This window comes from Heloderma suspectum, chromosome 7 (genome assembly GCF_057233095.1).
Source record: "Heloderma suspectum isolate Gila_16-S chromosome 7, 16-S_ref, whole genome shotgun sequence".
NCBI classification, from domain to species: Eukaryota; Metazoa; Chordata; class Lepidosauria; order Squamata; family Helodermatidae; genus Heloderma; species Heloderma suspectum.
The window spans coordinates 121361511-121649868 of NC_139464.1; the positions used below are offsets into that span (position 1 = coordinate 121361511).

Sequence of the window (288358 nt, forward strand, 5' to 3'; positions counted from 1 at the left end):
GATCGCTATCACGCATTTGTCCAGCAATAGCTATGTCCCCAAACAGTGGCACAGTGAAGTAGTGAGATGGGGGGATATACGTATTGCTGGACAAATGAAAGATAGTGACATACTGAGATGGCGGGGAGGTGTAGGTACTGCCAACAAAAGCACTATTTTGGTTTAACACTTTAATTTTTAAAACGAAGTTAGAAGCTGCCCGGAGCACATCTATACTTTGCGGGAATGGCCAGCAGAGTATAGTGGTAGGCAGGGTGAAGTAAACGCCATGAGGTAGTGCAGAACTCTGACGGCCAGCCCTGAAGTGGTGGAAACAGCGGGGAAACACAGGTGGGGAAAACACTGGGGAAACATCCCTTGACTGGAGTCAGTGAGGAGAAAGACACACCCCTGGGCAAGGCTATCATGCCGGAGTAAATGCGGAGTGTGGTGCACGCCACAACAGAAGTGCAGACAACCCGAATTAAGGAAAACAATTGGACTAAAAGTGGTGTCGGAGGAACTGGTTTTTCAGCATGAAACTCTGGAGTGGCTGCAAGATGGCCAGGACACCATGTGTCCCTAATGATGTCCAAACGCAGCCAGCTCGGAGTAAGTCGCTCATGGAGACACCCCTAGGATCCTAGTTTTCTGCCTTTACCTGATCAATAGAGCACTACTGTCTGCCTGCTATTCTTTAGGCTTCAGCTTCCAGCCTCTCCAGCTTCAGTCCTGACCTCAGCAACCCTGGCCTAGAGACATCCATCCCAGATCAAAAGTTTAATATGGCCTCGCCCAGGCCCTGGCAAGGGACAGACAGTTATTTTGTTTTGATTAAATTTTGTTATACATGATCCAAAATGCTCAGTGTAAGGAAATTCTTTAGTGGATTTGCTTATTCTAAATTCATCCATTTTTCATAATAATATGCATGAAAAACAAACACACACACTGGACTTCTTCAAAATGACAGACTTCATAACAATTGCCTATAGTATTTCAAGATACTCCTGGGGTTTTGGTGGCAACTCTACTTCACGTATTAGAGAAAATATTTGATATTGGTTTGACACACAATCCTAGAAAAAGAAATATATATTCAGTATACATTTATTGCTATGTTTTTATTATCGTAAATAGACAACATATATTAACTGAATATATTTATTTCCAGGCAAGCTTATCTTGATGAAGAAGTATATGCAAATTTTCCTTCTGGCCAGTATTACACACAGTTTAACACCACTAGTCGGTGATGTTGAAGCCATTGTTCACTGTTGGAGACATATCTAGAATGTTTGTAGAATATTTATATGAACTCTCATCTATGTAATAAAGAAAACATTACACCAATATTGTTTTTCTTGGCATTGGAATTTATGAAAGTCAGATTCTAGACTTTTATTTATAATAAGAGCTGTGAGGAACCTTGCATTTACAAAGAAGGAATAAACAATAGAAGATGTTTACAGTTCTGCTTATGACAAGTTACTGATTTTCACTATAATGGTTTTTGAAGAATTTAAATTTTTACTGATTTCGGTAAGTTAAGTGGGATTATTTTAGGATTGTTCAGTGCCTTATACAGTGGTGAGAAAGTGTGTGAACCCTAACGATAATTACAGAAATTCCATAGTTTTACCACGATAGCCTTTGTGAGTCAAAACCAGTCCTTTTCTAAATATCCAGTAGGGTTTGTATTAACCAATTCCGTGACTTCTGAACTCAAGTGATGTATAAATGAGGCCAACAATGAGTACTTAAGAGTCAAGGGATGTGCAAAAGTAAGTGAACCTCTGGTTGCATGAGGTGTTTAAGGGAATAATTAGAATAAGGTGTTTAAGTAATTGGGTAGATCTTCAGGGGTGAGTTTGGGAGGCCCCATCCTATAAAAGGATCAGAAACTTTGCAGATTTGGTCTTCCCCGTATGATTGTGTGGAAACACGTCATGCCACGATCAAAAGACATATCTGAGAACCAGTCTAGAAAGGGTTACAAAACCATTTCTAAGGATTTGGGACTCCACCAATCCACTGTCAGACAGGTAGTCTACAAATGGAGAAGGTTCAAGACCACAGTCAATCTACCCAGGAGCGATCATCCTGCCAAAATCTCTCCAAGGACAAACTGGCACATCATCCAGGAAGTCAGAAAGTACCCTGGAGTAACATCCAAAGATCTGCAGGCCATTCTTGCCTTGGGTAATGTGAGTGTTCATAGAATCATAGATCATAGAATAGTAGGGTTGGAAGGGTCCTATGAGACCATCAAGCCCAACCCCCTGCTCAACACAGGAATCCAAGTTAAAGCATCCCTGATAAATGGCTGTCCAGCTTCATCTTGAATGCCTCCAGTGTGGGAGAGCCCACCACCTCCCTAGGTAATTGGTTCCATTGTTATACTGCTTGAACAGTCAGGAAGTTTTTCCTGATGTTCAGCCGGAATCTGGCTTCCTGTAACTTCAGCCCATTATTCCATGTCCTGCACTCTAGGATAATCAAGAGATCATGGCCTTCCTCTCTGTGGCAACCTTGCAAGTACTTGAACAGTGCAGTCATATCTCCCCTCAGTCTTCTCAAGGCCAAACATGCCCAGTTCTTTCAGCCTCTCTTCATAGGGCTTTGTTTCCAGTCCCCTGATCACCTTCATTGCCCTCCTCTGAACCCTCTCCAGTTTGTCTGCATCTTTCTTTAAGTGTAGTGCCCAGAACTGGACACAGTACTCCAGATGAGGCCTCACCAGTGCTGAGTAGAGGGGAACTAGTACTTCCCGGGATTTGGAACCTATATGTTCATGACTCAACGATAAGGAAAAGACTGATTAAACAAGAATGGCGTTCATGAGAAGATAGCCAGGAGGGAACCACTGCTCTCTAAAAAGAACAGTGTTGGCCATCTGAAGTTTGCTAAAGATCACATAGATGATTCCCAAGACTTCTGGAACAATGATCTCTGGACAGATGAATCAAAGGTAGACCTTTTTGACCTCAATGAGAAATGTTATGTTTGGTGAAAAACAAACAAACCTCCTCCCAACTGTCAAGTGTGGTGGTGGGAATGTGATGGTTTGGGCCTGCTTTACTGCCTCAGGACCTGGATGGCTTGCCATCATTGACAATACCATGATTTCTGCAGTGTATCTGAAGATTCTAGAGGAGAACGTCAGGCCATCTGTCCATGAGCTGAAGCTGAACCGAAAGTGGGTCATGCAACAAGACAATGATCCTAAACATATGAGCAGATCTACAAAAGACTGGCTGTGGAAGAAGAAATTCCATATTTTAGAATGGCCTAGTCAAAGTCAAACAAATGTTGTGGCAGGACCCAAAGTGAGCTGTTCTGCAAGGAAACCCTCAAATGTCACTGAGATGAGGCAATTCTGTAAAGAGGAATGGGCCAAAATTCTTCAAAACCGATGTGAGAGACTGACTGACAGTTACAGGAAACACTTACTTGAAGTCATTGCTACTGAAGGGGATGCCATCAGGTACTGAATCTGGAGGTTCACATACTTTTTTCGTACATGGATATTGAAAGTTGAATCAGCTGATGCTGAAAAAGCATCATGTTTGTGTGTTACTTGTTTAATCCGGTTATCGTGTTCTTTATTTAGGATTATGGGGTTAGATTAAGTTTAATATTTTATGTTGGAAATATGTGACAATCCTAAGGGGCTCACAAACTTTTTCTTGCTGCTGTATGTACATCCATGTAAAATGTTTCTTGATAACAGACTTTTTACAATGAAACTACTGACAGAAACACATTCATGAGACACAGGGCTGCTGCTAAAAACAGCATCCCTATTATGAGTTTTCCACCATATCATATGGTATCACTTAACCCATGTAATGACACCATAACATAGCACAACCTTCCCTAACCTCGTACCCCCCAGATGTTTTTGACTACAACCCCCATCATGCCTTATAATTGTCCATGCTAGCTGGGGCTGATGGAGATTGTAGTCTAAAACATCTGGAGAGCACCAGATTGGGGTAGGCTGACATTTTGCATTTCTCTACCCCTGTTCCACATCATTGGCAGGGGTGGGAAAACAAGTGACACCATGACATGGATACATGATATATGTTATGGAGGAGAACTTAAACATGGGTATATTTATCTCATGTGTAACATGTCATTCCTCCCTGTGCATAGATAGGAAGAAAATAATGTGCAAAGAACAGAATCTGCATCTCATTCATGGCCTCTATTCAGTCCCTCACATGGCATTGTGCCTGTGTAGGCCACCAGATGAAACCTTCTGGAAAGCTTCTGTCTTCTTATGGAAGTGCTTTGGGGGGCCCATCTGGTTAATGGTTTTTCATGCTGCCTTGGAGCATTTTTATTTTTGAGTCATTTTGTAGATTTTTTAAATTAATTAATTCTAAGATCAAGCACTGGGAATTGTGTAATAGTTTTCTCATCAGCGGGAGTACTCAGGTAAATGTTTACAAATCCCTGTTATGCAAGCCTGTGTACCATGGATTTCAGTGGGCTTTGGCTGTGCATACCTGGGCATGTGCCATGATTGGATCCATGTGCCCGGATCCAGAGACACACTCGCGTGCCAGAGCTCTTTTGAGATTTTCTCTATTATCGGGTCCCCTGCTGCTTTTTAAGCTTCCCCCAAGTATAAAAATCATTGTGGTAAACTAGACAAGACAGCTACTAAACGCTTTCCCTAAATACAGCCCAGTATCTTCCTGCCACTCTCAGCTTTCAGATGGCAGCTCTCCAAAATGGCATTTCCTACCTTCAGTTTGAAGTAGAACAGTCAACTTTCCTATCTCATTCTGCTACATGTATAGACTAGGCCATAGACAGACTCTCAGAGTTACACAATTATGTTATATAAGATTCTGAGGAACAGGGTGGGGTGTGGGGAGCCAATAACCATGCGGATCATGTTATTTAAATGTTGGCTTGCATTTGGGGTTTTCTAGTTAGCGATTCCTCAGCCAGTGTTCTTGCTTCCAAAGAGAAGGTTGGATGCATAGATAAGAACAGACAGACCTCAAAGAAGAGCAGGAATCTGATGAGTAGAATGTAGATGCAAGTTGCAACAGCACTGGCCTATGATGGCATAATGCTCTTTGCAGGACACAATAATGGATAATGTTACCAGTGTCTTCACTCTAGAAAACAAAATATATGTGATGCCTCAGGAACAGCATAACAAACACATGATTTAGGTGCAATTGCTTGTTTCCTCATCACATTATTCTCATTGAAGGAGTAAAGCATATCTTGATACCAAAATTCCTCTTTTATCCATCTATCCGGATCAAAGCACCGGGCTTTCTAGCTATATACCGAATATTGCTAGAATTGTTACAAGCTAAGCATGTACAAATTAGCTTCCCCGTTGATTTTTAGTACAATTTAAATTGTATCATTGGCAGCCAGTGACATGCCAGGGGGGTGGGGGAGTATTGTGAGATTGGATAGTTTGGATAGAGTGTTAATGAGGCTAGAAGTTGGTCAAGCCTGTTGGCCAGGTCTGTATATGTATATTCTCTTTTTAAAAGGGAATTTGCCGGCTCAATGACCAGTGAATGCTTTCTGAATAGCTAGGAAATATCTGGAAGGAGAATGCTTTTCTCCCCCTCCTTTCACTCCTGCCTAAGGATCTTGGTACTCTAGGTCTGTGTGTAAAAGCAAACAACAGAAACAGTAGTTTGAGTCAGAAAGTAAGACAGCCAAACTATGGTTTGTTTGCTTTTCTGGGGAGGAGCTGTGTCTCAGTGGTAGAGCACAGGCTTTGCATACAATCAGTCCCTGGCATCTCCAGGTAGGGTTGGAAGAATTCCTGCCTGAGACCCTGGAGAGATGCTGCAGGTCACTGTCAACAGTACTGGGCTAGATGGACCAAGGGTCAGTATAAGGCAGCTTCCTCTGGCTAAAGCAGCAAACCATGGTAACAGTTCTATGCGATAACATCACAATATGGGTATAGTTTACTATATGTTATGGAGGGAGAGCACCTGACATGGGGGTGCCATTATTGATGGCAACCCCCTGTTTCTCATCACGTGTAATACTTGGCTCAGGGTTCACTTGGAGAGGGGTGGGGAGATTTCAATTAAGAGAGCAATCCTGTGGCCTCTAGGCAGAGTCTGGAGGCCTATAGGATAGTTCAGAGTCTTGGATCCAAGGTCAGGGACAGCGCTCCGACCCCATACCCAGGAGTCCGAGCTCCCCTCCCCCTTGCAGACGGCACAGAGAGAACTGCACTGGCTGCCTCTCTGAGGTCACAACAGTGACCTCGGAGGGAAGGAAAACAGGGCGGGCCAGTGGGTGGGCAGGGGAAGGGACGGCTTACGCCATACCCCCAGGCCTCCCCAGCCTCCTTCCGTCCCCCTCCCCAGTGCCTCAGCTAGCTGTGTGAGAAAGCCTGTCTAGTGGAAGTTTCTGAGAGGGAGGAACACAGAGGCAAAGATCACCTCCAACTCACCTCCCGCTCTGTTTTGGATGGCCGTCAGCCTCCGAGTTTGGAGTCTGACAGCCATCCCCGTAGGATTGCGCCCTACGTTGTTTACATTTACACACTTTCTATAAAATTAAATAAGATGTGAACACTGTAATTCTAAGCAACCGGCCTAAACACAAGGCAGATCTCAGGAATTGCACAGAATAGTTTAATTTTAAATCTCAGTGACTTAGGGGCGACTCAGATAGTCCATTTTTTCCATGTACATTTCATGTTTTCACTGTATGTTTTATGTACATACATATAAAAATGTAAAGTGTGGACAAGAGTGAACACAGTTGTGTTTACAAAGCTATGTATCAAACACATGCGTTAATTAGGGCACCAAGACTGGATATAGGTGCTGTTGAGTGTACTTTCTGGGCAAACCTGGGTCTTCCTCTGCATAATGTATGAAAAGGCTTCAGTTTTCAATTTAAAGCTATGCTATGGTTTTATAGTTTTAATAAACCTACCAATTTATACAAAAACAAACTGACATTTTCCATCTTATTCCTACTACCCTTAAATAATTAGTATTATTTTCTTGCCTTGCATTGAGGTTTGCACCTTGGCAAATAGTTCCGATTTCCTCGCTATGTTACTTTGTGTCTTTTCACTCAAGAAACTAGTTTCAGCATAAAGAACATATATTCTACATTGGGTGGAGCAGCTGTATCACAGTAACATTTGGCTTCTTTAAAAAGTGAGATTTCTATCACTGAGAACAATATGAAAATACTCCCCAGTGGCCATTGGTCTGTCTGTTGTTCTCTCTGACAAGGGTGAAGCTCTCCAAGATCTCAGGGAGGGACTCTTCCTAGTCCAGCTACCTGAAAGGATCCTTTTAACGGGAGATGCTCAGAATAGAAGCTGGGATCTTTTGCATGCCAAGTATGTGCTCTGCCATTGAGCTATGGCCCTTCCTCGACTTTGTCATAGTTGTTTTTTTTTTTAATTTGAAAATGTTGCAAGTTCTGCAGAATTGTGACTTACATGATTTTGCCTGCTGGAAACATCCGTAATCATCACACTCTGATTTTATTTCACCTCTGAAGCAAACGACCAGCAGATTCTACCATCTCTTTTTCTTCTAAGGTTCTCCTTAAAGGAATAAAAGAACCTGGAGTCACTGACAGATGTCTGAGCCTTACTATTTTCACATCCCTTTCACTGATGCTTAAGAGCCTAATTTACTAAGAGAAAATAAGATTAGTGACTTGGTTAAGAATCCTCCTTTTTTATTAATGCTTTGAAAGAAGCAACCAAATCAAGTGGACCAGTTGTTGAAAAGTCACAGGGTGAATTTTCATGCTGATATTTAGTGAAGTTTCTACTTCTTTAGTTTGTTGATGATTATATAACTGTCCCCTCCATATGACGACAGGGAGATATAGTTATTGATATGAAGCACTGAAAGTGTCAGTACCTGAAATTCATACTTTCACCATGGAGTGGCACATATATACAATCATTCACCCCAGAAGAATTCCAGAGTTTTCAAACCTCCTGGTTAGAAAGCTCTGTTAAAAAAAAGCAAATGTAACTGAAATGTGACCTAGACACTGCACAGTGCTGTCTAAAATCATGACAGTGAATATTAACCTTGCGAAATCTATTTCCTGTGGCTTATTAGCAATCCTATTTCTTCACAGAAGGGACCACAAAAATCCTGTCTACATAAGAAACCACAGGAAAATAAGCCTTTTAAAAAAAATACACAAAGTTGTCGTAAAATATTAGATTTCTTGGCTGAATCATTACCTTTTTTTCCTAACTTTATCCAAGTTGGGGGAGGGATGTTTTTAAGTAGTTCTGTTATAATAAGGCAGGGTCTAATTTTATTATCCCATTCTTCAGTGGAATAAAACTGCAGAAGAGGATTAAGCATGCTTTATCTTCTTTTATATGCATTAAATTTCTTTTGTATGTCAAACCAGAAGCTCTGAGGAAAACACGGAGTTCCCAACACTGTGGTTCTCTTGTAATAACCTAAGAGATGACTTTATACATGGACTTCACCAGACGGTCGACACCAAAATCAGATTGACTACATCCTTTGTAGCCAAAGGTGGCAGACATCTATGCAGTTGGTAAAAACAAGACCTGGAGCTGATTGTAGTTCAGATCACAAACTTCTTATTGCACAATTTAGAATCAGATTAAAGAGAATAGGGAAGACCCACAGATCAGTCAGATATGAGCTCACTAATATTCTTAATGAATATGCAGTGGAGGTGAAGAATAGATTTAAGGGACTAGATTTAGTAGATAGGGTCCCGGAAGAACTATGGACAGAAGTTCGCAACATTGTTCAGGAGGCGGCAACAAAAAAGTCCCAAAGAAAAAACCAAGAAGGCAAGATGGCTGTCTGCTGAGGCACTGGAAGCAGCCCAAGAAAGAAGGAAAGCAAAAGGCAACAGTGATAGGGGGAGATATGCCCAATTAAATGCAAAATTCCAGAGGTTAGCCAGAAGAGATAAGGAATTATTTTTAAACAAGCAATGCACGGAAGCGGAAGAAGATAATAGAATAGGAAGGACAAGATACCTCTTCCAGAAAATTAGAAACATTGGAGGCAAATTCCAGGCAAAAATGGGTATGATCAAAAACAAAGATGGCAAGGACCTAACAGAAGCAGAAGAGATCAAGAAAAGGTGGCAAGAATATACGGAAGATCTGTATAGGAAGGATAATAATATCGGGGATAGATTTGATGGTGTGGTCAGTGAGCTAGAGCCAGACATCCTGAAGAGTGAGGTTGAATGGGCCTTAAGAAGCATTGCTAATAACAAGGCAGCAGGAGACGACGGTATCCCAGCTGACCTGTTTAAAATCTTGCAAGATGATGCTGTCAAGGTGATGCATGCCGTATGCCAGGAAATTTGGAAAACACAAGAATGGCCAACAGATTGGAAAAAATCAACTTATATCCCCATACCAAAAAAGGGAAGCACCAAAGAATGTTCAAACTATCGAACAGTGGCACTTCTTTCACATGCCAGTAAGGTAATGCTCAAGATCTTGCAAGGTAGACTCCAGCAATTCATGGAATGAGAATTGCCAGATGTACAAGCTGGGTTTCGAAAAGGCAGAGGGACTAGAGACCAAATAGCCAATATCCGCTGGATAATGGAGAAAGCCAGGGAGTTTCAGAAAAACATCTATTTCTGTTTTATTGACTATCCTAAAGCCTTTGACTGTGTGGATCATCACAAATTGTGGCAAGTTCTGGGTGGTATGGGGATACCAAGTCATCTTGTCTGCCTCCTGAGGAATCTGAATAACGACAAGTAGCAACGGTAAGAACAGACCATGGAACAACGGACTGGTTTAAGATTGGGAAAGGAGTACGGCAGGGTTGTATACTCTCACCCTACCTATTCAACCTGTACGCAGAACACATCATGCGACGTGCTGGGCTTGATGAAGCCAAGGCTGGAGTTAAAATCGCTGGAAGACATTAACAGTTTCCAATATGCAGATGATACCACTTTGATGGCTGAAAGCGAGGAGGAGCTGAGGAACCTCACGACGAAGGTGAAAGAAGAAAGTGCAAAAGCTGGGTTGCAGTTAAACCTCAAAAAAACCAAGATTATGGCAACCAGCTTGATTGATAACTGGCAAATAGAGGGAGAAAACGTGGAGGCAGTGACAGACATTGTCTTTCTAGGCGCAAAGATTACTGCAGATGCTGACTGCAGCCAGGAAATCAGAAGACGTTTACTTCTTGGGAGGACTGCAATGACAAATCTTGATAAAATAGTTAAGAGCAGAGACATCACAATGACAACAAAGGTCCGCATAGTTCAAGCAATGGTTTTTCCCGTAGTAACCTATGGCTGCGAGAGCTGGACCATAAGGAAGGCTGAGCGAAGGAAGATAGATGCTTTTGAACTGTGGTGCTGGAGGAAAATTCTGAAAGTGCCTTGGGCTGCAAGAAGATCAAACCAGTCCATACTCCAGGAAATAAAGCTGGACTGCTCACTTGAGGGAATGATATTAAAGACAAAACTGAAGTACTTTGGCCACATAATGAGAAGACAGGATACCCTGGAGAAGATGCTGATGCTAGGGAAAGTGGAAGGCAAAAGGAAGAGGGGCCGACCAAGGGCAAGATGGATGGATGATATTCTGGAGGTGACGGACTCGACCTTGGGGGAGCTGGGGGTGGCGACGGCCGACAGGAAGCTCTGGCGTGGGCTGGTCCATGAAGTTACGAAGAGTCAGAAGTGACTGACCGAATAAACAACAAAGGGAGCATTTGCTGTGGAGAATCATAAGGCAGGAGAGAGGTGGTATAAGATTTTTTAACATCTTTCCTTTACCTAATTATTCTCCCCTACAAATTATTCGCCCCTTGCCCCACCAGTTGTTTTGTAAGTGTTACTCCTCAGCCAGCCTTGAAACCAGAAGTGAGATAATATCTAGTTTAACCCAAAGAATGTTATTTTCTGTTCATGCTTTGGTTTGCTTGCCAGGATACTGACAGGAAGGTGGTGAGTAAGATCTGTATTAAGAAATGTTGGCTGTACTTACAATGCACTGAGGTTTTGGCCATATAGAGTGACTGTTTCTCCGTTCCATAAATGTAACTTTTAAGTCTGACCCAGCAACAAGCCACCATGCCAGGAAGTACAGTGTGGTCCCAGAAATATATAAATTGAGCAAAAAGCAAAGATTGGCCATAAGAAGAATCCCAAAATCCATATTAGTGTAATACTTTTATTTGGCTAACTCAAAAGGTCACAAAGATCACAAAGGTATGCATATTTGTATAACCCTTGAGTCGGCCTAATAAAGGTATTACACTAAGAAGGATTTTGGAATACATAAATTGAGTGCTTCTTTTACTTTCTGGATTCAGATTTTGAGGAATAACCACCTCTGTTGTGATAGGAATGTAATATACATTTATGTAGTATAGCTATTAAACTCCAAAAGTTCAAAACAGCTTTCTCTTCCAGTAGGCAAATTAAAAACCATTCCCCTTTCAGGCCTCTGGGCCTAGGCTCTCAGACTGGGCAAATAAATTCTACAACCTCTTGCAGGCAGGCGTGATCTGACATTCCAAATTACCAAGATGGTAATTAATTAACATTCATAGAGGCCAACTCATACCAAAGCTAAAGAAAATTTTGAATAACAGCACGGTGTGGCCCATAATGTTTTTAATGTTTATGTTTAAAAACATATGTTAAGGAAAAATTGATCCAGTGCTGGTTCAGTTGAATAGCCAGGAATTTATTAAAGCACATCACAGCTGCGGGAGAGCCAGTCAAAACTGAGTCTCCCCAAACGCAAGAAACAGGATGCATTTATACAGACTGTTAGTTGGAGAACAAAGAAAATACACTACGCATGCTCAAGGGCTAATTTAGCTCAGCAACAGTCTTATCAGCACAGCTGCATTCTTATCTTCAGGGACGAGCTAACCTGGTGGATAGAAATTGCCTGCTTATAATGAGAAAGTGACAATTACCTTCTCGTGGTCAGACACATGCACATTAAATCAATCCCATCAGGCACCTTGCCTGAGCCAAGCTACTACAAAGCCTAGTCAGGCCTACCTTCACACTTATAAGGTAAGAATATACACTTTTATGTCAGGGCCAGTGATCTACAGTCAGGTGGGGTTCAGATGAAGACAAAGTGGTGTTTTAATTGGCCTTTTTGTACCATTATAAATTAAGCTGATTTTTGTCCCTTTACACTGAAATCTACCACTGCAGCTAATAACTTTCTCCCTCTGGCTCTGCTATGCTCCAGAGTTGGCATCTCAGGTCTCTTTTACACGTTACAAGGGCAGAAAGCAAGTTTACAAACATAATGTTCCCCCCAGTATTCACACTTTACATTTTCAAATAAACAATTATCTCTATCCTGAAAATGGTCACTGTAACAAAACTATTTTCAATGCCTGCCTAAAAGCAGGCGACTTTATTGTTTGTCCTGAGCCTCCAGTTGGTGAAACCTAGTCATCGTATAGCATCCACATTTTAAAAGTAAATGGGGAAATCATTTAATACTTTTGCACTGACGTAACAAATGTGCAATCCCAAACAGTGCTCTCATTCTTGGCATGTTGAATAAAATAACGTTTGGTTTCCTAAAACTGCTTTGATTCAGGAGAATGGAGGCTTAGAAAAACAGAATTCTGATGTTGTGTCTAGGAGCTGCTATTTATTGCTGAAATGGAGCCACTCTAATGGTTTGAATATGCTCTACTGTCAGGTATCACGTCAGATCAAATCCTGATTCCTCCTCTCAAAGGGAGAGCCATGCTGTATTTGTACAGAAAGCCCAAGGCACTAATGGATCCAACAACTAGTGTCTTCAGAGTGAGGAGGACCAGGTGATCATTACAATGCATTGTATTAGCATCATAGATGGATCTCAGTTGCTGGATTAGGGCTAGCCTACCTTGGTGTAGCCATTTTTTTTCCTATAGTTGGGTGATGGGGAGCATGTGGCCCTCTAGATCTTGTTGGACTGCAACTCCCATCAGCCCTAGCCAGAGACTTATGCAGAGATATGACCAGCAAGCTCCTAACAGAAAACCTCCTGTATGGGTGGGTGCTTAGGATTCACATTTAATAGCACCTTTCATCTTGTTAAGAGCCTCGTGTGGCGCAGAGTGGTAGGCGGCAGTATTGCAACCAAAACTCTCCCCACGACCTGAGTTCGATCTCAGCAGAAGCCAGGTCTCGGGTAGCCAGCTCAGGTCGACTCAGCCTTCCATCCTTCCGAGGTCGGTAAAATGAGTACCCAGCTTGCTGGGGGAAAGGTAGTCACGACTGGGGAAGGCAATGGCAAACCACCCCGCTATAGTCTGCCATGAAAACGCCAGCGCAAGCGGTGTCCCTCTAGGGGTCAGTAATGAGTTGGTGCTTGCACAGGAGGAACCTTTCCTTTGCTTCATCTTGTTACTGTCAGGGGGCCCTAGCCGGCCTCTTTCAGTCTACTCCAGTAGCCAACTCCAGATACAGACAAAGGATTCTTTTCAAGGCTTTATTCCTTTTACAACTTAATAACTCTATCACCAGCGACTAAGCTATGAACAGCAGAGTAACCTATGCCCCTGGGTTGGAAACAGTTGGTCCCCATTTGAACGAGAATCACTTGCAGACCCTGAACTTATGGGCTAGGGAGAGTCCCTCCTCTTTTCCCTTGGGTCCTCTGGACGCAACCGTTGCTTGCGCGCCAAATGGGTGCTATGCCTCCTTTCCACGCCCTCCATAGCTCGTTGCTCTTTGCGTCTGTGTCGAGCATCCAGCCAGCCCTCCTCCCATGCTCCTTCACTCCCAGGACCGCTATCTATGTCTGGAATGCCGGCAGGAGGAATCTCTGCCAGCTGCAGGGCCTGGGAGGGATGAGCACGCTCCTCTCCCACGGACAGCTGTTCCTCCTCAGAATCAGAACTGCTCTGGGGATCTATGGGCTCAGTGTCCACCCTGACAGTTACAATGAAAAGTATAGAACTACTGTTATTGTTCTTTTTACATGTATATCCCAACTTTTTCTTCTTGCAAGGAACCCAAGGTGGCTTACATAGTTCCCCTCCCCTCCACTTTAACCTCACAACAAGGTAGGTTAGGCTGAGAGTCAGTGACTGGACCAAAGTCACCCAGTGAGCCACCCAGTGGGGACTAGAGCCTGGATCTCCCAAATCCCAGTCCAACATTCTAACCACTACACCCCACCGGCTCTCAGTTAATACTAGCTAGAAAAGGGGTTCCCACCTTTTTTGGACCTGTGGGTACATTTGGGAATTTGAGAAATTGCTATGGGCACCACCACAAAATGGCTCCCACAGCTGATGTGTCTAGTCACATAATGGCTGCGGGGGGGGGGGGGGCTTGCTAGTCAAAACAGGTAATTCACCCAAGTAACTGAGCAGAGGAACGCCAATGACAATTCACATGTATGACCCCACAGAAGCACAACAAAATACCTATTTAAGGTCGCACTCCTATGCATCTTTAGATGGGTAGGGAACTCAATGAGAATTACTCTGAGTAGACCTACATAGGATTGCTCTTCTCATCCTAGTAACACACACACCCTTTTCTCCAGCCACAGAGAAAACAAGAATGCTGCCCGCCCCCAAAGGAAAGCAAACGTTCTCCCTATGTTTCAGCCCCAGAGTCACCACACCACTCCCCACCTAACACTCCTACTTTCTTTTCCGCCATCAGAGCTCCTTCCCAGGAAAGTGCTGTCTGTGTGTGTGAATGAGAGAAGGGGCTGGGAAGGGAGAGGAAAAAAGTCAGGCTAAAGCATGGGGGGAGCAAGAAATAGGGAGATAAAGGGGGTGAGGAAGAGAGAGAGAGCAAGGCTGGGGCAGGGGAATAAGAGCAAGGCAAAGTGTTGGGACAGGAGAAAGAGAAACAGTGAGGCTAGAGGCTGGGAGGGAGGGAGAAATAGCAAGGCAAAGTGGTAGAGGGGAGAGGAATAATGAGGCTAGAGGGTGGGAGTGGAGAGAGAAAGAACAAAGGGGAAAGGTCTGTGTGGACAGAAGGAAATCGGGCAGGGATTTCCTGCCCTTCCTGCCCACCCAACTACTGATCAACAGGAGGCTGTGAAACAGGATGGAGAACCTGGCATCCTAACACGTTAGGCTGGCTTAGAGATGCTCCAGATGTTTTTGGGTACCTCACAAGCAGGCACTGAAGATGTAGGCCCTTTCCAATTGCTTTTCTCCACTATCTGACTTTCAGAGCATTTCTACACCAGCCTAAAATCCCGCATTCAAAACGGGGCTTTCTGCGTCCATTTTAAATACAGGATCACAATGGGCTCCCTATACACGTGTTTCCCCCTTCCTTTCCCCCTCCTTTTCCTCCATATCTGAGTCTTCCTAGTTTCATTGGTCTAACTCCTCTCATTGTGGCTTTTCCTTTTTCACCGAGGGAACTCAAGCGTGGTAGATAGCTCATTATCTCCGAGATGCCCTGGAGGTTGATGACGTCATTTAAAGGACCCGCCAATATCTGTGAGTAACCGGTCTCAATAGCAGGATAAAAGCTCCATGTGAAGAAGCCCTCAGAGAGATATTGCCTCTGAACATGGAGGTTCCTTTCAGCTTTCATAGCTAATAACTGTTAGCCATCACCACATTTGTTGGCAGTGAATTTCACAAATAATGAATTGTGTGAAGAAATAATTGCTTTTGTCTTTCATGCACCTACCACACGCCCGGTGATCCTGGAGTTCTCACCCTCCTTCCCAGGCAGCCATTGGGCAAAAGTAAATTCTTGCTGGCCTGTCCAGGCATTCATGTATGTTTGAGGGTGGGTGAAAGGACTGGGGAGAGACGTGAGTTGGAAGGAGCACCAACTTCTTTCTATCTCTGTGCCATAGAGCATTTAACAGCATATGTATTATTTCTGGGTTCAGACCAGGCAGTCCTATTGTCATGTTTCCCTCGGGCCCCCTCTTTCCCATTGCACTCACACACCCAAATAGAAAGGCTTCAGTCTCAGGCCTTTAATTCATTATCAACGGGTTCATTACAGATGCAAATCCTCGAAGACTCTCAGGATACAAAGGAATGCCTCTGGGGGATTCAAAGGGGAGGTTGCCTACAGTTTGAAGTGAGGCCTGCTGGCTAGACTAACTTAGGGAGGGATGTCCTGCCCTTCCAGTGATGCTTCCCTATGTCACCTCTCACACATCGCTACCCAGGTCAACCGTCTGAGCTCCGCCCCTGACGTTTCCCTCTTAGCTCTGCACCATGGTCTAGCATCTCTTAGGTCACAGCCCCCACTCTCCTCCTCCTCGTCCCGGCTTCTCACAGAGGGGGGCAAGGGGGGGGGCTTCAGGCCCGGCCATCTGGGAGTTAGTAACCTGAGAAGCACACCAACCCATATCTGAACTGGCTTGGGAAAATGCCTCCCCCGGTTCTGGCTGTTCCTCTTCTGAATCTGAGCTGCTACCTATCTCCTTGCGCTCAGAATCAATCCTGACACCTATCTGCTTTCCTCCCCATCTTCTCAGCTACACCAGGTTTCTCCTGGTGGTGGTGTAGAGTAGGTGGAGGAGCAGGATGAGAAGTCTTTCACTTAAGGGTGAATCTACGTCTTCCCAGAAAGCCAGGTTTGCCACCTAAAACAGCAGTTCCATGTCAGGTTCTCCCCAGATCCCTGGTAATGTGTAGTAAAACTTCTCATGTCACTACATCAATACATTGTAATTTTCTTTGCCTACCAAAGTCAGTCACTGATGGGGCAGGTGGGGCATGCATAGCAGGATGACGTTAGGACAGGACACAAGGCAAGTTACACTACATATTTTGGAGGAAGAGGGAGAGGACTTAATTCAGGGCTGCTGCTGTCAGTGGCAACTCCATGTTCCTTGTAATGTGTAGTTCTGTCTTACTTCAACAAAAAGTCTAGTTCATTGCCCACAGTGGCTGGGAAATGCTTATGAAAACTGCACGGCTGATGCTCATTTTAAAAATATTATCAGGAAGAACTTTGTAGCTTAATGTGCATGTAGCAAGCAAGATCTTTCTTGCATGTACTTGATATAGCCTAACTTGCAATATTGTTTGAAAACACTCCTTCACCCCCCCCCCCAAGATTTGTTTCAAAATTTCATTTTCAAAGTATAAAACCACCATTGATATGTACTTCAATATAGGTTGGTGATCATAAGGATATAAGAGCAAACTAATTTCACAAATGTAACTTTATCTTCATATAAAGAGAATGAAAAGTTTTTTATTTTTTATTTTTTCCCAAAGAAATTACAAACACACACACACACACACACACACACGAATATTAATTCAAAATCCCTCCCCAAATCCCTCCCCCCAGCTCAAACAGTTTCAGGATTCTTCTTCTCTTTTTATTTTCTGTTTCTGTTCCAGGATAATATATTAATTCATCCTGTCTCATTCCTTTATTGTCTTCTTTTCATGAGTCCCATAGATTTCTATAGGCTTCCACCAAGGTTATTTCATTTGACTCTTTTTTCATACAGTCTATATATTTTTGCCAGTCCTTCTTGAAAGTGTCTCTTTTCTTTATTCCTCTGTGGACTCCCAGTTTCTGTCTCAACTCTTCATTTATTGCTATGTCCCAGGTTTTCTTTTTCCGCATATATATTGTTAGTATCCGGGCTGTCTTCCAGTTACTGGCAATTAATTGCCTCGCAGCTGTCAACAAGAAACCAATTAATGCTCTTTTTCTAATCTCTCTATTTTATTTTACAGACATATTCAATAAAGCTAATGCTGATGTTTTATAAATCTCCTGATCAGTAAGGGCGCAATCCTATGGCCGCTAGTCAGTGGCTAGACAGCCCTAGGATACATCGATTTCTGGGAACCGGCCCCCTCCCACCCCGCACTGCCTCGCAGGCAGCGCGAAACGGCCCCATGCTCCGTGCTCGGAAGAGGAGTGTGGAGCGGTGAAAACGGGGCGTTCCGAGGGATGTCCGGGACAGGGAAGGCGGAAATGCCGGTACGACACATCCAACATGTCATCTGGCAGCCGCTTCCCCCGCTCCAACTTCCCGCAGCTAGACAGCTGAAATTGGCTGTCTAGCTACAAACGTAGAGCAGCTAAAGCACAGAGGGGACAATCCCCTCTGTGCTTCTCCTGCCCTGCGTTGGATGGGGAGTCGCAATCAGAGTTCAGAGGCAGCTGCCTGTCCTGGTAGGATTGCCCCCTAATTCTTTCTATTTCTTGAAATATCTTATCCCAGAATTTTCTAACCCTCCTACATTCCCACCACATATGTATCTGAGTACTGTCAATTCCACATCCTCTCCAACACAAAGGTGCTAAATTCTTATTCCTTTTTGCTAGCTTCACTGGTGTCAAATGCCACTTCTGAACCAACTTTAATCCACTTTCTTTCATTTTGGTGGATATCGCTTGAAAGGGAAATCTATCTAAAATTTGATTGCGGTCTTCTTCCTCTATCTCCTCATCAATATCTCTTTCCCATATCTGCTTTATTGTTACATTCCCCCCCTATCTCCTGCTTTATCAAAATTTTATATATTTGAGTTGTTATACTTTTTTCTCCTAACTGATCATTATCTACAGTTTTCCCCATTCTATTAATCTCTTGTACTTTGCCTCCATAAGTAATCCAGCAATCTTGCTGGATTCTTTACGCCTGCAGTCATAGATGTATACAGGGACCCCCAACGTTTGTGGACCCCTGGGCACATTTGGAATTTGAGAAACTGCTGTGGGAAAGTGCAGCCTGGCTAGTCAAAAGTGAACTGAAGGCGTGGGGTGAGGAGCAAAATAAGGAGACTAGCAGCTGGGACGGAGGGGGAAACAGAAAGGCAAAGGGGCAGAGGGGAGAGAAAGGGCAAGGCCAGAGGCTAGAAAGGGAGAGAAAAAATACCTGGACATTTACAAGGTTTTTACTTTAAAATATTTTTTTTGAAGGGGGCAGGGAGTGGCGAGCTTTGGGAACTCCCGCTATAGTATATGCAGTATAGCTCTTTTTTACGTTCTTACTTTATAGTTCCATTCAATTAAGCATTATTTGCCATGATTTATGTGGATTTTACTCTTCTTTTTGATGACAGAGCGTATTAATCAGACAGCCATGTTAAAAGAATTAATGAGAAACTTAATGTGAACCTGGGCTAGGATGGTCATGTGTCCTACTTTACAGAGGGCAGTCCTCTATTTGAAGTGCTGTCCAGTCCAAATCTGGTTGTAAGATAAGGAGCCACAAGAAAACAGAGCAGAGCAGTGGGTTTGAAGTTGCCCAATCAGTTAGCAGCTGGACAGCAGACTGAGCAGTCACAGAGGTCACTTGGTCACATTCTTCCCTGCTACAGGGAGATGTACGGTATTTTTATTTAAATCAGGGATGGGCACTTTACGGCTCTCCAGAAGTTGTTGGACTGCAACTTCCATCAGCTCTAGCCAGCATCCCTGTGTCCCATCTAGGGTGGAAGTACATTTGAGAGGGACAAGAAACAAGGCCTTCATTGTGGCTGCAGCCAGATCGTGGAATACCATGCCCCATGCAGGGTTCTTCGCCCTGTCCCCACAAGCTCTGTTTTTTTGCTGGTTGTTGAAGACCCCTTCTTTCATTCTTGTTGAATGTGGCAGATAACGTTTTTGTGGTTTGGTTTCAACTGCTGACCCTGTCTCCTCGCCTGATTGTTTTATATTGTTGTTTTTACAAAATAGTGATGTTTAAATATTGTGAGCTGCCTTGAGTGATGTTTCGCACCAGAAGCACAGCATATCATTTTATTTTATTTGTCCTGTTTTTAGTTCCCCCTTCTCCTCACTGCGTGCTCAAGGTGACATACAAAAATCAGATAAAAACAGCAATAAAAACAGAATAAAATGAATTGTTGTTGTTTATTCGCTCAGTCGCTTCCGACTCTTCTTGACTTCATGGACCAGCCCATGCCAGAGCTTCCTGTCGGCCATCGCCACCCCCAGCTCCCCCAAGGTCGAGCCCGTCACCTCCAGAATATCATCCATCCACCTTGCCCTTGGTCGGCCCCTCTTCCTTTGGCCTTCCACTTTCCCTAGCATCAGCATCTCCAGGGTATCCTGTCTTCTCATTATGCGGCCAAAGTACTTCAGTTTTGCTGTTAATATCATTCCCTCAAGTGGGAATGTCCATTAAAAAAAAGTCCAGCTTTATTTCCTGGAGTATGGACTGGTTTGATCTTCTGGCAGTCCAAGGCACTCTCAGAATTTTCCTCTAGCACCACAGTTCAAAAGCATCTATCTTCCTTCACTCAGCCTTCCTTGTGGTCCAGCTCTCGCAGCCATAGGTTACTATGGGGAATACCATTGCTTGAACTATGCGGACCTTCGTTGTCAGTGTGACATCTCTGCTCTTCACTATTTTATCAAGATTTGTCATTGCTGTCCTCCCAAGAAGTAAACGTCTTCTGATTTCCTGGCTGCAGTCAGCATCTGCAGTAATCTTTGCGCCTAGAAATACAAAGTCTGTCACTGCCTCCACGTTTTCTCCCTCTATAAAATGAATATGTTATAACAATTTTTTTTTTTTTTAAAAAGGAACCAGAGCTATATTGGCCAAGTATCCCATGAGGATACAAATGTTGCTGAGAGGTCCAGCAGAACTAACAGGGACAAACTCCCTCTGTCCACTTCCCGGCATAGGTCATCCACCAAGGCTGTTTTCATTTCAAAAACAGGCCTGACCCAATTTGGGCCCCATCTACATGGCACCGCTCTCACCCCCCACCCCGTTGCAACTGCGCAGCAATGCGGCTTCGAAGTAGCATCCCCTGCGATACACTCGCGATTTACTGCGCGCTCCCCTAACAGACTCACCGTGCCCTTTTTTTTGCCATTATACTTAAATGCACAGCTGTTCAGTCCCGTGAGCGTGGGGGTGCAACACTTCAGTGGCTGTTTTGTATTTGAGGGGTTCTGTTGTGTCTTTCCCTCCCTCGTTAGTCAAAAATTGGTTGTTCTGTACTCCTTTATTTCCATGCCATCTGTTTGTCAGTTCCCCAGCCCAAGAGTCTCGCGATGGTTCGCACTCACAAGCGTGAGCGCCACGTGCCTAGCCATCACACTGAAACAGTGGCCGGAGTGAAGATGGTCCTCCCCAAGACACCCCCGGCCCAGCCCTTGCGCACTGAGTCCAAAAGATACCATTGCGAAATACGAAGCTGTGAAAATGTGCAAAAGTGTGATTAAATAACTGAAAACACCTCTCTGTAACTGCGCAGCTGTGAAGGGATGGGAGGGATAAAGGGGCGTCACAGAGCAACACAAGCACTACACATGCCTAGAACACAAAATGTGTGTGTTCGCGGAAGGGACAGATGGCCCGCAACCGCAGGGAAACCCGCAGCAAACCAAAAATCGCAGCGAAACGCCACTTTGGAAATCCGTCGTTTCCGGGAGAAAACCACAGATGGCTGCGAAGTGGCGACTGAGTCATCTATCCCGAGGGACCTCGACTTGCAGGCGCCCCGGAGTAAAAGGCTCACATAGATGGGGCTTTGGACAGGATTCAAATAATAAGCTTCATCCAAGAAAGCCTGGAGTTTGTGTGTGTGTGTGTATGTATTTGTTGCACTCATAAATAAATAAAAGTGCTATGGCTGTGTTACTAATATAATCCAGAATTAATTTACATATATTTGTTCATTTACATACTTCAAGATGGCTGGTTATCTGAAATGGAGAGTGGCCTAAAGCAGTTGGCGACCTTATGGCAGGACTGGGCGCATGTTGTGATTGCAGAAGAAACACAAAGAAGTTGTACCGTTTGTTCATTCTCCTTGATTAGCATGTTCTTGATGTCAATTGGCAGTATTTAACATGCTTCTAGATCCAAAGCATTAAAATACCCTGGGTGTTAGTGTGCGTGTGTGCGCGTATTTGTGTACACACACACACACGCATGCACGCACACACACTTACCTTTCTGCTACTAAAAAAACTTTAATGTTTTGTTAATCCTGATAACAAAGAGGAAACAAGACAAGACATAAAATTTACTTTGACATGCAAAATAAAAAATAACAGATGTTTCTGAAAATCTCAGTAACAAATGTTTTTCGAATGGTGCATGTCTGAAGAGTCCTTATGGCAGTTTGGATGGTCTTGTTTTCCTTTTTTTGTTTTATTTTTTTTCCCTGCTGGGCTTGTGCGGTTATCTTCTGATAATAAGAACCAAATGTTGTCTGTGGAAATGACGGGAAGTCACCCTCATGATCAGTATGGTCGGTTCTCCGCCTGCTCCTTTGAAAAGCAAATGTACAAAGCATCATTTAAATTGCTTCAGAATGTAGCATCCCTGGCATGAACTTGCCTCTTTAATTTTTGTAGACAATGTGGGAGAGGGAATCCCAGATAAGGGTCTGAGTATTAACTGGTTCCCAAATTAACTAGTTCCCTCTGGCTTGGTCTGATGAGAAAAAGGGCTGTGAAAGCCATGTGGAAGGCTCAATGGCTTTCCTGAGAATCTATGCTTATTTATGTATTTCTTTATTACTATATTTGTACCCCGCCTTTCAGTCTGGGCCAGACTCATACATAAATGGAGTCTGTCATTAATTGTAGTGTCGTTATTTATCATTTCCCTTCCAACATTACATTTATGGGGATGTACAATTTTTCTCAGTTTAAGCAGAAATGATGTGTGTGGACACATGCTCTGAAGGCATGAGGAGAGCTCTTGCTCAGGAGGAACAGCTGAGTAGTTTTGAGAGAAGCAAAAAAAGTGTAACCACTGACACTGCTCAGTGTAAGGGTTCGTCGTGTTTTTACAGACTGTGTACTCAGGAAGACAAATCCAGACCACAAAAGAGAAACGGTAGAACTACATATTATTGATTACAAGTTTCATGCATTCGCCAACAAGGTCCCAACCACTATGGGATAGCAATGGTGAGACAATGGCTCACACTTTTAGCAAAGGATGATGGCTGTCACAAAACCCCTTGGGCCCCTCTTCCCTTAAGCACTCTCACACACACAAAATGAGAGGCTTCAGTCTCACACCTTTAATTCATTATCCACAGGTTCATTACAGATGCAAATCCTCAAAGACTCTCTGGCTGCAAAGGAACGCCTCCAGGGGATTCAAATGGGATCACCGAAAGTTGCCCACAGTTTGAAAGAGAGGCTGTCTGGCTAGGCTAACTTTGGGGGGGAGGTCCCGCCCCTCGCGTGCTGCTTCCCTGTGTCGCCTCTCACGCACCACTAACCAGGGCGACTGTCTGAGCTCCGCCCCTGGCGTTTCCCTCTTAGCTCTGTGCCGCCGCCCTGCGTCTCTTAGGCCACAGTCCCCAACCCCCTCCTCCTCCTGCTCGCTGCTTCTCATGGAGGGCAACAAGGAAGCTTCACGCCCAGCCATCTGGGAGTTGGTAACCTGAGAAGCACGCCTACTCCTATCTGGACTGGCTTGTGAAAATGCCTCCCCCAGTTCTGGCTGCTCCTCTTCTGAATCTGAGCTGCTAACTGTCTCCCTGTGCTCAGAATCAATCCTGACAATGGCCACACCACTGATCTCTGGATGGAAGTGGAACCTGAGCCTTCACTGATGGAACAGGCAAACTGCCCTGGAGTTAGTCAATCAGGAAGTCTTTCTGTAAAGCCTAAATGTCACTTCATCATAAATCAACACAACTGGCGCTAATTGTGTTAGATTGTTCTCCCTATGCTATCTTGCAATACTATGGTCATCCAAACAATGTAGTCATGTCATCAGACCAATGCAGTGATGTCAGCAAACCAATATAGTAAGTTCAGTAGAACCCTAATCAATGAATTCACAAAAGTTCAGCAACATGCCCTGTAACTCTGGTTATATTTAGAATCTAAATATAACCATAGTCACGGGAGCCCACCACCTCCCTAGGTAATTGGTTCCATTGTCATATTGCCCTAACAGTCAGGAGGTTTTTCCTGATGTTCAGCCAGAATCTGGCTTCCTGTAACTTGAGCCCATTATTCCGTGTCCTGCACTCTGGGATGATCAAGAAGAGATCCTGGCCTTCCTCTCTGTGACAACCTTTCAAGTACTTGAAGAGCGCCATCCTATCTCCCCTCAGTCTTTTCTTCTCAAGGCTAAACATGCCCAGTTCTTTCAGTCTCTCCTCATAGGGCTTTATTTCCAGTCCCCTGATCATCTTCACTGCCCTCCTTTGAACCCTCTCCAGTTTGTCTGCATCCTTCTTAAAGTGTGGAGTCCATGGGCTCTCCCACACTGGAGGCATTCAAGATGAAGCTGGACAGCCACTTGTTAGGGATGCATTGAGCAGGGGGTTGGACTCAGTGGTCTTATAGGCCCCTTCCAGCCCTACTGTTCTATGATTCTATGTGTTGCTCAATTTTAATATCCTAAGCCACTTACTCCCATGGTAATGTCTTGTTCTACTTCATCATGGACTATGTTCTTCAAGCCCTCTCTTCATGCTAGTGTCTGTGGCCCCCTGGTAATGTCATAAATGGTTATGTTATATCTATTTGTCTCACTACATCAGCAGATGTTCATCCCCATGCAAGCCCTGATCCACAGTTGAAGGCGTTTTGCCACACTGTATGCTCAAAGAGGGTGTCCACATTATACAACCAGACCCCCAACTTTTGTGGGGGACTAGACCTTTGTGTGTGTGTGGGGGGGGGGATGTTCTATAAGACCAGCATCATTCATCATGCATTGTGACACAATTTCACCTTTTGTGAACCGCCCAGACAGCTTCGGCTATTGGGCGGTATAGAAATGTAATAAATAAAAATAAAGCAATGTTGAGGACTAACTGGAGGTTCCTAAGTGAGCCCCTTCTTGCCTTCCTAGCCCCCAAGAATGACAAAAGGAAATACCTTCCATGGAGGGAGCGGAGGTTGCCTCTCTCCCTCCACCCCACGTTTTGAGCCACAGCCCAGAAGGCCTTCACTGGAATTTTTTATCAGCCAACTCCCCCCGCCCCAACAATCTTTATGTTGTCTGAATATAAGGATTCAAACAATGTAATCCCCACCCCCAGAAGTCAGCAGATGGCTCAGGCTTCCTGCAGTCCTCTAACTTCTACCAACTCCTATTGGGTGGATGCTGGTTCCTGACCAGGTAGATGGTTGTGTCAGCTGCTACCTCCATCTTGCTCAGGAGAAACTTCAAAGAAATGTCAAGAGAAACAAACAAATAACCAAAAAAGTCTTGATAACATTAGATTGGACTGTCTGTAATTATATACACCTTTACTTGGGAGTAAGTCCCAGTGAAATCAGTGTGTGTCTTAATTCCAAGTGCACACACACATACACAGAAGACTGCAAGTGGCTTAAAGCCTAGGATCAGCAACTCTGGAATAAGTTTTCTTTCATAAAATGGAGAGGAGGAGGATAATGTAGGCCGCCTTGGGTTCCTTGCAAGAGGAAAAAAGGCGGGGTATAAATGCAATAAATAAATAAATAAATAATCAATCAATCAATCTCCAGGAAGGAAAATCTATAATGCAAAGGAGAGTCATATCTGCATTACGATATGCAGTGCTCATCTGATCCCTCTCCAGACTAGTGAAATGCCTTGTCTTTCTATTTAAATAATAGTTATTTCTGCATTTGCACCTATACATACATATTTGTATATGCAAATGGTTACCCAAATTGGTCTCCTCTTTTTTGGTGATGTGTACATGGTGACTCCAGCGCCTTTTTTTTGCTGCCAACAAGGTCTGGTGCACAGGCTGGCATCAGTACTGGTGGGTTCTGGTAGAGCTCTGTGGGCCCACCACAGAGCATGCCATGTCCTGAGGCTAGGCCTGTTCATTGTGCATCTTTAAATGGCCTGTTGTCATATCCAAAATTACTGATTTTAACATTAGACGCTTTTTAGAGCCTCTTTCCTCACATGTTCCCAATTAGACACTGTTCTGCTTTTCATATATTTACAGCAGCATTTATGAAGAAATCCCCCCCCCAAAAAAAACCCACTTTCGGGAAATATATTAACAGAATAAATCCAACTACTAAACTAGGTTTTATACTGGTGTCAATAATTAAAACGTTGACAGCTGAAAAGCTGCTTCTTTGTAATGACAGGTATTAAAAAGTATGTTTATAGGATGATTGAAACATAGCTCAAGTCTACATTTAAAAATTCTAGCCAAAAACTTCAAGCAAATGATCATGTTGTGAGGTGTGTACAAAATAAGCTCAATAATCTTCCAGTTGTATTGGATTTGTCTCTGTACATTGCAATGAAAACGGGGACAGATCTTTTGGGTCATTTCCTCTTCACCTTCACTTACTAGCAAAGCACAATAGCGGATTAGTTGATCGTAGTAGTAGTATATATGTGAGTCATGAAGATTGCATGGGTAATTCCTGTGACATCGCTTCTGATGAACGGCAGTCTCTCCGCCCCGTGGTATCTCCGCCATTCTGTGAAGTGGTCTATGCAAAACCATTCCAGTGCAGAAGCACTCAAGTAGCCTTCTAAAAGAGGGCAGGGATACTCGTGAACACCACCAAAGATATATCTTAGTGGGCAACAACACCCTGTCATGACATGGGCATTTATACCACAGGTGGGGAACCTTTTTCTGATGAGGTCGTTTGCCAGGGAGCACATGCTGGCAGTGGGTGGGACCAAAGCCAATGGTGGGAGGGGCTAGAGCCAAAGTAGGTAGGGCAACCATTCCTTTGTCTCTTTCTGACATGCTCCTCTCTCCCCACCGCCCCCGTCCTTTCCTCCTCCTAGCCCAACATGCTGCCAAGAAAGGGATAGATTGGTTTTTCCAGAAGCATGGACTGGTTGCTTGCAGAGGGCTTTTGAAATTAGGCTGGAGTCTGCAGGTTGCGCGCTCCTTCTTTACACTTCCCTCTCCTTTTTCTTCAGCTCTATAATGTCCCTAGTGTTGAAATACACATTACCAGACTTTAAAAACCAGCGCAGTAACAAATAGGCCATACCCACTGCAGCAAACATACTTCCACCCCCACCTGACAATAACATGGATACAAGATAGTGTTGCGAAAGACACACACACCCTATGCAGCCATATTGCTTAACTATGGCTTGTTTTGCTTGACGTGGTTAAGCGTTATGTCTGAATATCTAAACTATAGTTAAGCTTTAGCTGCAAACCAGGATCTGGAAATGGTTTAGTGCAGATAAAAAGTTTTCTAATAAGGTGCAGCCCTCAGGCTCCTGTACTCCGCTAACCTGCTCTCTATTTAAATCCTTCCTCCCTTCCCTTCTCAGCACTAACTATAGTTAATATGATCATACAATCATATAACAGTGGGGTTGGAAGGGGCCTATAAGACCATCGCATCCCACCCGCTGGTCAATGCAGGAATCCAAGTCAGAGCACCCCTGGCAGGTGGCTGTCCAGCCTCATCTTGAATGCCTCCAGTGTGGGAGAGCCCACCGCCTCCCTATTAGTTGGCTGCTAGTTAAAGAGAGGGGTTTGTGTCATCTGGAAACAAGACAAGATATATTCCCCCCCCCAAAAAAAATTTATATATGTGTAAAGGAATGACCTGCGGGTTATCCCAGCTATGTCCCCAAATGTGGGGAAACCACATTGGTTTTCCACCATTGTTCCTTGTCACACTTTGAGGCTTGGGTCTATGGAATCCCCTGCCACAAGGCTGTCTCAGCTATAAAAGCCGTTAAGCATGAAACCACTACCATCAAAATAAACTCATCTTGAATGTCTCAGTAGCCTGGTAACTAAGGCATAAGGGTGGGATTGACACCACTGTTAGAGACAGAATCACCAAAACTAAGGTTCGTTAAAGGAAGTATAAAAACCAGGGAATTGAGTGTTACTTGGTGAATAACAGAATGGGATCGCTTAACTTCACTTAAATTAAATAACCTTGGTTACCGTTCTTAGTAAGAGAGTCTTCCCTGCTCATAAGTTCTCAGTAGTTTTCCCCTCAGATCAAATTCCCCTAAGCTCCACCCTAGCCAATCCTTCACAACCAGGAACAGATGCTGCACAGCGGTCTCCCTCTGTATTCAGCGTTTCCTGTTACTTCTGGGATGATGACACCCAGGGATCACTTTCTGGAAGTTCCCTGTGGTCAGACCTTCGCCCAAATCCTGCTGGTGCTGGGCTCCGCTGCCTGCTTGAAGCTTCACAGCCCGACCTCCTGCTCTCCACAGCCACCCACTTTGGATTCCAGGTCTCCCTCCAGAAGAGTCCTCTCAGCCTGGTGGTCTCTTTTCCCAACTCTGAGTGCAGCTCTCTTCAGCCAACAGCCATCAACTCCCACTGCCCAGTCAGCAACAGTCTCAAAGGGGACAATCCTATGCACTTTTGGACAGAGAATGCTGGAAGTTGTAGGCTTTTCTCTGTCTAAACATGCCTCATAGACTCATGGAATCATAGGGTTGGAAGGGGCCTCCAAGACCATCCAGTCCAACCCCGTGCTCAGTGCAGGAAGCCTGATTCCCAGGCGGTCTCCCATCCAAGTACTGACCAGGGCTGACCCTGCTTAGCTTCCGAGATCAGGCGCATCCAGCCCTTTGCTCGACGTCATAGAATCATAGGGTTGGAAGGGGCCTCCAAGACCATCGAGTCCAACCCCGTGCTCAGTGCAGGAAGTCTGATTCCCAGGTGGTCTCCCATCCAAGTACTGACCAGGGCTGACCCTGCTTAGCTTCCAAGATCAGGCGCATCCAGCCCTTTGCTCGACGTCATAGAATCATAGGGTTGGAAGGGGCCTCCAAGACCATCGAGTCCAACCCCGTGCTCAGTGCAGGAAGCCTGATTCCCGGGCACTCTTCCATCCAAATACTAACCAGGGCTGACCCTGCTTAGCTTTGAGTCTAAAGGAAGGCTGGGAGGAAACACCACATCCCATGCATAGGATTGCGCCCTAACTGACCTTTTTTCAAATTTCCTGGCCAATCATTTTCCTAATGGAACTCTTAACTGCCAATCATCTTTGCTGACACACTTAACCAATCCAAATAAAGGGATCTTCTCCCCTGCTCCTAGACTTTCTAAACTCAGCCTGAAGCCTCCCTTCATAAGCCAGGGTACCAAGGCCACCACAATTGTTTTAGACCAAATAAACAGTAACAAAGCTATGCCTTTGGCCTACTCAGTTACATTATAATATCAGAGAGGTCACACAACGTATCTCAATATAACAAAACATAAGCAAACAGGTGAAATACTGTGCTTTTTTGCAATATGTGAGATGGCAACTTTTGCCTATACCGTGCACTGATAATACATCCACATTGCAAACAATAACCTTTGTCACACACTGGTAATGTGCCATCTGAAAACATAGATGGCAACTGCTTTGCCATAGTATGTTTTTGGCAAGTCACACCATTGAGAAGGGCTGTAGTTCAGTGGTAAAGCCCATGCTTTACATGTAGAAGGTCCCAGAGTAGAGGCATTTGTAACTGATCATTCTGGACAATGTAGGTTTAACATTAATGTAAAACGGTTTTAAGCCTCCTGTAAAAATAACTCCAGTCTCTAAGTGACAACACTACACCAGCTCTCACAAGAATTAGGGGTGTCATGCAGTTAAAGACATTTTATTTTATTTTCATGTATTTATTAAATGTCTGTATGGCCCAATACCTGAAACTCTCTTAAGCTGCACTTAAGAGCATGGATGACACTGTTACCCTCCAGGGTGTCTCCTGCCATTTTTCCCAGCCTATCCCGTGTTTTCCCCAAATGCAATAAATGTGGTATTTTTTTCCAGCCCACGGAACAGGAGCGCCATGACCTCCCCGTCAAATTCTCCAATAGCGGGAGAAACCGCTGTATCTGCCTGCTGTGGGCATTTGTTTTCAGTTGCTGGGGGCATGTGCGGTCAGGATGACGAAGGCATTGAGGATGGGAGCGGGCGTCCAGGAGCAGTTTTGACAGGTGCGAGGGCAAGAATCGCCTGCCAATGGCAACTCCTGCCTCTGCTCAAGTCTTGCCGAGGAAGGACTCTCCTCGATTCCCAGGTGTCTGCCATGTAAATGCTTAAGCACATTTCTCAGTTGGAGGGAGAAGAGGGTAAAATGCCTCCCTGCAATGAAGGGAGACACATCTGATTCCCCACCCCACCAAGCTCAGAGCAACGTCCTCTGTTGATTCAGAGAGCCCCATTATGTTCAATGGGGCTTACTCCCAAGTAAGTGTGCCGAGGGTTGCAGACTTACATGGTGATCTTATGTCTACTCAGAAGTAAGTCCCATTGAGTTCAATGGGGTCTACTTCCACATAAGTGTGCTGAGGGTTGCAGATTTACTGCACAATCTTACATTTTATGTCTACTCAGAAGTAAGTCAGAGGTTTCCTGGGGGCTGTGAGAAAACAGTACAGCAGAAGTTAAGCTGTGAAAACAAGACTCCCCCTGCCCCACTCCTTTGCACACATTCCAGGGAGGGAGGAAGGCGCTCCCTCAGTTCAAACCACATGTCTGCCGTATAAAGGAGCCCTTCCTAATCCCACAAAGAGACGAAAAGCAGGAAGTTCTGGAAAGGATGTGGATTTTTTGCGGGTTTTTGGCTTACTGTAGAAACACTGAGAGAGACAAACGCCTCTCCTGCTCTGATAGACATCTGCCAGCAGAGCATAGGATTTTTGGAGCGCTTTGACATCAGTGTGTTCCCTTGACACACCCATAGGATTGTTCTGTCCATCAATTAATCTAGCATATTAATCAACTAAGTGGTGCAGTTCTAATAAGAATATTTAAAGACTACCTATATTCCCATAATGGTAGGACTGGCTCTCTGTGAATGGGAAGCCAGAGTAATTATAGAAATGTTATAAGGGGAGAATTTACATTCATTTGCAGATTGACTTCTCAGGCTAGTCCTGTGTAGATCAACATGCACTGGTTTTATAAGAGATATCCTGAGCAGTTTTATTTTTATATAATTTGTAACCACTCAAGTGTCTGGGTTTGGAATGGAGAAAGGTTAAATGTAAACAACAGTGACCAGTGTTGGCAGGCATGAGGCTACCAGGTTCCCAGTCACCAATTTATCTGGAAAATTATTCCCTAAGCATTCCTGTCACATATACTGACTGGAAGTTATGTCTGGCTCCCAACTCAAGCAATTGCACTTCATAGTTCCTGTAGGATGTAAGTTATGAAATTATCTCTTCTACCTCCACCTCTTTTATGGGATAAATGAGCTAATCAGATAAAGATAGAAAGAAAAATGGCTTAAAGGCAATCATACCCTTACCATTTGGAAAAAAGGACAGTCTTCCTTTAGTATGGCCAAGACTGAAAGGCAGCCTTCCCCAACCTGGGTCTTTCTAGATTTTTTTGGGTACAACTCTCATCATTATTGACCAATGGGAGTGGTAGTCCAAAACATCTGGAGGAACTGAGGTTGGGGAAGGCTATTTAAGAGTGTCTGACCCTGAGATTCAGAGAGAAGGCACTTGGGTGATAAGGGTTGGTGCCAGGCAGATAGATGGGTGGGTGGGTGGGTAGGGTAGGGTCTAGTGGCAACTGGTAGAGGTATAGGGCAGGCCCTGGTGAGTAATGGGGCAGACCTTAGCTATGTCTGGTGGCTCAGGGATGGAACCTGATGAACAAAAGCTCTCACCAAACAGATTATCCTGACTTTTGGTTCTGACACCTCACCCTAAGATTTTACTCCTTCTCCTGAAGACAGCTGTGCATGTATTATACGTATGTAAATACGTACTATTACTACAGATAACAATATTGTTTCAAAACATTTTATTTACAAAAAAAAGTCAGAAGCCTGTTCTGAAGAGAGGTTTCATACATATATTGCAATAAATGGCAGATTCTCCATAAGCTACACATGAAGCAAAGGTGCTAATATTGGAAGCAAATGGAGCAATGGCAATACAGAACACTTTCCATTAAATCATCCTCCTGGCTGAAGGCTTATTTTATTTTTGCCTCTGCAATAGTCCAACTTTACCTCTAAATGGTTTGGCTTCGGACAGAGCCAGCACTAACAGCCTGGAGTACAGCTGTTCTGTGAAGATTTGGACTGAGGTGGTAGGTGGTTGCATTAGTTTTGCTTCTCAATTTAAAAATGAACATTCAGTCCTGTATTTTTTTTAATTGGTATCACAGTGTGGTAAAACGACAACAACAACACACAAACAAACTCCCAAGAAATAGGTTTTCCAGGTCTCAAGGACTGACCTGAAGTTTTAAGTTTTAGCTTCCTTTTCAGGATCTCCAAGGTGAGGAGTTAAACGTCAGAACAAGTAGCTAGATGTCAAGGGAGGGAGGCCATTTTCACAACTCCTATTCTAAACATTCTTAACTTCCAACCCTTTCCCCAGCATGTTCTTCCAGTCTAATTTTTCTCTTGAAAAATATGATTGAAAAGCAGATACCCTGCCTCCCAGGAAGGACGACACAGCAAGGGGGAGACCAACCTGGCCCTATACGCTGGCCAAACAAGGAACAGCTGTAGGGAGCCTCTTTCGTCCTTCCTGCCAGAAAGAACATCTGTAAGAACTTTGCAACTAAGAATTAGTGCCTGGGGGTGCAATCCTATGCATGTTTAGACAGAAAAAAAGTCCTACAACTCCCAGCATTCCCCAGCCAGCCATGCTGGCTTTTTTTCTGTCTAAACATGCATGGGATTACACCCCGAGTTTGTTTTTTTCTGTCTTCTTCTCAATCCCTTTCCCCTTTGTGTTCATGTCTTCTATATTGTAAGCCTGGGGGCAGGGACTGTCATTCATCTTTGTAAGCCACTCTGGGATCCTTTTTGGGGGTGGTGCTGGAAAGTGGAATAATTTTTTTTAAATAAATGAATACCAATAAGGCCTCAAATACATTCTGAAAGCATGTGGGCAAGAGGGCAAAAATCTTGATCAGAAGACAAGTTGTCAAGTGATGGCCATCCCTTTCACTTGGAACCACCCTTGAGCTCACAAGCTCTACCCCCTAAGCCTCATAAGTGTTTCCTCAATTTTATACATAGGTATATTCTCAACATGTATACAATTATTCCAACTTGGGAGCTGCCCCAAAGGCATGATGGTCCAAGGGCAAATAAGAAAGAAAGAAAGAAAGAAAGAAAGAAAGAAAGAAAGAAAGAAAGAAAGAAAGAAAGGCAGTTCTCAATTTCTAACAACAGCCAAATTCGTTGCAACATCCATACCAGATACTGGTGACAAACAGCAGAGATCGGTGATCATCTCCACATACTGCTTGTGAAAATCCCAAAGGGTGGTCACTGTTGGAAACTGAATGCTGGACAAGATGGGTGCTGGTCTGATCTAGCACGGCGGTTCATAGATTCTTAACTAATCCATTAGATCTCAGAGCACTAACTAAGGGTACAATCCTATGCATGTTGAGAGAGAGAATCATAGCATCATAGAATAGTAGGGTTGGAAGGGGCCTATAAGACCATCGAGTCCAACTCCCTGCTCAATGCAGGAATCCAAGTCAGAGCATCCCTGGCAGATGGCTGTCCAGCTTCATCTTGAATGCCTCCAGTGTGGGAGAGCCCACCACCACCCTAGGGAATGGGTTCTGTTGTTGTATTGCTCTAACAGTCAGGAAGTTTTTCCTGATGTTCAGCCGGAATCTGACTTCCTGTCACTTGAGCCCATTAGTCCGTCTCCTGCACTCTGGGATGATCGAGAAGAGATCCTGGCCTTCCTTTCTGTGACAGCCTTTCAAGTCCTTGAAGAGCGCTATCCTATCTCCCCTCAGTCTTCTCTTCTCAAGGCTAAACATGCCCAGTTCTTTCAGTCTCTCCTCATAGGGCTTTGTTTCCAGTCCCCTGATCATCTTCGTTGCCCTCCTCTGAACCCTCTCCAGTTTGTCTGCATCCTTCTTCAAGTGTGGTGCCCAGAACTGGACACAGTACTCCAGATGAGGCCTAACCAGTGCTGAGTAGAGGGGAACTAGTACTTCCCATGATTTGGAAGCTATGCTTCTATGAATGCAGCCCAAAAGAGCATTTGCCTTTTTTGCAGCCACATCACATTGTTGGCTCATCTTCAGCTTGTGATCGACAACAATTCCAAGATCCTTCTCGCTTGTACTGCTGTTGAGCCACGTATCCCCCATCTTGTAACTCTGCATTTGGTTTCTTTTTCCTAGGTGCAGAACTTGGCATGTATCCCTATTAAATTTCATTCTGTTGTTTTCTGCCCAATGCTCCAGCCTATCAAGATCACTTTGAATTTTGTTTCTGTCTTCCAAAGTATTAGCTATCCCGCCCAATGTTGTCTCTTCCGCAAATTTGATGAGCATTCCCTGCACCTGCTCATCCAAGTCATTAATAAAAATGTTGAGGAGCACTGGGCCCAGGACTGATCTTTGCAGTACACCGCTCATTACCTCTCCCCAGGTTGAGAAGATCCCATTGATGAGCACTCTTTGAGTCCGATCCTGTAGCCACCTGTGGATCCACCTGATAGTTGTTCCATCTAGCCCACTTTGAGCTGGTTTGCTCATCAGGATATCATGGGGCACTTTGTCGAAAGCTTTGCTGAAGTCGAGGTATATTATGTCCACAGCATTCCCACGGTCCACAAGGGAGGTTACTTGATCAAACAATTAGATCAGATTAGTCTGGCAGGATTTGTTCTTGACAAATCCATGTTGGCTTCGATTAATCACTGCATTGTTTTCAAGGTGCTTACAGATGGATTGCTTTAGAATCTGCTCCAGAATTTTCCCAGGTATTGATGTCAGACTGACTGGTCTGTAGTTCCCAGGTTACTCCTTTTTACCCTTTTTGAAGATAGGGACATTAGCCCTCCTCCAGTCATCTAGCACTTCACCCGTCCTCCATGATTTCTCAAAGATAATAGACAATGGTTCTGAGAGCTCTTCTGCCAGTTCCTTTATTACTCTAGGATGCAGTTCATCTGGCCCTGGAGATCTGAACTCATTCAAAGGAGTCAGGTGTTCCTTCACCATATGCCTATTGATCTCAAGCTGCAATCCTGCTCCATCAGCCTGTACTTCGCCTTTGCCAGGGGGTTCATAAGCCTTCTTTTGGGAGAAGACTGAGCCAAAGTAGGAATTGAGCACTTCTGCCTTTTCCCTGTCATCTGTTATTATTTTGCCATCCTTATTTAGTGATTGAACCACCATTTCTTTCCTCTGTCTTTTACTATGCACGTAGCTGAAGAAAGCCTTTTTGTTGCTTTTAGCATCCCTCACTATCCTCAGCTCGCTCTCAGCTTTAGCCTTCCTGACACCATCCCTCCAATTCTCTGCTACCTAGGGATGTACGAAACACTTACCTGGCTCCATGCCGGGGCATCCACAGTGTGAGGGAGGCACTCCGTCCCTCCCCCCAGAATCCTCCCCGGCCGGCTCTGCTCCACAGCAGCTCGTCGGAGCCACCGGCCGGGCTGCTGCGGCTGCAAATGGTGGCCGTTGTAGCGGCTGCCATTTGCATCCTTGCAGGCAGCCCTGATAGGCTACGTAAGTATTTACATAGCCTATCACGGTAAAGGCAGCCACGCAAATGGCGGCCGCTACGCCATTTGCGTGGCTACCTTTACCGTGATAGGCTACGTAAATACTTACGTAGCCTATCACGGCTGCCTGCAAGGATGCAAATGGCGGCTGCTACAACACCCGCCATTTGCGGCTGCAGTAGCCCGGCAGCGGCAGGTCGGGAGACCAGCTGGAGCCGCCACCGCCGCCGCTGGAGCTGCTGCCGCCACAGCATCCACCCCAAATAAGCTCCTTCCTGGGGGGATTCTGCGGGGTGGCGGGGGGTGGGAGGCCATTCCGCCACAGATTCCGGGGGGGGGGGCGGATTCTAAAGAATCCAGCCTCACTTGATTCCGTGGCGGAATTCTCTGACATCCCTAGTGCTATCTGCCTGTACTCTTCCTTTGTTGGTTGGCCTTCCTTCCACTTCCTATATGTGTCCTTTTTTGTTTTCAGGTCATATCTAAGCTTTTTGTGAAGCCACATTGGCTTCTTCTGTTGTCTTCCGCCATGCTGGCTGGGGAATGCTAGGAAGTTGTAGGCCTTTTCTTTGTCTAGACATGCATAGGATTGTTCCCCATACTAAAGTAATGGGCTAACTAAAACATTTGGGGGTTTACTAATTTTAAGATTACATGTGGATGTTGAAAAGACCCATTTTGTAAATCATTAACTTCTGGCTGCTTGTGATACTAGCAAAGTTCTGTGTAAACTGATGTGCTGCTGTAAAGGTTAAGGTGGAGGGGGTGAGTGACACTGGTAGGCAGGGAACTCCCACCCTCAGAAGGGACCAAGCACCATTTGCTATTATTGAAATAACATTTGACCCCCAGTTAATCTAATCCCCTCACAAACAGCCCAACAGGAGGTAGATTGATGGGCTCCATACCAGATCCTCCTTTTGACCAAAGATCATGCTGCATTTTGTTTGAATAAGATAAAAATGGAGAGAGAGACCACTGAAATGAGTTTGCTTTCATTTGAAAATGCTGGCATTCCTTCCTTGTTGCATTTGTGTTCGTTTCTGTTTCGGAGTTTGCCTTAATCATTAGAAATCAGCATATAGAGATGTTAAGAATTTCACAGTTACTTTAATGGAACTATTTATGGGAACAACTCTCATTTGTTTTGTTTTTAAAGAAATGTTTTGAACTTTCCTCTGAACTGCTAAGTAGGGGGCTTGGCTTTTTCTTTTCTTTCCCCCCCTTTTGCATCCTACTTGTTGTTTATGTGGCATTTTGCTTGCGCCGAAGGTATTTCGAGAATTCCCCTTCTGTTTAGAAGAGGAAATCTGAACCAAACAGCCTTTGGCCACTAGGTTGTCTCCAAAGGTTCCTAAGTTGAGAGAGAGAGGGAGAGCGAGAGACCTTTTTGTTTTAAAAGAAGGGGGGGGGAGGACCACCCCTGGATCTAACATATGACTTTTAAAAGGCCCTGCCTCCAGGCTGTGTTTTCCCTTAAACGCTTGCAAGCGGGATAATTGAAAGGCGGGCAGGCAGGCGGGCGGTGCGTTAACTCTGTAAAATTACTTTGTCGGGGGTAATTCTTCCCGGCTCCTTCCTTCCCAGCCGGTCCTGGGCGGCTCGGAAGACTTTAGCAGAGGTAGGACCGAAAATATAAAATAAGAAGACAGAGGGAGAAAGAGCGAGGGGCTTAAGCCGCCGCCCGGGGCTCCTGCGTTCTCTGCGCTCCCCTTCCCGGGATCCCCCCCCCAGCAAACCGATGGACACTCCCCGCTGGATCCGGCTTCTGCAGCTTCTCCTTTTTCTGGCTTCGGTGCCTGGGCACCGCGGGCAAGGTAAGCGAACAGCCGCGACGCGCAAAACCTTGGGCCGCGAGGAGGAGCCGGGTGGCTCGCCTCCCCACCCCCCAAATTAGCTGGGAATGGGCAGAAGCCGGCTCTGGAAGCAGAGGAAGGCTGTTCTCGTGGAAGCCTTTGGGCCCTTCTGTTTTCCGCGCGTATGGATCCGGGGGAGAGGGGAAGGCGGAGCGGCGCCCCCGGGCATCGCGCGCCTCCCCTTCTTGCAGCGACGCTTGGGAAGCGGAGCGCGCGATCCTACCCAACGCGAGCGGGTTCGGCGCAGTCGATTTCAGCGGGGTCGCGAAACGGCAGCTTCGGCTGAGGCGTGTCAGTCAGTTTGCACTCATTCAGAGCTGCTTCTCTGACAGTTATTTCACAATGCCCATATTAAAATATTTTTTTAAGTGCGCGGCTTCAGAAACGCCTCAGTTTAAAACTAATAATAATAATCGGACTAGGACGACAATCCTTCAACGCGGTGTTCCCCCCCTTCCTAGTAAATATGCACAAGGGTTAGTATGTAAGGTGTAATGACGTGCTTAATTACGGACAATTAAGTATAAGGGGCGCTTCTACCTATCCATCACTTTGGCATCGTGTTGTTGTTGTTGTTGTTATATTTATTTATACAGTACTGGGACGCAAGGCGGCACGGCTTACAAACATTAAAACATATGAAGGTAAAGGTGTCCCCAGCCAGTCGTGTCCGACTCTAGGGTGCGGTGCTCATCCCCGTTTCTAAGCCGAAGAGCCAGCGCTGTCCGAAGACGCTTCCGTGGCCATGTGGCCGGCGTGACTGAACACCGAGGTGCACGGAGCGCTGTTAGCTTTCCCGCCGAGGTGGTACCTATTTATCTACTTGCAATTTCTTGCTTTTGAACTGCTAGGCTGGCAGGAGCTGGGACTGAAGACAGGAGCTCACTCCGTCACGCGGCACTTGGGTCTCGAACTGCTGTCCTGCCGACCTTCCGGTCTGCAGTTCAGTGTCTTAACCACTAAGCCACCACGGTCCCTCTATTAAAACATATACTTCAATATAAAGTGTGTCCCCTTTTCCCTAGGTGATCGTACCTAAATCTGCTGATTATATGGGATGGGCGGATCTCATGGACCTTAGGAGCTCAGTGCTTCTGCAGTAGGGATGTACGAAAGTCACTTACCTTTTTGCAGATGTGATTCGTGGGGGGGGGGAGGCGCTCCGTCCCTCCCCCCGGAATCCTTGATGGGTGGGGAGGCGATCCGGTCCTCCCCCCCGGAATCCTGCCCAGCCGGCTCCGCGGAACAGCCAGCCAGGGCCGTCTGCAGCCGGAGTTCCGGCTGCAGACTGGCTGCTGCGGACAGAAACGGCGGCTGCCGTAGCGGCCACCATTTCCATCCAGCCAGGCTGCCGTGATAGGCTATGTAAGTATTTACGTAGCCTATCATGGCAGGCAAAAAAAAAACCCATACGCAAATGGCAGCGGCTACGACGGCTGCCATTTGCATTCCCTATTTTTTGCCGTTTTAGCCTATGTAAATATTTACGTAGGATAAAATGGCGAAAAATAGGGAACACAAATGGCGGCCACTGTAGCCGCCGCCATTTGCGTACGCTGTTTTTTGGGGGGCGCGGGGGTTGCTTGCCATGATAGGCTACGTAAATACTCACATAGCCTATCATGGCAAACAGCAGATGCAAATGGCGGCCGCAGCAGCCGGTCGAAAGACCAGCCACGGCCCCTGGAGCTGCCGCTGGAGCCGCTGCCGCCGCCGGAACATCCACCCCAGGTAAGCTTCGTCCCGGGGGGGAATCCGCGAGGGGGCGGGGAGAGAGGCCGTTCTGCCACAGATTTCAGGGGGCCGAATGCCAGTGCATTTGGCCTCACTGAAATCCGTGGTGGAATTCTCCGCCATCCCTACTGAAATGCGTCTGATGTATACATGCAGCAGAATGGGATGGTAGCATGCTAAGGTGGTGAAACTGGCTGTACTACATCAGATTACAGTTAGAGACATCACGTTGAGAACACTCCTTTATACACATATATCCCTCTGCGCTTAGGAAACTGGCAAAGTAGGCAATCCCTAATGCACTAGTTTTCTATTTTCAGGGAGTTGTTTTTTCGGCACAGAGTGCTCAAAAGTAGCATCCCTTAACTATTGTCTAAAGTGGTGCAGTCACGTCAGCATTTAACGCCTCCAACTGCTGCCTGTGTGATGTCCAGCTAGGGTAGTAATGTTCTGTATTATCCGTTCAAGCTGCAAGATTACTGGATTTAGACATTAGTCTGTCATCCAGACATAAGGAAGTGGCCACCATGGTGCAGAGATAATGGGTAAATTGGCCTTTAGATGAATCTCTCCAGGTCTGGTTGGTGTGTCCTCCATGCTATATGGCTTGCTTGGTACGCTAAGCGCACCCGCAGAGCAACCAGAGAGGTAGAATACTGACATTCCTCAGGGGGGATGCAGGCAATCACCATGCTGCTAGAGATATGTGTAAATGGAGGCTTAGGCACAACCCTATGCATGTTTAGACAGAAGAAAGTCCTACAACCCCCAGTATTTCCCAGCCAGCCATGCTGGCTGGGGCATGCTGGGAGCTGTAGGACTTTTTTTCTGTCTAAACATGCATAGGATTGCACCCTTAACCTACACCAAAGATGGTCAGCTGGCGACCTAGGAGCCAGGTCCATCTCCGGAGGCAAACTTACTTGGCCTCAAATATTAGTCCTGATAAGATAAAAAGTTTGCCTGCAGTTTCACTCATAAGGAAACACTTAAAATTGTTTTTGAATTCTAAGATATACTGTTAACATCTGTCTCTGGGATTTAGTACATAACATGTGCATACGTAAAGTTGCTTGTAAAGCCTGAGCATGTGTGGGTTACTGGGGAGTCCCTGCTGCTAGATGTCGCAAGCTTTATTATGGAACCTGACCTCTGGTCTGGGAGTCGGTTTCTGCGCTAGAATCCCCTTCTAGCACCTGGAGCATCCAAAAATTGGACATCCCCAGCGTGCAGTGCTGAGGGAGCCACAGCCACCCAACTTCCTGCCAAGTATACCTATATAATATACAGGCAGATATTTTTGTCACTTTCAATACGTTATTTAACATTTTACAAGTATATGTTAAAAATGGTAAAGCGGCTTCAATATCTTGATATTTATTTGGACGAAAGTAACACCGATTTAAACAGATTTTTTTCCCCCTCTAAGTATGTTTAGGTTTGGATTGGGGTGTTGAGCTACAACCCTAAGCACTTTGGAGCAGGGGCTTGCCAGGGCTTAGCCCCATAACTTATTTTTGATATCCTGGAGTATATAAAATGATAAAGCAGGCTGTTTTTGAGCATGCACAAAGTGCTTTGCTTCACCACTTGCTAGTCACAGCTAGCCCCCACATTGTGGCCAGGGATCCAGTTAAGTCAGACACCTGACACTTAGTATTATTTTAGAAACTGTATAGTAACTTAACTGGAATCGCTGGGGATCCTCTTTAAAGTAAGCGGTATGTGGATGTAAAACCCCCGAAGAGCCAGATTTGTAACCTACAACGTTGTCCAGCCTACCATTACCTAGGATTCTGTTGACATCTGGCCCCACTTCACTGAGCCTCCTTTTCAGTCCCACCGTTCTCTCATACTTAGAGATGCTTCATATTTTGTGTAGTACTGCAGATATAACGGTTCTACGGTAAATATGTAATGACTGGGTTCACACAACACACTAATCCACACTCAGTGTTGCGTGTGGGTTGCTGATGTACTGTGGGTGATCGTGTTATCTGAATGCAATGTGTTTTCAGCAGGGTGGCTTGTTAACCATGCAGCATGGCTTGTTTTTCTTGAGCAAGCCACCTCGAGAACCCATCGTTTGTTGTTGGGTTGTCCAGGGTGGTTAACAAGTCACCTGCAGTAAAAGTGCTGTGTTCACATAACACGAATACCCACCCTGTGGAAAACACACTCTGTTCAGACAACACAATAACCCATGGTTCAACAACCATCCATGGTTCAACAACCACCCACACTCAACCACTGAGTGTGGGTTAGAATGTTGTGTGAACTCAGCCATCATATGAAAGGGAGATGCTTGCCCCTACACACCCAGGGGCCAGACAGTCGACGCTGGCACTTGGGTGCGTGTCCACTATATGTTCCTCAGTAGGGATGAGGCTCTTTTCCCATTCATTTTATGAATTAAGTGCAACAAATGCCACAATACTGACAGTCTCACATGGAACGGCTCTTAATTTAGATAGCTGAACACCTATCTCTGCCATGATCATGGACTGTTACTGCAGACTAGTTAGTGTGGAGTATCACCATTTGCTTCCTGTTTGGAGTCACTTGCACTGTTGAAATTCTCACTCCACACCAGCATATATTGAAAGAGTGGACAAACAGATGTCCCTTTCCCACTACATTGATTAAGCGAAGAATGGTGATTAAAGCAAAGCAGGTCAGGGTCTAACCAGTGCCTGGATGGGGGACTGCTTGGGAGCCCCGTGTATACTGCATTGAGTTCCATCATGGTAGATAAATAGGGCATAAATGAAATAACAGACAAAGATAGGGTAGTATGTAAGAATCACCAGTTCAGGGAGCTTTTGTTAATTGGAAGAGGGCTTCTTCTTTTCCCCTCCCCACAACATTACATATGCCAAAAATGACTGACAGCAATGTGTATGTGGGTGGGTTTTGTAGATTTGCCGTATGTGTCAGTTCCAGGCAATTCTAGTACAACCTTCAAACTGTAGAGTTCGAGGGGCTGACAAATTCTTATGTAGATTGATCTCATGATGTCAATGACAGACCACAGAGGCAAAACGTTTCAGTTAGTAATCTGATTGTCAGGCTTCTCTATGGAAACTGGGCACCATATTGCTATTGTACCTTTACAAAGTTCATCATTTGTCTGTCAGGAGGTCTGCCTAGATATAAATAAAAGTTAATTTCCAACATTCCATCCCAAACCTTATTCAGGTATACGTTCACCCCTCCCTCCCCACGTTGGGAGTGTGGAGCTCTATTCAGGTGTTATTAAACAGAAACCAGGGAGGGGACATGAGGTCACATGTGGCAGCTTTCCACCTCCAACCTCGCCATGCTGACAGAGAAGGTCTGACTGGCAACTGTGTTTAGCTCTTCCATGCAGTTGGGAGCCCTGTACAATCTCTTCTCCATCATCCCAGAGTGCAGGACACGGAATAATGGGCTCGAGTTACAGGAAGCCAGATTCCGGCTGAACATCAGGAAAAACATCCTGACTGTTAGAGCAATACAGCAATGGAACCAATTACCTGGGGAGGCGGTGGGCTCTCCCACACTGGAGGCATTCAAGACGAGGCTGGACAGCCATCTGTCAGGGATGCTCTGACCTGGATTCCTGCACTGAGCAGGGGGTTGGACTCGATGGCCTTGTAGGCCCCTTCCAGCCCTACTATTCTATGATTCTATGATCAGCTGAACACGGTTACAGTTTCCCCTCAGACCTTCCCTGTCTGAACAGGGAGGTTGGAGGAGGAGGAGCCAGGCCGGCGTACAAAACCACATGTCCCCTCCATGTTTTCTATTTATTAATGCCTGAATAGGGCTCCATTCTCCCAAGTGTCTGTTGCACTTTGACATGGCCAAGAAACAAAAGGGGGCAGATGTAGATGAAGGGGCAGGGCTATGAAGCTGAGAGCAGGCTTGATTCTCAAAAGCGGAGGTCACCAGGGCAGGGCAGGATTAGTCCCTCACAGCCCACTGAAAGCAACTTCTGTACCTGAGTGCAACTTTTGACTTTCTACTGCGGCGCAATCCTAAGTAGATAGGCGGCCGCCTCCAATCTCGCAGGCAACTGCCTATCCAAAGCAAGGCAAGAGAGGCATGGGGGGATCGTTCCCTCCGCTCCTCTCCTGCCTTGCTCTTTTTCACTAGACAGCCATTTTCGGCTGTCTAGCAATGGTGGGGGCTGGGGGGGGCAGCCGGGAGAGGAAGCTGCCATATGACATATAGGATGTGTTGTATGCTCCGCTCCACTCCCCTCGCCCTGAAACACCCCCCCAGCCCCGCTCCTTTTCAATCGCTCCATGCTCCTCTTGCAAGTGTGAAGGACGGGGCTTCTCTACGCTGCCTCCGAGGCAGCACAGACGAGGGGAGAATTCAGTTCTCCGGGAACCGACCTCGGAGTGCGGGCTCCGAGGTCGGTTCTCGGAATAGAGCATATCTTATGGCCTGCTAGACAATGTCTAGCGGCCATAGGATTGCTCTCTCCGTAGCTGCTATAGAGAAATGTAAACACTCCTTTGGCCCAATGTTGTCATTGGGACGAAACCTGACTCTACCCTGTTCCTGACAGGAGATAGACAAGCCTCTGCTCATGGGGCAACCTTAGTAGAGGCCTTCCTTTCCCTTCTGCTTGGCCTCACATCCTCAGCTGTCTGTTTCATACTTCCTTTTGAACGTACCCTCCCCCCACCCTTCCCATTGGATGGGTCTTTTGCCAATCTTAAATAGAATTCTATTCAGATAGGAAAAATAAACATCTCTGGGCATGATCTAGCCAAAGTCAATGAGATGCGTAACTCTTTTTTGCTTTTGAGACAATGAAACTTCAAAGTGCTTAATGCTGGCAGGATTGGACCTATTCTTTTTTAATGGTGAGGAAATTAGAATGGCAGGATTGCCCGACCTAGAGATTCAAACTATTAAAATATTAATAATTTCGTTAACATAATAATGTTAACATCGCCGTTGCTGCTTTTAACATCGTTGTTGGTTTTATTGTTGGCTTTGATTGTTCTTTAATTGTTTTTATATTTTTATCACTTTTAATATTTTAATTGTTTTTATGTATTTTATTGTTGTAAGCCGCCTTGGGAGGGCTTCTGCCCTGAAAAAGCAGCCAAGAAATACTTTAAATAAATAAAATAAGCAAATAATAAATGAGGTGTGTGCACACTGAGAATGAGCGAGTGCAATTTGCAGGAATTCTAAAATTATTAATGAGGGTCTTGGTGCAGAATAGACTTTAGATGGACACTGGAGATCCATGTGAGCAGAAAAGGAAAGAGAATTCAGCATCAAGTGCTTTTGTTCATGGGAGGGGGATTGGCATGATGCTGAGCCATGAGCTGATCCTACTTAACGAAGGATGTTTGAGCCATAGTTTTCGAACTAACTACAGTGTAGTTCCAAAAAGCCCACACAACCTTGAGAACTATTAGGGTCCCTTTATGCCGTCTCCTAACTGTGTGGGCACCACTTATCTGTGAATGACTCCCATACAGCTGGGAGAATGTTTTAATTTTTAAATGACCCAACCGTGCAATGGGGCCTGATTGTGAGGGTCCTCTGTGTGTGTGTGTGTGTGTGTGTGTGTGTGTGTCATTTCCATGGGAAGACCGACGTGATAGATCCATATAGTTGGACCATTTAAATGTTCTTCTAGCTATGCAAGGGCTACTCACAGATAAGCTGTTCCCATATGGTTGGGATGACATGTAAAGCAGGGTGCAGAACCTATTTCAGTCTGAGGGCCGAATTCCATTTGGGGAAACTCTCCCCCCAGCCACATTCCAGTGGTGGCCAGAGACAAAGTCAAAAGGGGTGAGTCCAAATTACCAAAATTAACAGCTTATTCTAGTTTAAAGCCCTTACTGTCAGTAACTAAGCCGTAGGAGAGACATTTTGACCTTTTAGAATGGGTGAAACACTGCACAAAAGCCAGGAAACTAATAATGATAGGTGGTTGAGGGAAAGAAGATGGTGTCTGGGGAAGGGGGTGTGATCTTCTGAGGAACCCCAGAGGGCCAGATTAGCCCTCCTGAAGGGCTGGATTTGGCCCTTGGGCCTGAGATTCTCCACCCCTGATGAAAAGTGTATTTTGGAAAAGGAATAATATGTGGATTATCTTCAGTTTACCAGATACTACTACAGCCTTATACAACCTAGTATGCTGCAGATGTTTTGAAGTGTAACTCCCAGCATTCCTGACCATTGGCCATGCTGCTTGGGCTAATGGGAGTTGAAGTCCAAAACATCTGGAGGGCATCAGGTTGCACTACAAGAATTTGTGGTTCCTGAATCTTGTTTACCCTTTGATTGTGGGCACATTCAGACAACGAGGATATTGATGTGTTTTTGCATTTCTTCCCCAAATGGTGAACATCCAATCAAGCTAGATTGTCTGATGAGTCCAATGAGCAATGGAAGGAAGTCAGAGCTGTCAATTATGGTCAGGATCTCCTAAACCTTTGATGGCAGAAATTCTGGAAATGGATCAGTCATTGCATTATTGCCCTGTGGTTTTACTTCTGGAAAACATCTGGTATTAGAAGGAAGTGGTATGGTACTTAAATAGCTATTGTATCGAATACATTACTGTCTCTTCTCTGTTCAATGGTTTTTCTATGACTCGTTCATAATTCTCTGCTCCCAATATACCATCAAAACCATGCATCCTTTCCCCCCCATTCCTTTCGTTGCCCCCATGGACAGTAGCGTGCTTTTGACAGCTCCTTATTTTTGCTTTGCAGTGTGTTGTGGTAGCGCTATTTTGCTGTTGTGCACTTGGGAGATAGGGTGATTGGAGCTGTAGAGAGCAGCTATCTTTTTAATTTCTGCTATGTCACGGTAGCATGGTAGTGCTATTTCGGTGTTTCAGAGGTGGTTTAGAGCTTTTTTCAGTGGCTATCTGCACCTCACTGCTAGACAGGTCTCAGAAACAGTGACTCTGTAGGTGATCTTTAAATACGCTTTAAGCCACTGTGGAGCTCCAGACAACACGATAAGCCATGATGGAATGGAAGAGATATTTTGAGGTCTTAATTGGGAGCTTTTCTACACGAGGCTGTTATCTACTTTTGGTTTTGTCACAGAATTGAGACCCGAGCTCTACACAAAGCCTTTCCTACTTTTCCACTACGTAATCTCTAGGTGGTGCTGTGCTATAGCTGAATAGTACAAATATACGAGTAGGAAAATACATTTTCTTTTGCTTTCAAACAGAATGCTGGACCCTAGATGGACCTTTGGTCTGATCCAGCAGGGCTCTTCTGATGTTCTTAAGTGGATGCATCTCTGCATGAGTTTCCTGCTCCAGCTGACCTTCTTCAAGTCAAGAGGTGTGTGCAAAATGGTGACTCTCAAACAGCATGGGGTGGCTTCTTTGAGGGAAACCTTTTCAGGCGTGAGTGTGGTGTGCCACTGGATGTAATTCAGAAAAAAAGTGTGCTCAGGTATTAGGATCTTGGACTTGTGTGTGCATAATTCATTCTTTGGCTGGTTCTTTAGCACATCTGGGTACATAGAACAGCCAGCTTAGTGGTATAACTAACTAACCATCTGGAAATGTGTGCATTGAGATTAATGAGTGAGCTTATGGTTTGTAACAGGAAAAAGATTCCAATGACCTTGTGCAATTGTGTGTGTGTGTGTTTTGTTTTGAGGTTATGATTTGTCCATGCATCTATTACAGTAGTAAATTTTATGTGAGTTTCTTGCGTTTGGGTTGGAGCTTGCGAAGGCCTGACCATTTAAGGAGTCTGTGGCATGTTGTTTTTCCAAGCTGAGCGTAGTGTGGCTCAACAAAGAAAACAGACCAAACAACTGGAAAACCGTCAGAAATCTTTGAGCTGTTGCCTTTAATGTTTTGACGGAAAATTTTACTGAAAAAGATTAGGAATGAGAATGTTTCCCTCAAGGCCCTCAATGTTAATTTTACACAAAGTGTAGTTCTATTTGGTAAAATGCTGTAATCTTAAAATTATAACAATCAAGTTTGTTGTCTTTGTTAATAATGTGCCATTGATGTGAGCAAAAAGAAAGATCCTTGCCTTTAGGAGCTTGCTGTCTAAATTGTTAGACAACAGAGGAAGTGGAGAATAATAAATGTAAGGGTAACGGAGATATGAATATGAACAAATGCAGTTACAGGTACTGAGGTTTGTGAGGGATTAGGACTAAAGAGTTAACTAAAAGGTTTCTTCGAAAAAGCAGATTTTTATCCTGGGAGTGCTTTCAGATGAGGCTTTATTGGGCCATCACCCAGCCTCATTGACAGAATTCTAGGGGGGTGGGGGGTCCAAACATTATCATCTTCCATTCATAACCCCACTCGTGTTTTCACACTGCTTCATCTGTCTTTTTTCTTACTGGGGAAAATCCATTAAGGAAGGAAAGACAGAACAACTGCACAATGCCTTCTAATGGCACAAGCTAATATAACCTCTACTTGTATGGGTCCTATGGGGCTTAATTAGAATAAAACTTGCAAAGATATAACCAAACAAACATGTCTTTAATAAGAATTACAATGATACAACACATGCAACAATTGCCCAGCACAACTAAATGTAAGAATTAGTCCTTCTGAGTCCAAACAGAATGATGGAGTTCTTGCTTGCAACTTTACTGTAGGCCAGTCCTGAAGTGTCTTTGGTTTCATAAGATGTTGGACATTTCTGTAGATACTTTAACTTCAGGCAACAGTGCAATACACAATTAGTAGCCTATACATCGTAGTTCAAGGTATTAGCCCTACAATAATAATATAAATATAACAAATATCAAAGATACAAAAATGATGCCTCATCCCCTTGTAACTGATGCCTCATCCCCTTGTAACTGGCTTTTCTCTAGCATTCAGCTTCCCAGCAGAACAAGCTGACTATTTTTGTCTGTTTTTCTCTTAGCCCGCTCTCTGAGTGAGGGCTCTGCCCCTAAGACCCTAAATCATCCAGTCTATAGGGGTTATACTAACGGTAGAACCCCTCCATCATGAAGCACCTTAAGTGGGAAGGAAGAGAGAAAAAGCTGGCACGTAGCTATTCAGGCAGGGAGTCCCAGGCATAAGGGGCAGTAAGGGAGAATTTATGGAGTGGTTTAAAGAGACTTGGAACCTGCTTGCCTGCTGAGGATGACAGAACGGGAGGAGCAAAGGCCATGCGCAGAGATACAGTGGAATGTGGGGCAGAGAGATGGGGGGCAGAGCAAGGCCATGGAGGGCTTTAAATGGAAGAGCAAGCTAATGTAAGGAAAAGAGAAAGACAATGTAGAGATTTTGGGAGAGGTACACATGGTTGGGACAGCAAGAGAGACGAATTATGTTGGCAGCTTTTTGACAAGCCTGCTTTTTATTGCTCAAAGAAAATTGATGATGACTGAGAAGTCCAAACAGTAGAGCTGCCAGCCCATGTAATAATTCACTGTCAATTAGTATCTTCATTTTAACCAACTGAATAAATAATTGGAAGCCTCGCCAAAGCCACCAATTTCGTTGCCATTTTGAGGTGGTGGATAAACTAAAGTAGTAAAAAAGAAACGGTAAATTGCCATTTATTGTTTGAACTAAAGCGTTAGTTGTTGGGTGTGTTACTTAGGGCTTGCAGCTTTCCCCAAATGAAGCTCTGTAAAACTGGTTTCTTTAGTTACTATGAGATGGCTGTATTCTGTCAAATTTCAGGCATAATTTTGGTAATGGGTCAGGCACTGCCAGCTTTGTGTATTTCTTTTTCTGTTGCCTTAAAGCCACATCTGTTTTTAATATGTATGCATGCTGAAATCACCTGTTACATGAAATGCCTTTTTATTTTCCAAAATGGAATAGGAGTGGCTAGGGTTACGTTTAAAGGGCCTTCTTGTTCCCTGCTCAGCCTGGATTTAAAACCAGGGCTTGAAGTTGGTTAACTAGCTCTGGTCAAGAGGGAACCTGGATAGGCTTAACTAAGGCTAATTGAAGTGCTGATGTATCTCATAATTATGATAATGGTAGGAGGGGGGAAGAAAGTGTCTGTGGGGAGGGAGAGAATGGAACCCTGCAGCCTGCACTTTGCTCTTAATCATACTTAATTAACAGCCAGCTCTGGTGTTTGCTTAGCTTAGGGATGTGAAAGTCAAAGTGGGTTGGAGGGCCAAAATCTCCAGAAAGCAGATAGCTGAGGGCAAACACAGTTTTTCACTGAAAAATACCGGGTTTGAAGGAGGAAGGGGGGCAGTGGCTAAGGACACATATGTACTTAACTTGTTTAAACAACAATCCAACCAACCAACCAACCAACCAACTAACCAACCAACCAGATTCCTGCCATTCAGTGCCAGTGTGCTGCCCTTCCAAATCCTGTCTACCTAAATCACTTCAACAGCACCACTATGGCTCCCAGCTGCCAGGACTTGCCCCTTCATTTTTTTTATTTATTACATTTTTATACTGCCCTGTAGCCGAAGCTCTCTGGGCCGTTCACAACAATCCAAACAATAAACTACCAGACAATAAAATACAGATGATAAGTTACAATGTGAAAGTTTAAAACTACAATATAAACATAAAAATAATCAAATAACTTCAGGCTTGAGCATCCCCTCTGCAGCTCCTCACCTTCTAAGCCCCCTTTCCCCACATGCTACTCTTGCCTTCCAAACGTGGTCGCTTGTGGAAACAGCTCCCCCTCCAGCCTAAACATCATTAGACCTGTTCACTGCTTTCCTTCCACATGCACTGAGGGGGAGGAGGGGACTCTGTCCACTGGCGTCTTTGCATTCGGCACAACATCTGGTCGCTCAGGGTTCCTGATGGTGTGGAGAGCCTACGGCTATAGGAGCATCGGCTGCCCTTTCAGACAATGCATGGCTGTCAGGGCAGGTTTGGTGGGCGAGGCCCTGCAACCCTCTCCATGTGTTTATGGGGCGGGGAGGTGAGTGAATCGAACGACTGGAATCTAAATTTCCCTTTTCACTATTACTGGCAAATGGACAAATGCGTTGTACATCGCCCTGATGAAGGGGGACTTAAAAAGGCTTTTAACAAACAAGTAATCTCTCACAGTCTGACACTGGTGTCAAAGTTTGATTTGCTGATTTAAATGGAAGGGACTGATGTTGAAGTCCCTTCAACATTTGCTAATTTTTAGCAAGTTTAGCAAATTTAGCAAATAATAATTGCTAAATTTGCTAATTTAAATGGAAGGGACTAATGTTGAAGTACGCAGCAGTAACCAGGTCAGCACAGTTCTGTTGATCTACTAAGGGTGCCACTTCTCAGCCTTGAGGGTCTCAATAATTTGCGTGGAGTGTGGTAGGCAAGTGGCCACCTACCTGGTCACCTTTCAGAGCATCCCTTTCCTCTCCAGGAAGCATAATAAGCCCGGGTCCTCTTCCAGAGTTAGGAAATGGGGAGTGTGTGTGTGGGGGTGATCCTCCCCAGGGTGACACAGTGGTTTTAAGTGCCTGGCCTTGTATTGCACTACCGCTCCGGAGGTGCATTGCACTTTGGGGGTTGTTCTGAGTGCCTCAGAATTCAGAATAAAATAGATGATTGTGGGTATTGTGTGCGAGGGGCAGGGGCACATTCCTGACCTTGTTCTGTTCTTTTTGAGGCACTGTGTGGACCCCAAAGCTCAAGATGGCATCATATACTAAACCTTGCAATTGGGGAGAGGGACAGAGTCCTGGCCAACATGAATTTTGGTTGGCTACCCAGGCTACCAAAATGTATTGAGCCCTGGTAGTACGACTGCCATGGGATACACAGGAGATCCCAAAAGGCCCCTTTGTTTCATATATTTTTAGCATTTTTTAAGCTTTGTTGGATATTTCGACAATACATGATAAAGGACTGTGAAATCATAGTCTTGCAGCATTAGTTACAAAATACAAATGTCTGCTATTTCCTATGTCTAGACTTTTATCTCAGGCTAGATTGCAAATTCAGGTCACCTGATGAGTTTCAACATCTGATACATGGAAACAACTATCTTGGAAAATTTGACGTGAGATTTGCACTGGCATATTCATAACCTTGTAATTGTAAGAAGACGGAAGACAGCTCTAATAATCGTTACTGACATCTTCCATATCACACACTTCCTAACTACTTGAACCTCTAATCCAGTGGTCATTGAAATTCCTCCAACTGAAGCTTTGGCCAACTGGACAATGTTTTCAGCCAGTTGTAAGGCTGCCATACTTTTTTTTGTTAAGCCTTAAATCACTTGGGTTCATTATCATGCATCCTGCTTATTGGCCTGCTGCAAAGTATCTGCCGTGTTAGTATATGTGCCAATGGCTGTCTAGCTTTCTTAAAAAAGGAGAGCCACACCTTGATGTGGCAGGGGCAGCCATATTTCCCCCTACCCCTATATGTCTGTCCTGTTCAGATATATATTGCGAGGTAGGGGTTTGTTTAATTTTTAAATCCAAGGGGGTGAGTGGGTGCTCTGCACCACCCTTCATGCCCATACTCTGGAGGTCGGGCTGGGCAGAAAAGTGCCTGAAGCAATGGAGGACGAGAGCGAAGGTATGTGTGTATGTAAGTTCAGCTCTTTTGGTGTGAAATACACACACACACACACACACCACTTTAATATGTGAATGGGGCAGGAGCATGACCAACACATGTGGTGGGAATAATTGAAGCCACAGAAAAGACCGCTTAGAAAAGCCTTGGGTTTGGGCTGACAGACAGTTCATTGCATAAGATAAAGGCAATCATGTGAATAAGTTCAGAAAAGTTATTAGCCCACTTTTTTTTTTTTTTGCTAGCCTCCCTGTTTACACATGCCTGTGGGCTTCATCACACAAGGCTAAAAATCCTGCAGTTTACCGGGGCTTCTGTTTCCAGAATCTTTGTGGGATTAGATCAGGTCCTTTCCACGTGGCTTTTTTCAAAAAACAAACTTCTATGTGTTTCATTGCAAAGCCACTAAGTGGCGCTGTTGTTTCATTTGCAATAAAAGCAGCTTTAAACAGTATACCTTCATTTATATCGACTCCATGGTGGGAGGAGGGAAAATGCCAAACTTTCGATGTCATGGAAAACAATGCAATATTGCTCACAAAGAGCAGGAGGTTCCCTGGAGGAGAGCTGCATCATGTACAGGACTCGCAAACTTCTGTAAGTAAGCAATCTCCATAGCACGATAAAAGCCCCGTGTGCAGGAGCCCTGTTTTAGTGACTTGCAGTATTAGACTTCTTCACATGGTGCATAGTTAAACTATGGAATTCACTTCCATAAGATGTAGTGATGGCCACCAATTTGGATGGCTTTGAAAGGGGATTGGACAAATTCATGGAGGAGAAGGCTGTCAGTGGCTACAAGTCCTGATGGCTATCTGCTGCCTCCAGTATCAGAGGCAGTATGCCTATGTACACCAGTTGCTGGGGAACATGGGTGAGAGGGCGCTGTTGTGCTCATGCCCTGCTTGTGGGTTTCCCGTGGGCAGCTGGTTGGCCACTGTGTGAACAGAATGCTGGACTAGATGGTCCCTTGGTCTGAACCAGCATGGCTCTTCTTATGTTCTTATGTTAAAAGAATACCCTTTTTTCTCTTCTGGTCATTTGAGATTCTTACTAGAGTAGAACAGAGGGCTAATGTAGGGTCAATTTATGGTCAGCAAATGTGGAGGATACAGCCCTAAGTCACATTATGAATCTTATAGTGGTTTTTGACTCTTTAATGAACTTCCAAGACCCCTGTTACACAGGGCTAAGCAACCTGGTGCCCTCCAGATGTTTTGAAGTCCAACTACCAGAATGCCCGACCATTGCCCATGCTGACTAGGGCTCATGGGAGTGAGAGAGCAATCCCATGGCAGCTGGACAGTGCCTAGATGGCCATAGGATTTTTCGGCTCCCAGAAACCGTGCTCCCCTCCCCTGCTGCCTCGTGGGTGGTGCAGTTCTTCCCTGTCTCCGTGCTCATAAATGCAGCATGGAGCAGGTGAAAGGAGAAGGTTCCGGGCGGCGGGGAGGGGCGGAGACCGTGGAAGCATCGTTACAACGCTTCCTATGGGCCGTGCGGCTCCCCCCCCAGCTCCCGCTCTGAAGTCCCAGAGCACAGAGGAGAGGATCCCCTCTTTGCTTCTCCCACCCTGCACTGGATAGTTGGAGGTGGCCAACTATCCCAATAGGATTGTGCCCTTAATAGTCCAAAATATCTGTGGGGCACCACGTTGCCTACCTGTGCTGTAACATATAGAGCAGGCATGTGTTCAGACATACAAAACATAGCTGTGCATAACCTTGACCAAGTTTTCGCAGGAATGGTAAACATGTATCTAGACCATACCACTTCAGGTTGCAGGTGAGGCTCACGCGATAGAACACTTCTCTAGAGGGAAAACGTCATCCCTGCACATGGAAAAGTAGCAAGCTAGTTGCTAGAATAATTTTAGTAGGTAGTGTTTTTGTTTAGAATGAAATAGTTAAGCAAGCTTTTTGGACCTGTGAGCAGATTTGGGAATTTGAGAAACTGCTGTGTGCGCCACTGCAAAATGGCTCCCATGGAGGATGTGTCTAGTCACATAATGGCTGCTGTGGGGATGTGGCTAGTCAAAAGTGAGCTAAAGAGATGCTGGGGGGAGAGAAATAGAGATTTTAGAGGCTGGGATGGAGGGGGAAACAGCAAGGCAGAGGGGAGAGAAAGAGGAAGGCTAGATGTTAGAAAGGGAGAGAGAGAAGGCTACCCTAACATTTTTTTAAGGTTAGATTAACCAAAAATTTTTGAAGGGGGCAGGGAGTGGAGAGCTTTGTGGGCACCTTTGCAGGTCCCCACAGGCAGCGCATTGAGGAACCCTGGTTAAGCATGTTGCAAAGACGGCCGATGAAAAGCCATATATCAGCTTTGTTAGGGACATAGTGAGAGCAGCCGCCTAGGCAAATAATGACACAGTTTGTAACTTCGGATTGGATCTGTGCCTGCATCCTAGCAGTACAGATGTTGGACAGCCAGCAGCTGGGTTCTCTGAGCAGTGAGAAGTTGAGAACCTGGAATTTCATCAAGTGCTGGTTCCTGGGGCTGTAAAACTGGGAACCTAGCCAAGGTGTAGAAATGACTAGTTACAGCACTAAGGCCCTTGCTATGACACCAGCAACAGTGTCACCACCCCCTCACTATGCTGCAGGTCTTGGAGCGGCCTTCTCCAATGTGGCGCCCTCCAGATGTTTTGGATCACAACTGCCATGATCCCCGACCATTGGTTACGCTGGCTGGGGCTGATGGGAGTTGTCATCCAACACCTCTGGAGGGCACCATGTTGGGGAAGGCTGCCCTGGAGCCTATCGGGAGGGCCTTAGTGCAGCCTGGAGGTGTCCCCTAGGTTTCATATGCTGCAAGTTCCTGAAGGAGCAAGGAGCTGCTACTGCCTCATCACTGCACCAGAGGTCGTCAGGCAGCAAGGCCATGCCTACTATGGTTCTGGGATACCCTTGTGCCTCACTAGGCCTCCTCATATACGCTGAGGCCTCTGTTGTAGTGAGGGGGTGATGGAAGGCTGCCCTGCTAACGCAAAGGCTCTGGAGCCTGCCAGAAAGTGGTAGATCTGAATCTACTCTGGAAATGCTTCTTCCTAATTTGGATCCTGGAGCACCGGCCAGGTTGTGACTGGGACAGAACCCTGCTTTGTCCCTTACAAATGAGAAATCCTGCACATGCACAACTCATCAGCTGTGAAGAACAGGCATGATGCTTTTTAACCTGCTCATGCATACCTGACTACAAAGAAGAATAGACTCCAATTTTCTGTTTTTTTGTACGTTCAGGAATAAGTCATGTTGCTGGACCCAAATCACAATTAGAGTGACTCATTTATTAGTTCTGATGTTCCTGCTGTGTGCTGAACTTTTGTGCATGAAATATTAAGTATGTCTGTAATCCTGTGGCTCATTAACAGTGTTTATTTTGCTAGATCTGGCCATTGTCCACAAATAATATGAATACTAAGGTTGCAGTGTATGGACATAGTTAGGCTGCTTAAATCCCTCTGCTTTGAGTAACATAACTATGTGCAGCATTGTAGTCTAGCTTAATTGTTTTTGGTATGTTTTTTTCTTTTGACATATGATTTATGTCAGCTGTATATTTAATTTTCCATTCTTTGTGATTTTCATTTCTTTAATTTCCATGTGTATTCTTTCCTTCCACTTAAGGCTTAAGGGACGTCTGCATCTTTTGCAGGGGTTTAAAAACAGTTTTTTCTTTACTTGTGGTTTCTGTTGTCTAAGGATGTTACCTCTGCATCCTACAGTGCAATTGGGTTGGGAAACTTCTTTTCATCTGTGCAGATACCAGCACATATCAGTGCACACAGCTTTCCCCTTCCCAGTTTAAAGGGGGTTTAAAGTTAATTTTGAAGAAGGATCATGATACACAGTTTATTTATTTAAAGTATTTTTACCATGTTGTTCTGCTGAAAAGGCTCCTTGAAGAGCTTATAGATCAATTAAAAAGAGAGAATCCCTGCCCCCATCAACTGGCTTAAAATTTAAAAGATACACCACAAAAGGAAGAGGGGATGAGGAGGGGGGGGGGAAGCAGAAAGAAGCATCTGTTCTTAAAGTTAGAGAGTTCTTATAACAGCCAGCTGGGATGGAAACACTTCAGGGAGAAGAGGCAAAAGGAACTGATCTCTCACCAGAGCTGATGGAGTGGCCCTGCCTCCCTTCCCTCCCTATGCTGCATCCTGATGGAGTGGCTGCTGCTAGAAGACAGTGGAGGGAGAGCCAAAAGCAGCTGGTGTCTCAGCAGAGCTGAAGAAGTGGTACTGTTTCCTTTCTCTCCCTCTGCTTCAGCCTCCTGGGGTGCCTTCACACTGAGCTTTTATCCTGTGATTGGGATTGCTCCTTCACGGAATTCACGGAATTTTGCGGGCTCTTTACATGACACCATGATCATTCAAGGCATCTCCTGCACTAAATGCACTTTGTTCCGTTTTTAAGTAGATCGCAGTTAATAAGCTATCAAATTACCCTGTTGTGTTCCACTTCAGTTTCCTCCGTGAAAAGAGGAAAAGCGACAAGAAGAGGAGCGAGATCCATGAAAGATAATGGAAGACTCAGATACGGGGAGAAGGAGGGGAAAGGGGGTGGGGGAAAGCAAGCGGGTGAAAAAGGGCGACGTTGTGATCCTGCATTTAAAACGGAAGCAGAAAGCCCCGTTTTAAATGCAGGACTTTAGGGTGGTGTAGAGATGTCCCTAATCTCTCAGCAACTATTAGCCATGATAGCTAAATGTAACTTTCATATTCAGAGGCAGTATAGCTCTGAATACCAGATGCTGGGGACAGACAACAGGTGAGGGCTCTTGCATTTTTTGCCCTGTTTATGAGCTTTCCAAAAGCACCCAGCTGGTAACTGTGGAAAACAGAATGCTGGACTAGATGGAACTTTGGTGTGATCCAGCAAGGGGCTGCTTACGTTCTATTTGCACGCTTACAGTTGCTCAAGGCATATACACCTCATTCAGAATTGCACTTGAGCATCTCTCCTGCCCAACGCTTGAGCATCTTTCAAGTACGAGAGATGCCAACATTCTGTTTTGGATGAGAAAGAGGTACAGGAAGTGCATTGCACTTGTATTTGCTGGTCCTCAACATCCATGTCATGTCTAATGCCACATTTGTTATAGAAGCAACTGAGAGTCTTATAGCAGTTTAGGGCGCAATCCTATCCAGATAGGTGGCCGCCTCTGAACTCGGACGCGACTGCCTATCCAAAGCAGGGCAGGAGAAGCATGGAGGGGATTGTTCCCTCCGCGCTCCTCCTGCCCTGCATTTTCGGCTAGACAGCCAATTGCGGCTGTCTAGCCATGGGAGGGCTGAGTGGGGTGGGGGGAGGCTGCTGTACAACACATAGGATATGTCGTACCTGCATCTCTGCCCTCCCTGCCCCAGAACACCCTGATTTGGCCGCTCTGCACTCCTCTTACGAGCGCAGAGGATGGGGTTGTTCTGTGCTGCCTCCGAAGCAGCACAGAAGTGCGGGGGGGTTGGTTCTCCAGGAACCAACTTCGGAGCGCAGGGTCCGAGGTCGGTTCCTGGAAAACCGGATATCCTATCGCCATCTAGCGACTGCCTAGTGGCCATAGGATTGCTCCCTTAAAGACTTACAGACTTGCAATGCAATCCTGAACCTATTTACTCAGAAGTCAGATCCTCTGATTTTAATGAGACTTACTCCCATATAAGTGTTCATAGGACTGCAGACATCTTGTGGCATAAGCCTTGGTGGCGTTTTAGCAGATACAGTGGCATATAAATGTTAATAATAAATAAACTGTTCTGGAATAGAGCCCACCTAATCGGATATATCTGATGCTTAGTGTCATCAGAACACTATGATGCAGAACAGAGAGAGAAAGAGAGAGAAAATGGTAAAGCAGATGTTCCTGCAATGTAGTAGAATGATGCTCATTTTAGCTTCCCTTTCTGTAAAGGTTAGAAATTATATTTCACTGTGATGTGATTGTATGATTCCTTGAGAGGTGATTGGGAGATATGGGATAGGAGAAGAGGAAAGTGAATTGACTTGTAATTGAATTCCCTCAATCCCATTTGCTAAGTGCTTATAAAACACACTGCTTTTTCTTTCTGCAGAAACCTCAGTGGAGAGCTGTTGCACACGTGGATATGAATGGGCAAATCAAAAAAAAGACTGCAGTTCTCTGCCGTTAAATCCTGACTCCAAAGAATGCAGGTATTCTTCAAAGCAATTTGTTTGCCTGTTGTTATAACAACAGACAGAATGACCCTGTTGGCTTTGAACATCCCTGTCTTTACTCCTACTACACGTTTCCCATATTTCCTTAGAAAACCTAGTTTCAGACATTGACTGGAGATTTGTTCACACTACTATTCTTTAGTGGAAAATCTGGTCCCCTTACTCTATCCAAAAGCTGTACTCTTAAGAGAACCTTTTTTGGGGAAAAGATTTGTTGTCTTGCTTTTCTTCTCCTTCTCGTTTTTTTAGATTTGTAATTGTAGATTTCCTGGCTTGATTTATTTTTAGGTATGGAAAGAATGTGTTTTGCAATCATGTCTGTCACTACTTTCTGAAGTTTTGCATTTATATTGGCGTTAAAATCTGTCTCCTACATAAAGTGGTTGGCAGATAAAACACAGAAGTTGCCTGAAGAACAATAACAAAGATGAAACAAAGATGGAGGGGCGGGGAAAGGGGTAATTGTGTTTCTCGACCGGTTTTGAAGCCTTACGTATGTGTGAAAAAAAGGGATAACACTGTTATTGTAGCGAAACTACCCAAATTGTCCTGGTAAGGGAATTAGATTGCACTCCTATACCTGGGAGTAAGGCCCACTGAACTTAATGGGACTCACTTCTGAGTAGCCATGCCTAGGATTGCACCATTAGTCTTGCAGTTCTTAAGCGTTCCCACATGTAGATATTATTGATGTTTGCGTACATTTATATAATATATAAGGAACAATTGCAGAACAGGGTGTGGAGGGGAGCGAGAGACCAGATTTTGTCAGGCCTGGAGCCTCGCGTTGTGGCAGGCTGTGCTAGGGCCTGACCCTGGAAAGACAGATGAGGGTCAAATGGGCCAGAGGCAGATGATGTGATCATGGAGAGGCTGGATGTCAGGTACAGGCAAACATGGACAAGAGCCGGAGGCAGAGATGTAGTCATAACCCTGGCAGATGGCTGGCAACTGGATTGGTCAGATGAGAACCAAAGGGCCATAGAATCATAGAATAGTAGGGTTGGAAGGGGCCTATAAGACCATCGAGTCCAACCCCCTGCTCAGTGCAGGAATCCAAGTCAAAACATCCCCGATAGATGGGTGTCCAGCTTCATTTTGAATGCCTCCAGCATGGGAGAGCCCACCACCTCCCTAGGGAATTGGTTCCATTGTCGTATTGCTCTAACAGTCAGGAGGTTTTTCCTGATGTTCAGCCAGAATCTGGCTTCCTGTAACTCGAGCCCATTATTCCGCATCCTGCACTCTGGGATGATCAAAAAGAGATCCTGGCCTTCCTGTCTGTGACAATCTTTCAAGTACTTGAAGAGCGCTATCCTATCTCCCCTCAGTCTTCTCTTCTCAAGGCTAAACATGCCCAGTTCTTTCAGTCTCTCCTCACAGGGCTTTGTTTCCAGTCCCCTGATCATCCTTGTTGCCCTCCTCCATACCCTCTCCAGCTTGTCTGCATCCTTCTTAAAGTGTGGCGCCCAGAACTGGACACAGTACTCCAGAGTACTCCACAGTACTCCAGAGGCCTAACCAGTGCTGAGGAGAGGGGAACTAGATCAGAGATAAAGTCAGAGACAAGCCATAGATCAAGAACTAAGGCACAGGGTGATCTGTGCTGTTACTCTGTCAGACAAATTGCTCAGACTGAAAACACTACTTGGAGAAGCTATGTTCATCCAGCTAGGCTCCTTGGCCCCTCAAATCACATCGTCATGGTTGGCCTGAAGAGCTGGAGTTCCCGCTCTCACCGCCACATGGGCGGCACTGCAGCCTGACAGGGATTGGATGGGATGAGCCTCAGCCTGAGAACTGTCCCAGTGCTGCAGAGTGTCAGGTGCTTGAACTCTGTTGCCTGGGTTCCTGGTTCGAATCCCCTGGAGCCTTAAAGACTTGGAGGAAGTTCTTCCTTGTGGACCTCTGTGAGAACGTGGTATATCTGTATCTCCTCAACTCCAAATCACAGTGTCCTTCCTCTCTTTCTCTCCATATCTTTTTCTTTCTTTCTGTTCATGTGTTTGCCTCTAGCTTGCCTGACCGGACTAGCAACAAAGGAAGGGGGTTCCCTCCAAATATAGAGATCAATAGCAACTCGATTTCTCACTCTCCTGCGACCTTAAATATTTTAGAGGGGTTGATTTTTTTGCGCAAGCCCTGAGTCTAGGCCTCAAATCAGATCCTGGCTTCTGCCAACCATATGTGACAAACTGATAACTCTAATATTTACTAACCCATAACCTGGACATCCAGGGGTATGGCTTTTATATATGGAGAAAGCTAAGCTCCTTTTCCAGAACATCCTTTAAATTAATTAAAAACCAGGTCCGTGTGTTTGCCAAGCAGTCCAGTGCATGGATGAGGCTAGCCTTCAGACTAGGCAAAGAACAAAATCAACTCTAGTTTCCAGTTCAGTATATTCAGTAAAGAACCAAGTAGAGAGAAGAAATAGTTGGTCGCTTTTTAAAATTAATTCTATGCCTGGCTGGCTAGGGAACGCTGGGAATTGTACGGCATAGAATTACACCCTTAATTTTAAATGCCTTAAATGAACTTAAAATTACAGATAATTACAGCGTATCAGGATCCTAAAAATAACTAACCAAAGCAGCTTACGGGGGAAGGCGGATGAGATCTTGTCTTGCCTGTTTGACAGCAAAGAGACAAAACAGAAATCTCAAAGAACAAATGTATTTCAGTGGGGCTGGGCAGCTCCCAGAGAGGGAAACTCAAACTGACCGAGCAATAGCCTGGGAGGACCTGCCAACGGATCCTCCAGTTGATTCGTGCAGTACCTATGTAACATAAAGCTGAGTTATGGGGAAGGCTAAGGGAGAGAGTCAGCCTGGAATGTGCAGATATGCAGATTGGTATCTGTAGTTGCGTATGCAAGTTCTTTGTTCAGGGACATTTCCAGAAAAGAGGGAAGGGAGAAAGGTTGGGTTCCTTAGAACCTAATTCACCAGAATTTGCGCTAAGCTGAAGGGGATTACCCGTTGATCATCTTCCACATTTACATGTGGACTTGGGAGGTAACAAATACATATATTATTAATAGTATTTGTACGGTACATTTCAAGCATTCAAAACACTCCGTTTACACATCCTTATAAGGTAGGCTGGTATTATTATTGCCACATTGCAGACGTTCCTGGTTTGGAGTGTGTGCGTGTGGCTAGGGCGGAAGGAGAGAAGGAAGGAAACTGGAATAGCGTTTGCCTAACATTATCTAGCAAATTATTGTCAGGGATGAGATTTGACTCAGGGACTTCCCACTCATTACCCTACACTTGCTTCTTATTACTCGCGGCTTTGTTGAAATCACCTCTCCTTATTATCACCTCCCTTCTAGTTATTTTCAGGCTGAGTTAAATGACTGAAAAATTCACAGGAGGAGCGATCGGCTACATTTCCACTGAGTGATAAAGCAGAATGCTAGAGAATCTTGGCTTATTGTGAATCAGCTGCATGCTGGTGAATGCAGCCGTTCCATGCTGCTTTGCTCGCCCCCGCTAGTATGGCCACTAAACAGAATGTCCAGACCTAAGATCCTGCCTTGCCAGTGCCGGGCAAGACAGGACTTGGCTGGGATACACAATTTTTTTTTTTTCTGGCCTTCCAAAAGGCAGGAAGACTTTTTAAAGAAAATAATCAGCTAGCATTTGGGGAGGGGCAAGAGCTCAGTAGTGGAGCCTGTGCTTGGTCCCCGGTTCGATCCCCGACTTCTACAGAGTGCTCTGTAGCACTCTGCTACACTCTGCTCTGCTCTCTCTGCTCAGAGCACTCTGCTCTGTAGCACTCAGCAGAAGGCTGTTTCCTGTACTTCTATGAGTTGATGCTGATTTTGGTCCAGAGCAGCTTTCCTCAGTCTGGCATCCTGCAGGCAGTTTGGACTACAGCTCCCCTAATCCATTGGCATTGCTGGCTAAGGATGATAGGAGCTGTAGTCCAATACATCTGGAGGGCACCAGGTTCAGCATGGCTGGTCTGGAGGCCTTATTTAGTTTAATTTAAAAGGTGGTTTGCTTAGATCATTTTTGAGCATCGAAAAACTGGTATGTACCTTAAATAAACAAATAAGGATGACTTTTGGGAACTGACGAGGAGGTTCTCTTTGGCAGGGTTTTACAGCCTTAACATCAGACCAATACTGAGGGGCAGAAATCAAGCAAATCTTGTTGCTGTGGCTCTAGGCTTTGTGTTTAGGCTCTTGCCACACATTTATTTTGGTACGCTATGCAGGGAAGTGTGCCCACTCCTCCACTCCATGAATAACTGGGCCTGAGTTATTACTATTGCTATTCCTTTAATGTCATATTATGGCCTGAATCTCACTCAGGTGATATACCTGTGTGTGGGCTGTACCGTTTCAGAATACAGATGAAGTCCACAGGGTTGAATGCTTCTTTATATAAAATAAAATAAAATACCTGTGCCTAAAACAACTGGAATTTTGGGGAGAAGGCTAAACTAGAACGCTGATATGCTAGTTGTCTATGTTCGGGGACTGTGTGTGTGTAACATTCAGTTGTGAGAGCCCCCACCTGCTGTCTGAAGTGGTATAGCACAGTCAGAAGTATACTACATAGCAAAGAACTAGGTTGAAATCGCTTATACTTTCCCTGTAAACATTGTATCCAAATAGTGACAAGCGGATTTGCTTAAATAAGTTTCTTGAATGCATTTCCCTTTTTGTTGTATTTCCTTTTTTGTGTTTGGTCTCTCAGTATTAAATACCCTTAGCATAAATTCCTTATTTAGTCATAATGTTGTCTTGAGAAAACTCCCAAATTTCTGCATGAACAGCACAGGTAACAGCTGCAGAGTATATTAATTTCCTGAAGGAGAAGATGGAAATGAGAGTGGAAGGGATTGGATTTCACTGGTTAAATCTAGATGGGCACTAATCTAGGAAGGAATTCTTATTACGATCCAGCTTGCAGTTTTAATAGTTTTAATGGAAATAAATGAAAGGAAAATAAGAACTCTCCAAATGCTGTTAGGAAATTCATGCTGGTTTTAAGTATGCACCCACTGGGAGGGATAATAGAAAAGATCTATTAGTTATGGAGTTACATATTTCTGAAGAGAGTTCTGGAGTTACATATTGATTTAATGAACAGGAATGCAGGCTTTTGCTTCTCTTTCTAAATCTAAAAAAGTGGTGAAATAAAAGCACAAAACTCTGTTTCTTTAGAGATCTCTGGATCTGTTAATTGATCTCAAGGCTCTGTCTGTCAGTTGGGAAAATTAATCCAGTGAATTCAAGGAGATATTTTGAGAGTGTTGGGAAAGACACACACCCTATGCAGCCATATTGCTTAACTATGGCTTGTTTTGCTTGACGTGGTTAAGCGTTATGTCTGAATATCTAAACTATAGTTAAGCTTTAGCTGCAAACCAGGATCTGGAAATGGTTTAGTGCAGATAAAAGGTTTCCTAATAAGGTGCACCCCTCAGGCTCCTGTACTCTGCTAACCTGCTCTCTATTTAAATCCCTCCTCCCTTCCCTTCTCAGCACTAACTATAGTTAATATGATCATACAATCATAGAACATTTCCTAGGTGCAGAACTTGGCATGTATCCCTATTAAATTTCATTCTGTTGTTTTCTGCCAGTGCTCCAGCCTATCAAGATCACTTTGAATTTTGTTTCTGTCTTCCAAGGTATTAGCTATCCTGCCCAATTTTGTGTCATCTGAAAATCTGATAAGCATTCCCTGCACCTCCTCCTCCAAGTCATTAATAAAAATGTTGAAGAGCACTGGGCCCAGGACTGAGCCCTGCGGTACCCCACTCGTTACCTCTCCCCAGCTTGAGAAGGTCCCATTGATAAGCACTCTTTGAGTCCGATTCTTAGCCAACTGTGGAGCCACCGGATCGTTGTTTCATCTAGCCACTTCGAGCTAGTTTGCTCATCAGGATATCATGGGGCACTTTGTCGAAAGCTTTGCTGAAGTCGAGGTATATTATGTCCACAGCATTCCCACAGTCCACAAGGGAGCTTACCTGATCAAAAAATGAGATCAGATTCATCTGGCAGGATTTGTTCTTGACAAATCCATGTTGGCTTTGATTAATCACTGCATTGTTTTCAAGGTGCTTACAGACTGATCACTTTATCATCTGCTCCAGAATTTTCCCAAGGATTGATGTCAGACTGACTGGTCCATAGTTCCCAGGTTCCTCCTTTTTGCCCTTTTTGAAGATAGGGACAACGTTAGCCCTCCTCCAGTCATCTGGCACTTCCCCCGTCCTCCATGATTTCTCAAAGATAATAGACAATGGTTCTGAGAGCTCTTCTGCCAGTTCCTTTATTACTCTAGGATGCAGTTCATCTGGCCCTGGAGATTTGAACTCATTCAAAGTAATTAGGTGTTCCTTGACCATATGCCTATCCATCTCAAGCTGCAATCCTGCCCCTTCAGCCTGTACTTCGCCTTGGCTTGGGGGGGGGGGGTCATAGACCCTCTTTTGGGAGAAGACTGAGCCAAAGTAGGAATTGAGCACTTCTTTTTCTTTGTCATCTGTTATCATTTTGCCATCCTTATTTAATAGATGAACCACCATTTCTTTCCTCTTTTACTATGCACGTAGCTGAAGAAAGCCTTTTTGTTGCTTTCAGCATCCCTCACTAACCTCAGCTCACTCTCAGCTTTAGCCTTCCTGATGCCATCCCACCACTTCTGTGCTACCTGCCTGTAGTTTTCCTTTGTAGCTTGACCTTCCTTCCACTTCCTATATGTGTCCTTCTTTGTTTTCAGGTAATCTCTAAGCCTTTTGTGAAGCCACACTGGTTTCTTCTGTTGTCTTCCACCTTTTTTTCTTGTTGGAATTGTTTGGATTTCCTTTTTAAAAAATTCCCACCCATCCTGGACTCCTTTTCTCATTAGAGTCACTTGCAATGGAACCCTACTTATCACTGTTCAGAGTCTATTAAAATTGGCTTTCCTAAAATCCTGGGTATGTGTTTGGCTACACTCGGCTTTCGCTTCTTTTAGAACCAAGAACTCAAATATAACACGGTCGCTTTCTCCTCGAGTTCCTGTAACTGCTACTTTATCCACTAAGTCATCTCTGTTGGTTAGGATCAAGTCAACGATAGCTGATCCTCTAGTTCCTTACTCCAGTTTCCGTAGGGGGAAATTATCAGCAACACAAGTCAGGAATTTCTTGGAGGGGCCATGATTTGCAGAATTTGTCTCCCAACAAATATGGGGAAATTGAAGTCCCCATTACCACTACATCTTGGGGCTACCAAGCTCATCCTCCTGTATTTCTGTGCAGAGGTATGCATTTTTAACATATAGTGCAACCCCACCTCCCTTTCTGTTCTTTCTGTACTTTCTGAACAAGTTATATCCTTCAACTGCTGTATCCCAGTCATGGGAGTCATCCCACCAAGTTTCAGTTACACCTATCAAGTCATAATTTCCCTCCTGTATTAAGAGTTCAAGTTCGTTCTGTTTGTTTCCCATATGCCGGGCATTAGTATATAGACATCGAAGACCATGTGCTTTATAGTCTGGCTTTCTTCCTACATGTTTGTGAAGACTATTATTGGGTGCTATTAGAGCTGTTCTCTCCATTATGGGCCATGAGCCTTGGTCCATTGTTACCCCCAAATTTACATTCCCCCCCCATAGGATTCAGTTTAAAGCCCTCCTGATGAAGTTCTTCATGCTATGGCCAAACACATTCTTCCCAGCCCTACCGAGGTGCAACCCATCCCTTGCCAGCAGTCCATCTTCCAGGAAGTATAGCCCGTGGTCCCAGAATCCAAATCTCTCACATTGGCACCACCTTCGTAGCCAGTCATTCACCTGGAGTATTTTTCTTTCCCTTTCTGTCCCTCTTATAACTACTGGAAAGATGGATGAGAAAATATTTACATAGCCTATTGTGTGAAAAAGCAGGGATGCAAATGGCGTCCACTATGCCATTTGCGGCCATAAAGGTCTTAGTTTAAACTAAATTTAGCTTAAACTAAGACCTTTATGGCCGCAAATGGCGTAGTGGATGCCATTTGCGTCCACATGTCAGGGTGGAAACTGAGCCCATAGAGCCCCAGAGCAGTTCTGATTCTGAGGAGGAACAGCAATCCGTGGGAGAGGAGCTCGCTCATCTCTCACAAGCACAGCGGCTGGCAGAGATTCCTCCTGCCAGCATTCCTGGGATAGATCGTGACCCTGGCAGTGAGAGAGCACTGGAGAGGGGCTTGCTGGACGCCCGGCACAGACGCAGGGAGCGACGACAGATGGAGGGCGTGGAAAGGAGGCGCTGTGCTTGTTTGGTGCGCAAACAACGGTCGCATCCCAAGGACCCAAGGGAAAGAGGGAGGATCTCTCCCTAGCCCATAAGTTCAGAGTCCTCCTGTGATTCCCCTTCAAACAGGGACCAACTGCCTTACCTGGAGCTTAGGCTACTCTGCTATCTTTCCCCAGTGCTGTTCCTTGCTTAGTCGCTAGTGATTAGTATCTGAAAGAGTCATAAAGTAATAAAGGAATAAAGCCTTGGAAAGAATCCTCGTCGTCTGTGTCCTGAGTTGGCTATTGGAGGGGACTGCAAGAGGCAGCTAGGGCGCTCCTGACACTGCAGTCAGTCTGCCCAGCCAGCGATATGGTAATGGAGGCCGTATTGCTGGTGCTCTGGAGCCAGCCGATAGGGAGGATCCGGCCGGCGAGGATTCCAGGAGGCGGAGGTAAGTCTTCCGATCCTCCATGGACTCTGGGGGGCCGGATTCTTTTGAATCCGGCCTCACAGGGGTCCGTGGAGGATTTCTCCCCCATCCCTACAAACTGTCACCCTTTTCCAAGGAGTATCTTCTACTTCATTTTTCCACACCTCAGCATTTTCCTCTTCTGCCTCAACTTGCTGTTGCTCTTCTAGCTTCGGTTCTTCACTTTGCTGCTGCAGTTCCACTGTTCCTTCCAAGAACTCTTCGTGTTCTCTTATTCCCTGGAGGGTCGACACTCGCCGCTCCAGTCCTCTTTCTTTTTCTTCCAGCAGCGTGATCAACTTGCACTTGTTGCACGTGTAGGCCATGTTGATCTCAGGCAAGAAAACAAACATGGCACACACCTTGCAGGTCACCACCACTGGAGAATCTTTTCCTTCCATAGGCTCTATTCCGTTTATGTGGGAATAGTGATACCTGCACTGAGTTGAACATTAAACATAGTTGGCTTTTAACCAGAGTTTGAAACCATGGGTAGAATCCAGCTGTGCTGCCATGCTAGTGCGGATGACGTTGCATTAGCGTAAGCCATCGCTCGCATGACGTAGCTAGTGCTTGGGGAAAAAAATGACAATTTGCAGCCCAAATTGCCACATTTTGGCAGCATACGCCACTTTTTCCAATTGTCCTAGCAAGCACTAGTTACCTTGTGCGAGCATTGGTTTGCATTAGTGCCATGTCATTGGTGTTCTCGCTGGGGCACAGTTGGATACTATTCTATGGCTAGAAGCAGGTTTTAAATTCCAGTTTAAAGCTAACAATGCTTGTTGTTCAGTTCAGTGCAGATATAACACTGTGACGCTCACTGGGAGCCAAGTCGGCTGGACAAGGTGCTGCTAGGGCCAGGTTACACCATCACGTCATATAGGTTTTAGACATCCAGTGGACCAGATAATTAACTAGGATTTTGGCTTGGGGCAAATTGCTATACAAAGACAATACTGCTGCCGTGGTCTGCTTGACCTCAGATTCTTTCTTCCCCATTCTCTGTACTGATGTTTAGCATCGCCCAGGAGCAGTGCTGTCTCAATCAACTGGAGGAGCTGCACTGTACAACTGGAATAGCGATTGCCAGCAAGCAAGAAGACTGTGACTTGCACAAGAGTAATTTTACCTGTGAAGACAAGGTCGTTAAGGTGAGACTTCAGCGGTGCTGTTTGTATTATTTGATCTAAAACCTTCCCATCTTGAATTGTCACTCAGAATTCTGCCTCTTGGCCACTCTACTGTACTCTATCTTCCTCCAGTCTGGCTTGGGGTGAATCCTAGAGAATCCTAGAATTGTTGGGTTGGAAGGGGCCTGCAAGACCATTGAGGGATGCAGGAAGCCTGATTCCCAGGCGGTCTCCCATCCAAGTACTAACCAGGGCTGACCCTGCTCAGCTTCAGAGATCAGACGAGATCAGGCACATCCAGCCCTTTGTGTGGTTTTCAGACTGTGTTCCTAGAACTCCGGGCTTCCTGGGAAGCTTATCATGGCTTCCACAAGGAGAAGATAGATAACGGGAGAGGTAAAAAGGTAAAGGTAAAGGTGTCCCCAACCAGTCGTGTCCGACTCTAGGGTGCGGTGCTCATCTCCATTTCTCAGCCGAACAGCCAGCGCTGTCTGAAGACGCTTCCGTGGTGATGTGGCCGGCATGACTGAACACCCAGGTGCACGGAACGCTGTTACCTTTCCCGCCGAGGCGGTACCTATTTATCTGCTTGCAGTTTCTTGCTTTCGAACTGCTAGGTTGGCAGGAGCTGGGACTGAAGACGGGAGCTCACTCCGCCACACAGCACTCGGGTCTCGAACTGCTGTCCTGTTGACCTTCCGGTCTGCAATTCAGCATCTTAACCACTAAGCCACCGCACCATTTATTATTATTATTATTATCATCATCATCATCATCTTCGATAGTCCTTTACAATGCATAGCATCAGAGAGGTGTTTGGTGTTTGTTTGTTTATTTATTTATTTACTTTATTTACAACATTTATATACAATTCCACATCTAAACAGCGTTCCACAGGGTGTGGCAACATGTAGGCCTGGCCAGTATACCACATGAAATCAATGTGTGCCCTAAAACATTTTGTAAATTCTTGTATTTTCTGCAACGCTTCGATGTCATTCTGTCAGAATGGTGTACGTCAGCCAAACAGAGCCCTCTAGCGGTCAGGCCTTCACACATGGTTAGTGCGATGTTTGCTGCTGAAGCTGTTGATATTTGATCATTGGTCATGTTCCTTGAGATGTCTGACTTGGCCACAGTAACACATGCCTTAGTTACATCCCGTTTGGATTACTGTAACACGCTCTACGTAGGGCTGCCTCTGAAGAGTGTTCGGACACTTCAGCTGGTTCAAAGAGCTGCTGCTAGTCTGCTGACTGGGGCTGGCTACAGGGAGCATACCACTCCCCTGCTAAAACTGCTCCACTGGCTCCCAGTCTGTTTCTGGGCACAATTCAAAGTGCTGGCTATGACCTATAAAGCCACATACGGCATGGGTCCAGGTTATCTGAAAGACCGTATTCTCCCCTATGAGCCTAGTCGTGCCCTGAGATCTTCAGGGGAGGCCCTTCTCGCCGTCCTGCCACTAGTCCAGGCACATCTGGTGGGAACGTGGGAGAGGGCCTTCTCGGTGGCTGCCCCAAGGCTCTGGAACTCCCTTCCCAGGGAGGCGAGAGTGGCACCCTCCTTGATATGCTTTCGTTGGCATGTAAAAAACGTTTTTGTTCCAGCAGGCCTTTGGGGATAATTAGTCTGGACCTTTGAAATATAACGGATGGATACTATTTTTCTTGTTGTCTTTTAATGTTTTGATATTTTTACCATTTTAATATTGATGATTTAATTATATTTTTAACTTTTGTCTACTTGTATTTATATTTCTATTTATAGGTTTTGATTGTACAAGTTTTAAAGTTGTGAAGCCACCTTGAGTCCCAGTATTGGGGAAAAGGCGGGATGTAAATAAATATGATGATGATAATGACGATGATTCCAGCTGTTGAGCTTATTGAGTCTCATACTATTTTTTTAAATGCTCAGACTAGATGTTATGGCAGTTGTCTGGCTGCCACCAAAAATGGCAGCCCTAAATCTCCTCTATGCCAGAAATGGTTGCAGGGCATCATCTGAAATTGCATGATACCCCAACCTAGTTGAAGCAAAGAAGGTTTGGGTCTGGTCAGAGCCTGGATGGGAGACTGTGTATGCCATCTTGAATTCCATCATAGAACAAAGGCAGGACATAAATGTAAGACACACATTTTATAATACCTGGGATCTTCAGTACATCATGTGACATTACTATACTGCGAGTTTTCCCTGTACCAAGAAGCAGTAGCCTGTGGAGTTGAGCGGGTATGAGAACGTTCTCATTCAATTACATTTCCGCATACTTTTGAGCATTTCTAGGAGAGGAGAAAGAGACATGAGACTGCCTAGTTCTTGCCTAAATTCCATTTCCTGAAATGATGAGAGTTTCAGGGAATGCCTTCCAGTTACTTTTTCAAACATAGAGATTTATGGGCTGTGCACAAAAAATTATTGTGTATAGCATATTATAATGGCCCATTTACATGTAGGTTTGGAGACATTCAACATCATGCCAAAAATATACATGTATAAATTTTGCTTGAGTTCACAAAAAGTGCTGTGCACACACACACACACACGCACACAGAGAGAGAGAGAGCGAGAGAGAGAGAGCGAGAGAGAGCACTTGGGTATTGGGAAATCCCTGGTCCAAATTTCACCAGCTGTTTGCTCTCTGTAGATTGTCTATTAATTTATTATTATTTCTAGAGCATCTACAGTATCCACACACTGTAAATAAATCAAAATAAAAACATACACATCCCATCCTCAGGCTTAATTTCTAAGGGGCAGGCAGACTTTAGACTTGTGGGATCTACTTTGTTTCTCACTTGAATCCTGAAGTCCAGAGTGAGGCACAAAACGGTGACTCGGATCGCACACCTAGAATTGCCAGACAGGGTTCCTCTGAGCACCTGCTTTGCCCAGGTGCTTATTTTCAGGACCAGAAAGGGCGCCTGCACACAAATCTCTTTGCACCCAAATCAGCTCCGAAGCTTTCTTGTTTTCAGCAACCTATTTTAGGAGGAATAAACTAGGCTTTGGGGGGCTGCTGTTATTGGCAGTCACAAACACTTGCTGATCTGCTTCAAATCACCTGGAGATCTCCCAGTCCACTTTCCGTCTGCCCCCTGATCTAAAAGAGGAGATGCACAAGTGAAGGGAGAGAGAGGGAATAGAGAAGGGAGATCACTTTGGCCATCAGGAACAGAGGTGGGTCATCGTTAACAGGCACCTAATGGGGTCCAGGCCAATCTTGGAAGCAACGTCGGAGGGCAGCGCCAATGTAATAGATCAAGCAAGGCATCCTGAAGTGGAGCAAGGTGATGGTCTAGATTGGATGATGCTCCTCCCACCATGCAGTCTAGATGGTCTAGATTGGATGATGCTGTAGTGGTCTAGATTGGATGATGCACATGGTCTAGATTGGATGATGCTCCTCCCACCACGCAGTCTAGATGGTCTAGATTGGATGATGCTCTAGTGGTCTAGATTGGATGATGCTCCTCCCACCACGCAGTCTCTTGTGTGGAAGGGAGTGTGCTCACAACTGCTGCCCCCCAACACCCACTGTGCTGGCCCTTGCCCCCATCGGCCCCCGCCATCTACTTGGGGGACGGCATGTCTGAATAAAGGCTACATGCATAGGCCACAATTGTGTGGTATAGTATCTGGTTGTTGTTTTTCCTGGAGAATTGACTGCAGTTTTGGCCTATGTACGTTGTGCTTGGCATGCGTGGGCCATATTCAGACACGCTTTCCTCCATGGGTGGTCTGAGCTTGCGGAGAGAGGGCCACTGCACTGGGCAGGTGGGAATGTGGGCGTGTCTGTGTCCCCATTCATGTGACTGCGTTGGGTGAGTGGGGAAGTACCATTCAATGCCATCCAATATTTATTTGAGAATCCCAACATGTTTTTTGCACGTATTTCCGTTGTTGTGCCTAGCAAGTCTTCCCCTCGTGCTGTCCTTGCTGGGGTGCTGCAAGTACCCAACAGCCCCATATCCCAAGAGTGAGGCCGCATTGTCCTTCTCTCTACTACTGATGTACAGGGCAACTGATCTGTACATCAGCAAGTTCTACGGGGAAGCAAGTTCTGTGCAGCTAGTTATTCTCTAGGCTAAGGCCTGGGGTAGTCTGGTTTTCGCCTTGCTGGTGTCCTTCCTGGGAGAGCAAGGGTTGCAAATTCCCAGTGGTCCTTGGTTCTCAGGCCAGTGACGGGCCACATTTTCCTTCTCCCTTGCCCCTTCAGCCACAGGACAATTCCAGGTGTCCTTAGCCAAGCCAATATTTTCCCAGCCACAGTGTCTGTCCCCCTGCAATGTAGGGCTAATATTGGCTGAAGTTTTGCTAATAAAGTATTTAAATAAGTAAACGTTTCATATTTCTTTGCATTGCAAAATGCTGGTTCATGTCAGTGCCCACACAATGTGAAGTCATGTATTCCCCCCCCCCGCTTATTATTAATATTTTATTGAATATAAAGAGGAGAGCAACAAAGACTTCAAAGGTACGATCTGAGTCAAGAAAAGATAATTGTTTGGATATCTGGTTTGTCAGGCCCTCCTCCCTTGATTTCTGTGTCCATTCAGCATTCTCCAATGAATTTTAATTAGTTTTGAAATAAGAAGAATTTTATCATAATGAGACAATATTAATCTCGTAGAAGGGAAGAAAAAGAGAGGGCGTGGGAAAGGGCCTTTTGCGCATGGATGAGATTCCAGTAAAAGATTAATATTCAATTAGAAAGCAATTATAGAAAAGGCAGCCAAATTGCATTTAATTTCTCTGGCATATCCTTCCTGAAATACAGGATGCATTATTTAATGGGTGTCTAAAAGGTCTCCAATCCAATTTTTAATTATACATGCAGAACTGTAAAATAATAGGCTTTGCTACAAGTGACACTCTGGCAATCCATTGTATGGCAGTTTGGGGAGTCTCACATTGAAGGGATGTATTCCTGCATAAGGTGATTAAATTGAAGAACAGGACTAATTTAATTTTGTCAGTGACATCTTTCCAAAAGGATTCAAGTATCACGGGGAGCACGAGGAGGGGAGGGGAGGGGAGGGGAGGGGAGGGGAGGGGAGCCAACCTACTAATGGGCCTTGAAGAATTTTCTGTTCTGAGCTGCTTTTAATTGACATTTCAGTGCTCCATGTTTAACCACTGATATTTTGACTCTATTTTTTTTCATTTTAACATTTAAAATTTAAATTTATTTTTTAATTTTAATTTTTCATTTTTAAAATTTAATTTTTCATTTTAAACTTTAAATTACATTTTGATTTTTTGATTTTCATTTTCATTTTTTAATACTGTTTATACTGTTGGTATTGTCTCAACGGCTGCTCTGATATGTTTAGATTGTGGCTTTATAGTTAGCCATTACGTTATAATCAATTCTGTCTTTTTTCAATGTGTTGTGAATTGCTTTGGGAGAGTTCGCCCGGAAAGGCAGTATATAAATGCTGAAATAAATATTTAATGAAGAAAGAACCTCATGTCTTTACTGGGCCACTGTGTTGCAGGAGGGAAATTGAATTTGGCTGATAGCTGTGTTATCGAAAAGCTCATTGGTAACGTGTCAGTTGTGTCTTGGCAGAAATGCTGCTACTGCTGCTTTATGGGGAAGGTGGCCCAGAAGCAAGGAAACAGCTGTGAGCAGAGTCTGTTGATGGCCTACCAGTGTGGATTGGTCTTCAGAGCTTGCTGTGTTGAAGAGAGAGAAAATGCCAATGCCTTAATTGTGGACGGTCCTAACAAAGAATTGGACAAGCCGCACCAAGAAACACCTTTCCCCGGTAAAGGAGCACAACCCCATTTTTTCTGATGAGCAGAGGGAGAATTGTTGCAGAGTACTGATGAGACACCTCAACATTTACATGAAGGTCTCACAGGATATAGGGTTTTGCACTGTCCAGGACTGCCCTTAGCTTTAAAAAAAAAATATCCCTAACGGAGAAAGGCTACAGTCTTAATTCATACATTACCTGGCTCCCAAGGAGAACAGTGCTGCTGTGGGAAGGAGCCGCACCGCTGGCCTCCCCAATGTAGTTCCTCCATCTAGATGTTATTGGAGTGGCATGGGGAGAAGTCACAAAGGGAAGTCCTCACTTCCCATACAGCTCTGTCAGCATAGTCTTGTCTAAGATTTGTCTTGTCTAAAACTTCCGGACTGTTAGAGCAATATGACAATGGAACCAATTCCCGAGGGAGGCTGTGGGCTCTCCTGCACTGGAGGCATTCAAGACATGGCTGGACAGCCATCTGTCGGGAATGCTCTGACTTGGATTCCTGCACTGAGCAGGGGGCTGGACTCTATGGTCTTATAGGCCTCTTCCAACCCTACTATTCTGTGATTCTATGATTCTGTGACGACGATGGTATCCTAGAGCTGTGGTTTTCAAATGTTCTACCTTCAGGGAACACTGTGCCTACTAAGGAACCCCTGAGCATCTGTCACATATCCCCTGCACATTGCATAGACTACAAGGGCAAAGCCTAGTGTGTACACTCAGTTCACTGAAGGTTGTGGCCAGGCCTCTTATGCCTCACTATTGCCTCCCTCCCTGCTGCTGCACATACTAGAGAGAGATTGGGATTGGGTGGCCAACTGTCTTTCATGACTGATCCTTTTACTGAACACCAGAGTTCCCCAGAACAATATATAGAAAATGTAGGACCATGTGGACCAATATACATAGCATCGTAGGAATTTATGAGCTGCCATTTCTGTGGCTGCTCCCATGTTGCTAAGGTTGCATATAAAACCTGTGAACACATACATGCAGGGAGTTCGTGTGTGTGTGTGCCTGTGTATGTGTGTGTGCGCGTGCATATGTGTATTGAAAATAGTATCATCCATCTGCAGTCTGAAGACTTGTAGTCCAATCTATCACCTCCAGTCTCTATGACTTCATTCTGAGGCATGTGTAGTTTAGGCCTAAATCTGACTATTTGGGATGTAATCCATAAGCAAGCTCCACGAGGGAGGGATCTTCATGACAATGGAATGAGAAGTGCGTTGGAGTATTACCTGGATTTCCATTGAATCGGCTTTGCTTCGTCAGGGACACACGAAGCATGATAAGCTGAGTGTACTGTACGTTTAAAATATAGTTTTCAGGGGTCACACAGTGCTTGAAATGAACATAGTTCCGGGTAGGGTGGGGGGACTAGAACTGATCATCATCAGACTGGCAGGGGCTGCTCAACCAATGAGAGAGGTTTATGTGCCCCCCTCCCCTGTCCAGGCTTCCCCCTGCTACTGTGTTGTTATGAAGGGAGAGCAACTATTTCACAATTCTGAAGGGTCCCTCCTCTACTACATTATTTCCCCCCGCCCTTTTCCCCAATGTGTGCCCTTTTGCCTTGAGAAGCCAACATCTCCAATGCTGGAGTGCAGCATCTGAAGGCTTCCCATGAAAGCAGCCCAGCCCTGCAATTTTGCACCATTCCAGCACTCTGGCACGGAATTATTGCTTCCAACCACCCTTTCTACCCACCTTTCTCCTTCTTCCTGCTCACAATGAGATGAGAAGCTCCCACGATCTCGAATGCTTGCTCCTGCGACTTTACATAACAACAGAAAAACTACGGAACATCAAAGAAGCCCAGCATTGAGATAGCAATTTCACGGAGAAGCGAAAGAGTGCTTTAGGGCAAGTTATTAAAGTTAGCCTTTAACCCTTTAAACACTTTAATGCTTTAGCATTTACTGTGGTTATATGGAGATCTGTTAAATGGAGGGGAGCATGATTTATTTCTTACTTCTGAGTAAGCATGCACAGAAGGGGGTTGCTTTACAGAGAGTCTCATCCAGCATTGGAATATGTTGAAGATTCACTGTGGGGGAGTGAGATTTATTTCTTACTTATGAGTAAACATGCACAGAAGGCGGGGGGAGTTATATTGCTCCTGCAGTAGGCTTCGAACTCTTAATTTAGAGGTGCCAAGATAGTGATAAATCAGATCCAGGTTTACTTACAAGGACATACTTTATTGAGTACAATCAGCATACAGGTGTACCCAATGGTTGGATCAGACAGCTTCTCTGAACCGAGAGCCATGGGGTAAAATGAGTTTTATACCATACATGTTAGCAGTGAGGCAGCATGACAACAGCAAGCATTAATTAGCATTCATTCCCAGCATAGACTAACAGTGCTTGTTCAGAACAAAACTTTCCCAGCACAGACACCTGGAGCTTGGCATAAACATAGCCTCACTTCCCAGGCACATCCTAGGCCCTGATAAGATACTAGCCTTGGTTGGCAGGAGAGAATGTGCTGAGGCCGCTGCTATCGACCTTTGACTCATCTCATATTCTCCGAAGACCACGAGCAAGGAAATTGCACTAATAATGAACCTAAGCAAAGCATTACAGATCTCTAGGCCCCTCTAACACTACAGGTGACTTGGTTACGCTCCTGTGGCCATTACAGAGATATGGGAAAAACTACTTCATTTGGGGAAACAAGGGGGAATGGGCCATCCCACCCCCTTGACCACATCACTCCCAGGTCACAAAGGCATGCACAGGATTTAATCTGGGATGGGGGCATGGCACACTATGGCAAAACTGCCAGGGAGCCATTTTAAGTAAAAAAAAAAGTCAGAGTAAAAGGAGTTTCAGACAATGCAGCTTTTCAAGAGGGAAGCGGCTGGTTGGCAGCGGATTGGTGATGACGTCATCTGTTGCGAAGGACCTCAGACTGCTGGAACGTTGCACCAAATCACTCATGAAGACGGCCCCCAGGAGAGAATGCCAGGCAGAATTCTCTATGTAGCAATTCCCAACAGTCATAAATGGTTATACATAAATTTCAAGTTTAAAACTAAATAATAAAAAAGACAGATCAAGAAGACCCAGTCTAAGCAATGGGACAGAAAGCCATATCATTTTAAGAACTTTGGCCTTTCTCTCTCTCTCCTCAATGTCTGTTTGTTTCTTTAGATTCAGTATCACCAGTGGAAGTTGACCCTGAAGATATATACCTGAATGATCGCTGCAGAGGTGAGCTAATTCATAAGCAGGGAATGGGAAGGCAGAGAGAGAACAGCAAGTTGACTAAAGCCAACTGCTGAGTGTGGCGGAGGTGAGATTGGAGTTAGGAGTTTCCAAGCTCACCGTTAACCACTATAATGCACCAGCTGTACACATTTGTCCACTCCGCGTAGTTGGACCTAAGTCTGCCATTCTTAAGCTTTTAATCAAGCTTCCCTTTGCTGGTCAAGTGGGCAGTGTTACGGGAGACATTTTATTGTCTCATCTAGAGATAGGTTTTCCACAGTAGTTTAGCTCTGCCATTAACTGGCTGTGCATGTAAACCAAATTGTATGTTTGCTATCATCAGTATGTATAAATCAGTAGTGTTAGCTATGCCTAGTGGTCTCTTTCCTTTGTGGGAAATGTTCCAGCTCCTTGGTTTACTTTAAGTGAATAATGAAAACTAAAGATTACATGCAACCTTGACAGCACAGAGTATTCTGCTCTGGTTTTGAACCACTAATTTCTAGTAAATCATTCATTTTCTCCAGCAGAAATTAATGGAAGATACGGTAGCGGCAAAGATTAAATGTTTGATGTTCATCTTAGGCTTTTTCATGACAAACCTTTAAAAAGAATGAAATACCTTTCACTATCATCCTGCACAACTCTCCTTGGTTTCATAGGAGGTGGTCCTTGCACCCAGCAATGTAGGGATACAGGATCCAGTGTCCTCTGTTCTTGCTTTATGGGCTACCAGCTTCAGCCTGATGGTTTCACTTGTGAAGGTAAAGAAAGATGGTTGTTTGCTTTGCTTTTGGGGTGCGTGTGTGGGGGTGTTTTTTTTCGCCAATTAGCCCTAGTTATATTCTAGCTGTTCAAGCACTCCTAGTTAGTAAGCTGCTCGCAGCACTATTTTGGAGAGACAAATGTAACAGGAGCAGAACGAAGAGGGAGAGCGTATGCATCTAAGGCTTTGTCCTCAGTGAAGCAGTAATAAACCTGTATGTCAGTTACCATCCACAGGTGTGGGATCACATCACTGAAGGCAGAAGGGAGCTGCACTGACCTACCCGGATCCGGAAATGGTGTTTCTGCTCATTTCTGGGGTTACTTTTAGAACCACTAAATCCCTGTTGCCTGCCGACGCAACACAATTTAAAAGATTACTTCTGAAATAAGTTTGGTTGTTGTTGTTGTTTAAACTTTAAGGGCCTAATTAAACATGCTGTTCACTGCCTGCAACCGCGTTGAATCTTTGTCTTCCTAATGACGAGTGAATGATGGATTTGCACTTTCATACCTTTTCACCTTAATTCTTTCTAGATATTAATGAGTGTATCACTTCAGTCAACGCTTGCGCTATTGGCCAAATTTGTATCAATACACTAGGATCTTTCCGCTGTCAGCGCGAAACAAGTTGTGGGACTGGTTATGAACTAACTGAGAACAATCTTTGCAAAGGTATGCTCCAGACTTTCCCCAGGAAAAATAGATATTTGCTGAAGCGCGCTGCAGTTACAGATGATAAATCATCTTGCTTTCTTGAATTTAACTGTTAGTACCAGTTCACACAAAATGCAGCAAGCACGTTTGCCAAATATGCCCCGGTGTTTGCAGCGGTAAATGCTATGAAGTGGGAAGTGGAGACTTGTTTGCAGACTTTCTGGTATATGTGCACTGGAGAGGCCTGACTGGCTACAGCAGCCTGGTAGTGGTCCATTTTGTGTACATAAACACTTCAGGACATTTAGTGCTGCAAACCCCAGCGCGTGCGTGGCATATATGCTTGCCACAGAAAGGGCAAAACGAGATGTTTGACAATGTGTACTCTAGGCAGCACTGAACTATTGGCAAGTGGCGGGGTAAGGATGTGGCACAATTTAAGGATGTGGAACAACCGATAGAGGGAGCTTCCTCTGCACCCTCTTCCTCTAGCCCTTCTCTCTCCCAGCTGGAGTAAGGAGGAGGCCTCAACAGCATGGCCTGGCTCAGTCGTAAGGACCAACTGTGGGTTAAACAATCCATAGTTAGTTGGGGCTTCTCAGGAGTGAGTGAGCATACTGCCTCCTGCTTGCCCCTTTGATGCGACGTGTGAACACAGAACTCTGGGTTGTTGAGGGGCAAAAGGGCTTTTTTCTGCTGTGGCACCCCAGTTGTGGGATGGATGCCTTCCCCTTGGAGACCCGACTGGTGCAGACACTGGTTTCATTTCGGTGCCATGTTAAAACATGGCTTTTTGCCAAAGGCTTTGAAGGCGAATTGGATTCCCTGAGTTTGCACACTGCTTTAACTGTATTATTGTTTTAGATTTTAAATTGGTATTAGCTAGCTTAATAATCTAATATGTTTTTAGCTAGCTTAATAATTTAATACGTTTTTAGCTATTTCAATGTTTTATTGTTTTACACTGTTTAAATTGATTCTATCTGATGCCACCCTGAGATCCTAATGATATAGGGCAGGATACAAATGTTTTAAATAAATACATAAATAAAAGACCCAGAGTTTGAACTCATGGTTTGCTGTTGAGTTAAAACTCTAGGTTGTTTGTCCCGCAATTCTGGGTTTGCACACCACATCTGACAACCGAGTAATGGGGTGTTCCTGGGTTGTTTGAGAAACCAGTTGCACCGTGGAAGTGGCGAGTGTGTGACAGGCCCTGCCAATTCCTGGGTTGCACTTGTCCTATCACAAATGTAAAAGCATCTAGTATATAAATTAATATCTTGGTAGTCGAATGTCTTTTGAGAGTTAATAGTTTGTATTGGTTACTTATTTTTATTTATTATTACATTTATGGCTTAGAGATCCAGTGTGGTCTAATGCATAATGTTAGACTTAGACCTGGAGAGCTTGGGTCCAAGTTCCATCTCAATTATGCTGTGGGTGTCCTGCAGAAATCACTTCAGGTGTGATCCTGCGGAAGTTGAGAATTTTTAAGTTTCAAGAATAAAATACATGCTAAACGTCCTCCCTAGTAAATGAATGGTCTTCAAAGTGTTTAATTTTAGCTAGATCATTTCATGTATCTCATTCATTCATTTTAATATAATAAATGAATGAATGTATCTCTGTTTCTTTAATATTTGTATAATAGTGACCTACTTTACCTAAATTGTTTTTGTCTGGATCAATGAGATAGAGATTGTAAGAACTTGGCATATCTAAAAATGCTATTGTTGTATCCGATGGTGTCTTTGCACTAGTGGAAAGTATCTCCATTCATGCAAGGTGGACATCCTTTTTTGCCAGTCCCCCAATTCACTGCAGCCCCCCACATCCCCACAAGCATTGCTCCTGTGGATTGGGGGACCCCGTGGAACAGTATGGGATACGCTGCAAAGGGCTGCAATACGTAGGAAGGAATTAATAAAAATTGGATGCTCTGCCTTGTATGAGCGTAAGTGCTTTCTGCGAGTGCAAAGCCACCACTAGATACAACCATACACACACACACACACACATACATACATACATATATATATATATATATATATATATGAATTATCAATGGACCCTTCTCCACTTCCATTAAAGTTGTTTTTGGTCATCAAACATATTTAATAAAATGATGACATTTAATAGGCTGCCTTTATTGTAATGGCATTCAATTAGAAGTAATTTTCCAAATGTGTTCCTAGTGCAGGAACTGAGTTTAGGTATAACTGCACTACAAACTTATATTGGTTTTATACGTTTAAGCGTCATAGCTTTTCCCAAAGAGCCCTGGAAATCGTAGTTTGGTGTGGATGTGGAGAATTCCACTGGAGTTCCCTCGTTCCCATCACAGAGTTGCCATTCCTGGGGCAGGGCAGGTGGAGGTGTGAGGAGGGAATGGAATGATTAAACCCGGTCCCGATCCCATGCTTCTCTCATAGCACCAATGCAGGGGCTAAGGGGGCAATCGGCAGGCAGGATGGAGCGTGTGACTCTTCTCTGCCTGACAGTCCTCCCCTGCGAATGTTCTTCACAGCATTTTTGAATTCCTTTTCCCCCAAGTGGGCTCTGCATCCAGGTGTGAGCCCGTTTGGATGAAAAATGGCCTTGGGAACATTTGCCAAGGATAACTGGCAAGAGGGAATCGGCAGGAAGCGCCCTCCCACCGCCTGCCCGCTACAAGAGCCCCCGCCCCCCGCGTTCCTGTGATATGGGCAAATATGGGATGGGGACCGTCCCTGCCTTTGCTGCGATAAGATCTAGCTGTGCCCTAAGCCTGCGGCGTAGAGACCCCCTTTGAATGCAAACACGTTTGGTCTGGCCTGCTTACATGTTGCTTGTGTCTGAAGCGTGACGAGACGGCTCCACAAGACCTTCCGCTAACAGATTCTTTCTTTTGTGACGTACCAGATATTGACGAGTGTGAGACTGGTACTCATAACTGCCTCCCCGATTTTATCTGTCAGAATACTCCAGGATCCTTCCGTTGCCGACCCAAGCAACAGTGCAGGAGCGGCTTCATACAAGATGCGCTAGGCAACTGTATCGGTAAGGCATGTTGCTGCACCTGGAAGCCTGTCATCAGTGGACCGGAGGGGTTTGAGCCTCCCCGTCCCTCCTGAACACATAGCTGCCCCATTTTGTCCCTTGAGAATATCCTCCGTGGACGATGTTGCTGCTGTTGCATGTGCTCTGCCTTTTCCAAGGAACATGTTCAGTTACGGCTTTAAGGACAGTGTTTCTTCCCGTAAGCATCTGCACATTGAGAAGCATTTCGTTTTTAATTTAATGTTTGTCCCATTGCAGATATTAATGAATGCCTCAGTGCCAATGCTCCTTGTCCCACTGGGCAAATGTGCATCAACACAGATGGCTCTTACGCTTGCCACAGAAATGTGCCAAACTGTGGGCGAGGCTACCATCTTAATGAAGAAGGGACAAGATGTGTAGGTCAGTACCAACGGTCCACTTAGCCCTGTGTCCTCTCTCAGCTCGCGTTATTTATTTATTTATTTATTTATTTATCACTACATTTCTGTCCCGCCTTTCCTCCAGTGAGCATGCATGGTTCTCTCTCTCCACCCCACCTCGCCCCCGCTCCCATTTTATCCTCATGACAACCCTGCAAGGTAGATGAAGTTGAGAGATAGTGACTGGCCCAGAATCACCCATTGAGATTCACAGCTCAGTAAGGATTTGAACCTGGGTCTCCCCGGTCATCCCAGTCCAACACTCTAACCACTACTTATTATTTGTATTTATTTATTTATTTATATCGTTTTTAATTCCACCCTATATCATTAAGATCTCAGGGTGGTGTACAGATAAAATCAATTTGAACAGTCTAAAACAGTAAATAATTTAAACAGCTAAAACATATTAAATCATTAAACAAGCTAATAATTTCGCCCGCAAAGGCTTTGGTGAAAAGCTATGTTTTTACTTGGCGTCAAAATGAGACCAGTGGCTGCGCCAATCGGGCCTCCAAGGGGAGGGCATTCCACAACTGGGGTGCCACAGCAGAGAAGGCCCTCTCCCACATCCCACTGTAGTGTATGTGGTGGGATGCAGAGGAGGTGGGATGCACTGGTGGGATGCAGAGGAGGGCCCCTCCAACAGCTCTGAGTCTTTGGCCAGGCATATATAGGGAGAGGCACTCCCTCAGATATCGAGGTCCCAAGCTGTTTAGGGCTTTAAATGTCATCACCAGAACCTTGAATTCTGACCAGAAGCGTATTGGCAGCCAGTGCAATTCCTTTAGAACCGGTGTTAGGTGATCTTTATGAGATGTTCCCATCAGCGGTCTAGCTGCTGCATTTTGCACTAGCTGCAACTTCCGAGTCATCTTCAAGGGCAGCCCCACGTAAGGTGCATTGCAGTAGTCTAATCGGAAAGTTAACCAGCACATGTACTACTGTGGCTAGGTTATCCCTGTCCAGGAAAGGCCGTGGCTGGCGGATCAGCCAAAGCTGGCTCCACTACACCACACTGCCCCTCTGGGTGCCTCTGGAGAACTTACAAATGGTGGTGATGGCCTCCCATGTTTTTACTCCCCAATACCTCAGTGGTGCTCAATGGATATAGTGCCTTTGAACACTGAAGTTCCATTATCTATCATGTTTGTTAGCTGTCGATAAACCTGTTCTCATGAAATTGTATATATTTAATAGCCATTATATTTTAAACCACCGCAACAGGTAATGAATGTCATGTTAATTAGGTGTTGCATGAAGAAGTACTTAATTGTACTTTGCACGAAGAAGCAAAGCTCATACCTTCCCAATTTTATTTATTTTTTATTCCCATGTTTATAGACTAGGGTTGAGCCACAGTGGTCTGTTTAGTCTCACTGGGCTTCACCACACCAGGCTTTTTATCCCACAACTTACCGGGACTTCTGCTTCTGGGTTCTTTGTGGGATTTAAATCTGTTCTTTACACAGCTGGTTTTTCTTTTACTGCATAATGCTACCTGCCATTTACACTGCTGGGTGGAGCCTGGTGGGATGTTATCAGATGTCAGCAGCGTTGTGCGCCCTCTCTCCACCCGCTCAGGGTAGCCCCTCCACCCTCTCGGCATGAACTTTTCCATTTCAACTTCCATGCCTCCCCTTTTCACTTCCGCTGTTTCCAACCCCTGCCTTGGCAACTTCTATATACAATCCACAGTACATGTGCAACTTCAGAAATCTGCTCTCCCCCAGCCCCCATATGCCCAGGTCAAGCTCTGTCATGCTGTGCTGGTGAAATGCCGGTGTGCTATACTAGTGAAACGTTGGTATGCTGCATTTTTGAAGTTCCCTCCCCTCCACCATGTGTGCAAGCTAATATCTACCTAGGGAGGTGGTGGGCTCTCCCACACTGGAGGCATTCAAGATGAAGCTGGACAACCATCTGTCAGGGATGCTTTGACTTAGATTCCTGCATTGAGCAGGGGGTTGGGCTTGATGGTCTTATAGGCCCCTTCCAACCCTACTATTCTATAATTCTATGATTGTAAAAGCAAGCAGTAACACTTTTCTCATTTGAGTATATACTGGGAGAGGGGATTGAGTGGAAAGGGGTTGCGACATTGCAGGTATTCGGAGCAGTAGCGGTCTGTGCCATGCTGTACTAGTAAAATGCTGGTATGCCACACTAGTGATACACTGGTATATTCTGAAGTTCCCAGTGTTGTTCCCAGGAGCGGAATGGTGAAGAGCCTGGAGATCAAGGGAGGTACAGGAGAGTGACACTCCCCCCTGATCATCGTCACTAGGTGACGTCAACACCGCACTGCCCAACACCTGCTTACATGAAGCGTGTCATAGCGCAATGTCAGCAATACATGGGCGGGTGATGGCGGATCCATTGCATGGCTGCAAATAATACTGCCCTTTCTGTGTACAGAAATATCATGGGGAAAACAGGAAAAAACATAGACACAAATGGCATAGTGAACGCCATTTGCGGCCATAAAGCCCTTAGTTTTATAAATACGGCTGCATTTAGGTTAATCTAAGAGCTTTATGGCTGCAAATGGCATCCACTATGCCATTTGCATCCGGAGATCCCTAGCCAGTGATATGGCATGCCAATGGTGGCTGTATCGCCAATGATATGGAGCCAGCCATGGGGAGGATCCGGCCGAAGAGGATTCCGGCGGGAGGCAGAGGTAAGGATAGGGATGGCGGAGAATTCCGCCACGGATCTCGGTGAGGCTGAATGCCAGTGCATTCGGCCCCCCGAAACCCGAGGAAGAAGGAAGCCCCCTGCCCCCCCGCAAAAGGCGCATGAAACGAAGCATTCACCTGCTGCTGTTCGCGCTGCTCTGTGAATGGCGGCCGCGTCTGTGGCTGCCTTTCGCTTCACCATTTTAGCCGTGATAGGCTACGTAAATACTTATGTAGCCTGTCATGGCTAACACAGGGATGCCGTCTGCATCACTGCGGAGGCGGTGATAGGCTACGTAAATATTTACGTAGCCTATCACGGCAAAAAAAAACGGGAACCCAAATGGCGGCGGCTACGGCGGCTGTCATTTGTGTCCCTGCGCAGCCCATCAGTGGCCGGATGTTGCTGTGGGCTGCCCCAGCCGGCGGCTCTGCGGAGTCGCCGCAGAGCAGAGCTGGCCGGCAAGGATTTCGGGGGGAGGGACGGAGCACCTCCCCCCCCCCACGGATGTATGAAACGAAAAACAGGTAAGTCGTTTCATACATCCCTAGGTAAGGGATCCTTTCTGCCATGGACTCCGGAGGCTGGATTCTGTTGAAGCCAGCCTCATTGGGGTCCGTGGCAGAATTCTCTAACATCCCTAGTGACAAAATCATTTTGATTCCACCTGGCTTTTAAGGGGTTTCAGTCTGAGAACAGAAGGTTTTAACGCCACCTGTTTGGGTTTTTATATTTTTAATTCTGTTAGGGTGCAACCCATCGGGATAGGCAGCTGCCTCCGAACTCGGAGGTGACCACCTATCCAATGCAGGGCAGCAGAAGCATGGAGGGGATTGTCCTGTCCGTGCTTCAGCTGCCCTGCATTCACGGCTAGACAGCCGATTCCAGCTGTCTAGCCACTGGAAATCGGAGCGGGGGGGCGGAGGCCGGATGATGCAGAGGAAGCGTCGGAATGGCACTTCTACCCTCCCCACCCTGGCATGCCCCCAGGAACGCCCTGTTTCCGCCACTCCACACTCCTCTTCTGAGTGCAGAGTGCAGGGCCGTTCCATGCTGCCTACAAGGCAATATGGGAGGGGTGGAGGTTGGTTCTCCAGGAACCATCCTCGGAGCGTGGGCGCCGAGGTTGGTTCCCAGGAACCGACCTACCCTGTGGCCGTCTAGCCGCTGACTAGCAGCCATAGAATTGCGCCCTCATGGTTTTAATTTTTTGTATAGGTTGCTTTTGGAAACTGCCTTGACAGCCGTTATTAAGGGCAAAAGGTGGTATCGAAATGCCTTATAAATAGATATAAATAAATACAATCAAAATAATAAGACAACAAGATGTCTTGCTATAATAACTAATAACAGACAGGTCATGAACAACTCCGAAGTCTGAAAGCTAGCCAGCAGCCAGGTACATCCCAAAAGGCCAAAACCACCCAAGAAACCCTGTTTTTGCATATCACCTTGGAAATGCAGAGAAGTGGCTAGGCAAGCATCTCTGGGCAAAGAATTTGGTAGCTGTGATGCCATCGCTAAGAGAGCCCTAGATCACACAAGCTCCCGCTAAGCATCAGGGTTTTCTTCAAAAATGTTCTTGGTGTATTGTGCCTACATACAGTCGTGAGGCGAGTTGGGAAACTCGGGGGGAAAACGCTGAAGTGCAAAACACACCCACACGTGTGCCAGTTCTCTGGGCTAGAGCCTAATTCTACATTGTTGAGCAGAACACCGCCCAGTCATTTTTGATGGTCTTCACATGTCATGCTTCCACCTCAAGTTGTTTTTCTAACCTTTTCTCTTCCCCAAGATGTCGATGAATGTTTGTCACCCAATCAGCCTTGCGGAGAAGGTCACACCTGTATCAATTCTCCTGGCACCTACCGTTGTGAGTGCCGAGTTGGCTACTATTTTGATACAATCATGAGGTCTTGCTCTGGTAAGTGACGTGTATTGTCTGTCTCCACATTAATGAGACAGTCCCATGTTTACTCCAGCTTTCCAATCCTTTGAGAAAAGTTAATACAGACGCATTTTGTTTTTGTATTTGGTCATAAGGGCAGCATCTCCATGGGGCATTTACTCCAGCCCCAGCGCACCCCCAAGGCTATCAGGCCATATGACGCATGCCCTTCTCTGTAGCCAGTGTGCTTTCTCTTTCCAGAAAACCCACGTATTTCAAAGACGTTTTGTGTCGGATTTTCAGGCCGCACCGGCTTTAGTGTGGGCTGGAAGTCTGTGTGACCTCAACTGGTGATACTGGCTTTGGCATAGCCTGTGGGGAGCCGTGCTGACAGGAGAAAGAGAAAGTCATAACTGCTTTTCCAAAAGAGCGGACCTCTTTTTCTACAGCGTTGGTTTGGTGCTTTCTCTCTTTACGTGCCCTCATTCTGGGCATTGATACTGCACTTAAGGGCGGGGCTGGGAGAGGGGGAGGAAGGAAAAGTTGCTTTCATAAGCATTTTTCCGGACCTCCGAATGTGTGAAGGATCCATACTTTGTAAACATCTCTCTCTCTCCTTCTGCCAGGACCAGAGCAGCATCTGCTAGTGCTTCCCACCACCATTCACAGCACCCTTCTCTCCCTGCGGTGGCGGCGGCACCCCTAAGCCTGGGCAAAGTAATGCAAAGTTGTGCAACAAGGTTCCTCTGGAAAAGCGATATTGTGAATGACTAAGCAGCAGCAGCAGCAGCTTCTCCTATTATCGTTATTATGAGTGCTGCTGCTCTCAGTCATTCTCCACCAGGACCAGAGCAGTGTCTCCTACTATTATTAGCAGGAAGGATCAGTGCTCTCTCCTCCTTTCTCTCTTCCTTCCTTGCCCCCCTCCCGCTCAGACCACCACATCTACGGGGAGAAAGGAGAGGAAAAGAGATGCAAGAGCAGCCCTGGGCCTGCTATTATTAGTAGTAGTACTTCTGCTGCTCAGTCATTCACAGCATCAGGCCTGTTGTACACCTTTGCATTACTTCATGGGCTTAGGGGCACCACTGTGGGGAGAGAGGGCCACCGTGGAATGGGGTGGGGCATGGGGAGCCTATGTTATGTTATGTTATGTTATGTTATGTTATGTTATGTTATGTTATGTTATGTTATGTTATGTTATGTTACGTTACGTTATGTTATTTATTTTGGAAGCTTGTTGATGCCACGAAACTCTACCCACAGTGTGCCATGCAAAAGCAGTTCTTTTTTTGGAAGGGGGTACTCTGCTTTAATTGGCATGCCTGTGCCATGGGAGGAGCAAATTTGATTTCACATTAATGCAGTTTTAAACACAATCGCTTTAGAAAGTGTCTCCACATAGATAGCTGCCAGGAGACACGTACAGCGGTCATCTTGAATCGACAGATCACTCAATTCATTCTATGGCTTGGATTAGCCCACAGTTTAAACAGACAATAGTTTGGCACTTTACAACTCCTTAGCCATAGCCAGTTGGTACATTTTCCCAGGGCTTCTGGTTTAGGCATCGTGGTTCCATCAATTATAAATTTTAATGGCAGTAGCTTTTTCTATAGAAGGTCATTTTCCCTGATTTTAATGATAGGTGAGAATGATAGGAAGTGCACAGATAGGTTTTGACCCCATAAACACTTATCTGGGGGTAACTCACCTGTTCACGACAGCCATGGTGAGGCTGTGATGCAACCTGGTGCCCACAGGCATTGCAGCTCGTCATGGGTTAAATAACTCACGACAAACCACGGCCCTGTCGTCTGAATCCAGTCAATGGGGCTTACTTCTGAATAGACATGCATAGATTGCAGTGTTAATTTGCCCTCGTTCTTTTTTATTTTGTTTTTTTTTTTAATGGTGCTAAATATATTCAGTGGTTTAGAGACCCTGGTTCTAGTCCTCACTCACTCGGCCATGGAACTCACTGGGTGACTTTGGGCAAGTCCCAGACTCTCAGGCCAACCTACCTCACAGGGTTGTTGTCGTGAAGATATAATGGAGAGGAGAAGGATTATTTATGTATGCCACTTTGGGTTACTTGAAGGAAAAAAGGCGGGATATACATGCAATAAATACATAAATGTATTTGGACTCAATGGTCTTGTAGGCCCCTTCTAACCTTACTATTCTATGATTCTATGAAATACATTGTTGTTCAGTCGTTAAGTCATGTCCGACTCTTCGTGACCCCATGGACCATAGCATGCCAGGCCTTCCTGTCCTCTGCTTTCTCCCGGAGTGTGCTCAAGTTCATATTTATTGCATCGGTGATGCTATCTAGCCATCTCATCCTCTGCCGTCCCCTTCTCCTTTTGCCTTCAATCTTTCCCAGCATCAGGGTCTTTTCCAGGGAGTTTTCTCTTCGCATTAGGTGGCCAAAATATTTGAGCTTCAGCTTCAGTATCTGTCCTTCCAATGAGCACTCAGGGTTGATTTCCTTTAGGATTGACTGATTTGACCTCCTTGCAGTCCAGGGGACTCGTAAGAGTCTTCTCCAGCACCACAGTTCGAAAGCATCAATTCTTCGGCACTCAGCCTTCCTTATAGTCCAGCTCTCACAGCCATACGTTGCTACTGGGAAAACCATAGCTTTAATTATACAGACCTTTGTCGGCAAGGTGATGTCTCTGATTCTTACTATGCTGCCTAGGTTTGCCATAGCTTTCCTCCCAAGGAGCAAGCATCTTTTAATTTCATGGCTACAGTCACCGTCTGCAGTGATCTTGGAGCCCAAGAAAATAAAATCAGGCATTGCTTCCATTTCTTCCCCTTCTATATGCCAGGAAGTGATGGGGCCAGATACCATAATCTTAGTTTTTGTAATGCTGAGTTTCAAACCAGCTTTTGCACTCTCCACTTTCACCCTCAACAAGAGGCTCTTTAGATTCTCTTTGCTTTCTGCCTTTAGGGTGGTATCGTCTGCGTATCTGAGGTTGTTGATAATTCTCCCAGCAAACTTAATTCCGACCTGTGATTCATCCAACCCAGCGTTTCTCATGATGTACTCTGCATATAAGTTAAATAAGCAGGGCGACAATATGCAGCCTTGTCGTACTCCTTTCCCAATTTTGAACCCATCGGTTGTTCCATGTCCGGTTCTTACTGTTGCTTCTTGACCCTCGTACAGGTTTCTCAGGAGACAGGTAAGGTGGTCTGGTACTCCCATCTCTTTAAGAATTTGCCACGGTTTGTTGTGATCCACACAATCAAAAGCTTTAGCGTAGTCAATGAAGCAGAAATGGACGTTTTTCTGGAATTCTCTTGCTTTCTCCATGATCCAGCGAATGTTGGGGATTTGAACTCTAGTTCCTTTGCCTCTTCGAAACCCAGCTTGTACTTTCGGTAGTTCTCGGTTCACATACTGCTGAAGCCTAGCTTGTAGGATTTTGAGCATCACCTTGCTGGCATGTGAAATGAGCGCAATTGTGCGGTAGTTTGAACACTCTGTGGCATTGCCCTTCTTTGGAATTGGAATGTAAACATACCTTTTCCAGTCTTGTGGCCACTGTTGAGTGTTCCAAATTTGTTGGCATATTGAGTGCAGCACTTTAACAGCATCATCTTTTAGGCTCTTAAATAGCTCAGCTGGAATACTGTCATCTCCGCTAGCGTTGTTGTTACTAATGCTTCCTAAGGCCCACTTGACTTCACTCTCTAGGATGTCCGGCTCAAGTTCAGTGACCGCACTATCATGGCTATCAGGGACATTCAGATCTTTCCTGTATAGTTCTTCTGTGTATTCTTGCCACCTCTTCTTCATCTCATCTGCTTCTGTTAGGTCCCTGCCTTCTTTGTCTTTTATCATGCCCGTCTTTGCACAAAATGTTCCCTTGAGATCTCCGATTTTATTGAAGAGATCTCTAGTCTTTCCCATTCTATTGTTTTCCTCCATTTCTTTGCATTGTTCATTTAAGAAGGCCTTCTTGTCTTTCCTTGCTGTTCTCTGGAACTCTGCATTCAGTTGGGTATATCTTCCCCTTTCTCCCTTGCTTTTCGCTTCCCTTCTTTCCTCAGCTACTCATCAGACAGCCACTTGGCTTTCTTGCATTTCTTTTTCTTTGGGATGGATTTAGTTGCTGCCTCCTGAACAATGTTACGGACCTCCGTCCATAGTTCCTCAGGCACTCTGTCTATCAGGTCTAAGCCCTTAAATCTATTCCTCACCTCCACTGTATATTCATAAGGGATATGATTTACGTCATACCTGAATGGATTAGTTGTTTTGCCTATGTTCTTCAATTTAAGCTGAAATTTTGCAACAAGAAGCTCATGATCTGAGCCACAGTCAGCTCCAGGTCTTCTTTTTACTGACTGTATGGAGCTTCTCCATCTTTGGCTGCAAAGGATATAATCAATCTGATTTCGATATTGACCATGTGGTGATGTCCATGTGTAGAGTCGCCTCTTGTGCTGTTGGAAAAGGGTGTTTGCTATGATCAGCGTGTTCTTTTGGCAAAACTCTATTAGCCTTTGTCCTGCTTCATTTTGCACACCAAGGCTATGCTTGCCTGTTATCCCAGTGATTTCTTGACTTCCTACTTGAGCATTCCAGTCCCCTATGATGAAGAGGACATCTTGTTTTGGTGTTAGTTCTAGAAGGTGTTGTAGGTCTTCATAGAACCGATCAACCTCAGCTTCTTCAGCCTCAGTGGTTGGGGCATAGACTTGAATTACTGTGATACTGAATGGTTTGCCTTGGATTCGTACTGAGATCATTCTGTCATTTTTGAGATTGTACCCCAGTACTGCTTTTCCCACCGTTTTGTTGACTATGAGTGCTACTCCATTTCTTCTAAGGGATTCTTGCCCACAGTAGTAGATATGATGGTCACCTGAATTAAATTCGCCCATGCTTGTCCATTTTAGTTCACTGATCCCCAAGATGTCGATGTTCAATCTTGCCATCTCATGTTTGACCACCTCCAGCTTACCTTGATTCATTGATCTGACATTCCAGGTTCCTAAACAATATTGTTCTTTACAGCATCGGATTTTCACCACCAGACACATCCACAGCTGAGTGTCCTTTCGGCTTTGGCCCAGCCGCTTCACTCTTTCTGGCACTACTTGGAAATACCCTCCGCTCTTTCCCAGTAGTATACTGGACACCTTCCGACCTGAGGGGCTCATCTTCTGGCGTCATATCTCTTAGCCTTGTGATACGTTCCATGGGGTTTTCTTGGCAAGAATACTGGAGTGGGTTGCCATTTCCTTCTCCAGTGGACCACATTTTGTCAGAACTCTCTGCCATGACCTGTCCGTCTTGGGTGGCCCTGCACGGCATAGCTTATGGCTTCACTGAGTTACGCAAGCCCCTTCGCCACAACAAGGCAGTGATTCATGAAGGGGATGAAATACATACATAAATAAAATAAATATTTAGGTCACAATCCTATGCATATTTAGACAGAAAAAATTCCTAAAACTCCCAGCATGCTGGGAGTTCTAGGACTTTTTTCTGTCTAAACATGCGTAGGATTGCACCCTTAAAATATTTTCCTATTTTCCTTATTTTTACCCTCTTTATCCTAAAGTCTCACAGTGGCAGACAGCATTAAGATTTTCGTTATCAGAAAATGTTAGGCTTATAAGATTCTCTTCAGAAAAGAGGCTGAAAATGGGTCCCTGAAATGGGGGGATTTTTTTTTTTTTTGGAAGAAGGAGTTTTAAAGGGTTTGTGAGTGAGGCAGCAGTGTCTTTTTTCTCTTTAAAAAATTTAATTCGTGTGACAAGGAGTTCCTCTCTGCAGCAGCCAGCTGTTAGCTGTCATCCCCCCTCCCCCGAATGCTCCAAGCACAGCATTGTCCCGGGGCATTCCACAGGAAGAAATGGCAGCTGCCATAAAAAATGGGCGATCCTCACCATGGAATGACATTTTTTTGTGGCAGCCACAATTTTTCCTGAATGACTGGAATGATGCTGCATATCAAGTATTCGCGGGGGGGGGGGGTCAGGGTGAGAGTCACCGAGAGGAGCTCCTTGTTGTTGTTTTAAAATAAAAAAGAGGGGGTGGGGGAAGCCACTGCTAGCAATGGTAAGCCAGCCCACCCGATGAACCCTTAAAAAAAAAGCCCCTCTGAAACCATCTCCAAAATTTTCTCCCTGCAAATGGGGTGGCAAATTGTGGGGCACGTTTTTTGCTCAGCCATAGCAACAACTACCTGTGGTGTTCCATGGAAGAAAAGGTTATCAATGGCCACCAGTCATGATGGCTATGGGGGCTTCTGATGGGGCTCTGCTTGGCCACTGTGGGAACACAATGCTGGACTAGATCAGGTCATGTGGGGCGATGCTGATTGTGCCATTCCTTCCCATACTGGCATTGGATGCTGGGGCTGGCACAGGACAGAGTGCCCTGCCATTATGGCCTGATGTGACCCATTTGTATTTCCTACAATACAAATAAGGTATGGGGCCAAACTTAGGAATACAAATAAGGTATGGCCCAGTACAAGTAAGGCATGGGGTGTGGTATGGGGTAAGGTACGGGCCCAGTACAAGTAAGGCATGGGGTGTGGTATGGGGTAAGGTATGGGCCCAGTACAAGTAAGGCATGGGGTGTGGTATGGGGTAAGGTACGGGCCCAGTACAAGTAAGGCATGGGGTGTGGTATGGGGTAAGGTACGGGCCCAGTACAAGTAAGGCATGGGGTGTGGTATGGGGTAAGGTACGGGCCCAGTACAAGTAAGGCATGGGGTGTGGTATGGGGTAAGGTACGGGCCCAGTACAAGTAAGGCATGGGGTGTGGTATGGGGTAAGGTATGGGCCCAGTACAAGTAAGGCATGGGGTGTGGTATGGGGTAAGGTACGGGCCCAGTACAAGTAAGGCATGGGGCCAAACTTAGGAACATTTTTTTTTCAGCGTAGCTATCACACTGTGTTAGTACAATATGAATTAGGCGGAAGGTAGGATAAAATGATCGGTCCAAAGCTATAATGCTGTTTGAATCATTCAGATGAAGTCGACAGTTACATTTTTTAAGAGCACCTGATGTATATGTCCTTCCCTATGAATATAAGCAGAAGTCTTCATAGCGACTCATTTATTTCCATAGACGTTAATGAATGTCGCCGATATCCTGGTCGCCTGTGTGCTCACAAATGTGAAAACACTGCTGGTTCCTATTACTGTAGCTGTACGATGGGTTTCAAACTTTCAGCCGATGGGAGGTCATGTGAAGGTAAGATGCTCTGCGTCACAAGTCCATCCTAGCTGCCACATTTACAGTGCAGTCCTACACAGGTCTGCTCTGAAGCAAGCCCCATTGAGTTTAACGGGACTTATGTCCAGGGAAGCGTGTATAGGGCTGCAGGCTTAGAGAGCCAGTGTGGTGTAACAGCTAGAAGCCAGTATCCAACCATGTTATCCCACTGGCGCAAATGATGTTGCGCTAGTGGAAACTAGGGAGGTTTCGAGCTGAGCACAAGAGGAGACTCCTACTAAAGTTATATTTGCGCAGCCATGGTTGCACAACGGGAACAGCTGTGGTTCCTTGCAAGCTGCCGTGGGTTCCTTGCAAGAGGAAAACAGGCAGGCTGTAAATGCAATGAATAAATGAATGAATGAATGAATAAGCTGTGGTCGCACAAGCGCTTGCACAGTGGGAAGATTTGGTGGAGCTCTGCTGGCGCTATTTGAGTTTGCGGAATGATACTGTTGGATGCTGCCCAGAGTGTCCGATAGGACTTGGCTATATCTCAGCCTAACCTACCTCATAGGGTTGTTGTGAGGATCAAATGGGTGGGTGCCTGGGAAGAACCACATATAGCACTTTGATCTCCTTGGAGGAAAGGCAGGATACGAACAGAATGAAATGAAACGAATGTAGAATGTAGGCACTGCACTACAGTGGTTCCGCTCCTACTTGGATGGCCGATTCCAGAAGGTGGTGCTGGGGGATTATTGCTCTGTGCCATGGCAATTGTGCCATGGGGTTCCACAGGGCTCTATTCTATCCCCCATGCTGTTTAACATCTACATGAAACCGCTGGGGGAGGTTATCCGGAGGTGTGGGCTGAGGTGACATCCATCAATATGCGGATGACACCCAGCTCTACCTCTCTTTCTCATCAAAACCAGGTGAGGCAGTGGCTGTTCTGAACAAGTGCCTGGGCACGGTAATGGACTGGATGAGGGCTAATAAACTGAAACTCAGTCCAGACAAGACGGAGGTACTGTTAGTGGGTGGTTCATCTGCCAGGCTAGGTGATATTCAACCTGTTCTGGAGGGGGTTGCACTCCCCCTAAAGGATCAGGTTCGTAGTTTGGGGGTGCTCTTGGATCCAGAACTGTCACTTGAGGCACAGGTGAACTCAGTGGCACGGAGCACTTTTTATCAGCTTAGGCTGGTATACCAACTACGCCCTTATCTGGACAGAGATAGCCTAGCTACAGTTATCCATGCTCTGATAACTTCTCGTCTGGATTACTGCAATGCGTTATACGTGGGGCTGCCTTTGAAAACAGTCTGGAAACTTCAGCTGGTCCAAAATAGGGCAGCAAGATTGTTAACAGGGACTGGCCTGCGAGCTCATATTACGCCAGTACTTTTCCAGCTGCACTGGCTGCCAGTCCATTTCCGGGCCCGATTCAAAGTGCTGGTGTTAACATTCAAAGCCCTTAACGGCTTGGGGCCAGGTTACCTGAAGGATCGCCTCCTCCCATATGTGCCTGCCCGGACCTTAAGATCATCATCAGTGGCCCTTCTCCGTGAGCCCCTGCCAAAGGAAGTGAGGCGGGTGGCTACTACGAGGAGGGCTTTTTCTGTTGTGGCACCCCGGCTCTGGAATGAGCTCCCTAGTGAGGTTCGCCTGGCGCCTACATTGTACTCCTTTCGGCGCCAGGTGAAGACCTTTTTATTTTCCCAGGCATTTTAGCTTTCTAAATTTTTATCTTTGCTGTTTTAAATCTGTATTTTAAACTCCTGTACTGCTGCTAGGTTTTATTGTGGTTGTATTGTTATATTGTGGTTTTAATGTTCTATATATTTTAAATTGTTTTATTGTGTGTTGTTTGGTTTTAGTTTTTGTGAACCGCCCAGAGAGCTTCGGCTATTGGGCGGTATAGAAATTAAATAAATAAATAAATAAATAAAATAGTTCTGCTCATAATGAGCAGGGTCGCTAAAGCTCAGGCCAACGATATTGTTTTGTGTTCATGCTTTTTGTTTGTTCCAGACTTGAATGAATGTGAAAGCAACCCCTGTAGCCAGGAGTGTGCCAACGTCTATGGCTCCTATCAGTGCTACTGTCGGAGGGGCTACCAGCTGAGCGACATAGATGGGATCACGTGTGAAGGTGAGTAGCAGTCAGCAGCAGCAGTACTGATTCAAGGCCACACGTTAAGAAGGATGCAGACCAACCGGAGAGGGTTCAGAGGAGGGCAATGAAGATGATCAGGGGACTGGAAACAAAGCCCTATGAGGAGAGACCGAAAGGACTGGGCATGTTTAGCCTGGAGAAGAGAAGACTGAGGGGAGACAGGATAGCGCTCTTCAAGTTCTTGAAAGGTTGTCACAGAGAGGAAGGCCAGGATCTCTTCTCAATCATCCCAGAGTGCAGGACACGGAATAATGGGCTCAAGTGGTAAGAAGCCAGATTCTGCCTGAACATCAGGAGAAACTTCCTGACTGTTAGGGCAAGACGACAATGCAACCAGTTACCTAGAGAGGCGGTAGGCTCTCCCACACTGGAGGCATTCAAGACAAGGCTGCACAGCCATCTGCTGGGGATGCTCTGATGGATTCCTGCACTAAGCAGGGGGTTGGACTCGATGGCCTTGTAGGCCCCTTCCAACCCTACTATTCTGTGTTTCTGTGAAGGCCACTGGTCCATCTAGGCCAGGATTATTTACTGTGACTGACAGCAGCAATCCAAGGGCTCAGGAGAGGAGCCTTTCTGAGACATCTACCTTGGATCTTTTAACTAAAGATGCTGGGGGCTGAACCTGGGAACTCCTGCATGCAAAGCATGTGCTCCGCTACTGAGCTGTGGCCCGTCCCATTCAGATGCAGGCCCAACATTGTTGTGCACTAGAGGCCACCATGTCTGAACCAGCCCTTTGCGTTGCTGGTCTTGTTGTGTGCGAAAGTCCATAAAATTTTATTTATTTTTTCATTTCATTTCATTTCTATACTGCCCGATAGCCGAAGCTCTCTCTGGGCTGTTCACAAAAATTAAAACCAAAGAGCACAGAATAAAATGATATAAAATATATAAAATATTAAAATCACAATGTAACAAGACAACCAGAACAAAACCTAGCAGCAATGCAGGGATTTAAAATACAGATTTAAAACAGCAAAGCTAAAAGTCTAGAAAGCTAAAATGCTAGAATGCTTGGGAGAATAAAAATCTCTTCACCTGGAGCTGGAAGGAATACAATGTAGGTGCCAGGCGAACCTCACTATGGAGTGCATTCCACAGCTGGGGAGCCACAGCAGAAAAGGCCCTCCTCCTAGTAGCCACCCACCTCACTTCCTTTGGCAGGGGCTCATGGAGAAGGGCCACTGAGGATGATTTTAAGGTCTGGGCAGGCACATATGGGAGGAGTTGATCCTTCAGATAACTTGGCCCCAAGCCGTTTAGGGCTCTGAATGTTAATACCAGTACTTTGAATCGGGCCCAGAATTGGACTGGCAGCCAGTGCAGCTGGAAAAGTACTGGCGTAATATGAGCTCATTGGCCAGCCCCTGTTAACAATCTTGCTGCCCTATTTTGGACCAGCTGAAGTTTCCGGACCGTTTTCAAAGGCAGCCCCACGTATAACGCATTGCAGTAATCCAGACGAGAAGTTATCAGAGCATGGATAACTGTAGCAAGGCTGTCTCTGTCCAGATAAGGGCGTAGTTGGTATACCAGCCTAAGCTGATAGAAAGTGCTCCGTGCCACTGAGTTCACCTGTGCCTCAAGTGACAGTTCTGGAAAGTAGAAATCCTGCTACTTTTCAAATGAGCATAAGAACACACTTCAGCTGTGGGGCAAAATAGCATGCTCGTAATGACCAGATTCTGTTAGAAGTATGGGGCTGTAGAGATATGCAAATGCTCCCTGAAAATATTGCAGCCCTCAATGATACTCTTTTACCTTCCTTCAAAATTCTGCAGGTGTTTTGCCTGAGCAAAATCTTCCCAATTTACGTCACGTTTTGCTTTAGGTGAAATTCAGTGGCAGGTTAGAGAGGTGTCAACCCCTTGAGAAATTATACTAATCTCACCAACATTCTTTAAATTTCCTTCCAAATTCTCACAGACGTTTCCCCTAAGCACAATTCTCTTAATTTGCATTGAATTTGCTGACACTTCTATTTCTTAGGAACATATTAATGTGCATTTGGCGTATTTGCCATCTTTCCAGAGCAACAACAGCTCCGGAAGGCTCCTTCGCTATCACTGACATAACCCTTTAGGATTTCCCAGTGGTGATACTTGAGGACTTTTGCAAGGCTTACAGTAACAAAGCATGCATCAGCAAACTCAATGGACAATTATTAGTGAAGGGCTTTCCTCGCCTAGTGAATTACCTGTACTTACCCACTGCATAAGGATAAGCTTTCAGCAACTTAAGAGACAATCTAAACATTGAGCTTTCAGGCAAGTTAAAGTGCACGTAGCCACCAGATTTTGCTCAGAGTGGAATTGGGCAGCAGAGTTCAAGTTCCTCCCAGTGGAATTTCTGTGGGAATCCACCAACATTCACTGCTGGTTTGGAGAATTCAGGCATGAGCTGTTGTAGTCTCTGGCAAAGATTTAGGAAAGCTCAGGCTATACATAGCCCTCTTGTGCTTAGGCTATACCTACATAGAAATCTCACATAATGGAGCTTATGGGGCAGGGGTTACAAACAGGGATGAAATTTCTTTCAGAATCTGCTGAGGCTCCCTGAACATCTTGGAATTTGGGGGCACCAGTGTTGGAAAGTCTGATGTGACTTACAGCAGAGTTGCTTCATACAGAGAAAGCGTGGCAACACAACATTTAGTACCGGAGGCAATAAACTCAGGCTAGAGCCAGTTTAGAAGAAGTTCATATCAACTTACTTCATTTGTCCTTTTATACACCTCATCAGAGAAGGCTATCTAACACTGTTTACCCACAAGCACCCCCTAAAGCTGGGTGTGTGAGTGTAAGTAAGTGAAGGCATGAGATAGGGTTACTTGCTTCCTCTCTGGAGAGACTGCATGGCACTGCTGCAGAGGAAGGAGGAGGAAAAGGAGGAAGAGGAAGGGTAGGGAGCAGGAAATAGGAACTGATTATGCTATAGGAGATTCTCTATCATCCCCTAGTGACTGGAAGCATGCAGAGTTGTTCTTATTATCCAGCAGCCAGTACTATATATCAGTGGGATTCTAAGGTCTGACTTCACCCATTGCTTAAGTCAGTAAAATGTTACACGTACTCAAGCCCTAAGTCATCCATTCTGGGTGAGTGAAAGGGTCTTGCAATAAGGCAGTGAATTGCCTCTGTTGTGCTTGCTAATCTTTGAACATGCTTTTCAGATATTGATGAATGTGCTTTACCCACTGGAGGACATATCTGTGCCTATCGATGCATTAATGTTCCAGGGAGCTTTCAGTGTACGTGCCCCTCTTCTGGTTACAAATTGGCCCCCAATGCACGGAACTGTCAAGGTATGTTGAAAATATAACTGCCCAAATGTGATGTTCATAAGCATGAAGAGCCTGTGCTTGTGGTCTAGAAAAAGCAGAATTATAAAGCTATTCTAATGTTCTGTTACAAAGTGAAGTGCATATGGGAAATGTGTTTTGTCAAGTTGTGACATGTGAAGCAGATGTATTTATTTAATTAAAATATTTCTGGGCCACCTTTCAGGACAGGAGCCCTCCCAAGGCAATTTACAACAGTAAAATGGACTGATACCATTTCATAAAAACAGCAGTCTAAAGAGACAACAACAACAACACCACACACACACACACACACACACACACACTATCAGGGGAAGGTCAGAGTAAGCAAGCAGGTTTTCAGAGTCTTCCTAAAAGTCTGCAGTGTTGAGGCCTGACAGACCGCCAAGGACAATCCATTACAGAGGTGTTGGGCCATTGTGGAAAGGCTCTCTGTTGTCTACTTACCCACCTAACTGCCCTCAAAAGTGGGCAAGCGAGAAAGGTGTGGGTAGGCTAATATGGGTGAAGACAGTCCTTCAGGTAATTTGATCCCAAACCATTTAAGACTTATTCGATCCACCCTGGCTACTCGGAAGTCTCCGAACCCGGGGTCTTACCAGTATCCAGTGCAGAGTGGAAGGCACGTTGCACCCTCCTGCTCTACAGTTTTGCGAGATGGGAGTTTTCACCCATCTAGAGGAGGCTTCGGGGAAGGGGAGGGAAGGAGGCTGGGGCAGCTGGGGATAGTGCGTATCCTCCCCTCCCCAGTCTCCTCCCCTCCCTGCCCGCTGGCACGCTCCTTTCACCCCTGTTTGAGCTCACATTTGCAAGCTCGTACAGGCAGCTGGTGCGGTTTTCTCCACACTGGCTGCATAGGGGCGGGGAGCTCAGACTCCTGGGTCCAAGGTTGGAGTGCTGTCTCCAGCCTCAGATCCAGGAATCTGAAATATCCTATGGCCTCAGGCGCTGCCTAGGGGCCATAGGATTGCTCCCTGAAGGTTAAAAGCAGTGCTTTAGATTGGGCTAGTGCAGTATAGGTGACTTATGATCTGACTGCCTCGCCCCAACAGCACTCAGGTGGCCACATTCTGCAGGTATTTCTTCCCAGTTCTTTCTTGGTTGGAGGATTCCTACTTTCTCCCCATCCATATTCATTCGCCCCACATCTCTGAGGGCTAAACCTTCCAGGATGTGGAACGAGGCAACTGTGTTATGTTGTTTGCCATGAAAGACTAGTAAATATGTCAGTTACTTAATTTATCATTATTATTTTACCATGGAGAGGTGTTTATTTGGATTTTCCACCAAAGCCACCAAAATCTCTTGTGCCATCAGTACTCCCTCTTTTTCTGGCAGTTTCTCTCTCCTTTTCAGGGGAAAAATCCCCTTTTGCTTCTCTTTTTGCACTGTCCAATAATCTCGTCCTTCGGAGGGAAGCCAACAGTCAGAATTAACATCGTTTCAAACACATCTTATACTTGCAATCTTGGGGTTTGGTCCCAGACTGTGGGTTAAGATACCAAGCTAGCAAGGTTGCTCTGGGGGGCTATATTAGTTGCCAAATGTATGGATAGTCTTCTGGCACTGGACGTTGACTCCTGTAGCGGAACGGTAGGTGGAACTGTTAGTCCAAACCACACATGCACCAGTACTATTCAGTAAAGAGAGGAATCCCAAGACATTTCATGGAGTTTGACAAAACGGTCTCATCATTTTGGGCGATGTTATCCCAAAGTGACTCCCAAAGTTCACTATCCAAACACTGCTTCACAGGCCTCCTGAATTTAGGGACCTCGTGCCTTCTCCCGAAGGCTATATCAGTACTGGCGTGTTTTGCATATGGGTTTTTGTTGTTGTTGTTGTTGTTGTTGTCACTGGCAATAGCATGGGAAGCTTGTTCAGTTCATCTTATTACTTGTTCCTGACTGTCCTTGTTTAGGACTCTCCCTCCCTCCCTGCTCCCCCACACGGAACTGAGGACCAGCTCTTGTCTTTTCACCTGAAAGGGAGCACCTCATTAATCCAAAGTAACATCTCCATGACCCGGTTCGCATGTAATTAACCCACCATTTGCCACAGTGCATACCGGCAGCATTCCACTGCCGTTTTGAATATTCAACACCCAATCAAGCCAATGAGGAGTTGCTATTTGACATCCAAACTTGGACAGTATAGGTTAATCCTGGGTTAAACAAAACACACTTAACTTACAATTAGTAGTTATGTTGTTTAACCCACAGTTAACCTATAGTGTTTATTTATTTATTTTTATTGCATTTATATCCCGCCCTTTTTTCCTCTTGCAAGGAACCCAAGGCGGCTTACATTATCCCCCTCCTCTCTATTTTATCCTCACAACAACCGCCCTGTGAGGTAGGTTGGGCTGAGAGTCTGTGACTGGCCCAAAGTCACCCAGTGAGCTTCCATGGCCAAGTGGGGACTAGAACCCGGATCTCCCGACTCCCAGTTCAACACTCTCACCACTACGCCACACTGGCTCTCAATAGTTTCAGGTTCAGATGTCATGTAGCAACTCCCGATTGGCCCAATCGGGGTTGAATAATCAAAAAGGCTGCAGAATGCACCCAGCACGTGCCATGGCAAATAATAGGTTAATTAACCCATGATTGGTGCCGTTATGTGTGAACAGCCCCTCAGAGAATCATCCAAACAAGTGGACTGCAGGTTTTAATTAACACGGCAGATCCAGAATGTCTGTTTTATCACCACTTACTGCTGTTGTGAATGGCCACTGTATTTGTTTTTCATACTTTATTTGATTAATCTCAGGCTGTACGTTTTGCATTCCATTGATGTTTGGCCCTGCTCCTTGCAACTTTTTTTCCTTTACAACCACGTGTATATATCAACCTGAAAGTTTATACCGTAATACAATTGTTAGTCTTTTAATTGCTACAGACTCTTTGTTGGTTATGTTGAGGTCAGTAATTCTCATTTCTACAACAAAGGCAAAAGTCTTTTTCCATGAAAATAAGGAAATAAGCCATTCTTTGATGGCTTGTTTACAAACTTGAGAGCCAGTGTGGTGTAGTGGCAAGAGTGTTGGACGAGGAGCTGGAAGATGCGGGTTCTAGTCCCCACTTGGCCATGGGAGCTCACTGGGTGACTCTGGGCCAGTCACACACTCTCAGCCCAACCCACCTCACAGGGTTGTTGTTGTGAGGATAAAATGGAGAGGAGGAGGATAATGTAAGCCGCCTTGGGTTCCTTGCAATAGGAAAAAAGGTGGGGTATAAATGCAATGAATGAATGAATGAATGAATGAATGAACTTCAGTAGGATTATAAATTACAATAGAAGGTATAGTAGGTCTTTCTCATGTCCACATAGCTCATTAAAAAAAAAAGCCATTAAAACTGAAATTGTGTTATTTTTTACTTGAGTTGATATTGGCCCAGCTCTCACTGATGCAGTAAACCTGTCTCTGGATTGTACCGCTTCAGACTGCAGTTGGGGGCTTACATGACTGAATGCCGTTCCATATGCTCTCCGCCCCCCACAAAACCCTTTCAGATAGAAACCAAGCATGTCAGGGGAAAGTGTTCTCGCTATCATTCTCCCCGATGTGCTAGTCTTCTGTGTGGAGGGATTTTTTTTTAACATAGAAGAATATTCAGTTGCGTGAACTCCACACTGCCGTTCGAAGCAGTACAGCCCCCAGGCACAGGTTTGGTGCCTCAGTGTGAACGAGGCAATTGCCAAATGTGTACACCCACAGTAAGCATACTTCTCTCTCTCTTTGCTGCTTCCCATTTTACAGATATCGACGAGTGCGTTACAGAAACACATACCTGCTCACACAATGAGACCTGCTTTAATATTCAGGGTGGTTTCCGCTGTCTTTCCTTGGAATGCCCAGAAAATTATCGCAAATCCGGAGATACGTAAGAACATTTCTTTATTCCTTTAGGTAGTTTGGTAGCAGTACTAGGACCAAACCTGACAAACCAAGCTGCACAATGAGCCTCCTCCCATGACATACCTCTTGATGTAGGTATGTAGTGTATTCTATAAGTTAATGATACACTTCTTAAATCAAGACAAAAAAAGGCAATCATAGTTCATGGACTGGAAGGAGTGGCAACGGTTACAACTACTACGTATGCTGCCCCTCTCTTATGCCAGCCAAAAGGAGTTTCTGCTGTCATGTCCAGTATAAAACCGTTGCCCAGTTGTAGTTCCTGCTCCTAGATGTAAATTTAAGATTGGTTTGTTGTGCTGAGCTAATGTTAGAAATTACAGACACTGAGAGAGTTTAAAGCAAGGGAAGAATAGAATGATACACAAGTCTTTCGTTTCTTGTCCTCCTGGAACAACTCTGGGCCTGGCTTTGCATAGAATTCACCCGGGGTTAGATCTGGGCCTTGTCATGCGTGGTGCGCTGCCGTGACGGCGTGCAGTGCCTGTCTTCGCAGAAGCAGCAGCTCCACTGTGAACCGAGGGGAAGCAGGTGCCGTCTCTTAGATCTGACTTCCCCGACCGGGCGCCCTCCGGATGTGTTTGGACTACAGCTCCCATCATTCCCGGCCACCGTGGTATTGGCCATGCTGGCTGGGGATGGTGGGGGTTGTATTCCAACATGTTTGGAGGGCACCAGGGTTGAGGAAGGCTACATTAGGTTTTCGATGACGGAACGGAAGAGAGTTGTGCTTCATGAAGCACAGTCCCCAGGGAAGCCCTTCTGCACGAGCCCCCTTGGAACGAACCAGAGCGGTGCAAGGGCCCCGTCGATCACAGGCGTTCCAAAGCAGCTCAGCAACTGAGCCAGGGACTGGGCCGTGGCACCAGCGCTCTCACGGCCAATAGCGAGGGAGGCGCCAAACGTCGCAGCCTGGGTCCACGTGAGGGGCGGGGGCTTGGCCGCGTTTCTCTTATCTGGGAGGCAACGAGCAAAAGCCACTTTTCTGTCAGTCTTCTTTTTCCGTGCTTTGATCTTATCAGCGCTGTGCTGCACTTGGAGGGGCACAAATACGTCTGATGTGAAAAAGGAGATTCGGGAGACCGGATGTATTCCCTGGAAGTTCCCTCAAATCTTCTTTTGTGCTGTTCCGCTACTGCTCGCTACCTCAGTCCACCGCTGCTTCTGTGCCTTTTTCTTTTCTTTGTCAGATTGGCTTTCCCCCCTCAGATTTGGCTGCGTGGTAACATCACTGAGGGACTTGTCTTTGCTCTGAATGAGCTTCAGTTGACCTCAGTGACTTAGGGTGCAAGGCTGGCTGAGGAATGCTGGCAGTTGTAGGACTTTTCCCTCTCTAAACATGCATGTAATTGTGCCGTTAATCATTTGATTGGCAAAGTTGTTGGGAAGAAGGTAATCAATTAGAAACAAAAAAGGCACTCAAACTGCAGCCAGGTGGGGATACAAAGAGCTAACTGAAATACTGCTGCATGTCAGATACCAGAGAGGAGAGCCCTTCATACAGGGGTCCCCAATGCAGTGCCCATGGGCACCATGGCACTGTGGGCATCTCCAGTGGTGCCCATGAGCCTCTGCAAAATCGTTTTTCCTGGTTTTTTAAATATATGTACATGGCTTAGTATGAAATGCATACAGCTTTCTAGTAATTACACATAGGTTTCAGCAAAAGCAGACCAAATATCCAAATAAGTATCCATTTGAAAAAGGCATCTATATGCCACCTGTTCAAATATTGAAAACATTGTAAAGTCTTCAATCCATTGCACTATAGGAGGTGAGTGTTTACCTTTCCAATCTTGGAATATCAGTCTTTTAGCTTTCAAAAGGGCGCAGAGAACCCATTTACACTGACCATTTGTTAATCTCCATGAAGCAGGTAAATAATTTAAAAGTGGGTGTACATCAGTGAATATTCAAGACTGTTCCAGTACAAAATTTACCTCTGTAATAACCTCTGCCCCCAAAGTAGGAACTACTGGACATTGACAAAACATATGTTTAAAAGAAGCATTAGCTGTATTGCATCACCAGCAATTAGCCAAATTAGCTCAAAATACTAGAATTCGGGGTCATCCTATGAAGCTGATTGGTGGGATATTCAGGACAGATAAAAGGAAGCACTTCTTCACACAGTGCATAGTTAAACTATGGAACTCGCTTACCACAGGATGTAGTGATGGCCACCAATTTGGATGGTGGAGAAGGCTATCAATGGCTACTAGTCTTGTTTTATTTATTTTTATTTATTATTAAATTTATTAATCGCCCATCTGGCTGGTCACCCAGCCACTCTGGGCAATGTACAACATACAATAAAACAGTTTAAAACAATAAAATTCTACAATAAAAACATTTTCTAAAATACCCTAACCCACCCCAAATGCCTGCCTGAACAACCACGTTCTTAATGCACGACGGAAGCTCATTAAAGAGGGGGCATGACAGAGTTCCCTAGGGAGGGAGTTCCACAGAGTGGGGGCCACCACAGAAAAGGCCCTCTCCCTCGTCGCCACCAGTCTAGCTGTCCTGGCTGATGGGACAGAGAGAAGGCCATCCGAGGCTGATCTTGTTAAGCAGCCTGTCTGGTGCTGCTGGAGGCGCTCCTTAAGATAGGCTGGGCTGGAACCATATAGGGTTTTAAAGGTCAAAACCAACACCTTGAATTTGGCCCGGAAAACAACTGGTAACCAGTGCAACTCCTTCAGCACTGGAGTGATGTGATCTCGCCGGCGGCTGCCTTTAATCAGGCGAGCCGCTGCGTTCTGTACCAGCTGCAGCTTCCGAACCGTCTTCAAGGGTAACCCCACGTAGAACGCATTACAGTAGTCTAAACGAGAGGAGACCAGGGCATGTACTACCGATGGGAGTAGATGGTCGGGAAGGAAGGGGCGCAGCCGCCGTATCAGATGGAGTTGATACAGTGCTGTCCGGCTCACAGCTGACACCTGAGCCTCCATGGACAGCTGGGAGTCCAAAATGACCTCCAGGCTGCGGACCTGGTCTTTCAAGGGTAGCCGTACCCCATTCAACACCAGGTCAACATCCCCCAGCCTCCTCTTGTCTCCCACCAAAAGTACCTCGGTCTTGTCAGGGTTCAGCTTCAGCCTATTCCTCCCCATCCAGCCACTCACCGTCTCCAGACATTTGGACAGGGATTCTACGGCCAACCTTGGTGAAGATTTGAATGAGAGGTAGAGCTGCGTGTCATCCGCATATTGATGACACTGCACCCCAAACCTCCTGATGATAGCCCCCACATTGTTGGCTATGTGCTACTTCCAGGACCAGAGGCAGTGAGCCTATGCACACCAGTTGCTGGGGAACATGGGTGGGAGGGTGCTGTTGTGCTCATGTCCTGCTTGTGGGTTCCTGGTCAACAGCTGGTTGGCCCCTGTGTGAACAGAATGCTGGACTAGATGGACCCTTGGTCTGATCCAGCAGGGCTCTTCTTATGTTCTCATGGGATTTAATAATCCCTTATTAAAGCGACATTGTGAGGTCCAATAGAGATGAAAAAAAAGTTTTTGCTGAATAAGATGCAGCCTAAGATCTACAGATGCAACAGGTAGACACCAAAGTGGCAATCCCCTCATCAGGCATTTTGTGGTGGCGCCCACAGCAGTTTCTCAAATTCACAAATGTGACCATGGCACGTACACACACATATGTATATATACACACACATACCGGGGGGGGGGGCATTGGTGTAAAGCGGCACAACAGCAAAGCAACAAGGAGGCTCTGGATCCATGGCGGATGCCATCAGTCTTGAGGTAAAATGTATAAGAAAGATAGAAAGACTAACAATGGAGTATTACAAATATATTCTAAGCTAAACATTTTGGCTTCTGCCCTCATCAGTAGCTGTGCTGTAAACTGGGTATCAGGAATGGCAGTTTGGAATGCTTGGAGATGAAATTTCCTTAGGAGAAAAAACGGAGGTATGATTGATGTAATGCTTACACATTGTCCTCCAAATTAAGGCCATTTGGAGTAAGAGTTCTGTCTATATATCCAGAAATGTCCCCTTTTGCCAAGCACATCAGCGTCTTTTGTTTGTTCTGTTGGAACCACAATGGACCTAAGAACAAGATTCTGTAACCATTAATGGAAACCATTAATTCTCCATCATGCATCACATTCAGAAAACCACCCAACCTATGTAAATCATTGGTTAAGGCTTCACTTAAACAAAATACTTGAAACCCAGGATCATACCACTGTAAATCAACGTGTTGCATTACCTGCAGTTACCTCCAAGAAATCACTTCTTTCAGGAGCACAGTTACTAATAAAACGCTGCATTAGGCAGTCGTTAACATGCACTTCTACTGATGTGGTTTATTTAACTGAATGTAAAAAAATGGGTGCCATATGCATTATGTGGGGAAAACTACAACAGGCCTAAGAACAAGGTTCTGTAACCACAAATCTGTGATTCTTACCAAAAAAAACTGGAGCAGCCTGTTGCAATACATTTCAGCTCACCTTCACAGAGTCTCTCAGATTTATAGTTGCTTCCAATAGAACAAACAAAAGACAATGTCATGCTTGACAAAAGGGAAAATTTCTGGATCTATAGACTGAGAACTCGTAGTCTCAAAGGCCTTAATCTGGAGGACAATTCATAGGCGTTATGCCACTCATACCTCTGTTTTTCTCTCCTAAGGAAATTTCATCTCCAGGCATTCCAAACGGCCAGTCCTGATATCCATTTAACAGCACAGCTACTGATGAGGGTAGAAGCCAAAACATTTAAGTTAAATATATTTTTTGAATTCTCTGTTGTTAGTCTTTCTATCTTTCATATATATATAGAGAGAGAGAGAATGAGAGAGAGAGAGAGAGAGAGAGAGAGAGAGTGTTTGGGTGCAGCAGAACAAACATAATTTGCTTTCTTTTGCACTGTCCTAAAATATTATGAGGCAGAAAGAAGAAATATTTGTGCACTATATCCCCTGTTTTGAGGTTAGCACTAAAGTTGATATTTTATGTTTATATTTTTTAAATTACAATATCCTCCTTTTTTTCTGAAGAGCTCAAGGTGGCTAACGAAAGAATAAAACCATAAATTAACAATGTAAAACAACCCTTACTATATAACAGCAAAGCATTAAAATAGTAAAAACTGTTCAAGAACCAGAGGCAGTAAAAAATCAAACCGTAAGACAGCAGTTCACAGCCCAAATGCCTTCCTAAAAAGGAGGATTTGTATCGTCTTCTGGAAGGCCTTTAGAGAGGAGTTGAGACGGGCTTCCTTTGGAAGGGAATTCCACAACTACCACACTGGCCTTTGTAGAGAAACGAATGAGCTAAGTGGCCTGCCAGGTCATCCTCAGAGGACATTAGCTTTTCAAACAGATGTTTAGAATCTTCTCTTCCTCAGAAAACTCCCCAAAGGCTTAGTATATGGTGCACCCAATGGACTTCCCTCCAGGCACTGACTTGGTTCACACACCCTATGCTTCAACAGTGCTACAGGATCATATGTTCTCAGACAATTCAGAAAAATGAAGTTAGGTTCAGAAATGAGTCCAAGACCCATACGCTTGCAAAACAAAACACTTTGTTGCTGCATTCTACATATTCCAGTCCCTCTCTTTGTCAAAGAAGACTGGGGAAGACTGTTTTGAAGCCAAGGTATGGAATAATAAATTATTATACAAAAGAACCCTAAGCCAAGTGATGCTATTCTGCACAAACTGGGGGGCGGGGCGGGCGGGTGGCGGCATCGTTGATTTTCTTTATAGCAGGCACTTCCAAAACACTCCCTATGTAAAGTAAAATTTTACTTTTTTTGATTGCCTTCATCAGTGTGTGTGTGTGTGTGTGTGTGAGAGAGAGAGAGAGAGAGAGAGAGAGAGAATGTAAAATTGTCATTCTCTTTTTCTGGAATTGTTGTTTTTTTTTTTGGCTAGATTTTTGTTTGCTATAAATAACCCAATATTTAACCCAATATTTAACATGTTTAAAACAACAACCTTTAAGTTCTGTGGCTCGGAATTAAGCCAAGTATAAGCATGGATGAAAAAAGGGTAAAAAGAAACCCGTCCCCAAATAGTGAGCTAAAATAATCAGAAATTAAAGCCAAAAGCAGTTTTTTGTCGTGTTTATTTTTCAGGTTTATGTGGCTAATATAATTATGGAGTGCTGAAGAGGTTACACAAAGAGCTCTTTGGAACTCTAGTGCTCTAGGAAATCTTACCCTGCCTTAGTACCTCAGCAATCGTTTTCCCCCACCGCCCCATAGCACCCTTCTTTAGCCTCTTGGATTTCTTCCACAGTGACACCTACAGATAAGCAAGTGGAATAACGGCATGCTAGGCAAATCCATCGGAGAATGTTGTGGATTTGGATTTGCCGTAGTGGTTTCAGTGTGCTGCTCCCCAGCAGTAAGTGGAAGGTCTGCACTCTACCCATACGAGTAGGAACAGCTTGCAATTACGCCCGCAACCATATATTGGTATTTCGATGCTAATTGTGCATAGCCATTTGTGGTGCATGACCCATGGCTGAACTTTGGTCTTCAAAACCAGTAGTATCTACAAGCAACTCTTTGTGGCTGCAGGATGGAATCCTTAGCACACGTTTAAGTAAACCCATAATGCCGTGTGTGGTGAATATTGTGGGGTACCAAACAATAAGATAAAGAGATCGATGATTTCTAAACAATTCTAACTTCCCAGCCACAGATATATCTGCTTCCAACAATATATTTCGGAATCAGCAGAAAAGGCTTTTTCATTTTTTTCACTTTTCTTTCCGACATTATTCTAAACTACATACATAAAGGGAAAGGCTACATGATGCATTTTCTTTGTATTTTCATACCTCTTCATAAATATGGTAACAGAGAGATCCCAGAAGCATCATTATTTCTCAGAAAACACAGTCCCATCCCTGAACTTCAAGCGAATGGGCAAAGGAGTGTTGCTGTTGTTTTCAATGTGCAATTATAACAAAATAAAAAGGAGAAAACAACCAACAAAGAAACATACCCAAACATATCCAATGAAAAAGCATATCCATCCACAATAATTACCGACAATGCTATTAATTAAAAAAGAGAAAGATCCAACAGTTCTGTTTCACATATATACATTCATATAAGCATACCACATATCTAAATAAGCATCCAGATGAAACTGACTGCTGTAAGATCCACATTCAAATGCAGCAAGAACAGTGAGATTTTCAGTCATTGAATGATAGGTGTTTATCCTATACGGGCGATCTCCTGGGACACCCCTCCCACAATGCCTGGGTCTGAAAAAGGATCCCCTCAGAGTCAGCTATTTTGGCTGGCTTCCCGAAGAGCTGTGCTGGCTGCTTCCTTGACTGACACAGTTCTCCAGGGGAAGCTGCTCTGGAGAGCCCTGCCAGCCGTTCTTTCAGTGCAGCGAGTGCCATGGCAGGAGAGCAGTTGGCAGGGCTCTCCTGGTGGGGAGCAAAGGGCTGGATGTGCCTGATTTTGTCTGATCTCGGAAGCTGAGCAGGGTCAGCCCTGGTTAGTACTTGGATGGGAGACCGCCTGGGAATCAGGCTTCCTGCACTGAGCAGGGGGTTGGACTTGATGGTCTTGGAGGCCCCCTCCAACCCTATGATTCTATGATTCTAATGCAATACTGCTCCTCTTGCTTTGCCACATCCCCATGTGAGGGCCTGTCCTGTTTTGGGCTACATCTCCCAGCCACCATGGTCAGTGCCTGGGGATTATGGAGTTGTAGTCTAAAATGTCTAGACGGCACCTGGTTGCCTCATTGTGTCAAAGGGAAACACTGTGGAGCGGTGAGTGGGGAGGAGGTCCTGGTCAGTGATGTACACAAGCAAGCAGAGGTCGTCAGGAACCCAATATTGGCAACAAAATTTAGTGGCAGTATGGAACTATCATTATTAACTATGCACATTTTTAACTGCATCATGTTCTTGGAATTCTGTCTAGGGAGGTGGAGGGGGCTGCCCTTAATCTCCCCAAAAAGAAGAGTGCAGTCCCAGGACTGCATCAGCCCCCTGCCATCTACCTTGGAAGAACAGCCTTTCCTTAGGGAGAAGAAAGGGTGTAGCTTCTTGGCTAGCCATTTTAGCTTCTTATTACAGTGAATAATTGTACCAGGGCTCTCCAATCCCAGTGCTTTGGAAGAGAGATGCTGAAATAATATATCACAGGATGAAGCTTCTTTTGCTTATTCCATATGAATGAATGAAGTCACAAGAAGCATCTTTCATTCCATTCACCTGTGGAGTGAAAGAAAAAGGACTACAGTAAAGGAGAATGGGGGCAGGGAACAATTGCCCTCGCACTTTAGAACGTGTTGGGCTGAGCATCTCGGACGAGCAGTCCTGTGTTCCCCTGGTGGATTTTCAAAATTAGCCAGGCACCATTGGAATTCCGCTAGTCCTCGGCTCCCGTCTGAATTCCTTATTGGGCTGCACCAGCCCTGCTGCTCCCTCAACTGAAGAAATCTGAGCTCTTCTGCCTGTGAAGTATGAATTCTGCCTCTGAGCTACGCCCCCTCCTTAGCGATGTGCGTGCGATTGCCTGGAAGATGTTATGAGTCAAAATATCCGTGGCTTCTCCATTTCCCTTCTTTCTCTTTCCCTCTCCTCCTTGTAGAATGGTTGCTAATCCCGCTCCCTTGTCTTGTCTTCTCACTTTTCTTGCAGTCGTTGCGAGCGCTTGCCTTGTCACGAAAATAAGGAATGCCAGAGGCTGCCCTTGAGAATAACTTCTTATCACCTCTCTTTTCCTACCAACATTCAAGTTCCCATTGATATTTTCCGTATGGGCCCTACCAGTACTATTGCTGGGGATAAAATTCAGCTTTCCATCATCAGCGGGAATGAGGAGGGTATTTTCACTACAAAAATGGTGAACAGCCACAGTGGTGTAGTGTCCATGCAGAAGCAAATCCCAGAGCCCAGAGACCACCTCCTGACGATTCAGATGCAGCTCTTCCGCCGTGGAACTGTCAGCACCTTCATAGCCCAGCTATTTGTCTTTGTCTCTGCACAGCTTTGATCGCTTGCATGTAGGCATCCATTGCCATTGATCTCCCCCCCCCCTTGGCAGTGGCTTCCTTCTCAACATTTTAAAAAATAAAGTTTGAATGGCAAATCACTTCCTGCATGCTGCATTTGCATTTTATTTATTGTTATCTGTTTATAACATTTTTGAAAACATTCCTCCTTACCTGCTTTTTTTCTCAGTTAAATAAGCGTTGTGTCTAAGTGGAAAGAGACCAACTTTTGCTGGTGAGCGCCCCAGCCTTTAAGACCAGGATAGGTAACGCATGATCTGGGGTGAGGTGAGGGTGTCAATCCGGGCTCCAGGGCCTTCCTGTATGTCTTCTAGCAGAGCCCCTGGAAGGTGGTTAGGAAGGCCCTAGAGGTTCTTCCAGTAATGATGAAGGTAATTAGGAAGGATCTCCCTTAATTATGTGTGGTGTAGTGGTTCGAGTGTTGGACTGGGAGTCAGGAGATGGGGGTTCCAGTCCCCACTCGGCCATGGAAGCTCACTGGGTGACTTTGGGCCAGGCACAGACTCTCAGCCCAACCCATCTCACAGGGTTGTTGTGAGGATAAAATGGAGGAGGAGGAAGATTATGTATGCCGCCTTGGGTTCTTTAAGGAGGAAAAAAGGCGAGATATAAGTGTAATAAATAAATAAGCAAGCAAGCAAGCTGTTCAAGCCAAGTCACAAGCAAAGGGCTCTTTAGCCTCCACTCCTTACCTAGAGTGAACAGTGACATTATTCACCTCAGCACTTAGACACTGGATGAATTCACATGTCACTCTAAGCCATCCTGAAAATAAGCCACCATGGCTTGCCACGGCTTGTTTTCCCCTCGTATCCCAGGTGCCTTTGCGGCAAAACGCCTCGTTTCCTTGGTCCCCGTGTCAGCACCCTTTCTGCAATTGGTCTGCTGGGGTTGCCTGCTCCCAAGGGAATCTCCCCCCCCCACCCCCCATCAGAACACCAAATGGAATTAATTTTCTGAGCACTTACGAGTGCAGTAACACGTTTACGACCTTTTATTTATTTATTTAAAATTTTAAATAAATAAAATGTCCACTATTTAGCCCAGCATACCAATATCCCCCTCTTGTCAATGTCCTTGTCATTTTCATCCTCCATTTCAGGCTTCCCATGGTAGCGAGCACTTTTTTTTTTTTTTAAAGGCTGTTTCACGTACTCTCGCAGTAATTACACCCACCCCAAAAGCTCCTTGTGTAGCCGCCAGCCGCTTTTGGCTCCCTCCACCCCTTTTTACTTATTGCTTTCCTCCACTGGTCTCTGTTGCTAGCTGTCAGATATACATGTGGGTTGCAGAGCAGGGCGGCAGATCGCTGAAAATACACAAATTCCATAGCAGAGCAGTAAAGCTGAGGGGGAAATTATGAAAATTCCATGGCGGAGCAGTGAGGCAGATGGCTAAAAATATGCAAATTTCATAGCAGAGCAGTAAAGCTGAGGGGGAAATTTCATAGCAGCAGACTTTCACATCTGCACACTTGTGCAAAACCAGAAAAAAAAGTTGTGAATGCTTTCGGGGCACTCTATGTATTTCTTATCTATGTATAGGAACATGGGGTGGAGGGCACGGAGGGATGAGGGAGGATGGTGGCCGGACTAGCGAGATCGCAAGGAGCAGCAGGGTTTTTTGCAGCACTTTCTCGGTGCCTCAGTAGCTGTTTCCAACAAGCCACGCCAAAGGCACTGTGCCAGATTCGGACGTTATGACAAGCCATCCTGAACAACCCAACAACAAGTCACGGGTTCTGAGGGTGGTTTGTTTATGAAAAATAATCCACCCTGCGGAAACAGTGCCAGGTTTGGACATCATGACAACCCACCATGGGTGATTACCCATAGTGGGTTGTTGTGTCATGCAAACCAGGTCGCAGGTACAGGGCTCTTAACCACACTTCCCATACCCAATTTGCCAAGACTTAGGCAAATTACAGTGAGCAGATGAGGCATCTAAGGGAACAGGGAGACTCTGACAGAGCCTTTATCGCTCTCTCTCTTCCTCCCTCTCCCTCTCTCTGTGAACTTTACCTGTGTCTCAGCTTGAGTGGGAGTACATCAGTCAGCCAAGCCAATACTGGTAACCGTAAGCCTTTGCTCAGTTGAAAATAAGTTCTTGGGCTATAAGACTTGGAGAAGTTCATAAACTCGTGTAATTTCCACACCCACTGACTGTCTCTTAATTACAGTTAAGGATGGATGAAATGCATGATAATGTCACACTTGAAATCCGTTGCCCCTTTATGCAGATGTTGACATGCACAGCACCATAACTGTAGTTATAATGCACAGTGCAATCCAGAATGTGCCTTGGCATTTGCAAAAGTATTCAAGGCTCCACGGATGTTTGGACTGTATGGAACAACTGGGCTCTGTGCTAGCCCAAATGGCTGGGGCGGGATCATGTGGGGTGTGTCAGTGGGATGGTCCGGGTCTTGACAGATGTTTCCAAGGTGCTGGATAACCCTCTAAAACTAGACAAAATCTGTTTTGGAATTAAGTAAATGGCCTTGAAATCTTGTGGCTAGCTCTACTCAGGGAAAAATGCTAAAACATGCTGGGGAATCCATTTGAGCAGAATATACCACTTATCATTTAGAGTTACCACAATATGTACTTTACTCAGTACTGGTTAGGCCTCATCTGGAGTACTGTATCCAGTTCTGGGCACCACACTTTAAGGATGCAGACAAGAATAATGGAAGAATAATGGCCATGGAAGAATAATGCGAGAGAATGGGGTAAACCTCCCCATCCCTATGTTTTTTTATATATATCCACTACAATCCAATACAGATTTATGTGAATTTAAGACTACTGATTTGGATTATGACCAACATGTGAGGACTTGTACTTTCTTTCTGGTCTTTAGTATCTGCTAGTAGCTGGCACTATTAACTCATTCATCTTTGGCTCGGGCTTTTAGTTTTAGCAAATGAACACTTCTTTTTCTACTGTGCTTTTTAAATGCCTTGTGTATGTGTAATATTCCTTAGTTGTTTTTATTAGCTCTCACTAATTTCCACGTGCTTGTTGATAGCATCTATCAGGACATTTTGAGGGAACAGAAGATTGACAATATTTTCCCACTGGTCTATCCAGGAGTCTTTAGGCACGCCAAAGGTTTGGGCCTGTCTTGTGGGATTTTTGAGTTGGTTGTCATATCACAACACACTTTTGAAATTCTCAGTTTCGACAGGGATTTGTAAGCCCAAAGCTAGCTGCACTGTTCTCGGGATTACAGCCTATTTTTTAAGATGTACACACAAAAATGTAAAGTAGGATTGCGACAGACGTGTTTGCAAACACAGGGGTCACATAGGTGCACTTGTCAGGGATGCAGAATTGGCTGAAACTCTCTTTCAAGTGCACACTCTGTGGCAGATCTTTTGCTCCAAGCACAATGTGCATGTGTGTATATGTAGTTAACAGGTTCACTACACAGTCAGCTATACATGAGGGCCCAGAAAAGCTAGAGACAAGAACAAAAGCTTAGATTGGCTTCAAAGTCTTAAATTAAATCTTATTCCAGCTATAAAATAAGGAACGCGAGACTTTGGCCCGTTGCCTTGATGCATTGTATTTTAATGAGTGCATGTATTAATCTAGTGCTTTAAAAACACACTGTAGCCCAGATTAAATCATATTAGACAGATAATTCTATGTTGCATCTAACAGGAATGTTTAAATAGGCATAACGATACAGCACCATCGAGGTGCTTTCCGACTGAGAATGAAAACAAGGTTCTTCACATGAGAGACACAAATTAAACTGGACAGATGGCAACAACAACAACAAATGAAATGGCAAACAAAAGTGCTAGGGAGGAAAGATAAATATTGGAAATTACCAAGTTTGAGAATTAAAAATAAAATCTAGGTTCGGCTGTTATTTAATCTTGACCAAGTCTAAAGAAAAGCGCATGTGCTGAGCTCATGTGAAATTTAGAGGAAGATGGACTTGATCAGTCCACTGGACTGGAATGGCTAGGGAGCGAACGTCTGCCCAGCTGGATCTGGTTTTATCTGTTCAGAAGTGGTTAAGGTGGGATCTGGTTCCCTCCCAAGGCAGCACTGCCCCTTGCACATTGTGTGTGATGCTCAGGTTGGGGTTGTAAGCAGCTGTCCCCAAACTCAGCACTTCTGGTTCCCTCCCAAGGCAGCACTGCCCCTTGCACATTGTGTGTGATGCTCAGGTTGGGGTTGTAAGCAGCTGTCCCCAAACTCAGCACTTCTGGTTCCCTCCCAAGGCAGCATTGCCCCTTGCACATTGTGTGTGATGCTCAGGTTGGGGTTGTAAGCAGCTGTCCCCAAACTCAGCACTTCTGGCTCAGGTTTCCTGTGGCTGGTATCATAAACTACAAACTGGAGCCTGCATGCAACGAGCAGACAGCACTGCTCTGTTGAGCAGTCAAAGGCAAGCTCCTAGTGCAGCCTTTCCCAACCGGATGCCCTCCAGAAGTTTTGGACCACAACTCCCAGAATTCCTGACCATTGACCATGCTGGCTGGGGCTGATTGGACTTGAAGCCCAAAACATCTGGAGGGTACCATGTAGGGGAAGGCTGCCCTAGTGTTTATACTAGGCCCAGCCAATCCAGAGGTTTCAGAGTGTCTGCTATCAACAGGGGCTGATTTGCAAATCCTTCTTTCCTTTTGCTTGTGAAAGAAGCTCTTAGAGTGGCATGGGATCCAGCCACTTGGAAGCAGCTTGTGTTATTTTAATACTGTATCAGTTGAGTCCTTAGAAAAGTAGGAAACAACCAATCAGCTAGGAGAACATAACAATGTCATTTCTAAAGGATGTCAAGATGGTGGATGGGTAGCAAAGTTGTGATAATGATAATCCTTCCCGACCATCTGCTCCCATCGGTAGTGCATGCCCTGGTCTCCTCTCGTTTAGACTACTGTAATGCGCTCTATGTGGGGTTACCCTTGAAGACGGTTCAGAAGCTGCAGCTGGTACAGAACGCGGCGGCTCGCCTGATTAAAGGCAGCCGCCGGCGAGATCACATCACTCCAGTGCTGAAGGAGTTGCACTGGTTACCAGTTGTTTTCCGGGCCAAATTCAAGGTGTTGGTTTTGACCTTTAAAACCCTATATGGTTCCGGCCCAGCCTATCTTAAGGAGCGCCTCCAGCAGCACCAGACAGGCCGCTTAACAAGATCAGCCTCGGATGGCCTTCTCTCTGTCCCATCAGCCAGGACAGCTAGACTGGTGGGGACGAGGGAGAGGGCCTTCTCTGTGGTGGCCCCCACTCTGTGCAACTCCCTCCCTAGGGAACTCCGCCATGCCCCCTCTTTAATGAGCTTCCGCCGTGCATTAAAAACATGGTTGTTCAGGCAGGCATTTGGGGTGGGTTAGGGTATTTTAGAAAATGTTTTTATTGTAGAATTTTCTTGTTTTAAACTGTTTTATTGTATGCTGTACATCGCCCAGAGTGGCTGGGTGACCAGCCAGATGGGTGATTAATAAATTTAATAATAAATAAATAATAAATAAAATAAAATGTCTGCCAAGTGTTGGGCAGTGGTCTCCGTTGAAATGTGATGTCACGCCCATGGAATTGCTCCTCCATATCACCCCTCCATCACAAGCACTGTTTCTTGGTACCATGACGACTTCTCTTTTTTTCACATGTCCATCTATTTGACTGTTTCATCTCCACTCTTCACTGCCTCCGTGTCCTTATTTTATGTACCTCAACTACTTGCAGAAAAAGAGGGTCATGTTTGGCTAATTTTAGCAGTGGAATAGGATAGGAGGTAAAGAAGTTGATACAAAATGTTAATAAAATGACAAATTTTGGGAATTTGGGAAAGTCTAAACATTCCAAGGGGGTGTTGGGGAACCGAAGTTGTACCCTGTAGCCATTGTGGTGTGCCTCAAGGTTCCATCTTGTCCCTCATGCTTTTTGACATTTACATTTTGAATTTTTGCAATGGCCTTTGGCAATAAGCAATAAAAGTTTGGCCTGACTTATCTACATGAAACTGCTGCGGGATGTCGTTTGGAGATTTGGGCTGAAGTGTCATCATCATGCATACGTTACTCAGCTCTGCTTTCCATCTGCTCATCCTAGGGAGGCACTGAACATCTGTGGAACCATGGTCTGGAGGTGGTTTTGGGCTGGATAAAGGTGAACAACCTGAGGCTTAATCCAGATAATGAAGGTTTTGTGGGTACCTCTGGATGAAAACGAACAACTAGTTGGGGTTGCACTCCCTTGGAAGGACTATGTTTTCTTGGACTGCTGTTGGTTTTAGCTGTTCTTATTTATTGGGGTTTTGTACCTTTCTAGGCTGAATATTTTTGGATTTTTTAATTATTGTTGGTTGTTATTAATGTTTTGAGTTGAATCCTATTTATATTTTGCCTTGGAATCCACCTTGAGAGTGGATTCTTGACATGTAAAGGTGGCCTATAAATGTTGGGCCCAGTGCTCTTCAACATTTTTATTAATGACTTGGAAAAGGAGATGCAGGGAATGCTGATCAAATTTGCAGATGTCACAAAATTGGGTGGGATAGCTAATACCTTGGAAGACAGAAACAAAACTCAGAGTGATCTTGATAGGCTGGAGTGCTAGGCATAAGACAGCAGAATGAAATTTAATAGGGTAAATGCCAAGTTCTGCACCTAGGAAAAAGAAACCAAATGCACAGTTACAAGATGGGGAAAACTTGGCTCAACAATGCTACAAGTGAGAAGGATCTTGGAATTGATGTAGATCACCAGCTGAATATGAGCCAGCCATGTGATTTGGCTGCAAAAAAGGCATATGCTATTTTGGGCTGCATTCATAGAAGCATCGCTTCCAAATCCCGGGAAGTCCTAGTTCCCCTCTACTCAGCACTGGTTAGGCCTCATCTGGAGTACTGTGTCCAGTTCTGGGCACCACGCTTTAAGAAGGATACAGACAAGCTGGAGAGGGTTCAGAGGAGGTCTGAACCCTCCCCCGGTCTCCCCCTGAAGAAGCAACTTTTGGCTCTGCCTACAAACTCTAGAGGGAAGCACCATCCCGAGGTTAAGGAATGCCCTGAGTGAGGCTCTGGAGAACTGGGTTTCAAAATAGCCCCCATAGCTGCCACTGCCAAGCTCCTGTATCACTGTGCCATCATCCATTGGGCTTTCCTAGCTCAATGGCCTACATGAGGGTGGCTGTGGAGGACATCATCCTGCAAGGTTTGAGCCCTGCTTCACAGATCAGTCTCTCAGCTACTCTAGCAGATCAGCTATCATTCAAAAGAACTGTGAACATTTCTGTACAAAACTATGATCTACAGTGTTTTCTTCCCAAATGATTTCATAGACAGACATTATCCCACTCTGTGAAACCACTCAGCTAAGGGGTGAGAGAGAAATGGATCCTGTCCCCAGTAATGAGTAATAGCCAGCTTAGCAGCAGTCAACAGCCATTTCTGGATCAGTTTCCTCTGTGAGTAAATATAGGAAGTTTAACAACGCAATGTATTAAGAGGCATTGTATCTTATGCGGTTTGATAAACCGGACAATCTTACAAAATCTTTCACGTTTCAAAAAACGTGTACAAAATCCACACAAAATGCCTGATGCCAACAGTAATCAGGACTTTGAGCGGGGGTGGTCAACTTGTGGCCCTCGGACAAAGTTGGACTACAACTGCCATCATCCCTTGCACTTAGGGATGTACGAAAGTCACTTACCTTTTCGCAGGGGTGCTTCGCAGTGGGGAGGAGGCGCTTCGCTTCTCCCCCCGAAGTTCAGACGAGGGGGGGAGCCGTCCCGCCTCGCCTGGCCGAAATTCAGGCCAGGGGGGGAGGCTTCCCGCCTCGCCTGGCTGAAATTCAGGCCGGGGAGAAGCGCCCCATCTCCCCGGCTGCGAAACAAAGTCTAAAAAAAACCCAAAAAACCCATGATAGGCTACGTAACGATTTACGTAGCCTATCACGGCTAGAATTCCAAAGTTAGCCGTGATAGGCTACGTAAATCGTTACGTAGCCTATCACAGGTGACTTTGGGGGAAAAAAAAGCGCGTACGCAAATGGCGGCGGCCTATGGGCGCCGCCATTTGCGTTCCTTATTTGGTCCCGGTAGTCTACGTAAAGATTTACGTAGACTAGTAGTCTACATAAATCTTTACGTAGACTACCGGGACCAAATAAGGAACGCAAATGGCGGCGCCCATAGGCCGCTGCCATTTGCGTACACGCTTTTTTTTTTCTTTTTCAAAGTCACCCGTGATAGGCTACATAACGATTTACGTAGCCTATCACGGCTGACTTTGGAAATCTAGCCGTGATAGGCTACGTAAATCGTTACGTAGCCTATCACGGGGTTTTTTGGGTTTTTTTTTACACTTTGTAATGGCGGCGGCAGCGGCAGCTGGTCGGAAGACCAGCTGCCGCCCCCGCCCCCGCCGAAAGGCCGATGAACCGCCGCCGGGACCCACCGCCGGGAGGGACATTCGCCAAAGGTAAGTCCCATCCCAGGGGCGGGGCGGGGGGCGGAGAATTTCACCGCCGATTTCGGGGGGCCGAATGCGTTGGTGCTCGGCCGCCCGAAGATTCGGGGAGAAATTCTCCGCCATCCCTACTTGCGCTGTCAACGATGGCTAGGGCTGAAGAGAATTGCAATCTAACGTTAGTCTAAGGGCTTCTCTACACATAAGCTTTTTATCCCGCAGCTTTACAGGGCTTCTGCTTCCATATTCTTTGTGGGATTAAGATTGTCCCTTTTTACGCACTTCTGCTTAAAAGTGCGTAAAATATTCTTTGCGGGATTAAGATCGCCCCGGGAGCTCCTTTATCTGCAAGCGTATGTGTTTCATTATACAGCCACTAGATGGTGCTGTGTTATAGTGCCACTTCCTCTTTTCATGGAGAAATTCAGCTCGGGTTATTTAAATAGCTCATTGTCCATGATCTTTAAAAAACTGGGATAAACGTCAGAAAGCACAGGAGAGGCCCTGGAGCTTGACGATGTCATGTAAAGGACCTACAAACTTCTGTGAGTAACCAATCTCGATCGCATTTGGTAAAGTATCTATGTGTCTTGATGCCTATGCATCTATGAACACTTAGATACACGGGTTTCTTTAACTGAGTTGTATCTTATATAAGCCCAAATCTTTCTTTACCAAAGCAAAAACTAAGTGTTGGATTTGGAAGCAATGGCTCTGGTTTGTCAGGTCTCATTCTGTCTTTAAACCCGCTGATAGATTAAATAAATCATTTTGGGCCATGAGATCCTTCAGGTAAATCAATCTATGCTTCCCCAGTACTTCAACGTCTTCTTGGCCCTCATGAGTACTTACTGGTTTGTTCTCATAACACATTTTAGATGCAGGACTTAAATTTTGGCTTATATTTATGTCTTACCAAAAAATACAAGGGTTGCTGTTGAATATGTGTAAATTCATCGCTGGCTATAAAGCCATATTCCATCTCTTAAGGGGGATATTTATCTTCCTGTTCTAACTTGGCAAAGCCAATTTGCATAAGCTCTACCTTGTGTCTGATAGGTACTAAGGGTGCAATCCTATGCATGTCTAGACAAGAAAAAGTCCTACAACTCCCAGCATGCCCCAGCCAACATGGCTGGCTGGGGCATGCTGGGAGTTGTAGGACTTTTTCCTGTCTAAACATGAATAGGATTGCTCCCTAAACCTATAGAGTAATACTGAGGCGTCTGACTCCACCTTTATGAGGAGTTCTAAACAAAACTGATGACAAGACTGTATGACAGTTCCCTAGTGATTATTTTCAGATATTGGGGCATGTGGCATTGCGCTGGTGTGCATGTGTGCAGCCATTTCAGCATGGTAGAACACTCAGTGACACATGCAGCGATCATGCACTTTTTCATACAAGTCACTTTGGTGCTTTTACGAAAAAGTACACGATTGGTTAGCTGCTGCACCAATCTCTTTAGTATCGATTTCCTGCATTGAGCAGGGGGTTGGACTCGATGGCCTTGTAGGCCCCTTCCAACCCTACTATTCTATGATTCTATGATTTTGTAATTTCCAGAGTAATGGCCATTTGTCAATTTGTGGCAGATGTTTGCATGAGACTTGGTCTCCTGTGATGAAAAAGCCTACAGAGGGCTGTCCAGCACAATTCCTTCAACACTTTTTGTGGCTTACAAGCTTGTGCTGAGCCTATTCAATTCTGTTGATTAATTCTGGATTAATTTCCCAAACGGATGTCCGAAAAGTTAATCACGCTCCAGAGACTGGGAGACACTGTCATGTGAGTAGTGGTTTATAGTAAGATCGGGCTCTGAAACCCCCCTTCAGCGCCTTTTGCTTGATTCAGGGCGGGCATCAAGAGTAGGCATAGCTTGGCACCTGCGGAGGGCCCATGCCCCAGCAGGAGCCCACTGACAAGAGCCCCCTAGACATGCACCACTCTTTACCACTGCAGTCCACTTGTTCGCCTGCCTGTCGCTTTGGCCTAGGCAAGAGTGGAGATCAGACGGAGGAGCAGGAGATGCCGCTGCCCGCTCGTGCGCTGGCTCTCGCCCCGTCAAGCAGCAGCAGTGACGAGAAAGACGATGAGGAGCAAATAGCAGCTGGTGACAATGATGGGGAGAACGTAGACTCACCGAGGGAGGGTCCCTGCTGAGGGTGTCTTGCCCAAGGGCCCTCAAATACTGGGGCCGGCCCTGGCCTGACTGATCCTTGCAATACAACGCAGCCCATTTCATGTTCGATGCTTTTAAAAAAATGTCCTTTCTTCCCCTTAGTGTCAGACATGAGAAGACAGATACTGTTCGATGCATCAAGTCCTGCCGGCAGAATGACGTCAACTGTGTGTTAGATCCAATTCACACCATTTCCCACACGGTCATTTCGCTGCCCACATTCAGGGAATTTACAAGGCCTGAAGGTAAATGGTTTTCCTTGCTCTGTCAGAAGCGCCTCCAAAAGAAATAACTGCTTAGAGTCAAGCAGCCTCCTGCTATAGAAAAAGATGTTTCCGTGGTGCCATGAATGAAGAGTGCAGTCACACAAAAGGGGGCATGTGCAAATATTGCTTCCTTCAAGGTAACAAATGCGTAGCTGGTGTGCAGGTTCCACACCATGGAACAAGGTTCTGAAATCACAGTCCTGGGGAACTGCTCTTCCTGCTCTTCCTGTGGAAGCATCTCCTGATGAAAGACCAGACAACTTGAAGTATATTGTTGCTTTGCTATTGTTCTGCTAAATTTTTCAGATTTGTAGTTGCTGAAGTCGATTGTATCATGCTTCTTTCAATGTTTTTTTCCTCCCATTGCCATGTTCAGCTTGCTTACAATATCTTTCCCCTCAGAGATTATTTTCCTTCGTGCCATCACACCACCCTACCCAGCCAATCAGGCTGACATCATCTTTGACATATCTGAAGGAAATCTACGGGATTCCTTTGATATCATCAAGCGCTACATGGATGGCATGACTGTGGGTAAGAAACTTTCTCTCTTTCAGCTGTTATTACTGAGCCCAAAGGAATAACCAGGTTCACTATGATAGACTGATATTTATTTGTTTGTTTGTTTGTTTAAATTATGTATATCCCATCATTAAGCATACAAGGCAGCTTACAAGTAAAATAAAAATACAATAAGAAAATCGCAATAAGAAATATCGAAATATAACAAGTATTGTTTTGTTCCCACAAAATGCCCTTTTTTCTAAAAAAACAAGCTTTCCCCCACCTTCAGCGTGAGCAAGATTTTGGAAGTCTTATAATTCCAGCTTGTATGGGGAGAGAAGAGGAAGATATATGGGCATAACCCAGCCAAAGATAAAGATTTAAAGCGGGTGCTTCTCTTTCTCAACAAGGCCTGTTATTATTATTGTTGAACCTAGACAATATATCCAAGTTCTATATTGATCTGCAAATATTTAAGGCATGATCCAGTGAAAGTCAAGCACTTTAAAGTCCCATTGATTTCAGTGGAAGAGCTAAGCACAAGCTTAAATCTCTCCCATTTAAATGAGAGGTTTCAAAATTTACTTAACTTTAGGTGGCTTCCTCCCTTAATCCCACCCATCCACTCCCAAATTGTCCACTATGCCTCTGAAAAAAGAAAGCCATCAACAGTTTTAGAAATAGAGTGTATTTGTTGCAAGGAGCCACGGGGACAGAATACAGGTGAGTCACAAACCATCCAAAGTTAAATAGTTTTGAGCAAGTTACTCAATTCTGTTCAGCTGAAATGGGAGCACATATCTGCATGTTTGGAAAGACATGGACTAGATTCTGCTCTGGCTTATGGTCTGGCCTGGAAAATATAAGGATAAATTAGAAATCAGGGCAAACCAGATAGTTATTTTTGTGGTTGTTGCAGAGTAGGACTAGTTGTCTTAGTGATGTTCAGTTAACAGGAATCCCACCGTATTTTTGTTTTGAACTTATATATTTGTATTGGCCATTATTGTTGTTTTAAAAAGTTAGCTGATATGCTGGGGTGGGTGGGTGGAATTGTTCCCACATATAAAAGTAGATAACCTATTATAGCTTTGCCTGAAGGTGGTGCTATTGTCTTAATGTTTTGTAGCAACCCAGTCTCAGATCAAATCAAACCAACAGCTTATTTCATAATTTATCAAGCGCAAATCTGAAGCTGAGTGCCAAAAGGGAACTTGTTAATGCAGGCGTGTAAGCCTTCCAGTCTTAAATAGAGACATTTCGGAAAACAGCAGCTAAATGAATGGGGGATGGTTTTGTGTTGATGCTGAAGACGATGGACTGCGCAGTTGATGTATTTTTATTATTTATATTCTACCCAAATGCCTGTCATTGTGACAGGTGGGGGTGTTTGTGTAGACAGCTTAGACATTTTAGGGGTTCCTGGGGAATGTAGTATGTCTCTATGTGATTGCATCCCCCTGCAGGATCTCTCTCTATCAGTAATTTTTTTAGTCTTCCAGTTTTGTTTTTTAAATGTGTTTTTTTGTGTTTTTAGATCTTTACACTGCTGCTGGATTTTCCTCTGATTTTTCCTTTGATTTTATTCTGTTTTAAACTTTTAATGGTTTTATATTATATATTATCATGCTAGATTTTATAGTTTTAACTTTTTGAACTTCCCAGAGAGCTTTAGCTATTGGGCGGTATAGAAGTGCAATTGATGATGACAACAATAATGATAATAATATGCTGGATCAGACAGTGTTAGTGGTGGATGGCAGGTTTCCCTGCCCCTCCCATACAACGGCATCACAGCCCAGCACCTTATTTTTTCCCCACAGGAGTGAATGGCAACCACTCACTTATAACAGATAAAATAAAGGGGTGTATTGGGGACAGTATTGGGGGAGAGAGCTAAACCTGCCCCCTGCCACCCAAGCTTTTGAAAATCAAACCTTCTCTTACTGGCATGGTTCCATCTTTGGTTCTGTTTGGATCATGCTAGAGTATGACATTTTATTTCTTCCTCACTGAAATAATTTATATCCCACCTTTTTGTCAAAAATTTGGTGGCTAACAACGAACAGAATAAAGTCGTCAGAAAATCAACAGTATAAATCAAATACAAAATGAAAAAAGACTGGCCCCAAACATAAATACAGCCATTGGGACTATAATATAGATTTAGATATAAGAGAAGCACTCGTAGTGAGCAGAACACCACCTCCCTGCCAAAGCCCTAGACAGCCAGCCAGGAAAATAGGCAGGTTGCACTCAGGGGGGTTTCCCTGGGGAGGACATCTAACAACTGAGGTGACCGAAAAGGCCCTTTCACATATGCCAATCTGCCAGACAAGTCAGAAACAGATGAAACATAAAAGTACCTTACAAACACTATAAGCCAGCAGTAGATAGCACAGCCAGCCAGCTTGAGGAGAAAATGCCTCGCAAGCTAGAACAGCCCACAGCAAACAGCCTCAGAATACGATCGTTTTTGCCTGATGGCAAAACACCATTCAAGAGGGGGGCTGGTTGATTCCCTTTGGGGATGCGCGCTGCAAGGTGGGCACAACTGTGGAAAAAGCCCGCTCTGTGACCTCCCCGGGGGAAAGATGAGGAACAGAGCAGAGCTTTGTAAGCGGGGACCACGATCATATCTTTTATTTGCAATATCTACTGATATGTAAACAGACATTTCAAGTTCTATTTAATTGCTTTTTTTAAGCCTGTATCAGACTTTGATTTTCTGGCCAGGTTGCTCTGCCTCCTGACCTGGCAAGTTCTCCCTCCAGCTTGGGTTGCCAGGTTAGAGCCTCGGAGGCAGTGGGTGGAGCCTGGTGGAACGGGAGCGGAGTCTTGGAGCATATGGCAGGGGGCATCTCCTAGGGGATCAGAGGATATAGCCTGAGGGTCACAAAGCTAGGGGGTCACAAAGCCTGGCTGTGCCTGGGGTCCAGGGGTGCAGGCTGATGGAGATGGGGTGGCACTGGAAGCAAATATGAAAGCGGTCCTTATGATGCATTTTATACCTTTTTTTCCCACATGTTCTGAGTTCTGGCACTGAAAAGAGTTTTTTGTTGGCTAGGTCCTAGTGAATTGTGGCTGTAATTTAACACGAATGCACCATACAAGGAAAGCCAAGATTCCCAGGATGAAAGCCAGGTTGTCAGAACGTGTTTAAGGTTTCCTTGTAACCTAGGTTGGTGATGGTCCCAACAGTGCTGTCTGAACCTGGCTAGAAAGGAGCTGGGCAGTGGGAGGGAAGGAGTGCCTGATACTCCATCTGGTCCTTAAACCTGGGTTTCAAAGCCAGCCAAGCCTGACCTGGGCCTTAGGAATGGGTTTGCAAAACGGGACTCCTCGGACAGCCTCTCCATTTTGCAGTTCATTCTGCAAGGAGTCACTTGCAGCCTTCCATCTCAGCTGAACTGGGGGAAAGGGTAAACAGAAGTAAAGCCTCAGCTTGTTCTCATTAAGCCTTTTTACAGACTTTCTGCTACATACCTTTTTGTTTTGGTTTTTTTTCCTTTGAACCACCTGTCAGTGAAGAATTCATTTTCAGCCTGTAGGAAAAGGCCCTATTAAAACCCGGGGTATTATAAAGCACTATAAAGCTTTTTGCTTCACTCTGTGTTAGAGTTCTGTAATACCACCTGTGCTCATGCAATACCCTCAACTGCAGGATGTTTTTCTCTCTGCCGCCCTCCCCTTCCCCAACTCCAAGCTTTTAATGTAGCTGAAAGTGAGCACTTGCACAATGATGCATAGAAAACACATCTTTTGCCCTTAAAAATCAATGTCACTATTAATCCCTTTCTGAAATCATCACACAGTAATGGGGTGGGATTCCTTGTTTAAAGTATGGAAGGGTTGGGTGGTCATAGGGCCAGTTTGAGTCAGACAGGGCTTAATAGCTATAAAAAGAGATGTCTCGGTTCAAGTACATTTGGAAAAACCACGTTCTGATCTGGAAGCCCTTTCTTGTTTCTTCAATGTTGTTGCAGCAGTCAAAACATGATAGTAGGAATCCAAAATGAAAGATTAATTGAAAGCATTCATAGTTAATGGTGAGAGAACTACACTCTGCAGTTACACAGGGGCACTTTTGTCAAGTCTTACTTCATATTGTTCCAGGGTTAGGGTTAGGCATTGAGAACAGATGCCCTGTAAGATCTGGCACAAATTAAGTCCTGTAATCAGCTTTATGAAAACACATAGTAAAATACTAATTATTTTTCACACTGGTATAGCCAGACCCATGCGTATGACACAACTCTTTAGAGGAAGTACAGAACATGGAGATGGATGCAAAATTAGAGCTGAATCCAACAGAGAAAGGGGCTGATTGGTTCCGTCACATCACTATTGTCAGTTTAATCCCTCATTATATATTTGTGTTGATGGTTTTATTGTATTTTATTATATATTTGTGATGTTAAGAGTCATGATTTTAATGTTATTTATGTGGCGTATTGTGTTTTACATAAGTTGTTAGCTGCCCTGGACTCTTTATGAGGAAGGGTGTGATATAAATCGAATGAACGAATGAACAAACACACTTGGGATGCTTTAAAAATGATGCCAAAGCAGCAGTAGATCAGGGCAACAATGACTAGGGACAGGTAAGAAAAACAGTGGAAAAAAAGAGATTCTCAAATATCTTTGGCCTGCAAGTGTCAATTCAGAAAAATAGCAGCATCTGTAGACTTAAGTGTAATTAAAATAATTAAAACAAAACAAATACAGACTAAGAAATAATCGCTCTTGCTTTCAGTTAACCTTCTAATACAGTTTTGAATTCCTACTGCCAGGATTTGGTTGCTGGAACATTTGTCTCTCATGGCAACTAGATGCTCTTGGTATTTAACTCTTGGCTATCCATTTCCATGGATAATATGATCTTTAAAAAAACAATCCCCCCTTTCATGTAAAGGGGTTAAAGTGACCCCTTATTCCTGCCTTATTCTTAAAATTTGGTCAGGGATTGGAATACATTGCAGCTTGGAAGGGGTAATTCTTCAGAAATTCTGCTTAAAATAGCAGCCAGGCTCTCGTCTCGAGGCGATGATGGATTGATTGTGCAATGGCTTCCAGGGCAAATCCTCTGGATTAGGGTCTTTCTTTTCCTTGGGAAATTGAATCACACAGCCATGGCATGCTGTGTGCCATGATGCGGCTTGGAGCCAAGAAACGGCTAACCGATGTAGAATATTTCATTGTACAGTGAAAAATATAGAAACCCACTAGGCTGTGCTAGAAATAAATAGAAAATCAATATAACATGAATAAGACTGTCCCATTTAACTGCGATAAGCTCATTTTTCTCAGGGCCCCCAAAACTCAAATCAGAGGCCTTGTGGTCTGACGCTGGGAAACCAGAAAGGGAAACAGGGTATTCATCATCAGGCCCCTGCAACCGATGGAGCTCTACTGGATTGGCCAGACTTAAAGCTAAACTACATGCCATGTTAAATGTGTAGCGAGTAGCTGATCCGGTTTTTACTTTAGTGTAAGTGTGCAGGACCCCAAGATGGATCGGGGCTACCATGTGCAGTTAGGGCAGTTAACCTTCCCACCTAGCTACTTCCCCCACTGAATTCACCCTCCTGCATACAGGGGCTCATGAAAGAAAAACAACTCCATTGATGCCTATGGAGGCTTTATTTTTCTTTAGCCCCCATGGGGGTGGGGAATTTAGGGGAGGGAAGACCCCACTGCCCCCATGAACATGCAGTGGCTCCAATCCAGATCAGGAAGCCTGCGTGTTTACACTAAAGTAAAAAAAAAAGAAAAAAGACCTAGGATCAGCTACACACTATGCATTAAACATACAGTGTGGGAAAGTGTAGCCCTCGGTTTGAATAACAGGTTTCCGGCCTCTGCCTTTGCATAGTCAAAAGCATGGCCTGCTTGCTTCACTTCAGCTTCTAGTTCAAGCCCTTGACCTCAGAGACCCTGTGCTGGATGCCAGGTCTAGATTCGGATCTGGCGGCCCGCAGTTCTGGCTTCACCCGGCCCGGCCCCACTGTGCTAATGCTAAGGGGTATTGTGAATTCCGGGGGTAATTGCAAGGAATGGGTTAAATCCCAGAACGGCTCTTTCAAGTTCAAGATGCAGGGTTATTAGCAAACTGGCTATGTGACACAAAATACAAGCAGAAACCAGACATGAAGGTGAACTGCCTGAGGAGCTTACTTATTTCAAAGGGGGGCAAGGGGGAGGGAAAGGTAATTATATCTCGCAGCAACACAGACGAGCCAAAAGAATACCTTCCACACCCAATTACAATACCAGAAACTCTGATGAGGTGGACTGAGATTAACAATATTAAGTTCAACACCAGCCGTATCCTGGCATCTGTGCTGACCGAGGAATGTGCCTGACCCACAATATAGTGAGGGTGCGCTCTTCCTCTAAATTACTGGCTGTATTATTTTAATAAGAGTAAAATCAAGAATACTGCTTAAGAACACTGCTACTCCATCAAAGTCGTGCTTTTCCTATGTGCTCCGAAGCTCTTTAGGCACATTGGCTCTGCAATGCTTACAACGCTCCTGCGAGGCCCGGAGCAGCCTTCCCCAACTTGGTGCCCTCCAGATGTTTTGGACTTCGACTCCCATCATCGCCAGCCGGCATGGCCGGTGGTCAGGAATTCTGGGTGTTGTTGTTCCAAAACAGTCTAAATGGTCTGAAGGTACATGAGACAATTCAGCATGGTGCTGAAGCAAAGTGCGTCTGTCCACACACTCCAGCGTTTCACAGCTGAAAACAGGGGCAGTCCTGTAACATCGCTGCCTTCATTTCAAGGATCACAACTTGACCCTTCCCTCCCTCGCCCTTCCATTTCTTACTGCTGTTAATTTACTTTGCTAAAGCCTGTCTGGCACTGGCTTCTGAGGATTGATTGATTGATTGATTGAAAGAGTTTTCAGCCACTTTTTAGGACTATGCCCCCACAAAAAAGTGTACAAAAACTGGAGCAGCATTAACAAACATACAGTGTACACTGAGAGGCTGTTCCCCAAACAGTGCTAATTACAGCCCCACTTAAAGGGGGCATGGAGGAGGAAGATCTTCAAGGCTTGCCTGAACACATGGATAGAAGGGACAAGGCATATGGCCATCAATAGGAAGAGAGTTCCACAGTTCTGGGGCCATGACCAAGAAGTCCTGGTCTCTTGTGCCTGCCAACCTAACTGAACGTAACAGTAGAGCAGGGGCAGGCAATTTCTGGCCTTCCAGATATTTTGGCCTACAACTTCCATGATCCCTCACCATTGGCTATGCTGATGGGAGCTGTAGGCCAAAAGATCTGGAGGGCCACAACTTGCCTGACCCTGTTGTAGAATGAAGTCACTTATGTTTAAATAAATGGATCTTATCCATTAAGAATGCTTAATGGAATGTTTGATTATGATGGTCTTGTGCTGCCAATCAGACATATACAGCGAGGGTTGCCAGGTCTCCAGAACCTCTGTAGACTCACATGGAGGAGTCTGGGTGATACAGGATTGGTGCCTGGCAGCACTGAGGTCAGGAAGGAACCGTTGAGCCTTGTGGCAATTGCGGGAGCGGGATGGCATCTGGTGGGTCAGGGCAGAGCCTGGCTGTGCCTGCTGAATCAGGATGGAGCCTGACAACAGAGCTTGGAGCAAAAGCTCTCATCAAGCCAAGCAGAAAATAGCTTCCTCTTTATCACTTTGATTCTAGCCTCTCATCTGGAGATCTCATCTCACTCCTTCTCCTGGAAACCCTGACAGGGAGGCTAAAACCCCAGAACCAAAAGCCAAATCTGGGGACCTGGCTATGGCCTGCATACAACAGCATTGATTAGCTGGACATGTATCCACAGAGGGATGGAAGGGAAGCCACAAACTGTCATTGTGGCCAGTTCGCACGATCAAATAGCCCACCATGGCTTATCTACACTACCATGGTGTGTGCTGGCAGCCATTTTGAATATTCAAGCCACAGCTGCAGTTTGCCATGTAGTCTGAACCTGGGGACCATGAGTTATGTGAGGCTTAACCCTCAAACGGGTCAAGTTTTCTGTGATGGTTGTTTAATCCTCGCATAACACACAGTCCCTGGGTTCAGATGACACGACAAGTCGTGACTGCGGCTTGAATATCGAGGATGATGCCCGTGGGCACTGGGCCTCGTCGTGGCTTATGAGCTGTGGCGATCGTGCAAACCTGGTCAGAGTCTCTGTATGTCTGCATTTACATATCTGCAAGCGACAGTCAACCTGCATCCTCTGTTGAACTCAGTAAGGCTTACTTCTGAGTACACATGCACAGGTTTGCACTGTTACTTCTAGAGAGGAGCAATTTGGAGAATGGCAACTTGTGCTATTGAGGCATCTCCAAAATCTCTCCCCAAAAGACACACTGAGGGACAATGATTTCCCAGGGCAAGATACCACAAATTAGGAACTGCCCTGGTAGATATGGCCTCACTGTAATTTCAAAGAAAGTAAATAGATTTCTTTGTCACATTTATATCCCATCCTTCCTTCCAGGAGGTCAGAGCAGTATAGACAGGATTTTTTTTCTCTTATCCTCTCAACAGCCCTGTGAGGCAGGCCAGGCTGAGAGACGATGACCGGCCCCAGTGACGGCAGGTTGTGCAGGTCGGTGGTGTGTCAAATGTGCAAGTGGTCTACAGAACAGGCTCTGGAGCTCAGGGCCGGCTAGGGCTAAGCAGCTGGCAGCCCAGGGATCGAATAAGGCATTTCCACCTGACCCCTGCAGAGCCACCAGTTATGTGGACTATCCCATCTTATCTGACATTCCCACAAAGGACCCTTAAACCCTTCCTCCCCAGTTTGGTCAGTAAGAGAGGCTTCACTTCATTCACTCTGAAACACAGGCCAAGGGCTCTTCCATAAGACTGCTACTCATCCCCCCCCCCCCGCCGCCCAAGTAGGGTAGATGAGCCTTTAACAGTTGCATAGCAAACAGAAATCCAGCAGGAGAAGCTTTTCTCATAATTTTATTGATGCATTTATTTATAATTATTTGTATCCTGTCTTTAGAAAATAATAGGCATTTCTATTTGAGGCTTCTATCCCACACCTTTACTGAGGCTTTTGCCTCCAGATTCTTTGTGGGATTAAGATCGGCTCCTTTTCACATGCTTTTTGGGGGGGATTTCCTTTATCTGCAAGTTCTATGTTTTATTATACAACTACTAGATGGCACAGTGGTATAGCGGAATTGCGCAATTTCAGGAGACTCTCATTGTGCCATTTCTAAATAATACCAGACTTCCCTGGTTAGGAAAAAACTGTGATAATGGCTGCAAAGCATGGGAGAGGCCCTGGAGGATAAAAATGTCTGTGTAAAGGATCCGCAAACTACTGTGAGTGAGCAATCACGAGCCCACCACAAAAACCTCATGTAGAGGCGCTCAAAATAAGATGCAGATATTGTGATGGGAAAAGATGCAGTGAACATATGTGGGGGGTGGGGGGGAGTTGGCTCGTCATAAAACTACCAAGCCATAGAAGCACTCCCAAGTAAAAAAGATGGCACCTTTTCATTTCATCCCCTTCAAAGTGTCCTTTCTTTACTGTGAGCTGCTCACAGCTATTTGTGTTCAAGTGTCTACACCTAAGATGAAGCCGAATTCGGTTATTGGTTTCTTGTTCCCACAAAAAAATGTTCAAAACAGAGCTGACTGAGCAGCCTCAAAAAGGAGCTGTTGTTTATATAAGCTTGCACCACAAAATAAGATTTGGGCTACCCGACATCTTCTATCTCAATGAGCAGGGGGCTGTTCTCTTTTGAAAATCACAAGAATTCACTCCAGGCAAAATCACTGTTAACGTGTAATGCTCTTTAACACATGATGACCCCAGGTAATACTTAGAAATAAGGAGCTGGGAGAACTAACCTTTGGCTAACCACAAACCATACACTCACACTTCCAGGAGAGTGTCCCCTGTGAGAGACCTGTAGCATCACTCCGGGCCCAGTGCTTTGTTGTGCTGTAAGAGACATTGAAGCATGCTGGAAGTGTGGGCATAGGATATGTGGTTGCCCAAAGCTGATTGTGGGTGCTCACCACCAGTTCTTTATTAATTTCTGTATCTACTGGAAATTATTTCCTGGACCCTGAATTCTTGAGTGTCTTGCACTGAACTATGAAATGTGGGGCAACACCCCCAGTTCCTTGCCTAGGGAGTAGGGCGAGTGAGAAAGAAATTGTCTGGGCTAAAGGATTCCATCCTATTTATAGACGTGGTTATAGGTCAAAGATATGCTGAAGAGAAATCATTTCAAATACTCTCTGCCATAGAAAAGGCTGTATTCCAGAGAGTTCCCCTCATCCCAGCTACTGGCAACAGAAGTTAATTTTATAAGGCAAGGGAATCAATCCAAGAAGATGAATCTTATATGTAACGTTTTAGGGAGTGGAAAAGATGCTTAAAGAGAGAGGCGCTTTCATGAAATATGGCAAGCAAAATGAGTGTGGTGAAAAGTTTGCTATTTCACCGCATGCTGAAGATGTTAGCCAGTGTTTAAATAGGACAGAACTCCAGGGTCATCACAGCATTCGAAAAAAGGGTGCTGACAGCTGGCATAAGCAAACATTTATCTCTCCCATCAGATCCTAAGCCAATGTGTTCTTAGGGAGCTGCTCGGAGCGTGCTTCTGGAATTCCATATATACTGTTGAGCACTCCACTTCTGAAACATGACCTCAACTAAGATCTAAATGGGAAACATATTAAATAATCCTTCCATAAACTGTGTATTTCCTTCCAAATCAAATGCCACTGTCAGATTCCAATAACTGAAAGAAGGAATTCTATACCAAAATGGTCAGCTCAGCAGGAGTTTTGGATTTGGGCAACCCTTCGTTATCCTATATTTTGTACTTTCAGAAACTGATAGTACAGTAGCCATATATTCCTTCCTGCACTGAGCAGGGGGTTGGACTTGATGGTCTTATAGGCCCCTTCCAACCCTACTGTTCTGTGACTCTATTCTGTGTACTGTGGAGGACAACAAACTGCACGGAAAAAAGAAAACTGGTGAGGATACTATCAGTGAGTCATAGGCTAGAAACAGATTATTAGTTTTATTCAGAGCGGAAAGCAATTTGAAAGAGACGTTTCTGTTCATAGTGTGTACATTCATCCCACTATTGCTTCTGGTAACTAGGTTTCGCAGGTTTTAGTATTGTGTCAAAAACCTGAGGAATCTGTTTATCAGTGGGGTGACACTGGGACAAAAGGAATGCTCGTGTTCAGCATGGGAGGCAGAGCTGTCTGCAGCTTGATTCCCAGGTTTGTGGCTTGTTTCTACTGTGAATAGTAGTTTATCTGCAGAGAAAAACACAGACCTTCAAATGCATTAGGAGTGGTTGACATAACTGTTAACCTCCTCAGGGTCTCCCTCCAAAATAAATGGTGCAAGCATTTTTAAAGGACTGCTTTAATTAGGCAGTCCTTTAAATTAGGAAGGTTTGAGCTGAGTCTTATCACTATGGTTTTATTAAATAATGTAAATATTTCTTGATAGCAGGAAATATCCTATCCATCAGCATTTGGGAAGGTGACACCCCTTAGAGCTAAGGGAAGGGGCAGGGAAATAGTTTGAATTGAGGAAAAAGGAAAGGAGAAGAGCAAGGGCTGTGAACTGGCTGCAGCTGCAGCTTTCTTGGGTGCAATGGTTTCTTTAAGAACCTGGTGCAGGGATTAGTTGCTACACAATCTGCTTAAAGGCATGGACTTGCCTCCACTGTGTTGTGCTGATGTACTGTAAATAAACCAGGTATTACAAAGACCACAAAACGTGTCCAGCGCCCTCTCCTCTGATGTGAACTAAAACCTGTAACACTGCCCTTGGAACCTCTCACCACCTGTGGAAGAGATAGTTTCTTGTTCTACAAGATACAGGAAACAAAACATATTAAAATTCTTATCTATGTAACCAGAGGTAAAATAATCTAGACTTTTCAAACTGTAATGACAATCCCAAAAAGAAGCAATACTTTACCACTTTTCAAACCTCCAAGATGTTGGCTGTGTGTTCACCCTGTCTGCTCCTTAGGGCAGGGACTCTCTCTTGCCAGGGACATTGATGGCGTAAATAAAGAGGCACATTTCAAATATACATACGTTGTATTATTGATTGAGTACATTTTAAATCTGCCCAATAACTAACGTTCTCTGGGTGTATTGCAAACAGTTAAAAAACTAAAATGCCATAGAACCATTCAAAATATAAAATACAATACAAGTGTTTTTAAAAATAAAATACAATACAATGCAAAAGAAGAAACAGCACAGGAATCGATAAAACAGCCATAAAAATCTAGAACTAGGTTGTCATAGTTATTTCTGTTGTTGTTATTCACAGAGTATGTAGTTCTTCACAGAGTAAAAACAAAAATAAACACAAAAGAGGTCTCTACCCTAATGACCCCATAGTCTGAAATTTGCTGGTTCGGGAGACAATAGGGGGCAGGAGGAAAGGGAGTAACACCAGTAGAAGGATGGATGTGTGCAGATACAGGCTTTCTTCACATGTAGCTTTTATCTTGCGATTGAGATGGCTGAGTAACGGAAGTCTTCAGGCTCTTTATATGATGCCGTGATCATTCAGGGCGTCTCCTACACTAAATGCCCTTTGTTCCATTTTTAAATGGATCACAGACAATGAGCTGTCAAATTACCCTGCTGTTTTCCACTTAAGTTCCCTCCGTGAAAAAAGGAAAAGCAGCAAGAAGAGGAGCGAGATCACTGAAAGAGAATGGAAGACTCAGATATGGGGAGGAGGAGGGGGAAAGGAAGCGCGTGGAAAAGGGAGTTGTTGTGATCCTGCATTTGAAAGGGAAGCAGAAAGACCCGTTTTAAATGCAGGATTTTAGGCTGGCGTAGAGATGCCCATGGTTACACCTACGTAGTCTTTATTTAAGGTGGGGCAAAACCATCCAGACCCTTAGACAACTATCAGGGTACAGGGCTGGATGGGGCAGAGGTGCCCCTCAGTAGGCAGAGAGAAGCTCTGCTAGTAGGCGCACCTCAGCAGGCCGTGTTCCCCCTGGGGTCCCGTTATTCTCCACAGGCGTAACTGCATCACTGGCAGGTTTCCCACCAATGGCCCCCGAATGGGGTTTCCCAGGGGGGCATGGACGGGGCCAAGGCTCTTTGGTTTCTTGGGGAGGCCTCAGGGTCGTCCTCCCTCCATGCCAGCCTGTAGCTGGCACAAATGATCCCCTCCACGGGAACCAGGGCTGACAGGGCAGGAAAACTGCACACCACATAGGACACAGAACGGTCGGAGCGGCCCCGGCTGCTTCCCTGGCCTGCCACCACAGAAAAGGCTCTGTTTCCTGTGCCAGCCCACTAAGCATCCAGTGGTGGGGCAGGGGACACAGAGCAGGGCCTCAGTGGATAATCAGGTAATTTCATATGGTTGGGAGCAATTCTTAAGACACCGATCCTGTTTGCACGTTATGGTGGAAAATTATCCATTAATTAATTAATCCATCTGGCCTATGGCCATTTTGAATAGTCAACCTCTGATCAGGCCAATTGGAGGTTGCCACTTGATATCTGAACCTAGACACTATAGCTTAATCATGGGTTAAATAACCGACAGTTAGTCTACAATTAGTAACAACCTCATGTAGCAACCTCCAATTGGCCGGATTGGAGGATGAATATTCAAAATAGCCACGGAACATGCCCAGCATGCACTGTGGCAAATCATGGTTTAATTAGCCCATGATTTGCCACCATTACTTGTGAACGGGCCCACCCTGTCCCAGTCTGTTTAGAGCTTTAAAGGTCAAAACCAGCCCTTTGAACTGATCCCAAAAGCAGATTAATAAGCAGTGGAGTTGGTCTCGTACTGATGTTATATGTTCTGTTCTGCCAGTTCCAGGTAACATCCAGGCAGGTGCATTCTGGGCCAAATGAAGCTTCCAAGCTGTCTTCAAAAGCAGGCACAGGTAGAGAATATTGCAGTAATCTAACTTGGAGGTGAACAGGGCATTTGTTTGTTTATTTATTTAAAATATTTCTTGACCGCCTTTCAGAGCAGAAGCCCTCCCAAGACAGCTTACAACAATAAAATACATAAAAACAATTATAATATTAAAAGTGATAAAAATGTAAAAACAATAAAAGCCAACAATAAACCATTAAAACCAACAATGAAAGCAACAATGAATGATCATGGCCAGTTCCAACTTCTCAAGGAATAGGGTGCAGTTAGCATACCAGCTAAGGGTGCGATCCTGTGCATGTTTAGATGGAAAAAAGGCCTACAACTCCCAGCAGTCCCCAGCCAGCAGTGTTGGCTTGGGACTGCTGGGAGTTGTAGGACTTTTTTTGTCTAAATATGCATAGGATTGCACCATAAAGGTAGTAAAAGGGACTTCTAGCCACAGATGACATCAGGCCATCCAGGAGTAAGGCTGGACCCAGGTGCAGTCCCAGCTGTGGACTCTAATTTTTAATGAGGAGTGAACCCAATCCAACACAAGTGAAACACCTGCTCCAAGATAGTTGGAACCCGTGGCCAACAGTGCTTCTGTCTTGTCTGGATTAAGGTTGTCTGAGGGAGGGGCCATGGCTCAGTGGTAGGGCACCTGCTTTGCATACAAAAGGTCCCAGGTTCAATTCCTGGCATCTCGGGGGAGGGAAGGCAAAACTCTGACCCGAAACCTTGGAGAGCTACTGCCAGTCAGTGTTGACCATACTGGGCTAGGTGGACCAACAATCTGACTCAGTGTAAGGCAGCTTCCTGTGCTCGTATGCTTCAGTTTGTTCACCCTCATCCACTCCCAAAATTGCATCAGCCACTAGTTTAGAACTTCCACCATTCCCATTCCCCTGGGACTAGAAGATGGACGTGAAAGACGGAACGGTGTTGTCGTGCTGACAACATCTTGGCCCAAATCTGGATGACCTTTCCCAGAGGTTTCCTGTAGATGTTAAGCAGCATGGGAAACTAGATGGAAGCTTGTAGTGTCTCATAATACAAAGGCCACAGGATGGAACAGCAGCCTCTTGGCACCACCTTCTGGAAACCACCCAGCGGGAAGGACCAAAGCCATCACTGATGATGGGAGAGCTCAGGCCATTTATGCGTGTGGCGCTAATCTTCATGTTTTTTCTTCTTCTTCCTCAACCCATAGGCGTCGTTCGTCAGGTGAAGCCCATCGTTGGCCCTTCCTATGCCACCCTGAGGCTAGAGATGAACTACGTTGTGGGAGGGGTCGTCTCGCACCGTAACGTGGTCAACGTCCACATCTTTGTTTCCGAGTACTGGTTTTGATCGACCCTGCCATTTGGATGGAAGCAGGAGCGCTCCGAAGTGAAACTCCACTACTAAAAGGGTGGCACACCCTTTTAGGTCGGTTAGGCTGGGTGGGATGGCATGTAGTGGGGGAGGAAGGCCAAATAACTTTCTTTTCAACAAACGTATCGGGATTATAGTTCAATTAAAGGACAAATAGCAAGCTATCTAAAATAGAAGTAGGATGGAGCATATCCTTGTGTCCAGTCTAGTTGTATTGTATATAGTTCAAGTAAAGGACAAATAGCAAGCTATCTAAAATAGAAGTAGGATGGAGCATATCCTTGTGTCCAGTCTAGTTGTATTGTATATATAAATGAATGGTGTGGCTGTTTGCCCCTGACCTCCAACAGAGTTTTAAACTTTGCTAATGGTTTTGTAGAGGCCCTTGAGACTGGGTGCTTCACGCAAGATTTTGCAGGATCAGAGCCTTGCCTGCCCTCACCCTCACTGCCACCTGTTTAGAATGGCCATGAAATTAAGTCTTTCATTGTAAAAAAAAACAGAAGCTCACTTAATCGTCTTGTGCATGTGGGTCATAAATGACTCAAGCTGGTATTAACAAATAAGTCAAATGTCCTGCCCCACCACCATTTGATACTCTGTATATTCTCCTACAGTGGTGGTGGTGTGTTGTCCGGTGGCGTTTCAAGCCATCCTTTCTTTCCATTGTGTGTGTGTCTGTGTTTTTTGTTTTTATTTGACATTTTCATTACAAGGGCATTGGGTCAGGGAAACATTTCACGCAGGGGTGGGCAACATGTAGGTGAAAACATGTGGAGGACTACAACTCCCATGACCCCTCACCATTGAGTATGCTGACTAGGGCTTCTGGGAGTTGTAAGCCCAAACATCTGGAGAGCCACAAGTTATCCCTGAATTAAAGGATGGTGGGAAATCAAACGTTGTACGTCCAACATACTGAGGCTCCAAATCCAAAGCTCCATAAACAGACCATGGCTTGGACTGAAAGAACTGCATGGCTAGTTCAGCATGTGCCCAATGGAGCTCAGGCTTTCCCAAAACAGCACACTGTCATGTCATTTGGCAAGCCCTTTTTGAAACAGAGGGGTGTGATATGGCATGGCAGTCTGCTGTTCAAAGGGAAAAAGCAACCAAGAACAACACAAAACCTCTTCTGGGTCTTGTTTAAAGTTATATGTCCTGACGTTTTAGAACTGAAGTGGGGAAATGCCTGAATTAGGTATTCTGTATCTGTGAGACCCATGGGAATTAACAATGCATGGCATTACTGACTCCAGATACCATTCTCATACAAATGCACCCTTTTGTCCTAAATAGTAAACCTTAATACAATTCTGTATTTTTACATTAAAATTGTCAGACACCTTGCTTTGTTTATAGTATCGATTTAATTTCCAGTTGGTACAGTGGTTTCTACAAGCACAGGGAAGATTAAGAAAGCAGAAAGGGGACGCTTTTACCAGCTGGAAGGGAGTCGTCGTCTGGGGAAAGCGGTAGGTCATATGACAGAACCATCCCTGACATTGCCCAGAGTGTGCACACGTTTCTTTGTCCCACTGCATCTCTAGGCAAACAGGATTTGCAGGTTCGTGGAGCAATACAAAACCCTGCACAACTTGTGAACAGAGATGCCATGGGAAATGGCACCTCTGTCACACCATCTTCAACTCTCTGAAAAAAGAAGCGTAGTCTGTCTTTAGTGTAGAGCTGATAGTCGACGCTGAAGAAAACTCAGTTTGTTGAAATGAGTTAAGAAACACTGCTGGGAGAAGGCACGCTCTATATAGAGACATAAAGGGAATAACAGCATTTGGAGTGTTACTTATTTACACCGTACAGTGAAGAGCTGTTGAAGGTGGTGCTGAACCAGTATGTCTATACTATAAAGATACAGGTGTTTCATACCAGTTTAACTGGCATGGCTTCCCCCAAAGAAACCTGGGCTTTGTCGGGTGGTGAGGGTGCTGAAAATTCCCTGATGGAGATCCCTGGCTTTCCTCACAGAGCTGCAGTTGCCAGTGGTCTGTGGGCAGAGAGGCTGGAACAATCGTATGCGAGGCTTTCTGTGTATCAGACTGAAGCGTGAGCCAATAATGTACTGAAACTCCCTTCAATAAACAAGTGTATGTATGTATCTACATTTTCTCACAATATTGTATCATTTTTATTGCAAAAATGAAAATAAACAATTTCATTTTTCACTCTCTTTCTTTTTTAAGCAATTTATCCAGTTGGCTTGTCGTTGTCTTTTACAATAACTGAACAACATTTTTGTTTATTTATTTATTGCATTTATATCCCGCCTTTTTTCCTCTTGCAAGGAACCCAAGGCGGCTTACATTATCCTCCTCCTCACCGTTGTATCCTCACCACAACAACCCTGTGAGGTAGGTTGGGCTGAGAGTCTGTGGCTGGCTCAAAGTCTCCCAGTGAGCTTCCGTGGCTGAGTGGGGACTAGAACCCGGATCTCCCGGCTCCCAGTCCAGCACGCTCGCCACCACGCCACACATTTGCAGCATACATTATAAGCTGTATAATATAATGAATGAGCCATCTCAAGCTATTGCCTCTCCAGTAAAAAGCTTCTCAGGAGCAGGACTCCTACTTGTTCAATTAGGTTTTTTCTTTCTAAATTGCGGCTTACATGTCTACATATTCTTTTCAATATGTGTATTTGCTTGATGTGGAAAGGATTTGAGGACAGAACATTTATAACATTTTGGGATCAATCACAATCAATTAATTTATAGCCTTCTCTCCTCTTCCTTTTTTTCTGGTCAAGTATTAAAGGACACGGGAAAGGGCATTAGAAAAAACACACACCTGGAAATTAAATATAGTTTTAAAATATTATTTTACAATTGCAAACAGCTTTGTTCTGATGTCCTAGGAACAGTGGCTGATTTAAAGTTTTAAAGTCTGAGTGTGCTGGGTTGTGCATTTATAGCATGCCAGAAAGTAAATTAGATGATTTAAAAATGCTTAGAAGGAGAAAATATTCATCTGTTTCAAGTCCATCTCTGATTTAGAATAATTGCAAATTCCACAAAGCCAAATAAGATTATTTGTAGTTTTTATTGATAAATGCCAGTAACTTAAGTTGGGCATTTTTTTAGCCACAGATTTACCCATGACATTTAACTCACATTTTGGTCATTAACATTCAAGCTTGATTTTCTGTTAACACTGGGCTCCATATTGTTCTGTCAAAAGGCTCTGTTGGTTAGGCCTCCCAAAAAATGAAGGCATCACAGTATGTAGGATGGTCTGAGTTACTGGACTGATTTAACACCTGCATTAGCAAAAGGCCTTCAAAGAAAACAGAAATATATGTAATGCTTATCACTAAATGGAAAACTGGGGCTGTTGGATTAATTTCTTCTCTCCCCAAGCACCCCTTCCTTTTCAAACAGCACGTTGACAGGACTCCATGTCCTTTTATCTGGCCTACATGCTTGCATCCCAAGCTGTTCTTCATGGGCCCAGCTGGATCAGGGCCAATACCATAAAAAACAAAAGACCAAGATCAAAGATCAAAGGGCAAATAATATGGCAACCAGTTTTAGTACTGTTTCAGTTACCATTAAATTTGGGCTATTTTCAACAACTTAACTCAAAGGAGTTAAGGATTTTTATATTCATATTATCAAAAGGGCCATAGGGTAGCAGATGGATGAAAAGCCAATGGCCAAAGGCAGGGAAAGGAAGTACATAGGCATTTCCTTCTAGCACCCATGATCTGAAGGCATGCAGGTGGCAACCAGTGCCAGATCTCTAGGGGAGATTGTGTTAAACTGAAGGAGAGACTCAGCTGAACACAAACCCTCCCAAAAGTATCATTCCTCAAGTAGGACCTAGACCAAATGGTGTCCCAGACAAGGAGCATCTTTTGGATACCTTTTTAAAATTGCATTTGTAGCCTGTTCCATAGCATTGGTGCATGATTTATTTACATGCATGGATCTGATCACACATACACCATTTATTGAATGGGCAACGTTGTGAAGGTCAGAATCTGCCCCTCTTCCCTTTTAAGTCTTCTTAAAGGCATGGGCTTCACTTGGCTAGAAAGGCTCTCTAATTCCTTTTCTCATAGGACAGACTCCTCAGGGCTTCCCAGCTGTTGATGGCCCCAGGTTTAATGCTCAACTTCCCCTTTTTCTTAGAAACTCTTCATTTCTTTTTCCTTTTGCACTCCTGATGGCCCATTCTCCTTTTTCCATGAGCTCCAAGAAGCACAGGGTAAACATAATCTTATTCTTGCTGGGACTGTGGCCTTCAAAGTTGAACCCATCTCTGGGAACAACGGACCGGCATGCCAGGTGTTTTTAAAGCTGCAGCCACCTGGATTGCTCCTGAGGTCCAAAATCTCATAGCTGGATTCCTACCTTGGTACGTATGTCTCTTGTCCCAAAGAGGCTACAATACTACTTATGTGCAATAGACAACATTTTCACAATAAATGTGAATCTCACTGTTTCATTCACTCATTCAGCTCAGCTCATTATTCATGAGTTCAAAGACTCCATATTCCATTGGTCAAAAGTGACACTATCGGTGCCCATGAGGATTTCCCCCAAATTGCCCCACTGTTGACCTCAGACCTGATCTGAAAGACCACCCTGTCTTTGGATGAGGGGTAACTTCAAATTATATACTGCAATTGAATTGTTCTAAGACTGCCAGAGTTTGGGGGCAAAAGCTGTAATAATGACAAAAAGGCATCAGTGTAATGGATATCCTCATAACTGCATAACTACAGTTTAGGTTTTGAAAATTACCAATATGTGTTTAAGTCAGGCTAACCAGAAAGTACTAGATGGTGTCTTAACTGTGGCCAGCTGTATAGCATTTAGAAATTAGAACGGAATGTTTTGCCATTCCAATGTGGAAAAATGCTGCATTTTTAAAACACACACACACTGAATATTTGATAAGCCATACAAGTCTACAGAATGTCTTTCATTGCTTGAATGTGCATTCATTTTGCTCAGAGAAAATTATCATGGCACTTACGATAAGGACTTTTGCATGGTGATGCTCCAAAACCTTAGGTTTTATTTCCAAAATCATGATTACAGCTCAGAAGTTAAATGAAGTCATGCACTTCTAAAATAGAACAACAAAAGGGATTCCCAGAAAGCAAATAAAAGACATGATGAATCTCCAGTCCAGCTGAGCATGGCTGTATCAGAAAATCTGCCATTGTCCCAGACAGCAGTTCAATGGGGGAAAGTAGCACTCCCTTTCTCAAACTGCTGTGGCCAGTTTTCAAATGGGGCTCTGTATGCACAGCCCCAGCCACTGCATCAAGAGACTGTGCATGCAAAACCTGTTCAGATGTGCATTTCATCTAGATATGTGCTTCCACGCCTATAGGCTTCTTAATTGGTTTGAGTAGACTAAATTATTTTAGCTTGGTTGATTTGTGGTTCAGAAATCCCTTTGGATGTGTGGGGTCCAGATAGTTTTTTTTTAAAGCACAGATCAGTGTTTTGTGCCTCTGCTGATTTAGTTTGGTCAGAGTGGCCTAATGCGGTTTGGCAGAATGCACACAGAACAGGACAATGTCTACAAACCAATACAAAATAAGCATAAATGCTGATGGGCTTTGTTTATTTTGCTTTCACAACAATCCTGAATAAATGAATAGCTCCTCCTCCTCCCTGTGAGGAGGAGAAGCAGCAGCTATTCATTTATTCAAAAACTTCATGGTATTCGTTCATTCATTTCATTTCTATACCGCCCAATAGCCAAAGCTGTCTGGGCGGTTCACAAAATTAAAACCAAAGAGCACACAATAAAACAATATAAAATATATAAAACATTAAAACCACAGTATAACAATACAACCAGAATAAAACCAAGCAGCAATGCAGGGATTTAAAATACAGATTTAAAACAGCAAAGCTAAAAGTCTAGAAAGCTAAAATGCTAAAATGCCTGGGAGAATAAGAAGGTCTTCACCTGGTGCTGGGCGAACCTCACTAGGTATCAATGTATTATCAATCTTTAAAAGTGTACCGTCTTTAAAGCCTGTTTTTCTATATGGCTATTTTATGGAGCTGAGGATTCTTTAGGCTTGAACAGTATGTTATGGCCTGTGCATGGCTGCTGGCAAGAGCAACAGCCTTGTGTCTCTTTCTTCACTGTCTCTTAGTAACGTTTAGGCTGCAATCCTATACCCACATACTTGGGAATAAACTCCATTCAAGTCAATGGGACTTACTTCTGAGTAGACATACATAGGATTGCGCTGTTAGTAATGTAACATTAAGGATGTATGGGAAATGCATTTGTTTGTTTTTGACTAGAATTTACCCAGTTCTCACCTCTCAGAATGAACCGTGGAGCCAAATGCAATCTACAGTTTATTTATTACATTTATATCTGACTTTTCTTCGGCTGTGGGACTCAGGGTGGCTACATGTGGTTCCCAGGTGGTCTCCCCTCCAAGCACTGACCAGACCCAGACCTGCTTAGCTTCAGCAAGGTGGCTGCCTCATGGGCCTTCAGACTAGGTCTTGGAACCAGCTGAAGTCCATACATTTCTGAACTCATGGTGCAATTCATGCCACAAAAAATATGTTTGAAAAATGTGCATGAAAGAATGTGTACTTTTAACAAATGTGCACAAACATGCGTTAATCAATGGGAGAAAAATGCATATCTTTAAAAAATGTGCACAACTGATGCATAGATTTGGAAAAAGGCACATGAAAATCCACACAAATTTTTATGTGAAAAAAGAAGAGCTTGCAACCTGATATGGACATGAGCTTCAAAGTGGAATTTAGAGAACCTCGAGGAGCTGAAGTTTTACTGATTCTCACCACCCTATGTAAAATGCACAATGTGATGTCATTGCCTTGTGAATTTCTCTGCCTTAAGAAGGGCAGCCAATGTGGTGGAATGGAAGTTGGGAAACTTGTAATATGGTGAACTCACATCATGCATTTTGCATTACTAAATGTTACATGGAGAAAGGAAAGGATGACGTTGGGATGTAGTTTTTACAGTTGCCATGGGTTGGCTGCGCAATGTAGTTTTGCAAAATACACATTTTATTTATTTATTTATTGCATTTATATCCTGCCTTTTTTCCTCCAAGGAACTCAAGGCAGTGTACATGATCCTCCTCCTTCCTCCATTTTATCCTCACAACAACAATCCTGTGAGGTAGGTTGGGCTGAGAGTCTGTGACTGGCCCAAAGTCACCCAGTGAGCTTCCATGGCCGAGTGGGGACTAGAACCCGGATCTCCTGACTCCCAGTCCAGCACTCTAGCCACTACACCACACTGGCTCTCAGTTTTCTCAAGGATAACCTTCCAATAACCACTGTTAAAGTCTTAGTGTCATTTCCTCTGGTTGCATTAGAGGCAAACATTTTCAAAATATTTCTGAAGTACTCATTGGAGGTGCTCAACTGAGGAAACGGAGAAATTGTAGGAACCGAAGAGTGGGATGGCAAACAGTCTGAAGATACTCTTATCTATGTCAAACAAACAGACAAAGATTGGTGGTTTTAGAAATTGCCCGCTCTTAAGAAAGCAGAATTGTTCTTTAAAGAGCAGGCAAATGAGATCAATGCACGACAACGACAATATAAAGAAGGAGAACCAGCAATGCATTCTCCCCTGCTCCACGTTTTGTTCTCGCCAGATTCAGGGAAGCAGCAGCATTCCAGGAGAGATGTTCCATATGAGAAAGCAAAAGATGGACAATTCCAGCAAATTGACAGGAAAAAATGAAGACAATCCAGGGGGGAACATAGAAATCTTGCCAATTACTTTTGGAATGAGCACGATGAGTTACATATCAATGATGCTATTCTGCATCTACTGCAAAGGAGTTCACACACACTTGCAGGTGCACATATATCGCTTAGGCTCCATGGCAGCCTTCCCCAACCTGGTGCCCCCAACCTGGTGCCCTTCCCCAGCCTAAGAGCTGTAGTCCAACACAGCTGAGGAAGGCTGCTCTATGCAAACAATATTTTGTAGGTAGGTACGAAAGCCTGGCTGCAACAATACACACTCTGTGCCTCCAATGGAATATATCAATTCCTTCCCCAAGGTAGTGGGGCCAACGAAACTGTTGTTGTTGTTGCTGCTGCTGCTGCTGCTGATAAATATTTATACTCCATTTTTCTTTTGCACATAGGAAGGACCAAAGCAGGTTACAATCACAGTAGTTGAAAACCAAAATTAAATAAAGTACAATCCAAAGTAAGCAGGAAAAAAGAACATAGCTGAGGAAAACATGATCGAGCGATCACAATTTCATTGAAACAAAATGGCTTTTATGCCCATTATGGATCCGCTGAGGCAGGGGGTTCCAGAGCCTGGATGCCACCAGAGAGAAGGTCCTCTTCCACATGACAGACAAATCCATCAGTTGCCGTGACAAGAGTACATCCTTAAGGTCATTTGTTTACACTGCACAACCTCTCCATCACCTGCACACACCCAAAATTAGTTTTATAATATCAAAGAAATTCATTTTACAGAACAGAGTGAAAGATCAAATATATAGCTTTTAGCATTTTTCTCTAAAAACATAAGAGTAATAATAACCAAGACCTGTCAGTTTGCAGTCATGAGGCTGTCTCAGTGTCAGGAGCGCCCTAGCTGCCTCTTGCAGTCCCCACCAATAGCCAACTCAGGACACAGACGACGACGAGTTCTTTCCGAGACTTTATTCCTTTGTTCCTTTATGACTCTTTCAGATACTATTCACTAGCCACTAAGCAAGGAACAGCACTGGGGAAAGATAGCAGAATAGCCTCAGCTCCAGGTAATGCAGTTGGTCCCCGTGTGAAGGAGAACCACGGGAAGACCCTGAACTTATGGGCTAGGGAGAGATCCTCCCTCTTTCCCTTGGGTCCTCGGGACTCAACCATTGTTTGCGCACCAAATGAGCGCTACGCCTCCTTTCTGCGTCCTCCATCTGTCGTCGCTCCCTGCGTCTGTGCCGAGCATCCAGCAAGCCCCCCTCCAGCGCTCTCTCACTGCCAGGGTCACTATCTATCCCAGGAATGCTGGCAGGAGGAATCTCTGCCAGCTGCTGTGCTTGTGAGAGATGAGCAAGCTCCTCTCCCACGGATTGCAGTTCTTCCTCAGAATCAGAACTGCTCTGGGGCTCTATGGGCTCCGTTTCCACCCTGACACTCAGTTCAGAACTGTCACTTGAGGCCACCTCACTCTATGTCTACGTCAGGATCCGGCTGCCCTTGACGCTACTCATGATGTGATCAGCTAAATACTAAAGAGGATATCCAGGAGTTTCACCATATGGCAGGAGCACCGTTGTCAGAGCTTCCACTTCTTTGACCCACATGATTCCTCCTCAATCCTGCTGTCACCCACTGGGGGTTTGTAGAACATACACACATGTATACTAGATGAAATCCAGAAGGAGTTAAGGATGCTTAATTCTTATTCAAGCCAATGCAATTTTAGGGTACAGATGTGTCATCTTTACAGAGACATAGAGTGCATCATATACATGTCTACTCAGAAGTAAGCCCCAGGGAGTTAATTAGGGCTTACTCCCAGGAAAATGGGTATAGGATTGCAGCCTTAGCTTTCTTGGGTTGCACACACTGTGTCTACAGCAAATTAATTTGCTCATACAAATGCTTCGACTGAGGTCGTGGTATTGAAATTCCAGTTAAACCTTAACTGGGTTTTCGATGTATCTGAAAAAGACACAATCTAACAGTCAGATATAATAGCCAGATATAATCTGAATAGTCCGCAGTTCCCCTACACATCAGAACAGTCAACTAGTGCTTTAGTAATGCCTACTCATAGATCATTTGTGATCTCTTCAGGCTCATAGCCTATGGAACTAAGCTGCAAAGTAAACACTGCCAAGTCATCCTTTCAGCACCAACAAACTGCCATCACTATTTTATATTTTCTAGGGCCTTGAGGCATTCACAGCATTGGCCAATGATTAGTCATACAATATCATCATGCTCAATTAAGGTTGTTTGTTAGAAACCTGTGGGTGGGAATTGTACCTTTCAAGTCACAGGTAGAAAGAAAAGGAGTTCTATTGGTAGGGATGGAAAGATAAGGATAGGTTATGCAGAGTGATTTGGGACTACCTGGATTAATTGCAAATGGTGAAAGACAAATTGGGCTTTCTGGGCACACAATGTCTTACCAGCCTTCTGTTGATTTCATAAGTCAGTAGCTCAGCTAATGTCATAGAATGGTAGGGTGGGAAGGGGCCTACAAGACCATTGAGTCCAACCCCCTGCTCAGTGTAGGAAACCTGATTCCCAGGCAGTCTCCCATCCAAGTACTAACCAGGGCTGACCCTACTTAGCTTCCGAGATCAGACGAGATCGGGCGAAGCTCAGGAAATTGCTATGGGCTTCTATGCTCCCTCCTTTGGCATAAATTCACTCCTCCATTTCTGGGTTGGGATAAGCACAATTTGCTGTAATCTGAATTATGTAAGCTATGGTTAGCACTAACCTCCAAATCAGGATCTGAAGCCATGGTTCCAAGTTGATTTGCAAACCATGGTTTAGAGAAAAGCAGTAACCATAATTGCCTGATTTACATGTCATAGCAAACTTTAGTTCTCATGACATGGAAATGGAAGAGCAAATCCCTCTGCAAGAGGGGAGGAGAAAAATAAATGTACGTGCCCATAGCTCATTCCTTTAAAACCATGGTTTGGAGTGCTGTCTGAAATGAGCCAATGAAGTTACAGGCAAGGTGGGCATTCGACTTGCTTCTTGGTCCCACCTCTTTTTTCGCAATCTGACTTTGGTCTTGTAACTTTGCTATAGACACAGTGGGTGCAATACAAAGAAGGGTATATATCCATTCTCTTATATGGGGGAAATAAAGGGGTATACATGGGGATCTCATTGGGGTGAGGGCTAAACCTGCTCCCTGCCCTTGGTGACTAGCCTGACCCTATCTTCATAGCCCTACTTTCCTGGGACCATCCTGGATTATGTTTCTTGGTCATGCCAGATTGTAACAGCACATTCATTGCTTTAAAAGGAATGATCTTATGGGAAAAGGAAAGCCCCAGGGCCATCAAGCCTGCCTCCTCTGACAGAAGCTGGATTTATTAGACCTAAACTAAGCCTGACAGAAATAGAGATGCTTTTGAAATTCTCCTCCTCCAAATATCTCCCATGTCTTAGAATGTCAAATCACTTGATCTAGTTTCCAAAGTGGAAATGATGCACTAGGTATCTACCACTGTTCCTTTTTCAATTTCCAAGTTTTGGACAGAGCTCGTGCAGTATGCTGCAGCTCTTAGTTTTTTAGTTCTTTCATGTGTCTGCCCGCTTCCACTAATTGATAAAATTGGTTTGTTATTTTTATGCTGCTCCTAGTGATTTTACTGTTTTAAGTATATTTTTGTACATTTTAAATTAGTTTTATACTGTTTTATTAACAATTCGTGAGCTGGCCTGGGAATTTTATTGAGAGCTGGACTATAAGGAAGGCTGAGTGCCAAAGAATCGATGCTTTCGAACTGTGGTGCTGGAGAAGACTCTTACGAGTCCCCTGGACTGCAAGGAGGTCAAATCAGTCAATCCTAAAGGAAATCAACCCTGAGTGCTCATTGGAAGGACAGATACTGAAGCTGAAGCTCAAATATTTTGGCCACCTAATGCGAAGAGAAAACTCTCTGGAAAAGACCCTGATGCTGGGAAAGACTGAAGGCAAAAGGAGAAGGGGATGGCAGAGGGTGAGATGGCTGGATAGCATCACCGATGCAATGAATATGGACTTGAGCACACTCCGGGAGAGAGCGCAGGACAGGAAGGCCTGGTGTGCTATGGTCCATGGGGTCACGAAGAGTCGGACACAACTGAACAACAAGAGGATAAAACTGTAAAATAAATTATATAAGCAAAAATGAATAAAACAAGAAAAAACACTGTAAAAAAGTAATGTTTATGTGATTGTATCTATGATTGGGCCTTTTTGTTTTTGTTTTGTTTTTTGTATGTATGCTGTTTTACTGATGTGTGTGTGCGTGTGTGTGTGCAGTTGGGTGCACTGATAAACAATCCCAAAATGCAGTGTGATACAGTTGTGTCAAAATTCTTTTGTGTTACGTTGCACCAACTTTATTGGATGTTGTTTCATCAACATCCATGAGTGAATATGGGTGTTGATAGAAACACTGCCCCCACACACACGCGCACAGAAAAACGTGATGCAAACATACGTATGTGATGACATCAAAATTGCTTTTTTGGAGTGCTTCACCAATGCACAGATATGTGCACTGATAAAACATTAAGGGTGCAATCCTGTGGGGATAGTCAGCTGCCCCCAAAACCAGAGGTGACTGATTATTCAATGCGGGGCAGGTGAAGCATAGAGGGGATTTTCTTCTCTGCGCTCCAGCCGGCCTGCATTTGCAGCTAGGTGGCCGATTTCAGCTATCTAGCCAGGGCACCTTGGACCCGGGGGAGGGTGGGAGGCTGGATGGCGCATAGGAAGTGTCGTAACAGCGCTTCCACTGTCCCCTCTCCTCCCTGCCCCCAGGAACGCCCCCTTCCCCTCTGCTCTGTGCTGCTCTTCTGAGTGTGGAGCTGGGGACAAACCACGCTGCCTACGAAGTGGCGGGGGAGGGGGTGGGGAGGTGGTTTTCTGGGAAGCAACCTTGGAGCGCTGGCTCTGAGCTCGGTTCCCAGAAGATGAAAAATCTCATGGCTGTCTAGCTGCTGTCTAGAGGCCATAGAATTGCACCTTAATGTGTGTATATGGGCTGGGGGAGAGAAGATGCAAAGAAGCTGAAGGAACTGTGGCAAATCGCATATGCTCCAACTCTGCAAATTAATTTTAGAAATTATTCCAGTTAAACTGGAAATCAGGAGGCATGGTAACTCAGGGCCAGGTGTACTAGAACATTAAGATATTGAAGGAGGGGAAATCCCTAGCTCAATGCACATCTAGTCCCTCTTCTTGAAACCTGCAACCACGCAGAAGGCGCATAAGACCACAGTACTTAGCTTAGCAATTTACAATTTTCAGAAACCTCTGGTTTATTTTGAGTCTTTCACACTACCATGAAGCCGTTGTACACAACAACCTAGGTCTGTTGAATGCCCCAAAGGTCAGGTAGCTGAAACATGGGAAAACATCTGGGACTGAAGTAAATGAAACAACCCCCAAATGCTGAGTTCTAGCCTGAAGATTAGTTCTACAAGTGAGAATTTATTGCTGCTAAAACCCAGCTTTATCAGCTTTCTGTCAGCAACGATCACCAGCATTTCCTTTCCCGATCAACGTGAGCGGTGACCTAATCATTGCAAAAGGTGAAACTGTGACAGGGATTAAAGGCTAATAGAGAGAATCAAGGTAGTGGGATTGAACAAAGACAAGACTGTTGCAAGGCACACCGCCAGCTTGAGTCAGAACGTTCCAAGAAAGCATGAACTGAGGAGCCAAAGGGAATCTCTCCCTGCAACGTTTTCTTTAGAAACCAAGTCTAACCAGGTTTACTAGCTCTCCAATGGAACAACAACAACAACAACAACAACAACAACAAGCATCCTGACAACTTTACCAACATATATTTTTAAAAACAGGGTTAGGCTAGCTTTGTGGTTTGCAAGCATTCTGCTGGGACTGCTTTCTTTTATTTCTTTTTTATCGAGAATATTTTTTTATCCTGTCTTTCCTCAAAGGACTTCAAGACAGCTAACAACAGTGAATCAAAACAATGAAATGCCATAAAACCTGCAAACACTTAAAAGCAGCAGAGACTAAATCAAAATCAAGAGCTGCCCAATAAAGCCATTCCAACAAATGTAAAACACTTAACAGAAAGCCTTCCTAAAAAGGAAGGTCTTTAACATATGGCAAAGGGCCATTACATAGGAAGAAAGGTGGGCTTCCCTTGGGAGGGAGTTACAAAGCTACCAAATAGGCCCTCTTCCCCTTGGTCCAGCATGATGTATTTGGGCATTTCTACACCAACCTAAAATCCTGTGTATAAAACGGGGCTTTCTGCTTCCGCTTTAAATGCAGGATCACAGTACTGCCTTTTTCACCTGCGTCCTTCCCCCCTCCCCTTTCTCCCTCCCCTTTATTTAAACATTATATAAATAATGCTAAAATAAACCCATAAGCTGGAAGAGGTCAGCTGGATACCTTTTTATTTATAACTTTTCTTTATTTTTCTTAGAGATAAAAATAATGGATATTCTAAAACAGAGAATGCTTTCCAAAGACAGGAACTGCTACAAAACAAAAAATATTACAAGAAACAAAAAATATTACAAGAAACACCTGTGATAGCTCTGCTGTGTTGCGTAGCGCACGGCCACTGCTCAGAATGTGGCTTTTCAAACTTTGGCTTGTGCAAAGCGTGGCACAGTGGCTGAGAGACCAAGGTTTTGAGCAATGTCATTCTTGATGGATATCTCACCTGCACCAGGCCTTGTAAATCCTCTGGGTGGCCCTGCAAAACTGGCCATGGGGGGCCCTGATCCAGGGAGCTATTTATTCTAGGGCCGGCCCTGGGGATCATTGAAGCCTAGTTATCCATTTCCAGATAGTGCAGTAGCTGGGAAGCCAGCTTAAGCTGGTAAAAGGCACTCCGAACCACAGAGGTCACCTGAGCCTCTAATGACAGTGAGTACCCCAAGCTATGAGCCTGGTTCTTCAGGGCAAGTGCAACCCACTCCAGAACAGGATGACTCCTACTCATCCGGACTGAGGAACCACCTACGACCAGTGCCTCTCCCTTGTCCCCATCCCCAGCTTGTTAGCCTTCAACTAGTCCATTACCATGGTTGGGCACCCGACCAGCACTCTCACAGCCAAACCTGGCTCTGAAGAGAGGGAGAAATAGAGTTGTGTGTCATCAGTGCACTGATGACAACACACACCAAACTCCCAAATGTCCTCCCTTAGTGGCTTCATGCAGATGTTGAACAGCATGGGGGATAAGACGGAACCCTGCAGGGCCCTGAAGCAAATATGCCACAGGATTGAGCAGAAGTCCCCTAGGACCACCTTCTGGAAACAGCCATCCAAGTATATGGCAGGGACTAAGACCACTGGTAAAAGGTGAAGGAGGAGGTGGTAGCAAGGATTGGATGGTGGGGGGGAGAGGGGAATCATATGGCTACAAAGAAGTACTGAAATCAGAGCAAGGGAGGCAGACAAAGACAACAGCAGGTGGTCTTACCCAGGGGGAGTGCCCCTTTCCCCTGCTGCTACAAGGCCATCTAACACCAACTCGTCTGTGGAAGAAAGAGAGTGTAAAAAAAGTTAGTTGTGACTAATTTAAGTATTAACTGTTATCAGTGAGATGAGCCTCAGCTAACTTTAGTTGAATCAAACTAATTTGGTTTGGACATGGGCTGGGGCCTGCTTATATTCTGGTCCATCCTAGATTAATTTTCCAGACAGAGTGGATATAGATTTGGGCTAATACTGATTTTTAAAATGTTGTACGTGTGAACCCACCCTTACAGATTGGATTATGCCCTCCTTAATCCCAGGTGAACAGACACAAAAAAGGGTGCAGGGTCTCTACTATCAGGGTTGCCGTTCCTTGAGGTGGAAGAACAAGGAGGGGACAATAAAGAAACCAGTAAAATATACCATGATTTGAGTTTATTGAATGGGAAAAGATTTGATGTGCCTGATCTCGTCTGATCTTGGAAGCTAAGCAGGGTCAACCCTGGTTGGTACTCGGATGGGAGACTGCTTGGGAATCCAGCTTCCTCCATTGAGCAGGGGGTTGGACTCGATGGTCTTGTAGCCCCTTTCCAACCCTACGATTCTATGATGTTGAGAAAAGGGCTGGATGTACCTGATCTCGTAAGCTAAGCAGGGTCAGCCCTGGTTAGTACTCGGATGGGAGACCGCTTGGGAATCAGGCTTCCTCCATTGAGCAGGGGGTTGGACTCGATGGTCTTGTAGCCCCTTTCCAACCCTACGATTCTATGATGTTGAGAAAAGGGCTGGATGTACCTGGACTCGTAAGCTAAGCAGGGTCAGCCCTGGTTAGTACTCGGATGGGAGACCGCTTGGGAATCCGACTTCCTCCATTGAGCAGGGGGTGGACTCAATGGTCTTGTAGGCCGCTTCAAGCCCTATGATTCTATGAGTCTATGATTAATGAACAGGTGTAGTTGGATTACAGTTACATTTTTTCCTTTGTTCTCTTGATTTTTTCAGTGCTTCAGTTTTCTGCCCTTCTGTGTGAATACATACTATTTGATTAGGTGTTATAATGATTGTATTCCCTAAACAGTTACAATAAAGAGCTTGAACCATTTATTAGGAAAAATGCCCACCTAATTTTTGCCTAATTCGGGGCTTTCCAACAGATGGAGCTGTAGGAGCAGATTTCAATGTTGGGAACAGAAATTTCCCCCCTCCCCCACTGCACCAATTTGCTGAACAGTGTTATAAATCAAGTGGAGATGATCTTCAAGCCCACCAAGCAATCGCTGAAGATACAAAAGTTGTGATTTTCATAAGAGAGGCCGTGTGCTGCCAAATTGGGATGACGTTTCTAATAATGCCACCCAGCAGCAACATTTGAGCCTTTGAATAATCTGGGGACTTTCTATTTTGACAACTTTGGAACTGGTAGAAAGGAACAACAAATAACCAACCCTCGCCCCCATTTCACCAAGCACCTTAGTTTCAGAAACCCCAAGGGGTTCTAATTGATACTGCTTTGAAAATATGAGAGCCAAAGTGTATTATGTGCCAGATGCCTTCCCACTGCAATTTTGCATCAACATATCTTCCAACCCCCCCCCCTCTATGTTTCTATCTGGACCCCTGTGTGGACAGGATCTAGGGGAGGGGCCATGGCATGCCAAAAGCCCCAGGTTCAATCTCTGACATCTCCAGGTAGGGCTAGGAAAGAACCCTGCCTGAAACCCTCGAGAGCCGCTGCCAGTCAGTGTCAACAGTACTGGGCTAGATGGACCGATGGCTGGACTCAGTATAAGGCAGCTTCCCTTGGTCCCGTGTAGGGTCTGGTGTACTCATTTCTTTTAGGCTGTAGCCTGGTCTGTAAGGTTTCACCATTACTCTGTGTAAACTGATAATGTGCTCTAGAATGCAACCAACATTCCAAATGGCTGCATGTTTCAGGGGAACATTCACAGTGGGCAGACAAGGCTGTTTTCATGGAAGCTTATTTTCTATTACCTATCTTCTCACTGAAGAACCCCAGGGCTTCCCAGAACACAGTTTGAAAGCCACTGCCAGGATTGATTCTGAGCGCAGGGAGATGGTTAGCAGCTCAGACTCAGAAGAGGAACAGTCAGAACCGGGGGAGGCATTTTCCGGAGCCAGTTCAGTATGGGTTGGTGTGCTTCTCAGGTTACCAACTCCCAGATGGCTGGGCCTGAAGCCCCCCCCCCATTGCCCCCCTCTGTGAGAAGCTGGGAGGAAGAGGAGGAGGAGAGTGGGGGCTGTGACCTAAGAGATGCTAGACTGCGGCGCAGAGCTAAGAGGGAAACATCAGGGGCGGAGCTCAGACTGCTGACCCCGGTAGCAATGCATGAGAGGTGATGTAGGGAAGCATCACCGGAAGGGCGGGACATCCCTCCCTAAGTTAGTCTAGCCAGCAGGCCTCACTTCAAACTGTAGGCAACATCAGTGTTCCCATTTGAATCCCCCGGAGGCATTTCTTTGTAGCCTGAGAGTCTTTGAGGATTTGCATCTGTAACGAACCTGTTGATAACGAATTAAAGGCCTGAGACTGAAGCCTCTCCATTTGGGTGTGAGAGTGCATCAGGAAAGAGGGGGCCCGAGGGAAACGTGACAGCCACTGCACTATACCACAGCTGATGCAGAACTGATTGGTTGGATAAATTTTCAGGACTTTAGGTAGCTGGACATCAAGGCTCTCTGCCTTGATGGAAAATCTTGGATTCTTCTTATCTATGTTTGCACAGAACAGGCTGCATGCTGTCCGGGTTTTGTTCTTGGTTTATGACTTCTGCCTTGTTTGGGAGCAACCAGCCAGGAGTCCGGGCACAGACAAGCAAACCCTTCCTAGTTTGTTTTGTGCCTGTGGTGGCGGGGAGAAGCAAGATGGGAGCGAATGGGCTGTGTGCATCAACATGCAGCTCGTTCACGATAAGCCAGGATTCTCCAGAGTTACATGTCACAAGCATACTGTGTGAATGTGGTCTATATCTTGAATGGTGGCCAATTATAATATAATTAAACAAAGTTCGCTTGATGCCAAAGACCCGGGTAACATGCACCTCTGGTCTTCTGAGGTGCAGAATATTGATCTGGGAATGGATTAAATCAGAGCTGTTCCTGGGGTTCCTCGGAAACATATCAAAGATTCCTCAAGGAGAAGATCAGCAACAGCAGAGAAATTTGTGTGTCTAAAGTAACATTTCCCCTCCTAGCCAATATAGGGCATTGTGAGTATGTATGACATACTTAAATGATAGCTTGCCTACCTTTACTGATCTTCTCCTGCAATGTGCAGCTGCAGGAGAGAGTGTTGAATGTGTTTCAGGTCACATATCCTTTCAGATGGAACAATCATGAGGCCCAGCAGGCTTGGTCAATACCTCATGTGCATTCTGTGTGCTCTAGAACATGCTCCAACATTCTCTGCAATGTGCTGGCATTCCACATGCTCAAGTTCCTCAGCTGATGAGTAGGTGTAAAGGGTTTCCAGAAGATTGAAAGGCTGAAATCCACTGGATTAAATGAAAGAGCTTCAGCCCAAAGTCCTGGAATATAGCCTCACATTAGTTACCAATGCTAAAGAATGACAGCATCTTATTCTTCCTAAATTATAGTCCTATAAATATGTCATACATATTCACAATACCCTATATTGGCTAGGAGGGGAAATGTTACTTTAGACATACATCCCAAGGCGCTGGGGCACACCTAGTGATATTTTGATACTCTGCAAACCAGGGTACATGTAACCACTTGGTAAGCTGGTCATCTCTGTTACACTGCTAAGTGGCAGGGAGCATTTTATCTCATGTCAGGTGCAAGTGTGTGGTAAAATGGTGGTCTGTAACCAATAATTGAATGTAAAGTCAACATAACTGTGGTCCTCTGTTGAGTTGTAACACAGCAGCAAATTGTGTTTCCATTTTATGAGCACTAGCCATACATACTGTAAATTATGACTAATGGCTCATGGTATTGATCCTATATAAACAGTTGTTTATACTAAGCATGCATGATATGAGTGATGTATGGGAAACCCACCTATATATAATACTGATGCAATGAAAGAGTATGGTTTTTGCTCTGATTCGTTCCCAGGACCCATTGCTAATCACATTACTTCTGGGGCAGAATAAAAGTTCCTGTTGTCTTAACAGATGAGGGAGATAGATGAGCAACAGGATCCAGGAACAGGTCAGAAGGTAGATGGTAGCAACTCCTCGCAGTACATTGGTACTATTAAAAGTAAAAGCAATGAACAACCCAATGTGTTATGCACTGTTTCTAAACAAGAACGATACTTTTAACAATACTTTTGTTGATATGTACAAATAAGTGCCTAAGTGGAAATCTAAACTAAATCTCTTAAGAGCAGAGATTGGAGAGAAGGATGGAAGAAAAATGAGCTTTCCTAGCTTTATAATATTTATCAGAAAGACCCTAGAGCTGCGATGCTATGCCCACTTACCTGGGAGGAGGCCCTATTGAACTAATTGAGACTTACCTCTGAATATATACATCTACGATTGTGCTGGTATAAACATCCGAAGGGCAAGTGTTTGGAGTGCAAAGTGTTCCTCAGTTAGGTATTGTTTGGGGAGGGGAGAAAAGATCAAAAATGGCCATTAAAGACAAGCAATTCATTATTTCTTCCTTTACAAACAAAGTAAAAAAGGAAAAGTGTTCTCATGAGAAACTGTATGCCTTTCTTTAAGAGGGTGCACTTTAGATCAAGGATAGACTAAAATCTGTATGATGTTGGGGTTGCCAAGGTAACAATGCATTTTTATGAATACCAAAGCAAACAGATGAATAAACCTCAAGTCAATCATTAATTCATATTACTATTTTTTGAGCTTGGCTAGAGTGATTTAGGTACCATACTTCCTCTTTATTTGATATTACAAATGGTATTATATGATTTAAAAGCAAACACTTAACATTGCCTTTAAAAAACAACACACACACACACACACATTTTGTTGCCTCTCTTCCCGTATTACACTTTGCTTGAAATGGCAGGTTACTGATCAGAGTGTGTGTATTTTAATTTTTAAAGCCACAACAACCATTTCTGATTCAATAAGGTAAAGAATCAGATCAAGAAGAGGATGGTAAACTATGGCTTTTATTAAGATGTGTTTGTGGACCAAGCACAAGGTCAAAGTAAAAGATTCAGCTAGATTATGAGGAAATAGAAAATGAAGAGCATTCATAATTCCTTGCAAACTACCGACATCAGACCTTGCAGGCCAAAACCAGCCTAAAGGTTGCAGGGAGGGACACCAAAAAAGTAGTGTGTGAGGGGGGGAGTTTACCTGATCTGAGGGCCTTTTAAGTCAAAATTGTAAACTGTTTTATTTAACCCACTAGTAGAATATCTAGACTAAGCTGCAACGGGAGTATTCTTCTCAGAGAATCATAGAGTTGGAAAGGCCCATTTAGGCCATCGAGTCCAACCCGCTGCTCGGTGCCGGAACCCAGCTTAAAGCATCCCTGACAGATGGCTGCCAGCCTCTGCTCGAATTCCTCGAGCAATGGAGAGCCCACTGCCTCCCCAGGCACTTGGTTCCATGGCCTGATTGCTCTTAAGCATTGGGACGTTTTTCCTGATGTTCAACCCCATATCTGCTATACTCTAACTTAGGCCTATTGTTTCGTGCCCCACAGTCTTGGATGACAGAGACCAGGTTGTGGCTCTCTTATGTGTGACAACCAAAGTGCTATCACGTCCCCCTTGGTCTTTGCTTCTTGAGGCTAAATCTATCCAGTTCCTTCAACCTTCCCTTGTAGGACGTAATTTCTAGTCCCCCGATCATCATCTTTGTTGCCCTTCTCTGAACTGGTTCCAATTTATCTGACTCCTACTTGACGTGTGATGTCTAGAACTGGACACAGTATTTCAGGTGAGGTCTGACCCATGCAGAGTAGAGTGGAATTATCACTTCCTGTGATTTAGAAACTAGACTTCTGTTGATGCACCCTAAAATGGCATTTCCCTTTTTGCAGCCACATCACACTGCTGACTCATATTCAGCTTGTGGTTGATTACCACTCCAAGACCCTTTTTACATGTACTGTTGCCAAGCAATGGCTCTATCCCCCATCTTATACCTGTGCATTCGATTTCTTTTTCCTAAATGCAGAACTTTGCACTCATCTCTGTTAAATTTCATTCTGTTGTTTTCTGCCCAGTCTTCTGACCTATCAAGTTCATTTCAAATTTTGTTTCTGTCTCCTAAGGTATTCGCCATCCCGCCCAATTTTGTGTCATCGGCAAATTCCATAAGCATTCCCCCGCCTGTTGAACTTCTCTTGCTGTTGGGTTTTCCTGCCATAGAACCCTACTGATCAGGGCTCTGAGTTTATTAAAAGCAGCTTTCCTGAAGTCCAGGGGAGTTTACGAAGACATGTCGATGCTACTTCATGGCCAGCTGATGCACATGCTATCCTGGCTGCTTCAAAAGCGCTGTTGAAAACAGTTATCAGTTTGCATTTCCTCCCAACACAGTAAGTTTCAATGCTGCCTCGATATCCGGATTCTTCTCCTGCAGCAGTGATGTTACAGGTTTAAGATATCCCAGAATTTTTAGCTTAATTTCAGTGAGAAAGGGGAAGGAAAGACAACTGATCTGATTGAGCAATCCAAGACCTCAGTTTTTAGATGAGAAACATTTCACACAGGGAAGATGCACTGATTAATCTGCGGGTGGAAGGATGAACTCTTTGCCTGCATGTATAACCATAACGGATTCCAAGTGTCCAGTCCATCTTTGAACCAACAGACGTTTTAAAGAACTGCCTTTAGAAATCCAAGGAATACGCCCCTTCTTAGAAAGCACGCACAACTGTTCGCACAAGTCAAAATATTCCTTCATCTCAGGCATCACGTCAACTGCATGCACTATTAGGAATCAGTGGGCAGATTCCACCGTGGCACGGACCCCAAATAACAGCATCTTTAAGAAGAAAAATGTAGGCTTCTTGTTGGCTTTCAAACATTTCCATAATACATGTAATTCTTTGTGTGTAAAAAATTGAGTGGGGACAGAGAAAATTTAGGGGGGCAGGCCCCCTAGGCACCCCCCCATCTATGGGCCATGTGGTGGCACTGAGATACTGGAACACCCCTGCCCAAGGAAGTTCGCAGGGCTCTGTTGCTTCCCACCAACTGGCAGGCAACTAAAACCTGTCTATACCAATGCACATCCTGTCTGGAGTTTTACTGCTGCTGCTTTAATGGTCTTTTAATTGTACTGTCATTTCAGTTATTTTGTATTTTGGATAAATGTTCATTGTTTTCGTTTGTTACCCAGCTTAGGTATATTTTTATAGAGAAAGGTAGCTCAAAGGTGCTGCAGATCAATAAATGAAATGAAAACAAAGACAAACGTCCCTTCACAGATCTGTGCATTATGCCTCCCGGAAGATCTGTGTGGTGCCTTCTCCTCTCTCTTCCTCCGTGCCCAGGCTCAAAACCGACGTCTCTCATGAAGCCCTTGCATTCATTTCCTCCAGTGCAATCTGCGGGTGGTGCAAAATAGTGATCCGCCACCACTGGCAAAGCACGGCTGGCGTGCACAGCCAGGGCAGCAGCGGGGGCTGCTCCGACCGTTCTGTGTCCTGTGTGGTGCGCAGTTTTCCTGCCCCGTCACCCCTGGTTCCCGTGGAGGGGATCATTTGTGCCGGTTCCAGCCTGGCCTAGAGGGAGGACGACCCTGAGGCCTTCCCAGGAAACCAAAGAGCCTTGGCCCCATCCATCCCACCCTGGGAACACCCCATTTGGGGGCCATTGGTGGGAAACCTGCTGGTGATACAGTTACGCCTGTGGAGAGTAACGTGGCCCCAGGGATGAACATGGCCTGCTGAGGTGCGCCTACTAGCAGAGCTTCTCTCTGCCTGCTGAGGGGCACCTCTGCCCCATCCAGCCCTGTACCCTGACAGCTGTCTAAGGATCTGGACTGCTTTGTCCCACCTTAAATAAAGACTATGTATGTGTATCCATGGGCATCTCTACATCAGCCTAAAATCCTGCATTTAAAACAGCGCTTTCTGCTTCCCTTTCAAATGCAGGACCACGACTCCCTTTTTCACACGCTTCCTTTCCCCCTTCCCTTTCCCCCTCCTTCTCCCCATATCTGAGTCTTCCATTCTCTTTCAGTGATTTCGCTCCTCTTGCTGCTTTTCCTCTTTTCACGGAGGGAACTCAAGTCAAACACAGTGTGGTAATTTGATAGCTCATTATTTGTGATCTATCTAAAAGCGTCCCCCTAAGCGCCTCCCCCCTACGCTGGCTATGGGCCATGTTGGCACTGAGAAACAGAACACCCCTGCCCAAGGAAGTTCGCAATGGCAAAATAATTTTGCAAAATAATTTCTTCTGTAAGAAGAAAAACGGGGTTTCCTGTTGGTTTTCTAAAATTTCCATAATACATTTCATTATTTGTTTGCAAAAAAATTAGGGGGAGGCAGAGAAAATTTACGGGCCCAAAAGTGGTGCAACTGACATTAGCAGCATAATTGTATGGAAGTTTCTTCAGAAGGAAGTCCCTAAGGCTACAATCCGAAGCACACTTACTGGAGAGTAAGCCCCATTGAACTCAGTGGGACTTACAGTGGAGGAAACATACATAGGCATGCACTGTACATAAGTCTCTGTTGATTTCTAAATCCTGCTGAGAAATAGAAAACTTGAACCTCAAACATATTGAAGATCAGAGCCTAAAGGTGTATCCACATCACCCATGAATGCCCCATGTCCTCAATACCCCCATTCCCTTCCTATGGAACTCCCTGCCCCTGGAAGTCAGGCAGGCACCAACACTTGGTTGTTTTCGGTGCCTACTGAAAATGGTACTTTTCCAGGAAGCCTTCCTTGGTTAACCACAGCCCTGGTTTTATTGGCACTCTGTTTTTTAAAGAATAATTTTAAAATCATGTTTCGCTCTTCTTCTCTTTGTTCATTTTATCTCCTGTTGTTCACCGCTCTGGAATCTGTTTAGATGTGGAGCGCTATACAAATGTTGTCAATCAATCAATCAATCAAAATAATATGCTGATGACACCCAGCTCTACCTCACCTTTCCCTCTAACCAGGTGAAGCAGCGGGTGTCCTGAATCAGTGCCTGAGCAGAGTAATGGAGTGGATGAGGGCCAGCAAACTAAAGCTCAATCCAGACAAGAGTCAAGACAAAGGTGCTGTTAGTGGGTGGTTAGCCTGCCTGTTTAGATGTGGAGCGGTATGCAAATATTGTAAATAAATAAATAAATGTCCGAGGACAGCTGTTTGAATCGTGAAAGACAAGAAAGGAAAAGTATTAAAGAGTGTAGCTTTTTTCCTTAGAACAGTGACAAGAGCAATTTTGACTCTTTTACTCCACTGAATCCTTTGTTGTTTCTGTACTTATTATGGGCAGGAATAAAGTTCAAGCCATTTGTCTTCTATCGGCAGGATTTAGGTGTCAACAGCTCATTTCAAGACAGTGAATTCCAAGGCAACACACAAATTCCCAGCTTCTCCTGTTTTATTATCATGAGCAGTTATGAATGTCTCTGCCTCCTTCGATCATGGAATTCCCCCCTCCAGTCTATGGATTTGCCAAAGTCCATGGCTCGCTCAGCACCTTTCCTGGGAGGAGTAAAATCTTTTTGCGCTTGCCTTCGGGGAATCAGTAAGTAAGAAAAGAGTGGGGAACTTTCAATGGATTGATGACATGGTATTCTCCATGTACATGCTTTTGTTAGCTGCCCTGAGCCTTCAGGATATGGCAAGCTATAAAACTAACTAGCAGTACAAGAACTAGTACTTGGAATATAATGTAATGGCTGTTGCTCAAATGTGGATCTCTTGGTCAAGTAGACACTACTTGTTATCTGTGCTACTGATAGAAGAAACATCACCTACCCGCAGTCTTGTGGGGAGTCAAGGAGCAGGCCTGTAGCCTTAGCCAGGGCTAAGGGGGGCCTCCCCTCCTAAATTTTCTCTGCCCCCCTAATTTTTTTTGGTACAAACAAATTATATATTTTTTTTTACAGTTTTGTCTTGAAAATGCCTGCAAACCAGATGCATGGCTCTGCTCCTTTTTCTGGCATCCCCCCCCCCCCAAACGTTTGGGCTGGGTATGGATGGGCCTGTCAAGGAGAGCCTTCTTTTTGCCACTCCTAATGTGGCCACTGGGTAATATCAAGTGCCATTAACAGAGGAAGGAGGCCGCCCTTCATTTTCCTACCGGATTATTTATTTATTTACAATATTTATATACCGCTCCATATCTAGAACAGATTTCAGAGTGGTGAACACAAGAATAAAACAGTAAAAGGATAAAAGATTGAAACATCATATTAAAATTATACTTGCTTAAAAACACAATACCAATAAAAACCATAACTGGTCAGTTAAGGAATGCCTCCTGGAAGAGTGCTGTTTTCAGGAGGTGCCAGAAACAACGCAATGTTGGTGCCTGCCTGACCTCCGGGGGGCAGGGAATTCCAAAGAAAGGGGGCCACCACACTGAAGGCTCTTCTCCTGGTGGCCTCTGATCGGGCCATAAGTCCATGTGGAACCACCAGGAGCAAGCCCTCTGATGATCTCAGTGACTAGGCAGGTTGGTAAAGAAGAAGGTGCCCTCGTGGGTATCCTGGTCACAAGTTGTTTTGTACACTAGTACGAAAACCTTAACCTGGCCCAGCAGTGAATAGGCAGCCAGTGCAGTTCCTTTAGAAAAGGAGTTGCATGCTGGAAAGGGGTAGCTCCTGAGAACAGCCGAGCTGCTGCGTTCTGCACTAGCTCCCGCTTCTGGAGCAGCCTTAAAGGGGCAGCCCCACCTAGAGGGCATTGCAGTAATCCAGTCTTGAGGTTATTAACGCCTGTACCACTGTGGCCAAGCTATTCCTGTCCAGGAGAGGCCGTACTTGGAGAACCATCCAAAGCTGGTAAAAGGTACTCCGAGGCACAGCGGCCATTTGGGTTTCCAGTGACAATGATGGATCTAGGAGTACCCCCAAACTATGGACCTGATCCTTCAGAGGGAGTGCAACCCCATCCAGAACTGGCAATGAGCCTATCTCCTGGACTCGGGAACCACTCACCCACAGGGCCTCCATCTTGCCAGGATTCAGCTTCAGTTTACTGGCCCTCATCCAGCCCATTCCTGAGTTCAGGCACTGATCCAGGACTTGCACAGCCTCTCCTGATTCAGATGTCACCGGGAGATAGAGCTATGTGTCATTAGCGTACTGATGGCACCTGGCTCCAAATCCCCTAATGACCTCTCCCGGAGGCTTCATATAGATGTTAAATAACATTGGGGACAAGATGGTACCCCGCGGAACCCCTTAGCTCAATTGCCAAGGGGCTGAGGAAAGGTCACCCAATGTTACTCTCTGAAATCGGCCCCGTAGGTAGGACCGAAACCACTGCAGCACAGTGCCTCTGATACCCGTCCCACGGAGTCGATGCAGGAGGATACCACAGTCGATGGCATCAATCAAAAGCCGATGAGAGGTTGAGCAGAACTAACAGGGTCGCACTCCCCCTGTCCCTCTCTTGATACAGGTCATCCGCCAGGGCGACCAAGGCTGATTCAGTCCTGTAACCAGGTCGAAACTAGGGATGGCGGAGAATTTCTCCCCCAACGTGCCAACGTGTTCGGCCCCCCGAACAAGTTTCAGGGAGAAATTCTCCGCCCCCCCGCCCCCCCGCCCCCCCCTGGGACGGGACTTACCTTTGCCGAATGTCCCTCCCGGCGGCGGGTCCGGCCGGCGGTTCGGCGGGTGTTCGTCCGGGGCGGGAGTGGCAGCTGGTCTTTCGACCGGCTGCCGCCGCCACCATTGCAATAAAAGAAAAAAAAACAAAAACGCCCCCGTGATAGGCTACGTGACGATTAACGTAGCCTATCATGGCTAGATCTGCAAAGTCAGCCGTGATAGGCTACGTCAATCGTCACGTAGCCTATCACGGGTGACTTAAAAAAAAAAAAAAAGCGCGTACAGATAATGGCGGCCCCCATAGGGAGCCGCCATTCCCGTTCCTTATTTGGTCGCTGTAGTCTACGTAAAGATTTACGTAGACTACAGCGACCAAATAAGGAACGTGAATGGCGGCTCCCTATGGGGGCCGCCATTTGCGTACGCGCTTTTTTTTTTTTTAAGTCACCCGTGATAGGCTACGTGACGATTAACGTAGCCTATCACGGCTGACTTTGCAGATCTAGCCGTGATAGGCTACGTTAATCGTCATGTAGCCTATCACGGGGGCGTTTTTTTTTTTTTTTTTAACTTTTGAGTTCGCGGCCGGGCGAGGTGAGGCGCCTCCTCCCCGGCCTGAATTTCGGCCGGGCGAGGCGGGAAGCCTCCCCCCCCGGCCTGAACTTTGCGGGGGGAGCAGCGAAGCGCCTCCCCCCCACCGCGAACAAGCTTCGAGGACAGGTAAGTGACTTTCGTCCACCCCTAGTTGAAACCCAGACTGGAATGGGTCTAGATACTCAATATCCTCCCAGAGGGCCTGCAGTCGCTTCACAGTTGTCTACGGATTATTGTTACTCTTTCCAAAGGCTGCTGTACTATGAGAGATGTATCGTATTTCTATTTAAAGTACAGTAATTATTTCTAAATGTGCATCTGTACATATACATTAGCATATGCAAACCTGCATTCCCTTTGTCCGCTTTCTTGGTGAAGCGGAGGTGGACACTGGAGGGCTCTAGAGATCCACCTACAGCCCGTGAGAAGAAGATGTGGCTGTTGGAGGACGACAACTTTTTCAGTCACCACGCCTTCGTGTTTATTTTATTGAAAACTGTTGTTTATTGACTGTTAATTCTCTTTTACTATTTTTTACTTGGAGTCATGTGGCGAGGCAGAAAGGCAGGATAGGAATAGTTTGAATGAATGAATGAGTGAATGAATAAATAAGGCCTAGCTTGACAAGATCTCATTTGGCCCACAGTAATGTGTTCCCTGCGGGATTGCCTTTGAAGGCTCCTAGAAACTTTAGTTACTGCAGAATATAGATGCTAGACTTAGAGCTGAGCCAAATATCCTCAAACGAGATCTTTCAGCTCAGACATTGGGGTGGGTGAATCTTCAAGGGGCAAAACGAGTTTGCAGTTTTTGTTGGGAGGGCGTTTCTGCCCCCTCTTCACATGGCAACTGTGATTTGCACTCCACCCCGCCCCCCAGCAGTGGGGTTGGCATGTGTGTGCGTCCCCCACATCTCAGGAGGTTGGAGGTGTTGCACCAGCCCTGCCCTGCCCAGTTTTTTTTTTCTGTCAAGAAAGAAGACAGAATAAACGGTGGGAAAACACGGGAGGGTTACCAACTGAAGATGTATGGACCCTGTACAATTCCGTGGAAGAGGCAGTGTGAGTGCACAAGCACAGGGTCATCTGGAGGCACCCAGAGAGACAAAGAGAAGTAGGGCTAAAGATTTGCCCATTTATCAGAGGGGACAGTTCTGACCTCCCTCATGAAAGGCTTCAAACCCTCATGTGGTATCTTTGCCACATTATGTCAGTGCTGTAGAGATTCTTTCCATGAGTAATTAGCCTTCAAGCGGCATGAATGGGCTAGTTTTCTATCATGAGAATAAATTTTAGCTGACAAATTAGACAGATTCCCTGAGGCAACGGCTATGCAGTTTTGCCATCCACACTGGAAAACATGATTTATAATGGAGTCCTATTTTCTGGGCACTCCTTTCTTCAGGAATGAAGTCTACACTACATCTTAGATCTTCTGCTTAACTTGACCATGCCAGCCCATATTTCCCGTTGTTTTGTTTTGTTTTAAAGAAAATGTCGTGACTATACTACCAAATTTTGACAGGGCTTATCTACAGGTACAGATAAATCATGTGACACAGATTTCCGGGGACTATACCATTTCATAGTTCAGGTGGGAGGATCACATGGTGACCTGAAAGTATGAAAGAGCCATTACAGATCAAACACCACAGACCGAACTTTCATAACAGTCCTCTCCAAACAAAAAACAAAGGCAGCCATGTTGGCCATAAGAAAAATATCCAAAATCCTTATGGCGTAATACCTTTATTAGGCCAACTCAAAGATCTCAAAAAAATGTGCAAGCTTTTGAGATCTCCAGCTCTGTCAGCAAAATGTTACAAAAAGCAGGTGGGTGTGGGTGGGTAGAGGGGGAAGAAAGGATGTCTGCATCGTCAAGAGTTTCAAGCTGATATGGAGAAGCAGACATAAGGGATTGCAGACATTCGAATTGGGCTCTTCCCAGCGATGCAATGGTTTCAGGTTTCAGTGCCTCTCTCTGTCATTGCCTCCAACTCTCACTCCAAAAGTGACAGAAGGACATTGCCTGGCTTGCAAGCTGGGTGCATGTTGCCGTTTAGAATATGCAAGGCCCGATCAAGGCGATTGGGGAGTGCGCTGTGTTGTGCAAACCTGGCCATGGTGCTTTATTCAAGGGTAACACAACCCACACACATTGATTAGTACTAGGGTTATGCAAGAATGTTTAACCCTTGAATAACCCATGACGGCCAGGTTCACACGACATGGCGCAGCCCCCATTTGCCTCGATCAGGGCTTGCGCATTCAAAATTCCAGTCGCGTGTGCCTAGCACATGCTGTGGCTCATCATGGGTTAAATAACCCATGATGAGCTGGCTGTGTCGTGTGTTGTGTGAACTGGCCTGGAAAGTGGAAGAACATGCTGGAAAAGAGGTGGTGCTCTGCTTCAGGTTTATCAGCCACTCCCTTCTACCTCCACCCCCATATAAGAGTCACCCAGCATTTGGTGCCCATTGAGTACGCTCAGTCCACATTGGGCTATTTTGGGGGGTTGCGGTATTTTTTCTGAAGGTTTTTCTGTATAGCTGCAATCCTTGGTGTTCCCCAAGCCTGCTGACACCTCACTCTTGTGCATAAGTGGTGCCTTTTTGGCTACATAAGCAATTCCACTCACAGCCTGAATACTGGAAATGATATGAAGGGAACAACAAACGGGAACGACCTACAACGAGGTTGTTAGAGTGTGAATTGCTTCTCTTCTGGATTCTAGCCGCTCCATTTCCTCCCATTTCTGCCCCCTCCACTTCACATTCTGTGTCTGCTGAGCACGCATGGTCTTCTCTGGCATGTTTTGCCCTCCCACTGAGGTTTTTTCCCTAAAGATTGTTTTGTGGGGATGCTTCAGGCCTGGTGATACCTCCCTCTTGTGCGTGGATGGTATCATTTAGGCTATACAAAGACCTGCGTGGAAAATTGAGATTGCTCCTACTGCATATGAGGAGGAGGGAGAGGGAGAAGTCTGGGGGTATCCTTTGTAGAAAATGGACACCCCTTCCCTAGCTTCTGGCTCTTTTCTCTGATATTTAATTCATTTCTTTGGAGACCTTGGGGGACTCTACACAGAAATGGAATGAGAAGCGCTTCTGGTATTATCCGGATTTTCATGAAATGGCTTTTGGTCTGTCCCAGGCACATGAAGCCTTGCTGTGCTGGCCGCCTTTTCTCCTTCCTTAGTTGCAGGTGAATTGCCACTGCGAAATAGGGGCTGGCCGCCCTTTCTCCTTCCCTTCTGGGTATTCCTCAGTTGTAGGTGTATCACAGTAACGCGGCTGCGAAATACCGCAGCTGCAAGCTCCTGCTACTGGCTGCCCTTTCTCCTTCTGCTCTGTGTATTCTTTATTGTGCACTACGTATAACCGGGCTACTCCGCTATTGTGAATGAAACAGGGCTCTATGCAGGGCTACTGCTATTACGAATGGGGAAAGCAGGCTACTTATTTGTGAAAGGAGCCCTGCTGCAAATGGGGAAAAAGAGGGAAGCGGGGGGAAGGGGCGGCCCCACCCCTTGACCACATCACTTACAGATCACAACCAGCTCACAGAGGCATGCCCAGGATTTAATATGGGGGGACCGAGCACGCTGCCACGGAACTGCTCCAGAGCTGCATTTACAAAAAAACAACAGCATTAAAGGACTTTCCAAAAATGTGCATTTTGGGGACAGATGCTGCGGAATGGCAGCAGTTTGGTGACAGCATCATCTGTTGCAAATGACCCCGATGCGCTCTACCACTTCATTGAATCGCCATTAAATTAACTTTATCATTTGCCTTTGAATTACATTTAAATAAATGTGCATATTAACAAATCCTCATTGCCTGAATTTCTGGAGGAAGCGTGAGATAACTTACATGCATTTTGAGATTTAGAATTATTTCCTCTCTGTTCTGCTGTTCTACCTCTTCCTTGACAACACTCCTAGCACCTGGCATGCTACAGTTTGCAGAGACTTTAGTGGATTTGTCTGACCTAATAACCTCTACACCCTCTCACAATACCTCAGCTTCATACTTTTTAAAATAGTTCCTGAAAGCATTTCTTGGTGCTTGAATCCGAGTTATGGCTGAGGGCCACTCCAGCCATCACGTCTTTCTTCATTTTTTACAAACTCTGCACTTGTCTGCACTTCATAAGTGATGGTATACACATTTTCCCTATGGAGAGACTATCCATATAGCATGGGTCTGACATAGGGTGCAGTTCTGCTCTCCCAGCATGGACAGCAAGATGTGGATGCTCCCCACTGCTAGCAGGGCAGCAATGCACCCGGCCCCAGTATAGCAACCCAAAGCTTTCTTCTCTTCCCCTTGGAATATCTAGCGACATTTCCTGGGAGAAGCCCCACACACAGAGGCCTTGCTTTCATCAAGAAGAGCGGAGGCTGGGAAGTGGGGCATCGCATTATTGCGTGCCAAGCCCCTCACACCCTGGGAGACAGGACAGGAACATGGGAGATCAAAGGTGGTACCTGGCAGATTGGGGGTGCGAGAAGATAGCCTGATGGGATAGCAATGTAAGCTGGGGGCAGCTGCTGTAAGCACCAGCCTGTTCCTGGTGGCTCAGGGTGGAGCCTGATGGACATGGGAGTCAAGCTAAAAGCAAAAACCTGTATCAAGCCAAAAATTGCGCTCCCTGCCCCCCACTTGGCTCTAGCAGCTCATCCCGTGAGAAGTCTTTCCTGAGGATGAGCCTAAAAGAGAGCCACTGCGGTGCAGTGGTTAGAGTGCTGGACTCAGACTTGGGAGATCTGGGTTCTAGTCCCCACTCTGCCATGAAGCTCACTGGGTGACTTTGGGCCAGTCACTGACTCTCAGCCTAACCTACCTCACAGGGTTGTTGAGAGGATAAAATGGAGAGGAGGCCACCTTGGGTTCCTTGCAAGAGGAAAAAAGGTGGGATATAAATGTAATGATAATAAAAATAAAACCCTTGTTAGTATGTAAGGCAACATAACCTACTTGCTGTTCCCTTGTTTCTCACTTGCTTCGTACCTGTTTTTGTGCACAAAACTTCCTCATTAAGATTATCCTCTTATTTTCTATGCCCCATATATTCCCTGATCACCAGCTTCCAGACTGTCAACATTTCACAATTCACTGTTTTTCTTTCTCCGCTTTCCATGTTGGAGAAACCCAACGTATCTACACACAACAGCAACCTTGCCCATTTCATACTCACACCACAAAAAAACCTTAATATTTTGACTATGTTGCCTGTGAATTACTTATAGGAACTCCCCCTTTTACATTAATGCCACAGAACAAACAAGGAAAAATGTTTTAAGTGCGAGCGTAGCAGGAAGGAAGAAAAGGGCTGCTGTCAGCATCTGGGCGTGATCCACTGTAAAGGACAGATGGCCTAGTCTTCAAACACATTTTATTGTACGGGTAGTTCTCTAATGGAAGTGAAACCCTATCTCCGTTGTGAATATGTGCTCTTGCATCGAACGTGCATGTACGGGGATTACATACAGACGAGTCCCATCCTGGGCCAATGTTTGATTCTTATCAGCCTTTGACAGCAACATGAGTGTTCAGTCTTGTTTATGCTTTGGCAACACCTGAATGTCCTCTTGTGTTAATAAGATACGACTGAATTTAATTTTATGGAACAAGTGTGGAGGGCATTTATGCTATAGAAGGGTTGGAAGGAAAGAGGATGGAAAAAGAGCAGGGTGAGGCAAGCATATGTGAAAATCCAGCAATGAAGTCATCCAGAATTCAAGTTCAAGCAGCAAAGATATTTTCTGCTTGGGAGCGGGATCAAAAGTGGCAGCAGCTGAGAAATGTGTGGCATGTTACCCACCAGAAAGGGGTGGGTGGACAGAGCTATGCATAACAACGAGGAGTACAACATCACAGCAGAACGTGTGAAACTGCCTTGTCCATCCAGCCCAGTTCTGTCTCTGCTGCTGTGATCACTAGTGGCCTTTTCCTGCCCTGCCACCTGAGCTCCTTTTACCTGGAGATGCCAACGCTGATGAACCTGGAACCTTCAGCATTCACTTGCCACTGAGCTACGGCTCCTCTGCAAAGTGGCCACTACAGAATCTAGAACGGTCCTCTCATCTAACAGGCCAGGGTTGGGTGGGGTATTAAAGCTTCTCCTGCCATTAACAATCCTTTCTCACAAGAAGTACAGGACGGCATTCATCCTTCCAGTAATTTAAAGATCCCTGTAATCAGTCACTTTAGAACAAGATTGTTGCATACTGCACATGGCATGCTTATTAAATGTAGGGCTACATTAGCTTTCTATAGAAAATAATTATCTTACAGTACACAGTTTCCATAGTTTATGGGGGAAAGTGTACATATCAAAACAAAAACAAGAAGCATATCTCATGGGAAAATCGGCACAAAATTAAATAAAAAGTTGTCACAAAAACAGAGAGTCCCCCCCCCTTTTTTTTAATGCTCTCACATTTTTGAGTTCACATCCTATATTTTGCAACTGTGCAGGAACAGCTATGGTAGATGTAGGAAATACCTTGTGTATTCTGTGATTCTGTGCCAGCAAAGAAAGATGTAGGATTTGATATCTGGATGCATATCTTTAAATATTTTCAGTGGTATATAAATCGATTTTATTTATTTAACATTTCTTGGCCACCTTTCAAGGCAGGAGCGCTCCCAAGGCAGCTTACAGCAATAAAATACATAAAAACAGTTAAAATATTAAAAGCTATAAAAACACAAACACAATAAAATAGCAAGAAACACAATAAAAGCCAGCAATAACAGCAACAACAGCAGTCATACCAAGACAGGGCCATGGTAAAATAATATGTTTTCAAGGACTTCTTAAAAGCCTGCAGTGATGGAGCGTGGTGGACCTCCGATGGCAACTTGTTCCGAAGGTGTGGGACCACTGCAGAGAAGGCCCCGTCATGTGTGGTCACCCACCTAATTGCTCTCACGGGTTGGAAAATGAGAAGGGCCTCTCTTTCTGATCTTAAAGGATGGGCAGGCTGATATGGATGAAGGCGGTCCTTCAAGTAACCTGTGCGGGACCTACATGAAAACAGAATGAGATGTGCATTCGGGTATTATCTGGATTTTCATGAAACTGGCTTTGTTCTGTCAGGGACACACAAAGCAAGAAAAGCAGAGTATACCATACCTAAAACTCCACTTTTCATAGGTCACACAATGCTTGAAATCCCCATACTTCTGGGTTGAGTGGGCGGAGTAGAACTGAACATCATCAACCCAGTAGGTTCTGCTCAGCGAATGAGAGTTCCCCATCCTTGTCCATGCTCCCCTGCTCAGGAAAGTTTGGAAGCACTGAATTAAGCCCCCCTAGTTTAACCCCACACCTCTCCCCTCTCATCCACCATTTGGAAATGGCAAAAGTTTAAAAGGTGCACGGGGAAAACAAGCTGCAAACTATGAAAGGGCCCTTCCCGTGGTATTCCTTTGATGGACAGAAAACAGGAAGCTATAGTAAGAACAGCAGGCTGGCTTCTCGCCCCTCTCCTCCTTGCTGCTCCTCTCCTCCTGTCTACCCTACCTGGGGGAAATGAATGAATCAAAGGCTTCTTGGATGGAGAGCAGACTTCTGCATTACTCTGAGGGGGTGGCACAGCGCAATCGCTTGACTGGGGAAATGAATGAATCAGAAGCTGCTCTCTGTGAATGGACGCAGCAAACTGCTGTCTTGGTCTGAAGGGGTGAGCCTGTGTCCAAAAGCGCCTTGGGCAGCCTCACCCCTTTCCAGGACAAAGAAACACCATGCCCAGGATTTAATGCAGGGGGATCGGGCACACCTGTGATGGAAGAGCTTGGGAGCAGCTTTAAGGAAAAAAGATGCACTAAGGGTGCAATCTTATGGCCGCTAGTCAGCGGCTAGACGGCCATAGAATAGGTCGGTTCCCAGGAACTGACCTCAGAGCCCACAGTCGGAGGTCCCTGAGAACCAACCTCCACCCCCTCCCGCACTGCCTTGTAGGCAGCACGGATTGGCCTCACACTCAGAAGAGAAGCACAGAGCTGCGAAAACGGGGTGTTCCTGGGGGCAGGGCAGGCAGAAGTGCCGCTCCAATGCTTCCTATGCGTCATCCGGCATCCCACCCCCCTGCTCCAACTGCTTGTGGCCAGACAGCCAAAATTGGCTGTCTAGCTGTGAATGCAGGGCAGCTGAAGTGTGGAAGGGAAGATCCCCTCTGGGCAGTTCCTGCCCTGCATTGGATAGGTGGTCGCCTCCAAGTTCGGAGGCAGCCGCCTATCCCGATAGGATTGTGCCCTCCAAGGACTTAAAAAAAATATGCCTTTCCCAGAGGGAAGCAGCGGAGTGGCTGCGGATTTGCAACAACATCATCTGTTGTGAATGACCCTGATGCGTTCTCTCTCCACATTAAATCGGTGGTGTAGATTGGCTATTTGTCCCAAACTGTTTAAGGCCTCAAAGGTCAAACACACTGGTAATTAAATAATAAATAAAAACAAATTAAGCATCCTAAGAATTTCAGATTTTATTTAAATTTTATTTAAGTATGTCTGCCAAGATATGCTCAAAAATGTGTTGGCATGATCTAGCCAGACTGTGAAACTAGTTTGTGCATACATGCCCAACCTCTCTAATTGCTCTTTTTTATGACTTGCATAAGTAGAATAAATGTAAGTTGTATAATGTATGCAGATTGCAAAATCTCATATTTTCTTTTTTACTGGCACAGAATTTAGTTTAATTGAAAAAAAAAGAACAGAGTATACAAAGTTCTGGGCCTAAGTTTTGTTCACTGTACTGACATCCCTATTTCCCTTATTTACAATGGAACAGCATTCCCTTTTGCTACAAGTTGGCATGGCTTTTGTGTGTTTATTTAAGTTAAGATTGATAGAGCTCTTGCTTTTAAAAATATTTTTACTGCTCTAAAGGCTGATGAGATTTAAAAATATTTTAAAACTAAAATGAAAACAAAAGTGAAATAATTAGCAACAACCATAACTTCCGTTCAGACCCAGAAAGACGGAGGGAGCCATGGTGCAGGAAGAAGCTGGAGTCATGAACTCCAGGTAAATCCAAACTTTTCCAGGGACAGAAAAAGTGTGTAAAGCCTTTCCTTCATTCTATAACATGTAACATGTATTTTTTGGCAGGGCTCCTATGCCTTTACCAAATGCATTGCAGGCATCAGGCATTCAGCAAGTGTAGCTTTTTCCTTCATATTCTCCCAACAGTTCACTGAAAAAATAGAGACACTCTTGTACAATAACACATGACCTCTTTACGGCTAGATCCATTCTCTTGCATGCTATATGCTTATATTTAGTTAGGGCCCAATCCTATGCATGTTTAGACAGAAAAAAGTCCTACAACTCCCAGCATGCCCCAGCCAGCCACCTGAGAGTAAATCCCATTGAACGCAATGGGGCTTACTTTTGGGTAGACATATATAGGGTTGCACTATTACACTACAACTGCTTATTCTCACTGGCTTCCGAAGGAGGGTGTGTTAGGACTAGGGATGTCCAGCACAGGGAAATCCGGCCCTCGTGGGGCTCCACAGATTTCCCCCCAAGGACACTGGTCTTTGTCACGTTCCCTTGGCCCCCACCTTCCTCATGCATGCACGCTCAAGAAGAGAGGCTTCAGTTTCACATCTTTAATTCACTATCAACAGGTTCATTACAGATGCAAATCCCCGATGACTCTCAGGCTACAAAGGAATACGAGCAAGGAATCCAAATGGGAGCTACGATGTTGCCAGCAGTTTGAACAGGGACTTGCTGGCTAGAATAACTTAGGGAGGAAAACCCCGCCCTTCCAGTGATGCTCCCCTATGTCGACCCTCATGTATTGCCAACCGGGTCGACCGTCTGAGCTCCGCCTCTAACTTTTCCCACTTCGCTCTGCGCCGCAGTCTAGCATCCCTCAGGTCACGCCCCGCGCTCTCCTCCTCCTGGATTCTCATGGCTGGGGGGCGGGGGGGAGGCTTCAGGCCCAGCTATCTGGGTGCCAGCATCCTGAGAAGCACGCCTATCCATATCTGAACTGGCTGGGGAAGATGTCTCCCCCGGTTCTTGCTGCTCCCCTTCTGAATCTGAACTGCGAACTATCTCCATACGCTCAGAATCAATCCTGACAGTCTTCAGCCAGTGGATTGTGACTTGTGACTCACTGTTGGGTCGCAAGAGCAGCACTGTCACCATATAAACAAATATATGGTAAAAAATTAAGAAATGCGTCCCCAGATGCATGTTTGGACTAAAGGTGGATTCCAAAAGGTTGAAGACTCTTGTGTTAGCAAACTGGCCCGTAACACTTTCCTTGTTTAAAAATGTGAGAAAGTTTAGTATTTGGCTGGACTTGCTTCCTGAATGGTTAGTGCCCCACTTTTGTCAAACCCCTTGAATTACAGCTGAAAGTCCTGGCTTCGCTCCCATCTGGGTGTGTTTCCTTTCAACTTCAATGTGGTGGTGTACAGAGGCCAACTGCCAAAACAGTTATCCTTGTTCCAATATTTCTGGCCCTGACTGTATTATAGGATAGCAGCAGCTCAAAGACATTCTGCAACATTTCCTACATAACCTTCTGAGATGAAAATAAAGAAATTGCTCTGCATTTGTATAGCACTCCTATTTCCAGAGGGATCATTGGCCAAGTGCCCATAGTTTTTGCACTTTGCTAAAGGCACATCTCCACCTGCTGTACCCTGTATGCATGTACTTAGGATAGCTGGTCTTGCTCTGACCCTCTAAGGTCACCTGGTAAGGCTCTCTTAGTGGTGCTACATACTCCTGAGATCCAATCTGCAGTTATTTGGAGCAGGGCGTTTAGTGTCATGGCATCGACTATATTGAATAATCTTCCCCCCAAGATCAGACATGTGCCAACACTTTTTATCTTCAGGCCCATGTTGATGACACATCTATGTATGCAAACTTTCCCTGTGTAACTGAGCCTACCAACCTATGCATATATAAATACAACATATTCTATGTATTGGTTTTATAGAATTTCATTTTTATAATTTGTGCACACCACTTTGAAATCTGTAGATATAAGTAGTTTAGAAATGCCTGCTTTATTATTTATTTACAAGTGTTCACTAAACTTATCATTACATTTCCTTTTTAATGTATGTTTAAGGTATACCGGACTTTTAAGGTACACTCCACTCTATGAGTATAAACTGCTGCTGTGTTTAACTCAAGCATGTTTAATCTCATTAAGAGCACAATCCTATGCAGGTTTAGACAGAAAAAGTGCCACAACTCCCAGCATTCCCCAGCCAGCAAATGCTGGCTAAGCTGGCTGGGGAGTGCTGGGAGTTGTAGGACTTTTTTCTGTCTAAGCTTGTGTAGGATCGCGTCCTAAATTTGTTAGTCTTTAACAGGGCTATCCCTCTGCAAATAACCTCACAATGGATCTACCTTATGGAATAGCGGCAACTGCCTCCAACCCATTAAAGAGCAGTTACTTCGTGAATACCCAGTTATGAGGTGGGGGACAGAAGAGGAGCTACCGCCTATTTGAACAAACGAACAGCATTTTTCAGAAGTCACCCCGCAAAAAGCAAGATAAGGGAGGAATAGGGATGAAAGTGAAGAGGATCTAAAGAACCTCTTGTTAAGGGTGAAAGTGGAGAGTGCAAAAACTGGTTTGAAACTCAACATTAAAAAAACTAAGATCATGGCATCTGGCCCCATCACTTCCTGGCATATGGAAGGGGAAGAAATGGAAGCAGTGACAGATTTTATTTTCTTGGGCTCCAAGATCACCGCAGGTGGTGACCGTAGCCATGAAATTCAAAGACGCTTGCTCCTTGGGAGGAAAGCTATGGCAAACCTAGACAGCATAGTCAGAAGCAGAGACATCACCTTGCCGACAAAGGTCCGTCTAATCAAAGCTATGGTTTTCCCAGTAGCAACGTATGGCTGTGAGAGCTGGACTATAAGGAAGGCTGAGCACCGAAGAATCGATGCTTTCGAACTGTGGTGCTGGAGAAGACTCTTGAGAGTCCGCTGGACTGCAAGGAGGTCCAATCAGTCCATCCTAAAGGAAATCAACAATGAGTGCTCATTGGAAGGACAGAGACTGAAGCAGAAGCTCAAATATTTTGGCCACCTGATGCGAAGAGAAAACTCTCTGGAAAAGACCGTGATGCTGGGAAAGACTGAGGGCAAAAGGAGAAGGGGACAGCAGAGGATGAGATGGCTGGATAGCATCACCGATGCAATGAATATGAACTTGAGCACACTCCGGGAGAGAGCGGAGGCCAGGAAGGCCTGGCATGCTGTGGTCCATGGGGTCACGAAGAGTCGGACACGACTGAACAACTGAACAACAACAATGCGAAGAGAAAACTCCCTGGAAAAGACCCTGATGCTGGGAAAGACTGAGGGCAAAAGGAGCACCTCCAGCAGCACCACACAGGCTGCTTAACAAGATCAGCCTCGGATGGCCTTCTCTCTGTCCCATCAGCCAGGACAGCTAGACTGGTGGGGACGAGGGAGAGGGCCTTTTCTGTGGTGGCCCCCACTCTGTGGAACTCCCTCCCTAGGGAACTCCGCCATGCCCCCTCTTTAATGAGCTTCCGTCGTGCATTAAAAACGTTGTTGTTCAGGCAGGCATTTGGGGTGGGTTAGGGTATTTTAGAAAATGTTTTTATTGTAGAATTTTATTGTCTTAAACTGTTTTTATTGTATGTTGTACATCGCCCAGAGTGGCTGGGTGACCAGCCAGATGGGCGATTAATAAATTTAATAATAAATAAATAAAAATAAAAGGGGACGGCAGAGGATGAGATGGCTGGATAGCATCACCGATGCAATGAATATGGACTTGAGCACGCTCCGGGAGAGAGCGCAGGACAGGAAGGCCCGGCGTGCTGTGGTCCATGCGGTCACGAAGAGTCGGACACGACTGAACAAGGGATGTATGAGGGGCAGATATCAGGAAATAAGGCCTAAATAAGGACACTAAGGGCGCAATCCTACGCAGGTTTAGACAGAAAAAAAAGCCTACAACTCCCAGCATGCCCCAGGCGGCATGGCTGGCTGGGGAATGCTGGGAATTGTAGGCCGTTCCGGCTGACCCTGGTTAGGACTGAACCCTACGGGTGCAATCCCTGAGAGCTCACGCAGTGCTGAGAAAACACCCCGCACCTTCTGAGTCCCTCCCACGAATGGAAGTTAAGGGCGCAGTCCCGAGCGTGTTTAGACAGTCAAAAAAAAAGCCTACAACTCCCAGCATGCCCCAGGCAGCATGGCCGGCGGGGGGATGCCGGGAACCGTAGGCCCTTCTGCCTCACCCGGCAACGCTCAGCCCCCGGAAGAAGGGCGCGCTCAGCCCCCTGCGAGGAGGCTGCCGCCGAGCTCCTGCCGCGGGGCGGAGCCGGGCAGAGGCGGGGCCGTCCGGCGGCGGCGGCGATGGCGGCGGCGGAGGCGCCGCCGGGAGACGCGCTGCGCGCCCTGGCCGCGCAGCTGAGGAGCCGGGCGGAGGAGCAGGCCGCGGCCCTGCCCGGTTGCCTGGCAACCGTGAGGCGGGCGGCGGGGCTCTTCCGGGACGCCGGGCACAGGTGAGGCGGCCGCGGCGGGGCGGGGCAGGCGAGGGCGCGCCGAGGGACGCGCGTCTGGGCGCACGTCTGGACGCGGGGCCTCGTGTCTGTCTTCCCTGTCATAAAAAAGGGTGGGGTGCAGGAGACCCCAGCCAGGTGGTCCAGGCTGAACAGCCTCAGGGCGCAATCCTGGGCAGGTTCGGGCAGGGGAAAAAAAGTCCTACAACTCCCAGCAGCCCCCAGCCAGCGCAGCTGGCTGGGGGCTGCTGGGAGTTGTAGGACTTTTTTTCCCCTGCCCGAACCTGCCCAGGATTGCGCCCTGAAGGTGCTAAAAGGGGCTTCCAGCCGCAGGTGACATCAGGCCATCCAGGACCCAAGCGCGGCGCCTGGTTCTTGATGGGGAGTGGACCCAACCCAGCACAAGCGGAACACCTGCGCCGAGGCAGTCGGGACTGTGGGGCACGCGGGGAGGTGCGGGGCTTTCCTCAGCCTGAACATGCATAGGGTTGTGCTTGTTGTTGTTTATCCGCTCAGCCGCTTCCGACGCTTCGTGACTTCCTGGACCAGCCCGCGCCAGAGCTTCCTGTCGGCCGTCGCCACCCCGGGCGCCCCCACGGTCGAGCCCGTCACCTCCAGAATATCATCCGTCCACTTGCCCTTGGTCGGCCCTCTTCCTTTGGCCTCCCACTTTCCTCAGCATCAGCATCTTCTCCAGGGTCTCCTGTCTTCTCATGATGTGGCCAAAGTACTTCAGTTTGGCCTTTAATATCCTTCCCTCCAGTGAGCAGTCTGGCGTTATTTCCTGGAGGATGGACCGGTTTGATCTTCTTGCAGTGCATAGGGTTGCACCTTTTAAAAAAAAAAAAATCTCTGCACGGTGGCTTAGAATGTATGCCGGAGAAAAGTTATTTATTCGGTCGCCGTCGCCGTTTATTTTGCTTCCCTTTTCTTTCTTGCTGCCTGCTTTTACTTAGTATCCCTAGTAGTTAAAATAGGTTCTCTGTATCCTTCACCTAGTGACAAAAAGCTCAAAGAACCAGCAGGATACTAGTTCAAAGAACTAGTTATTTGAACCCAGAGGAGTTCTCGGATTTTGGATTGGATTGGTTACAGTGTAACTGCTGTTAATGTGAGATGAATGGAAAATTCGTAGGAAACTTTGGCCACTGGACATCATGGCAAACTGCTGTTGAAACCAAGTAGGATTCTAAAAAGTAGTTTTATTACGGGATTGGGGTCAGTTGTTCAAAGAACAATTCCATGACTAGCGCAAGCCCTGTTCTGAGCCTTTGGATCTTGGCCAATATCTGAGGCCTACTTTTTAGAATCAATAATTGTCATAGTTCATGACATGGTCATAGCTGTCCCACATTAGCAAATCTGATGTGGGCGACCTTGTCCCCTGTGATCTGAAGTAATCCTAACCGTAGAGCAGAAACATTCTTGGCTGTGGACTTTGATGAGCCTTATTGCAGCAGAGCAGAAATAGCAGTCTATAATTTTCATGAGAATATCCAAAAACCCTTCTCAAAATAAAATGGTGTAGAAAAACAAATTAAATGAACACAAGGTCCATGCCAAAGCTGACCCCTGATCTTGAGACTGTTGGAAGGCCAAAATATTTTATGGCTAATTTAATATGATGTTGCTTTCAATATTTGGTATTTTAATAATATGGTGGTATATAGAGTAAAATTATTGAGAGAGTGCCCTTTTCTGTTTACAGGAAGATAGCAATTAAATTGGTTCTTCTGATTTTCTTCTTGCTGTAATGGTGCTAAAGCATTAGCAGTAATGACTATAATAGGAAAGATCTGAAAAGAAGTGTTTTAACATTTGCTTGGCTTGGCACATGCCTGACATATTTTACAGGAGAAAAATCCAGTACATGGTGCAAGAGTTCTGTATGTTTATTGGAGGTTGTGTGGGACTTTGGATTGGTTACAGTGTAACTGCTGTTAATGTGAGATGAATGGAAAATTTGTAGGAAACTCTGGCCACTGGACATCATGGAAAAAGTTCACAAATGAGCATGGTTAACAGCAGAGCATGATCAACAGCAGACAGTGTGTTTATTGCCCGGTCATTATACATAGTCACCACATGGAGGTTAAGCACATTCACTGGTTAATATATGAAATCAAAACAGGTAGGCATTCCAATCCAAAAAACCCCCCAAGTGACTAAAGGTATAATCCTATACATGTTTAGACAGAGAAAAGGCCTACAACTCCCAATATGCCTCAGCCAGCTCATGCTGGGAGTTGTAGGCCTTTTCTCTGTCTAAACCTGCTTAGGATTGCACCTTATGGTTTTCTTTTTAGATAGAAAAAAGGCCTATAATTCCCAACATCCTGGCCTGGGCATGCTGGGAATTGTAGGCTTTTTTTCTGTCTAAACATGCATCTGATCGCACCTTTAGGGAATAATCCAATGCATGTTTAGACAGAAAGTTTAGACATACAACTCCCAGCATTCCCCAGACAGCCATGGCTGGTTGGGGCATGCTGGAAGTTGAAGGACTGTATTCTGTCTAAACACCCTGAGTCACAAAAGTGACCGTTTTAATGTGTGCTTGTCCAGCGTTTTGGAACAGGTCATCTTCTTCAGGGGCTGCCTACAGCACAATAAAATATAGACATTTAAAAACACTCTTGCGTAAAAGCCAAATGGCATATAGCACAAAACCATGGACAAAAAATAGGTTCATTTCTACGAATTCAAATGTGAATTGAATAATAATAGAATTATTATTTTAATAATAATTCTGTTATTAAAAACATAAAACCATGCTCCAACATTAGAAATGCCAAACCACCAGATAGTTTTTAGCTGCACTACCTATATCCAGTTCAACAACTGAGCAGTAAGCCATCACTACCAAGTTCCCCAGTCATCTTTATATCTCACTCCCACAGCTGCAAATAATCAACATCCAGGGCTCTTTTCAAAAGTCAAACCATCACATTTTTCACACGCCGTTTCCCAGGGACTATCTAAATGCCATTTAAACAAACAACATCACACAGAAAAGGAAAAATTAACAGCAAAGGAAGAAGTTGAATGAGGCAGCCCCACATAAAGCACATTACAATTATCCAATCTTGAGGTTACCAATGCATGGATCACTGGCCAGGCCATCCCTGTCCAGGAATGGATCATATTAGCCAGAGCTGGTAATAGCCACTCTTTGCTGCCAAGGCTACTTGGGCTTCAGGTGACAGATGAATGCAAGAACACCCCCAGACTACGTACCTATAGGGGGAGTGCAACCCCAGCCAGGGCAGGTAAACTTCTGGATGTGGGAACCACCCCACCCACAAATACTTTATCTTACCAGAATTCAATTTAATTTGGTTAGCTTTCATCCAACCCACCACTGTATCCCGTTCATGGCCCAGGCCACACTTGACTCGTGTAACAGAGAAATAGAGAGGGGTTATCATCTGCATACGGATGACACCTCATCTCGAATTCCCTAATAACCACACACAATGACTTCATATAGGTGTTAAAAAACATTGGTGACAGGATCATGCCCTGAGGCACCCCACAGCACAGTTGCCAAGGGGCCAATTCACAATCCCTCCACACCACTCCTTGGAATGGTAGGAACAGAACCATTTTAGGAACAGAACCATTTCAGTAGTTCCCCTTATTCCAGTCTCATGCAGCTGGTCCAGGAAAATACCAAGGTTGATGGTATATACCAGAAATTCCCAGTTCGCTGTGAGAAAAATGCTAACGTTTCATGAGAAATAATTCAAAGAAATACTTGGAAGGGCCTTCCACCAGCCCAGTGGGACTTTTAATTTTTTTCTTTCTGAACTGCTGGATTTCAATTTCAAAACAGTTTGCTATGTTGTTACAGGAAAATAAGTCTAACGTTCCCTTGGAGTTAGTTTCATGCTTCTTTGGATTATAAGCCTAAAGTATTCATACGCAGAGGAGTCTACTGATTGTAACTGCATGATTCACTGCTTTAGCCTTGTCTTGTTCCAACCATTCTCTGTTTTCAGGCAGGTAGCTTTACTTTAGCGGTGGGCCGCTTTTGGCTGCAACTCCCATCAGATGTGGACTACAACTCCCATCAGCCTTAGCCAGCATAGCCAATAGCTAGGGATGGTGGGAGTTCTAGGCCAAAACATACGGAGGGCTACAACTTGCCCAGCCCTGTTATACTGTGTTCGTGCACTGAATGTGATTGGATAATGCAGTCACTCCTAATGCAGAGATGCAACAACATTATCTGCCCTTAAAAGAAGGGCACCCAGAACAGTGTGACTTGAGCGAAAAACACACAGGGTGTTCTGCCAGTAGGTTCCTCTCTTTCTCGTATACCTTTTTGGGTGTAAGTGTACCTGCAGTTTTAATTCAGAAACGGTATGCTTCATCTGTTATCAGAAGTTTGGAAACCCTATTGTGTGTATCAGAACCCTCATTTAAAACGTATTTCTTATCTTCCTTGTTTCCATGGGACTGAAGCTAGCATACAAGGAGGGGTGTAGCTCAGTGGTAGAGCACAAGCTTTGCATGCAAAAGGTCCCAGGTTCAATCTCTCGTATCTCTTGAGCGGGCTGGGGAAGACTAGTGTCCGAAAACCTGGAGTGCTGCTGCCAGTCGGCGTAGGCAGCAGTGAGCTAGATGGGCCAATGATGTGACATGGTATGTTCCTGTCTTCCATCCAGGCATTGACCAGACCCAGACGGTTGCCTCATCTTAGCCTGAAGGCATGTGATGTGGCAACTTGCTAAACAGGTCTGGGTCTGGTCATAGCCTGGATGGGAGACTTTCTGGGAAACCTTTTTGTGTCCCTTGGAAGAAAAGTGGCTATAAAAAAAAATAAATCATCTTGTGTTGATCTGAGATATTTAGCACCAGATCTAGAAATACTTCTATTTTTATGAACTGGCTTTGCAGTTTTAGAAATTGGACCCTGTAGGGGCCTGAGAAAATCTTGAGTTCCTTTGTATCAGTAAATATTTTAAAACCCAGGTAAGTTTTTATTTGCTCTTTTTCTAGCTCTGGCTAGGACAAAATATGGAAACATTTTGGATTATCATTTTCTTTAACAAGAAGAAAACTTGCCTGGTGCATCCTCCTCCTTCTTCTTTGATGCATTTATTCATTCATTGTTGATACTGTTTGCTTCACTTGACATTTGTTTTTCATTTCAGGGAAGCAGCAACTGAAAGCCTATTCCAAAATCTCCTGCAAATTTTGAAGAAAGCTTCACATGAAACTGATGTGGCCTACAAGGACACCAGTAAACTACAACATCTAGATTCATGTTTGCTGCTGCTATCAGAATGTTTCAGATGCCTTCGGAATGCCTGTGTTCAGTGTGTGGATAATCAAAATATTATCAGGTATAGTTGTGGCCCCCATTAGTAGGCACAAGCTGGCATCTTTTTTTTAAAAAAAAGCTTAATGCAGTCATTTGTTTCACCTTATTGAGTTTTTATTTGATTTAACATTTGAAGTGAGCTCTCTTTGAAATGCATTTCTCTCCTCCTTACTAGTTCACTCCATCTTTTTGCATCCACTCTTGGCATATTAATAGAAGATGACTTGTCTCTAGTGAAAATGAGGCCCTGACTTTGCCTATTCTGACTATTTAAAAGTTCAATATATTCAAAAATATATTTTAAAACTCAACTAGGAAAAAATTCATAGAATCATAGGGTTGGAAGGGGCCTACAAGACCATCGAGTCCAACCCGCTGCTCAGTGCAGGAAGCCTGATTCCCAGGCAGTCTCCCATCCAAGTACTAACCAGGGCTGACCCTGCTTAGCTTCTGAGATCAGGCGCATCCAGCCCTTTGCTCGTCAGTGCCCTTTAACTTGTTAAACAAATGAAAACATGCCACACAGGAAAAATTAAGATATGAATGATTTATAGAGAAGTAAATGTAAAAGGACATAACATGTAAAATTTAAATGTGAAACATACAATGATTGTGGAGAAAATACATTTGTACTTAAGAACTGCATGGGTTACTTGCAAATCCTACATCATTCAAAGTAAACTGCAGCTTAACTCTTGCTGAGACCTATTAGGAAACAATATTAGGAAAACTGTATTAGGGTGCAATCCTATGCATGTTTTGACAGAAAAAAGTCCTACAACTCCCAGCATTCCCCAAGCAGCATGGCTGGTGGGGGAGTGCTGGGAGTTTTAGGACTTGTTTCCTGTCTAAACATGCATAGGATTGCACCTTCCATGATTCTCAAATGGAATAACTGTGACGTACAAAAGTTATAGTAAGCCCAACTAGCAGCAGTTTGAATTGTTATATAGCGCCACTTAAACTTCCACCAGTCCAAACTAGTTAAATGCAATGTTGGAAGCTTTTAACTAAATAACTGTAATCCGAACCTTTACGGAAAAGGAAGGAGGTGGGGGGATCAAAAGGAATGTATAGCTACCTATCCTGGGCAAAGATCTAAATACCAGGCTCCCCTGGACCCCGATATAGATTGGAGGAGACCTTTTCCGGGGTCCAAGGTATAAGACCCAGCAAAATCCAGATAGGAGAATTAATGCAGGTCAGAAGTGAAGAAAATGTTTTAAAATGGAAAAGGTGGTGAAGCCTAAGACTCACCAGTGAGTAAAATGAAATAGTGGAGAAAAACTGAATTAAGTTGCTTAGGAGCTAGGCATCTAACCCCCAAAAGCTAATTCAGAAATGGCTAGCTGCAGCCTTAAAAGCTGAAGAAAGGATATGGTCGAAGTAAGAAATCCCCTGCTGTCCCAACAGGCAAACAAGCAAACTATGGCTAAAAAGGCCCCCAAGCTAGCAAAAATCTATTAGCAAAAAACAGAGCTGTGCCAAAAAAGCAAAGCAAAGAAAAAAGATCTGAAGTCCCTCTCTGGGGGGTTCAGTTGCTTTTTAAAAATTTACTGACTCCCCTAAATCTTCTTGCCTTCTTTTTGGCCTTTTTCCTTCTTTTCAGTTGCCAACTAGACATTTGGTTCTGGATTGGTGAAAGACATACTGTGTGGGCAGAAACCTGTACAAGCAGACTTTTTCTATAGGGAACATTTCAGACTCATGGAGCTGCTAGCTGCAGGGAGTAACAAACATTGTAAGTTCTTCTTCTACTGGTCTGTTGTTCCACAACTTGGCTGTTAGCATCTCAGACTCCAGGCAGCAAAAACTTTCTGCCCTCAAGGAATGACTGGCCTATTTTTGAACCAAAGTTTTACTTCCATTCCATTCCATTGCTTCCTTATAAGCGCTCTGTTCCCAGGACTTGAACCCCCCAGAGGACCTGACTGACATCTGGTATCTGAGTGAAACCTTGTGAGGGAATCTTCTCAGTTTGTTAAATTGTAGCCCAGGCTAATTGACATGTTTGATTCTTTAGGAAGCCATCCCAGGGACCATAGGTTATTTTGGAGTTCCCACTCTGAGGCCATAGGTACTGCTGCAACCTTGGAAGGAGAAATACAAACAGGAATAGTTTCCCCCCACTTCTTGCAATGCCAGGGAAAGAACTGTGGTTGCTTCCTCACCCGAGGCTGGAGCTTTGACCTCAGGTGAGGATGCGAATGAGGGGGAAGGGAGGGAGGGAAAACGCTGAGGATCCATAACCTCCTGAAGCCTCCCAGCTTCTGTCCCCATGACTCTACTAGATGTGCTCAAAAATTAATCTAGTGAAAAAAGGAACAGAACGGTGGAGATCACTTCCATCCGTCCTTCTGCTCTGCCAGGCGCCTGCTGGTAGGGCATTGGATGTTCAGAGCGCTCAGATATTGGAGGGCTCCTTGGGAAAACATAGGGTTGTTCTGCCCAAGTTTCATTTGCTTTCAGAGGTATATGAAATCAAATGATACTTCTATTAAACAGGAAATAAGCAGGATTTATTCTGAGATCTGTTGCCCCTGCCCCCAGTTGATTTCTCCTGCGGCCTACCTTGAATGTATTGCGCAGTAAAATACTAATAGGTGGGAGTTCAGTGACATTGTCTACACCAAGAATTCAGGAGTTATGCATACAAAAGTCTAGTAAATAACAAAATTCAGATTTTAGTCATACATTTGCATCTCTTAAAACGTGTGTGGCTTTTGAATCTTTGATATTATTTATATAGTACCATCAGCGTGCACTGAATACTTAGTATCCATATAACTCTTTAGCTGATTCAGAGTGTTTCACATACATTATCTCAGTAATCCTTAAAATAATCTGTAGGGTAGATCAGCATTATGATTCCTATAGTGCAAGTGAGGGTTGAGGGAAAGATTGGTTTATCTGGGTTCACCTGCTGAATTCTGGCAGAACTAAATTTAAATCTCGGATTTCCAGTTTCACAACTCCATCTATTAGCCATTATGGTACACTTGCTCTCTTCTAAGACTTGAGTCATACCTACACATTTTTTCTTCTACAATGATCCAGATTGAAAATCTAACTTTGTTTTTAAAACAAAAAGGTATTTGTGGAGGAGTTAATGTGAACAGCTGAATGATATGATGATTCGGATCTAACATCAAACCAAATAATGCATGGATTGGCATTACTTGAATGTGCAGTCAAGGAGCCTTAGTTCTCGTATCTGCTTGACATCCCCTCCTGGGTGACAACTCTCTGCATCCTATCCTGGTTGAAACCATGGTTTACTGTTTTGTCCAAGCCAGTAACTTATCATTTGAACTTGCCCTGCAAAGCAGGATTGGAAAACAGGATCAGACTCTGGTTTCTGGTCCTAGTTTGCAATGTAAGTTCAAAAAAATAGTTTTCTGGTTTGCTCATACCAGAATAGAATGCAAGGAGTCACCACACAGTGGAAAGATAATCGATGATGGAGGAGATGGTGCGATCCCAAGATTCCTTGACCGCATGTTCAAGGACCACCAAATTATGGTCTTGGTGTAACGTCTGAATGAACTTAGTTTAAATATCTTGAAGCATGTCATGCCTTAAAATAATCCAGTTCTTTGGACGAACTATTTTTATAAAGTTCATGAGAAAATTTGGACATGAAATAATATTTTGGTTTTATTCACTAGAGCTACAGTCCAGAAAGTTGTTGTACACGCATGACAACAATTGTCTCTGCACATTTAGAGGGTGTCTATATGTGTATGTTCAATTCCACTTTTATTTTAAAACACAATTCACTGAGGGGTTGCTGAAGCAAACTACTCAACTGTGTTTACAGATACCTCTTCGGCACAAAACTTTGGATTAAGGGCTGTGTGGCTGAACTGAGAGTAGCTACCACTCAATGGTTGTAGATGTGTCTGTGCAGTATTGAACTACTGGGTCTTGTTGATGGAAGAGAGAAGGTTTACAGGGTCATTTCAGATGTGAATCAAGCTGACTGAGTGCTAGGTGAGTAATCCAGGACCAAGCTGATAGTCATATTGACCTGGTTCAGACAATTTAACAACCCATGGTTTGTTAGCCATGGGTTGTTTGCAAGCATTCGGGAGTGAATGAGTGTGCTGGCTCCTGACTGCTCATCTACTTCTGCTTTGCTAAACAACCCAGGAACGTCCCATTCCTGGGTTGTTCGCAGTGATGTCTGAACCTGGAACTCTGGGTTGTTGAGGGAGTTTTAACCCAACAATAAACAATGGGATAATGCTCTGGGTTGTTTGTAGTGATGTCTGAACCTGGAACTCTGGGTTGTTGAGGGAGTTTTAACCCAACAACAAACAATGGGATAATGCTCTGGGTTGTTCGCAGTGATGTCTGAACCTGGAACCCTGGGTTGTTGGGGAAGTTTTAACCCAACAACAAACAGTGGGATAATGCTCTGGGTTGTTTCTCCTTTCAGCATTAGACGTGGTATGCCTATATACACTTGTTTCTGGGGAACACGAGTGGGAGGATGCGATTGCGCTCATGTCATACTTGTGGGTTTCCCATAGCTGGCTGCTTGGCCACTGTGTGAACAGAATGTTGGCCTAGATGGACTCTTGGTCTGATCCTGCATGGCTCTTCTTATGTTTCCTCAGCAATCCAGAGTTCCAGATTTGGATGTAATGGTGAACAACCCAGGAACGGGTATTCCTGCGTTGTTTAGCAAATGTGGGTAATGGTAGTGGGTGAAAATATAATAGTTCTATTTCGCTATCCCTGTTGGTTTGGGGAGCTGATGTTATACAAAGCTATACTAAGAAAGTATAGCTAACAAAGCCCTGCTCAAAATTTGAGGGAAACCGTTATCGCTTGAAGATCTTGGCCCTTGTTAGTGTGTGGGAAAAGTCGTAGAATCCAGTTCCTTCTTCATCTTATTTGAAGGTTGTCATGTGATATAGATAGGTTCAGATATTTGGATTTACATATTTGAAAACCATAATGAATTTGGAAGTTATTCTGGTACATTTCACACATACAACTACATCATTTGACCCTTTTCACATGATTATACAACACTTGATGAATTGCTGTTACATATGTAAACTGAGGGTTCTTTGAGGAAATGGGGGTGGGGATACAAATGTTCTAAGAAACATAGTCCATGGCATATCCACATATTCTCGTCACCATTTGATCGAGTGATGCAGATGCATATGTGACCAACTCTATGAATTAAAGTAGTTAATACTTCTCTGGGGGTGGGGGTGAGGGAGGGTGCAGGGAAAGAAAAATATGTGCAAATGGAAAAGACTGGACATGGATTAGGAGAGCAGTTTCCTGGTACCATCAATAAATGGTGATTAAACATAATTTATATTGCTGCTTCTGTATATGGAAATGTTTCAAGCCTCAGATTTTCTCTCATCACAAACTGGGAATTTTGTATTAGTTTTGTGGTTGAATATTTGGCTGTTGCAGAATACAACATTCTCCAATCTCTGGGTAGCTCAGTTCAACTCAGCTGTTTCATTTTAATAGTATTCCAACCACTGGGAGGACCTGGAAAGTCAAAGGGGTATAATTTTTTTCACTACTGTGAAGCATTATTGCTTCATTCCCACAGTTTTGAATGCATCTGTAAGTCATAAATTCTAAAACATTTTAATGCTTATTTATTAAAGCCATGTTTTACAGAGGTTTTCTCATGCTATCACTCACTGAAGTACTGAGGCTACAACCCTATGCACACTTACTTGGGAGCAAGCTGCCTCAAATTCAGTGAGCTTTCTGGGTAAATATGAATAGGACCAGTCTGCAAAGTGATTTGGGGAGAGAAGTATTTGAATACAGTGGGGCATTTCTGAGTAAACATGTATAGGAATGCACTGAAAATCTGTAAAAAATACCTCTCAGTGCAATACATCAGGGCTGGGGACCCTGTGGCCCTACTTATGTTGTTGGACTCCAGTTTTCATCAGGTTCAGCTACCATAGCCAATGCTCAGGGATGATGGGAGTTGTAGCCTAGCAACGTTCCCACCCCTGCAATACAGCATCTTCAAAGATGCAAGGTTATTGCTGTTGTCATAGCGGAATGTAGAAATGTAAGGGCATTTTCCACTCAGAGGGTCTCCTGCGCAAGCCCCGTTGAAATGAATAGGAGCTCTTGTTTTGTTCCACTTCCCTTCCCTGGGGCTTGTGCAGGAGAACTTCTGAGTGGATTAGCCCTAAGTGAATTGGGCAATCCTGTGTGCTGGTGTATTTTAATTAGTGTGTGCCATTGTTTACTATATTAAAGTAAGAGCAAGTTGTATAAAATCTGGCTTTATGGAGCATGTGTTCAGTGGACATGCAGAGTGCCGTGGTTCTTGTTAATCTGGCAGTATGTTGCTCTCCATGAAGTTAAACACTTTGTGGCTCCACAGAATAATTCACAACCTGATATTTGGAAAGGGGAAAATAGGAGTTTTTTCTGCAGGCCTGGGTAACTTGTGGCCCTCCAGCTATTGTTGGACTGCAACTCCTATCAGCATAGCCAATGGTGGGGGATGATGGAGGTTGCAGTCCAACAACATCTGGAGGGCCACAAGTTGCCCTCCCTTGCTATAAAGTTAAAATGCCTGAGAGCTGAAGCCTATTTATATAATCAGCAGCATCAAATGGTAATGATTCTCACGTGCTATGCCACTTTATGCTGAGTACTGGGTTGCATATTTGAATCTCTGCCGTGAAAATTCCCTTCACATTGAAAGCTAGCATGTCAGAGAGAAGGATTCTTCCTAATGTACCTATTTCCTATGTTCAAGGAGGTATGTAAACTGACCATAAGGTTGTACTTCATAGAACACTTGCTGGGAGGTAAGCACCATTGAGCATGGTGGAACCTCTTTCCAATCACTTGCTTAAGTTCTGGCATTTATTTCAAGGACTGTTAAATAGTACAAAGTTATATAGGTGTGATGCTCATCTTGAAATGGCTGAACTCATTGCTAATTTCATTTATGTCTGTGTTTCAGATATCTCATACTCTTTAACATTCAACCCATGATTTTTATGTGTAAGGAATACATGTTCCTTGGAATGCTGCCACACCATTCTTCAGGTGGGGGTGGTGATATCAGTTTACCCTGTAAATTAATTCCACTTTCTTAATGGTATGGTTCTTCTATGCAGTTAAACTCTTAGGGGGCAATGTTTTCTTCTGATTAGTGCAGAAGGAAAACAGCAAGCATCAATTTACTATAGTGCATTTTTTGTAAGAGAACGTGTAGAAAGTTGCTTATTGCCAGTTTTAGGGATTTCTGGATGCCAGTAATGACCACGGTCACGACTTAATGAGGGATTAAAATTTGCAATAACTCTTTAGTTGTCTTCATTGGCTAAATGAGTAGTTGTGTATTGGACAAAGTTTTTTTTTACCTTTAGGTAGCAAACTATTGTATGAGGCTTTCTTGGTAGATACATTTCTTTGCTTAACTAGCCTGCTTTCCGCATCCCTTTTTGGTTCCAGAAAAAGTTACCATCTTGAGGCAATGATTTTTTAAAAATGGAATAACCACGTGATCAGGTTTTTATATATCCATCTGGATTCATGCCATTTTCCTCTGGTATTGAAATGGCATAGAAATGCTGCTGCTGAATCATACATATGGGCAGTGTTGACTTTATCCAGAGCTACCTAAGCTTCTTAAATGTGCATCATGGGCATGCTTTACCATTAATTACAGCACTGCCCACGCAGTTTCTAACAACTGTATGTTAAAGGGTAAATGACATAATTGTGTATATTGGTAGCCCGTACTTTCTTACCATTTAGGCAGTAGGTCATTTGAAAAAGTAGAGGACTTCAGTACTTTAGGATGCGGGAGCGTACAGTTGGAAGAGCTGTTGGCATTTTATTCTTGGAAATATTGCCTTCATGCTGTGGAAAGGCAAAATACAGTATTTTCAAACAGGAAATAGTATAACATCCACAGAATATGGACTTCTGGAAACTCAGTTTTCCATGTGGTTATGGAGAAAAGCTGCAAAGCAAATAAGCTTAGCAATATGAAGATGTGGAGGTATGGCTTACCGTGGGCATGGAGGAGAGGCTTCTGTGACAATTCAGGCCCTCTGGCTCTATGCGCTTTCCTAAACGTAGTGTACAGAGAGTTCCATATTTTATAAAAACACTGCATTCAAAATCAGTTGGGATAAACTTGGACTAGAAGAAACCAGGTGTCACCAGAGTGCCTTCTTCTTATGGTGTCACCAGAGTGCCTTCTTCTTATGGTGTCACCAGAGTGCCTCCTTCTTATGGTGTCACCAGAGTGCCTTCTTCTTATGGTGTCACCAGAGTGCCTTCTTCTCGAACTCTGAATAGTACCACTTGAGAAGCTCCTGTTGAGCCATGAAGCTCTCTGTGGGATTTTGGGCTGTTCACTGTGTCTCTGCCTAGCTTACCTCTCAGGGCTGGTGTGATAAAATTGGACAGCCCCATTTATGTACCCTTGAACTCCTAGAAGGAAGCATATGATTGATAAATATTTATTTGAACGTTTGATGTGTTGTCTTATTTATTTGTTCATTCCTTCTAGGGTAATTTTGTGGTTGTTATACATAAGGCTGATCCTTTGGTGAAGATAAAATGTCAGGGGGTCAGTAAATATCAGGATCTCTCCCCAAGCATCGCCTGAGTGCCAGAGGAGGGCATGGCTGAAGAAAGACAGTTGTTTTAGGATGAATGGAGGATTGTCTGATTTAGAACGCAACTTTCTATTGTTTGATGACAAATGAGATAGAAAGAAGGATGTTTGAAATGAGAGGGGTCCAAACCTAATGCTCTAGAGGCTGAGGGGAAGGAATCTGTCATCCCAGTTTTATATAGCAGGAATATTCTGGTTACTGGAAGACACATACAAGTTCAGCCCCATTGCAGGCTGTTTTTTGGAAACTGACAAACATATATTACAATATTATAAACACACCATATTATATTGTTAAATAACTTGATTAATATAAGTTATTTATGGCATGCCATCTGTCTGAGAACAAATAGAACAGGGGTCTCCAACCTTTTTGGGTTGGTGGGCACAACTGGAGTTTTGAGACTGTGTCATGTGTGCTCTCCTAAAATGGCTGCCATGAGGAGGGCATTCCCGTTCATAAAATGCTTGTAAAATGGTGGGCGTGGCCAGTCACAAAACACCCATTGCCCAGATGGTAGACTGGTGAAGCTAAAATGACATTAACTTGGCCAAGAACTTTAGTACAAGGCAGAGGTGGATTCTGAGTTCCAAAGCACACAAGCATTCTTTTGAACCCACAGTTTTGTCCTCCAACACCTATTTTACAGAAGGCAGACTTCAAAACAAAGCACTAGCCTGCAACCACCCACAAGTTTTGTTTTCTCAGAATGCCTCCAAGGCTCTTTATTCTTGGAAATAAAGATGGAGCAGCTCTGGAGGCTGGCACTTCATTCTGCAGCAATCTGGCCTCCCAGTTATTTTTTTAAATTAACCCCCCCCCCCCCGGTTTAATAAAATCAGGGGCAGGAAGCCTGGTGGGCACCAAGGATGGTGCCCATGGGAACTACACTGGGGACCCCAGGAGTAAACTGTTCCAGTTGATAAAAAAAACCCCTCCATCTGCTGACTTGGAGGCAATTCTTGGACTTGGAGACCTTGTCTCTACAGGTTGTGAGTGGATATTTTCAAACCTGAGATAATAAATTTATTGTAGTATATGTTCCTACTTTCTGTACTGTTCATAATAAATCAGTCCCTAACTTGATTCTGGGGGAAATTTGTGGGGTGGCTGTTACAACATTTTAAAAATGCTCTAGCTTCCCTTCTATCCTCCATCCATAACTTCTTAAATGTTGGTGAATGTGTTTTTGAGTTTTAGTGATTCAGTACATCAATATGTGCAGTGATGTTAAACATTCTAAAGAGTTTGTGTATATGTCTGGCAATGTTAAACTTTCAGAGGGACAAGAATGGGTATTCATTTATGAAAGAGTGTCTCTGTTTTCATTGTGAAAAGTTGGAGGGATATGCCCCAGAGTCCTACAGCCAAATCTTTCTGCTAGTTATATCAGGTCAATACGTGAACTTCAGGTTACATTATCTCGTATAGCTTCTGGTCATGGGCACCTCTCCTCTTTTGTCTGTTCTCTCTCCCAGCGTGCTTTGCTTTCCTAGGCTTAATTTCTGTTGACTATTTTATTTATTTATTTCTCTATCGTCCCATAGCCTAAGCTCTGATGAACAACAATTCATAAAAAATATAACAACAGCATTAGGAAAAACAACATTTTGATAAACTTTTTTTTTTTAACTTATACAATTTAAAACAATGGAGGGAGCAATCCTATGGCTGCTCCCCCCCCCCCCTACACTGCCTCTCAGGCAGCTTGGAATGGCCCTGCACTTGGAAGAGGAGTGCAGAGCAGTGAAAACGGGGCTTTCTGGGGGGCATTCCGGGGCGGGGAAGGTGAAAATGCCTGTATGACACATCCTATGTGTCATCCAGCAGCCACTTCCCCCACCCTGCCTTCCCGCAGCTAGACAGCTGAAATCGGCTGTCTAGCCGCAAATGTAGGGTGGCTGAAGCACGGAGGGGTCATCCCCTCCGTGCTTCTCCTGCCCTGCATTGGATAGGCTGTCGCCTCTGAGTTTGGAGGCAGCCACCTATCCCCATAGGATTGCGCCCTTAAACAGCTAAAGCCAATTTCAGTAAATTCTTCCGTATTCCAGCCCTCCTTTCCTAGGTTCCTAGGTTTTCCTAGGTTGCCTCTTTGGGCCTGCGGTTGTTTTAAGCCACTGCCTGTGCTTTTCTATGCTTCCTCTTCCCCAGGCCTTCTTTTTGCCCAGTTCCTCTCTAGAAACTAACAGTGGCATTCAGAAATCCTTTGTAGCCTGCTCCATCACACTGAGATTAGGGAAACTCAACCAATCACTGTCAGGGGGTTTGCCGTCACCAAATCGTTTTAGTATATTACAATATGTATTACACATTTGGGGCTTTATATACATCCTTGTATAAAACTTTGGTTTCTCTATTTCTTATTTTGGAAGATAACAACCTTAATGTAGAAACTATTCTTTTATAACAGGAACTTGGGTCTGATTGATGCATCTGTCCACCTGATCCAGTTGCTTCAGAACTTAGAAACTGATCTGGAATCATTACTGACAGGTAAGCTATTGGGGAATTCTTGCACTGCAGCCTCGCAAATAAACCCTCAAAAATGTATTAACCTACAAACGTATTTCTTTGCCTACTTGACCACATGTCGCTAAGTTAGTCATCGGGTTGACTTGGAAAAAAGCCAACTTGATTCCAGTTTACAATAATTTCCCTGCTTGGTCACTTGGAGGAGGTTCTTATTGTGACAGGTACCCAAACCTCTGTACTGAAACTGATTTAATTATTTGTGGAACTCTATCAATAGTAGATTTAAAGGCCATAGCTTGCTGTGTACACTTCCTATAAATGGGGATTCTGTTTTTATCCTTCTATTAAAATTGCTCCAGTGTAAGTTTTGATGGAAATCATGAAACTCAGAACAGGGGTTCTTAAACTGCCATTGTGAACTTTTCATGATCAAGGAAGGGATGCTCCGCCCTCCCCATCCCACATAAGGCAAAAGAAAGTCATGGCAGTATTCTCACGTCACAGGTCTGCGGATAACCAAATCAAAGGAGGTGAGGTTGGGATTGGGATCAGAAAGTTAGGTTAAGTGTGAGCAAAAGGACTTTACGTGTCTGACCTTCTCTCCCTGTTGTAGAACTCTCAAAACTATGGAGCTCTCCTGATTCCCTCCCATCCCCATCCCCTGGATGCTCTGTGGGTTTTGCTGTGACGCTACAGCACTATGGTCTTTAAGTTCAAGAGAATCTCTCTCTTATTTTTTTGCAAAGCCAAGATGAAGAAAGTGACTTGCTGGCTGATTGCTGTTGTGGCAGTGCAGGACCATGAGGTGCTGCTGTGTGCCCTGCAGATGTTGCTGTCTTCAGCAACTCTGGAACGTGAGCTCATGCTATTGCGATACTGCTAGATGACTTCCAAACTAACATGGTGTGCACTTATTACTGCCAGATGTGCCTGTGCTGTATAGTGCTATAGGTCTCCATGCCAGTAGACTGAAATGTAAATACCGGTCTTGAAAAACAGGTGTTCTTTAATTCTGCAGGCTTCAAGCCAGGGGGGTATAGGTCAGTAGTAGAGTGCTTGCTTTGTATGCAGATGGTCCCAAGTCCAGTCCCCAGCAGCTCCAGTTAAAAGGACTTTGGGTGACGGGATATGTAGGGATTGGTAGTTGCTCTCCAGGCTGTCAGACGGAGTAGACATTCTGAGCTTCGCAAATGTATTTATTTAACATGGGGATCCCCAACGTGGTGAGTGTGACCACAACTGTGCCTGCAAGACACCTCCCTTGGTGCATTCCAGGCTTCCTGCCTCTCCTGATTTTTCTAAACTTTTAACAATTTTTTTAATTAAAAGAAATTAACTGGGAGGCTGGTGTGCTGCAAAACCAAATGTCAGCCCCCAGAGCTGCTCCAACTTTACCCCCGAGAGTAAAGGGCCTTGGAAGTTTCTGAGAAAATAAAAATGGTGGGTGGCTGCAGCCCAGTGCTTTGTTTTGAAGTGTGCCTTCCGTAAAATCTGTAGGGGAGAACAAAGGAATGGTTTTCACAGACTCATAGAATAGTAGGGTTGGAAGGGGCCTGCAAGACTATCGAGTCCAATCCCCTGCCCAATGCAGGAATCCAAGTCAGATCATCCCTGGCAGATGGCTGTCCAGCCTCATCTTGAATGCCTCCAGTGTGGGAGAGCCCACCGCCTCCCTAGGTAGATACTGACTTGCACATGTGGTGGAGGGGAGGGAACTTAAAAAACGTAGCATACCAACATTTCACTAGTACGGTATACCGGCATTTCAGTAGTACAGCATGGCAGAGATTGACTTGGGCACATGGGGGGGGGAGAAATTTGCAGATTTCTGAAGTTGCAAATGTACTGTGGATTGTGTTTAGGAATTCAGAACCCACCTCTGCCTTGATCCTGGGCAAATTAGTTTTCTTTCAGCCTCACCGGTTTTCCTTCCAGTAAATGGGTGTTTTGTGACTTTCCACACCCACCATGGTAGGCATTTTGTGAATGGGAAGCCTTCCTCATGGCAGCCATTTGGAGAGAGCATCCATAAAATGTTCTCAAAATTCCAAATGTGCGCATTCACCTGAAATGGTTGGGAACCCCTGAAGTTTATTCTGTTAAATAAATTTACCATGCCTTTCAAGAGTAGAATCTTCAGAGTTGAACAGCAGCTTTCAGTTAAAATATAAAACAAAACCATAGCTAAAATTTAAAAAAATCCCGGCAAACAGATAAAGCAGCAGCAGAACTCAATCCTGTATCTGAAAAAAGAATTCCAAAATAATGCCCAGTTCCCACAAGAGCTCATGTAAACAAAACGATTTTAACTTGATGCCAAGCATATGGCTCTAGGGAGGGCACAACTTAGGTGCCATTACAGAAAAGTCTGTGCCACCTGCCTCACACTTTCTGAGCCTGCCCTCAGAAGATAATATGTTGGGGCAAATACCTTCAGGTATAACCTGATGGGACTTGAGTTAGCAGTGGCCAACCAAGGAAGAGATGTTGGGCTTGTGGTGGACTGCTTGATGAAAATGCCAACCCAGCGTGTGGATGCTGTAAAAAAGGCAAACTCCATGTTAGGCATAATTAGGAAGGGAATTGAGAATAAAACTGCCAATATCATACTGCCCTTAAACAAATCTATGGTGCGACCACTCTTAGAATACTGTGTACAGTTCTGGTCACTACATCTAAAAAAAGATATTGTAGAGCTGGAAAAAGTGCAGAAAAGAGGAACTAAAATGATCAAGGGGCTGGAGCGTCTCCCCTATGAGGGAAGGTTACAACAGCTGGGATTGTTTAGCTTGGAAAAAAGGAGGGTAAGGGGAGACATGATAGAGGTGTACAAAATTATGCATGGCATGGGGAATGTGGATAGGGAGACATTTTTCTCCCTCTCTCATAATACTAGAACATGGGTTCATCCCATGAAGCTGATGGATGGGAGAGTCAGGACAGGAAGAAGGAAGGACTTCTTCACACAACACAGTTTGTTACCTCAAGATGTAGTGATGGCCACCAGTTTGGATGGCTTTAAAAGGGAATTAGACAAATTCCTGGAGGAGAAAGCTATCAATGGCTACTAGTCCTGATGGCTACATGCTACCTCCAGTATCAGAGGCAGTATGCCTATGTACACCGGTTGCTGGGGCACATGGGCAGGAGAGTGCTGTTGCACCCATGTCTTGTTTCTGGGTTCCCGGTTGACATCTGGTTGGCCACTGTGTGAACAGAACGCTGGACTAGATGGACCCTTGGTCTGATCCAGCTTGGCTCTTCTTATGTTCTTAAGCTCTGCTCCAAGTGCGCCAGTTTGTAAGGAGAAGGCAAACTGTCTTAAGTGGTTTAAGACTTTATAGATCATCACCAGCTCTTTGAATTATGTCCAGAACCAAACACAGCTAGTGTAGGTGTTCAAGCACTGGAGTAATAAGTTCAATATGGCAAGTCCTGGTTAACAATTTGGCTGTCATATTCTGAACCAGCTGAGATTGCTAGAGCATACTTTTCAGAGATAACGCAACATTGGATGCATAGTTTCATGTTATTAAATAGCATGAGGGATAGAATAGAACAATGTAGCATTCCATAGAACAGCTTTCCCTGACCTGGTGCCCTCCAGATGTTTAGGTCTTCAACTCCCATCAGCCCCAGCCAGTATGGCTAGTGGTCAGGAATACAGAGAGTTGTAGTCCAAAACATCTAGATGGCAGCAGGTTGGGGAAGTGAGGTTGGCAGAAGTACTGAGAGAGCAGAACAGAAGACATGCAGCACTCCCGTCTAGAATCTGTTTCCTATTTAGAACTGGAATTACTGCAATGGAGTGCCTCTGATTTCTATCAGGGTAGGATGGTACTAAATGTTGAGCGGTCCAAGAGGAGCAACATGGTCACGCTCCCTCTGTCTGTCTCCTGGTGTACATGTCTACAAGACTTACCAGGGCAGTTTCAGTCCGAAAACTACTGTTGAGCTGAAAGTTCTTTGACAAGAAGTTTTGGCTCAAATAGAGAAACACCTTTCAAAATGAGGATGACATTGGTCAGGGCAAAATGATTCAGAAAGTTTTTTGAGGTGGCGGCGGTGGCAGGGGGCTACCATTTGTGGTGGTAGTTGTGTAGTGGTCTCTTTTTTAAAAGCTATTTTAACACTGCCAGTTTCTCCTCAGTCCCCTTGCTTCTGAAAGCTTGTGTATATTGTTGTTCTGGGACATGCAGTAGCAACAATTCTGGAACCCTTAAAGCAGAGAGATCATGATGGCATAGGCAAGAATTCTAACATGCCTGAATGTATTTTAGTTTTATTAAATGGCATAATTTGAAATGTGTATTTATTCTAACAAGGCAGTGAGAAAAGCATACAGAAATAGCTTTAACAGTGCAATCCTATTCATGCCTACTCAGAAGTAAGTGCCATTGAGTTTAGTGGGGTTACTCCCAGGTAAGTGGGCATAGGATTGTGGCCTAAGTTAATTATCTTGATGGGTATGTTTTCTCTTTCTCTTATTTCATTCAGTAACATCTATTTTAAGTTTTTATTGTGGTGTTGGTAATGTGGGTAGGAAAGTCCAGAGTGTCCCAATAGTTTGGAATTGGTAATAAAAAACACTGAAGTGGTGTGTCTTGTATGCCTGGCAGATGCTTTTACCACTGTGGCTGACTTGTGGGGAGGAGTTTATTTTTAAAGATGTATTAATGAATAAAGCAGCAGAGAAGGAAATGTCGTGCAAAGTGCTGTGACTTAACTGTTTTTAATATCTGGTTAGATTAAACTGCAATTTGCTTTGCATCCTATATGGATCAGAGCATGATATTTTTATATGGCAGAGCCCCCCATATAAGAGCTGCAACCTAATTTTTTTTATAGTCACTGCCTTTTTGTTTACTTTATATATGTATATATAACCTACTTTATAAATTGTTTGAGGTGTATATGAGCAACATGCTTTTAAAGCAACAACAACCCTAAATTATATGTTTATATTGTTCTAGAGTATTCTAGATAAAGGATTGAACCAGGATTATTGTCCATTTTGCAAACTGAGTTATTATTCTGCAAAATTTAGGCCCAAATTACATGTGACTTTAAATGTAGCCAACATGCAGATTTTAAAAAATGCAGATTGCATCAGCTGGGGATGGTGATAATTAATGGATTCAGAGCAGGTGTGGCAGGAGATTGCAACCTTTTCCTCCCCTGCTGTGGACAGAAGGAACCTCCCTCTTCTAAAGTTAGTATTTGCATTGGGAGAAAATGCCCCATTGGTGCAAATTAAATTCCCAAAGATAAACTGGCTTTTTTGCAATTAACTGTTCCTATTTTAACCCCCTGCATTTTTTTAAATTGTTGAATTTGGGATTTCCTTTTGCCTTCTTCATAGTACAATTTACTGCAACCAGAACTGTAATGCTAGTTTCCACAGGCTTATTTTTTACTTACTTACAAAAGGTACAGTTCTTGGCTTAAAAGCTACTTATTTTCAACTTTGCTTTGTCTTTCTGTATTTCTAAAACAAGGAATTGGTGCCAGTACATTGCTACCATGGTTGAAGCAAAAACTGTAATTACATTGTCAAAATAATATTTATAGCATTACTTTCTGGGAATAATTGCAGGAGTATGACGAATATATTATACTCATCAAAATTTTATATAAACTTATGCATGCGTTTTTTATTTGACTTATTGGTGGTGTGTTTAGGTTCCATGCCTTTCAGTCTGTTAAAAATAATACCTTCATCTCTTTTAACACTAGCAGTATTATAAATATGTGCTGTAAATAAACTGTTATGTCTGCTGTTGGCAATATTTGTTCTGTGCTTTGTGTTTTATTTTTTTGCTAATTGTTGTATTATGAATTGAAGAGAGACTTATAATTTATTTGTTCCTGGGATTATTGTTGGATCAATTTGCTCTTGAAACAGTTATTAAATTAACACCTTTTAAAGTGGGTGCTGAAATGGGTTAAATCATCCAGTAAAATGTAAGAAGATCTCCATATGGTTAAAAAGACAGACTGCTGATGTTGTTTGTCTCCAAGAAACTCATATTGTCCATAGGGATGGTCAGGTGTAGACTTAGTAAAAATAAGCATGTTATTCTTGTGCCCAAAATAAACAAAGTGTGTCATTATGATTATGGGGAAAAACTATGGGAATTTAAAGATCAGTATTCAGATAATGAAGGAAGATGATGCATAAAGGTTATTTAGAATCTAAGATCTTTAGTATAGTAACAGTATGTACACCAAATGAATCAACATTGAGTTTTTGAAAATTAATTTAGCAAAGGTTATTGAGATGTTTTGTGAAGGGGACTTGATACTGTCAGGAGATTTTAAAATGGTCATAGGTCTTCAATGGATAGATTTAGTATTAGGGATACAACTACTAATTTTATTCCAAAAATGTTAAGTGAAAGCAATGGAGTGGATAGCTGGAGTTATTTAAACTTGGAAAGGAAGGATTATACTTTGCACACATCCTATTCAAGGACACATTACATATTTGTCTTTCTAGTTGATGTTTAAAGGATAATTTTTGCAAAAATTGATACTAAGTTAAATTCAGATGATGTGCCTGTCAGTATTGAATTGGACAGTAAAATATGTCGAATTATAGGAGAAAAGGTAAAGCAACTAAATCCAATAACTTTACAAGAAGGAGTTAAAGTAAAAATATCTAATGATGTTCAGGAACGTTTTGAATATAAGAAGAACAATAAATCACCTCACTATCCTCTGGGATGCATTCAAACTTGCATATCAATTTTTTTTTAGTAAAGTTCCTGTTGCCTAAATTGTCTCAGAAGGACGCTTGAAAACTGGCTTAGTCATCATGGAAGAAGAAATTACAAACTATATTTAAAAAAAAGAAATATAAGGTCCCAGGTGTAGGAGTTGAATTTTATCAGATATTTAGTAGAACACTGGGATCAGTTTTGAAAGATCCTTAGCTTGAAAAACCCAGTTGAAAAATTTGTAGACAAACAGATCAGTACATAAAGGGTGCAATCCTATGGCCTCTAAGACAGTGGCTAGACAGCCATAGGATTGTTTGGTTTTCAGGAACTGACCGGAGCCTGTGCTCCAAGGTCAGTTCCCGGAAACCTGCCTCCTCGCCTCCTCCCCGTCACCTTGTAGACAGTGTGGATTGTTCCTAGCCTCTGCGCTTGGAAGAGCAGCACGGAGTGGGGCAAAAGGGGGTGTTCCCAGGGGCGGGGAGAACGGAAGTGGTGGTATGACGCTTCCTAGGTGTTGTCTGCCCCCACCCCCCCGGTTCCAAAGTCCCGTGGCTAGACAGCTGAAATTGGCCATCTAGCCATGAAGGCAGGGTCGCTGGAGTGCGGAGGAGAAGATCCCTTTGCACTCCACCCACCCTGCATTAGATAGGTGGTCACCTCTGTGTTCGGAGGCAGTCTCCTATGCTGATTGGATTGCTCCCTAAGGCTTTTGCACAAACTACTCATGCAGATAAGACTGCAAAAGTTTTAACAGGTGCTATTAAAGCAAGATCTATAATGTGATCTGAGTCTTAATTTTACACACCTCCTTCAGTAGATCAGTAGTTTTACCTGTTTACTTTTTTATGTGAAAAGAATTGTGCATTAATTTTGGCATTGGCATTTGAAGTACATTTTTAGAATCTAACTTCAGTCAACTGTAATCTTGCTTTTAACCTTTGTACAGTATATTTTAAATGCAAAGGTCTTTGGCTGATGCAAATAAAGGAATCTGAGTTACTCATGCAGATGCACATGAGCCCCACTGAAATATCTTAATGTGTCTTTTGATGTGGATGTGCATTCCCATCCAGGGCCATTATTCATTGCACATGATTGGTTGCACATATTCCGAACTGAATCAGGGTCAGATGATGCAGAGTCAGTGTACTCTGGGGAGAAGGCTTCACTCTCCCCAGAGTATAATGGGGGTTCAAATCTTTGGTCACTTGTGGCCTTGCCAGTTGGCCTTGGGTATGAAAATCATGTCCAGCCTCAATTTCTGATTTGTAAAATGAATTCTCCAGCTTATTTAATTTCTAAACTGTTTTATCTTACATAAGCCACGACATAATATATGGACTGCTATAGTAAAGCTCTGTTAATGGCTACCCCTGAAAGGAGTTTTAGAAATTTCAGGCTATGCAAAATGAAGCAGCTAGGATTGTGTTTCGGGCCTCAGTCTGCATTGGTTCTCAGTTTCTGAGCATAATTCAGGGCTCATTATTATCTATAAACCCTAAATGACTTGGGACCAGGTTATTTGAAGGAATGCCTTTTGTCACATGAGCCTGCATGTCCACTGTGATCATCCTCGGAGGCCCTGCTTCATGTTTTTTTGGATGGGACATGGGGTGGACCTTTTCTGTTGTGCTGTCTAGTTCGTGAAACTCTCTACTTCGGCGGCCTGATTAGCCCCCTCTTTATTGTCTCCCCTACTTTCTGAGATTTTAATATTTGGCTTCTAGTTATTATCTTGGTTTCTTGTTTCACTTTGATTTATGGATTTTATCTTGTTTTAATTGATGTGAGTTGCTTTGGAGGCACAAGGGGCTGAAATGTGGGGTACAAATATTTAAATGTGTAAACTAATTTGGTCACAAAGCATTGTGGATGAGGAGATGTGAAGTAATATGAAAGCTCTATCTGTGGTGTTTGGTCTTCAGTGGTTCATTCACATGCCAGTTGCCACTTGATTCTGCTGTCAAGTGATGAACATGGTTGTGTGAAGTGCCTCTGCCTCCACAGTGTATGAGAGCTTTTTTCCCATCTTAGAGTGCAATTGTGAAGCATCATTGAAAATGATGTTGAAGTTACAAATGTACCTGTATGAAGATGCTACTCTTTAATATTTCTGTTGTGATATGAAACCGGGGCATAAGATTGGCAGCAGAAAGGGCCTGTACCTTTTAAAAGGTGGGCTCCTCAGTTGTTGCAAGAGTTGTGAGCTGCATGCCCTTGCTCCGCCACTGCGGAGGAATAGTGCACGCACAATGCCACCCTGGTGTTTGGAAGGGCCGTAGCTCAGTGGTAGAGCACATGCTTTGCATGCAGAAGGTCCTGGTTCAATCCCTACTTAAATGATGTAGGTAGCAGCTGATGTGAAAAACATTTACCCGAGTCTCTGGAGACTGCTGATAGTAAGAGTAAACAATATATGGGCTAGGTGGACAAATAATCTGACATGGTAAAAGGTTCCTGTATTCTGTCTCCTTCACTGCTTTCCTTCTCCCTTGTTGCTACTTAGCAGAATCTTAAGGCTGAAGTTGTGTGCCTGTCTGCATCAACCAAAAGAGCCTGACTTTAAAAGGTACAGGCCTTTTAAAAGCTACAGTACAGTACCCATCTCCAGGGATGCAATCTTGCAATCTGATAAGCAAAGCTAGGATTCCTCATTTTCATAGATGACTGACCTGCTTTGAAATTCAATGAAGCAGTCAACCTATCTAGACTTGAAAAAAAAAAATCCATCTAAGTTTATAACATCTGCTACATCCTGTGAATTGTCATGTCATATGGTCATGTAATACGACGGCTGGACACCATGAATAACTCATAGTGGGTGGCCGGTCCCGCTCACTATTTTTCTTGCTTACCAAGTGTGGTTGAAGTTCAGGTTAAGTCTCAGACCTTTCATTTTCTGCTGACTGATCTTATGCAGTTGCTCTTTAAAGGAAAGGTATTGTCTGATTATATGTTTAACTGAAGTCTCAGGTATATTGAAAAGATGATAATATATGGACAGTGTTAACTCCAGCACAGTATTTTTACCACTGAGAAACCTGACACAAGAATACATGTTCTTCAGTGGGAAGATTAACCGTTGTTTTTAATGCAGCAGGGATGATTGCAGCCTGAAGAAACTGTTAACAATCAATAATGTCTAATTTATTAAGTACAATGTAGTCCCTCCGTTCCTCAGAGTAATTATACTTGGAGCCCCCAGGGCACTACATTGGTAAAGAAATTCCTGAAGCAGTTATTAGTCTTGCAGAATGAACAAAACTGCCTCCTGTCCTGCAAAAGAATATCTTAAAGATGGAGAGCTAAAAAAGACATGACCTTACATGCATGTTTGCATTTGGCATGGAGGTTTTTAAAAATGCAAATAGCATCAGCTATTGGTGCCAGTGAGGGATTTATTCCCAATGCAAATACAAGCTTCAGAGGAGGGACTTTCCTCAGGAACAGAGCAGGGAAGGAAAGAGCTAAATCCCCTTCCATGCCTGCTGCAGTCCTGATAATTATCAGCCTCTCAGTTGATGCTATTTGCATTTTTTAAAACCTGCATGTTAAGTAGAGAGTTGCTTTAAAGCTTCAATAATCCCATACATACCTGGGAGTACCATGTATACCACACGTTGGGAAAAGTAGCACCAAGTCCAAGAGGTCACCAACATGGTCAGTGAGCAGTGTCAAGGAAGCTATTAGAGAAAAGAGGGCTTCCTTAACAAAGAAAATAAAAAAGGAAGTCTTGCCCAAATGAGGAAAACAAAAGGGAGCACAAGCTTGCACAAAGGCGATGAAGCAGACTACAAGAGATGCAAAAAAAGCATTTTGAGGACCATATTGCTAACATCATCAAGGACAACAATAAAGAATTCTTTAAATATATCAGAAGCAGGAAACCAGCTAGGGGGGCAGTGGGACCGTTGGATGACAATGGAGTTAAAGGAGTACTAAAGGAGGACAAGGAGATTACAGAGAGGCTGAATGAATTCTCATCTGTTTTCACCGTAGAAGATATAGCACAGATACCTGTGCCTGAACTGATATTTTTAGGACGGTAGTGAAGTGAGGAACTGAAGCACATAGGGGTGACAAATATAAAATTCTCAATCTTATTGACAAATTGAAAGTTAATAAATCACCAGACCCAGATGGTATCCATCCTGGAGTTCTTAAAGCATTCAAATATGAAATTGCTGATCTTCTAATAAAAGAAAATGGCCAGTGTAACACCAGTGTTGTAAAAGGGATCCAGGGGGAACCTGGGAAATTACAGGCTCGTTAGCTTAATGTCTGTTCCATGTAAATTGGTTGAAAGCATTATTAAAGATAAAATTAGTAAACATACGTAAGGACAAGCCCTGCTGAAAAAGAATCAGCATGGCTCCCGCAAAGCTAAGTCCTGTCTCACTAACCTTTTACAGTTCTTTGAGAGTGTCAGTAAACGTATAGACAGGGGTGGTCCAGTAGACATTGTTTACTTGGACTTCCAAAAGGCTTTTGACAAAGTCCCTGACCAAAGACTCCTGAGCAAACCTAGCAGTCATAGAATAAGAGGAGAGCTCCTCTTATGGATCAGTAACTGGTTAAAGAACAGAAAGGAGAGAGTAGGAATAAATGGTGAATTTTCTCAATGGAAGGATGTAAATAGCGGGGTCCCGCAGGGTCTGGATTGGCACCAATGATTTTTAACTTCATAAATTAAAATTAGGAGTGGAATTAAGAGTGAGCAGTGAAGTGGCCAAGTTTGCAGATGACGCCAAATTATTTAGGGTGGTTAAAACAAAAAGGGATTGTGAGGAGCTCCAAAAGGGTCTCTCCAAACTGGGAGAATGGGCATCTAAATGGCAAATACAGTGCAGTGTAAGCAAGTGTAAAGTAATGCACATTAAGGCAAAAAATCCCAACTTCAAGTATAATCCGTTGGCATCTGAGCTAGTGGTGACTGACAAAAAAAGAGATCTTAGGGTTGTGGCGGACAGCTTGATGAAAATGTCAACCCAGTGTGCGGCTGCTGTAGAAAAGGCAAACTCCATGTTAGGCATAATTAGGAAAGGGATTGAGAATAAAATTGCCAATATCATACTGCCCTTAAACGCAACCACAGTTGGAATACTGTGCATAGTTCTGGTCACTGCACCAAAAAAAAGATATTGTAGAGCTGAAAAAAGTGCAGAAAAGGCCAAGTAAAATGATCAAAGGGCTGGAGTATCTCCCCTATAAGGGAAGGTTACAAAAGCTGGGATTGTTCACCTTAGAAAAAAGGCGAGTAAGGAGAGACATGATACAGGTATACAGAATTATGCATGGGTATGGAGAATGTGGATAGGGAGACATTTTTCTCCCTCTTTCAAAATACTAGAACCCAGGGTCATCCTATGAAGCTGATTGGTGGGAGATTCAGGGTGAATAAAAGGAAGTCCTTCTTCACACAGTGCATTGCTAAACTATGGAATTCACTATCTCAAGATGTAGTGATGACACCAATTTGGATGGCTTTAAAAGGGGGTTAGACAAATTCCTGAAGGAAAAGGCTATCAATGGCTACTAGTCCTGATGGCAGCTATGTGCTGCCTCCAGTACCAGAAGCAGTGAGCCTATGCACACCAGTTGGTGGGGAACATGGGCGGCAAGGTGCTGTTGCACTCCTGTCTTGTTTGTGGGTTCCTGGTTGACTCCTGGTTGGCCACTGTTTGAACAGAATGCTGGACTAGATGGACCCTTGGTCTGATCTAGCATGGCTGTTACCTTCTTATGAATAACTTCTATTGAACTCAGTGGGACTTCTGAGTAGATATGAATAGGATTGTGCAGTTAATGTCACATATAGTTTGGTCCTGATACCTTAAATGACGGATGACCAGCTTATATATTCCCAGGGCTGTTCTTGTCTCCAAACAATGGTCTAGTATTTTGCTGTAGAAACTAACCTCTCTCAAATTACCTGACTTCATAACAAACTTGGTGTCATCTAGCATTAAGAGCTTCATAGCTCAGGCAAACCTGAATACAAGTGTGTAAATGCATACAAAAGCCAAGGTATGTGTAATGTAAAATTGTGGAATATCTTTCTCTACAGCAGGAGTGAGGAACCTGCCTGCCCCCAGGCCACATTCCCTTGGGGGTGACATGTTGGGGCCTTTCCCCCTTCATCTTGGGAACCGAGAAAGCAATCCATATGGAGCTGGAGGAGGAGAAGGGTGGGCAAGCCCTCTACAAGAACTGAGCAGCTGGATCAGTGGGTGGAAAATGCAGTAGGGCAAATACTCTCTGAGGCAGCCTACAACCAACCACCCTTCTTAGAATACAGGAAGTACGACCAGCTGGGAGGTTGCATTGGAGAGCCTCACCCCACTGCAAGGCTTTATAAAAGTACCCAAAGAAAGTTAATGGAACCCTCAGCCTACACATAAGTAAGTGGTGGGGAAAGGTGAAGGGGCAGTATTGAGGAAGAGGGGGGAGGGGGGAGGAGACACTGCAGGCCAGATAAGGAGACACCATAGGTCTCATCTGGCTCATTGTCCAGAGGTTTCCCACCTCTGCTCTACAAGTTTATTTTTTTCCCTTTGCCCACAGTTTCATTCAAGCAAATAAAATAAAAACTCTAACAATATTGCTTTTCTATTTCTGGTGGGGCTTTAAGCAAATGAGTGTGATTTCAGGGTAGCCTCGTGCAGACAGTTTGAGACCCTTACACGTTCAACAATGAGAGCATGAAGGAATACGTGCCAGTCATGACCTGCAATTGCAGCAATTTGAAGGAGGCCACCATAGTTATGTAAATTCTGGAGGTCATGGGTTTATTCCCCATGTGAAAGCACAGGTTCATTCATCTGGTTTTCTGTGTTGTCATTACCAGTTGCAAGCCTGCCAGCAGTCAGATATATATGGTTTTGCTTTGAAATTCAATATCTACAATGTGCCTAAGCCTACTTTTTCTGCAATTCCAATCTAGCCTTAAAACTTAAATGTTGTGTGATTGAATGCAATCAAATTTTGATGCAAGAAAAACATGTGGCCAATCAACATTATGCTTATTGTTCAGATAACTAAACCACCTATCCTAAATTGATGTAATACAGCTGAAAGCATATTGTACTAAAAATCCTTAAGCCTCCCTGTCCACCGTGTCCTAATATGTGAACCTTCCTTCAGGTGCAGAGTCCTTGATCTGAGTACATACCATTCTGTTAGCATAACCATTTTGGTAATATTCTCAGAATGGAATGATACAGAAAATTTACTTTCCTCTTGGAAGCTAAGCAGAAAGCTCCTAAAGTTACTATTCTTCATACTTCACCACCAATAAAACTGGTGGAGTGTTCCACATTTCAACAAGTACAGAACACTCAGTAAGGCCCTTAAGCTGTGTGTAAACTGTTCTGTTGCTTTAATCTTAGTGACACTGACCACATGCATCTTGCATACATTTTGCTCTAGCTGACTCTGGGCTAATTTTCCAGGCAACGTTTTTGTACTATTTCTTTGTGGTGGGGAGGAAGCAAACTGGATGACCAAGACAGTCTGTCCTAAAACTATGCCAGAACTCTGATTGAAATGAAACAACATAATCAGTCTCATCTAAGAAAACCTGGAGGTGGACCATGTCGCATAGAATACTGTATTAAACTGTCTGTTTAAATATAATTTTTTGCTAAATCTATGCCTGCTACCGGCCAGAGTGCCTCCATTACTAAAGGGCCAAGTTACACATAGTTATTGTTTGTGCCTTATTGTTGGATTGCTGACAAATCATTTATATTTCCCTGCTAGGAAAGCCTGAACACGCCTTGCCCTGTGTTCAGCATTGGGAGATTGAATACTACCTCTAGGTATGATTCTACCTTACATAGTTTTTGTTAGGTAGCTCATATTTAAGAACCTGTAATGGGAGAAATAAGGGCCTGTTGTTCCACCCTGCTGCATTATCATGTGTCCTTGGCTATTTCTCATTGAAAAACTCATCTCAGTATCCAGTGGAAGTTGTTGTATGGGGTTTACTGTCTAGAGTTATTAAAGTCTATGCTCCCTGAAATCCATCCTGCAAGTTCTGCCCAGTCTTCAGAGAGGAATGTTTTTTGCCAGAAACAACAGTTTCTAGCTATGTTTTCTGTCATGAAGTAAAGATTTGCATATTATGTCATCTAGGGCATGAGTTTAATTTTAGAAACAATGTTATCTAATAATTTGGTGAAAGTTGCACATATTGTTTGGGTGATGAAGCATTTCATGGCTTTCCATCTTTGATATTCAGGATGGAGCATTCAGCTAATTTCTTTTTCAGGGCTCTTGCTAACAGTTTGGAATTCTTATTACCAAATTCATAGTATTGCTTATTATTTAAATAAGCTAGCAATATCTGTATTTTGCCCTTGGCAGCTTGAAGCTTGCTGTGTTTACTCATTCATGTCCTAAGAGTTTCCTTTATTACCTGTGCTTTGTTTGCGCGCGCTCTCTCTCTCTCTCTCTCTCTTGTCAGGATCTTCCAGTAATCCTGCTATAGTCTTTTCCTGTTGCTTTTTTGTAGGGCACCTGGCCTTTTGGTTTAACAGTCCTTGTTCCCAATTGTAACTAAATGTATCTGCATCAGCTCTCATCCATCCCTTGCTACTGCTGTCGTCCCCCTCCCTGCATTTTCTTCTCCATTGTCTATTTCAGACTGCAAGTTCCTTGAGCACAGCTATCTCTCTCTTTCTCTTTGCTATAAAACACCATGTATGCTGACACTGAATAAATAATATTAATACTTATAAAACACCATGTACGCTGACACTGAATAAATAATATTAAGACTAACTAGTATTGTTAATGCAATGTGCAAGCTTTCCAGTTACACAGTGCTCTTCCTCGTGCTTCCTCTGTGGCCATGAGTCAAGCCAGACCTCCCCTTTGGAGGGCTTAGGTGGAACCCTCACCTGCCACCCACCCTCCCTTAAAATAGCCTTCCGTTAAAACTAGTTTTTACCCATGGCTATAGTAAAACTTTCTCCTATCCCCTGACTATCCACATGTTTGCACACGGGTATATGAATGGTGATCATTGTATTACTGTAAAAATATTTCTAAATAAAAAGCAAACAAGATCTGTTTTGCTCTTGTGAACCTCACATAGTATACAAATAACTGTGCAACTAGCTGCACACACCCAAGAGAATTGTGGACACACATTTCCAGACAACAGCTCCCAACCCCCACCCTACCCTGTGCTGAATGACAAACTATTTTTGAAACTGAAAGGAGTCTCAATACTAAGTTGAGATAGGGCATAAGGACCTTCTGGGTAAAGAAAAACCAGCTAGGTCTTATCCAAGCCCTTGTATTCACCTGAAGTAGCTCATTTGCAACTCTGTTAGTGTTCAGAGCCTAGGCTGGTGATGTCAGGTGTGTGTGAGAGTGGGGGGACAGGCTAAAAAAGTAGACTTGCTGGCAGCAGACCTGTTTTGTTTAAATCTGGGTCTGCTCAAATCACATAGAAAGTGGGAGGTGGGTGATCTGATTTAAAGAACAAAAGGGGGCCTATAGGAGTGAGGAGCTGAATCCTTTCTCTGCCTAGCTGTGTTCACTTCTGGTACTGGAGCCCAACTGGAGAGAAAGGAAGGTGTTTGAGTATTGGCCTGCAGGAAGGCAAGCTGTGGGAATGGTTCAGCACCCATTTGCTTCTAAAATTGCATGCACATCTCCTGATTTATAAATTATTTAAAGAAATGGGATTGCTGCTAGTGCATCTCATTTCAGCCTTGGTTAAGCTGACATTATTTAGACAAACTTGCCACTGGAGGGAGCTGCAATACATTCTTTAAGAACAGGTTACAGAAGATTAAGTCATTCTTTGTCTGGAGAGGTCCCTAGAGCTGTAACTTTGCTACTGTTTCAAAATGACTAAACTGTTAAGGGATGTGTTAAGATGTGATGGTAGAGCCTACTTAAAAAAAATATTAATGAAATTTGTTCAGTCTTAAGTTAAAACAGCTGTTTATACTTTTTGTGTAAACTGGATGAATTATTTCCATCCCTCCCTCCCCCCCCCCCCCCGGCCTTCTGGAGTGTAAAGCTGTGACTGTGTTGGAATTGGGAATGTTCAGCAACAGTGTTGGACTTTCTGTACTTGCTTTGTAAACCAGAAGTAATAGTGATCTTACTGCTGCAGTATTTCATGAGGCTTCTGTGATGTCCAATGTATTTGGCTCATTAGCGAAGTTATCTGTATTATCTTATGAGTATTGAACTTCTAATAGTAGATATTGCTGCTTCATTAAGACAAGCTTATGTAGCAAAGCTTTCTTTGTCTGTGTGTCACAGAGTTTAAAAATACCCTAAAGTACCCTGTTGGGCTAAGATATATCATATCACTAGAGAGGGGCCCTAAGGAAAAAAAAAAATCTCTTTGTTTTGTGGGAATTATATTCCACCTTTCAAATATATTTCCAGAATGGTTTACCTTAAGAGTCGGACACGACTGAACGACAACAACAAAACACCAATCTAAATTTCTATGTGGAATCATCAACATTATGAGTTGATATTTTAGCAATGAAGGTGACGTTGTAAGCTATTTTTAAATTTGTTGCCTTGTCCAGTTTGTGTGTGTTTGGGGAAAAAATGGGGCCAACTAATATTGTTCAGATTGGGAATAAATGTGGATGAACAAAGAGGGCTGAACAGAGCTTTAAAATGTTAAAGAGAACCAATAGTTAACTTGTGGTTAGGATAGAATTGAAATAGTAGCTAAGTAGAAATCTAATGACGTGCTGTGGACTTTTGGCTCATGAGATTCTGGAATACTTATTTTACTAAAAGCTAACATAGTTTTAGAGAGGGTAGAAGTAAAAAAAGGGATCTAAATGGAAAACTGTTAATTTCTGGAACGGGACACTTGGAGAGAAATAAACAAATATAGACATGTCGTTATTCATCTTCAAGATTTTTATTAATACTTCTTTCTGAATTGCTTTAAAAAACAAAACACCCATTCCCAATGTTTCAAAACACTTTATTTAACAAGTATTTATAGGTTGTCAGTTCTTAAGATTTATTTCATATGATTTTGGTTTCTTATAAGGTGATTGTCAAGGGCTCCTTGGAGGGCTCTCTCAGTCTCATCCAGTAGCCAAGTCCAGACACAGACAAAGGGATTCTTTTCAAAGCTTTATTCTTCTTTTACAACTTAACAACTCTACAGGTAGCAACTAGATCTGAGCAGCAGAGTACCTATGCCCTAAGTTGGAACAGTTGGTCCCCGTTTGAAAGGGAATTACTGGCAGACCCCTGAACTAAAGGACTAGGGAGAGTCCCTCCCCTTTTCCCTTGGATCCTCAGGGCGCAGCCGTTGTGTGCGCGCCAACCGGGCACTACGCTCCTTTCCGCTCCCTCCATCTGGCACCGCACTCTGCGTCTGCGTCGCGCATCCAGTAAGTCTGCTATCTGTGCTCGGTCACTCCCTGGACTGCTAACTAAACTAGGAATGCGGGTGGGAGGAATCTCTGTCAGCTGTTGGTCCTGGGAAAGAGGAGCGCGCTCCTCTCCCAGGAGCGACTGCTCTTCCTCAGAATCAGAACTACTCTGGGATTCTATGGGCTCAGTGTCCACCCTGACAGTGATAAATGTAGTCAACTCCTTCATACAGTATATTGCAGCATATATACAATGCCAGGGGTGTTTATCATAGAATAGTAGAATCATAGAATAGTAGGGTTGGAAGGGGCCTATAAGACCATCAAGTATATACCCTTTTCATTCTGAGGGCTGAATTGGTTCTGAGCAAGCACATTGGTGGCTGCATGCCCCCCTCTGCTGGCATGCCGCTCCAGTGTGATTTGCCAGATCCCATTCACTCATGTTCACACTGACACACACTCATATATTGATATATATATACACACATATCACCCCTTCCCCACTGCAGTCTTTGGTTGTTAATGGAGGCTTTTAAAAAACCTGATTGCAGTGAGGGTGGAGTGATTTGTGTGTGTGTGACAGCAGTGGGGAGAGGAGAGCTAGCCCTTCTCTCTCCATCAGTGATTCCACTGCAAATGCCGCCACCATGCTGCAATTAGGCTTTCGGAGGGAGCAGTGCTATGGCTGTTAGACAGTGGCTAGACGGCCATGGATATCCTGTTTTCCTTGGAGGCAGCGCGGAACAGCCTCATCCTCTGCGCTCGCAAGAGGAGCGTGGAGCGGCCAAAAAGGGGCATGACTGGGGGCATTCCAGCGTGGGGAGGGTGGAAGTGCCTGTACGACACATCCAGTGTGTCGTACAGCAGCCTCCTTCCCCGCTCAGCCCGCAATCACCTGTCTAGCTGAAAATGCAGGGCAGGAGGCTTTTTAAACACCTCATTGCTGCGTGGGAGGACAGAGGGGGAACCTGTTGTCCCCTTCGATCTTTTTATAGTTTTCTCTAGTGTTGAAATTTAGATTGTAAGCTCCTTGAAGCAGACCTATTTTTATTTATTAATACTAACTTTATTACTTTCAGTGTTAACTTCAACAGTTTTTTATACTATTTCCCCATTTGAAGAAAAATATTTTTTAAAAGTTAAGGCAAAGAGGCTTCCTTTGTACCCAGACCCAAGTGCACTTATTTTAAGTTTTCTTTCTGTGTGTGTTCCAAAGGAGCAATGTTCCCAGGCTCTCTAGCAGTTTTGGTTGCCAGCTGGCTCAGCACCTTTCAAACAGATACTCCTTTACTCTGCAGTGTGCTGCCCTTTAGTAATATCTGGTTAACTGTATTTTAATATTTAATGGTATGGTTTACATGCCAGCCATTAAACAAGGGAAAGGCTGGTATTCTCCCCTCCCCCCCCCCACCTTTGTAAAAATAATAATTTAAATAATTTGGCTTTCTACTTTTGGGGTCTTGGCTACTAACTTACCAGATAAACTATTTACTCGAAAGTCACATTTTTAAAAATCTGAATATCATCCTAGGAGGAAGATTATATAATGTGTGTTATATCTAAAACTAGCATGCTGAATGCATTTAAAATAAAGCAAATGCTGGCGATGGAATATGCTGCCTTCAATTTTCTAGAAGGGAGATCTCAGAGTGTTGAGTTCCTTGACTGCAAATTGCAGCGGTTTGCCAAGCTGCCTAAAAATAAAGTGGGTAGTGAGTGACTTCCATATTTTCCTTTTGAAATATTGCTATTTTACACTATACAGCCTGTAATAATATTTTTTCTCCATCAGAATTGTGTTTTCCCTCCACTGTCTCTTTTGCTTGGTTGCTCGAGTCACCATAAATGTGACTAATCTGTTATGTGACTGATTGAAATTAGTCTTTGTCTAAATATTTGAGGAAAGCAGAAAAATAGTTGCAAAAGGAACCATACATAAACCTTGTTGTTGCCCCTGCCCCTGTTAAACTTTGGGGAAATAACTTCTACATTTCTTCCAGGTGCCTTTCCAGCTGGAGGGGAGTAGCAAACAGATACTGCCCTGCTACAGTGAACAAAACATTAATTCCACAACCTAGTTTTGAATTTCAAACAATTTATTTATTTATGTCATTTCTATACCGCCCAATAGCCGAAGCTCTCTATATTTATTAAGGGAAATCCACAGTAATTGTACTTTTGCAGAAAATAAGACATAAACAGCAATATTTAAACTTTATTTTTCTATGTATTAAGTTAGTATACATGGTTTTAAAGGCTTTGTCTGCACAGCAGGTCTGTAGCTTGAAATGCTGTGGTACTGGCAGCGGTAACGATGTACTTCAGATTGTCCTGAAGTACAAGGGTTGAATTTATTGCTGCATTGCTAGCTCATTCTTTCCTTTTGCTGTGCTAAAATTGAAAATGGACTTGCTTAGGGATTCGTTTTGCAGTCCATCTTATTAAGCATGAAACATGGGTGGACAACTTCTGCCCCTCCAGAATGGTCTTGGCTTACAGTTCCCTTCAGTCCTAGTCAGCACAACCAATGGTGAGAGGTGCTGGGACTTGTAGGCCAATACACCCGCAGGGCCACAAGCTGCCAAGCCCTGATAGAGAAGAACACATCAGTGCAGAGCTCTCCTTTCTAGTAAACCATAATGATCTCCTTCCCTTCCAGTTATGGCTGGAGTGGCCTTATGCTGGCCTTTATGATTCTTACAGCTTTAGGCTTCAACTGGTGTGTTCAGACCTATAGCTGGGTCACATAAAAATTCAAGGTGGGCTGTGCCCCAGCCCTCTTTTTCTTTTTGATGGCTCTTTCTTTTGTTGAGCAGAAAAATGATGAGTGAAGAAGAGGAGGTAAGTGGAGAAAGAGAGCAAGGGGAAACAGATTGAAAAGAGCAAACATACAAATAAATAAATTATTTATTTTAAATAAATAAATAAATTTAAAAGCAGGTCTCGTATTTCAGGTTGATGATGAACATGGTTCTGGGGGCTGAACAACTGAAGTCTACTGGGTATGATAAGAAATCCAGCTAGAATGGCCCAATACGTCCTTATTTAGTACCATTATAGACCAGGAATTTTTCAGAGAACAGGCACTGGTGCCAGAGTTCCCTGGTTTGGATGTAATGGGGAACTCTGACCTCATGCAACCCAAAAATCAGTCTGCCTGAGCAGCATGCAAGGGGAAGAGAGGATGGGTGAAGGAGAAGTGCTCACTCCTGATGCACATTCTCATCTTCAGAAAGCCTGGATCAAACGAGTCCAGGAGTTGGACTCAATGGCCTTATAGGCCCCTTCCAACCCTACTATTCTATGATTCTGTGAATTCTGCGAATAGGACCTATTGTTCCCTTAAACTACAGTGCAGTGGCTCATGGGTTTGATCCATAAAATGAGTTAGTCTCATGGGTTAATTATTTAAGTCTGCATCTTCTTGACTAAACGTTATTTGGATGGTATAGTAACTTCGTAATGGGGGAATGGCTATGCCCTTGTGGATTCAGAGAAGATCTTTCTCATTACCTGCTCTTCTGTCTCTTGTATAAAGCCTAGCATGAGGCAATAATTGGGTGGCTAACATGGCTAGATGGCCAGCACAATTTAAAACTGATTTTTTTTGGTAAAACTGTTGGTGTGTGTGAGTGTGTGGCTGAATGGCAGTGATTTACAAGGTAGCATTCTCAGTGGGCACAGATCTGATCACAAATTGTGAATATCAAGCTTATAGACTATAGAGGTGGTTTCATATTCACCGTATTCATGTTTACACAGAGTAAATCCCAGACTTTAATTGCACTTACTCTCGAAGGTGCATAGGATTACATCTTCAATTTGCTTTTTATGTATTAGTAGACTATATTCTTGTAGATTTATTTTGATATCTTTGATACATTGTAAGGCAATTTTGTTGCTGTGCACTAGAGACAGAATGATTGGTTGATTAAACATTTCTTTTTCCCCCTCTAGCCTTTCGTTGTAGCCTCCAGTTTCTTGGAAACATTGCCACAGGAAACACAGATTCCCAGAATAGGATTTGGAAGCTTGCTTTCCCTTCTCTTTTCTTGTAAGCATCAGTAGGTATCTTCTTCTTCCCCCACCCAAAATGTAATATTATGTGGTTGTATTTTAATCTTCATTGAGACTGCTTGCTAGCACTAAAATGCTTGTGGGGAGGGGAATAAATTTTTGGAGAACAAGATAGCAGTGACTACATCCTATGGCTTTGTTTTGTGTAATATGCTTAAAGGGTTATGCTAAAACATATGCAGATAAATAGGTTGTACGTCTTAGGAAAGAGCAGTAAAATAAAATGTTTCCTGATTCCTCTCTCCAGTCAAATATGCATGGGTTACCATTCCTTATTGTATGTTTCAGTCTAATAACGCAACTTGACTAAAATGTTAACAGATAGCTGATGATAAAAAGCTTTCACCAGTAATTCCATCAAAGAACTGTGTTAGAAATTTAGGCTGCAATCCTATACCCATTTACTTGGGAGCAAACCCCATTGAACTAGACATGTATAGGATTTCACTAAGAAGCTTAGAATTTAGAGTTTTGAAATACTGTATAACAAATAGGTTGTTAATAGGGCTGTTGTGCATTCAATTATTAATTAATACTTAATTAAAGCTGCATCAATTTGCATATTGATAAATCAGTACACTGAAAGGAAAAATCAAGTTTATATCTTTTTAGATGATGCATGTTTTGTAGCAGGCACCATCTTAGATGAGGCATTGCCTTTTGTGTGTGAGAAGGAGAATGTCTCTTCTAAGGTTGTTTATGTCATATGTTGTTGGTTATTGTCTTAAAGTAATTAACAATTTAAAAAACCCTCTGCTTGATTTTAATTGGGGGCATCTTTTTGAATGAGTTAACCTAATTAATTTATCTACTAAATGCTACAGCCCAGTTTTTAAATCTTAAATATATCATCCTTAAGAGGACACATCCAATTCAGAGAAATTCCTCCACTAGTCTGTTGTAGTATTTGCAGCCTTAAAGCCCTCCTCTCTCAGATAAGATGGCTCTCTTAACCTCTATATATTTTTTAAAAAATGCATACCACTTTTAATTCCTCATGGCAGGATTTCTCTGGGGGCATTGGCATACAGTGGACAGAGTTTTGGGCTTTGAACTGGGAAATCTCCACTTAGCCATAAGGCTTACTTGGCCATAAATCTCACGTAGGTATGGCCTTGAGCAAGTCTTAGTCTAACCTGCTTCACAAAATTGTGAGGATAAGGTAGCAAGAGACGATTTGAAAAATGCTATGGGCATCATCCAGCCACAGTTTAAGCATTTTATACGTACCCTTTTTATGGAAGAGTTCATTAACTTTAATTGCAGTTGGTGGGATTTATATGTGATTAACTTTGGCTGAATCCCTCCCTGCTTCAGAAACGTGTCATAGCAAATTGGTATAAAAGGATGACACATAATAATACATACTCTGACTGTAACAATAGCTTTTGGGTTAGTATCAGTACATAGGAAAACTCAAGAGAATCAAGAACATGTCGAACCAATCTGAACATTTGTTTCAGGGAAATGTTTGGACACATTATCATGGAGCAGTGTGTTACATTTTATACTTTGCAAACTGAGGAGTTGATCTCTGAAAATGTAAGCAAATGGAAAGGAATATCTGCTGCCTCTTTTGATTCTGAACAGTTGGGTATATTGCACATCAGCTACCGGTACACTGTTTTAAACAGCTCTTAACAATAAATGCTCTTGATTCTTTTTTGAGGAATTGCTTAAATCATCAGGATGAGAAAATCATTTCCTATTGCTGCATGGTTCTTTTCACTTGCCTTAATCCTGAAAGAATGAGAGAACTCCAAGAAGAAAACAACTTGAATGTTGTCCTTGCTGTTCTGCAAGCTTCCAGAAGATACCCGGAATCAGAATGGGTGTATGTATTTTTTAAAAACTTTCCAAAAATATTAGCAAAGATACTGACTGAGGTCTTTGATAGACTCCTCTCCTTAGATAAGAAGTGCATCTTACTTTGAATTCTTCTTAGTATATATATAGTAAGAATTTATATTGATTTTAATTCTAAGACATGTTATGACAATGTAGAAAGTCTTATGTTGGCCAAAGGTAAGGCCAGGATCCAAAGAACTGCATGTCTTATGTAGCTTCCTAATACCCTTCTAAGAGTAGCTTACTCTGCTGTCAACAAGCTACCCCATAACTCAGGACAACACAGTTTCCAGCTCTTGCGAGGAACTGCTACTGGGGGAAGAAAGAGGAAACAAGAATCCTTTCTGCATACATAAAAATCTTTTTTGCATTTCTGAAGGGCCTCTTTGGTTTTGAACTACAGTAAAATGCAACTTGCAAAGAAATGTCACAAAAATTCATTATTGTTTACTGGTTAGATAATTTTTCTCTTTTTAAGTTCTCTTTTTAATCTTGAAAACTAGTGGTCTGTACAGATGTAATGGCTAGCCATGATTTAGAGTTTGGGGCTAGGCCACAGGATTGCATGCTCCCTTTCCTATCTCTTGTGTTCAGATTTCCCATGGACCTCCCAGATTTGGTGTTTTGTGATTGTTGCTAACCCTGGTCTACGGATTCTGAACTGGGAATTTAAAAGTACCCTTAAATAGTTCTAACAGTTGTCATGTGTAATGGTGAACCTACATAACTACTTACTGTGATCGGCCATCATGTTGGCAAGAGTTAAAGGCTGGATTATTCTGTGCTGTTTTCTTGCCTGATATTTGTCCATTGATGTGATAGCTGGGTAAAATTTAGTGGGCTAAATTGGATCCATAAAACTTTTATCTGTATCTCTTGGAATAGCTTGTATAATGGGACCTATGAAGAATTTAGCTTCATTAGATTCTCCTGTGACCAAGGTAAAAATAATGGGCACAAACCACTAAATCTTCCAGACTGCAAAATACCACAGCTGAGGAGATAAAACTGTGTCTTGGTTGTGGCACTTCAGACTGTGGGTAAGGCATTACATGATGGAATGCTAATCTTATGAAAGAAATTCCCTCCATATAGAAAATGGTTATGTGAAGGAGAAAGCTAGTATTAAGGTTGTCAGATCTCATGACAGTTTTGGATTGGTTGAGGGTGAATCAACTGAAGCTTAATCCTGAGAAGGCAGAGCTACCTTTGGGATACTTCGCATCCAACCATCCTCTTCGATGTTTAGTTGGCAACACTGTCCAGGAATGTTTTGTATGAGAAACAGAATCTGGCCTCAGTCATTTATTCTCTAGTCACCGAGTTAATTGCTGCATTTTATGTGGGGGCCAGCCATGAAGACAGCCTAGAAGCTTCAGTTGGTTCAGAATGTGGCTTCCAGGGGTTTGTCTGCTTACTAATGAAACTCATTACCTGTGTCGCCCCTAACCCTCCTTTCCTGAGTCCCATGGCATGAGCAGAGAACTGCAGAAAAGGCAGGCTGTTTGCCCTTGAGCTGGTCTTTTGTAGGAGGTGAAAACAGCATCTGGCTGCTGCTGCTGCCTCCTGCAAATGTTCAAGGCGAAGGGAGAAAAACTACCTCTCCTTTCCTCTACATGGGGTGGGGAGTAGGGAAAGATGGCTTCCATCCCACAAGTTTTGCTTTTTCAGAAAGCAACAGCAATATGTAGCTGCTGCCGCCTACAAAATAGAAAGGGCAAGTGGCAATTAAGTGTTAAAAAAAACCCCTTCCATTGGCCTTAACACACTTTTTAATCAATGGGGGGGGGAGGTCACAACATGCAGGAAGGAGAGGGTTCCCCCTCCAGCTGTGAGATCCCCTTCATTTCCCCCATAGCATTTAGGTTTAGGGAAAAAAGCTCCTGTTGGCACCAATGGGGGCTTTTGTCCTAAGCCTCCGTGCTGCGTGGGAGGTGACCATGGAAGTGAGGCAAAATCTTGTATGTTTTGCTGAAGTCTTGGGAGACTTGGGAAGACCTTTCCCCACATTGGCTTCCCCCTCCCCCCCCGGCTCAGTGGCTGCCCAGTCAGTGCTGGGGTCTTGGGGCCAAACTACGCTCTACATGGTAAATAATGACTTGTTATCTCCCAGTGCAATTTTCTTCTGCTACAAGCAGCTGTGTGTGTGTGTGTGGTGATTTGGGTCCAGGCTGCAGCATGTGGAGAAAAGGGTGCCTCCTCCCTCTGCTGCCCTGATTCAGATAGACCTCCTGGAGATCCAGTGGTAGATCTGCCACATAATGTCTGGTTATGTCTTCAGACATTGGAAGAAAAAAGTCAAAATATCCGTTGTGTCATGGAACATGTCAGGGCAGTCCCCAGGCAGGTACATTCTTCTATTAACTTGGAGGGCTGGCTCCTTTTACCTCTAGACTCCACTAATCTTACAGCCCTCCACTAATGTTACAGTTACCACAGAATGTTCGCATGCTTCTCTCCGGTTATTTCCTGGCTAACCCACCACACTGTGGTGTGGTCCCATCTAGTCAAATGGAAGTTAGACTGGGTCCGGGGAAGATCTGGGTTTATATTATTGCTCAGACATGATGCTCAGTGGTCCATAGACTTTGGCAAGTCACTGTTTCACAGCTTCATCCAATGTCACAAGATCGTAACTGCAGTTAGGTTAAAATGAGAGAATTGTATGCATTTATTTGAATGAGATAAATGTATTTTTACATTATTATTTGAAGCCTGAGGCAGCTAATAAATCAATAAAATATGAGAACTGCAAAAATCGAATTAAAAATAAAACTAACCTTGCTCATCCTCACCACTAATGGAACTTCTCCAGCTATGATCTTCTGAGGAGACCCCCTCCATATGTTCATAAAGGAGGGGGCAAGGAGTGTGGGCTCATACACGAAGAGACTGTCATTGAAATAACCCAGTATACAGTGTCCCAAACAGAGGGAGAATTACGCCAGCCCTGGAGCTGATATCAGTCAGAGGAAAACAGTTCAAGAGAATGGAAGGAAGGAAGGAAGGAAGGAAGGAAGGAAGAAAAATGGGGGTGCAGGGGGAAGGAAATTGGGGTGGAGAGAATGGTGCTCCTTCCTCTCCTTGGAGGATATCTATAGCTTTGTTGGAGGTTATAATGTCGGAGCTCTCTGGAAGGGCAGGTATGATTGCCTGGTCAACTTTCTTCATGAAAGCAGCAAGTAACTAGTCCTGTCTGGAAAGAGGTCCCATTGCAGTCCAACCTCAGAGGGGGAGATCCAACCTCCTTTAGATCCAGATGCTAAAATTATAACAAGCAACAAGCAATACAGATCTATTTTTTTCCACTGAGTTAAAACCATCTTAAAACACACCATGTTTTAATGTGAGAATAAAAAGATGATTTGCCTGGTACCAAAAGGGCATTAAAATAGGCGTTATTGCTGAAAAGGCCCTTTCTCACATATCCATCCACTGTATCTCAGGATGCGAGGCACTTGGAGCAGGGCCTCTGTTGACAATCTCAGAGCATGGGTGGGAATATATGGGAAGAGAAGATCCTTCAAAGAAACCAAAATGGTGGGTTAAAATAAAAAAACAACAACAACAGTCAAGAACATCAAAATAAAATAAGCAGCAAGACATGATAAAGCAATCAGAGCCAGTGAAAAGGAATGATAACCACAGTCAGCAATGTTTTGAGCAGGTACTAGAAGACAATTACAGGGCCAGATGAGGTTTGCTGGGGAGGGTTGATGCCACAACTGAGAAAGCATTTCTCCTTGTGACCACCGACTTCAGTCAGCATGGAGATAGAGAGTAGGACCACTCCTGTTCAACAGAGTCCATGTGGAGGAACATAAGGTAGAAGTAAAGATTTTTTATCCCCCATGCTGTTTAACATCTACATGAAACCGCTGTGGGAGGTTATCCGGAGGTGTGGGCTGAGGTGCCATCAATATGCAGATGACACCCAGCTCTACCTCTCTTTTGCATCAAAACCAGGTGAGGCAGTGACTGTTCTGAATCAGTGCCTGGGCACGGTAATGGACTAGATGAGGGCTAATAAACTGAAACTCAATCCAGACAAGACGGAGGTACTGTTAGTGGGTGGTTCGTCTGCCCGGCTAGGTGATATTCAACCTGTTCTGGAGGGGGCTGCACTCCCCCTAAAGGATCAGGTTCGTAGTTTGGGGGTGCTCTTGGATCCAGAACTGTCACTTGAGGCACAGGTGAACTCAGTGGCACGGAGCACTTTTTATCAGCTTAGGCTGGTATACCAACTACGCCCTTATCTGGACAGAGATAGCCTTGCTACAGTTATCCATGCTCTGATAACTTCTCGTCTAGATTACTGCAATGCGTTATACGTGGGGTTGCCTTTGAAAACGGTCCGGAAACTTCAGCTGGTCCAAAATAGGGCAGCAAGATTGTTAACAGGGACTGGCCTGCGAGCTCATATTACGCCAGTACTTTTCCAGCTGCACTGGCTGCCAGTCCATTTCCGGGCCTGATTCAAAGTGCTGGTGTTAACATTCAAAGCCCTTAACGGCTTGGGGCCAGGTTACCTGAAGGATCGCCTCCTCCCATATGTGCCTGCCCGGACCTTAAGATCATCCTCAGTGGCCCTTCTCCGTGAGCCCCTGCCAAAGGAAGTGAGGCGGGTGGCTACTACGAGGAGGGCTTTTTCTGCTGTGGCACCCCGGCTCTGGAATGAGCTCCCTAGTGAGGTTCGCCTGGCGCCTACATTGTATTCCTTTCGGCGCCAGGTGAAGACCTTTTTATTTTCCCAGGCATTTTAGCATTTTAGCTTTCTAAATTTTTATCTTTGCTGTTTTAAATCTGTATTTTAAACTCCTGCACTGCTGCTAGGTTTTATTGTGGTTGTATTGTTATATTGTGGTTTTAATGTTCTGTATATTTTAAATTGTTTTATTGTGTGTTGCTTGGATTTAATTTTTGTGAACCGCCCAGAGAGCTTCGGCTATTGGGCGGTATAGAAATGAAATAAATAAATAAAATAAAAGATATAAAATTTCCAGAAATTTTGAGGCCATGGGAAAAAAAAGTTTTTTCCTCAGGATTTTTTAGGGAAAGGGAAATTTTGGGAAAATTGAAAAATAAGCAGTACTCTTTTTTTAGAGCTCTTTACTGATCTAAAGTCACTTTGTTGCTTTAAGGCAGCCTTCCCCAAGATGGTGCCCTCCAGATATTTTGGGCCTCCACTCCCATCAGCTTCAAGCAGCATGGCCAGTGGTCAGGAATGCTGGGCACTGTAGTCCAAAACATCCAGAAGGCACCAGGTTGAGGAGGGCTGCTTTAAGAACATAAAGCAGCCTTTCTGTTCATAAAGTTGTTTTATGTACAACTTAGTTTGCTCATAAAATTATCATTATATTTTAAAACTTTTAAAAGTAAATGCAGTAAATTTGTAATTATTGTCTGAATAGTTTAGAACTACATTAAATGACTGCTACAGCATCAGAAACACAGGACTCTAGAACAAAACCCAAGCTGTCATGAATGCACATTTACCGACAAGGATGCATAATGGTGACTCTACTCACATGTTGGGAAACTGAGCATAACTGTCTATCAGTAAAATATACTTTAGATCCATAATTTTAACATATTTTAAAGGAATGAAAGAATTAACTATGCTGGGAATCTTACAGAGTGGATTAAAGAATCATTTTCCCCCATGGCTTCATTATTTCCAGACATTTTACATCCCTAGTCTTTCTACAAAGTGTTCTTATTCCGTAGTTTATAGAAATCATTTGTGGGGAGTAAATGCTGGGTAATAATATAAATACTTCACCTTAAATTCTAAAAGAAAATATTTCATAATCCAGTTTTCCAATTTTTCAGAAAAAAACAAAAATGGTTCTTAGGAAAAAACGAGATAATCCCCCCCCCCCCAGGCCTTCATATCTCTAGGTAGAAGGGAGTCCTTAAAATACCTATGTCCCAAGCTGTTTAGGGCCATAAAGATAAGAGCCAGTACCATGAATTGAACCTGGAGACTAACAGGTAACCAGTGAAGATTGAATGGAGCTATATGGTTAGGCCTCATCTGGAGTACTGTGTCCAGTTCTGGGCACCACACTTTAAGAAGGATGCAGACCAACTGGAGAGGGTTCAGAGGAGGGCAACGAGGATGAACAGGGGACTGGAAACAAAGCCCTATGAGGAGAGACCGAAAGAGCTGGGCATGTTTAACCTGAGAAGGGAAGACTGAGGGGAGATAGGATAGCGCTCTTCAAGTACTTGGAAGGTTGTCACAGAGACAAAGGCCATGATCTCTTCTTGATCATCCCAGAGTGAAGGACACGGAATCATGGGCTCAAGTTACAGGAAGCCAGATTCCAGCTGAACATCAGGAAAAACTTCCCAAGTGTTAGAGCAGTACGACAATGGAACCAATTCCCTAGGGAGGTGGTGGGGTCTCCCACACTGGAGGCATTCAAGTTGTGGCTGGAGAGCCATCTGTCGGGGATGCTTTGACTTGGATTCCTGCACTGAGCAGGGGGTTGGACTCGATAGTCTTACAGGCCCCTTCCTACCCTACTATTCTATGATTCTATTTATGATATGTTCCATCTAGGCATCCCAGAGAACTGTATGGTGGTGGCATTTTGGACCAACTGACCTTCTGGATACTTCTTAAAGGGAGTCCTATGTAGATCATGCTACTGTATTCTAATCTGGAGGTTCTCAAAGCATGAATTATCGTGGCAAGGTTTCAGAGGCTAAGTGGGTGGTAGGGTTAAGTACTCTCACCTGCCTTTTCCCTGTTACATAGTGCCAAACCTTGAGTATTGGTTTGCAGCAGAAAAGGGGCCACAGGTTAACATTACACAATTACACATGGTTGTAGGGTAACATTTAGATTGCCCCAGAGATTGTACAGGCAGCAGGGCCCCGTCTGAATATCTTTTTGCATGGTGGGGTTTATATGGGCGGAGGTGCTCTTTAAATTACTATGGTTCCAGGCCATTTAATGGGTTAAAGGTCAAAACCAGCCAATTTAAACTGGAAATCACCTAGCTTAAGGAAGTTCTTCTAACAGCACTGTAATATGATCTAAGTGGTTAATACCAGCCAGTAGCTAAGAGAACAATATATCTTTGAAGGGATTCCAATCCAATCTTATAGAAGTCATGGTTATTTTAAAATTTGCACATGGAAAATTCCTATTGATGACTGATGTTTATACACTTCCTCTAGTGCTGGCATACCATTCCCTCATTTAAGTTTTGGTAAACTAGGTTGTTTCAGGGCTAAATATAGGGTTTCTTAACTTTATCTACTTCTTCCTTTTTTACTACATTTATCACTTTTCTGCCAGTGTCTCAAGGTGATTTACAATTTAAGTAGACAAGATGCAAAAGGGAAGAGGGATGAGTAAAATAAGGAAATGCAGGTACTAATTCTTACATGTTACATCACTCTCTCTAATAGCAAACTCAGGTGACAAGAGCCAAGAGGACTGGAGCCAAAATGGGCCACTTAGAAACAAGAGGGTGGTATTGGTATGTTCAGGGGGCTGCTGAAGTTTGCAGAAGTATCTGCCCAAAAAACAACCCTTAATACCAAAACAACTAAGGGGGCAAAAAGCGCCCCCCCCCCCCCGGTGCAAAAGCCCATTAGGGACTAAGCATGCTCAATATTCATGGAAATGATAAACAGAAAAGGGGAAAGAAGTGGAATGCCCTGCTCGAATCCTTTGCAGCTCATATTATCTGGGCGGTGGGTATGACTGACTGGCTGAAACCTTGAACAGCAGAATGATGATTAACTGCAACATTTTGTTGAAAGTCCCACATGTAATTGTTATAATGACCGGGTTAAATGGCCACTGATGGACAGTTCAGGAAGAGGAAGTGGAGTGAGCCATGTTGTTCTTCAGTAATATCCAGATGGAATAACTGCTGATGGAGAGAGTTCTTGGTGGGGATAAACCAAATGGCAGTATCTAAAAAGGAAAATATATTTTCTTCTGTAATTGAGGAAACTTTACCAGATCGATTACTCTTTTTGTGGTAGTGTATTTGACTTGCCCTCTTCCAAATCTTTTATTGCTGTGAGTATTGCCTTGAAGAGGAAAGCTTTTGTGAACTGAAGAGCTGATTCCTTCCCCCCCCCATTTCAGATCCAGTGAATTACAGAAGTGTAAATAGGTCAGGTGTTAGAATGTTCTCCATGTCTAAATATTCTAGATTAAGTTCATGATATATTCAGTTAAAAGGATCTCAGGTAACAGTGCTGGGAAAGACTCCTAACTGAAATCCTGGAGAGCTGCTAACAAGTAAAGTAGGTAGTACTGAACTAGATAGACCAATGGTTTACTAATTATAAGGAGCTCCTCCAATCCTTATATCATAAGGACTAGCATGGGTGTAAGTGGGCTAGTATATAAAAAAAAACCGGAGGCAAGGAACCTTGGTAGATGATTTGCAATGCTGACTGAGGATGGATTTTGTGCATATCATGTTGTGCCAAATCGTTCATATATAAAATCAAATATTAGAGTTTAATCTATCCAGCTTCTTCTACTCTGTTTATTATCCTGGTCCTATAATCATTACTGTGGTTACCTACTCATGTGTTCTCTCCAGGGGAAGAGGAGATAGCAGAAATAAGATGAGAATGTCATGAACTAAAGTGTAAAATGATCCAATTGCACTTCTCAGAGTTGTGTTTCTTTCCATTTTTTTTTAAACCTGTTCTTTACACACAAGCAGCTCAAAAGTCATGCCTTAGGCACTGGAAAATTGAAAAGTCTTTAAGAAGTCAGATTTATTTCTCTATTTTGGTTTGCCCTAATCAACAGCAGAGAAGAGTGCTATGGCTTTTGCAAGCTACTGTCTGTAGAATGGAAAACATAGGATACCATATGTTATCTATTTTAAACCTTGAACCTGCAAACATATCCAGGATGGGAAAAATGCTTCAGAACTACTTTGTAATTCATCCTAGCCAAAGCCATTTATTTTAGAAACAGTGTGGGCATGCCATTAGGGGTTGGATTTAGGGCTGTCACCCAATCAGTAAATATTAGTTGGTTAATCATATATGTCATAATGAGATAAATCTGCATAAATTTGCATATTGCAATTATAGTTCTGGGAAGGTATTATTTGTTTTAAATAATATGTATGTTGTAGCAGGCTCCATCATTCATTCCCTCCTATATATAAGAGAAGGGGAAATGTGTCTTCTAACATGTTGTCTGTAGTTTCAGTACATGAATTAGAAGTATTTTTTAAGAAAAAGTGTTTTCAATGGATTAATATAACAAGTTAATCAACTGAACAGTGCAGCACTAACTGAAGCAGAGGAGTTTAGGAGAGGAATTGAAAATAAAACTGCAAATATCATACTGCCCTTATACAAATCTGTTGTGCAACCATGCTTGGAATGCTGTGTACAGTTCTAGTCACTGCACTTCAAAATGGATATTGTAGCGTTGGAAAGGTGCAGAAAAAGGAAACCAAAATGATAAAAGGGCTTGAGCAATCCCCCTATGAAGAAAGGTTCCAAAATCTGGGACTGTTTAGGCTAGAAAAAATTGTGAGTAAAAGGAAACATGACAGAGGTGTACACAGTTATGCATGGTGTGGAGAAAGTAGATAGGGAGACATTGTGTGAACAGAATGCTGGACTAGATGGACCCTTGGTCTGATCCAATATGGCTCTTCTTACATTCTTATGAGCTTGGACCACAGCTGTGTCCAGTAGTAGTATATTTGTAGAGGTCAAAGAACAGATCTCCTTAATAGGTACTTCACAAGAGGATACTAGGGGGAAGAAGTAAAGTTGTGCTCTTCTGCTTGACATTGTTCATGCTTATTTGGAATAAGTACATCTGAATATAGCTGCTTCTTGAAACAACACTTCTACAAGTTTCCCAACTCCACTTTGTTATATAACTTGTGGAGCTACGTAAGAATAGAAAACACAATGCTTGTGGCTAGGGGCTGTGAGGAAAAGTTTGAAGGAGAACTGTGAAACTATTTTTGCCTTGGTATAATATGTAAATTATTCTTCAGCTATGTATAACATTATTCTTCAGCGCTCTGATGGGTTGGAAATCCTTTCTTCTTGGTCAGCAGAAGAGTGGAGCTAACAGCAAAGGATTAACTCCTCCAGCTTGAGAAGACGGGGCCAAGGAAATTGGGGACCTCCCCCCCAGTCTCTGCTTTGTCTTCGCAGAGAAGAGTTGGGTTTTTTGGGCTGCTCTTTGGCAGCCTGATAGCTGAAAAGATGAAATAATACTTAGAAACGTTCCTGTTCCTCCTCTCCTCCCTTCCTCCTGTCAGTACCCTAGACAAGATTAGGGGGATTTGGAGGTTCGTTGAGTGGAAGGCCCTTGTTGTGTTTTTTCCTCATAATGTTTTCTGGCAGCACCTTTCTGAAAAGGGACCAGGACGTTCAGCCCTGGCGCTCCCCCTCAGCACTGGCTGGTCTGTTTGAGGGGTTTTTGGGGAGGGGGCAGGAGTCTGCTTCCCCTCCCCGCTCTAGTTGTCCGACCTTTTTCTTAGGAGAACCTGGTGCTTTCTGCCCCAGCATTGTTCCTGACTGGCTGCTGGGCCTCAGTCCTTGGGTAGAACTCTGAAAACCTAAACACCTAAAATCCACCTAGAAATTTTGAAGTTTTTTTTTCAGCTCTGTCCAAGATTGAATCCTGGAATGTTCAAATATTTTACAGCTCTTGTTATACAGCAGTGCATGAGCCATTTGACTAAGATTGTATGTGGAAAGAATATTAGATTAGGGATCATAATTGTTTTGCAGTTCTCTTATAGGAAAATCTATGAAGGAATTTACATGATTCAAGTATAGAAAGCTATCATAGCTTCTAAGATGCCCCTTGTCTTTTTTCTGCTTTTTCTTACAACTATTAGGGTGCAGTCCTGTCGAGATAGGTGGCAAACTCGGAGGCGACCACCTATCCAAAGCAGGGCAGGAGAAACATGGAGAGGATCATTCCCTCCACACTCCTCCTGCCTTGCATTTTTGGCTAGGCAGCCGATAGCGGCTGTCTAGCTGCAGGAGCATGGAGCGGGGAAGGAGGCTGCTGTACGGCACATTGGATGTGTCATACAGGCAGTTCCACCCTGCCCCAGAACATCTCCAACCACGCCCCTTTTTGGCTGCTCCACACTCCTCTTGCAAGCACGGAGGTCAGGGCTATTCTGCACTGCCTCAGAGGACTCTGAGGTTGGTTCCCGGAAAACCAGATATCCTATGGCCGTCTAGCTGCTGTCTAGCAGCCATAGGATTGCTCCCTCCGTGAGTTAGCCTTGCATGGGACAGTAGATTAGATACCTTTTGTTTTGTAGCTTTTTTTTAGCATTCGTAACTCAAAATCATGAATGAGTTATGTCTATTTAAGTATTTTTAACCCATTGACCTCAGAATGGAGTTGTGTATCTTTATTTTCCCCACCTTCATTTTTTCCATATAGTTTCCATATAAGCTGGGAGGAGGAGAGGGTGAGGAAGTCAGCTTCTGCCAGCGCTCTTGATCCAACCCATTTCTCTGGATCCAGCCCATCATGTTAAAGGCTGCCTGAACAATATGCAGTTTATTTTAAATATATATTTTAATGAGCTGCTCTTTAACTTATCCAAAATCCAGATAGTGATGGTTGACAATTTAGTAATTAGAGAATATACTGATAGGTTAGAATTTTTAAAAGGATTGCCTATGACACATTTGCATGGGAGCAAAAAAAAAAAAAGTGTGCTAAATTTATGATTTTGTTGGCTGCTTATACAGTTTAGCAGGTATTGGTAGAAATGTAACTTGGCTATGGCCCAACTATTGTAAATTGCTAGCGTGAACTAAATTAATACAGTGAAGAGTAGCTAACTTTGCAGTTTTCTTGTAACCAAGAGCAGTTTTTTCCCTCTCCTTTCAGGTTCTTGATTGTTACCAACCATTTGCTGAAGTGCCCGAAGTTGGTCAAAGCCATGTATGCCAAACTGAGCAATCAAGAAAGGTAACCCCAAAAACCAATGTGGGTTTTAGCATTTAGCATTCCATATAGAGTATCCTGTTCACATGATTTGAAAAAAACGGTGTGGTTTCATAGTTGGCACAGAATCTCTAAATACATGTTTCTATGTCAGTAATGGTTTTAAATTGGTTGGTTAACATTACAATTTAGCCGCAACTGGCAGGGATTTAGATAGGAGTTGCAGAATCCAGGTTGGCGCCCTTACTTTGTAAAGAACTGCTTGCACGCACGCACACACACACACACACACGCACACATGCACACACACACACACACAGAGAAGATTTCATGCTTTTGCCTTGATTTCATAAGAGCACCACACCCTGCTGTATTTTATGGTCCAACTTGTGCCATCATTTAATAGCTATGGAGGAAAAGAACAAACACAAAGCAGATATGTACAAAATAAGTTCACATATGCTTCATCCAATAGCAAAAGAAATGCATAATGAACATTTTTGCCATCATTGATGCATATGTATATATATACACACACACACATGCTCACACACATAATTCAGTGTAGAAAAAAGCAAATACAAATAGGGGGTACATTGCAATTTATAGGTAGTGAGCAAGGTACACTTGAGATCAGAAACTATATTTTTTTAACATGGCCATATTTTTCCTAAACTCTTTAAGCCTGGTGGAGAACTGACAAAAAACTATGTTTAATCACTAGCCGTGGTGTAGGGATCTTGGGATCTAACTATCACAGGTTTGATATTAGGAAATGGAAAGGGTTAATTGAGAATCATGATCTCAGTAGATGGCAGGGAGACAAATTGATTTTAGCTCAGGATTAGTTTATTATCTGATTTCTGGACAAGACCTGGTCCTGGACAAGGAGATCAGCAGAATGTTCAGCATTTTATGATACAGAAAGGAGTTTCTAATTTTTAAGAGCTAAGGCACAACTTAAATACAATTTTGCATGGAGTCTCGATGGAGTTACCTACAACTGCAAACAGAACAAGGCCTTCTTTACAGTTACATCCCAAACTAATGATAATCCTATGCTATGATTGATTGAGGTGAGTATGGGTGTTATATAGCAGTATGAGAAAGCTTTGAATTGCAAAGGCGTAGATGACCATCCTTGGGTAGATGCCTCCTTGGCTCCTAGAGTTAGGTGATGGGGGCTTTGATGAGGCCATGCTCAGGGCCAGAGATGTAAAATGTCCAGAAATGTTTAGGCAGGGGCAAAAAACCCCATTTTTTCCTAGTTTTTTCAGAAAAATTAGAAATTTTGGGGGAAATGGAAAAATAACCTCTCTCTCTCTCTCTCTCTTTCTATGTGTGTATATATATATATATATATATATTAGCGTGCTTTACAGATCTAAAGTCACTTTGTTCGTTTAAGACAGCCTTCCCCAACCTGGTGCCCTCGAGATATTTTGGACTTCCGCTCCCATCAGCCTCAGGCAGCATGGCCAATGGTCAGGAATGCTGGGCACTGTAGTCCAAAACATCAGGAGGGCACTAGGTTGGGGAGGGCTGCTTTAGAAACATAAAGCAGCCTTTCTGTTCCTAAAGTTATTTTATGTACAACTTAGTTTGATCATAAAATTATCATTATATCTTAAAACTTTTAAAAGTAAATTCAGGGAGCAATCGTTTTGGGATAGGCGGCCGCCTCCGAAGTCAGAGGTAACCACCTATCCAATGCATGGCGGGAGGAGTGTAGAGGGGATCATCTCCTCTGCACTCCAGCCACCCGGCATTCATGGCTAGATGGCCAGTTATGGCTGTCTAGCTGTGGACCTTGGGGTGGGCAGGCCGGACGACACATAGGCAGTGTTGTACTGGCACTTCCGCACTCCCTGTCTTGCCCTGCCCCCTGGAACACCCCCTTTTGCCCTGCTTCGTGTTCCTCTCGTGAGTGCGGAGCGCAGGGATGATCTGCGCTGCCTACGAGGCGGTGGGGGAGGGGGTGGGAAAGTGGTGCTCTGAGAACCGACCTTGGAGTGTGGTCTCCGAGGTTGGTTAAATTTGTAATGATTGTTTGAATAGATTAGAACTAAATTAAATCACTGCTACAGCAGAAACACAGGATTCTATAAAACAAAACGCAAAACCCAGTGTGTCAAGAATGCATTTTTACTGTCAAGAATGCACAATGGTGACTCTACTTACATGTTGGGAAACTGAGCATAAATATCAGTAAAATTTAGATCCATAATTTTAATAAGGAATGAAAGAACTATGCTGGGAATCTTACAGAGAGGATTAAAATATATTTTTCCCCATCACTTCATTATTTCCAGGCATTTTACATCTCTAGTCTTTCTATATAAGTGTTCCTATTCCATAGTTTTTAGAAATCATTTTTGGGAGAGTAAAGGCTGGGTATCAATATATAAATACTTTGTCTTAAATTCTAAAAGAAAATATTTCATAATCCAAACTGTCCAATTTTTCAGAAAAAAAAGGGCCTTGGAAAAAACCCAATCCCCCCCCCGCCCGAGTTTCCCCAGTTTTGCAGGGGCAGAAGGCTTCACATCTCCTGTGAAGGAAGGAAAATACATGTAGATGTTAAGGCCAATTGAGGAAGATGAATCACAGTTATCAGCCTTCGTTGCTTTAAGACAGCCTTCCCTAACCTGGTGCCCTCCAGATATTTTGGACTTCAGCTCCCATCAGCCTCAGGCTGCTTATGCACTGCAAGATGGAGTTAGGGATTCAGAATTGAACTTGAATATCTTGTGCCTAGCCAGCAAAACATTAGCAGGTTCCCCCTAATTTTTCACTGGCTAGGCCTGTTTCCAAGCACAATTCAAGGGGGCTGATAATTACGTTTAAAATCCTGCACTGCTTGGGAGCAGGCTATATGCAAAACATCTGCTTACACTCACCCTGCCCATTTGCTGTCATCCACATCTGAGGCCCTCCATTGAGTGTCTCCACCATCAGAAGTGAGGCGGGTGGTGACTAGGGAGAAAATCTTCTCAGCTGTTTATGGAATCCTCTAGGGAGACCTGCCTGGCACTTACTTTGCTATCATTGTGGCATAAGGCAAAACCATTTTTATTTTCCCAGGGTTTTTTATTATGAAATCGTGGGTGATTTATTGCTGCCAGTTTTTATCTGCAATTTTATGCTAGTTCGTTATGTTTTTTTGCTGTATATGTCATCCTAACAATATTTATACTGAAGGGCAACATAGAGAATTTTAAAATAAATACTATCTGTTTTCTCTGCATATTGGAACCTTGCTAATGACCACAGAAATTGCTCCAGTCTTTCATGAGGCCACTTTATAAATTAACTGTAGCTCGTGTTTTTGCTGGTGGCAGTTGTTGTCCACAGGCTTAAATAGCTTCTTTCATTGTTCACCTGTGTTGAAGGTAGAAACTTTTCCTTTGTATATGGAGTGCAATAGAAGAAAATAAAAGCAAATAAGAATATTGATAAGAGTATATTAGACTTTGTAGTATAAGACCTTGTTATAGAACTCTTTTTTTTTTTTTTAAATCATGGAATTCTACTTATACAGGCAGATTTTGTAGATTGTCTCTGTGAGCATAGACCAAGGTAGCAAAATGGGGTTAGTGCCAATAAAATTTACTGTTAGCTGGCCCAAAACGTGACTTTGTAAACTAGACCATAGGAGACTCATTGTCTCGTATGGAGACAAAAAGGGATACATTTCACCACAAGGGCAACAGGGTTACTTAGGTGTCCTTTGCAGCTGACTGAGTCATATGGGTAGAAAAGGACAGATGCGGTATTGAGGTGGGTGGGAAAGCAGCTTGACCTTAACAAATAGATGCAAATGTTGCCTTCTGCGGTAAGCTGGATCTTCCAAACACTTTCTGTAAACATATTTTTTTAAAGAAAAAGATCCATGCGGAAAAATACTGGTTTCCCTCATTAAAAATGGATAGTTTACCTCCCTAATTATGCTTTTGCAGTTGGATAACATTAATATTTGCAACTTTCAAGATATTTCTCAGTAGTAAGCCCAATTTTCTCCATAGGCCCATGGTTGCAGAGGATAGCACAGAACGTCTCTTCCATGCCACTGCATTTTGCCTGTGCATTGGAAATATGCCCCAAGGTCACATGCTTGTCCTATGTTGTAATAAAGTATGTCTGATCTATTTTGGTTCCCAAGAACTACTGTTTACATATTAATTGGATATAGTTATTATAGTGATGTCTGTACTGAATGTGAAAATAGATTTTGTCAGGACTGTTTGAAAGGGTAGGCCTCTTTCAGTGTTGCAGCAGATACATGTGGATGTATCTCTGACTAACCCGACTACATCATCTTGCTTGAATACATTTGTACCCCCATTAAAAGGGCAACGTGAATGTTGTTGCTCAGTGAAGAGTAGATGAACATAATTGTCTCACATATGGCTGTTTTCATAAGACATTTGTGTTAGGGTTAATGTTGGAGATGATTAGCAGCTCTCTTGACAACTTCTTAAGAAGTCTTGAGCATGATCCTCTGCTTTATCACTCAGCTGAAAACTGTCTTATGGGTTGGCCTCCCTGGTGCATTAAATCCGATAGAAGAGATCTGTGTATTAGAGGATCTTGGAATAGTCCCAGTTGCCTAAATTAATGACAGTCTGATATCTGCTTTAAGCAGACTTTATCTGGAATAATGTCTTATTACTCTATTAATGGCTATGGGGAATTTGTTGAAATCCGTAAGAGCGTTTTGCCTTGGCATGTTTTTCAAGGTTTGTTCTATTGGTGCCCTTGATCATTTGCAGAAAAATATCTCTAGTTCCCATAATTTCTCAACATGTCTGGGAAATTAAATATATGTGTGGCTTAAATAAGCTATGGTGGGCTGTGACGTTTGTGTGAAACAGCCCATAAAGTAAATAAGGATAAATCAGAAATAATGGCCAGTATCCAATGGTGACTGGTTGTGCACAGCCAGTCCCACTGATTCTGTTGCGCAAGCGGCTCCCAATGCTTGCGCAGCATGCTTCTGGGGAAAACCTGAAATGAGCAGAAATGCTTGTTTCTGGAAGGGGGTAGGTCAGCGAAGCTCACGTAAGTAGGACTTTTGTTTTTTTAAAAAAACACCCTGAACCCACGCTCCCTGAAAACTCCCTTGGATAATATTTGGCTGGTCTCCAGTATTCCATTCTTGGGCAAGGTGTTGGAGCATGTGGTGGCTTCTCAACTCCAGCGATTTCTGGATGAAGCGGATTATCTAGATCCATTTTAATCTGGCTTCAGGCCTGGTTATGGGACAGAGCCTGCCTTTGTTGCCTTAGGGGATGATCTATACTGGGAACTGGACAGGGGGTTGTGCTGGATCTCTGTTGGTTTTCCTGAACCTCTCACTGGCTTTTGATACCATTGACCATGGTATCCTTCTGAAACATTTGTCTGAAATCTGATTGGGAGGCACTGTTATACAGTTGCTCCAGTTCTTCTTGGAGGGGCAATTTCAGAACATGATTCTGGGGGATTCCTGTTTAGTGGCATGGCTATTGGCCTGTGGTGTCCCTCAAGGTTCCATCTTATCCCCCATGCTATTTAACATATACATGAAACCACTGGGAAAGATTGTCCGGAGTTTGGGGGTTTGGTGCCATCACTATGCTGATGACACCCAAGTCTCTCTCCCTTTCCTTCTAAATTCAAGGAAGCTGTTCTAGTTCTAAATTGGTGTCTGACGTTGGTAATGGTGAGGGCAAAGAAATTGAAGTTTAATCCAGAAGACAGTGGTGCTCCTGGTTAGTCAAAAGGCAGATCATGGAATAGGGATTCAGCCTGTGCTGGATGGAGTTGCAATTCTTCCGAAGACTCAGGCTCGCAGTTCGGGTGTACTCCTGGACTCAGTTCTGAGCCTGGATGTTCAGATTTCAGTGGTGGCCAGGAGTGCACTCGCACAGCTGAGGCTAGTGCACCAACTCTGCCCATTTCTAGAGAAGTCTGATCTCGCCATGGTCATGCATGCCTTAGTTACATCCCCTTTGGACTACTGTAACATGCTCTCTATGGGGCTGCTTTTGAAAACTGTTCAGACACTTCAGGTGGTTGAAAATGCTGTGGCCAGACTGTTGACTGGGGCAGTTACAGGGAGCATGTGACTCCCTTGTAGACTTATATCAAATGTTATGGAGTTACACAAGTTCAAGTTATAAAAATAATTAAGCAAATAACAAGGATCAGTTTTGAGATTTGATTCACCAGTAATGTTGTTAAATTACATAATGGATGTGCCAAGCAAAGAATGTGAAAATTGTGTTGTTAACCTTTTGATAGCAGCCAGGATAGTACTTGTTTGATAGTGGAAAAATTTAGCAATTCCTCCTATCAGAGAATGGCTCTCTAAAGTTGGAAACAGAATGTATGGAAAAATTAACACTTATGGTTCATAAAAGAAATCAACAAACTATGCAAATTGATTTTTTTTCTAAATTGTATTCTTTTGTTTATATAAAATTCTTAGTAGATTTAAAATGTCAACTGCTTCCCCCCGCCCCCCAAGTGCTAGAAGTATAAAATGAAATAAAGCAGCAACAAAATCTGAAGATTCTTCTTCACCATTGATCCTCTGCTCTTGGATGGCCACCTTGCCTAAAGATTGTTGTACCACCTTGTGGCCATCTTGCCACCCGTACCTAAGATGGTTGTACCAATTTTGGGGAAAGAAAGGGAAAAATAAGGTGGAAGGAGAGATACTGACAGAGAGAGAGAGAAGTTAGATTGGGATGTAAGGTAGGCCTAGGGTCTGGAAAGGTTAAAGGTCAGTGCTCTAGTCTGTTCCAATCATTACGTGGACTATGATCATTCCAACTTGTGTACTAATAATGATTTTGGCTGCACTGTTCATGCAATCTTCCATTATCCCAAGCTCTGTCAATGTCAATAGGCAAGGTGTATTTTTTCATTCCAGGACTGTGTTGTTAGAATTAATATTATCAGAAATCAGTGAAAATATTTCAGTTACAAGTGAAGAAATGGCCATATTTCTTGCATGCTGCTTTGAGGAAAAATGTCAAGCTGTGCTGAAATTGGCTTCTGCAGAAAATGATGTTGATAAGGTAAGATTCTCAAGCGTTATAACCTGATGATGTAAATATGATGAAGTGCCACCTATCTTGAGTTCTGTGGCTCTCCAGTGCATGTAGGTTTCCCCATTCAGCTCAATGGAGAGAGCTATGCACACCATGTGTAAGCCACTCTTGCTGGGTAGAACAGCAGATTTTAAGTCTCTAAAAATAAATGTGAACATCCCTATGTATCCGTGGAGCTTTCTCCTTTGTTGAAAGGAATAGGAATGCATTAGCCCATTTGCCCATGTAAAATGTCTGGATCAGGGTGATTGAGTCTATGGTATCAGGTGTATGAAAGCATCAGAACATTTGGGTCAGTGCGCTACAGAGATATTTGCATAGTATATCTCGGCAGCAACTTGTAGTTTTGCTGCAAGATTCTGTTTTCTGATGTACAGTTGGTACATTTCATCCTAAATGCTTAAGGGAAGTCCACACAAATGGCAGATCACTTCATTAAAATTATTGTTGATCTTTACCTGCAAATGAGAGATTGCTTTGTTTGACTACATTCCTATGGAAAAAAGACCTCCTATACATGATAAACCAGATTGTCAAGGAGAAGGCTAGACTCAGAGTCATATATCTGACATTAGTTTCTATGGATATTTTTTTTAAAAGGGGAAGAGGACTATTAACCATTCAATCTTCCACCTACAGTCTCAACTGGATACAGTCCAGGAATAGTTTTACTATGTGAACTGCTGTTTGCATAGACTAACTCGTCTTGTGGTAGGTTTTATCCAGATATTAAACATTAAAGGCACAGTCCTATGGCTACTAGACAGTGGCTAGATGGCCATAGGATTTTTCAGTTTTCGGGAACCGACCTCGGAGCCTATGCTCCGAGGTCAGTTCCCAGAAAACTGCCTCCCTGCCCCTGCCATGTCATAGGTGGCATGGATTGTCCTGGGCTCTGTGCTTAGAAGAGCAGTGCAGAGCTGGAGGAAAGTGGGGGTTCCCAGGGGCGGGGGTGGCGGAAGTATTGTTACGACACTTCCTACGCGTTGTCTGGCTCCTCCCCCCCCACTCCAGCTAGATGGCTGAAATCAGCCATCTAGCCAGTAATGCAGGGTGGCCGGAGCATGGAGGAGAAGGTCCCTTCCGTGCTCTGCCTACCCTGCATTGGATAGGAGGTCACCTCCAAGTTCGAAGGCAACCACCTCTCCCAATAGGATTGCTCTCTCCACTGGTTTGTGGATAGCATTTCAATCACAAGGTCAGTTTCTGGCTTGTATAGGAAAAGGTATGACCTACTACTATCAGTACTACAGGGCTATGTCAGTGCAGTCTGTAGATGATAACTTGACATTTGGTACAATTGGCACACAACAATCCAGTTGGAGCGACGTAATAAGAAATTGTTCTCCAGTTGAATAAATAACATACAAATGTTTCTGTCCTTGATTCTGTATTTATGATTCTGACCTGAATAGGATTTTTGTAGTCCGTTGTTTTCATGGTTAAGAGCACACCTACTTTTCTGGCTCTTGTAATTACCTTTGCAGCCAAAGGGGCTAGACATTTCTGTTTTTAAAAAGTGAACACTGTAAGATACTGAATTATTTATATTTTGATTGCAGCTTAATATTTTATGGCAGGGGGAAACCTTGTTTGTTTGATTTCAAACCAGTAACCTACTTCTTATAGGAAGCACTAGTCACAATTCGGCTTCTTGAAGTTCTTTGTGAAATGACATCAAATGCTGGACAACTGGAGTGTTTGCAGGCGTGTCCTGATTTGCTCAAGATGGCTGTCAGTAAGTAGGAAATCCACACTTTTGAAAGTGCAATAGCTTAATGAGAGTACTGCTTTGTGTTTTGCTTGAAATATATATTTAACAATGGACAGGTGGCAGTTATGATTGAATGTTGAAAAATAAAAAACAAAAAACGGTTAACTTAAATTTTCCAGAATCTTTTTTGCTCCCATGGTGGCTTTTTTTTCTTACTTTCTTACTTCATTTGGATTTTCTTCAGTCGGTTATATTTCTTCTCAGCAGTGCTACCAGTGGCTGGGATCCAGATGGTTCTATAGACGCAAGAGAGTTTTGGGTTTGTGTTTCTTGATTAGGAGCACCCCCTTGTCACATGGAAATCTGGGGGACTTTTAAAAGCAGTTTGTGATCTGACACAAGGGTCAGCTGGAAAGGTCATTAGGGAAACTGGCAGTTTACATGTCATCATTTCAGCCAGGAAGAAGGCCTCCCTGAGGATACTGCCAATTGCAGAGGCTTAATGGACAGGTGTGAGAGGGCTTTCTCCTGTGTCACTCCAAAATTGTGGAATGCACTTCCCTTGGAGTTACAATCGATCTCCACTCCTTCCTTTTAGAAAAGGTGTCAAAAAACATCCTTCCAACTTGGCCTTTTATGTTGTTTTTAGTAGCATTGTTGTGATGTTTTTAATGACACTTTATTGATGGTTTAAATGTTTTATGATGTTATGTTTTATTTTTGATTTTTTGTATACAGACTTTGTGGTTTTTATAGAAAGGCGGTATAAAAATACTTAAAAATAAAAAATAAGTAACATCAAACCAAATAAACTTGCTAGTGCATTATAAAACCAAATTCATAGTCCTGGTTATTTCTAGAGTCCTGTATAGCTTTGGTCCTACATATTGTTGGAGAAACCTAAATGGCTTGGGACACGTTGCTTATATGACCACCTTTGTACCAAGTAAAAACTGGAATTATTTTATTTATTTTAAAATATTGTAGTCCACCATTCTTAATAAAACAATTAAATTAAACACAGGGAAAAAACACAGGAACAATAAAACAATAAGAGAAATCTGTCAACTTCCAGCAAAAGTAGGACAAAAAATCCTCTGAAGTAATCCTCAATCGGAAACTGTGAGATTTGCTGTGAAGGGAGTCCTGCCATACTTTACAGATGTTGTGCAAGCATTATGCAGGCTGCAGATGATCTTGCACAGGCCCCACTCCCTCATTCTGGTGCAGTTCTTAAAGCCTTCAACAGCAGCATTATTTGGGGGACAGGGGTCCTGATTGACATTTTGGAACTACTACTACTACTACTACTACTACTCCTCAAAGCTATAATTCCTTCTGCCTATATGATTGGAAATTATAAGATAATATGCTTTAAAAACATTTAGTGTGATCCAAAGACATCCATTCCATTTCTTCTCTACTGTAACACAGCAGATATCTGAACAATAATCTCTTAAAGTTTCACCCTGAGCAGTGTTTACTGCTTTCAGTGCAAAGGAATCTGCCAATATGTTTAGAGATTAATAAGCACTTTTACTAATGTTGACACCAATAGTTTTTCCAATAGCTAGTTCTCTGTACAGCTGTTATTCCTGGCTAATTAAACACAGGATAGCATAGAACATTGAAACCATACGCTAATATTTTTAAAGTTCCCACACTTTTCTAACCAGTAAGTATAAAGTGATTCACACAGCACTTTTATGCATGTTACAAAATTAGTTGAACCTCATTCTTTAAGTGTTAGTTAACTGCAGGACACCATAAGTATGTAAGCCATTACATCAACCTTAATTGAACCAGTGAATTTAGGACTTAGCTTAGAATGTCATCTACAGAAACCTGTAAGTGCTTGACATTGCTTGAAACTGAACGTAAATCAACTTATTAAACCAAAGACATATACGTTCAGAAAGCAATATGTTGCAACATACACATTGCAAGTTGGGTTCTCCTACCAGTGGCTTATCATTCACGAGTGCCGTCTCACTCCCACATGGCTTCTCACCACCACTACCACCACCACCACCACCACCAACACCACCAGGAGCAGCTAAACAAGCCAGGAACTTACCAGCAAGAAAAGGCTTTCCATTATGTTTAAACCCAGCTCCCAGTTTATCGCTCCCCCAGCAAGCCAGAATCACAAATAATGGTTTAGTCTTGATTTACAATTCCTGGCCTTGGATTTGGGTGTAACGCTACGCTTTTCTTGCTGGTGAGTTCCTGGCTTAATTAGCCACTCCTTCAGGTGTGGGGAGCCAAGTGGGAGCAAGAAGGCAGTGCGCACAAGCATGTTGCTCATGAATGATAAGCGAGGTTTCTCCAGAATTCTGGGTTATCATTCTATGCACATGCAGGTGTTATATTCTGATAGGCTTTTTAACATGCAAGTTGCAACGCGTACAGATGTTTGAACTGATAGTAACATTTTGCTTAATGCATTTCCTGTTTTTGTTTTGTTTCGGGGGAGAGAGTTTCACAGGATACACTCTAGATCCAAACCCACAAACATCACCCTCTCCTTTGAACGCAGATCATCCAGTGAAGCTGAGTGATGGGAGATCCAGGATAGATAAAAGGAAGTATTTCTACATGCAGTGCATAGTTAAACTACTACCAGATGTAGTGGTGGCCACCAACTTGTACAGCTTTAGGAGGGGATTAAATAAATTCATAGAGGGTAAGGCTGTCAGTGGCTACTGGTTATGAAGGCTATATATTACCTCCACTGTCACAGGTAGTATGCTGGAGGACATGAGCAGGAGGGTGCTGTTGCACTCATGTCGTGTTTGTGGATTTAGGTGTCTGGTTACTGTTGTGGGAATAGGATGCTGGACTAAATAGGTCTTCGGTCTGATCCAGCATGGCTCTTCTTACATTATGGTCAGATGGCAGCCTCAGTTTCAGACATCACCCACTCTACTTTGGTTGCCTCTCCAGTTAGCCATGGCCCTGCAAAGAGGATTATCTAATGCCCAAGTGCCACCCTTCCTGCGTATTCTACTGGAATAGATTATTCCAGATTTTACTGGTGTTTCTTTCAACTGCAGTAAGTTTCAAATGGATTTCCTTTCTAATTAGAACTTAATCCCTTCAAAATAAAACCAATTTACCATTAGAATGCCTATGATATGTATATTTTAAAAATAAGACTTGTATAATTTTCTCTGTTTAGATACTTTGCAGCTTACACATCTTGCTGGGAAGCAGACTGCAAATATATTCACAGTGACTCATTCTGCAATGGGGCAGGAAGAAATCTCCCACCCAGCTGTGGGCTTTAAATCACATCTAATTCGTTTGATTGGAAATTTATGTTACAAGAATAAGACTAACCAAGACAAGGTAAGAAATTATTTGCAGGTTCTGCAAAATTCTGCAAGGAATGTCTCTTTAGTAGAATGCTGTTTATACCAAGCCACTTAGGTTTCCTGATAGCCTAGATGAAAGGTTGGAAGCCTTTTAAAAAGAGGTGTACATCATAATTATGATAGTCATGGAGGCATTATTCATTTATTTATAATGTTTATGTACCACTCTGTAACAAACAGTTCTTTAGGCTGCTTACCATAAATGTTCAAACCATAAAGTATACAATTAAAATACACATTAAATCTAAACCAGTGCCAGGGGATAACAGTAAAGCAGATTTTTTTTTAACAATTCAAAGGCCTTGGAAAAGAAAAAGGTCTTCACCTGGTGCTGAAAAGACCACAATATAGGCTCCAGACAAGCCTTTCAGGGGAGGGCATTCCACAACTGGGGCCCCAACACCAAAAAGGCCCTTTCCCTAGTAGCCACTTGTCTCACCTCATTTGATAGGGGCACCCAGAAAAGTCACTGAAGATGATTTTAGGATGTGGGAGGAGACAATCCTTCAAATCAGTTGTAATATTTAAAATCACTGCCACTAATTCCTAATCATAGTGTTCCAGTGTAATTTCTTATAACAGTCCCCTAAAAAAGCAAAGGGCATAACATTAAAACTTAATTCCATAAAAGCATTTATACTGAAGCTAAAATAATAAAGTCCAAATAACTGGCTTTCTGATGATCCAACTTAATAGGTACAGTCTAGAAAATCTGGAAGACTTGAATTGTTAGCATATCAGTTAATGAGTATTTTTCAAGCATGAGGTGCCTTAGTTCAGATTTAGACATTTACTAAGTCAGTCAGCTGATGATCAAAGCCTCTAACAAATATCTGTAATACAATTACTTCTGTTTGAAAATTCAAAGGAGCTTCATCACCTTTATTTATTTTTTTATTCAAAGTATGTGTATACTGTTCCTCAGCCCCTAAAAAGGCTCCCAGAGTAAAAGACCATCCCTTCCTGCAGGCTTACAATCAAAAAAAGACTTGGCACACAAGAAAAAAGGGATGGGGAAGGAAAAGGAAAAATGTAGATTTTCAGCAGGGTTGGTGGAATGGCCCTGCTTTGCCTCTGATCTCCTGGCATGGGCAGTCCAAATGGAGCAAGGCGCTGATGTTCCCTCAGCCTCCTCCTTTGCTCATTCTTCTTCCCCACAAGGCAGTTGATGTCGGTTAGCCCTATGCGGGGAGGGGAGTCCAAATGAAGCATGGCCCTGATGTTCTCTTGGCCTGCAATCACTTTTGCTCCTTCTGCTCACAGGGCCGTTGAAATGAAACGTGAACATGATAAAATTAATTCTTGCCCAAACAATTCTTGCCCAGTCCACTTTGGCACAGACCCAAGCAGCAGAAGCACCAACAGATAGAGCTGGTCCACACAAGCCACAGTTTATTTCCCCTCCCTGCACATGCTGGGTGCCATGGGTTCTGGGGGCTTGTTACCCACAGCAACAAGCCACCCAGGCTGAGTTTGCACCATAAGCTGTGCTGCCGGGGATAATTATACTAATCCCCCCAGCGTGCGCCTGGCACTCTCAGGGAGGGGAAATAAGCTACCATGGCTTATTTCCCCTCGGTGATCATGTGAACCTGGAGAGAAAGTCAATATTTTCTATTAAAAAAAGTAGTTTTGGAGCTTCTCCAGCTCCTAGACTAATGATTGACTAAAGGCCCAAAGCGCTGCACCATAAAACATAGATGAAACAACCTTACCAAAACAAGTTTAAGTGTCAGGAAAACTAATTGTCCACCCTTAGTATTTAAAAAAAAAAAACCTCCTTCCAAAATAACTTCTACGATGCATCTTATTTTAATAAAAACGGGATCCTGCTGAACCCTCCAAAAGGAATTGGCTTTAAATAACACTCTTAAATAACTAAATTTAACCTGATGAACAGAATTATTTGAAATTGACCAGTTAAGTATAGAAGATCACTTGCCAAAACAACCACTTTGGTTTTAGTATAATGAATGCTAAGTTTTTTGTTCTGGCAAAATTTTTCCAGCATAATCTCTCTGGCCTCAGCCAAACCATGAGCAGCAGTATCCCAGAACTTACATTCATTGTTTTCCATGATCGCTGAACCCAGAACCTTCCATTGGGATATATTGTATTCCTTAAAAAAAAATGAATAAGAAGGATCTAAATTTAACAAGCTGTTGGGTTGTTGCTTCTGTTTTCCATTTATAGTGTTGTCTAGAGTATTTAGCCAGTGTCTTCTTAGCGTTCAGGCAATCCATATCAAATCAAGAAGAAGATGATCAAGATTCTGATTTAAAATGCAAGGAGCAGTTAAACAGGTTTCCAAATAGCTACAATCTGCTGGTATGAAGTGTTATCAAATGCTTAGGCCTCATCAAATTTTTAAAAGAATGGCAAAAGTCTTTATTCCATCTCAATATTTTAGTCCCTGAGACTTTTTTTTTTCCAGTAATGGAAACAAGGCTGAGTCCCAGCAATATTAAGGTCTAAGGTAAGCTTAAGGGGATAATGATAAATTGCAATACAGTCTTTTATAGAGACAAGAAGGAAAGGACTAATAACTAGCCAAAGAATAACACTACTCCCAATTCATAAACTAAATACCACAGTCTTCATTTTCTGTGTTTTGGGAGATCACTGAATACTCACAGCCCTGGGTTATTTATTTATTTATGTTGTTGTTGTTGTTGTTTATTCGTTCAGTCGCTTCCAACTCTTTGTGACTTCATGGACCAGCCCACGCTAGAGCTTCCTGTCAGCCATCGCCACCCCCAGCTCCCCCAAGAGGTTGAGTCCGTCACCTCCAGAATACCATCCATCCATCTTGCCCTTGGTCGACCCCTCTTCCTTTTGCCTTCCACTTTTCCTAGCATCAGCATCTTCTCCAGGGTATCCTGTCTTCTCATTATGTGGCCAAAGTACTTCAGTTTTGCCTTTAAGATCATTCCCTCTAGTGAGCAGTCAGGCTTTATTTCCTGGAGTATGGACTGGTTTGATCTTCTTGCAGTCCAAGGCACTCTCAGAATTTTCCTCCAGCACCACAGTTCAAAAGCATCTATCTTCCTTCGCTCAGCCTTCCTTATGGTCCAGCTCTTGCAGCCATAGGTTACTATGGGGAAGACCATTGCTTTAACTATGTGGACCTTTGTTGTCAATGTGATGTCTCTGCTCTTCACTATTTTATCAAGATTTGTCATTGCTGTGCTCCCAAGAAGTAAATGTCTTCTGATTTCCTGGCTGCAGTCAGCGTCTGCAGTAATCTTTGCGCCTAGAAAGACAAAGTCTGTCACTGCCTCTACATTTTCTCCCTCTATTTGCCAGTTATCAATCAAGCTGGTTGCCATAATCTTGTTTTTTTTGAGTTTTAACTGCAACCCAGCTTTTGCACTTTTGTCTTTCACCTTCGTCATGAGGCTCCTCAGCTCCTCCTCGCTTTCAGCCATCAAAGTGGTATCATCTGCATATCGGAGATTGTTAATGTTTCTTCCAGCGATTTTAACTCCAGCCTCGGCTTCATCAAGCCCAGCACGTCAGATGATGTGTTCTGCGTACAGGTTGAATAGGTAGGGTGAGAGTATACAGCCCTGCCGTACTCCTTTCCCAATCTTAAACCAGTCCGTTGATCCGTGGTCTGTTCTTACCGTTGCTACTTGGTCGTTATACAGATTCCTCAGGAGGCAGACAAGATGACTTGGTATCCCCATACCACCCAGAACTTGCCACAATTTGTGATGATCCACACAGTCAAAGGCTTTAGAATAGTCAATAAAACAGTAATAGATGTTTTTCTGAAACTCTCTGGCTTTCTCCATTATCCAGAGGATATTGGCTATTTGGTCTCTAGTCCCTCTGCCTTTTCGAAACCCAGCTTGTACATCTGGCAATTCTCATTCCATGAATTGCTGGAGTCTACCTTGCAAGATCTTGAGCATTACCTTACTGGCATGTGAAATAGTTGCCACTGTTCGATAGTTTGAACATTCTTTGGTGCTTCCCTTTTTTGGTATGGGGATATAAGTTGATTTTTTCCAATCTGTTGGCCATTCTTGTGTTTCCCAAATTTCCTGGCATATGGCATGCATCACTTTGACAGCATCGTCTTGCAAGATTTTAAACAGTTCAGCTGGGATACCGTCATCTCCTGCTGCCTTGTTATTAGCAATGCTTCTTAAGGCCCATTCAACCTCACTCTTCAGGATGTCTGGCTCTAGCTCACTGACCACACCGTTAAATCTATCCCCGATATTATTATCCTTCCTATACAGATCTTCCGTATATTCTTGCCACCTTTTCTTGATCTCTTCTGCTTCTGTTAGGTCTTTGCCATCTTTGTTTTTGGTCATACCCATTTTTGCCTGGAATTTACCTCCGATGTTTCTAATTTTCTGGAAGAGGTCTCTTGTCCTTCCTATTCTATTATCTTCTTCCGCTTCCGTGCATTGCTTGTTTAAAAATAATTCCTTATCTCTTCTGGCTAACCTCTGGAATGTTGCATTTAATTGGGCATATCTCCCCCTATCACTGTTGCCTTTTGCTTTCCTTCTTTCTTGGGCTGCTTCCAGTGCCTCAGCAGACAGCCATCTTGCCTTCTTGGTTTTCTTTGGGACGTTTTTTGTTGCCGCCTCCTGAACAATGTTGTGAACCTCTGTCCATAGTTCTTCCGGGACCCTGTCCACTAAATCTAGTCCCTTAAATCTGTTCTTCACCTCCACTGCATATTCATGAGGAATATTAGTGAGCTCATATCTAACTGATCTGTGGGTCTTCCCTATTCTCTTTAGTCTGATTCTAAATTGTGCAATAAGAAGTTTGTGATCTGAACTACAATCAGCTCCAGGTCTTGTTTTTACCAACTGCATAGATGTCCGCCACCTTTGGCTACAAAGGATGTAGTCAATCTGATTTTGGTGTCGACCGTCTGGTGAAGTCCATGTATAAAGTCGTCTCTTAGGTTGTTGGAAGAGAGTGTTTGTTATGCACAGTGAGTTGTCTTGGCAAAATTCTGTCAGCCTATGTCCCGCTTCATTTTGTTCTCCCAGACCATGCTTACCTGTAATTCCAGGTGTCGTTTGGTTGGGGCGTATATTTGGATCACTGTGATGTTAAATGGCTTGCCCTGAATTCGAATTGAGATCATTCTGTCATTTTTTTGGATTGTATCCAAGCACTGCTTTAGCCACTTTATTATTAATTATGAAGGCTACTCCATTTCTTCTGTAGTCCTCTTGTCCACAGTAGTAGATCTGGTGGTCATTTGATGTGAAATGTCCCATTCCAGTCCATTTCAGTTCACTGACACCCAAAATGTCTGTATTTAATCTTGACATCTCCCCAATAACCACATCCAATTTGCCCTGGCTCATAGATCTGACATTCCAGGTTCCTATGGTGTGTTGATCTTTAGAACATTGGATTTGTCGTTCACCACCAGCACCATCGGCTGCTAGCCGTCCTTTCGGCTTTGAGCTAGCTGCATCATCACATCTGGGGCTAGTTGAACTTATCCTCTGTTCCTCCCCAGTAGCATTTTGACCATCTTCCAACCTGGGAGTCCCATCTTCCGATGGTATACCGACATATCTCTGGTTGTACTGATCCATTTAGTTTTCATGGCAAGAATACTGGGGTGGGTTGCCGTTTCCTTCCCCAGGGATTGTATTTAGTCTGACATCTCTGCCGTGTTCTTCCCGTGTTGGGTGTCCCTTCACGGTTTAGCTCATGACGTCATTGAGGTGCTCAAGCTCCAGCACCATGACAAGGTAACGATCTCCTTTGCTGAAGGGGTTATTTATACATAATTATTATTATTTATACATAATAATTTCACTACCTACAAGAGTCTAGATATAATCAGGGTGATGTTCTTGAAACTGTTATTAGGGAATTAGATGGCCAAAGCCTGCTTAATTTCACCAAGATTTGAGTGGCAAACTTACTACAGGACCTGTTTTGAAATTTCTAGTTTTCAGTGTTCCTGAACTACAAAATAAATTATGGTTGCACTGAAAACATGGGATTTCCCCTCCCCTGAGTTACCAAGATTCTGTGAGAGCAATCCTGTGGCACCCTAGACAGGTTGCAACTGCGACCTCATAAGAGAAGTTGGAGGGGGGAAAAGGGGGCATGCCAATGGGTGGGGAAGGGAGAGGAGAGGCTGGTTTGCACAGTATCCTATGGCCTCTGCAATCCCCTCCCCTCCCACTGAAAGGTAGATTGGCTAGACGGGCTCAGAGGCCCATTTAGCTGCTTTATGTATAACAAATGGAGGAATTCAGTTTCTTCTCCCAAGCAAATTGAGATGGAGCTGAATCTGGACATATCTCCTAAAGTAGGTTTGCTCTACTTTAGGTATATTGGCAGCAGAAGCAGAATTAAAGTCCTCAACGTTACCATCATTCAGAGGTGCCGCTGAATAGTTGGTACGTAAGGAATCTTACAGAGGCTGTGTTGCAATAACTGTATCTCAGCTTGTTAAGCCAAGATACACACAAGCCCCCCCCCCCCCCGAGCCCCTTTTTTCCTCCCTTCATGTCACACAGCAGTCAAACCAGGAAGCCCCTAATTAGCCATAGTTTTCAATTTAATCTCAACAGGTAAGCTAGGGTTACCAGCTTCAGAACAAGGTGAGATATTAATCGCTAGTTTGAATTCAGTTTTGTATTACGTTTTTTTCCAAAGTAGGTAGCCGTAGTTCAACCGTTCCACTGAAACAGGAAACTGTGGTTAATTAGATACTTATTGGTTTAATCACAGCTTGTGTGGAGGGGCTGCATTTGCAGGGGAACGTGTGCACATCTCAGCTTGATATGCTGAGATATGATCGCCTGAACCAAACCAGTATGAATTTCAGGTTCACGCTATGGGAAATGTATTGCCATGCTCAACATGTGAGTTAAATCCAATCATTCATGTAAGTGTTTCAGCATTCAGTATATATTTAAATTGATGAGAATAACTCACTCTTCTGAAATGAGTGTTTTTCAACTTACCATTCACTGTTCACAAGTCATGTGGTCTTGTGTGTGTGATGTTTGTGGCTTTATAGTTTCCCTTGAGGAAGAACTGTTTGAAAGGCTTGGCATTTTGCTTGGCAATAAAATATTCTGTGTGCCTGATGGCTTTGGGCTTCTACGGTTGCTTGTTTCAGTGAGACAAGTGGAAGGATTTGGGTTGCTGTGCATGATATATGCAGTTCTAATGGTGGGATGGGATAGAATCTGAAATGAGGTTGGGTTTGGATACTGGATTTCTGGAGACCAGCCCACTATATCTGTTGAGTTGCTGTGAAGGCGTTCTGTTTTTCTTCTCTCCCCACTGCTCTTTCCCCTACTGTGAGAAGTACCCACATGATCTGGGCAACCCACATTACAGTGTCTTTATCCATTGCTGTTGCTGTGTGGGAGCAGGCCACAGCAAAACTGTTTTGTGGCAGCAACTGTACCGCAAAGGTAATGTGTAAATTGACCTGAAGCTGCCTGGCATAAAATGTATTTATTTGTTTGCGTATAGAGGTATAAATGAATAGATGTAAGAAGAATGTGCACTTTTAAGCATGCAGTACCTGTTTAAAAGGTCCATTGGTTATGATGAGAATAAAGGATTGATACATTTTAATAAAACTTGAATCTTTCAGCAACTTTTGATATACTTGAAGGGAGTTATTGCTGAATTGACTGTGATACTTGGTAGGAGAAGAGAGGATTACTTTACAATGTCTCCATTCTTCAGAAGGATGCAGGGGGTTAGACAATCCACCACAGACAAGTGGTGGATTTTATGAGCAAGCTCAGCTGTCCTGCCAGATTTCAGTCTTGTTGCCTCACTCCATTTTTGAATGTATAAGGAATGAAGAAACTAATGATTGAAGAAATGTTGATTAAGTTGAAACACTAGAGATCAGAGCCTCAAGGACTTAAAGCAGATGGCCATTATTATGCTTCGTGTGCTATAGGATCTTTTAGTTTTCATTTGCCAATGACATTTGTGTTTACTAGGAGTAATTATTATTAAAATCAACCTATAATAGCTTTCTGAGATAGTTTTGGAACACCCTTTTGGATTATCTCATACTGACAACTGTTGAGTAATAGGATGAATAGTCAAAAACACCCTGTAAATTATTTCATAAATAGAAGCAATTATAATATTAATAAAACAAACTTTTGCCATGATTCTGTGAGGGAAACTCATGCATGTTTTTGTGCATTAAACAGATGTTTATCCTATCCACTTTGCAAAACTCATCTGGTTCCTTCTTAACTTTCTGGATGTGACTTTCAATGCAGAAGGGGACACACATCCCCATCTGGGGCTACAAGTTGTTGTGTGTGTCTAGTAGCACGAAGCTAGAGTTGGGTCAGGACCTTTCTTTTTTTGATGTATTGTCAAAGTGGGTAACTTGTAGCCTCCTTGGATAGTGGAGCTTGACCATTACCCTAAATAGATTTACTTTGAAGTAAGTTCCAGCCCTATTTCCAAGTAAGGGTGTTAAGGCAGTAGATTACATAAGGTCTAGTGACATCGTGAGGAATTGTAGTTCACAGTTCAGGAGATGTATCCATATACTTTCAGGACAATGGGAATTACAAGAGCTGAGTATTCATCATGGTTGATCCGTATTACGTTTTAAGACTGTACTCTGCTGTAGCTTCTTGCACCTCAGGGCCAAACTAAATGCTATGTTAAATGTGTCTAATGTGAAGGTTTTTAAAAATGCAAATTCCATCAAAGAGATGATTGGAGGAGGTGTACAAGATAATTAAACTCTCCTCTGAAAAGCTCTCCTCTGAAGTTATTTGCTTTGGCAGATATCCTCCCAGTGCAAATATTAGCATCAGGTGAGGGATTTTCCTCAGGACTCAGAGGTGAGAAAAGGATCAATTTTCCCCTCACTCCTGCTCTGATCCCATTCATTATCTCCCCCACCTGATGCAGCTTGCATTTTAAAAACCTGCACGTTGGATGGAAAAACACATTTAGGGCGCAATCCTGTGGAGATAGTTAGCGGCAACTCTCCCTGGTATCAGAAGTACCCGCCCGTGCCGTACCAACAGCTTTGACTTCTCTCAGACCAACAACCCAAAACAGGCCCTTCGGTACTCACAGACAAGACCAAAAAGGTCAAGCAGACCAAGTCCTGAAGTAAAGACCCTGCTAACCCCTGGGCTTTGGGACCGAAAAAGAAAAAGATGGCTAATCGGATAGAGTCTGACATTGAACCTGAACCTACACCAGTTCCGAATCAGCCGCCCTCAGTACAGACGGCACCTCAAACTCATTTATTTATTTATTTATTTATTTATTAAATTTATTAATCACCCATCTGGCCGGTCACCCAGCCACTCTGGGCAATGTACAACAATAAAAACAGTTTATACAATAAAATTCAACATTAAAAACATCACATTTCTAAAATTACCCTAGCCCACCCCAAATGCCTGCCTGAACAACCATGTTTTTAATGCATGGCGGAAGCTCATTAAAGAGGGGGCATGGCGGAGTTCCCTAGGGAGGGAGTTCCACAGAGTGGGGGCCACCACAGAGAAGGCCCTCTCCCTCGTCCTCACCAGCCTAGCTGTCCTGGCTGATGGGACAGAGAGAAGGCCATCCGAGGCTGATCTTGTTGAGCGGCCTATCTGGTGTTGCTGGAGGCGCTCCCTGAGAGAGGCTGGTCTGGAACCGTATAGGGTTTACGGTTCCTAATGGATTGCTGATGCTGATCCTTGAGAAACTGCAACTCTCATGGGACAGTAACTCCCCAGACATTATCCAGTGTCTGGGCTCGATATCAGAGGGTGAATCCAGGGAATGTTTTTCACTGGAACCATACTATCACCTCCCTCAAGACCATTCTCCATGGAGGCATAGATCCCCTAGATACTGACAGACCCCACTGGCTTCTTTGGGAGGTTTTCTTCTCCATCGTTACAATATGCTGTGGGAGAGCCATAGTTGCCCCTACTTCTGTAGGTCTCTTCCCTACTCACCACCTTGATTGGACCATTATGAGTACAAGATAGAGACTTTCTGTGTCACCATTCCCATCTCCAACATTCTCATTCTCCCCACTGTCTAGAATGACCTAACCTGTAACTGTGCAACACCATCTCACACAGTATCTAAACCACCTGATGCTCAGTTATCAGAAACTACAATGGTACCAAGGTTTACGAATTCACCACTCACTCTTTGCCCTCCTCTTCCAACTAACTTCTTCAAGATACGTTCCTGAAAAACTCCCAGAACTACTGGCCGCTACACCATTACCACTGGCAGTGCAACTCACCCAACCATTGCTGGCTCCTTCTGGAAATACTGGTTAATAACCCTTGGAGATACTGCTTAATGACCCAGCTAATGATAGGATAACTATTGCTTAGACTCGTCCTCCACCTCATCTGTACAGGCTTCAACCTCCTCTCTGGATGCTGCAGTAGGGGATCAAAACCCTCTCTCCCTGTTGGATGACATCAGGCCATACGCAGAATAAATCATCAGAATGACAAAATCTCTTGGACTAGAGGTTAAGGTTCCAGCGGACTTGGAAATGAGGCTCTTAGAATGTTCCAAGTGACTGTTCTGTGCAGGTGCGTAATGCATGTGTGTGAGTTCACAGATGACCACTCGAAGAACCACAGTTATTGGTAAGCAACCTGTCCTTCCTTGCTTTGTCCAAACTTGGGGGAACTCTGGTTTTGAACTATTTTTGTTCAAACATGTCAGGATAAAACCATTGTTTAGTATTCTGGCTTAACAAACCATAGTTTAACCAGAGTTCTTCTAGTTCTGATATAATAAGAAACTGGTCAGTTTAAAAGTAGGAGTAGATGTCTGATCTCCTCATGGTTGTTCTTGAAGAGAAGGGAGGGAGAGCCTGTGAGCCCAAGGCACACAGCTGCTCATGCTTGTAATGTTCAAACCAGAGTTTATTATTGGGTCTGAACCAGGTATAGAGTGGTGGTTCCCTGCAGTTAGACCTTGGTGCATGCAAGTCTTCTTCTATGCATTTCTGAAACCGTGTTCATGATTACAGGGAGGAATATTAACTGACCCTAAAAGGTATTTTTCAAAAGGGCTTTTGCACATGTGAACGACTATCACAGATACAAACATTCCTGTCATGTCAGATTATCTCCAACTTTGTTTTCCAATGGGTTTAGTTCATCCACTCCACAGTGAGTCATCCAATGCTGAGAAAGGAATCCATGTGTGAACCCATAGAGCCCACAGAGTAGGTCAATGTTTTCCTTTTTGTGGACCAGCTTTTTAGTGAGCCCACCAGAAAGAAAACCAAAGTAAAAATGGAGATGTTTTAAAAAGTGAAATATTTTTAAAAGAACTTTTAAACTAATTTCAAGATTAGTTATGGTAAATGATGTATTGCAAATTTAATATATTTCTTATACTTATGTAAACCTGGGTGTGCTTGCATGCACTGCAGGGTTGGGGGTTGTTGTTGTTGCTAAGCTGCCAGGTATCTAGAGAAAGCAAACACACCATGAAACCTTGGTAGCTTTAACTTTGACTTAAGAAAGCAGTATATAATCTTCCGATAGGTTGCTTCATGTATTGTCTTGTTCAGAAGAGCCCAAGGCATCAGTCATCTCTGCCCCGGAACGCTTAGTGCTACAATATATGCATACCTGGGTTATTGTATATTCTTTATAGTAAATATATGGCTTTCACAGACCCATAAATCACAAAGGCAAGTTACAAGTTTATACAAACTTTAGTCATGTTAAACTTAACAAGCCTGGCTAATACGGATATGTTATTGAAGTGAGATCCATGCAGTTGAACCCTGTTATGGGGATAGCTTGGAGGACAAGAAATCTGCCAGATGTTAGTGGAGTTAGTGCAGTTACTAGTGAGAGAAAAGCAAGCAGCCATCAGAGAACTTTATGTCTAAGGTTATGATCAGAACATCAGGCTAATATATAGTAGAAAACTTGTCTCATCAGGTTTTCACTTACTACATTATCACTGTCTTGCTGTAGTATGAACAAATGTGAGATACCATGAAGTGGAAAGAAAGACTGGATTGGGGTAAGATTGTGCTGTTGTATTAGGACATTTAGGACACAATCCTATGCATGTTTAGACAGAAAAAGGTTCTACAATTCCTAGCATTCCCCAGACAGCCTTGCTGGGTGTTATAGGATCTTTTTTCTGTCTAAACATGCATAGGATTACCCTCTTAATTTGTCTGAACTTTTCCTGTATTATAGAATCCTTTGTGGGAATTGTTGCCTTCCAAGTTCTGTCATGGCCAGCATCGTAAACATCAAACACTTCCTATTATCACTAATTTGTTTATGCAATTTCATCAGCCTACAATGGTAAGAATGTATAAACATTTCTACCCATAACAAGCAAGCTCGTATATATTAATACACCTGCATTAATTTTGGATCTGTTACATTCATCCCAAATATTAACAACTCTCTCTATGCTGGATCTTGTTATTATTAAACATTGTGTTATGATTCATAGCAAGCACTGTGGATGAAGGCTACTTGATAATGCTGGTTGTTCCCCATCTCAACCTTGTAGATGGTATCTGCAGAAACTGAACTTGGGTGATTAGGTTTTCCTCAATGTGCTTAAAAATGTGTAAAACATTATCTCAGATCAAAAGTATTACAAGGTAAAAATGCCCTACAATTGTTGAAAGATCCCCTGGGTGTTAGAACTGTTACCAGATGTCCTCCTTGAGACATGTGTACAAACGTATGCATGTTTTCAAGACATGCATTTGTTAAGGGACCTTTTGGTTTTGGCAATAGATGTCTGGCAAGAGGGGACCCAATGATATTCCCCCCGCCACACACACACACACACACACACACACACACACTTCAATAACGGTAATGTATTAAACACACTCAAGAATTTAAGATATACACTCATTAAACAGGTAAATTAACTTGGTAGAGCAGTTACAGACCTCAATGTACCTGGAGTGAAAAGCTAATGTGTGGGAAAATTAGCTTAGTTCTCTAAGTGGCTGGACTTGGGGCTATGGTATGTGAGCTAGGCTATGGACATGCATGTATCGTCTGAGTTGATCTGGGCAGGGCTTCGGAGTCTAAGGAGGTTGGGGATAAGCAAATAAGGAGCCCTAACACTACTGAGGGAAGATAAGAAAGGTTTGGAATGAGATTGCAATGAGTGGGGGAAATAAATGATTTCAAAGAGGCTTGTCCTAACAATGGGTGGTGTGATTGGGCTAATCCTGGCACAAAAGGGGATGATGGAATGAGGTTACCTATGGCTGGAACATACACAGTCCAATTTTCAGTGCCTTGTGTGTAATCCACTTCCTCCTGTTTCCTCTCAGGGAAAAGGCTGTAGGCCTTTCTTCATGACTACAATCGCACTCAGCTCAACCAAATCTTCCGGAAGAGTTGGCTGACTGATTTGGGCATAGAGAGGAAATTTGGGGGAGGTTACAGGAGTCTGGGTTATAATCCTTCCTACTAGTTGGCCAGGGGAAGACTGCATAACAGTGGCCAGTCTCCCAACCAATATTGTACAAAATCAGACCACAATACACACAATAGGAAGGGGGTTTGCAGAGTAGGGGATTATACTTTGTAGATGAAGGTCCTCCTAAATATAGGGTAGAGTTGTGAGATATACCACTGCTTGGGTTTGAGTAACCATTCCTGAAGCTGAAGATTGGGTGTGTTGAAACTCCTAGGGTCTCAGTGGGCAAATATGCCTGTTTGAAAAAGGATGTTGCAGAGGGTCTCTGCTTTGAGCAAAGTGAGAACCTAGGCAGTCAGACCATGGGGAGTCCAGGCAAAAGGTTGTGGAGGAGGATGGCAGAACAACAGTTTTCCAGGCGTCTCAAAAGATTCTGTCTCTGGGCTTATCCCAGGGCCAATGGAGCTTTGGAGTTTGCTACCCTCCTAAAAGCAGAAGGAATCCTGCCAATAATGGGATGCCTGGAGACCAAGGTGGTTCCAGTAGCGTGGTCCCTGTATGTTACTGGTCCAATAGCCATGAACGGAACTTATCCACTGAACTGGCACCAAGTGAGGAGTGATTTCAGCAGCTTGGTGGAACTGATTTGGTAACTGGCACACTGAGGGACCAGTGCTCAGAGCTCTTATACTGTTTGACAAAGCTTCTAAAGCACAAAAGTCATACATGACATGTCAAAGCCACAGAAAGGTTGCAGGAACGTTCCCAGGTGGCATTGATAGCTGTTCGGGGCTGAAATGATAGGATTGGGAAACTGTTGCTCAGAACCATCACGAATGCAAAAAGGTCTGTTCAGGATGGGCGAAGTATTCAAGGAAATGTTGAGCCTATAATGGTGGCATTTCCAGAAATTTAGAAATTCTCACTCTTACACATAGACCAGTGATTATGCCTCAATTATGCATGCAGATATCAATCCAGGACCGGCATATGTGTGCATAATTAAGGGCCCAGTCCTGTGCATGTTTCGCAGAACTTCCCAGCCAGCATAGGATCACGCTCTAAGTTTTCCCATCTTTGTGCTTTTTTAATTTGTGCAGTTTTGACTAGGTTGGTGCTGCCAGATACATGACTCTCAGGGATTTTGGGCAAAACTGTTTCATGCTGTCAGTTTTCCTGCCTTACCTAGTCTCGCTCATGCAGAGCTTCAGAGGGAGCAATCCTATGGCCACTAGACACTGTCTAGAGAGCCATAGGATTTTCTGATTTCTGGAAACCAAGGTCAGGGCTCTGACCTCGATTCCCAGAAACCGTGCTCCCTGCTGCCTCATAGCTAGCATGGTTCTCTCCGTGCCAGCTACGTCTCCGCACTTGGAAATGGAGTACAGAGACAGAGAAAAGGGGGCAGTCCTGGGGACGGGGAGGGGAGGAGACCACGGAAGCCATGTTACGCAGCTTCTGATGTGCTGTGGGGCCTCCTCCCCTCCTGCTCTGAAGCTCCCCAGCTAGGCAGGCGAAATTGCGTGTCTAGTCAAGAATGCAGGGCAGCTGGAGCATGGAGGTGAGGATCCTCCATGCTCTGGCCGCCCTGCATTGGATGTTCAGAGGCTGATGACTATCTCCATAGGATTGTGCCCTTAAAGTAGCAGCTTCCATGGTTGCTAACTATCCTGGGAGCCCACAGTGCCTCCCCTACTGGTGAGCAGCCTGCTAACAAAATGTTAAGAAGAATGTGCAGATAAGGGTTTGTCACATAGAATGTAGTAAAGGTGGTACAGCTTTTAAACTCTGAGATAAAGTGGGATGTCATTTGCAGTGGAGTATTTGATGGGGGCCGTGGTGGCTTAGTGGTTAAGACGCTGAACTGCAGACTGGAAGGTCGGCAGGACAGCAGTTCGAGACCTGAGTGCTGCGTGACGGTGTGAGCTCCCGTCTTCAGTCCCAGCTTCTGCCAACCTAGCAGTTCAAAAGCAAGAAATTGCAAGTAGATAAATAGGTACCGCTTCAGAGGGAAAGGTAACAGCGCTCCGTGCACCTCGGTGTTCAGTCATGCTGGCCACATGACCACGGAAGCGTCTTCGGACAGCGCTGGCTCTTCAGCTTAGAAATGGAGATGAGCACCACATCCTAGAGTCGGACACGACTGGTTGGGGACACCTTTACCTTTTTTTTTAATTTGATGGTAAAGCAGTCCTTGCCCTGACTGACACAATGCCACATAGAGGACAGTTGGCAGAGGCAGGTAAAAGGCAACTTATTTTTCTATCTCAGTCACAGATTAATGTGGTCATGGCCCAGGCCCTGGATTCAGACACTTCTGTATCAGAAGAGGATGTCAAGGGCTCTGATAATGGGGAAGACTTTCCTTCTTGAGACAGTGTCAGGAAGCAGCCACTGGAGCAACCCCTATTTCAAATCATTCTCCCAGATGAAGCAGGGGAAAAACACCAGGGGATGATGCTTCTTTCGTCCCCACTCCCATAATATTTTCTTGTTAACTTCCCTAGATACCAGTGACTCAGCTCCATAACCTTTCTCCATTCCAGGCATACTGCCTTTGTTACCATTCCAGTCCCAGAGGCAACAGGAGAAATAGCGGCCTCAGCAGAGGGCATGCATTGTAATTGAAGAGTTCCTTGAATACACACCTCCCTGCAGGAGTATGTCACGCCTTGCTAGGCTTCAGAGAAACCTGAGTTCAAGCTAAACAGGCTCCAACTTTCTCAACCACATAGCGCCCTCTTCCTCATTTAGCTGTCACCCAAAGTTTAGCTGATGTAAGGAGGAAAGTAATTGCACTTCTGCCTTTTTTTGGAAAAGGTTGTTTTATGCAAACCTTCCAATAATACTATTTGTGGGCCATGGGCACCTGATATCCAGGAATTATTTGTATAAATCTTAAAGTAAAGATCAACAGTATGTTGATGGTAATTCTTGAGAGCAAGGAAGGACATAAAGGTGTTTTTTTTTTCATTATAAAACTATATTTTTGGAGTTTTGCTTATACGCTTTATTTGTATAATAATTTCCATTAAGATTTCTATGAGAAGGAATTTCACATATTTATTCCATATAAAATATGAAGATTTTTACATACCTAGCCAACGCATGGTGCAGGGGGATTGTTTTCCTTTCCATATAATATAGATGATATGAGGTATTGTGCTTCAAAAAAAATCTTCACTCAAATGTTCTCAACCATATATTCTTTTCAGAATGAAAAATTTAAAAGCATGATTCTGTTTTTGAGAATAAAATGTCAGCAGTTTATTTTTCCTTGTTTTGTTTGTGGGCCTTCTAGTACACAAACAAGACTAATGTATAGGGATGTTGGAGAAATCCGCAACAGAATCAAAGGAGTTCAGATTTCTGTGCGTCTGACCTGCGGATTCTGCAGTGGACCACCTTTTCCCAAATCACACGGATTCTGTGAACTTGTGAACCGTTCCCCCCCACACACACTTTCTGGAATTTTACGCAAATTTAGTCATAGAAAAATACGTAAAATAAAAAATACCAGCTAAAAATGCACATTTCCCCCATAGACTAAACCATGAAAATGCATATGGAGGTGGATTTGTGCATTTTTCGCAGGTGCAAACTTGCAGAAATGTAAATTTGTGCACATTTGTGAAATTGGAAAGAATCCAATTCCACCAATGAGTGGATGATGGAATGAAAGACACCTGACAATCCATGAATGCAGATGGAATGGATTTTTACAAAATCTGTACTTCCCTACTAAGGTATAACAAAGCATACAGATATTCATTTTATTTTAAATACAGAATCATTTTTTAAAGAACTGTGTACTCTTGTACTGTGGCTATAATATACAATTTCTTGTTTCCCCCCCTCACATGCTTCTCTGTGTAGTTGCTATCTATTCCATAAAGGTAGAGCCAGGGGTGGGTGGGGGGTGAGGTAGAAAGTCAGGAGTCAGTGACCCAGTTCATATGTTATGGCCAAATCATAGTGCTCTGCTCACTTTGAGCACTTTGATTCTGCTCCTCACTTTCTACTTTGCGGTAACTATAGTTTACCTAATTCAGACATCATGCTCAGACTAGAATTGAAAGTCCTGGTTTTAATGAGGTTTCCAATCCTGATTTGGAAGCAAACTGTGATGGAAAGCACAATGTTCAATTATAGCATGAAAGGGATGATATGGCAGATGAGGTTGCTTTGCGCACTTGTACCGTCCATACAATTACAGTATGAAAAATCAAAATTACAGCAAAATCAGGTACATTTGTGAAAGTATGACTTCTAGTCATACTTGTGCTGATCCGTACCACAAAAAAGCAGTTATTGGGTATCTGCACCTCTGTGAGTGAGGCGGAATTCTGTGTATAACAACACCTGTAGACTGTATTCGGAACAAATATGGGTAAATTCGCTGTTGGAGTTTGTTGCCACAATTTAAATTTGCTAGTTTCTAAGTTGCCATTGTCTTACGTCCATCCCAAGTGTCAACAATGGAATTTTGTTGTTGTTGCAATTATTGCTTGTGTGGCTGGACAAAGGAAAATAGTTTTCATTATTTTTTGTGCTGATAAACATAGCAGAACATTACTTCTTTTAACGGAGGCAAAGCTGAGAGCCTGTCATGATACTTACTGCATGCATTTGTCATTGTCTGACTCTGAGGCAAAATGTAAATTAGAACATAAGAAGAGCCATGCTGGATCAGACCAAGGGTCCATCTGGTCCAGCATTCTGTTCACACAGTGGCCAACCAGCTGTTGAGCAGGAACCCACAAGCAGGACACGAGCGCAACAGCACCCTCTCACCCATGTTCCCCAGCAATTGGTGTTCATAGGCTCACTGCCTTTGGTATTCTTCATAGGATACCCTTCATAGGTTGGACACTTTTCATAGGTTGGAGTGATTTCCCTACAAGCATTTCAGGTCTTTCTCTCTCTGTCCTTCTCTTAATAGAACTATAGCAATGCAAAAAGTAATTGAAAGTGCAGTCCATCAGTTTTCAGTTTTCTCTGTGAAAGGTTGTCAAACAAGAGATATTTTCAGCAATGACACTGCAGACAGTTTTCTGTGGATCACTTGTGGAAACTGTAATCATAATTGCAATAGGATGTAGGGTGTGCCATTCTGGGAAGTTGCCACTACTTGGGTGGCCGTGGTGCTCAGATCTCTGCTTCAGTCTGCAAGTGAACCTTCGGAATTGCAATCTCAGCATAAGATGGAGTTCTGTCTTAGACACAAGTCGTCAGCATAAACAATATGATCTACTTTTATACAGCCTCCTTATGGAGACCACTTCAACTTTCTTAATCTGAATGCTATTTTAAACAAAGTAAGCAGTATGTACTGCTGATAACAAAATGTGACCTGATTCTTACCAAAGGTAGTTGGTGTGTGCTAAACAATAAATCAAAACTAGTGGTTCTTTTTAAAGATTATGGAAGTCCTATTCTGTTAACATTTTTTTTTTACAGAATTGTATTTGCTCTGCTTTACACATAATAGCTTTCCTACATAGTAAATCTTTTAGATCTTAGTAGACGGAATGTCATGTATGAAACAGCCCCTAGAAATGATCCTATGAAAATTAAGCTTCACATTATTCTGCTTGATTTCCAGTGTTTGTGTTCAGTTGTTGGGCTGTGGTAATGCTTGGCTCATGTGTCTGGACACCGCAGATGACCTGTTGGTGAATGTTTATGCAGTCAACATGCTACAGCCATTTGTCTAAATTTACTCAAATCATGTTTTCAAAGACCCCTTAAAAGAAAAAGAAGGAAAAAGAAGCTATGAGTTGCCAGTAAGGGCTAAACTGGGTGTGACATTAATTGCGTGAATGCAATAAATATGCTTTTTTATCCTGTGTAAATAGGAGCTGAGGGGAAGCCTGAGCAGCCTCAGGACCATGAGTTGTGAGGAGGGGACATTTAATTCTTTTTCTCTCTGCCATAGTCTCAAAAGCTGCTATTTGTATCTCAGTTAAAGCCTGCATCAGCACCAATGGGAGTGTCCCATTAAACTCAAATAGCAGCTTCAGAGCGGGGATTTTTGTCAGGACCATGGCAAGGAGAGACAGAGAGAGTTAAACTTCTCCACCCCTGGTCCCAAGGCTGCTCAGACTTCACCTTCACGTAACAAAAATGCAGTTGCATGAATGCAACAAATACCTAGTTTGGTCATGAGCCAACATGATGTAGTAGAATATGGAGTGCTGTCCTTAGAACAGAGCGACCTGAATTCAGATTGAAGCTCACAGGCAACCTTGGCCCAGGCTACATTTCTCAAGCTATTCTACCTCACGGAGTTGTTGAGAAGATAAAAATGGGAGAGCGGGAAAACTACACAGCCTTGTGCTCCTTGGTAGAAGGGTGGTATAAAAATGCAATTATGAATTATGGTGAAGTAGTACAGGGACGAATGGGCAATAGACTGAAATTAAGTGGCTGGTAGGGTCAGGACTGAATAATAGCCTAGTAAGAGAGAGGGTCTCCTCAATGTGTTCGGTGACCTGGAACTAATTTTGTAGCTTTATTTTGGGTATGTTAAACTGTGCTTCTTTTATTTGGCAAGATGTTATATAAACACACACAAAATCTACACTATCATTCTATCCTTTACAAAAGGCTCACCTTGAAGTAGTGTAATTTATAAAAGAGGCAACCCAATGTTTGAAATATGAATGGACCAGTGTTACAGTTGCTTATTATATTTTGTATATTATATTAGTTTATTATATTTTGAACATAAAATAAAAAATGTTTTAAAATGTTTCAGTTTAAATTTCAATGGGATAACTGTCATAAGACACTATTAAAATTGTGTCAGTAGGTAACATTTTATCTGATAGACACATAAACCAGATGTCCTGCGGTACAGTCTCAAGGCCTATGAAGCAGCAATCTTGCTGAAGCTAAGCAGGTCTGTGTCTGGTCAGTGCTTAGATAGAAAACTTCCTGGGAACACTGTGTACTCTGATTTGAGTTCAATGGAAGAAAGGGATGATATATATGTAATGTATTTGCAGGGGGAAACAGGTCAAAATTCTGGTGATATTGTCAGGACATCATCATTTTGGCCCATTATGTCTTTATCTTTAAATATTTCATAGAGCCAGGAGAGCAGCATAATCCATAGAAATCAATAGGGGCAAAGTTTTTAGTTCTGCTTTGAATGGGTGGGTATGGCACTTCCTGATGTGGCTGGGAAAGGATCTTTCCTTATGCCATCTATCCCAATGGGGAAGTGTGTGTCAGAGCCTTTGCCAATCCAGCATACGTCCTGGGGAAAGGAGCCTCTGTCCACAAGTATTTCAGCAGATTTGCAGGATGTGGTGGCTTCCAATAATAGAGTTGTTTGCCACAAGCCGCAGTTGCATCTATTATAAGCCAAAGTGCCTATATCCTAGGCTCTGAGATCTATGAACGTTAGAGAATAAATGAGCCCTCTTTCTTTGGATTAGACAGGAATTAGCACCTTGCCTTTGTCTGGGGGCCATGTTTATTACATAAAACTAACTGTAGCTGCCTTTGTACCTCTACATTCTAGGTAGGCTAACCTTGAAGCTGCTGTGGCTTGTTAGAGGTTCAGGCTGGTTCACTTGATATGCTAGAACGTATGTGATAATTTATCACTAGCTGACTGGTGTTACAGGGTTTAAGAGAAGCCTCTATGTATAACTGTTTTTGTAAAACCTGGGGATATGCATATTCCCAAAAATCATAAATTACCAGAAATCTTTTGAATTATATGTCTTTTAAAGACATTTGCCTATATGTGTGTGTATGCAAGTTGGCAAACAGATATAAGGATTACCACTGCCTTGTTCCTTATGCAAACTCTAATAAAAAAAAACACATACTTTTAAAGCAAGGAAGGCAGTATAGACCACTCATCAAATACATTATTCTCTTTGCTTTCCACTCTCAGCTACTTCTTGACAGAAACCCTTAATCTTTGCAGCATATTTCTAACGATTTCATTCATGACACACCATAAAATGTAATTGTACTTCTTGCTAGTTTGTAGTTATTGGTGGACACTGGGAATGAAGCACTTGGAGCATGTATATGGGTTATATTTTTGCTGTATCATCTTGGTCCCCAACATTAGTGTGTATGGTGGCCTACTTGAGGCTAGTGAAAGAAGGAAGGCTATTTCACTTGGGAGGAAATGCATATCCCCCCCCCCCCAAATGAGCTTTCTGGTTTTTAATAAAGTCTATGTTGGTAGACCTACAGAGGGAGCAATCCTATGTCCCCTAGACAGCATCTGGGGGACATAGCATTTTTCGGGTTTGGGGCTCTGAGGTTGTAACTAGGGGTCTGATCTCAGAGCCCAGAAACCATGTTTCCTGCCCCCTCATAGCCAGTGCAGTTCTCTCCACGCTGGCTACATCTCTGTGCTCAGAGTGTGGAGATGGAGAAAAGGGGGTGGTCTGGGGGAAGGGAGGAGACTGCAGAAGCCACTTTACACAGCTTCCTATGTGCCCCGCAGCCCTGCCCCCCTCCTGCTCCAAAGCTCCCCAGCTAGACAGGAGAAATCATCTAGCCAAAAAAGAGGATCGGCTCTGTGCTCTGGCCACCTCGCATTGGGTAGTCGTCAGCCTCTGAGTTTGGAGGCTGACGGCTATCTCCATAGGATTGTGCCCTAATGGTCTTCAGTTTCATGGTTGCATCTGCCAGATCAACCTTAACTCCATTGCAATCTGCAGCGTCCAATGAGACTCCTCTTAAGTTCTTCCAAAATTGAGCAATAACCAGTCTAGCTGCCACCAACAAAAGTCTAGCAAATGGCTTAAAGGAACAATTTCTATTATTTCCTCTAAGAGTGCCAACTCCGGTGTTCTCTCCAACTGCAGTACAAAACTTGGCCACTTTTACACGGGACCACCACATATGCTGGGTTGATCCTGGTTCCTTGCATCCCCTCCAGCACAATCTTGACAGCTCCTGATGAATATGAGCTACATGAACAGGAGTCATATACCATTTTTGAAGAAACTTCAAAGTTTGTTCTCTCATATTGATAGATACTGATTTAAGTGGGAATTTTTCCAACATTGTATTCCATATATCATCCTCTATTTCTCTTTCCCAATCCTGTTCCCACATTCATTTTAAATTGTTAGTTGAACCCATATCTAAATCAGTTAGCACTCTGTAAATAAGTGACAGCAGGCCTTTCTCCCCCTTGCCTAGGAGTTTGAGTATAGATTCAAATGGTGTTAAATTTCTTAGGGCCTGTTGTTTGATATCCTCTCTTCTGATAAACATACCTACTTGATACCATGCTCACCAAGTTATTCCAACCTCCTTCAAATGAGTCCTCCAGAACTCTCTGGGGAGGGGCAGGGCATTTAAATAAAATTCTTTCAACCTATAAAATCCCTTCTGTTTGAAGGCTAGTATATCCATAGCTCGGTCCTCAGAGTGGAAGGCCAGATGACAATGTGAGGGAGTCATAGGGGATATCCCTGGTAGTAATTTTTCTTTTCTCCCTTTCCATACCTGTAAAATTGCTCTCAGTGTAGAGGTTTCACTCACACATATTCTCTTTAAGTTCATTTTTAATATATAAAAATGAATCCACTATCTGTGATGGTAACATCATTCTCTCTACCTGTTCCCAGTGATTATTAATATCTGTTGATAACCAAGACAGGAGGTGACGTAACTGATATGATTCATAATATAATATTAAGATTACGGGTTCCCCATCCTCCTGCTGTACATTGCCTATATCTAAGAACTTTGGCTGTACGTGGTTTCTGACTTTTAAATATAAATTGCTCTAATCTGCTCTGCCAAACTCGCAATGTCTTAAATTGAGGTTCTAGGGGTAATACATAAAACAAATATGTTAACTTAGGAAGGACCATCATCTTAATAGTTGCTATTCGACTGAAAAGTGAAAGATTAAGTTTCTCCCATTTACTTATATCCTTCAAAATATTTTTCCATAGCTGCCCATAATTTATTTTAAAGAGTTTTTGTATATTCCTAAATAGATAAATCCCTAAACAGCGAAAACCATTATTTATTAATGGAATCCCTAGTCTTTGTGAAACTCTTAGTTGCTCACCTGGAAGAAAGTTTAAACAGAAAAGGTCCGATTTCTTAAAATTAACCCTCAGGCCCGCTGTTTCCTTAAATGTATCTAATTCTTCTTGTAGAGCCTGAACTGCATATAATGGATTACTCAATGTCAATAACATGTCGTCAGCATACAAACTAATCAAATGTTCCATATTATCCACTGTAATTCCACTTATTTGTGGGTGAGCTCGAAGTCGATTTGCAAAAAATTCAATTACTAGAGTAAACAAAATAGGTGACAGCGGGCAGCCTGTTTGGTACCACTATACAAATTTATATTATGGGAATCTAAATTATTAACACCAATCTGTGCCAAAGTTGGCGAGTAAATAGCTTGGACCGCATTCAAAAATTCAGGGCCAAATTGATAATGTTGTAGAGCACTTTTCAAAAACCTCCAATTTACACAATCAAAGGGCTTATACAAATCCAAGGCCAACATTGCTATCGGAGATTTATGCTCCTTACAAAAATGTATCAAACTGAATAACCTCCAAACAGGATCTGCTATAAACCTTCCTGGAAGAAAACCATATGGGTCTGCATGAACAAGTTGCCCCACATGCCTTTTCAGTCAGTTTGTCGATACCAGAGTAAAAAGTTTGTAGTCATTATTTAATAACAAAATTGGTCTGTAAGAGTCCATCTTCAGTGGGTTTTTCCTGGTTTTAATAATCCTACAATTTTGGAGTGTGCCCAAGTCTCTGGAAGTTGGGCACCCTCCAAAATTCCATTGAAAACAGACTGAAGATGTGGAAGTAATATGTCTTCAAAGTGTTTATAGAATTCCCCAGTAAACCCATTCGGGCCTGGGGATTTATTTGACTTAAGGCAGGAGAGTGCCTCCTCTATCTCTTCCAGCGTAATGGGTCTGTCAAGCCATGTCCTCACTTCATCCACCAAAGGAGTCACCTTCGCTGTAACCTGATATTCCTCTATTGATTCTAGATCCCTGTCTGCGTTTGCATAAATTTGTTCAAAATGTTCACTGAATAAATTAACAATTTTTCCAGGATCCAAATGCTTAACCCCATGATTATCTTCAATTGCAATCATTCTATTTCTTGCCCTATACTGCTTCAATCTGTTAGCTAATAACCATGACCCTTTGCCATCAAATTCATAAAATCGCTGTCTAGTATACAGCATCCCCACCATTGTTTTATTAATATCTAGGTTCTGTAGGTCTGCATGTTTGTTATCCAATAGTCGCCTAATCCTAGTTGTTCCCATACTCCTATATTCCTCTGTTAAGGATCTAATTTCCCTCTCTTAATAGTGAAGTCTGTGCTCTGCTTTGTTTTTTCGTTGTGCTTAATTGTATATTAATTAATACATACTCCCCGTATTACAGCCTTCATAGTTTCCCATCTCAAAGTAGAGCTTATTGTATCTATAGAATTCTCTTCAAAGTAGTGCTCTAAACTTTCTTGTATTTTTTGCTTACTCTGATTAGCTATTAACAGTAGAGGATTAAATCTCCATACTGGAGAACCTTTTATCCCGGGTGTGAGGGTCAGATGTAATGAAAGGGCTGCATGATCTGTAACTTTTACAATCCCTAAGTCCGCTCCCTGCAACCCTTGTAATAATTTTTCTGACAATAAAACTGTATCAATCCTAAAAAAAGATCCATGTGGGCGTGAATAAAATGAAAAACTAAATTTTGCGGATGTAACTCTGCCTATGCATCCCGTAGCAGATAGGTTTTGAAGACTTCAAACATTTTACTTGCCTGTCGATACTTTCTGAGAGAGACGTTATCACCTTCTCCTAAAATTGTGGTTCCTTCAAGAACATCTGGAACGACCCCCTGGAGGTTCCAATTAAAGTCCCCACCTAAAATTACTGGGCTAGTCCCAAACTTTTAAAGTTTTTTAAACATTCTGTGAATGAACCCTATTTGTTCCTCATTTGGGGCATATATAGTAGCTACATTTAATAATTGTGATTGATTGTAGATTCCCTCTAAATAAAGAAAACAGCCTTGCGGGTCCCTCAAAATCTTTTGTGTAATGAAATCTACATCATCACGAAACACTATTGCTACCCCCCTTGCTTTATTAGATCCAGGGGCCACATATTTATGAGACCATTCTCTACTTGGTATAAGAACATCCTTTCCAGTGATTTTATGAGTTTTTTTGAGTAATAAAATAGAGGAACCCAATTCCTTCACTAAATTTTGAAGTCTTGCTCCCTTGATAGGGCACTCTGCCCCTTTTATATTTAGAGAAGTGACTTTTATCTGAGGAGCCATCATTTAGAAAAAATTAAAACTAATTAAAGAATTACCATGCCTTTCCAGTTCTGTGTCCATCCGCCATAACAAAATATGTAGCCTTGGCTTTTCTCATGCCCAAACCCTCCCCGCTATGTTTTGATTACTTACACATTCCAATATTATTCCATACATTTCCCAATGGGGTTTGCCCCTCCAGTGACCCCCTCCCATATCAGAGAGTCCCCTCCTTAAGCTATGCCAAAGAAGAGCCTAAGGATATGCAAATCTGTGTTCCCCCACAATAATCAGTTGCCTATTGCAACAGTGGGGTGATGGACCTAGTTATGTCTCCCCAAATGTTACACCTGAAATGCAGGATTCAGGGAAGATTACACCTCTGCCTTCATTATTGTGGGGTATACCTCAAACACCCTTTATTCAATATATCTGAAGCCTAACTTAATATCTCATACTATACACGATCATTTAACCTTTTTCCAAGCTTAGCCAAAAGTTACACTTATTTATAAGTCCTAAATTTTCCAGAGAAGTTATCTCAGCATTGTCTACTAGTAAGCGGGTGGAGTGTTCTCTGTGGAAGTGATGTGCCCTCTGGAGTAGAATGGCCTCTCCTTTTCTTGGCGGTCCTTTTTCTTTCACTTTCTCCCAGCTGCCTTGTTCTTCCATATCGTTCTCATCCTCCTCCTTAAGTAAATCTGCTGCTGCATATCCCAAAGGGAATTCCAATTTAAGAGCTATAAACAATTCTGCCATTTCTTTGAGCAAGGAGACTGTATGTGACCCACCTTCATAGGTAACTGTCAGTCTAAAAGGGAAGCTCCAATGATATTGAATCCCCTTCTCTTGCAATATCAATGTAAAGGGGCGTAGCTCCCTCTGTCTACACAATGTTTCTGGGGCCAGGTCTTGTAGCACCATCACTGGATTGTTATGCTTAATCTCCTTCAGCCCTCTCAAACATCTCAATAATTCCTCCTTCAAAGTAAAATGAGCAAAACAGATAACTATGTCTCTGACACCCGTTCCTCCCACGGGTCGAGGCCCTAATGCTCTATGAGCTCTCTCAAAACCTTCCACCAATACCGGGAAATCTAGAAGTAACATTGCAAACTACTGAGATAGAAATACTTTCAAATCTCCTCTTTCCACATTTTCAAGAATTCCATGTATGTGAATATTCTAGTGCCTGGAACGGTTTTCCGCCTCCTCCAACTTATATTTAAAATGCAAAGTCTCTCTTCTTAACCTATTAATACTTTCTTTATTTCCAGCTACTATATCAAAAGCCTCAGAGGCAATGGTTTCAATTGCTTCTATTCGGGATCCCAGCTCCAACAGTTTCTTGTCTAATAAATCAGCCATCCTCACCATCAACTCTTCTTTTAATGTCTGTAGTTGTTTTGCTAAGTCCCCTCTTATCTGACCTGTCTCCGTTTGTAAATCTTTTTGCAATATCTGAGTTGCGTTCGCCATCTTATCTGTACTCATCCTGTCCGGAGCTGGAGAGGTGGCTGTCCTTTCCAAAGGCTTAAAGAAGTCTGATATGCTGGTATTTCTGCTTCTGAGGGTTCTCGCCAGTTTGCTCTGTTTGTTCAGCTCATTAGCCTATAATTTATGCTCCAAAAAATAAGGTTTTAGGCCCAGAGTGTTACTATGGGCAGAGGAGCTCTCTCACCCATCATCCTACATTGACTGCAGTCAAGCCACCCCCCCTGCTGCTGATCATTTCTTACCTTTATATATAACTTTTTCTAAAAGCTTAGAATGTTTCACATACATTGGATTGGAGCAAATGCTAGCAGCAGCAGCATCAACATCCCCTATTCTTAATTGGAGGTGTGTGTGTAGTGGGGGTGGGTGGGGGTGGAGTTCTGAGCCTGAGAGCTAGTCACTTGCATTAGGCTATTCAGTGAGTTAAAGGATTAATATGAATTGGGAGGCGCGGGTTCCTTGTTCAGAGCTTATTCTCTTAACCACTATGCTATACTATAGCTTGATAGGAAAATTGGGGGATGTGAGCAGGGGATAGTAACTCTGAGAGTAGAGAGCTGGATGTGGCCTGCCCTGTACTCTTTTTTGAGCTTTCAGCCAAGACTGCCCCACATATCTTCCAAGCTTCTCAATAATGCAGGTGGGGAACTGGCCTCATTTTTTAAATTAAAGCTGACATTACCAGCACAGCAGATCACATGCTAGTTTTCAGACATGTGAAATGCACACAATCCTTACAGTGTTCCCCGTTCTTTGTTGCTGAACCCTCCATCAGAAATTGACTTACTTCTGATGTATACCTTCTGGAATGAAAACTGTCTGAATCAGTAATTACTGTGTCAAAGAGAGAGCTTTACGCTTAGCATTGGCATGCCTGGACATATCAAAATATTTAAAACAAATAAATGCTATACTTTGTTTTCTTGCGGGAGGGCGATTTAACTGGTGTATTGTGATATGACTGTAGACAGTTGCAAATTGGGTTTAAGCAGTGAGATTGTTTTGGTTCTTAGCACGTTTGAAATCGGTAGTTTGCAAAACTTTAGCTAAACCAAGAACAAAGATTGATGACATCTGACAGTAAAAAGATCCTTTGCTTAAACTGAGCAGTCTGTCTTAACTTCAACTTCTTGGTAAATAAATTAATTAATTGTAGATTTTGAAAATGTGCTTGTTGTAGTAGAATTGCTATCTGAGACACATAAGAAACATAACTTGGGGAGAACCCACCCACATTGTGGAACAGAAATATGTGCTGGTGTTATAAACATTAATCTGAAATAAATAGGCTGCAATAAAAGCATTGTTGAAATTAATATATTTTCCAAAGTCATGTGGTGCTTCTGCAAATTATGCACCTATATGGGGCTATCGCTGTTATGGTGCAGCCATGTACTACAACAATAATAGACTCAGGGCAGATATAACACTGCCCATCTCTTAACCATGGTTCAGAGATTGGGAGTAGGCCACAGGTTTGAGTATTCCCTTCTACTCGAGTGTTCTCTCCTAATCAAAGCTTGAAACTAGAGCTTGCCACCCTGTTTAACAGGAGACATGGTAACGTTAGCTGTGATGAACTCCAGTGGAAGCATACAACTAAACATAGTTTCAGAAAAGAAAGAAATGGATGATGGAGAGGGGAGGAAGGAAGATGGAAGGAGCACGTGTTGTGGCTGTTCCCAACCCCTTACCCATGGTTAAAAAATTGGCAGCATTATAACTGCAGTGGGCCAAACTGGAAGCCAGCCACTGTCTTAATTTTTCTCAGCTTGCCTTTTAAATCACAGTTCTACTCTGTCGCCTTTGCCTTTCTGCCAGTAATAGGTCGCACCAGCATGAGAGATTGTGGGAATCATTTCATGTTTCTTACAATGCCACACACACAGACTGCAGTTAGACTATAATATCTCTGCTTCTTAAGCCAAGATATGGATGAGACTTTTGCCCACACGTGCAGCCCATTTTTCATGGCACAAGCAATCAAATGAGGAAGTCTCTAATTAATCATAATTTCCCATTTTGTCCAAACTTCAAACTGTGGCTTAAGATCATGGTTTGTTCTGAATCTGGTGCCATAGTTTCCTGGTTTGGATGATATGGAAACTATGCTTATTTGAAGGCTCCTGGATAATATGCATGTGTACACTGAGAAGAAAAAGGACCATGTGTGTAGGCAAAAGATTCACACATATCTCAGTTTGTTAACCCAGCACTGATGGGTTGACCTAGGCCATGCTGTGGTTAGTCCCATGCTTTTTTCTAACATTTTGTGCAGTGGCTGCGGGATTTGCTCCCCAAGCCAGAACAAGAAAATGTGTTCACTAGCATTGATATGAGCATGCTAGAGATGAGATTATTTTGAGATAAACAAAGCCCTATGAGGAGAGACTGAAAGAACTGGGCATGTTTAGCCTTGAGAAGAGAAGACTGAGGGGAGATAGGATAGCACTCTTCAAGTACTTTAAAGGTTGTCACAGAGAGGAAGGCCAGGATCTCTTCTCGATCATTCCAGAGTGCAAAAGATTCAGAATCAAGGGCTTAAGTAACAGGAAGCCAGATTCCAGCTGAATATCAGGAAAAACTTCCTGACTGTTAGAAGAATACGACAATGGAACTGATTCCCTAGGGAAGTGGTAGGCTCTCCCACACTGGAGGCATTCAAGATGAAGCTGGACAGCCATCTGTCAGGGATGCTTTGACTTAGATTCCTGCATTGAGCATGGGGTTGGACTCGATGGCCTTATAGGCCCCTTCCAGCCCTACTATTCTATGATTCTATGAGACCCTTGTAGTTGGAGGTGCAATATATTTACTATTTCTTAAACATAATGTGCTTGTGATTTCAGCTGGAGCAATTACTCAGATCATTTATGGTTTCTGTTCGTAAGATGTAAAGTGTATTACTCTAATATATGATAGAAAACTCTTTCCCTTTGTAGACAAGGACACATGCAACTTTTGTGTGAATATTATGCTGTTAAGTTTATCGATTTTTTGCTTTAATATGTAGAAAATTTCAGTTTACAATCAACTGTTGCCATTATTTTTACTCTATTACTCTATATTATGTACTTAGTGTTATGCATATTCTGCATATAATGCATGTAATAACACTTACAGTGATCCAGTGCATTAGTGCTAACCTTGGTTTGTTGCCTTAATTCTGATTTAAGATCTCAAATGTACAATGAAATCCATGGTTTAATTTGCAAAGCTAAGGCCTATTCCTGGAAGATGTGTATAAGGAAATAGCAATGAGACCTGCATGTCACCTTTCAAGCAGGAAGGCTGGAAAATTTTCAACCATGATGCAGATGTAACATTTAACCATGGTTAATGCAATGCAAGCCATGATTTACAAACTAATTTCAAACAGTGCATTTCTCATCCTGCTTTGTGGCCAGTTATTAAGCATTATGTTTGAATATCTAAACCATGGTTATGTTGGCATAGAGCAGAAATACATCTATTTATGGTTGAGTTAGGACAGTGGATCTTTACCTTACCTACCAATCAGGGAGAAATATTTTATTAACTATGTTTTCTTTGCTTATAGGTTTATGACCTGGATGGCATCCCATTGATCCTGGATAACTGCAGTATTGATGACAATAATCCTTGTATCCTTTTAATGACATTCTAACCTTGTACATGATATATTGTCCTTGTAGCATAATTTGAGCTGACTGTGGCATTGTATATGCAAATGCTTTGGGGGTAATGTAGAATTTTCCTGGTGCTGGAAAAGTTCTTAAAGCCCCACTCCAGAGAAAAATTAATAGCTGTAATGATTTCAAAGAGATGTAGGCATGTTTTAACTTTTTCTGGATTCTGTTGCAAGTTCTTAGAGTTGATCACTGACACAGGTGTTCTGGTACACTCATTTGTTAACCTTTTGCCACCAGTATTAAACCTACTTCATAATTTCTGCAGCCCACTTTAGGAAAAACACACAGCTTGCTTCAGAAAAAGGTTGCCATTTTAATTTTTTATTTTCAACACAAAGAGTCATTACATTTTAATAAAAGGTAATTGGTTTGCATTTTGAATTACATAATTTAAAACATTTTCTGTATAGCTTGTTCTGTGTGTTTATTGGCTGCCTACTATTTTGTCCCGGCTTATATTTCTTAATAGCATAAAATTGATTGTTGGAATATATATGGCATGCAGAATATTGTACATACTCTGTTCTATGCATATTCTTTGCAAATAACGTTGGAGAAAAAATATCACAGAACATCAATTCGATTTTTCTTTTTCCTTTCCTTTCCTTTCCCTTTTTTTCTTTTAGCAAATCTCGAATGTATTAGACTGAGATTTAAATCTCTTAACTTTATGCTGAGGTGGCCTTTACTACTGCTTCTTTTGAAGGGTAGTAATCAAGTGGAGAAACTACATCTTTTTGGACAGTCTTTAAACAAATGGGGCTAGTTGATCTTCATTATGCCTTGTTCTTTAACTTTGTGAATATCCCAGATTCATTGTTGTCACTTTACATTAGGATTAGTAATTGAATCTAACCAAACTTGGTCATTGTAGCTAGTCCTGAAGCTTTTGCTTCAACTGACATCGGATCAGTCAACTGAAATAAAGAAGTAGATGGGTTAGTAAGCAGCCCATCAATTTTGCATACTTGATTACATTTGACCTGGGGTGGGGGAATATTTTCAACTCACAAAACAGGTAATTCTCTGATGAAAGAACAATAGAAAGTCCTGTTGTTAGGATTGCTAGAGACATTCCAGTAGAAACATCACAAGTAAGAAGGCTATCTGTTTGGAAACTTATTCTTATGGAAGATATCCATTCTAAAGTCTAGTGGTTGACTTTAAAGTTTTTAAACTGTGTACAAAGTTGGTCTTGTAGGTGTTATAATATACCTTAGAATGCAGTTTTATCATGAGAGTTACCTGCTTAAATATTGTGTATAATATGTAATTGTTATGACTAGCCAGTAAAGTTTTCAGTATAGCATCCACGGTATCCACGAAGTTTGATCCTAAAAGAAAAGAGAAGAAATAGTTAAGGGATAGTAAGAGATAATTGTGTAAACTGAAGCAATGAGGGGGGAAATATGCAAAACTCTCCTAAGAAATGTCATGAGTTTTATTGGCTTCCTTTGAAGTTCCTTGGGTGTTTTGTCTGAATATTTTCCAGGTGAAGTCTGGTGACTACAAGATGAACAGAACTCTTCAGAAGTGTTAGGAGTTCTCCCACCTCCCCCACCAAAAAAAATTCTTTTGCTTCTTCCAAACTTATTCAGATGATCTGACTACAGAAATCTCCAAATTTGTTTTCAGTTTAGCTGCAGTTCGGATGCTACACAGACAGAAAATACTTAGTGGTATTAGTTATCTAGGGTCATACTACCATTGCGGTTTGTGAATAAATCCTAACCAGGATGTAACTTGGGCATGAATAATGCATTGGCGAGGCAAGGTTAGGCAGGATATCATCTCTTGTTTATTTATTTTTTTAAACCTGACGCCCGAACTGGAGGTGTTTATACCTTTCATTTCTGTAATATCTAACAATTCACACTAATGAATAGACTGTATCTCCCTGCACCATTGTGAACTCTGGTACAGCAGTGTGCACCATATATGCAAAATATTTTCTCAATAGATAGCTTCTCTTATTGGTGAAAATCTACTAACTTCCCATAGAACAGGGTTCTGCGAACATGGACCTCGAATGGCATCTGTGAAACGGCATCACAGGCACCATGTGGTGCCTGCGAGCACCCAAATTTTATTTAAAAAATCCTTCCCCCTTTTAAAATATACATACATGGATTTGTATTAAATGCATACAACTTTGTAGTAATTATACATGAGTTTCAGCAAAAGTGGACCAAATATCAAAATAAGTATCCATTTGAAGGTGGCCTCTGTATGCCACCCATTCAAATATTGAAAGCGTTGTAAGGTCCTCAAATCATTGAATTATAGGAGGTGAGTATTTATCCCTTCAGTGCTGTAATATCAGTCTTTTACCTGTCAAAAGGGTGCAGATAATCCATTTATGCTGACCTTTTATTAATTTCCATGGAAAAGGTAAATAATTTAAAAGAGCATTTACATCAATGAATATTAAAGACTGTTCCAGTACAAATTTATCACTTTAACGATAGCCTCCTCCCCAAAAGAAGCAACTACTGGACATTGCCAAAACATACGTTTGAAGGAAGTATTCGCTGTATTGTACCACCAGCAAGTAGCCAAATTAGACAATCCCTTATTAAAGAGATGTTGCTGTGTCCAGTAGACACAAAACAAATGTTTTTGCTGAATAAGATGCAGCCTAAGATGCAGAGATGTGACAGGTACAAGCTAAAGCAGCGATTCACCGATTAGGGATTTTGTGGTGGTGCCCACAGCATGGTCTCAAATTCCCAAATGTGCCCATGGGTCCAATAATGTTGGGGACCCCTGCCATAGTTGATAACCAACTTATAGACCGGATGCAGTAGGATGAATACGTTTTTGGACAGTATTTGGATGGTATGAGTGCTATAGATTATATCATGGGTCTCCAACCTTTTTGGGATGTGGGCACGTTAGGAATTTTAAGGAAGTGCCATGGGTACTAACCTCCTCCAGTGATCAAACTCCCTGCCCGTATAGTCGTAGAGAAAGTGCTTTACTTTTTGCTTTTCCATGGGGATTGACTAAAAGTTGGATTATTTAATGTGCATGATTTTTACATGGGATTCCTCCCCGCCATCATCAAATGAAAGCTTACATTGGTGTCTATAGACTGCACTGTAAAAAATCACAGGTCTGACATTAGTCAGTGCAGCCATGGCAAAGAAACATGGATCTTCATGATTTTTACAGGAGAGGCCATCAAAACTATAATCAAATCACAGAACTCTTTTGTGGACACAGGGCAGTATCCAATGGTGTCATTCCGCAAACTCAAACACTACTGGCTCTCAACCAAATCTTTCCATTGCACAAGTGCTTGTGCATTATGCTTGCACAACCACTTGAACAGCTACTTGCACAACTGTGTTTGCGCAAACCTAGTTAGATTCTCCTCTTGCACATAGTTAACAACCTAGTTTCCACTAGTGTAACTTCATTTGGGTTAGATGAATGACACAATTGGATGTTGCCCAGAGGTGACCTATTATTTTATGGTGTTTTTTGAGGGGGATCTCTTGTAAAAATTATGAGGATCCATAGGGATCTGTATGGATGATATTCTGGAGGTGACGGACTTGACCTTGGGGGAGCTGGGGGTGGCGGCAGCCGATAGGAAGCTCTGGCATGGGCTGGTCCATGAAGTCACATAGAATCATAGAATAGTAGGGTTGGAAGGGGCCTACAACACGAAGAGTCGGAACAAATAAACAATAGGGATCTGTGCCTCAGATCATGTTTTCATTCTGTGGTGGTGCGGGCTAGCACCGGACCTGTGATTTCAACTGTGCAGTCTATCAAGCTTTAATTTGATAATGGTTTGGAAGGATCCCATGTAAAAATCATGCAAATTCAGGATAATTTACTGTAATTTTACAGGATCTGACTTTTACTGGACCCCATGGAAAAGTAAAGAATGTATGTATGGGGTGGTGTGTGTGTGTGTGAGCGAGTGAGTCTGTGTATGTGAAAGAGAATCTTATGCATGCTTACCTGAGGGAAAGTCCCATTGGAGGACTTACTTCTGAGTAAACATGATGAGGATTGAGCTGCTCTGTGTGTGTGTGTGTGTGCATGTGTATGTGTGTGTGAGAGAGAGAGAGATCAGAGGATCAAAATGTCAGTGGCCAGAAGGACTGAGAGGGCAGAGGAGGGCAGAATGAGAATACATCCAGCCCTGACTTTGAGCCTTGGATGGTTCCAGTTGTCAGCTCGGAAGCCAGGAGCAAAGGACCGGAGATTTGAGTTTTTCTGTGTTCCCAGGTATAGTTCACCCAGGAGGAGAGGGAAAGTGGCTGAAGAATGCTGCACAGCCTTCACCATTTGGGGCAGCTACTGATAAAAGCAGGGCACTTGGTCAGATTAGGCTATGTTCTCAGGTACATTATCATTGGGCATCTGCTGAGCCCCCATCCCCGATCTAGAGAGGAGGGGGGAGTCTGTTACCTGGGTTTTCTTCCTCTTCTCCTTGCACTGTGCATTCCCTGCAGCCACCTTGTAGTATCATCAGTCTCTCTCCAAACAGGCCGGTGTAGGTAGCAGTGGCCTCTGTGTGGTCCTATACAGTGTTCCCTGCTCAGTCCTTGTCTTCGCTCTGCCCCTTCCCCAGTGGCTCAGCAGCTCCTGCAGTTGCTTTTCCCACATTTCTGGTGAGTTTGCCTTGGAAAAGGGGGATGCCAAGCAAGCAGGAACAGCAAGCCTGAACTGCCTGTGGGTACACTGAAGAGAAGGAGGAACTGCAGGGTGCTGCTACTGCTGAAGGTGGGGGGATGTTGGCAGCTCAGGCTCTTCTCTTGCTCTGACTGTGGGCATTTCTGCAGCTCTTGCTGTTCCTCCGCTGCTGGTCACCTCCCCACCCCGTGATATCTTCAGTGGACCAGGTGGTGTTGCAAACTTCCTGAACTCCAGTGCCTCCAGGACCCACCCAAAGCATGCACGTAGAGGGTGAATCCAGGAGGCATTGGAGAGTGGGTAAATAGCAGCAAGAACAGGGGCTTCACCCAGCACTGTAAAGTGAGGCGGCATCAGCCATGATCTTCCTCACGGTTTCTGATGCTCCCACCTCCAATGTGTGGAGAGCCCTGTGGGCAGCACAGTGGGTGCCGAGTGGCAGTGCCAGGATTATATGGATTTGCCTCAAAGTGAAAAGGAATTGTTCAGTTGAAATGGAATATGAGCCTTCTTACTCCCCTTCAGTCATTAGCGCACTGTTTATCTGGTAAGCCCTCCATCTCATCCTAGTCAATCTGTGATTTAAATGTTGGTAAAAAATTAAATGTAATACTAATTTCAGTCAGTTTCATTTGTGATGCAACAACATCACTCCCTGCTCCGATTCCCTTTTCTAAAAAGAAAGCCCCTTCAGTATTAGAAGGGAGAAACAAGGGTATTTATTTAAGAGTAATCGCACAGAAGTCTCTGGAAGTACTTCAGAACTAGTGGCTTGAGTATTGCAGCCAGAATAGTCTTCTTCTATAACTGCCTTTGGTTATTGCACGCACGGTTTTGTGTGCGTTGGTAGCAAAAGGTTTTGATGATGATATGTCATTTAATGTTTGGCTGATGGAAATAAGGGGCTCTTTGACTCAGAAGACCTGCATACCAAAGCTTCTGTGTTATGTTAACATCAGCCTGGCAAACCTTTCTGTGACCAAAATGTTGGTAATTCTTGAAGAGAAAAAAGCAGTGCTTCCTTTCTTGGGTGATCATGCAGCTGGCTACTTAGAAGGAGCAAAAATTGGCAGCATTTGCGAAAAGAAAACTGTGGTTTCTGTTTGCTCTCTTATTGCAATGGTTGTTGTGGATCCATACTTACAGGGCCTTTAGTCTGGATAAAATGCTGAAAATATAAATGCAAGCTCCTTTTTACATATACCCATTTGAAGCACATTTTCTATCATTATATTTGGTCTGACAGTCATCTCAGAGGTAGATTCAAAATACTTTTGACCTCATGGCAATGGTTAGTATAATTGTGGTTTATGAAACCTCAGGTTAAATCTAGGAGAAATCAAGTTGCTATGGTCTGCAACAATGGCAGTTTGTTTTGTGACATGCCAGGAAAGACTTTGTTGGGGAAACCAACCAGCATTTCATATTTAAAAGTGCAGCCTGAGACAGGCCACATGCTGTGAAAACAATTCATGGTGCTGAGGGGAGCAAAAACAGGGATACGATTAAGTTCTGAAGGAGTGAAATAACGTAGTCATTCTGTTTTGTGGCAGCTAATACAATACAGTAGCTTCAAAATGGTGATCAAATGCATGAGTGCTTTTGATGGGCACTTTCACTTGAGCTCAAATTGCATTGAGACTAAAAACAGCAACCCCCAAAACACTAGAGAAAGTACTGCTTGGGTATTAATATCCTGCCTTTCTCTGATAGAATTCAACTCAAAGGCAGCTTACAAATAAAAAGGTAAGTCACAACAAAAATTGTGATGTGATGTGGCTCACTTGCAAAACAGAAATTGGCTCATCCCTGAGAAAGTAAGGGTAAAATAAATGTGGATTGTTTTAACTTTCACATTTGGATTCTAGGCCAAGCCTGCACAATTTGCAACTTGCCAAGTCTGTGTGTAAAACCACACCAGGGGCTCACAAAACCTCCCATTTTGCTGCTTATCTAGGAATCCAAACGTAGGAGAGTTACTAAGAACTTGGCAAGCTGGGAGTTTGCATTTTGTTTGGCAGGTTGCAAATTCTGCAGGCTTATTCTTAGAGGTTTGTTCATAACTCAGTTGAGAATAGTTCTAAGTATTATTTGTCTGAATATTTGAGTATAAAGTTCAAATTTAAGTTCCATAGGTTTACATTGAATTCTAGAATGGGCTAAAATTTTGGCCAGTGTACCCTTTAAAGAATGTTTTAGTTGGTTAATCACCTGCCATTTTAATCAAATAATTAATAAGTTAAATTTAAATAAAATATTTACTATATTTGTATATTTCCATAACATCAATATGGGTTCATTGTCAAAGTACTAACGGAGGTATGAGAGCTTAAAATTTTATAAATGTTATAAAATTTTAAAATTTAATAATTAAAAAGCTAAAACGTTACTGAACGAACAGGCCACCTTAACATTTTCTTTTTCATTCCTTATACTATCACTCCCACTAATGCCGCAATGCTGATAAGACTGAAACCAAATTGGGTCCACTGAGAAACAACGGGAGGGCGAGATTCACAAGATTTGCAAAAATACATTCCCCAAAATACCCAACAAGGAATGAGCATGCTCAGTTTGCACCATGAAGCCATACAATGTTGTGTGTCAGTTGGAAGAAAAAAATGGGAAAGAGAGAGAAACAGACACCCTAACAGCTTATAGTATCTTGGAGTATGTCTGGCTGGCTGGATCTGTGAAAGGGAGGACTCCAGTTTGGGAGTGAGGAATTCCTTGCAACATTTCGTTGTATGTCCTGCTTGTTGCACACTAGAACCAAAACAGCCTAAAAAAATAAGCAGACTCCTTGACTCCCAGCCCCACTGTTAATGAGTAAACTCGTGAAAGCTTCCGGCCCTACTAAAGTTGTATATCGTATGCTATTGAGTCAGGTATTAAATGTTCTTCTGCTGATGTCCAGAAAATGCCCATCCATGAGCCAGCCTTCAAGACTCAAGCATGGGACACTTGGAAGTGCAAGATAAGCTGTGTCTCTGCTGTTAGGAAGGAGATTGGTCAGTTATTATGCCAAACATTCATTTCTGAGAACAGCACCTACAGAAAAATAGTGGTAGAGCACAATCTTGTTTTCAGCCCACTGGCAAGTTTAAGGGTGTAAAAATATTTAGAGAATGATAATGTCATACTTATAGTCTACATATTTTCTTTCATAATTCTACATACGTTCCTAGGTAGAAGAGCATTTTTTTCTTCAGCTGATGGGTGGTATAGAAATGTAACAAAACAAAAAATGAATGGATGTTTTTGACAGGGGTGTAAAATGCATAGTTGTGTGTCTATTGTATTCAGTTATCCTTGTCCTATGTAATTTCATTAAAGGCTGCGTACATTTTCAGCAGTGTATATAATAAAAACATGAAAAAGCTTTAACTTTTGCGAAGTATGAAATGTTGGTGAATGGCATGTGACAGTTTCCAACACTGATTATCCCAGTCCAGTTGCAGTTGCAGACAACTGGTGATGCATAACAACTGGCGGTCCTGGAATTTGTATTCACATTCCCATGAAAAGAGGCATCCAGTCTGTGAATATGGCTCAGATGAGTCTTATGATGTGGAACAGAAAGTACACATTCAAATTGGGAATGTGTGCAGAAAGTTGTGGTCTTGGGTGTCTCTCACTCCGTCAGGGTCTATATTGCTAGTCATGCCATACTGACTGGTTTTAAAAATACTAGGGCTAGATGGTCGTGTATGTAGTGTTGTATTTCAAATTGTTAAGCAATAGTAGTTGTTGAAGTTAATTTTTTGTATAAAAAATACAGTAGTGCAGAATTTATGGTAGCTCTACTTACTTGGGCAAGGTTTTCTAGAACATTAAAGAGGGGATGGTTGAAATAAAAATAGCTTTTAAAACTGAATATCATAGTATGGAATGTTTTTGGCTCTACATTGTCCAAGAGTGTGATTTTTCTTCTCCATTTTTAAACCCAAAGGATTTTTAGTTACATAAAAATTATAGGTTTCTATTAAAAATGTCACTTTAAAATATGGGCAGCTGCTGTGGTAAGAATGTATGTGCCTTGTTTTTGGTTTTAAGCTAGCAATATAGATTTGAGTTTAGAGTTTTCTTTTATAAAACGTAAATTTACAAATTTGACAGACCTTCAAAGGAAGCCTGATTATTTTTAAAGGTGCCTTGTCATGGCACTTTAAGATATGTAATTGTTTTATGGTGCCATAATGATGCTTTTCCTCAAATATTTTTATCATTTAATTTAATTTTTTTTTAATGTTTTGAGGTGACATTTGGCTTTTCAGGCCCAGAAGAGATACGTTCTCAGGCCCAGAAGAGATACGTTCATGCCTTAATCTCTGCACTTCTCAAACTCAAAAGCGAAGATTAAAACTGTTAAGGCAGGCTTCCTCAACTTGGAGCCCTCCAGTTTGCAACTCCCAAGCCAATTTGGTGATGCTATCTGGGAATGATAGGAGTTGTAGTCCAAGACATCTGGAGGGTGCCAGATTGGGGAATGCTGTTTTAAGGTTTCCAAATAAGGTAAACCAAAGGCCTGAAAGCCTGTTTTATTTTTAAATGTATTGTGCCATATGTGGATATAGTATGCATAGTGGGAGTTTGAGTGTGTATGTAAGTGGCAGGAGGGCATTCTCCATTATTACCCTCCAACTGTCCTGTTTCATCCAGTAATACCACAGTTTTTAGTGCCCTGTCCTGGGGGAGATCCCACCCTACAAGTACCTCAATTTTCAGGATACATTTGTCTCTCTCTCCTTTTTTCTTTTATATGATACATGTCTATGGCAGCTATACCTAAAGCACAGCATAGGCATCACAAGTCATAGGAACATAAGAAGAACCCTGCAGGAACAGAACAAAGGCCTATCTAGTCCTGTGTTCTTTTTCCCACAGTGGCCAATTGGATGCCCGAGGGAAGCCCACAAGCAGGGCATGAGGGAAATAGCTTCTGTTGTTCCCCAGCAACTGGTATTCATAAGCATGCTGTCTCTGATCCTGGAGTAATATATAGCCTTCATGACTATTCGCCACCAATAGCCTTATCTTCTATGAATTTATAAAATCCCCTTTTAAAGCCGGGGGAGTGGGGGATCACCACATCCTGTGGTAGTGAATTACATACTTTAACTATATAATACGCATGCTAACTATGTAAGAACTTCTTTTTGTCACAGTTCAGCTTCACTGGATGATCACACGTTCTAGTATTCTGTGAGAAGGAGAAAAAAATATCCACTTTCTCTGCACCATGCATAATTGTATATACCTCTATCTTACTTGCCATTTTTTGTAAACTAAATAGCCCCATACATTGTAACCTTTCCTCATACGGGAGTTGCCCCAGCCATGTTTGTAGCCCTCAGAGCATGTTGTTAGCATCTCCACTCCCTCCCATGTATATTTGAAATTGGGTCATGTTGACTGAATATTACCTTAGCTTGGCTTAGGGTGAAATTATGTGTTACATTGGCAAATGCATGTTCCAGAACTTGTGTTTGCTAAGATAACAGGGTGGAAAACATACATAGCAGATAATCAGTGGTAGGGATGGGTGCTTAATCCTTACTGCACTCTTTGATTCTCCCTTGCAAATTTATTTTTATTATCTAAAATATTTATAGAGTGCTTTTCTAATAGCTTAGAGCAATTAATAACAAACCAGGAAGTTAATGATGATCATAAAAACAAGGAAAACCAACAGAAGAAGGTTCCCCAAGACAAAAGGAAAGCAAACAAATGTGTGAAGCACAGGGAACCCTAACAAGTATTACAGTGTTACACAAAAATGTTGGGAAGGATTTGAAAAATACATCATTAGACTTATAAATATAGAATTAAATATAGGATTTAACAAGTATACTGGTTTATAACTTGTTTCACAACTTCTTCAGACAAACATTTGTTCATAGTTTTCTTCCTTCAGAAAGATGCTTCTTCACAGTTTTCTCACTGCAATTCTTACAGTTCTTGTTCCAATTGGTCTCAGTGGGTTCAAGTGAACTCAGGGTTAACTATAACAAATAAGAATTTTTTTTATTATCTACATACTGAAAATATACAGAACTTTATATGAAAAATTTTAATGAAAAATTTATATAAGAAAATATTTGCTTGTATTGAGCAAAAATCTCACCCTAGAGAATATGAGGCAACTCCCTGGGGAGAAACTTTCAGAGGGAGACAAATCTCAACTGATACGAATCCTGTGAACTTTAACCTTCAGCTGTAACAGAACATTAGAGTTAATGAAAAATACGTTTTATAAAAAGCATATTAAAATCTCAAAGAAGAATTACCTTGAAAAGAGGCTGGGCTGCTGAGACCAGAACCATTTCTTGCAGCAACCTGAATGTTTGAGTTGCTGCTGTGAATGGAACCTCAGTCCCGCCTTGTTTATAAGGTCAAAGGAGCCAGCTGTAGAAAAAATCTACAAGGATGTTAAAGGCCCAGCATTAAATTTGTTGACTTGCATATCAGACCTACTGACTATTTTACAAGTCATATATATTTTGATGTATAAGCTCTTACTAGTACATAACAAATAATGGAACATCTTCTACAGAAATACAGATAAATCTAATTTATCGTTAAGACCATTAGGTGCCATCATGGATAATGTATAAATCCGGAACACCTCCCTCTGGGACATCTATACATCTAATGGCAAGCGTGTAGATGGAGTAGACCGAATGTGTTCCAATGCAAACAATCTAAGATCGGTGACGTGATGATGTTCTATAAAATGAGATGATAGAAGTGCCTCAATCACCGCCTCCGGATCTTGCTCTTGTGTTCAATTATACGTGTTCTCAGTGATCTTGTGGTTTGTCCAATATATAATTTGGTACATGGACACAAGATACCATTTACTACAAAGGAAATGCTGCAACTTGTAAATGATCTCAAACAGACATTTTTTTGATCATGTGCTTTGCAAAATTCCTTAATTTCCAGGCACTGGGAACAACAAGAACAGTGTCCACTTTTGTAGTGGCCTCTGTTGCCCTATGAGTGGATATCTCTACAAATTACACCAGAATGAACTAAGCTGTCTGCTAAGTTTGGAGTTCTACAGAATCCCACCACCAGGGTATAGAACATCCTGGTATATCCTGCACAATATGCCAGTGTTTCTATATGATACGTTTTATGTTATACGATAGGCTAAGTTTGATGGACCAAAATAGTCTATGGGTCTTACTTCATTTGCACAGTTTAAATCATGATGATCTTGTGACCATACCTGCGCTAAATTTAGATTGCTGAATAATATGATTAGGAAAACCCTTTTTGCATAACTCCCCCGAAAACATGTAAGCTTCTAATCCATATAGTGGCTCATGTACAGTTTCTCTTAAGGTGTAGAAACTGGCCAAATGGCAGATGGTCTCTTAAATGTTTGGGATGATAACTAGAATAATGAAGAATGGAGTTTCTATCCTTAGGTTTGGAAGAACATTTTACACAAATACTAGCCTGGTCAATATAGACCATAACATCCAAAAATGCAGTGCTAGTAGAATCCCTGTAGCAGGTAAATTTGATATATTCCCTGATGGAAACACCCACTTAAAGAAGACAGTAACTACCACTTTCTGGGTAAATACAATAAAGACGTCATCTATGAATCTCCCATAATATCTGATGCATTTCTTAAAGCGATTTAACCAATCATTGAGAATAATTCGTTTTTCCAAATCGGTCATTTGCTACGCTAGGTTCAACTGGACTTCACATTGCTACTCCCTGGATCTGATAGAAAAGACATCTATCAAATCGGAATTTTTTTTTCTCTAATATTATATCTAGAAGATCCAATAAAAAATGTGTAGATGGGACTGATGACCTACATGTGTACAGATTCTATAACTCTTCTTGCCCCCTCATGAGGGATGGAACTGTATAAGGATTGAACATCCATAGTAATTAAACAGGTATGCATGTCCGCTTTTAATCCTTCTACTTGTACAAAATGAGAGGTGTCCTTAATATAAGAAGGTGATTGTGTAAGAAATGGTAATAAAAAGAATCCAAAAATTGTGCTAATGGTTCAAGAATTGAACTGGAACCTGAGACAATTGGTCTCCCTGGTGGTGGAAAACTCACCTTGTGCATTTTAGGTAAAATATAAAATCTGGAATTCTGGGAGACTCCTTCAACAGAAATTAACCAGTATCTGAGTCCAGATATCCCAAACTCATGGCTTCTTGAACCATGCTTTTGATTATAAACTGAATACGTTTAGTAGGATCCTGACTTATTGGTATATAATTAGTAGGGACATCCAGTTGACGCGATACTTCCTGAAAATAATTTCCTCTATTTAATATACCACTGAACCCCCCCCCCCGCTTGTCTGTGGTTGTAATGATAATATCCCGATTTCTAGCTAACAAGTGTAAAGCCTTTCTATCCCTTCGAGATAAATTGTGCCAATAATTGGCAGGTTGATGTTCTATTTTTTCATTGTCCCTCAGTACCACTTTCTTAAATGCGGGGATGCTGGGATAAACCTAGACTTTGGTCTATAGATTTTATTGGAGGGATGTGGTGAATCACCAAAAACTTATTTCAATTTGAGCAATATAGTGAGTTTGAATAGATCTACTCAGGTTCTTAATGCATTATATTGTGGAGTAGGTACATAAGATAAGCCTTTATTCAATAATCTAATTTCATGAGGATTCAATGAATAAGACGATAAATTAACCACTAAGTTGATCTGTTTCGACCCCCTGATCTGAATTGATTGGTTCTTGCCCTGTTGGATCTTTGAGTTAATGGGGGTAAAAACGAAGACATTTCCCCTGAGGAATCCTCCTGTAACTCTGTAATAATACTTGTTAGGGTTCTCTGTGCTTCACACATTTGTTTACTTTCCTTGTGTCATAAAAACAAGACCTAATTTTGAAAACGAAAAGCAGAATAGCCA

At 43.6% G+C, this 288358-nt stretch overlaps 3 protein-coding genes and 1 long non-coding RNA gene across 16 annotated transcripts in view; 3 read left to right on the plus strand and 1 right to left on the minus strand.

The window, feature by feature from the left end:
* RIBC2 (RIB43A domain with coiled-coils 2) overlaps positions 1–1449 on the plus strand; it is a 22042-nt gene extending 20593 nt beyond the window's left edge. For 4 of the 5 annotated variants that reach the window (XM_084811304.1, XM_084811303.1, XM_084811306.1 and 1 more), the window contains exon 7: positions 1154–1449. In XM_084811304.1, coding sequence (XP_084667430.1) covers positions 1154–1235 — 82 coding nt within the window. In that variant the 3' untranslated portion in view covers positions 1236–1449. The remainder of the gene's footprint in view (positions 1–1153) is intronic. The other variant, XM_084811308.1, reaches the window with a different exon arrangement.
* Positions 1450–36562: 35113 nt separating this feature from the next.
* On the plus strand, positions 36563–140449 carry FBLN1 (fibulin 1). 4 transcript variants are annotated; one of them, XM_084811312.1, is made up of 18 exons: positions 36563–37144; positions 57484–57583; positions 67333–67465; positions 73023–73221; positions 76377–76436; positions 77096–77197; positions 77736–77873; positions 80760–80897; positions 81156–81299; positions 85797–85925; positions 93002–93127; positions 95124–95243; positions 98443–98574; positions 102356–102479; positions 122271–122413; positions 122837–122968; positions 136815–136887; positions 138079–140430. In XM_084811312.1, exons 1-17 carry the CDS (start codon positions 37069–37071, stop codon positions 136853–136855), a joined length of 2037 nt encoding a protein of 678 aa, XP_084667438.1. In that variant the 5' UTR covers positions 36563–37068; the 3' UTR covers positions 136856–136887; positions 138079–140430. The 4 variants fall into 4 exon arrangements, with proteins under 4 accessions (XP_084667438.1, XP_084667436.1, XP_084667437.1 ...); XM_084811309.1 differs by lacking the exon at positions 136815–136887 and adding an exon at positions 46127–46242 and having other exon boundaries at positions 36800–37144; positions 138079–140449; XM_084811310.1 differs by lacking the exon at positions 136815–136887 and having other exon boundaries at positions 138079–140449.
* Positions 140450–143260: 2811 nt separating this feature from the next.
* LOC146340268 (uncharacterized) lies at positions 143261–158004 on the minus strand. Its single transcript, XR_014784504.1, has 3 exons — positions 157918–158004; positions 153418–153472; positions 143261–145717 (listed from the first exon to the last, which is right to left on the minus strand). It is a non-coding gene; the product is annotated as an uncharacterized LOC146340268 (long non-coding RNA).
* Positions 158005–179089: 21085 nt separating this feature from the next.
* The window catches only part of ATXN10 (ataxin 10), a 116424-nt gene continuing 7155 nt past the window's right edge, over positions 179090–288358 (plus strand). The window contains exons 1-12 of one of the 6 annotated variants that reach the window (XR_014784505.1): positions 179090–179261; positions 184418–184609; positions 195652–195734; positions 217774–217870; positions 219563–219727; positions 231632–231712; positions 238608–238755; positions 240418–240526; positions 243684–243853; positions 254270–254450; positions 256092–256202; positions 274668–274731. Coding sequence is in view for 4 of the 6 variants with exons in the window: in XM_084811314.1 (XP_084667440.1) it covers positions 179113–179261; positions 184418–184609; positions 195652–195734; positions 217774–217870; positions 219563–219727; positions 231632–231712; positions 238608–238755; positions 240418–240526; positions 243684–243853; positions 274668–274731; positions 275591–275628 (1296 nt within the window). In the remaining 2 variants the exon portion in view is untranslated. Of the gene's footprint in view, positions 179262–184417; positions 184610–195651; positions 195735–217773; positions 217871–219562; positions 219728–231631; positions 231713–238607; positions 238756–240417; positions 240527–243683; positions 243854–254083; positions 254161–254269; positions 254451–256091; positions 256203–274667; positions 274732–275590; positions 276204–288358 lie in introns of those variants that run through there. The other 5 variants (XR_014784506.1, XM_084811314.1, XM_084811313.1 and 2 more) reach the window with 5 other exon arrangements.

Excerpts from the sequence above, each read along its gene's own strand:
- FBLN1 (XM_084811309.1), top strand. The coding sequence starts at position 46,128 with ATGCTGGACCCTAGATGGACCTTTGGTCTGATCCAGCAGGGCTCTTCT. Across the intron at positions 67,466-73,022 it reads GTGAAGACAAGGTCGTTAAG|AAATGCTGCTACTGCTGCTT; the intron begins GTGAGACTTCAG and ends GTGTCTTGGCAG. Across the intron at positions 73,222-76,376 it reads CCAAGAAACACCTTTCCCCG|ATTCAGTATCACCAGTGGAA; the intron begins GTAAAGGAGCAC and ends TTGTTTCTTTAG.